Raw genomic sequence first — 288,358 nt, 5'->3', positions numbered from 1 at the left:
GAGGTTCCTTGAGAAATATGTCTAAAAGGACTAGTATTTTTTGTTTATTTGGTTTTTATTACAGTACTATTCCAAGATTATACCAAATAGGGACCCACATCTATAAAATTACATTGAGTTAACACCCTAATGATAACTAAAAGATAAACAGTCCTGGTGTATCTTATGGGTAAGGTACTAGCCTAAGTGTCTACATGTTCAATCTCACTTAATATCCAAGAAATTGGATAAAGTCCTTGCAACCACAAAACCAGCTCAAACTAGCTCTAACCTGTTTCTAACAAGATACTAAGTTGCTTTTCAGAGACAACAGACCAAAATCCCAAGTCATTCAACCAAAGCATGAGCAGAGGAGACAATTTTGACCTCCAGTTGCACTGGAACCAAGTTTTGCTCCGCCCCCCAAGGGAACAAAGGACTGGCCTGGGATGTGACTGGAATTTGAATACTAGAACCCGGTGTCCAGAAAGATCCAGTGCTGAAGCCCCTTACGTTATCTTATGGCCAAGTTCCAAAGCTCTCCAATCAAAACCGCTCCTGCCAGCACTTCTGCATTAGCCTAACTCACCTAAAACTCTGAACCCTGAATTGGGCACACACATTTGGGGCTTGCCTCCTGACTCTTTGCCAGCTGACTTCACAATAAAGCCTTTTCTTTTCTCAAAGCCGATGTCATAGTATTGGCTCCTGCGCACATCAGACAGCGAGTCCTTGCTGGGTAACTCACTTTCTATCTTCATTTTACAAATGAGGAAAATTAGGTTCAAAGAGGTATCATAAATTTCCAATAATCACATAGCTCTTCAGATTAATACAGGTGAAATACAAAGAGTTTACTATAATCCGGGCACTGAGATATATCCAAGGTGTCAAAACAGAAGGAGAAGAAAGAAAAGGAAAAGGAGGGGCAGGAGAGAAGTCCAGGGAAAAGAAAAGGGGGGAGAAGAGTAGGGAGAAAAGAACAGAAAGAAGAAGAGGAGGAAAAGGAAGAAGAGAGGGTCCTTGGCCTTCTATTCTATTAGGGATTCTATTAGGGATTATATATACATTATATATATATATATATATATATATATATATATATATATATATATATATATATAATGTATATATAATGTATATAATATATATATATAATGTATATAATATACATAACATATATGTGTTATATATATTATATATATATTTGTGTGTGTTTCTGTGTGTGAATATATATATAAATCTGTTTATATATTTATTTATGTATGCAAATAAAGTCATATACATAATCCTATATAATAAAAGCCTGATATGCAAATGGACTGAACAGCAGAATGACCAGTCGCTATGATGCGTACTGACAACCAGGGAGCAGATGCTCAATGCAGGAGCTGCCCCCAGCCCACAGGCCCCAGGCCAGCCAAGGCAGGTGCCCACAGAGGGAGGCAACTGGCGGTGGCAGCAGGGGGTGGGCCAGCGAGCGGGTGGCACCAGGCCAGCCAAGGCAGGTGCCAGTGGGGGCCCCCTCCATTGCCCCACTGGCCACCCCACAGTATGGCCCTGATTGTCAGCCAGGCCTAGGGACCCTACCTGTGCATGACTTCCGTGCACTGGACCTCTAGCATTGTATTAATATCATAAGAAAAAAAATAATAAATTTTATGGGACATGAGAAGGGAGATCAGGAGCAAAGATATATTCACAGGGGTGTCACAAAACAAGAATTGAAGAAGAATTTCCTAATATACTTAATATACAAGCTGGAAAGCATCAGTGCCCATATGAAGGTTTGTAATTGTGAAACCAAATAATGTGTTGATGACACTATAAGTCCAGTAAGGTGAAGCTAAAACAATCAAGAAGGACCTCACATGCAGATAAAGGGTCTTGCATTGTAGCATGGATGGGATTAGGAATGTAATACCTCATTATTCAACAATAAGTCTAAATGCCTCCATATAAAGTCCAAGCTCCCAAGTCTGATAATCAAAGCTTTGAAAAAAACTGGCCCAGATTTCCCTTTAAAACTTTATCTTCGAGCATTTCTATAAATAGGTCTCTCCAAATATATGCCTATTCATTCTTTCAGAAAATATGCCTGTATGCATTTGGCTGTCACTTTTTAATACAGACGTAGAACACACACACAAGATTTCTCCATTAAAGCTCAGCTTAAATTCCTCTTTCTCTACTTCTCTATTATTCAGTTACTAATGAGTAGTCCATTAAAACATGGTTTCAACAACTAATACCAGAATTTTTTTTTAGGAAAGTAATTATCTATGTAAAGAAATGACCTTAATGAGCTGCTTGGCAGTGGAAGATTAAACTCTTAGAGCACATTTTGGAAGATAAAGAGACAAAGATCTTACTTGTTCCTCAGATTCTACTTCCTTAACTGCCCTCTCCCCCAAACTTGTCATGTATTCCTCCCACGTACTCAAGAATATTCTAAGCTCCCCTTGGCTAACATTCGTCCACTGTATGTAATGGCCAGTTAACTGTGCAATCACACTCCCCACAAATAGTGAGACAGGGACTCTTTGAGGGCAGGAACTATACAATAATTACTACTGTTCCTATAGTGCCTGGAACATAGTAGGTCTTAAAAGATGCTCTGTGGTCCTGCCAGAGTGGCTCAGTTGGCTGAGCATCGTCCCATGCACCAGAAGGTTCTAATCAGGGAGTGTATGAAAGGCAACTGATTGATGTTTCTCTCTCACATCCATGTTTCTCTCTCTCTCTTTCTAATCATTTCCTCAGTTGAGGATTTTTTTAAAAAAAGATGCTCTGTGAATGAATGAACAAAAGGACAGGCAACAGTTTCATAGTTATACCTACTAGAATAGTGAAGGATCAATAATTCCTTGATAACAACATAGTAACTTGAAAATAATAATAGAGCTTAGAAAATTAACATACTTTCTTAGACAAGTCATATGTCAGATAAATATCATATTACCAACCCAAGTCATGTCACAAAGCAGAATTAATGACTTCAGTTGACATAAATAGGTCATGAAGGCAAATTAACTTTGAATCACTGTGGTTGCTAGTGACTGGACTGGGACTGTCTATAAAGTTCTACCTGGGGCGATAAGGTGCAAAGGATGTCACCAATTTGGCCTTTAGGTAGCAGAGGAATAAGCAGATGGAGGCTGTGCTCTGAACTTCAAGTGACACTGGGGACCCACAGAGATCAGTCATTGTCAGGCAGAAAGTTAAAAGTACTGAGAGAAATATGCCCTTGTCTCTTTAAGATTTTCATCAACACAGCCAGAGTCCCAGTCCTGCTACATGAATGTGATCATTATTTCTAATGACCTGTAAATAATTAAAGCAATCAATGTTAACTATGTTTTAATTTTTAAACTAAATCTTTTAACCCTTACTGAACTTTAGATTTTCATTCCCTTCATTTAGAAAATTATTCATTCGGTCATTCTTTTTTAAAAAAAAAAAAAATCCAATGTGTATTGAGTAACTATTATGCACCAGGCTCTAAGCACTGGGAATATGATGGCAAACAACACATACTTGGTTCTTACCCTCACCAAGCTTATAATCTAGCAGGAAGGACAGACACTGAACAAGTAATGAAAAACTGTGATAATTCTGAAGGAGTAGTACAGACAGCTGGAGAGTTTAGAGTACTGTGCTCTAATTTAACATTTAATTATAATTTCTGAGGAACTAAATAGGATGAATTACCTTTGGGAAACTCAGACAGTCCACCCAAGAGAAGTTGAAGGAAGCTATGCTAAATACATGTTATCTGCCAATCCTAGAGTTTAAGGGTAAAAAATTAAAAACAAAAATTTTTATCCTCATATGGATAATTTAGCTTCAGGATGTTTAGGAGAAAGGGGACAATTGGGTCAACTATTAAAGCTTCAAACCCTTATTTTATACCTAAAGAGAATTAAGACTCACTGTGGTCATACAAGGGGCCCAGGATTATATAACTCATAAGTAGTGCAGCTAAAACTCACTTCCAAGTGTTAATTAAGGCCTCGAAAGAACACTCCCTGTATATTACACAACTGAGAGGAAAGGCAGGTTAGTCACCCAATACCACCTTAGTTTACATCTCATGATCATTTTTTTAAATCATTATTATTTTTGTAGGGGCTTGGGCATGGTTATAGGTTTTCAGAATCTGGGGAATGGAGGTGAGAATATAGATGTTCCCAAAAAGGGGACTCTGAGAATATGGAAAGGAAAGAAGCCCCATGTATGACAATACTGTCGACTGGTGGAGAGAAATCCCTGTATTTCAGACAGGAGCTCTTCCACCTCCTCTGACCAGTGGTGACACGGAGGGTTGACAGGAAGAGTGGAAGATTGTAAGCTCCCTCATCATTTCTACCAGGCCTCTTCAGTATCCTCTCACATGGACTGCTGAGTTTCTCAGTTTTAGGTCAAGTGCGACTAAATATATATTTAGAATGATTTACCTTCTTTAAAAAAAACAAAAACTCTAGCATAAAATCTAAACAGGAACCTACTCTTTGTTACTCAAAAGCATTTTTGAAGACATCTCTGGCACTATTCCCTGCCTCCCACACACGTCCACCTCCACGGCCTCCTCAGGACACCCCGCTTTGGGAATTCTGGAGCACTGGAGGCTGCACCAGGGAGTGAGTTGGCTCATGGATGACCTATGTCATCATTTACCTTGTATTTTGCACCAATGGAGGCCTTCCTTTGATTGACTCATGCAGTCACTGGCTGCTTAATTCTTCACCCAGGATGACCCCCATTTATGACCCAGACTCTACTTCCTGGCAACAAAAGAAAACAAAGGATTAGCAGCTTAAAGAAGAGGTTTGCTTTGATGGCTTAATGTCGGAGGTGGTGTTCAATGCATGGGCAGTAGGGAAGTTTGGGGTCTTTTGTTCCTTGGTTTAATGTTTAACCTTCCCTTAATATCTCTTCTTTTACTGGGCTTTAAACTTTTCCCTTTGATCTTCTTGCTTCTTTTTTAGAGCTGAGGTGCCAGCTTCTGCCCACCCACCCAATTCATACTCCTCTCAGGAACTCCTCAGTACTGTCACCTCTTCAGCAAGGGACCCCCTCCCCCTCCCCAGATTGTCACCTTCCTGATTCACACCTCCAACATGCATCCCCATTCCTCAGTACTTGTGAGGGCTTTGTTCCAGGGAGAGGGCCATGCTTTTGTGAAGTTTCTCCCCAAAGCACACTTTACCACCCATCTTTCATTCCATACATCTTTCATCCAATACAAATTCAGGTGAGAAAATCACATGAAGCCTCCGCTTTAGGTACTTTGAGGAAATAACTAAGTTATTTCAGACCATAGAGCATTATCTGGTTCTCTGAAGCAAAACTGGGTACAAACTCCACCTTCATGGATGGCTACTTGTTTTTTTTTCACAAAGCATTTCCACAGATGTTATTTTATAACCCTGTGACATAGGCAGGCCAGAGAAGAAAAGGAAGCTAAGATTTGGAACAGTTGAGTGACTTACCAAGGCTAAGGCTGATATCCCTACATCAATTATTTTAAAAATGAAACATAGCACCCTGGCCGGTTTTCTCAATGCTTAGAGCATCGGCTCAAGGACTGAAGGGTCAAGGATGTGTACCTTGGGTGCAGGTTCCCCAACCCCAGTTGATGTGTCTCTCTCACATCAATGTTTCTCCCTCTCTCCCTCCCGCTCTTACCTCCCTTCCACTCTTTCTAGAAATCATGGAGGGAAAACATATTTTCAGGTGATGATTAAAAAAAAAAAGAAATATGGCAAAGCCAACTGGTATACAGCTACTGACTTGAGACTCCTAAGTGTCACCTCCACCTACTGCCCTCCGTCCTCCCCTGAGATGCTCCAATCCTTGCACAAAACCTGGCAATATAGGGTGGTAATCCTACATTATGGTCAACAGTTAGTTCTGATTGTGAACACCCAGTATCTATGATGTTAACTGTCCAGTGTCAACCTAGGGCCACTTTAAGCTAAATTTTCAGCTTTTTGGGGAAGGGGGCAGGATCCTGTGAGAAGTGTAAATTCCACCTGCAAATCAGTGCGAATGCAAACTTCTAATGAGGAAAATTTTTTATAAAAACATCTCCCCCGACCCCACTCACAGCAAGAGTCAAGGTTGGCATAGACAAGTATGCCTAGGCCTTTCTGCTGGGTACAGTTTTTTGTTCCTTAAAATTATGTCATTCTTTGGTGTCCACATGTTATTCGAGATTCGCCTTGCTATCTCCCACTCTACGTGGACCCTCAGCTTTCTCTCCTGTCCTCCATTAATATGTGCCTATTACAACTTGCTAGACTACCAGTGATGAGAGCTGCTCACAGGCTAATGTCAAGTCTAGCACGTGCTAACACATCTGAACTTGAACATTTCTGGCCTCTGATTATTTCCTTTACTGTTAGCTCAGCCAGGCTTTTAATAAGATTTAAGATTTAATCCAGCATATGTCAGGTGTTCGATATGAAGAGGGAGTTCTCTGAATAGCTGGTTCTCCATAATGCCAGAAACAGAAGTCTTTGACCCATAATTTTTCATTTTGTCCTTTCCTGGCTGCCAGACATGCCATATGCAAGTCTCAAGGAAAAAATGAACTTGCAAAATTGGCATAGAAAAGTCGAGTTACATTCCATGACAGTGCGTGGAAACGGACCCTAGGGGTGCATGGATGCAGGGGAGGCTGTGAAGTCACTGAAATTGCTATCATCTGGAAAAGATGATGTGGTCATCAGCCAGACACACGGTTTAGGCAAAGGAAAGTTTACACATTTATTAACTAAGATTTTCTTTAGAAAGAGAGAGGACTCTTTTACTTTATTTATGTATTTATTTATTTTTAAAGTTAGAGCAGCAGCTGCCATGGCAATTCTAGTCAAAGTACATTGCAGGGAGCTGGGACGGTGGCGGGCCTCAAGCCAAAATAGACTGGGAACCACTACTATAGGGGGAAATGCTAAATCTCATTTGGAAGCCTGAGACAGTTAGATTTCCCGCTTTGTGCCAGGGAATACGTGTTCCCCCAGGAGCTGAAAGAGACGTTCCCTCCAGCTCTGTCCACAGTCACCTTTTGGGGCAGATTTATTCTCAGCCGCAGGGAAAGCTCCAACTCCAGCCCCAGCCCCAGCTGCAAGGTATTCATTCTATTTGCCTGCCTGCTGGGAGATTTGTTTGTTAAAGTAGAATTTCATGCTCCAAATGAGTGGGGAAATCTCCTAAGGATTGGGGTAAAGCAGTGATATCTAAAAACCACCTCAATCAACAGGTATATATATAAAATATATTGGAGAAGTAAACACCAAGTAATTAATTATAGGATGGCAATTACACCAAAAAAACGACTGTAGCCCTGGCTGGTGTTGCTCAGTAGTTACAGCGTTGGCCTGAGCACAGAAGGGTTGCGAGTTGTATTCCGGTCAAGGGCATGGCCCCAGTTGGGGCAAATGCATGGGAGACAACCAATCTATGAGTCTCTCTCACATAGATGTTTCTCTCTCTCTCTTTTCTTTCTCTCCCCCCCCCCCACACCTTCCCTCCCTTCCACTCTCTAAAAATTGAGATAATTATCCTCACGTGAGGATTAACAACAACAATAACAAAAATCAGCTGTAAAACAAATACCACATTTGGATACTATTGCATGTTAAGATTCCTCGCAGGCACAAAGAAAAAAAAAAGGCTAATAAAGCTCCATTAGAGGAAAAATTCTAGCCCATCAGAGAGATAAATTCACAGTAATTCATTCATCCAAAAAATATTTATTGATCAACTACTATGTTTCAGTCACTGTTCTAACAAATTCATGAGTGAACGAAACAAATTTCTAGAGTTGGTAATATATTCCAATACATGTCTACGAATTTCTAATCATTTTTCTGCCCATTCCCTTTGTGGATTTCTCAGAACTTTGCCGTTCCCTATCCTGGATATATGCATGCCCTTGTGAATTCTACAGCCAAGAATAATTTCTGGAGGGTCTCACTCTACAAGTAACTAGACGGAGGAGGAAGGCCTTTATCCAGCTGGCATGGCTTTAGTGCCTGTGAGCTTACGTTCTCCCAAAAAAGATGATTCAGGATAACGATTCCGGCACATTATCTCATTAGGCCTCCTGATACTAAATGAAGAAGGCAGTTGAAAAATAACACTCCATTTCACAAGAGAGAAATCTGGGGCATGGAGAGGTTAAATAACTTCTCTAAATCAAACAGCCAGCAATCGGGCCTGGGACAAGGACGAAGATCTTTAAAATTCACATCACATTTTCCATGCCTTACATCGCCATGATTTTAGATTAAGTTAAAAGAATTCTGGCAATAATCAAGGATATACAAAGAGGAAATACAGAAATATTGGAGTTGCTATTTCAGAATGTTGCTAAAATTTGGATATTGTCAACACTAATCAAAGATACAAAAAAATTAATCGTTCACTTGGAAATGTGTCTGAAATTAATTCTTTTCTTCAGAGAAAGCTATAAGATTATATCTAAAAATGTTTATGTTCCAGCTGCCACTTTTTCTCCTGATACTGATAATACGGCAACAAACAAAACTCCCAGAAAGTATTTCACAATATTATGTTGCTATCTCAGTTTTTAAAACCCGAACTTGGAAAATAAAATGCATAAAGGAAAAGGCAGAGGGAAACCCATTTGTAAATAACCTGGAAACATGAAGAAAAAAGATCAAGCTGAAACGGGATATCCAGCTGTGTAAACACATTTCGATGCTTTTAAAAATCTCAAATTGATGGTATTCATAAGGCCTTCCCAGCGCCAAATCATATACTTCACATTAATTCTTCTGTGAATCCACATCCTTTCCACACTGCATCAGTCTAAGCTGTCTATTTCAGAGGGAAACACTTGAATTCCATGAATGTTTTTGCTTAATCAAGTGAACAGTGTAAACTGTTGTTCTTGGTCAGACACTCTACTCTTAAATAAAAATAAGATTTCTGAAGATGAAAGGTTTGAGGTGCAGGTGCTAAATATTTGCAAATACTTTCATTACTCCCAGAGATCTGAATTACAAGTGAAGGAGTTTCCGAAAAAGAGTGCTGAATTCCACTATTTGAAGGAAGAATGATTTTCTATCAGAAAAATAAAATAAAATTACTAGAAGAGACTTCCCAGAAGACTTCTTTAATGCACTGAAAGTCAGTAACGGATCTAGCCACATGATGAAACTCTCCTTTCAGTTAAATGAAAGTAATGGGAAGGAGAACCCACATGGTGTGTGGCACTGTAACAGGGGTTAAAGTAAACCTTCATTTGCAACCTTCATAACAAGGTTGGAAATACCCATTTTAATGAAATTGATTATAAGGCAGAATCTAACACCTCTCTCACTCCAACACCCTCGTTTGGTCAACAGGGACTTGCCAAATGGATACTAATCCATCAAACCCAGCAGAAAAGTCTTATTTGTAAATTGCAAAAATGTTAATCAGTTGGTCAAAACTACACCACAATTGAAGTCACCATGTTTATTTACTACAAATGCTGTGACTATCAAGCTTTTATTTTACCTGCTTAGGATGGAAGACTTCCCATCTCATGAGCCATTAAATCCATGCTGGCACATTAAACAAATGTGCTCTATAAAAGTAACCATTTTCTTGACCACACAAAGGTCAGATCTTAGCATTCTAAGATCTAACAAATAAAAATGCACAGTACTTAGTTAAATTTGGATTTCCAATAAACAATGAATATTTTTTTTAGTACTACTCATTGTTTATTGGAAATCCAAATTTAAGTATGTGTACTGTATTTTATCTGACAACATGCTCAAGGCACCATAGGAACCAGTACTTATGGCTATAATGTGAGACACTGAGCTGAATCTATTCATGCCCAAATTGTATTTTCTTAAGTTAATGAAAACTCAACTTTCCTCCTTGTTTTCTTTAGATTTGTGATCAAGGTGGAGTGTAGGATGATTTAGGTGACTGCCATTTGACAAGTATAGTGAATACTTTTTTAAAAGTTCAATTTTTTTTTAATTAAGGATGAAGCTACATTTCTTCTAAACTGTTAAGTCTTTTTAAATGCAGCTTTAAGACTAATTTAAGACTATTATTTTACAAAAAAAGGATAGTGTTAATGAAATCTATTATCTTCTCAAAGGCATAAAAAAGATTTATTAAAATTTTTGAAATAATAAAAAAAGCACGGGCAATAGGGTAGGGAAGACCTGCGGGGAATGGGTAGAGGCTGGGGGGCGGGGGGTGGTATACGGGGGGTGGGGGGGAGAGAATGGGAGATATCTGTAATACTATCAACAACAAAAAATATATTTAAAAAATGCAAAATAAAAACAGAGGGCAAGAATATTTGTAATGTGTTGGTATTGATCAAATAAAATCTAAAAGTTTATGCCAGCTCTAAGGGGCAGACGATTATTGAAAATAAGGTTAGTTGCATTTGTTTATACAAGGTTTTGCCACGTTATGTATAGCTGGCCCTTGAACAATGTGAGGGTTAGGGTGGCTGACCCCCTCTCCCCCACTGTTGAAACCCGCTTATAACTTTTGACTCCTACAAAACTTAATTACATTTGGCCCTTCACATTGGAGCAATGCAACCAACTACAATTTTCCATCTGTGGTTGAAATCCACGGTTTGGAAACCGAGGTTGAAAATACAAAAACATTCTTTTACACCTGCAGTTGGTTGAATTCATGTATGTAAAACTCTCAGATACAAAGGGGCCAACTGTATTTATTGAAAAAAAATCCACAGGTAAGTGAACCCAAGCTGTTCAACCTTATATTGTTCACAGGTAAACTGTATTCCTTTCTTTCTTTCTTAAATATATATATATATTTTATTGATTTCAGAGAGGAAAGGAGAGGGAGGGAGAGAGATAGAAACATCAATGAGGGCAATCACACTCTCCCACACATGCAGGTTGCTCAACCATGCACGTAACTTGGTTTAAAAAAATCAAGGCCTAGCCTTTTAGACATAGTCACATATAATTTAAATTGTGGTGATGATTTTTGTCTGATAATGTGAGTTAGACTAAGTAGATGATTATGTAAAGCCTTTTCCAATTACGGTTCTGTAATGAATATATAAATAGTGAACTTAATCAGTGGGGTGTTTTCTCTGCTTATAAAACAATGAGCAAACTGATGTAACAAACAAACTCCAGAAGACATCCCCAAGATAGTGGTATAGGAAACTCCAGCCTCCCTCGCCCTACAAAAATAAACATGTAGACAGCTATCCAAGAAGGAAAACAGCTCTGGGAGAGCTCAGAAGTCTGCCTCAGAAATTTCCAGCACACAGCAGAACACAACACCTGAGAACAACCGCGCAAAAAGAGAAGGAGGAACTTCATTTCCCCTGCCCGTGCCCCCAGGCCCGCGCTGCTCAGGGCCAAGAGCAAGCTTCCAGCTAGAAAGGTTTCCTTCACTGGGAAAACCACAGCAGGTGAAGGAAGCCTTTCAGAACCAGCTTTGGGCTTGGTTTCACCGCCTCGGGGACCAGCACAGCTGAGCCTTAGACAGACAGACAGACAGACAGACAGACAGACAGACAGACAGACAGACAGCGGGGACAAGATGGGAGAGAGAGCAGGGCTCCAGGGTGGGCCACACACAGGCAGGGACCGCGCTTCGCTCACCTGCTCTGCAACGACCCAGCCGCCTTCATCACGGCAGCGGCCAATGGGCCAGCACAGCCGCCCGGCCCGCGTGCGGACCTGCATCTTGCCCACGTCCACAGAGGCCAGCCGTCTGAGTCTTTCCCAGCTTCCTCCTCTGCCCCGACCCCAGCGCGGGGTCCACACTGCAGCCATGACCTGGCTTCTGCGACTGCGCAAATGCGAGACACCCCGCCTAGAACTGCGCGGCTGTCCCCCATCATCGCCGCGCGCATGCCCATGGCTAAGACCTCTAATGGTGCCCCAGTGCGCCATCGCTTGTCCAGCGCCATACTTGGGTTGTGCAACCATGTGCGAGCGCTTCCGAGGCGAGACTCTGCAACTACAAGCGTGCACCCCAACAGCCAAGGCTCCCACAGCTGCTTGCTGGCCCAGTTCCTTCCTGTCTCCTGATACTGGCCTATTCCGCTGGGCTCACCTGCCCCAACAGCATCCCGCTGTGCACCTGCAACCCTCAAGTTGCAGCCCTGCAATGAGACCCCACGACCATGCACATGGCCCATGGGGAGACACTGTGGCCACAGGAGTGCATTCTGACAGCCAGAGCCCTCACAGCAGCTAGCGGAACCTCATTTGGCCCTGACCTACTTGCTGGTCCTGCTGGTTGGCCACTACTGTGTCTGCCACTGGCCTCTGCCATCACCCAAGTACCTCCAGGTGCTCCTCAAAGCTGAGTGTGTGCATACCGCCAGTTCTGACCCATGATTAAGTGGGATATATGTATCCCTGAAATGCAAGGATGTTTCTGCATCCACAAACCAATAACTACTATATACCACATTCAGATAATAGAAGACAAAAATCATATTGTTTCAGATGCAGGAAAAGCATCTTACAAAATTCAACATCCTTTCAAGATAAAAACTCTCAATAAATTGGCTATCGAAGTAATATATCTCAACAAAATAAAGGCCGTATATGACAATGCACAACTAACGTCATACTCTAACAGTGAAAGTATTGGAACACTCTGACTCCAAAAGCCCGAGAGAGTAAACTTAGTAAACACCCAACTATTCTGCTTCCTTAAAAAAAAAAAATAGCAAATTGATGTCCACAGCCTCCTGTATGTTTCTGTGAATTTTCATAAGGAATGTCTTTGGTAATATAATAATAATAATAATACAAATTTTTAGATATTACTACACACTTTTCACCATCCTCCCCAACATCTCCTCCATCTTCTACTTCTTCTTCTTCTTCTTTTTTTATCAGTGAGGAAGGGAGAGGGAGAGAAAGAAACATCAATGATGAGAGAAAATCAATGCTCGGCTGCCTCCTGCATGCCCCCTACTCGAAATTGAGCCCACAATCCGGACATGTGCCCTTGATTGGATTCGAACCTGGGACCCTTCAGTCTGCAGCTCTATCCACTGAGCCAAACCAGATAGGGGCTCCATCTTCTACTTCTAGCCCCAAGTTGTCTTTGAATATTAATGACAGTAATTTATAAATTTTGTATTTTAACATTGCAAAATTTAGCTCAAGCTTATCCATAATGTTTTCCCTGAATATTACTCTCTCTTTCCCCCAATAACTTGCTTAGTAATGAGCTTTTTCACATAATGACATGCTCAACTCCCAGAGGAGATAACCCTGTTATAAAACACCCCCTAACACTTTAGGAAGTGGAATAGGATAGTGAGCAAAACAATAACCAGGAGTGTAGGCAGCTGATTGCTGGACATGTTTCTGCCTCTAACTACATACTTGACTTTGAATAAGTTAATTGAACGTTCTAGTTTACCAGGATTTGTTCTCTATTATAGCTTTTCTCCAGGAAACAACAGAGTTCTTGTCTTTTACAAGTTTCCTTTACAAAGTGACAACTGATTGGTAGATCCAGTTCCGCACCGATTTATCTTTCCCCTGTAAAATGTGTAATTATCAATGACTATAAATCAAATAAGAAACATTGAACATATGTAATTAAGCTTCTTTTCTATGAAATGATTTAAATACAAAATAAAAGTATGAGGGAAATTTAAAAATTAGTTGAAAATATTTGTAAAAATATTATAATTTCTAATAAGTTGTAGTTTACCAATTTTCAAAAGCAGTTCTCATTTTCAAATTGGTAGATACAAACTGTTCAGTGAGGAAAAATTCCAAGGTTGATTAAAATACAACGAAATTAATTTTTATGTCTAATGTATCATTCAGTTCAAATGCAATTAGTTTTTAAACTACACCATGAATTGGTCTTGCTGCTTTAAAATTCAAATTATTATGCTATTTAATTTTTTAAGCAATCTTTATTAATTTCACAAACTCAAGATCACTGACTCATTCAAAGTATTTTTAAATCCATACATTTTAAAGCTCATATTTAACTTCTTAAAATATTCTCTGTGGTATAATCTCCAGAAATAACTCAGATCCCTTTTTCTACTTTAGTAAATGGGTCTGTTATTCCATATGTCACCATACAGATGACAGAAATGTAAAGACGAATAAAATATAGTGCCTGACTTAAGGAGTTTACAATCAAGTGGGGGGAAATACGCAAACAAACAGTGAAAACTCGGAAGACTTAATGAACAAACAATAACAATTAAGAAGACGTAATTCATTTAATAAGTATTTGTTGACCACTTAGCATTTGCCACTCACTGTTTTAAGTGCTAAAGAAATAGCAGTGAACAAAATCAAACAAACACCAAGCAACACCACCAAAATCCTCTGCCCTCACAGAGCTTACATTATCACCAAGAGAGAGAGAAACGACAACAAAAAAGTAAAAGACACCATATGTCAAATGTTGGCAAATGCGGTAGAGTCAAACAAAACAGAAAAGTGGGCATGGAGCTTTGGGAAGGTCAAGGAAAGCAATGAAAGGGTCACATTTGCACAAAGACCTGAAATGAGCAGGGAACCAGCAAAGGCAATGACCCTGAGGCAGACGCATTCCTGGTTTGAAGAAAAGGCTTATGTGGCTGGAGTGGGTTGAGCAAAAGGGGAGATTAGCAAGAGATGAAGCCAGTGAAGTAATGGGGGTTCATAGCAAGGGTTCCTTTATGTGATGGAAAATGTATTAGCTATCTATTGCTGCATAAAAAAATTATCCCAATACTTAGCAGCTTAACTCAATAAATATGTATTATCTCACACAGATTCTGTGGGTCAGATACCCAATAAATTTTTAGCTGGGTGTTCAAGTTCTCTCAAGAAGCTGCAGTCAGATGTCTGAAGGGACTACAGTCATCCGAAGCATTGACTGGGACTGGAGGATCCATTCCCAGGTTGGCTCACTCACATGCCTGGCAGCATTGCTGGCTGTTGTTAGAGGCCTAGTTCCTCACCACATGGACCTCTCCATAGGGAGACTTGAGTGTCCTTACAAGGCAGCTGTTCTTCCAGGCGAGAGAGAGAGAGAACATGATCTATGAGAGAGCAAAGCAGAAGCCACTAGGTCTTTTCTGAGCTGCTCTCAGAAGTCACACAATGTCATTTGTACAATGTCCTGTTGGTTATATAGGTCAATACTATTCACTGTTGGAGGAAACTACATAAGGACATATTATACCAGGAGACAAGAATCATGGGGGCCATATTGTAGGCTGCTACATCAGTAAAAAATTGGGATTCGTTCTGAATAAGATACATGTTTTCAGAAGATTTTGAGCATAGTGTTGATGTAACTTAAGTTTTGAAAGGATTTCAATAGCTTCTGGGTTGAGAATGGATGGTAATGGGGTAACGATAGAACCCAAGAGGTCAGTAAGGGGGCTTTTACAATCATATATGCAAGATGGCATATTAGATGGTAATAGGGATTTGAGGGTTGGAAATAATAAGGTAGGGTCATATTTGGAATCTGGAGATGTTTTGAAGATCTTATAGGATTTGCTGATGAATTTTATGTGGACTATTTAAAAAAAAAAGGAGTCAAGATGAAGCAAGATTTTTAACCAGAAATATATTTGGTGCAATAGTAATACTTATTTGGTATTTCAATGGGTATTTCTGGAATACAGAGGCTAGCTACTCAGTCTAGGGAAGTCAGAAAAGTCCTCCAGGAAGATAACTCTGAACTTAATGGATAAAAAGTTAAGAGATGAGCACTAAAGGCAGAAATAAACAAAACAAAACAAAAAGCCAGAAGGGAAAAATCTTATATGGTGTTCATGCCAAGAAACAAAGTCATTCTATGCTGCTCAGGGGCCTATTATAAGCCATTTGGGTGGAGGACACTTTGATATGAAATATATCTTTTCTATTAGTGCAATTAACAAATCTTTTATTTATTACACACTTACCAGGCATTCTACTAGCCACTGAGAATACAATGATAAACAAGTGTTTTGGTTCTACACTCATGGAGATGACAGTCTAATGTCAGAGAGAGACTTTATTTCTTTTTTGCTGCAAAAAGCTTTATTGTTTCTATTTGGTCCCATGCATGGGAGAGGGCTTCAGGGTGGATAAAAGAATGGCTAGTAGTTTCAGGGAGAGGCTCAGGCAAAAGCCAGACACTAGGGCAGTGATGGCGAACCTTTTGAGCTCGGCGTGTCAGCATTTCGAAAAACCCTAACTTAACTCTGGTGCCGTGTCACATATAGAAATTTTTCGATATTTGCAACCATAGTAAAACAAAAACTTATATTTTTTGATATTTATTTTATATATTTAAATGCCATTTAACTAAGAAAAGTCAACCAAAAAAATGAGTTCACGTGTCATAGGTTCGCCATCACTGCACTAGGGGGATGTAGAGGGGCCCCTCAAAGGCCCCTAGGCTCCAAAGGCTCCTAGTCGCACTGGAGCAGTGGTTCTCAACCTTCTGGCCCTTTAAATACAGTTCTTCATGTTGTGACCCAACCATAAAATTATTTTCGTTGCTACTTCATAACTGTAATGTTGCTACTGTTATGAATAGTCATGTAAATATCTGATATGCAGGATGGTCTTAGGCGACTCCTGTGAAAGGGTCGTTCCACCTCCAAAGGGGTCGCGACCCACAGGTTGAGAACCGCTGCACTGGAGGGTGAGCCTTTCAAAGAGACACTCGCCCAGCCCAGCCTGGGGGCCGCCAGCCTGCAGAGGTGAGTCAGGTGCCACCCATCTTCTTGATGAGCTTCACCTCCTCACCCCGGAAGTGGTTCTCCAGGAAGTCACAGAGCTGAGGGTCTGCGCGGGTAGAACCAGGGCCTACAGCTCAAGGGCCTGGTTCAGGTTCCTCTCCAAGGCCAGGGCGGCTTTCATGGCCCCCTGAGTTTTGCCCACTCGTCCTGGGGAGGCTCCTGCACGCCCTGGAAGACGCCACTGCACTGTTTTTGCAACTTTCAGAGACGCTCAGGGCCCTGGCGCTCAGCGCCCTCGAGCTTCTTCTCCAACTCGAGGAAGAAGGGGCCCGGTCCTCCAGAGCCACGTCGTCGCGGTGGGAATAGAAGCCCAGAGAGAGGTAGGTGTGGGGCCCCCCAGATGCAGGCTGCCAGGCGGTTGACCGTAGCCCCCACCTCGGTGGAACAATTCTGGCAGATTAGGGAGCTTGTGGTTGTCCGGAAATCAGGAGTTAAGGTAGAAAACAAACAGGTGTGTTGGCTGGTCTCGGAGGTGGTGCTGAACGTGGTGACTGGATAGGACGCAGGAGGGTGGTCGGAGGCTGGAAGGAGGGGTGTCCCTGGGTCTGTTCCGTCCAAACACGGTTAAGCAAGAGACAGATCCGCAAGGGACACTGTCCAGAGAAAAAAACTCAAAATAAATAATAAAAAATGTAAAATTACACATGTGCTCACTGCTTCAAAGGCCGGAAGCGTGGTGTCATTAAAATAAATAGCAGGACAAAGGAACATCATGAAAGACATCAGGGAACTGTTGTTCCTGAGGAAGTGACGCCTAGACTGAAATTTAAAGAAAGATACGGAGATGGGGAAATGAAAAATTGTGAGTGGTGCAAGGAAAAGCGTTTGAAAATGAGAGGACAGCGTATGCAAAGTCTTGTACTAGATGAGACTATGGAATGTTTGTGGAAGAAAGAAATTTCAGAGGATGAAAGGGAGGGGTAGAAGGATGGACCAAGAGGAGGTTGAGGAGGAAGTTAGGGGCCACACCATCTCAGGCACGGACGGCTATGCTAAAGACTTCACCTGTATTTTAAGAAGCACAGGAGGGCAAAGAAAGCATTTTGACAAAGAGGTGTAGGAGTGGAGGGTTGGGGGAAGGCATGAGAAGACTGGATTTTTAAAGAAACTGGTTGTCTACGGAAAACAGAATGTAAAAGGGCTAGAGAAGATGTGCGAAGACGAGTTAGGAGACCTAGGGAAGTTGAGGTTATTTCTAAATAAGGTGCTGACAGTGGAGATGAGGTGATTCGAGGTCATCAGAAGCGACTTCAAAGGTTTTTAAAAAAATAGAAAAGGAGATAGAGCTATTAGCAGTGGTGGCTCCAGAATTTCTTTAAAAATACTTAATTTTTTTTTTTAAGTTAGAAATATGGATGGAAAGAACTTCTCTTAAAAATATTTTTGCTTAGCCAGAATACCATTTGTAATTCGGCGGTGTACTTATACAAGTGTATGATTTGGGAAAGCGATTAAGAACCTGACTGGGAGGTTAAATCACACTCAATGTTTGATAAAATGTCACTACTTAACACCACAATTCTGACAAACAAACTCCATTCACACTGAAAAGAAAGCAAAAGGACCTGTGCTTTAGGGCTGGGTTGTGTGATATATGTCTCATCCATACGTAAACCTGATGCAACTGATCTACTTTCAATAAATCACGGTTTCCTTACATATCCAATAATAGAAATAGATTTCTATTACTTCACCCACAGCTTCCCTTAGCCATTATTGGGCATGTTGGGAGAGGTAGTTATTGATATTCCAAATAAAATCTGGGACCACAGTCAGAATACATAATTCATTAATTTCGGTGTTGCAAAACTTTTGAACTGCTCATTTTCTCGTGTCACTTGCTGCTACTGATCTGGCCCTTCCCGCTTGGGGATTGTCATCTCTTGTAACTTGGAGTGATATGTAAAAGCCACCTAGTTAAAGCAAAATGCTAGCACAGATTAATATAACTCTGGCAGGAAAAAAAGATATTATTTGTCATTAATTGAAATCATTTGATATGTTTCCTTCTACCTGACAAGAAAGGGAGATACTGGAGAATATGTTCTTTGCTGGTTGCTTCCTTTATTAATTGATGAGCACAGGGCTGCAAGACAAAAAGAGCTGATGAAATTAAATTATCCTATATAAGGAAAAGGGAGGCATGAAAGACATACCACCAGAGATAAAAAGACTCTCAGAGACTGTGTGTATAAAACGGAGGGTCAAAACAGGCCAAAGCTGAGATGTGGCTTTGAAAGGAAAGCAGACTGAGAAGGAACATTTTGGAATTAAGGCTGTGTGCCCGGTGTGTAAAGCCTCCTTGGACTCTTCCACAACTTTTTCAGTAAAATATTTAACTCTAACGAATGCCTTTTGGTACTGTTTTTGGGGGGAGTGGGAGGGGGGATAAAATGTTGGTTCTTGCTCCAAGCAAGTCTTGCACAGGCAAGAATAGCCCAGAGCCTTTCCTGGGCCCCCGCCTACATTTGAGATCATCTCTTTATCTGATGAAGAAAACCATTTCCTATTTCCCTATGTTTCTGTTTAGATATTGGATTCTTTTGACCTATTTGTTTTCCTCAATTCTTAATTCCAGTTACCCTTCTGCCTCAGTTTCCCTATCGTCCCACTCGTACTCCCTCCCAATAGACATGCTCCTCTCATTTCCTCACCTAACTCCTTGGTATTCCTATTTTCTCCTTCCAAAATGCCTACTCAACTCTCTCTCATCTATACCTTGTCCTAATGAGGCTGTTTGCAATTCACTAAGGCTTTCTGGCTCTTTGTGATCTGCAAGCCTACTCCTGTTTATATCTCAGGGGCAGATCTAGTCATAGTCAAAGGAACTTGCAATATATATGTGTATATATATACACACACAATAGTACCATCATAATTGTATTTTATACATCATTATTATTATACTTCTATTATCTATCATTATTATAGATAACCTATGTCAGGCTCTTATTATGTTGGGCACTATGCTAAATAATCTGCAAACTGTCTGTTACTTAATTCTTAATATAACTCTAGGAGATTAGTATCAACAGTACTATTTGTGCATAAGGAAACCAAAGCCCAAAGTGGTGAAGTCATTTGCCCAAAGTTACAAAGCAGATGCAGTATTCCAACCCAGGCATGATGATGCCAGACTACAATTAACCAGTATCAAATACTAATCATATTTAGCCATCTTTAAAATTCAAAAGTTCTAACAAATATTTTATTCAGATACAAAAATATAAAAACAGGTGCTTATTTCTTATCTTGTTTTAATAAGGTACAAGAGAGATCATACATACAGGATTGGAGGTACTTGGGGTAGCGTAAAAAAAGAATTTCTCAATAAACTGAAAAACAAGCTTACATATCACTTTTATGAGAAAATCCAAAAAGCTAACACTTAACCACATGGGTAAAGTGTAAAAAGTTAAAAGCAGATATTCATAATTCAGGTTGTCAGCTTTCAGAAATTTCATTTTAAACTGGGTATTGTAAACTATACTGTGATGTCTAGCAAGAACATTAAAAAAAAAAGTTTGATGGCCAGGGAAAAAGTAAAGTAAATTTTGAGTATAGTCAGCAGAATAGGGGAAACTAGGATCAGAAAAAAAAGAAAAAGAAAAAAAAGGAGGAGGGAAGGAAGAATTTATCTAGCAGCTTTTAAGTCCAGGGAAGCCTGGGGAAAGTGGTTGTGAAAACATTATTAATAGTGACAAATTGACATCATTGATTATGAAATTAATGGCAGTAGGAAAAGCCTGTCTCTGAGCTTTTATCCCAAGATTTCAAACGTTTTAAAAGAGTCCCATGGTCAATTCTTTCCAGAGAGACTGATAAATTGAACATAATAAAAGCACAGATCAAGACCCTGTCAGCCAACATTCTGGGATCATTATGTTTTCCCCGAATGATGACCCCTCTACCATGCTAGCAGCCTAAAGGCTGACAGGCACAAAATATTACGCTGCCTCTAATGATCCCACAGATGATGCGACTCAGCTTCCAACCTACCTTCCCAGTGACTTCCTGGGCAAAGAGAAAGTTAGCTTGACAATAAATAACCCATTTGCCCATAGTTAGGGAGGACTACTTGACAACCAAATGAATAGAGCCTATTTTGAAAATAGAGGAAAAATTACCCTTCACCGAGAACAGACTGATAAATGAGACGCTTACACCGGTCTCAGTTAACCATTTTAAAAAGTAGGAACAGCCTGGATAGATCAGTTGGTGGTTAGATGTAATCTCCAAACCATCTGTAGTGTCAGGCTCTGAAAATCCATGGGGCACGGGAAAAGAAAAGGGTAAGGAAAGACACACATGGCTTAACAGAAAAGCTGTTAGTGGGGGCTCTGATCATCATTGTACACTGGGATGATATAATTTCCCTTGGTTTTTCCAAACCAGCATAAAACTACTTGGCTAAGTAAATAAAGTTCAAAGACTAAGATCTCTCTCTCTTTTTAAACCTCCGTTACACATGATCAAGGGAGTAGTGCAGAACTTGAAACTCAGGTTAACCCACTGTTGTTCCTCATCAAATCTAGTCTTGACAATCCTTAAGCCACCCAGCTAGGAAGAGAAAAATGGTTGGGGAAACACTGGGATTGTTTTGAGGAAGGGAGAAAACCCAGTTTAAAAGCTGGAAAGTCTATGGCTAATAAACTTGAACAATGAATATTTTGCAATTAAAAGTCAGTTTAGTAAAATTTCAATTCAACCCTCATGTTTGGAACAGGATAGAAACCTTTCTTGTGGGATTTCTGCATATCAGTAGAGATTTCCAAGCACTGAGCTCAATCTTTCCCCTATAAAACATCAAAATATGTTCAGCTTGACTGGAACTCTCTGAATGTATGCCTCAATGATTTGACCTTCTGACATGGATAAAGAATACTCTATTCAACAGTATGGTGATAACCATATACTCTATATGAAAAAAAAACCACCATAATTCTCTTGAAGAGATAAAAAAATGAATATATATTGAATTAAGGACATAACAACCCCTCCCCCCACAATAGCAAAGTATTTTGTAATGAGGCAATGGTGAATAATATAGTTTTTAAGAAAGATAATGAGAAACATTATCACTAACAAATAATGCAAGGCAAAAAAAAAAAAAAAGGATTAGGAAAATTGTTTAAAATCCTCCCACTCTGCCCCTCCAACCATTTTTCAAACACGCACACACCACCATCATCCAAATTCATGATTCAAGATAACTGGAAAGCAAAACTATGAGCCTTTGGGCAAAGGGAATAAAGAGAAAATGTTAAAATAAGAAAAAGATCTGATTCTTATAAACTATTGATGAGAATATAAATTGAAATAGACTTTCTGGAGGGCAATTTGACAGTATTTATGAAAATTTAAAATGCATTTACTCCTTGACCTCAAAATTCTACTTCTTGGATTCTAATCTAGAGAATATTTGCAGGTATGCATAAAGGCAGAGCAAATGTTCATTATCTATTGTTTATTAAGCAGAAAAATTGGAATCAAATTAAATGTCAATAGAGTAATAGTTAAATTATGACAAGTTATCATAATAGAATACTATGAAAAGATTAAAGTGAACAAGGAAGAGTTATATATTTTATTATTTGACTATTTCCAATGCATATTATTAAATAGAAAAGGAAAATGGAGAGATAGATGGATATCATAGTATGATTAAAATGATCTGTTTCACTTACATGTACATTACATGCATGTAAATCCACTTATACAAGTGTGTGAATGTGTTATCAGAGGTCACCTCTGGAGAGGAAAGTGGGTTTCTAGGGGAAAGATAAAATGATATTTATTTACTTATTTATTTTATAAATTCCTATACCATTTAAACATTTTAAAACTAGTGCATTAAAAAGGAAAACATTTTCAAATTTAAAAAATAAATATTATTATTTAAAAAGAGAACAGGCTCTCTACTAAGGATAGACTAGAGTGCAGAGGTATCAATCAGCACCCAGGTCCCAGTGGGGTGTATTATGTCTATCACCATACAAGGTGACTGCTTTGTCTATTGTTTTTTTCTGGGACCCAGTCTGATGAAGCAAATCAAATATCCATGCCCAAGTATTCCTTCTTTTCTTCCTTCTAGTGCTGTCTGCTCTCTGTTCTTCCAGTTAGGACCAGAAACTTAAACAACTTAAATACCTTTCTCTATTAAAAACCCTTATTCACCCCAGCTGGGACAGATCAACCTGAGAAGTTGCTCTCTACCCTCATTGCACTTCCTTTGTTTAGGAAAGCATCATCATGTGCCAAAGTTATGTGTCTTCAAAACAACTTTACACTCCCTACCCTTATATCTCTACCTACCTTTTTTTTTCATATTTTGCCTGTGGAGTTATTGTTCTAGATCATTAATCCTGTTATCAGCTTTCTCTTTAATCTCAGGATACATCCTTAACTAGTTGAAGAGGTATTTAAAGCTCTTTATGATCTGACTCACCCTGCCCACTTCTCTCCTCTCTGGTGGTTCTTGAATAATGACTTCATCCTGCAGTAATACAGTTCCTCACTGCTCTCCAATGTTCTAAGCTATCCCTGCTTTGCAAATATTGCAGCCTCTGCGTGAAGCTCTGGTGCCTTCCTGGGGAACTCCTACTTATCCTGTAAGAATCAGCTCAAGACTTTCACCATTGCAATCACTGATGCTCCTATGCTATTGTAGGTGTACCTTTAAAACTTTGGGTTTCTCACTGTCTTCATTCATCACACAGGCACAAATTATAATTGCTATTTTATTTATCTGCCTTTCCCATAAAGCATGTGCTCCTTGAAAATGAAGGCTGAAAAAAAATTTTTTTGTGTACTATATTCTTATTCCTAGCTCAATATCTGGTACAGATAGGTGTTTAAGAAATTTGTGTTAAAAAAACTTACCTTCAGTACAACTGAGGAGTAACAGGTGTAGGTAATTGTTTTGTGTGGCTCCTGCTTGACATGCCTTTAAATCAATGTACTTACCCAGGATAGGGAAGTGGGTTTTTGGAAAGGATCGAAGGTGACTGACATAAAGTCCTGATCTGATCTCAGGCCCTTTGGAGCAGTGATCACTTCTACTTCCTCCAGGTGAAGCTGCAACCTAAATGGGCCTGCCTGGGTGAATTTGACTTCAGGAATGACCCCTACTTAGAGACACTGGCACTGGACCTCCATTCTCCTGGGTAACTAAAGCAGTGCCAGTGAGTTCTGAACTTTTCCCTCTTGGTTGGACCAGGCAGCCTCTAGAACAAGCATGTCAAACTCAAAGGCTAACACGGGCCAAATAAACAAGGTTTAAGTTTATGTGGTCCACAAAAAACCCAAAAGCTTCAATTTTTATAGAAATGTAAGTTTATTTCGGTAGAGACATGCTGAATACAAAGGGCTGAAATAAATGAGTATTTGTTAACATAAAATAATAGGACATTTTAATAAAAATTAATATTTTTTCTTGAACATTAACTTACCAGGCACCAGATAAACGTAACACAAATAAACCTATTTTTTTTTTGTTCTCCAAAAGCAAAGTATTTTCTGTTGCATACACCAAACAAGCCAGCACAAGACTAATGACATGGCAATCGGCTGCCAAAATATTCGCTGCCAGTATTAGTGAAGCAAAATGGTGCGCCTACATTTAAGGCGTTTAAGGGAAATGAATGCAACACAATTATAGTAATCAGTCATTAGCGAACATTGTAGTTCCTTATTAATAATTATTATAACAGGATATTATAAAAGTTGTTATGAAATTTTTATTAAAACATTTCCTACATACCGTTATATTGGCTGGTCTGCAAAAATATTCATTGTGGGCCACATGTGGCCCTCGGGCTGTGAGTTTGACATGCTTGCTCTAGAAACTGGAAAAGGCAAGGAAACAGATTGTCCCCTAGAACCTCTAGGAACAAGGTAGCCAAGCTGACACCTTGATTTTAGCCCCCAAGACCCATTTCAGAGCTCCAGAATTGTAAGAGAATACATTTGTGTTGTTTTTAAGTCACTACATTTATAGTAATTTGTTAGAGCAACAACAGGAAACTAATAATACACCTGGTATATTGATTAGGAACAATATTCAGCGATTAGTCACAGAAATCTGGATACAGTCAATTTAACAGATAAGCAATGTTGCAGCTAATATTAAAAACATCTGAGGTTAGGTAGCTCAGCGCTCTAATGGTGCCTCCTTAAAGTCATCAGGGACCCAGGCTCCTCCTCACGTTTATTCTGCCTCCTGTAACTTCCATATAATCACAAGTTGCTCAAGTGTCAGATATCGCCTTCAACATTTTAGATGGCAGAAAAAATAAAGAGAGGAAGAAAGTCTCACTCTTATAGTTTGAGAGTTTCTAAGGCTGTCCCACAAAAACTATTTACCCACTGTCTCATTGGTCAGCATGCAATCACATGGCCAAACCTAGCTTCATATAAGTTTAGAATGCAGTTTTCCAAATGGACCCATTGCCCAGCTTTCCAGAACTACAGATTCATATACTCAGCCTCTGAGTTAGTACTTCTGTCTGGATGCCTAATAGGTATCTATTTTAGTATCAACCTGTTCAAAACAAAATTATTTTTTCATGTTAAAGCAACTCCTCCCACAATCTTCCCCATCTCAAAAAAAAATAAAAAACAAAACACACACACACACACACAAAGCAAGCTCAACAATACAAGAATTATTCAAAACTAGAAACCTTAGAATTATCCTGAAACCTCTGTTAAATGTCAACTTTTCAGTGATGCCTTTTCTTGACTATTTAAAACAGCAATCTCCACTTCCTAGGATTTCCTACCCCTTTCTCTAATTTATTTTCCTTCACAGCTATTATTACCTGACATATTTTATATTTTGCTAACTTATTTATCTCTTTTCTTGCTCCTACTATAAAATAAGCCCCAAGAGGGCAGAGATTGTTATTTGCTTTGTTCTCTTGCCTATCCTTGGTGTCTAGAACAGTGCCTGGCTCCTTGTAGGCCATTGTTATGCACACATAGAGGGGAGCTGTATATTGGAAGCCAATCAGCAATCTCTGCTTAGATTTTTATTCAACTGTTGCAGTCACATGGCCACACCTACAAGTAACACCATGAGTGCTTTGTTTTGTTTTCAGTCTCCTCCAGTGATTTTCATATGCAGATTTGAGAACACATTTCAAATGTTGAAAACAATGGATATTGTTTTCCATTCAACAATATCAACATCAGAAGAGTTGCTGATTCATTCCTAGTGTTTGCCTTATTCTCTCTGTAGAGAATCTTCTGGGTAGCAAAACTAAATGAGGCTGGAAATAAAAGTTGGGAATGGAGGTAGGTCCTGTTAAAAGCTCTTTAAATGAATGTCATGAACTTGAATCAATTCTGTAAGCACTTAATTAAAGAAAATATGATTTATGATGAGATGTGATAACAACCTCATGATATTTCTGCTTCTGTCTTCTCTTTTATGCCAAATATCAAGATATTTGGCATAAAATATCAAGATATTTAGCATAAAAGAGAAGATAGAAGCAGCAATATCATGAGAATATTCCTTGGAAGTCATGCTGATCTTATTTTAATTCAGTCACTCTTTGATCTATTTTTATGCATCAAATCCATACTGTTCTGGGTTTTTAGAACTTATGTAGGGGAGAAAGAGTTAAGGAAGTAGTTTAAGAGACCAGGTGCTATGATCTTGGGGCCCATATAGTCTGCTCTTTCACTACTGAATAGAATTAAATTGATTTGGTACCAAGAAGTTCCTATCATAGATAATAGTTATGAATTTCAGTTTAAAAAATCAGACAACATATTTTTGGGGGCTATTGACAGTCTGATATGAAGTCCCATTTTGCTGGCAAAGTAGAAACTTAGTTATTTTTTAGTTTCTTTTTTTCATCAGTCTTCTAAGTTTTGGGACATTTGATTGGGAGAAGTCTTAGGCTCCCAAGATATGTAGATCACAGGGTTTTTTTTGTTTTGTTTTGTTTTTTAAATATATTTTATTGATTTTTACAGAGAGAAAGGAAGAGAGATAGAGAATTAGAAACATCGATGAGAGAGAAACATCGATCAGCTGCCTCCTGCACATTTCCTACTGGGGATGTGCCTGCAACCCAGGTACATGCCCTTGACCGGAACCGAACCTGGGACCTTTCAGTCCACAGGCCGACGCTCTATCCACTGAGCCAAACCGGTTTCGGCAGATCACAGGTTTTGAAGATAAGCCCTAATGGCTCTACACTGCTGCCTCTGGCCCTGCTGGAGTATGAAAATATCTGAGAAGCTGTTCATATGGCCCTTTACCTAGATATACTGCAGCTCCAAGCCCTTTCTAAGGTCTTAGCACTACCCCAGACTCCCCTGGGCTCCCGCGTACAGGATTCCTCCCTCCAGGTTCCTCTGATTTTCTGCCTCTCAGTATCTTTGCTCTATCTCTCTTCTATCCAAAGGCAGAAAAGCCATTCTTTGGCTTGCTTCAAAGGCATCAAGCAAAATCCCCTTAATGGATTGACACATTTGGAAACCACAAGCCCTGAAAACATTCTTTTTCCTACTTTCTGACACATTGCTTTCCTTCCTTAAGGCAATGAGTTCATTATCTGCTAAAGGGAATAAAGTGAAAAAAGAAGTATAGGAGGGGAAAAAAACCTTTATATTAAAAAAGTTATCCTACTTTAAGAGAAGATGGTGAAGTTTCAAATAAAATACTATTTTTTTCTACATGAGATAGACCGTAAAGTTTTTCAGCACTGGTTTTGCATCTACCTGTGGTTTAACCATGTGTTTTTATTATTGCATCATTGACCTACACTTACCCCTATTTGAAATGCAGGACTTACTGTAAGAATTTAATAACTATTTGTCAAACTGGAATGTAAAATCAGTTTCATATACTCTAAAAACAAAAAAGCAAAGAAGGGAAAATATAAGTAAAGCTGAAAAATCCAGATGTGATAACAGATGGGTAAATTGTGTGAAATTTATACCTAATTCTCAATTATTTAGTGAGAAACTGTATTATTCAATTGGGAATTCAAGTGATCAGGGGAATGGTGCCATCTCCATATAATATAAACTAGTCTGAAAAGACATAAACATCTACAAAGAATTAGCAGAGATGAGTCACCATTTCCTAAATTGGTTTTGATCAGAGATGGCAGATGTGTAGAACAATAAGGATTTCATAGTGAAACAAGTTTTGAGAAATACTGCATAGCGCACCTTGGCAACTTAAAGTGCATATTAGCATATCTAAAGCCTCTGAGGAGTTCTGCAGAAAAGGAAGCTGTTTCACTTTGCTTAACTTAACATTTTTCAAACTTATTTGAGCATACTCTACACAAACACACACACACACACACACACAGTGGTATTCCTATTATCACCTAATGGAACAAAAACATTCTTTCTTAAAGAAAAACAACAGCAGCAACCTTTGGGATTAATTTTAATTTCATAGCTCTTCTATTTTTTTCCTTAACTGTTCTTTAGTAACTCATCTTTTACCACAGAATGAAACCTTATTCATTTTATTAGGACACTAACAGTTAAATATTTGATGAAGAAGTGCAGTGCAAATATTGGCTTAAATGCTTGTCATTAAAATTTTATGTATATATTTATTTAGCTATTATCTTTCCTATTCCTGCCTTCTGGTTTCTTTCTATGTATTTAGAATTAGTACACCTTTTAACCTTTTCTTTTTTTCTTTTTCCTTTCTTTCCTCCCCTCCCCCCTTCTCTTGATATTCATTGGCAAAGAAAAATATCACTATACTAAGAAAACTTTGTAATTTTCAAATATTGTTTAGTTGATCAAGCTTTAGAAGAGACTACAAGAGAAAGCCCTACTTTGTTTAGTTTCTTTAAAAATCCTCACCCGAGGATATATTTTTATCAATTTGAGAGAGAGAAATGTGTGTGTGTGTGTGTGTGTGTGTGTGTGTGTGTGTGTGTGTGTGAGAGAGAGAGAGAGAGAGAGAGAGAGAGAGAGAGAGAGAGAGAGAGAGAGAGGAGAGAGAGAGAGAGAGAGGTGAGATGGAAACATCGATTGGTTGCCTTCCTTAAGTGCCCTGAGAACAAACATGCAACGTAGGTATGAGCCTTGACTGGGAATCAAACTGGCAACCCTTTGATGCATGGGATGACACTCCAACCAACTGAGCCACCCAGTCAGGGCTGTTCAGTTTTAAACATAATATTATAGAAGCCATAAATGATCATGCATTTTTTTTTCAGAATCCTGGTCAAAGAGGCCAGAAGGAAAAGAAAATCCACATAACAGTGGGCCCCCTTTAGTCATTCCCATTTTATTGACAGGCAGGTGCCTGGGTTTACCTTAGGTACAGACGAACAGCCAATTCCTTCCCAGTTAGAGTAGTTTTCTGCTTCTCGGCTCTTCACTTTGGCTTCTGGAGAAGTGAGTTCCTTCACACTCTCCTCCATGAAGTAAAGAGAATCCACCTAATTGGTGAGAACCTGATATCCAATGGGACAAGTCCCAGGTGTGGGGAACTTTTTCCCAGCCACAGGAAGCATGATTGGCTTTCTGTCTCCGGGACCACATGTGTCTTGCATTTCCATCCTCCCTAAGTAGACCAGTATCTGTCAAACGTTGATGGGTACCAGAGTCATTTGGAAGACTTAATAAAACAGATTGGGGGCCTCATCCCAGAATTTCTGATTCGGTAGTTTGGGGATAGGGTCCAAGAATTTGCATTTCTAACAGGTTCCCAGGTAATGTTGATATTGTGGTTCTTGGACCACACTTTGAGAACCACCATGCCACACAAAACATAAGAGGCCTTTTTTCATCAGTTATCCAGGTCTCCACCATCTCTGTTCCAGCTTCTGCTCCTCTAGCTGGGCAGGTGATACCGGTCTCTTATTTATTGTGCAGGTGATCATAATTCAAGGGGAAGCTAATACTAGCATCATTTCCTTTTATGCCTAAGCCATTTTCCTTCCACATGGGGGTGAACAGTGAAGTTTGTTCTTTAAATGGTAAAATGGCCGAAACCAGTTTGGCTCAGTGGATAGAGCATCGGCCTGCAGACTGAAAGGTCCCAGGTTCGATTCCGGTCAAGGGCATGTACCTGGGTTGTGGGCACATCCCCAGTAGGAGATGTGCAGGAGGCAGCTGATCAATGTTCCTCTCTCATCGATGTTTCTAACTCTCTATCTCTCTCCCTTCCTCTCTGTAAAAAATCAATAAAATATATTTAAAAAAACAAATAAATGGTAAAACGGATGCTTTCCCAACATTTGGCTGATTGTGACTTTTTTCACAACTGGTTAAACTCATAGGGCAGGTGGAACAAGTGGTTTTAAATCGCCCTCTAGATCTCCTCCCAGTCCCACTTTTCCTCCCTACGTTTTTAAGCAACAGGTTTTCTCTTGCCCTGGTTCTCAGAGATGTTACGTGTTGTAATCTTTCTGCATCTGTAGTTTTCTTAAGAATTTGAGCTTTTTGTACTAGAAAGTCCTTGCATCAATGTAAGATATTCCATGTCTGTGTTCCTGCGGAAAGAGCTTTCAGGAGCCTTTTTACACATGGGCAGTGTCAGGTGTTTTCATATCCATATAGAATTTCCAGTTCACTGCCACTGGTCCATGACACCAGCATGCACATTCATCACGGAATATGCATTTAATGTAAGGAGATGTTTTTTGGCCAGTTCCCTGATCTCCAAGCAAAATAATCATTTTTCTCATATTGTAAAACAAAAAATAGGAATGATAACTTAAAGAATAAGAAAGGAAAAAGCAAAACCTGTATTTTTTTTCTTTTCTTTAAGTTGAGCCATATATGACATATAACTTTGTATTACTTTTAGGTATACAACATAAGGATTTGATATATGCATATATTAGGAAATGATTACCAAAATTTAGTTAATATCCATCACCACACATAGTTACAAAATGTGTGGTGTTTTTTTGTGATGATAATTTTTAAGATCTACTCTCTTAGCAACTTGCAAATATACAGTACATTATTGTTAACTATAGTCACCATGCTGTTCATTGTACCCTCAGGACTTATTTAACTTACAACAGAAAGTTTGTACCTTTTGACCGCCTTTCACCCATTATATTTGCAGAAATATGTGGAATATCACAAAGACTGCCCATGTACCAATGAAGCCTGTTCAATAAGATACTGTTATTTTTCATGTGGTAATTATAACTGGAATGATGTTAAAGACTTTGCTAACATTGAGATGGATGTAGTGAAATTTTATATATATAGAAAGATATTCATTGCATTATTACATAAATGAAAGCTGAAATGTCTTAGTTTTTACACATAATAAATATGCATAAGTATTTTTTGATCAAATTAATTATGGTCCAGTGTTGTGTAGGAGAGGGCTGAAACTGGGAGAAGACTAAGTAAGCTGTGCTAATAGGAGGAATTCTTGTGGCCGACGTATTTTGTTAACCAAAATCACCTTTGAGACTGTTTTCAGGCATTATTTTGATTGTATCACCTAGCAACATCTAAAAAGACACTTAAAGACCATCAATAGACAGTATGTATGGCTATATATGTACCTCGAGCCCAGTAATGGTACCATTAATTTTACAGTTCTGAGTTATTTTCATTCTGCAGTTTTTGGCCCATTTAGAAAAAGTCTAATGAATTCAGTCACACCCCTAAGCCATTGATTCCACTGCCCTTTACCTTAAATGCATTGATCCCATTTCCATCTTCCTTCTGGGGTGGGGAGCGACAATATTGCCCTCAAGGCAGTGAACATTGACTATGGGGGATGAAAAACCATAGCTATTAAAATGGTATGGCCCTCCAAAGCTTGCAGGAGAAACACAGATAAATAACTGCGGTGTTAAACTTTTATGAGGTGGCAGGAGTTAGAAAAGAAAAATATCCAAAAAGACTCCTTAGACTGCATCCAAATGATGAAGAAGAAGAAGAAAAAAGGCCATGAAGCGCTTCTAATATAGTAGCCCCCCACCATCCATAGTTTTGCTTTCTTAGGTTTTAGTTACCTGTGATCAACTGATCAACTGCAGTCTGAAAATATTAAATGGAAAATCCCAGAAATAAAGAATTTGTAAGTTTTAAATTGTATTCCATTCTGAGTAGTGTGATGAAATCTGTACTGTCTCATTTTGTCCTACTCTGGACTTGAATCATCCCTTTGCCCAGCGTATCCAGGCTGCGTACCCTCTCTGACTCGCCAGAGGTTGAGAAAGTCAAATTCCATCATCACTGAGATTTCCTCCTTCCTGTTTGGGCCCCTGGAAGCCTTGTGCAATCTAGGATTTTCAGGGAGGTCCCGTGCACTGCTCAGTGTTCAAGCCCTTGTTATCTCTGGACACTGCGCAGCTCCACCAAATAAACAAGCAAATAAATAAAAGGCTTGTCCAATTCCCAAATACTTAGCATTAATTCTGTCAGCTGTGTAGAAAGTCTCTCTAGCATTTGCCACAATCCTGAGTGACGATTTGCATGTGTTACATTTAACAGCGAACCTGTGAGGACCGGGGAAACCCATTCTGTTCTGTTCCCCACTGTCCCTCCAACCACTCAGCACAGTGTCTGTTTACACTTGTTGAATGTACAAATGAATTTTAAGAATGACCATTGTTTGGCAAGAAGGAATTATAATCAAAGCATCCTACTAAAATAGGTTACACTTGACGGAAGTAAGCTAATAACCCTCTGGATTGCCTCCCCATCATCTTTTCCTGCTCAGATTAGTGGGTTTCAGCAGACTTGGAGTCCGAAAATCATTTAGCTTGACGTGAAATTGGAGTCACCTAATTTCACACTTCATGCATTTGCTCTTCACTTAGTTTTTAATAATAACCTACTTCAGGTCCGGTTCTAAGGGATTTGTATAAAAACGCTTTGGTATGTGAGATAGGTACAATTATTACGGTAATTATTAGTGCCTTCTTACTGGGCACTACAGTCTCCCTCTTGTGCACCTGGTAAGACCTTGGAGCCACATCTGGCCAGTGATTTCTGAGGGGAAGCGTTGTGGGTCACCTCTCGGCAAGGGCACTTGCTGGAGACGACCTTTCTGAGCTCTTTCCCCTCTGGGATGGTGACTGCCCACACTCTTCCTTAGTCTACCTGAGTTTGATGCGAAGCAGAGCCCCCAGCTGATCTGAGATGAGCATGTAGTGTTAGCAAGAAATAATCCTCCAGCCCTAGCCGGTTTGGCTCAGCGGATAGGTTGGCGGACTGAAGGGTCCTGGGTTTGATTCTGGTCAAGGGCACGTACCTTGGTTGCAGACTCCTCCCAGCCCGGGCTCTGGTTGGGGGGCATGCAGGAGGCAGCCAATCAATGTGTTTCTCTCACATCAATGTTTCTCTCTGTCTTTTCCTCTCTCTTCCTCTCTCTCTAAAAATCAATGGAAAATTATCCTCGGGTGAGGATTAAAAAAAAAATAATCCTCTGTTGCTTTATAAAATTCAGTTGGGTGGGTTTTTACTGTAGCACAGTCCAGATCAGCATACCAGGTCAAATTAGCATCCCTTATAGATGAGGAATCTGGGGTAGAGTGGGTAACTGAACTTTTTCCATCTCATCACCAATGTGTCGTAGCCCCGTGGGATCCCAGTCAGACAATCTGCCCACAGAAGCTGCACTCGACCCTCTGCTTCCCTGCCCTACATGAACATTAGCCACCCTCCGGCTGTGACACTTTTTCTCACGCACACAGAAACACACAGCTGCATATATTCAAAAGGAGAAGTGGCCAATCATATAAAGAACCTGTTTAATAGGGCCAAACCTCAGAGAACCATTTTTCTCTCCTGGTTGAGTACTCTGTCATTTTAATGGGACAATCATAGTTTCACAAATCATTTAGTTAGGACAATTTCTGGGATAATTACCTTGTCAGTTAAACTTAAAAATATTGAAATTACGGTTGAAGTTTGAAAATTATTCACAGCTTTTGCTCTCTCCGTGTTTTTTAAAAAAACACCCACCAATAATGTCCAGAAATACGCGAATACTCTGATGCTATAAACCTGAGATCAAATGAAGTGTAATCAATTTCTCACAGCGGTTACAAAGGCCCATGAAGAAAAGCAGCTTTCAGCTGACTACAGACGCAGGGGCTTATTATTCTAATTTAAAGTGGCTTCAGTATATTTGCCAAAGTAAATTATTTGAGAAATTAGTAAAAATGATATTATTTTTTTAAAAAAAATATGGCCCTTTTTGACACTTATGACATGAATACACATAAATATAAAGTGTTTCTAATTAATTACTGAGCTTCTTACCATAGAAACAAAGGTCAAGAAAAGATATGAAGCTGCTGGTGTTATTTTCTCTACCGTTGACCACATAGTAAGAAAACCCTCTCGGGAAGATGCTGGTGCTGCGCCGCCCAAGAGAATAGCACCAACCATGTGTGGTTGTTTAATTGTAATAAAGTAGAATGAGGTGATCAGTTGCTCAGTCATATGAGCCGCATTCCACGTGCAGCTCTCCTACCAGGAGACAGGCCACCCTGATGCATGAGTGGAAAGGCAGGCGTGTGCCAGGTAGCCCAGAGGAGGGAGCTTTCAGCATTCTGTTCAGGGACATCGTGCTAGAGGTCATTTCTGATCTGAGTCTCCACAGTTTAGTCATGAGAATGATAGCAAACAAATGTGGGAAGAGCCCTGCATTTGGGGCAACATTACAAGTCACTCTATAGGCGTGCAAAGTCCTATGCGTTTGTGAAATGAGAGCCAGTGTAGTTTCACCAGGGGGTAATATGGGATGAGCCGGCAAGATCAAACAGAGGCAGACATGGAAGGCTTTACAAGGCAAAACACCTTGAGCTTTATTCTGTAAACATGGAGGTCTCAAAGCCTGTGAATAACAAGGTCAGTTTTGCCTTAAATGGAGTTCACCTGGCAGCTGTGTGGAAGCTGGGTTCAGGTAGAAGACAATAGATGGTCTGACCCAGAAGGCAGATGCCCTAACTGGGGTAGAGATGCAGAGTAAGTGACAGATAAGAAAACTGCTCAGCAAGTAAAATGAACACGGCTTGTTCCAAAACTGGACATGGGGGTGCGAAAGAGGAGATAGTGAGGATGGCTCCCAGGTTTTTATTATGTTGGTGTTATCTACTTACATAGTACCCGAGAGGCCTGGTGCATGAAATCCGTGCATGGGTAGGGTCCCTAGGCCTGGCTGGCAATCAGGGCCAATCATGTTTCCCACCTCCCCGCCACCTCCTCCTTCCCTTGCCTGTGCGCTGCTACTGTGCAGTTCCCCCTGCCTCCCCACCTCTTCATTCCCTTGCTCCCTCAGTGCCCCGCCACCACTGCCAGTCACCTGCCATGTTCTGTGCCGCCCCCTGGTGGTCAGCGCAAATCATAGTGAGTGATAGAATTCCTGGTCTCCTGGTCGAACTCACCAGGGGACACTTTGCATATGAGCATTTTATATATATAGGTTAAAGGAGAATATCTACACTAATAAAAGACAAACATGCAAATTGACTGCACCTTCCCTGTGCCTTAAGCCATGCCCACCAGCCAATCAGAGCAACTATATGCAAATTAACCCAACCAAGATGGTGGCCGGCAGCCACGGAGCTGAAGGGAGCAGGAGGCTTGGTTGCCCCAATGATGGAGGAAGCCAAACTTCCTGGCCGGCTGCTGCCTCCGCTCAAGGCAACAAAGTTTCAATTATAGAAGATAAATAAACCCCAGATACCTGCTTCCAGCTGCCATGGCCACAGAGCTGGAGCGAGCAGGAGGCTTGTTTGCCCCGGCCATGGAAGAAGCCAAGCTTCCCAGCCGGCTGCTGCTTCCTCTCAAGGAAACAAAGTTTCAATTATAGAAGGTAAATAAACCCCAGATACCTGCTTCCAGTCACCATTGCCACTGAGCTAGAGCGAATGAAAAAAAAAGGAAAGGCTGGGAGCTTCGGTCGACGGGGTCTTGGTCAGTCTGAAGACAGCCATCAGCCCCTCACCCAGGCTGGCCAGGCACCCCAGCAGGACCTCCACCCTGATCCAGGACACCCTTCAGGGCAAACCAGTTGGCACCCACCCGTGCACCAGGCTTCTATTCTATATAATAAAAGGGTAATTTGCAAATTGACCCTAACAGCAGAACGACTGGGAATGACTGGTCACTATGACACACACTGACTACCAGGGGGCAGATGTTCAATGCAGGAGCTCCCCCCCGGTGGTCAGTGTGCTCCCACAGGGGGAGCTCTGCTCAGCCACAAGCCACGCTGATGGCTGCCAGCACAGCGGTGGTGGCGGGAGCCTCTCCTACCTCCTCAGCAGCACTAAGGATGTCCGACTGCAGCTTAGGTCTGCTCCCTGCTGGCAAGTGGACATCCCCTGAGGGCTCCCGGGCTGCCAGAGGGATGTCTGACTGCCAGCTTGGGCCTGATCCCCCAGGGAGTGGGCCTAAGCCAGCAGGTGGACATCCTCTGAGGGGTCCCAGACTGCAAGAGGTCATAGGCCAGACTGAGGGATCCCCCCGAGTTCACAAATTTTTGTGCACCAGGCCTCTAGTATGTATGTGTGTGTGTGTGTGTGTGTGTGTGTGTGTGTGTGTATATACATATATATCTACCACAATACAGATGGTTAATGACTCCTTTTCAAGAAAACAATACATTTTGAATGAAAGAAATAGGAAATTCTTAATCTAAAAAATTAAAAAATAGCAGAATTTCTCAATTGAAAGTTGCTACCAACCTTCCAGAGGAAGTTCAGGGTGACCTTTTGTTTGAAAAAGTATGCATATTGCCTTAACAACAACAACAAAAAGTCAGTACAGGCACATTAGAGAACTTTCATTGATTCTGATGTAGCTAACTTGTAAGGCCCAGAAATGAATAAACCAAGAACAAACTTGGGTTTGGCAGTTTCGCAAGTATGCATTTTAGTGATATAGATTGTTCCTGACATTCCCAGTCCTTGACCCTTCATGATTAAATCAATAAGTATTTATTCAATGACTATTCTGTCTGAAGGAATTTCTGTAGATATTAAATTGAAAAAAGGACAAAATGAACTGACAAGCAAAATAGAGACAGACTCATAGATAAGAGAGCAGGCTGACAGCTGGGAGCGGATGGGGTTTGGGTTGGGGGATGGAGGGATTGAGCAAACAAGAAAAAACTCATTGACATAGACAACAGTGTGGTGATTGCTGGGGAATGAGGGTGGGGAGAGGTGTCAAAGGGTATAGGGGGACAAATGGTGATAGATGGAGATTTGACTTGGGGTGATGAACACACAAATCAGTGTACAGATGATGTGTTGTCGAATTGTGCACCTGGTTACTTTTGTTAACCAGTGTCACCCCAATATGCTTAATAAAAAGAGAAAAGTTAAAAAAAAGAAAAGGAATTATAAAGACTTTTAATCCCCCCAAATTTCCCAAATATTTCTTTTTGTTTTGGTTAAAACCTCTTCCTTTAGTAGACATTTTCAGATTGACAAGTGATTCCATTTAATCAAAAAATGTTGACCAAATGCTCACTTTTACTCAATGTGATGCTAGAAACTAAGAACAAAGTAGAAATATGCTCAGTCTTTTCTGATCTTATGCAACGAAGTTATTGGAATGTATTTTTACCTCCTCTTCCCTTCCCTGCCCTCTTCTGGTAGATATAAAAATGTTTTCTGAAATAAACCAAAGGCAATTAGTTGGAGGATAAATTGTCATTAGCATCTGTAGCACCAGCCCGTTATTAAGAAAACAATGGCTAGAATAGCAGAGATAGATATAAATGGTAGTGGGTGGGAGAGTTATTTTGCTATAATTTCCTAAGAGAAATAGCAAAAACATCCTCTGGCCCAAAGAGGAATTTTTGGTACACTTCTCGATGCTTTGGAAAAGAAGGAAGTTATAGTGATTCATAAAATATTGAGCAAGAACAGAAAAGTTTTGCCTGAATTTCAGAGTCTTCTGTGACCTTTTATGAGACACCACTCACTTCAAAACATTAAAAAAAAAAAATGGCCCAGCCAGTGTGGTTTGGTGGTTGAGTGTTGACCTATGTACCAGGAGATCACAGTTTGATTGTAGGTCAGGGTACAGGCTCAGGTTGGGGGCTGGATCCCCAGTAGGGGGTGTGCAGAAGGCAGCCTCCCTCCTCATTGATGTTTCTATCTCTTTCTCCCGCTCCCTTCCTCTCTGAAATCAATAAAAGTATTTGTTGAAAACTTCCTATTTATGTTTCCCCATACATTTACTTTCAATACCCAAATTTTTATCACTATTTTTTCCTTATGAGATTTCTTATAACTGATCATAAGCTAGAGGTAGGAAAATCTCTTGAATAATCTTATATTTAAATTGTGGTGACTTTGATTTCAATTATAAGTCTGAAAATATTTATTGTTTTCTGTTAAAAAAAAGTATATTCATTGTGTTTTATATAACTGTAGTTCATAACATAACTCACAGGGAGAATTAACTTATTTTTAGAAAATATATACTAGGTAAAATGCAAATATATATTTTTTTAATATTCTTCTGTATTTTGCTAAGAATAACCAAATTTGGAAATGGACAACAATAACTGGTTGACCTTTTAAGGTTACACTAAGCATGATCTAAAAGATTTATTATTTTAACATTTATTATCATTTTACTTTCCAGAAGAATATAACTATTTATTGTTATTTTACATCTCTATAAAGTGACCTTATAGAAAATTGATCAGTCACAATGATTTTTTTTGGTCCAAAAAAAAGATGAAAATAATTTCTATACAATAATGAAGATAAACCAAAAATTATGATCATTATTGCCAAATAAGACACGCACCACATTGTATCTAAGTTAGCAATCTTAGGTCAGCATTTATTTTTCAGTCTTCCATAGCTGTTTTTGAACCAGTTGTCATATTGCTGGTTCTCTCTTTGATGAATTAATTAAAACTTTTTCATGTGCTCACTGTCTCTGTGAGAATTACATATTTTGTTGTTTGTATCATTTTGAGAGATGTTCAATCTAACAATCTAAAAATGAAATAATGGCCCTAACCGGTTTGGCTCAGTGGATAGAGCGTCGGCCTGCGGACTGAAAGGTCCCAGGTTCGATTCCGGTCAAGGGCATGTACCTTGGTTTCGGGCACATCCCCAGTAGGGAGGTGTGCAGGAGGCAGCTGATCGATGTTTCTCTCTCAGGAATGTTTCCAACTCTCTATTCTTCTCCTTTCCTCTCTGTAGAAAATCAATAAAATATATTTTTTAAAAAATAATAAAATAAAAATGAAATAATGATTTAGTTATTTTATTTACCACAAAACTCATTGTGATAAACACCATGCATAAGGATCCCATTTCTGGAAATGTTTATGGGAGAAGCTAAGTTGATTTAGTCATCAGGTGAAAGAGAAAATTAACAGGTGTCTAGAAGGTACAGAGTTCCGTTCTTTGCATGCAAGAATCTATACAGAAGCCCTGCAGAACCAGCCAGCCTTGGCTTTTTAGCTTACAGTAAGATTGTGTAGATTGCCCTGGTTGTCTCTTTTTTTTTTTTATAAACTTTGCATGTTTGTTAAGTGGTTAAATGGCTGATTGTGTGTAAACCAACTTGCCAAAATGTGAAGTATTACCATGTATTTATTTCTAATAATAAATAGTAAATAAATATGTCTTTAGAGGAAAAATATAGTTTTAAAGAGGAAAATAAAGAATTTCTTTGGTGACTGATTAGATCCTAAACATTCAATATTAGCATCTCAAATTTTTGAAATTATGGGAGCTGTTTATAAAACTTTCCAACAATTTCATAAAAATTGTCCCCCAAATAGAAGTCAGCATGTTAAAACAGCTTTTAAGGTTGTGGCTTAGTTTTAGTTGTTGTTGTATTTCATGTCTTCCTCTCAGACTAAATAAATGAAAAACATCCAAAGTATTAATGATTATGAAATTTTAATTTATAGTTCCTTATTTAATCTAAAAATGATCAATATTCTAAAACCATCATGGATAATGCTGTGTGCCAACAGGCAGTACTCTTTTCTCTGGGTGTCTGTATCTTTAAGAAATACTAAAAACATATTTCCAGGTAAAAGAACATCCTATAACTGAAATACTAGTAACTATCAGCAGAGTTGCATGTTGGTGTTTGCCTCGTAAAGAACAATTCTTGTTAATTATAAGACATTTTGGTTTGTTTTTGAAATTAAAGTGGTTGAGGGCAGGAAGGTTAAAAGGAGGGAGTTTTAGTGGCTTCAGTACTTGAGTGGTTGTCGTCTGGGAAAGAGACAGTCTGGAGTGCGCCTTGTTAAAATGATGTGTTCATCTTTAATTAACTGAAATGAAAATATATCTACTAAGAGTTAGTCAAGGTATTAAGGTCTTTGATTTGAATCAAAGAAAATGCTCCTGGATGTAGTGTTTGTACCCAACTTTAGTTTCATGAAATAATGAAAAATGGGCATCATCAAGAATCCAGTGTCTTCAGCAGCAAATGACAGTCTCTTTCCTTTTGGACATTAAGATGCTGGGAAGGTGATAGTGTTTGAAAGGCGTCAGGTGAGAAAGGCTTCCCCGTGCGTCCACCTAAGATAGCCAGGAGAGCTTACCGGCAGTCTTGACATATGAGACTGTGCAGGAAATCAGGGCAAACTGGCACCGATTCAGAAAGAAAGTTTCCTACTGCATCTGAGAATGCTGAAGTACTAATTGCCATCGTCTGTCAGTCATGCCAGAGTATTTGCCAACCTCTTTCAATTGTGTTTTTCAATAAGGGCACACAATTGTCATTGCCTGTGAGGCGACCCGCATGTAGGAAGTTGATTACTGGATTACAGAGCAAGACAGCTGCTGCTGGCAAAAACAAAACAACAACAAAAACCACTGATAAAATATCATTGGCTAATTGCTGGATTACAAGTGAAAAAGCAATACACTGTAGGAAAAAGTAAACCAGTTTCATTCTCTAAAACTGTAGGTCTGTAGGTCACTGAAGTTCACTTCATTTGGGTTTTCCGTTTTGATTCTTACTTTATTAGCTATCGAAGGCAAGATATCGTTTCTTAAATGTTTTCTTAGAAGTTACCCTGTTGACTAAAGTTGCACTGTTAGCAGATAACCAAAGCCTTTCCACAGAATATATCAGCTCATTTTTAAAAGTCATAGTGCAAATAATAGATAGGTTTCCCCTAAAATATTAATAAAATTTTATTAAGAGAGTAGAAAGATTTTTTTGTTAAGGATATTAAAATGAAGAATGAAACAAAATGCAACAAAAGGTATAGGTAATATTTCGAAATGAGAAAAGATTTATAACTAAGCAACCTTATAATTTAACTGTAAAATCAAGTTTGCTCCAAAATTTAACTCTATTTTGTCTGTTACTACTCTTGCACAATTCTGAGTCCAGAATCAATACTAACAAACATGAATTTATTCACTCAAAAAAAAAAATCAATCGCATTAACAAGGAAAACAGTAAAATCCTGCATTTTATTGGGTGTATCTTCAGGAATTTGTAAGATCCTATCAAGAGAAACTAAGAATGCTACACTTCCTGTGGTGTTCCTTATTAGCATAACAAAGTGCATGTTGTCTTTAAAAAAGATAGTTCTTAAAATGTAAGAAAATGGGAAATAATATTTTTTTAAATCATTATTGTTGAAAATATTACATATGTATACATAGGTTATGCATATATGCATACAAGTTCATTGGTTGATCTCTTCCCACCTGCTCACCCTCCCCTGCCTTCCCTCTGAGGTTTGACAGTCTGTTCGATGCTTCTCTGTCTCTGGATCAGTTTTTGTTCATCAGTTTATGTTGTTCATTATATTCCACATGAGTGAGATCATGTGAGATTTATCTTTCTCTGACTGGCTTATTTTGCTCTCCAGGTCCATCCATGCTGTTGCAAATTATAAGTTTTTTTTTCTTTTTTACAGCTGCATAGTGTTCCATTGTGTAGATGTACCACCATTTTTTTAATCCACTCATCTGCTGATGGGCACTAGGCTGTTTCCAAATCTTAGCTATTGTAAATTGTGCTGCTATGAATATAGGGGTACATGTGTCCTTTCTGATGGGTGTTTCTGATTTCTTGGGATATATTTCTAGAAGTGGGATCACTGGGTCAAATGGGAGTTCCATTTTTACTTTTTTGAGGGAATGCTACACTGTTTTCACAGAGGCTGCACCAGTCTGCATTCCCACCAGTAGTGTACGAGGGTTCCCTTTTCTCTACATCCTCACCGACACTGTTGTTTGTTGATGATAGTCATTCTGACAGGTGTGAGGTACCACCTCACTGTCCTTTTGATTTGCATCTCTTGGATAATTAGGGACTTTGAGCATTTTTCATATGTCGCTTAGCCTTCTGTATGTCCACTTTGGAGAAGTGTCTATTTAGGTCCTTGGCCCATTTTTTAATTGTATTATTTATCTTCCTTTTGTTAAGTTGTATGAGTTCCCTATAAATTTCGGAGATTAACCTCTTACCGGATGTATCATTGGCAAATATGTTCTCCTATGCAGTGGGCTCTCTTGTTATTTTGTTGATGTTTATTCGCTGTGCAGAAGCTTTTTATGTTGATGTATTTTTGAATTGACTAAACAAAAATAATATGTTGGGGACTATTTTTTCAGAATCAATTATTTTTTTACAATTGCGTGTCTTTCTTAAAAAAAATTTTATTGTTTAGAGTATGATAGATGGTCCTCTTTTTTCCCCACCATTGCCCTCCTCCACCCAGTTCCCACTCTGTCCCAGGCCTTTACCACCCTATTGTCTGTGTCCATAGGTAATGCATATATGCATATAAGATCCTTGATTAATCTCTTCCCATCCCCCCTACTCTCCTTCCTTCTGAGATTCGTCAGCCTATTCCATGTTTCCATGCCTCTGATTCTTTTTTATTCTTCAGTTTATTTTGTTCTTTAGATATCTTGTTCATTTATTTTGATTTTTAGATTCAATTATTGATAGATATGTATTTATTGCCATTTTATTGTACATATTTTTTATCTTCTTCTTCTTCCTCTTCTTAAAGAATACCCTTTAACATTTCATGTAATACTAGTTTGGTGGTGATGAACTCCTTTAACTTTTTCTTGACTCTAAAGCTCTTTATTTGACCTTTTAGTCTAAACTAGAGGTCCAGTCCACAAAATTCGTGCACAGATGTGGTCCCTAGGCCTGGCCTGTGATCTGAGCGCGAGCAACTGGAGTGGAAGGGCAGGGCCCAGGCAGCACCTGGGACACCAGACCCCTGCATGCCCCCCTCTGCCTGAGTCACAGCACCCTAGTCCCCATGTGGAGATCCAGTGAGTGCAGCTGGATGCCGTGGGCTGCCTCCGGGCCATCTAGCAGCACTGCACAGAAGCCAGGCAGGCAGCACACTCTCTCCCAGCTGGCCTCACAGACCAGCTCTTGTGTGAACCCACTGGGAGCCCAACTGGCCCCTGCAGTCCTGGTGGTTGCAGCCCGACTCACCTGGAAGAGGCTGCATAGCTGCGGGGTGGGCTCCTCATGGGCACCTGGCATCTGAGCACAGGAGCTTCCCTGGCACGGTGAGCCCTGGCATCCTGGGGGAGAGCAGCAGGAGGAGTGAGAGCAAACTTGGCGGACACCCTGCATTTTCACCACACCTTCGTCCCCATAACCTCTGCTCCCAGGTACCCAGCGAGAGTCGCAGCCCCCTACCCAGGTGCCATGGGAGGCTGGTTGCTACCACCCATCCCCAGTTCCCCATCCCAGCCCGGGGCCTGGCTGGGGGGAGGGACCAACCGCCACCACAGGGCCTGCCAGTTAGGGAGAGGGACCCAGGAGGTAGGCCACCAGCTCTGAGGAGAGAGCCAGCTCTCAGTCCCCCTGGGAAAGGGGCTGGATCCATTGCCACCCCCAACCCCCAGTTCCCTGTCCTAGCTGGGGCCCCACCCCAATTGGGCAATGAGGGCCTGCTGGCTGCGGGGAGGGACTGGGAGTTTGGCCGGCAAGCTCGACCCGGTGATAGGGGCCTGTGGGCCAGGGTTGGCTCCTGCATTGAGCGTCTGCCCCCTGGTGGTCAGTGCACATTATAGCGACTGGTCGTTCTGGTTGTTCTGGTCATTCTGTCATAAAGGTTGCATATATATATATATATATATATATATATATATATATATATATATATATAAATTTTTTTTTTCTAGAAGCCTGTTGCAGAAAAATTTGTGCACTCGGGAGGGTCCCTCAGCCCAGCCTGTGCCCTCTTGCAGTCTGGGACCCCTCAGAGGATGTCCACCTGCTGGCTTAGGACCACTCCCCGGGGGATCGGGCCTAAGCTGGCAGTCAGACATCCCTCTGGCAGCCCAGCAGCCCTCGGGGGATGTCCACTTGCCAGCGGGGAGCAAGCCTAAGCTGCAGTTGGACATCCTTAGCGCTGCTGAGGAGGCAGGAGAGGCTCCCGCCACCACCGCTGTGCTTGTGGCTTGTGGCTGAGCAGAGCTCCCCCTGCAGGAGCACACTGACCACCAGGGGCAGCTCCTGCATTGAGTGTCTGCCCCCTGGTAGTCAGTGTGTGTCATAGTGACCAGTCATTCCCAGTGGTTCTGCTGTTAGGGTCAATTTGCATATTACCTTTTTACTATATAGGATAGAGGCCTGGTGCATGGGTGGGGGCCAGCTGGTTTGCCCTGAAGGATGTCCTGGACCAGGGTCGGGGTCCCGCTGAGGTCCCTGACCAGCCTAGGTGAGGGGCTAAGGGCCGTTTTCAGGCTAGCCACACCCCATTCAGGGTGGGGGTCCCCACTGGGGTGCCTGGCCAGCCTAGATGAGGGGCTGATGGCTGTTTGCAGGCTGGTCAAGCCCCCCAGTGGGGACCCTCACCCCTTGGGGGTGTGGCCAGCCTGGGTGAGGGGCTGATGGCCGTTTTCAGGTTGGCCATGCCCCCCCCCCCCCCCCCCCGGCAACCCAAGCTCCCAGACTCTCCTGTTTTTCTTTTTTTTCTGGGATTTATTTATCTTCTATAATTGAAACTTTGTAGCCTTGAGTGTAGCCAAAGGCCAACCAGGGCAGGTGAGAAGCTTGGCTTCCTCCATAGCCAGGGGCAACCCAAACCTCCTGCTCACTCCAGCTCCATGGCTACCGCCATCTTAGTTGGGTTAATTTGCATACTTGCTCCTAATTGGCTGGTGGGCATGGCTTGAGTGTAGCAGAGGGATGATTAATTTGCATGTTTCTCTTTTATTATATAGGATATATATATATATATATATATATATATATATATATGTATGTATATATATGTATGTGTGTGTGTGTGTGTGTGTGTGTGTGTGTGTGTGTGTGTGTATATATATATATATATATATATATATATATATATATATATTGCTGGATAGAGTAATTTTGGGTGTAGGTCCTTGCTGTTCATCACTTTGAATATTTCTTACTACTCCCTTCTGGCCTGCAAAGTTTCTTTTGAGAAATCAGTTTACAGTCATAAGGACACTCCCTTGTAGGTAACTAACTGCTTTTCTCTTGCTGCTTTTAAGATTCTCTTTTTGTCTTTAACCCTTGGCATTTTAATTATGACATGTTTTGGGGTGGGCCTCCTTGGGTTCCTCTTGTTTGGCACTCTCTGTGCTTCCTGGACTTGTAAGTCTATTTCTTTCAGCAGGTAGGGGAAGTTTTCTGTCATTATTTCTTCAAATATCTTGCTCTCTCACTTCTTCTGGCACTCTTTGAATGTGAATGTTGGTATGCTTAAAGTTGTCCCAGAGGCTCCTTACACTATCTTCATATTTTGGGATTCTTTTTTCTTTTGCTCTCCTGATTGAATGTTTTTTGCTTTCTCATATTTCAAATTGTTGATTTGATTCTTGAACTCCTCTACTCTACTGTTGAATTGCTGTAAATTATTCTTTATTTCAGTTAGTGTATGCTTAATTTCTGACTTGTCCTTTTTCATGTCTTTGACATTCTCACTAAGATCTTTGAAAGTCTCACTAAGTCCCTTGAAGCTCTCATGAAGATCCTTAAGTAACCTATCACCATGGTTTTGAACTCTATAACCAGTAGTTTTCTTTCTTCCATTTATTTAATTTGTGACATGTTTCTTTGTCACCACATTTTGGCTGCTTCCCTGTGTTTGTTTCTATGTATTAGGTATAGATGCTATGTTTCCTGGAGTTGATAGAGTAGCCATGTATAGTAGGTATCCTGCAGGGCCCAGTGGCTCAGCCTCTCAGTCACCTGAGTTGGTACTCTAGGTCAGTGGCCACCAGCCACTGGTGGACCACTGGTGGTCCGTGAGGTCCAAAAGGTTGTTGACGACTGCTCTAGGTGCACCCCTGTGTGGGCTGTGTGCAGTCCTGTTGTAGTTGAGCCTTGATTGCTGTTGGTGTCACTGGGAGGAATTGGCTGTGAGGACCAGCTGTGAGTACAGTGGGAGAGTTGCTGTACAGGAGACACCCCTATGGAGCAGGACTTGCTTTAGTAGGGCTTTGGTGCTTATTGAGTCTGCCCCTTGAGTGTGTCGCTTGTGGATGTGTAGAGTTGTAGCTTACTATGGTCTGAAGCTGTCCACTAGGTGCACTGGCTCTAGGGCCTTCAGGGAGATGCAAAGTCAGCCACTGCCTGGGGCCACCTGGCAGGAGCTACAGGGAAATTTGCAGATACCTTCTATTTGTATTGGGTTTGGAAGTGCCCAGGCAAGGTCCAGCTGTGAAGTAAGGCAGGCTGGTGCTAGTGCCACGTTGTGAGCCTTTTATTGATAGGTTTGGGGTATGCTGACATCAGCTACAGATTGTTTGAGCGATTTTAACAAAGTCTGAAGTCTAAGTCAGGATAGGCCATTCATATAGAAAAGCTGCTGCAAAGAGCTTGGGCGGGGCTGCAAATTGGATAGGGTGGGGCCTTGGGAAATCACCAGGGTGGAGCAAACAGTGTGCTCCAGGTTGTTGGAGACTCATATATGGCTGCCATTCAGCCCTGCAACAGGGGAGGTCCCAGCACAGGTACATGACCCCTGAAGGTACCCCTGTCTAGAGAAAGCTATCCCTGAGTTCCTGCCCTGGTACCAGACAATCCACTTCCTCCCAGTATGTGTCTGTGTCCCCCAATGCCTCCTGGTGCTGGAGGTTATAGGGGTCGAGTAAGTCTGTGTCCCTTTAAGCGGGACACCGAGATCGCTGGCTGGCTTTTACAGCCCAAAGTTATGCGGACTTCTCTTCCCATCTCTGTAAGCCTGGGCTGGGGGGTCGGGTATGGGGCTGGGACCCTCTGCTCCTCAGGCAGCCTCTGCAAGGAAGATCTCCCTCTGGATTAAAAAAATGGCCCACATGGATGCCAGTCCAGCCTGTTCCACACCTCCACCTCTCCTACCAGGTTCAACATACTTTCTTCTTTACTTCTCTAGTTGTAGGACTTCCATTAAGCCCACTTTCAGGTGGTTCTGAATGATGGTTGTTCTGTATTTTAGTTGTAATTTTGATGTGGTTGTGGGAGGCAGCAACTACCAGCTTTACCTATGCTGCCATCTTGGTTTTCTACAGAATCAGTTTTTAAAGGGCGATTCAAATACCAGCTTTAGTCAAGTGAGTTTTCTGACTTTATTCAAACACCCAAATGCATTGAGATATAACCATATTGGCTTATTTAATGTGTGAATTGTCTTGTGTCTGATGGAGTGCCTTGGAGAGTTCTAAATGGAGTAATAAGCAACACAGTAGTGCCTCAAGACAAACATTTCATCCAGAAAATAGAGCTTTCGGGGACTCTGCCATCTCATCCACATGTACCAACATCTATGTCTACACAGTCTGCTTTGCCAACTATGACTATGAATGAATGTGAACTATTCTTTTTTTTTTTAAAGTCATCCTCTCCCTATGGGCATAAGAGCCTATTTTCTTTCACCTACTCACCTATTAATAAACATCACCCCAGCTATTTTCTCCTCTCCTTTAAGATGAATGAATAAAGCCCTTTGTACTGCATCATCCTCTGTAGAAAAGGAACGTTATTTCTCCCATTCTAAAACAAAATGGAATAAAAATGCCCAGTTGATTCAACATCTTGTGCCAGTTATCACCCCTTTTCTTCTGTTCCCTTTACAGCAAAGCTCCACAAATTGTTTCTATACTTAGTTCTCCAAACCTCTCTTCCTATTCTCTCTTAAATTTATTTTAACATGCTTCCATACCCATCTCACCAACAAAACTGCTCTTGTCAAGGCATTGCTGACCAGGGTCAGCTTCATGGGCTTGCAACCTGTGTAGTCACACAGGGCACTGAACTTCATTTCATCCTCTGCTGTTACCATCCTGAAGTTCAAACTTTTTGAACAAGGGGCCCTGAATGTTCAGCTTGTCCTGGGCAACATAAATTATATAGCCCACCCTGTCGTTGACCATTTTGTTAAAGCCAATGACCAATCCTCTGCATTTATCCTACTTGACCTAGCAGCAGCATGTTCTAAGGTCAATCACTCTCTCCGTCATGATATTTGTTTTCCTTGGTTTCCACGATGCCTTACCCTCTTGGTTTTCCTACCTCACAGGCCCTGTGTCCTTGGTTTCTGTTGCTCATGTCTCCTCATTTCCCTGAATTCAAATATTGGGCCAATTTTCTTCTCTAACTCTGCACGCCCTAGATTATCTCAGCCAGTCTCATGATTTTAAATATCATCTATATGCTAATGCTGTCCAACTCCCAACTCCGGACTCCTAGATCTAAGGGTCTACTTGACCTTTTCATTTGTATCTTAAAGGTAGCGTGTCCAAAATTTAACTCCTTTGCTTCCCCACTCCAAACCTGATCCATTTAGTCTATTCTTCCAGTTGCTCAGACCAAAAATCTTAGAATAATGTTTTACTCTTCTCTCTCTCACCCTATATCCAGGCTATATAGTTAGTTGTATTTTCAAAATGATCCCTGGGATTTTAACTGCTTTTCTGCTCTTCTCATCTCTTGTAGAGATTACTAAATTAGTGTTCAACCTGGTGTCCTTGCTTCTACCCTTCTATCACCTCCTATGATTTATTCCAAATATAGAGAATTACCCCACTAAAGCATAAATCAAATACTTCCCTACTCCAGACAGAATAAGACACAATCCTCAAAAGCGCCTACAATGTCCGGAATGACCTGGTTTCCTCCCACCTCGATGCTTTAGTCTCTGAGTGAGTTTCTCAATACTCTTCTCTTGGTTTACCATGTCTCAGCGACATTGGCCTCCTTGCTGTTTCTCAAACTTACCACTTATATCCTCTCACCTCAGGGCCTTTGTACCAGCTGTTCACTTAGCCAGTCCCTCATTTAAGTCTTGGCTCAAATGAACACTGTACTGTTCAGCCTATTGAATGACACTCATCCACCCCTTAACTCTGCTTATTTTTTCCCCAAAGCATTTTTCATCATCTAACATGAAATGTTATTCATATATTTGTTTATTGTATATGTATATTTATTGTCTATCTCCCTTCTAAATAACAGGAGATTGGGTCTTCTTTCTTTTTTAAAAAAAATATTTTTATTGACTTCAGAGAGGAAGGGAGAGGGAAAGAGAAACAGAAACATCAATGATGAGAGAGAATCATTGATTGGCTGCCTCCTGCATGCCCCACTGGGGATTGAGCCCACAACCCAGGCATGTGCCCTTGATGGTAATCGAACAGGGGACCCGTCAGTCCAAAGGTCTATGCTCTATTCACTAAGCTAAACTGACTAGGGCAGGTCTGCTTTCTTTCATTGAGATAGTCCTAGGGCAGTGATGGCGAACCTTTTGAGCTCTGCGTGTCAGCATTTTGTAAAACCCTAGTTTAACTCTGGTGCCGTGTCACATATAGAAATTTTTTGATATTTGCAACCATAGTAAAACAAAGACTTATATTTTTGATATTTATTTTATATATTTAAATGCCATTTAACAAAGAAAAATCAACCAAAAAAATGAGTTCACGTGTCACCTCTGACACGCGTGTCATAGGTTCGCCATCACTGTCCTAGGGCCTGGAACTTGGTGAAGGCTCAATTAGTATTTGGGGAATAAATGCACAAAGATTGGGCTTGTACTGTGTGTCACCACCAAGAATGGCAAAAACAATTTCACTAGAGAAAAAAAAAATCAAGGCAACTGTAAAAAAATAAAATTATAGAAACCATCATAATGATATCAAATAGAGCTTTGTAGGACACATGTTTCTTGGGTAATAGTATATGCTATTTGCAAAGAAAATATGTAAGGAAATTGAAGCTTGGAAAGAAAGTACTGTTGGATGTATATTACACACACATACACACACACACACAACTAACTAATGTGTAACTGACTAATGTGTAAACATGATGAGGGCAGACATTGCTTTCATGTAAGAGGTGGTACATAGTCTTAAGAAAAAGTCAGTGATGTATTAGTGGGTTTTCAGTTCCTAAATATTCCCGGGAAATTGCTTACAGTCTGGCGCTTATGCAGTTTTAACTTGGAAATTTACCTTCTATTTATGGAAATAATTAAAAAGTGTGATTATATTTTCTAATAACTTTGGCTATCCCAGTCCCTACTGCTTACCTAAATAAAAGAGTTAATATTCATTGTTGTTATTGAGCAGGAAGTTGAGAGAATAGGTTGTTAGCTCATTTAATATATTCTATATAAGTACTGCAATATTTATGAATGGTGACTTGCAGATTACTGACACTCTGAATATCTTAAAGAGTATTATAAAACTAGCAATACAATTCCATTATAAAAATTACTTATTTCTATATTAAAACATTTTTTTAGAGAGAGGAAGGGAGAGGGAAAGAAACATCAACAATAAGAGAATCATTGATCAGCTGCCTCCTGCATACCCCTCACTGAGGATCAAGCCCACAATCTGGGCATGTGTCCTGACAGGAATTGAACCAGGGACCTCTTGATTCATGGATCCACTGAGCCATACCAGCAGGGCCACAGTGCTTTTGACTTTCTGGCAGAGCTGGAGGCACACTGGGACCCGAGACAACACCCAAAGGAACCACAGCTAACCTCAGCCCTTTGCCCAGTTTCCTCCCTGCCAGTTACCAGAGTTCACTATTGTTCAAGCTCCAGGGGTCACACTCTGCCAGTCTATGGGTGGAATTTATTCTTAACAAGTGTTTTGTTTGGCTTGCAGTATTTTTTTTTTAAGGCAGACACTGACAGTAAAAATTAGATTCCATATAAAATTCCCTTTGTCCAGTTTTTCTTGAAAACTGAAAGTCTGGGAACACAAGTCAGCTTGGCAATAGTCTTGGGGCCAAGGAAAGGCTACCTTTACACAGCCCTCCAGCTCCCGAAGTCTCCACCCAGTTGGCTTCACTCACACAGGCCACATGCCTGCTCCTTTGTTCAACTGAGTTTCTGAATCCTGCTCTACCCACAGAGCCAGGAGGCTGAAAGGTGAGGGAGGGGTGACAGGGCAGACTCACTCTTCTCTCCCCTCCAACAATGGTAAATAGCTGTTGGCCACAGATGTCTCCTTCAATGGGATTATGAGAGTCCTGGGTGAGAACAAAGTTTATTCAACTTTATTTTAAAAGTGGTCCCTGATACAAGAATCACATATTCTATATAAGGGGGTGGGGGTGGGGGTGGGGGGCAGAAATCATATTAAGTGGTATTACCATACTCTTATCTCTAGAATGTTGCCTCCAGCTTTTAAACAAGCTTATTACCATTATGGAAGCCCCTCAAAGCCTCCATTCTGCTGTTTTCAAAACAAGGTTAGAGAAGAAAGAGCTAGAAAAAATAAATACAAGATTTGTTAATTTAGGTTCACAAAAATGAGAAGTGGATATTGTGCAAGGAGGGTAGATACTAATTAATTTGAAATTTTAGAAACAACTATTCTAAAGCAATGAGTTATTTATATGTTATGTCCTAAACTTTTTGTGTTTTTCCTACTGCCTACAAACACTTGGGTGAGTCTTCTCAGGTCCTTTCCTACCTGGATTTCTTCTGCCTCCTCCCTCTTTCATAATCACCCTCAGGAAGCCTCCTCTGATTCATTTTAAGCAAACAAACAAGGCATTGTAATATATTAATATAAACTCCTTGAAATGACTTATCAGGATCTTTACATCGTATTCATATGGGTATATTGAATTGAATCGAGGTTAAACTTCAATAGCTGGAGCTTTTACATATTGTAACAATCATTACCCAACACTCAATACTTGATACTCAATAAATGTTTTTGAAATGAACACAAGTTTTATTGTTAATCTTCCTAAAAAACTAGTATATATTTTTTTTACACAAAATCTATCAATACGAGATTGATTGGTGATAGGAAAAAAAAAAAGCAAAACAAAACAAGTTGAGAGAATCCAGGCTTTTTTCAATCGTAGTCATACTTCTTCAGTGGTGATTTGATTTCACCATCTCAATTCATCAGAGCCTGTCTATATGTTACAACGGTGTGTATTTCCTATTGCTACGTAGATGAAAAGGAATCCACATAAACCATACCAACACCATTATGTATAACTGGTGGTAAAACTTTATTATTCAAGTTTAGATGTAACAGACATCTTTGCTGCCTGAAGATTGTTTGCATAAGAAATACACCAAGAACATGTTTGTGAGTAGAAATGAACATGCACTATGAAAACAAAATTAAATAAAACAAAAAAAAATTCCATGTGTTGTAAGAACAGAACTATTATAGCCAACATTCTAATATTCAAATCAGGACTACAAATTGAATTTATTCTTAGCAACATGAAATCATTCCATAAGAAAGACATTTTCTGCTGGTGAATATTGCTATAAGTTAATTTTACATTGGCATTTTGAGATGTTTCCCATCCCATCCCACCCCCCAAGTTATCCATGTTGTCAAATTATCCACCCGAAGGAATTTGGCATTTCTTATTGTGATATCTGCCTTGGTAGCCATTAAAAAAACTATTGTTTTATCAGCCTTGTAATAGTTTTGCCTCTTCATAGCCAACACTATAGGCTGTCTAGTTATGGTATTTACAGCTCATCTCTAACACAAATGACCCCAATCTTTCCTGGCCCTTGGGAACTGAGAGTTTAAATAAGCCCCTTGGCCATATAATAATACTTGGCACTCCCATGGTGCCTTTCAACCAAGGATCTCAAAGTGCTTTACAAACAAGTACTACATTACCATTATTATTATTATTAATATTATTATTAATATATATTTTTTTCCATTTTACAGGTGAGGAACCTGAGGCACAAAAAGAAAAAGTGATTTGCTGCAGGTCATATAATGAAGAGAAAACCAGGGGTAAAATCAGAATACAGTTTTGGGACTTGAAGGACCGTTTTCTCTGGTGAGTAACATTTCCATGTAAAGTTACTCTTGCTCTTCTCTGGTGCAGGATGGAGTGAAGCTCACAGCTCTACCTTTCCTTTCAAGAGAACAACACATGAGCACGCATTATCCAGTTTCTGTGTGTGGATCAATGTTGAATTTCACATTTTCTTCATCCCTGACTTGACACGCTCTGCCCTAGTATCTTCTGGAGGTCCTAATTACTGCAAATAACCATGGATACTTTCTACACAATTGCACCGCTATCAGGAACACGTGAGTCCACTGTCTAGGAAACAGTAATTGGAAAACCAAAAGGAAGTGCTCTTCAAAGAAGCCACGCCTTCTGCCCTTGGCCAAGTCTTTCTTTGGGAAAAGAGCACAGCCCTTCAAGGTCTTGATGCATGTCTTTCTATTCTCCTCTCAATGCACAGTTGCCTGCTGATAGAATTCCACCTACTTGTACCTACCTTTGGTTAGCATATTTAGTTTCATATTCGGGTTGAATTTCAGTTCCTCCATTTTCTCCTGTGATCTAGGAAGGTAAACTTTTACCTACTTGTTCAAAGACGTCTTGTGTTTTCTGTCATGGCCCTCAACCTAAAGACAGGAAGCTGTGAGTTCAGGTAAACTTCAGGCAGAAGGCTGGCATGCAGCCCAGAAGCTGAAGACCAGCTTCTGGGCTCCATACTTCCACCGATGGATGGCAGACATTCTCCCTCCAGAGCTGGGTTAATGTTCACTAACTAAACAGGCACAGGCAGTCCAGAGGTCCCAAGACACGTCACTTGGTGATGTTTTACAGCCTCACAGCAGGAGGCTAATAATGATTTTAATAGCAGTATTGATACTCTTAAATTTATTAAGAAAAATGTCTATCCTCAGGCATTTAAAAATATATATACATTTACTGTTTTTGGAGCTGTATTTGCATTGGATCATAATAGATTATGTGCACATGTGCAACCATAATGTGCTACCACAGGCTTCCACAAAGAGCTGTTAATGATAATCACTTTTTTCTTCTTCTCATTACTATTATCTTAGAAAAGAATCACCATGCTTGTTTTCTAAAATCTACCTTTACTAAAAGAGAACAGTTTAGAACAAAACATCACTATCTTCAAAGTTGATTTTATTTAAAAGAACATCTCAATATGTCACGTGGAAAGAAGGGCACACTCTTTCCCTTTTGAACTACAGAGTTAACATGTGAACGTTTAGGCTCCATCCTTTTCTCACCACATAGAGTCGTGTAGTGTCTCGCAATCCACAACCTTGTGAGGTGGGCTGGCTCTTTATGATTTTTCAATCCCCAACAACAACATGATTATGGGTGAGAGGTGAAGGGAGAAAGAATGAGAAAAGGGAGAATGAGAATGTATGAGCTGGTCCTGGCCTAAAGTCGAATATAGACTAGGGATTTTAAGAGACTTAGGGTGTTTAAATGGCATACAATTTTAGCTGGGATATAGTTTTCATCAGAGTTTGGGAAGCTTTTTCCAAGAGGGGAAGATTCTTAAATCTTCTTGAAAGTCCTCAAAAGAAATTAAGTACCTAAACAGCTCATTGAAAAATCACAACTTAAGACAAAATGACATCTTAAAACCAAATAAAGTAAAAAATAACAACCAATCATTTTTGTAATCTATTTTGAAAGATGGAAGAAAGGCTCTCATTAATAAAAAAATAAGGGGTATTTTAGTGTCATGATAGATTTTCATTATTTCAGAAAAGGTCAACCTCTTCTCCATCAAAATATGAAACAACAAAAACAAAAATGAAAAAAAAATAAGAATAAAGAAATAAGATCTAGCATGTCAATGCTATCCAAGAATATTCTACCAAAAGTGGATTGACTATAAATAGTCCAAGAATAGTGATATGTATTTTCCAATGCTAAACATTACTACCAACCTGTCTGAGGAAAAAGAAAATCACATGAAAATAAAAAGACATAAGATGCCAAAAGTGAACAACCTATTTGTGTCTGACACTGAAGAAACTGCTGATGGAGTCGTTTTACCCCAACAGTCATACCTGTATAACTGTCCAACTTAACCAAACTTCTGGTGTTTTGCTGATTTGAGCAGTCCACATATAATGTTGCTTGAGGTTTGCCAGAGTGCACTCGGTTACCAGTCTTTCCATTAAGAAAACTAATTGCGGTGTTATTGTTTGGGAAATCTCTTTTTTAGGTCTTTGCTTGCCACCTCCCAAGTCTGCCTGTACAACTGAGATGCATTTATTAAATTCCTAAGAAAGATAAATTACATCATTTGGATGTCAGAGCTCCTCATTCCATTTCTTGATTTCAGTTTATGTGAATATTAGAGCTACGCAATAGGTGAGATCAGAATGGAGCCCTTTAAAAATGAAACTGAAGCAGAAGGCTTAGTCCTGATTTCGTTCTTTCTTTCTGTGTCTCTCTCTGTCTCTCTTTACATGAAAACGAAAATGCAAGAATGGAAATGACAACACAACATCAGAAAGACATGTTTAACTTCATTCACTACAACAGTCACGAACTGGTTGAACTCAGCCTGCCATCCAACTCTAAAAACCGAAGACCTGGCATTGAGAAAAAGAAACAAAACCCAAAACAAAACAGAACAAAACAATACAAAGCAACTGCGAATTAATGTAAAAAACGGAGTGCAAATGCGACTACAAGAATGCAATAAAAACATCAGTGCTGCAGGTTCCAGCAGCACTCATCAAAATAATTTCTGAAATGTTTCATCTGAAACATAGACAAAGCAATAAAAAGAGGATATATGTTTATCATTTTAAGCATAACAATGTGAGTTAAGAGCTTAAAAATTAAAAAAAAAGTACTTGGAATGAATAGTGCTACCCTTTTTTTTTTCTAAGTAGGCATAAAAATATTTTCATTTCCTTCTTGTTTTCCATACCATTATATCAAGAACTTTCATTTGTTTCATGTTACCGTTTACAATTTTAATGCGCACGCACATACACACACACACACACACACACACACACACACACACAAAAAGATATCTACCGCAATAGAAATAGTTGCTTCATTACCTTGTTTGCTACATTTGCAAATGTAAACAGCTAGGCAGAGCCAGAACTGACTCTAATGCATGATGGAATATCTTTGTTGCATACGTACACTGTAGAAAATAATTATTCAATATGTCAGGCACCATTATTTGAAATGTAATACATTAATATTTACTAGAAAAATAAGTTTTTTTTTCCTATTTGTTCTCCCAACTTCTTTAATGAAATAAGTTAATCTGACAGTGCATCCAGTAGCTTGTAATATCTTCTACATCTCTGTGGCAAAAAATAAACTACTGGTTGGGACAATATAATGCAAATTATTAAAGTCAGTCCTTGTACATACATCCTTGTAGCAAGCATTGAGGCTCGACTAACAGCACCTTTAACCAATTATTTAATGTTCAGTTATTTAGCCCTATTTCCCTGAGCAGTTATGCTGAGGAGCTTTCCCTTCATGGATAGTTTTACAAAGCCTTAAGTATTAAAAGAAATATGAAGACATACTTCTAAGAATCCTATCCTATTTAATGCTACTTAACTAAACCTGTATAAATCTAATGAAGGAATTGATTGGTACACACACCGTCAGTCTGTGGTAACGTGACCTTAGACACTGCCTGACCACAAAGTTTGGAAATTATATTTAACCGAAAGAAAATAAATAAATACAGCAGGTTACCTTGTGGAGAAATACCATGTGTTCTAAACGAATTAAGCCCATGGTCTAAACTTTTGTATCCATCTAGTCTTTTGAAGTGAGGGGATCCCTTTAGTTATCATGTGCCAAGTGAGATTAGTGACCAAGAGGCGGCTTCAAAAAACAAATCCACACTGGTTCATCGCGTACAAGAAAGAAATATCTGGCTACAATGAAAATTACTACGTAAGCACTGAGGACATTGGTTTTAAAAATGCATATATATTTGGACAAAATGAACCTAAATGGCAAACAAAAGGACTACTTTCAAAAGGCGTATTCGAACATCTAAAGGACAAAAATATCAAGAGAGGGTGTGCATGTGTATGTACAGGCAGGGCTGGCCAAAAGCATCGTGCCATCGGCTGTCACATTCTTGCCAATCTCTCACCAAGCCTCACCGCAGCTCACATTTCTAGGTCTAATTCTGAAACATTGTCAATGAGAGGAGACTGATCTAAGAGGGCGCCATTTTCCTTTCACAGCCCCGGAGATTAGATTTTTTTCCTGCTCCGCCTAGGATTTCATGCTACTTCTAAATTTAGGCAACATTTTATGGGTTTTTGAATACATGGGCCAATGGCCAGCCCAACACTGCTTTAGACTCATGGTATGTAAACCCTTTCAAATTCCAGACAGCTCTGATCTCTTTCTTTACAAATCTAATAATTATAGTCTGGTGGTACTTCTTATGGATCATTGCCACAGTACACATTCACCAAGATGATTTTGACCTACGAGGTTCGTGACTATTTACCATCTTCCTTTCTTTTTTCTCACTGACCATTAGTCTCACTTTTTAATCTTGGTAACCTACTCATCAAAAGAAAGAATCATAAGAGAAGGGAATTTCATGTTGGATAAGGCAGGCTCTATGAAGTATTTTTTTAATAGGTCTTCATAAGACATTACAAGCTATTGAATTCCCATCAAGAAAACCTATTTCTATTTAATTGTGCTAAGTGCTAAGGTTTTACTCTTTAGGTTTTCCATTTTTTTCTGCTTGTGCATTGTTCCTATGCAGGCCTCTCTGGATATGAGTTGTGAAGTCATATTTGTCCGTGCAAAGATGCTGGCATATGCTGCACTGGAATGGTCCACTGTCACCATGGCAACTCATATGCAAAGCATACATCACGTCATCCAGAAAGACAATGCCGCAGTGCACACATTTTGTTGAAAGTTCATCTTGAGTACTTCTATCAACTTTCTCTGTTTTTACTACATTCAAGGGACCTTCATTTTTTACACTTGACGGTGCCTTCGTTTTCTCCTTGGAGGCACCGTTTGCAGTCGGCCCAGGTCTGGAATGCTTGATCGCCAAATCTAGAGGAATGTCATTGTCTGATCCAACAGTTGAAAAATGAGGAGGCAGATTGAAGGTGGGATAAGGCACATAGTTTTGGCAAGGATTTGGTAGGCCAGGCACATGACTCAAGTAGTGCGGGTTCCCAGGAACGGAGAGCTTATATTTACTCCAGAACCGCAGCCAGTCAGCTTCACTCTGGAAGTCATTATGTACAAAGGGGAGTCCAAAAAGGGGGTACTGGTACTTTTCGATGGGGCTGCCTGGTGGTGAGTAATTTGGGTGTTTTGCAGGTCTCATGTACTTTTCTATGGGGCTGCCTCTCTCAGAACTTCCTTTCCCTTCCGAAACAGATGAACTATTTCCTGGGTCTCCAGTACTTTCCTGAGGGCTTTTTATCTGAATGTGCAAAGGTTGCATCCTTTTGTGGATATCCAGAGATGGGCTGACCAGGACTGGCTGCTGAGCAGAATGGCTTTTAGTCAATGAACTCTGGGCTTCATATTTACTCAGGCTCGGGAGTGGAATTTCTCTCTGGTGACTTTCCGTTAAATGATCTTCTGACCTCCTCTCTAAGGGGCTTCCGTTGACTTGCTCCTCACTGCCACCCCTCTGCTGTTTGTTGAGCTGCTCAGCCTGAAGTGCCTCTGGATTAAGGCGCTTTCTTGTTCTTCTCCTAATAATCTGCTCACCGTTGTTTTGTTTAATGATGTTTAAAGGCCTGGGAGTCTGCAGAGAACGAACACACAATACATAAAAGGAAAACATAAAAAAAAACACACCACCATTAAAATGCATTAACAATTCCTCACAAATAGAAACCATGCTTAAGTTCAAAGCAAGGATAGGCTTTATGTTATAGATTTACTAAATCTCCTCCTTTTGCCCTAAGCAGGACCACAGGAAGAAACCAAAGTGCCTTTTTTTAAGCCTAATTAAATCATGCCCATCTTTGCAGGGAGGAATGAAAACTTTCATCTACTTAAAAACAGCTTTCCAAACTCAATGGATTTTGGAATTGCATCACTGAGTGATAAAACCATGTAGAAAGTTACTTGAAGAAATGTGATTTTTCTGAACTGTTTCTCAACTTTTGAGTCACGCACTAAGATGTCAACATCATAACATGGGCGATAGGTTTTGATAAAAATTGTGGAAAAATTATGCATTGCCACAGTCTGAATCGTGTCCTCCCCCAAATTCATGTGTTGAATCTCAAACCACTAATGTGACTGTATCTGGAAAGTGTATGATCTTTAGGAGTTAAATACGGTAAGTGAGGACACAGTTAGAAAGTGGCTTTCTGCAAGCCAGGAGAGGCGCTCTCACCACAACCCCCATGCGGCGCTCGGGTCTGACTCCCAACCTCCAGAACTGTGGGAAAATATATTTGTTGCTTAAGTTACCCTATCTGTGGTGTTTTGTTATGGCAGCCAGAGCTGACTACTACATACATTCTTCTAAATAACTGCAAATGTGAATGTAAAATATTAAATATCAGAGCACACAAAACATCAAACTGACAGAATCATGTGGAAGGGTATCGGGTAATCAGAGCCATATCAGTGGGAGTTCTTTTTTTTTTTTTTAACCTCTCACTTGTATTTCTGTTCTTTTAATAATATTTTATATGCAGTAGGGAAGATTGTACTTATTACAGGTGAAGCATTTGTTTTGTGTTGAAAATCTAAATTCATTTGTAGCCTTGGTTCAAATATCCAGTCTCTCATTCTAACGCCACTACTCTGTACTTAAATTGAACGCTGAATTTTAGGAGCTTGAGTATTTTATTTGGCTTAAGCATTACATGATTGTTATTTATGCACATATGTGCAACAGGTATTTATATTTATGACTAAAATCCACAGATAAGACTATAATAACTTGTAGTAAGAGCTCTAACTTTGATTAATAAAAATAATAAATTTAATAAATTAATGCATATTTACAGATTAAAAGTTTAGATGAACCTTTAATAGGCTAAAATCTGATTTTTCCAAAAGCTTACTGAAAACAGGAACTAATTTCCACATAAAATACAAATCTATACAATAAGTAATTTGTGAATTATTCCTAGAAAAGATGAATCTTAATGCAAAATAGTACCTTTTATACATTAAACAAAACATAAATATAAATCCTTTATGGAATATTTCTAGTGTTGTGAAGGTATTTTGAAGGGAAGATAACATAGTTGTTACTGACAATTCAATTACTGGTTTCAGAATGAATACGACACATCCCTTAGATATGCCATGTTCAATAATTTTGTTCATAATTTCATATTTGTGTTATGAAAATATTCAGCACTTTATGTTTTATAAAGAATCCTGAAATTTGCACTGATACCTTTTTTACACTTTCATTTAAATGTGAGCATCACCTTTATGTACTTAAATTCATGATTTAAAAAAACTCAAAACTAAAAACATCTCGTCTCTGGAGAGATGAATATTAAAATAACTGTAAAAAGAAGAATTTAGTTTATATCACAGTTGTTAAATTATCATAAGCTGTACGGCAGTGGCTTAATTAATTCCTGGCCTATGATTGGCCAGAGTTCAATGAAAATCATTAATGTCAGTACTCATTATGTGGAAGCTTATTGCTGTGCTTAAATGGCGAAGGTTAAAAGAAAAGTAAGGTGGTGTGGTGGTGGGAAAAAGTCTTTCTCTTAGCTTAAGGTTTTTACTTACAGCTTACCACCAATTAGTATTGTTGGCAGCATCCATTTTTTAAAGAGTGATTCCAATGGCCCTTTTATTAGGACGTGTTGTCTAAAATTATATTCCCTGTTGCTGTAACCTATTCATTGGCTGTGCTAAGAGCCACGGTGAAATGCCAAACACAGAGAAATAGACTTCGGTTCGTTAAATAGAGAATTCAGATTTTTAAAGGCAGCTCTTGTCAGCAGATAAACTTTCTAAACTAAAGTAAAAAAATCCTTCGGGAAGTCAAATGCATATACAGATGGGGGAATTTATAAGTTTAAGTTTTATTATAGGATCCTCACTAAAATTTGGGAAGAAATTACTGGAAGTACTCCAGTGAGCCACAGAAAGAAGCCAGTGAGAGATCTGAAAACACAAAGCACTGTTTATTTGCACCTTACTCTACTCTGACGTGTGCTCTTTGGGTCCGCAGATACCTCATTAAATATGCATTAAATGGACTGCAGAGATTCACCTGGTATCTTCGGGTTCTAGTTCAGAGCCGCTCTTCTCAATGTGCCCAACCCCCAGCCCCCAAAGCAGCCAAGATGACACTTGCAAATTCCAAAGGTAAGCTGGAAAATAAGCATTCTTTCCCTGCACTCCCTTTTATGTTGGCCCTGGGAGCGTCCTCTTTAAAAAAGTAACTTGTCATGTGTTTTTGAACTTTTAAGAAGGTTGTCTTTCTACCTAACTTAAGTTCACCAAATACTGATAGCCATTAGTTCAAGCAACTGTTAGGTGAAATTCCAAGAAATCAATCCCCCCCCCTTCTTTATATCAAAAGAAGCATAAGGTATTACTAACATCTCAAACGTATCTCCCCATAACATCTAAGGCCATTTCGCCATAAATCACAAGTGCATTCCAAGGGACTGTATTAAACTGCAGGGGGCGGGGGAGGGGAAATGCCAGCCAGGGAATGGTCCTCATCACACCACAGACCAGGCTGCTTTCTGAAGCTTTTCCTGACAGTCTCATAAGTCCTTACCGAGTGAAGCTTCTGGTAGAGGCCACACGCGTTGCATACATATCCGCCATTTGCATTCTTTCGCCAGAGAGAGGTCTTTGTGGTCAAGCAATTGGCACAGAAAACACCCGAGCCTCTACGCCTCTGAAACGGGGAAAAAAACACAAGGTCAGAGGTGAGTCACATGATCACTGGAGTTAGACCAAATCAACCCAGGAGTTTTGTCTTCAGACTAGCAACAATGACAGTATAAAACCACACTGCCCATAATGAGGTCAGGTTCAATTGTGTTTAATAGGCACCACTGATTTTCATTATAATTAACCCTACAATGATGGATGAGGTGTGTGCAACACCAAAGGCTTTTCACAGAAACAGCTTTAACTTTTTGAACTTTGGGTTTTGTGCCATTAATGATGGCTCCTAGAGGCTGAACCTGAAAATATACCTTTGAAAAAAAAAGTGTCACAACAAAAAGTCAAAAGACAGAACATGGCAAGATGTTTAATATACTTTGGAAAAGGAGGAGCCCATGCCACCTGAGCTTTAAAATCCGATCAAGCTTGGAATAAATGCACCCTGTCCATTATTTAAAATCATACCCGGCCGGTATCTTTCTCTATGTCACTCATGTAACAGGCGTTTAAGAAAATATAAGACATTCAATTCAGGTCTTCGGTGTGTAATGGTAAAGTCTGAAAGAGAACACCCTCTATTTCCCAAAGCCGAGGGAACCAGTAGAAACGTCAGGCGGCTAGAAGGACAGTATTACTCATGAGGACCCCGATTGGGTACCTGCTTAAGCCAGACAACATAGTCCCATCAATGGCTATATAATTCTTTTATTTGACCCAGACTTGGAAATCACAAGCATTTCCGAACACAAATTGATGTTAGTGGGCTGAAGTCTGTAATCACCAGATTCAGAAATAATCTAAGGATACCTAAAAGTAGATAATTAGTATTGATTGTTCCATTCTTGCTATCAAGTAATGATCCCATTAAATGTCCCACTGAAACAAAAGTCAGACTGTGTTTGTAGGCACAAATACTAATAGGCAGGAAATGGAATTCTTTCGCTGCAAAAAATGGACAGCCTGCCTTGCAGCTCGGCTCTCCTGTCTCTAGGAAGCAAGGCCTTTAATGATAAAATATGCACGGTAGATAAGGAGTGGAAAAAGTCTTGCTGCAACCCAATTTTCTTATAAATTTAAAATTAAGAGCAGTGTAAGTCAAAATTTCAGGGATTCATAAAATTTAGGCAATTTATTTAACTTGAGTCCATACTGTAGACGAGTGGTATCTCTGCCAAGAAAATACAATGGTTATAATTGTACTCTGATACATTTCAAATGGAAAGCTTTCTGCAGACATAATTTTGGCTTCAAGACTGGAACACTTTCTTGGCATTGAAAGGGCATTTGATTCATCGGGTGTTTCACAATGTATCACTAAAAAGACCTGGTGAGCAGCCAGTTCCCTATAGGGTAATTTTTCCATCCAGATGCAAGTGCTATCAGAGGCCCTCGTCAGCTAAACTAATTATGATCTTGCAATTGCTGATGCCTGCTCACTCTACCATTCGACATCCTCCATTAATCATCAATACAAGGAAAATGAATGAAACGTAAAGAAATGAGGGCCGGTAAGCTGCGCAGCTATAAAAATCTGAAATGAGAGCAATAATTTAACAAGATTGGGGAATGTTTTTAGTGAGCACAAAGTCAGGCTAACAATTGCCCTTTTCAACCAAGAACACGATTTCATTAGTGTAGCAGGTTGTGCTACTTTAGGTGATGTAATAAAAGCTAGATTTTTCACAAAGATAATCTGTCTCCCCTTTTCCTTCCCTCCCCAAGTGGGGACCAGGAATGTATTGCAAGTTTCTAAATCCCGGTAAGAGCCACAGCAAACACTAGGTGTCAGTCCACTAGTCCAGTAGTGACCTACTGTAAAAGTAGAGACTGCTGCCCCTGGAAAAAAAAATCAATGAACTACTAGAGGTTGTATTTGTTAAACACTCTGGGGCCCCCTTTACCCGAAGTAACTTGGGGAGCCTCGTTAGGTCATAATTGTGACATTTCCCTGGGGCCATGTTGTCTTTTTCCTAGATCTAAACACTAACATGTTTGGCAAGTAAAACACCAACTTGATTCACATAAAGGCGATGTAAATGTCCATTTGGAAACTAAACCACATATATGGCAGAGGCTCAAATTTGAATGTGTAACCAACCATTCACTCCAGCCTGCTTTTCTTTCCTTCTGCCCTGGGTGCTTGACACAGCTTGCCAAAGTGGGTGTAATCCTGGTTTCAGAAAGCGTTTCAATCCTTGCCCAATTTTGTGCTTAATTCTCTTGCAAAGAAAATTCCCTTCATTAGGTAGAGAGAAAATCCTGAAATTATAGCCCTGGTTTCCACAGGCATAGGTTGCTTTAAGCAGCACTTATGCTCCAATAAAGGCTGGTATGTTTTAGGTAAACCATATATCTTAATGTAAATACTCCAGGGGAACTCTGGATTCACATTCTCAGTGTCCGTGTGGCCGGGAGGTTGGTCATCAGATTTAGGAGTCAGACTACTTGTATTCAAGACATGCTTCTGCATTTTGCTGGGTGCAACTTCGGGCAAGTTACTTAATCTTGCAATGCTTAAAAGTATGAACTGCTGAGAATATTAACATGGGCTAATGGATGCAATGAAAGCAGTGCCAGGGATGTAGTAAATGCTCAGTAAGTTCGCCATTCGTCAAGGGGATCCAACTGTATTTCTTTGGTGGGAGAAAAACATATTTTGTTAGTTTTGCTTTATCTCCTGGTTCTACTTATTAAACATTTTATATATGCCTAGTACATATAGTTGGATATTATCAAGTGTATTTCATTTGTGTCAATCTTATCACATCTGAGAATGGAAAGTTGAGTCAGAGTGAAATATCTAGGTGTTCACACCTAGAATTCGATAGGAGCGTGCTTGTGTGGGGGTAGAGAGTGGGAGGTAGGTGAGAAACGTTTCACCCATTAAGTTACCGCCCATCTAAACAAATTTATCACTTTGGTAGGCACTGCGAGCAGCAGAGAAGGGAAGGGGGGGGGGGAGACGTGAATAATGCCCTCAGCTGTGACCACAGGATCACAAAACTTGGTGCTTGCTCTCCTGAGGCAGAGGGAAAGCGGCACTCGTACAGATCACAGACGGTGCCACATCTCTCTACACTGCAGCAGAGATGAGAGCCCTGACTAGGTCGCACTGTGGAGTGTAACCTGGCTGCACACAGGAAGGCATTTCTTTCGAAGTTACCAACGTCCTTAGCCCAGTCGAGCGCAGAGAAGCAGTAGGTTGGCAAAGGAAGGCAGGACAGAAGTTTCTCTGCCCTGCTCCTTAAAACTAAGCCTGACCTTGTTACTGCACTGAGGACCTTATTTCATTCATAGGTTATCATGCAGGAGAGAGCTTTGAAATATTTCGTCATTCTCCTTTCCTACATCCCACACTTATTTTTGAGAAATCATGTCTCCTAACAGTCATCACATACTCTAAGTAGTTAGTACCTAGGACAGTGCTCTGTCTCCTGCAGTTAAACACTAAGGAAGTTGAAGATAATCTCTCCAGGTGTTATTTTTATCATTAGCAGATACTCCTCTATTTTGGAGGGGGGAGTTTAAAAAAGTAATATCCCTTTTAAATGGAGCCCCTTCATATGGCTAAATCTATGTCCAGGAGGGCAGAGATGGCTAATGACGTAGGGAAAAAAAATCAAGAGGATCACTTTTCCAATACTACATCCCACACTTATTTTTGAGAAACAGGTGAAGCAGGTACTTGCTAGGTCCCAAGGATACCAGGTCAGGTACAAAGAAGCTCCAGCTCTCCCTTGTAAACATCATTCTAGCCTCACATTGCTGATGGTTCTCTGCGTGCATGCTTAAATACTACTACAAGTGCTTTTCCTGTTCCTACAAGCTGGTTTAAGAGTCACTCATAATTTGTAAAGCCATGACCTTGTGGTGGAGGGAGGTGAATCCCATCATAAGGCTAGAAACACTTCTGGGAGAGGACGTGATGGGAGTAAGTAGCTGAGGCACACCTGAGAGGCACGCTTCGCCCGGTGCTTACTCTCCTGAGGCAGAGGGAAAGCTGCACCCGAACGGATCCAAAGCAACACGAACTCACCGCGTCCCCTGCCTCTGGCCTTCTCTAATGTACCATGTAGGGTCCACAAGGGTGAGGGAAGGTTGGCTGAAAACCCAAATCTATATGAAAGTCCCCTCAACTGAAGACTTCTACAGAGAAAAATTCCAGAACCAACAATTCGAGAAACTTTTTTTTTTCTTCCAATTTGAAGTTTTAATAGCGTGTCTACTAACTGTTAGGTCATGTTTTTGTTGCCTCCATGTTGTTTCTGTTGGCTGGTTAAATTTCCCGCGTGGAAAGGAAGGACGGTGATAGGAGCAGTTAACGGTGAGGGATTTGGAAGCCAGTCCAGTGTTGGGCCTAGCAAGTGCTTTTCAGTGACCATTACTGAGAATTCTTCGGATCACTTGTTTCCCTTCTACATTTCAGATGTGTTATGACCACAATACTGGTTTTTACAACAGCAATAGGTGATGAATTTGGACAATCACCCATGCCAGGATTTGAAATAGAGAATGATGGGCACACCCATCTTTTATTATAAATACACTTTAAATCCAACATAATTTATTTCCCTGCTGTGGAGTGCACCAAGGAGTATAATGACTAAATAACTATCTTAAAAAATTTAGTCTTTAGGTGCACAGCTAACCACTGTATGGTATCACTATTGTTAGATTTCTTTTCTCAAAGCTTCTGACTCGAGTTTTCTATTCGGGAACTCAAATTACTCATTCATGTGTCACTCTGGGTTGAGCCTTGGCACATGTGTTGGTAAAGCCAGGCATGACTTCAGCCAAAAAAAAAAAAGGAAAAAATTATTAAAAATTAGTTCAGCTGTTTTCATTGCTTATTTTGCTATTTGAAGATCAGTCAGAAACAAACATTTTAAGGTTTTCAAATTTCATTATTAACAAAAAACTGATTTATTTTTATTAATAAACAGTAAATTTGATTATTCATTCAAGTGGCTTAACATTTAGAGCCATGAATGTTCATCTCCAAAATATTAAACGTCTCCATTGGCGAAAGAATTTTGCAGAAATGATCCCTTAAAATAATTTTCTATGAGTAGGAACCATACTGAAACCATGTAATCACATAACAAGCCTTGATAGGCAGATTATTTACTCACATTTTTATGGTTTTATATCTTAGCCGTTTAAAATGGAGTCAGTCTGAAATTTGATATGTATGCTGTTAATCTGGATGTACATCAACTATTTTAACTCTTTCGATAGCCTCTGTGTTTGATTATATCAAGAATCCTTTGTGAACTTCATTTTACAGATAGAATTGTAGGAATGATAGAATCTTCAGGAAGAATTCTGCAGTTAATAAAATAACAGCAGTAACTGTAATTCAGTTCAGTTCTGGGAATAGTTACTGTATGTCCACCATGTGCCTGGCGCTGTGCTAGAAGTTGGGGTTACAGTGATGTATACTACAGACAAGGTCTGTTCTCAGAGTTTCCAATAGAATCAGCTAAAAACACACTAAGTGTGAAGTTAACATGATATAAACTGAGATTGCTCACTAAGATTAACAGTTTAATTCATGTAAATTATATGGAAACTTTTGTGAAGACACCAAAGTATTTCCCATGAATAAATCTCATTTAAAGGCCTAATGTTTTATCTAATAATCAAAAGGCTCACTCTCTGTGCGGCTTTATAATTATGGGAAATAAGCGAATTATTTTGGAAACAAGTTGACACTTGCTTAGCCCCATCAGTACTAATGTCCTGTCAATAATATTGCTTTGTTAACTACCAAAAGTGTTGATATAGTTAAATAATGTGTTAATTACTATCATGTATATAGTAACCATCCAGTAACTATTGAATAAATGATGAATATTATTTTAGTCATTATCACTATTATTCACCACTAAAAAAACAGAGAAGGCTATATCCATCTCCCAGGTCTCCCAATATATAGTTAATCAGCTATTGACTACATATCAGTAGACCCCAAAGAATACATAGAAAGTAGCATTAAAAACAAAAATAGATGGTGGCTTGAAATGAACATCTTTAAATTAATAGAATTTTATCAGAAGCACAGACTGGCCAATATTTTAGCAAGATTCGGGGGAAGAACTTGGCCAGCAGAAAACAATAGTTTCCAATATCTTGGCTGGCTTTTGTTCTAAATAAGATTGTAAAGAATCCATTGAAATGGGCAAGTTTCTGCCTGCCTTGAAACAGCCCTCTTTGCCCTCAGATTTCTTGCCAGACAACTAAAGAGACTCTACAAGGTTCAGCCAAGCACCAATCGTATAATCATCTATCTCAGAGTTTAGAAACAAAACCTGTTTATCTTGATTATTAAATTCACTTCCTCAACACATCAACAATGATAATGGAGACCAATGTAAACACAACTGACATCCCTGGCTAGGAGCAATGGAACAACTTCTGTTTCAGGACATGAGGCAATGCACGCTCCAGTAATCATACCTTGTACCCAGGTACCAATGTGCCTAAAACTTATTCCACTGACGCATCAGTACACAAGAGTTGCCCAATATATCAGGAAATGCTAGCGTGCGAGCCACATTATTAGCTCCATTTCTTCTGAGATTTAATCGGTGACTCTTGGAGTGGGACAACAGAAAAATCAAGATTTCGCAGTTAACCTACACTTCCAATTATTCATATGGATTCTTCAAATCTGCAGAACTTAGAAATTTATCACAAAGATAAAGAACCCGTTATAGGTCTAAAGGGTCACATCTCCATCCTTTTGATTTACCCCCATATATTTGGTAACAAGCAAACCAAACATACAACGTCATACAAAAACTCCGTAACAGACAAGACTAGAAATACACAGATCTTTGCAGTTCTAATCCACGCTGTTTCTAAAATAATATTATGCCTTTACAGCGATACATATGTGGACAGCTAAAAATATGGCTCAAAATTTATGTCTGCACTGTCTTTTTTCATTCCACGTGAAAGTCATTATTGTCAAAAGAACTACTCAAGTCTCTTACTGAATCAGTTTCTGCCACCAAGGATCCATTTTCACCTTCAGCTATAACAATGGTTGGAAAGTTGCTCTACAGGGACTTTCTTTTATGGCAGTGCCAAAATCTGACACTAAAAAGGAAAGAAAAAAGCCTTTTGGAAGCATAGTTAAACAATTTTAGTACCTCTTAAGTAAACTTCAGCATGGGAATACAAGATTTGATTCTGTTCTAATAAATTTATTGCACATTTTATTTAAACAGTGTATTTAGAAAACACTTATTATGGGAATTCTTCTCATTATAAGAAATAAACATTGAGGTAATAAAATAGAGGCTTGTTCTAGAAAAAAACCTAAAGTCCAAAGGGCTTAGCTTCTAAACACTTCATTAAAAATAACTGTATTTGTCTTTTTAATTAAGGGTTGCCTTTATAATAGATAATGATGATGATTATTTTGAAAGAAACAGAAAATACCAAATAATCAGTAATTCTTTTCATATCAGCTAACAGATAATGTAACCATCCTCAAGGTATTAACCTATACACCAATGATTTCTTTACATATACACCAATGGTTTCTAACATTCTTGGGAATCATAACTTCCTTTGATAAAATTTATGACACTCTTCCAGAAAATAAAATATTTTTCAAGTAATTTCAGGCTGTTCAAAAGAATGTCCTTCACAAAATGTATCCAAAGATTTTGAATGGCTCTGATTGCCCCTGGATCCCAAAGTTAAGAACCTCTTACATATCCTACTTTAGATTCAAAATGAATTATTAGATATTACTGTCCCACTTATGTTGATGAGGTAAAACACTGAGAATGGTTCTTTGACTTACCTAGTATCAAAAAGATATCCTAGTAGTCTCTAAGTCTAGGCAAAAACACAGGACTATATTCTAAACACCATTTATGAATCAATGGTCTGGTATAATTTCCATGTTTGACTACTTTTTACTTTTTCTTTTTTAACACATTGCGTACCGCATAGAACTCTCTAAGACATACGCCAGGGACCGCATGTTTTGGGGCAAACTGCACATTATTTAAATCATCATAATGCACTTTAGGTGTTGTTTTTCAAGAATTATAACATTTTTATTTACAAAAACAAACAATTAAAGTTCCTAGTACTTTTTAAACGTATGGTACTGCGTAAAACATTTTCCTCTATGAAGAGGGACCAAACAAAATTTACATAAGTATCTAGATTCGCTCCTTTTTCCATGGGCGTGAAAGACGAGAACACTCATGAGCGGTCCTTAACAGATGGCGCGCGAAACACGAGAAAACTCCTGAGCGGTACGAAATGTGTTAATAATCACCAACATACATCTAATATTTATCAAGTAGTTACTGTGTGCTGGAAAATATACGATAGGCTCAGTTTCATCATCTGACATCTTCCAAACGATCCTAAGAGACAGGTATCATCATCATCATTATTCGTATCATTATTACCTCCACTTTACAGATGAGAAACCTGAGGCCTAGGAACATTTTTCAGTTGCTAACTAGTAGGGCTAAGAGGCCAAACCTGGGCTTCTCCCTGGCAGAACCACAGTTCTTAACCATGTTTCAGGCTCTATTACTAAAGAGGCAATTGGGGAATTTTAACCAAAAATATTTCACTATTACATGGCTTTGAAGGTCCCTTATCTCTTCAAGCCACCCTACAACAGCTGATCAAAATTATGCAAGTTTTGAGGTACCAGAAAGAAATGACTCATCCTTGATCAGATATGGCAACGATCTGTTTTGAGGTTGACAGATACAGTCATAGCCAGAGGAACACAGCATTTGGCTGATGGAGAGGTAGTGGTGGGGAAGGGAGGGGGTGCAGGACACATGTTTTGATCCAGCTGTCTCAAGAAAGAAAGAAAAAATGTATGTGAAATAACCCTCTGCTGAAAAGCAGAAATTAGTGATACCATTGACTTAGCCCTAATTAATGCCAGTTGCAGGGGAGGGCAGTTTCGAGGGAGGGCAGCTTCGAGCCAGGGCCTCTGGCTTTTGCATTCGCCTTGGCCAGACATGGGCGCTGGGGTTTTGACAAGTTCTATAAGCACATAGGTTCAGGTAACCATTTACTAAATTTACTTTAGATATTTGTATGTTCCCTGACAGAGACCTCTTGCAATGTGTGATATCAATATTATTCAAGGCAAAACATTGCCAATCTCAAAAATAAGGTATTTTACCCAAATCCTCAGATTGGGATATTGTGAATATATTTATATTTTCCCTAAAACATTTTCCCCCATTACTATATATAAAAATATATACTACTCATCTACTTATGGAGTTGACTTGGACATTTTTCATGTGAGACATAGTTTCCATTTCATTATGGAACAGCAAAGACCAAAATATTTTTCACTCTAAACACTTCTTACAAGTTGAGAGGATACAGTACAGATTGGATGGGAAAGCACAGCATGTAGTCTGCTCAGCAGAAAGATGGTAATTGCAGCTTTTTTCCACGTAAACAACAACAATAAAAAACGTATGGAACTATAGAGTTAACTATACTGACGTTCAAAACACGTAAGAATCATGTTAAGAGACTGCAAAGGTATCAACAAGAGACCCTGATACCAAAGACACAGTTCACATTGAACACCTGTCAAGTCTATATCGGGAACACTTCTCATAGCATCTCACCTTCTATGACTATACAGGGGGGTGGGGATGGGAGAATCCTGAGGGAAATGAACTTGAATTTCATTTCATTTTTGAATCTATAAAAAATTCTTTTAAAATGTTATCTCATTTTTATTCAACTTTGTATTTCCTTTAGGACACATAAAATTGTAGGTATTTAAATACAGCTTTCCAATAGTTAAAATTAGGGCCTAGTAGTTATGTCATTGTTTAAACGGAAGATGTGTCTTTAAGTAAGAACTCAGTGTGTGCTACAGGTAAAAGCCAAACACGGGCAGATAATTTCATTACAGAGGTACTGTGAAGACAGGAAAATCTCAGCTGATCTTTAAAGTTTTAATAACGTTATTTCAAAAAGACAACTTGGACTTATGAATTTCCTTAACGATAATGATGTAATTTTGTAATAATTGAAATCTTTCATGGGAACACTGCTTCTTCAATAGCTCACACAGTCAATTACACAGGAAAGCACTGTACTCAGCTGTCCCCCTGCCGTCCAGCCCCCTTTCAAAGAGCTCACCTACACGACTTCCTTTTCCATTACCAACTTGTCTGCAGTACCATCTGTAAAAACGAACGCATACCTTGTGCGGCCAGTGTTCGCTTCTGCACATCCATTAGTGGGACTGGCTGCAGCTGCTCAAGAAGAAAGCAATGATTGTCTTTCCTTCTATATATATATATATATATATATATATATATATATATATATATATATATATATATATATATATATATATATATATATATATATATATATATATATATATATATATTCCCCTCCAGTGCCACCATATCAGCAAGGCAGTACATCGTCTGGGTAGGGAACTGCACTTAATAACCTTACTCCAGCCCAGTTTTCTGTGTGATCTGGAGTTTGTTAATCACACGGTATCACATAGCAGTGCAAGAACTACCTCACTGCATCAAGCACTCCCGAGACAACCTCTCAGTCCCCCCTACCAAAAGGAACAGTTAAAATCATTTTGTTCCTTGATAATTTGTGCATTGAACAACAAAATCAGGAAACCATCACTGAGGCCTGGCAGCAAGCACATCCCGAGATACAAAACTCCTGGTGAGAGGAACTTTATTTCATGAGAGGGGCTCTGAAAACATAATGCAGCAACTAACTTTGCTCACATTTATTTCCCCCTGCCTCATGGTTACGTTGTCTAGAGTCTAGACCAAGATTATTAAACTGTTCACAATTTCTGCAGAAGATGCAAATAGACTAAAACAAGAAATTACCCCAAATTAATTTTTAAGTGATTTGCCTAAAAGAAATAACATTTCTCCCTATTGTGAAGTAATATGAATTAAAAAAGCAAAACACCACCAATTACCAAGCTGTCAAAATAAAAACATTTTAAAAAAAGATTCACAGAGAAGCAAATTTAAATTTAAAACACATGAAAGAAAAAAGAGATCTCTCTAAAATGATTTCGTTATTTTCCTGGGCTATTCCACATTTACAAATTTACCCAAATACAGGGTGTCCCCCAAAATGTACCAACTATAACAGCTGATAGCTCAATTTGAAAATGAAGTGTATTCTAATAAACACTGCCTTCATAATTATTCAAAGTGTATACTAGTATACACATTTTTGGGGGGACACCCTGAATATCAAAACTATTCTTCACAAGAGGTACTTTCTTCTCAGTGTGCAAGCTTTGCTTTGGAACATTAGAATGCCAATTCTGCCTTAGCTTTCACTTACTACTGAATCATCCATTAGCTCTGCTTTCTCAACGTTTAGGTATGGGGTGGGGGGTAGAGGGCTGGATTGCAATTACTTACATATGCAAGTCACTCCCAGAGAATCAGAGGCTTCTGAAGGAAGAGCCCATTAAAAAAAATCTTTGTATTATCAGTGCATTGCATATATAGTAGACCTTTAATGACAAATTAACTGAATTGACTGCTATCATAAGAGAGGATTCTGCTAATTTCAATAAAAAAGACAATCTGTTAAAATGTGTGTGTGTGTGTGTACACATACATATATATTGTGATTGAAGGATTATATTTTAAGTGCAGCTTTATTCATAAAATATAAATGGCAGGCATTGTCACAGAAAAAAGGATGCAGATTGAAAACAGTTTCACTTTTGTTAAATGGGGAAGAAATTTAATCAATTCTGTACCATATTTAGACTCTATATTATATGACAGGAGAAAAAAAAAGGAGAAAGCTTTGTTTGCTTGAGTTTCTGAGCAATTTGCAGAGCTAGCAGAAGTGGCATATGTTGTGTATTTGTTTACGTATGTATATGTAGACATACACAAATGAATCCATTGAAATATTTCACCACTAATATGTTAGTGAGACTTCCCTAGTTGCTTTTATTTTCATTAAGGCAATATTATATTTTATAAGTTGGGGGTGTGTGCTAAAATACCAACAATGTTGTTAGATTAAAGGGGAAAAAATTCTATGAGTTTTCTGCATCACTGAGTATAACAATAATCAACTACACGTACAAAAGACTGAAAAGAAACGAAGCAATAAGAGAACCTAGAAGAGTATCCTATGTGGCAGCCTAATAATTATTGCTTTTAATGGGTGGAAAATAAGACATAAACATTTTGTGATTCATTTTTATTACTATGTTAGAATTCTTTCAATTCACATACACATCAATTAAATGTAATAGTAATTATATACGGGTGACTTCTGAATGCCATGCTTGATGTGGATCAAGCCTTTGATGTCGTTAAATTCTTAATTTCAGAAGATACTATCAATAGATATTAGATTTTAGAAGATATTGAATAACTGAATAAGCATTTGACATTTATATAATCCAACATCTACAGCTACATATTTATGCACATATGCACATAACTTATGCAAAATGCCCCATATTTTATTTTTACATGAAAATAAGTATAGTGACCCTAAAACACTCACATATGTGATTGTCTTAAAGAAAGTACATCATATCATTTATGCATATACAACTCTCAGTATCGCTCTCCTATCACCTCTCTCTTGATTTCTCTCTCCTTTCTTTTCTATGTTCCAAAAAACCTTTAAGTATGCCATTACCTGAACCAGTTTGGTAGCAAATTATTCACATTCATAAGATTCATGAGTTTATGAAAGAAACATAATTCTCATCTCAAAAGCTAAGTGAAAAAATTGGGGACTTAATCAGTGGCCATTAGATTTTTCCAACAGAAAGGAATGCTTTGCATCAACTTCCCTTACATTTACTACTCATTCTAGGTGCAGGTACTTTTCTTCTTTTCATTGGTGTGATCACATAGATTACATCCCTTATCATAAGCATGACAAAGGATATTTAATTAGTAGATTACACAAGACTTAGAAAACTTTGCATAGGAATTAATTTTCAGTGCTGGCTATAATTTATATACATAAGCAATCATTTGTAATTTGACATCCTCTCTCTCTCTCTCTCTCTCTCTCTCTCTCTCTCTCTCTCTATATATATATATATATATATATATATATATATATACACATACACATTCACATGCATGCAGATGTACATTTGAAATATGTGCATATACATGCCCATCTCCTTTCAAAAAAGAAAATGGCTTCAAGGTCCTCCAGTTAATAATTTTAAAAAATCAAGGGTTAATAATCTTGTACTTCAACACGTCTGCTTTTAAGAAACAGAAAGTTACACTTCTTTCCCATGTTAAAGGGGTATATATAACTAGAAGATAAAGTATCTCTGATGAAAAGGTAGATGTAAAAAGTGTAATGACATAATAGATGGATCAAACTTAAGAAACCAGCAGGTAGCATTTCATGAAGAATAAATAATTTATGTATGATTAAAAACACATTTGAAGATATTACACGCCCTCAAAATTTGTGTACTCTGAAGGAAAAGGTAAGTGGCTAGATCTGGCTTGCCATCCTTCTTTTTCTAGCAATTTTCCAAAATTGTTTTTGCATTAACTACACACACACACACACACACACACACACACACACACACACACACAGTTTTTCCCTTTGGCAAAATAAAAATGGAAATAGCCATCTTCCTTTAAATTCACCCAAAATGAAGGCAATAATTCAAAAATAAACAGAATGGACTGATTGGTACCAGACTAAAATTCAAAGAAATTCACCTTTACAAAAAAAAAATGTTAAAGTGTGCCCTAGACATAAAAGTCCTAACTTTAAAAAAAGAAGAAAATCGCCATTAGCAGAGATTTAGCTAATTAGTCCATCTAATTCAGGCCTTTTATGTTGTAGGTTTACAAATTTCAGAAAATGACCAAATTATTCCACTTACATCATTAAGTTGACCCCTTCCAGGATTTGACCCTCCTAATAGATTTATTTTATAAGATATGACATCTTGAACAGCTGTGCTATTCTTTCTTGAACTTGACTTTTTTTTAAAAGCATGAAAATAGACTGGTTTTACTAAGCATGGGTTTTCTTTGGTAACAGTGGGGGACGGGAGGGATCAGAAATGAAAAAAGAATTCGAGTTCCTATCTGAGGGAGTCATTTTGACATGCAGAGAACACTTAAGTATTACAAACATTTGTGACCAGTTAAAGGCATGATGTAGAAAGAATCTGGAAATAACACCATGCACTGAGTTCATTAATCTGAGGAGGTATGATTATTGAAAATGGAGAAGCAATTCCTTTGAATGTTCTGATCAAATCCCCACCAGTGAGTGGGCGCCACTGTATGCACACTGCAGACTGTGGTGTGTTTAAAGTCTGGTTACTCAGGCTCCCTCCAGGTTTTTACTTTTTAAAACTAAATATAAATAGGATTAGACAATTTCAGGGAAATGTTTTTCTAAATTTCTTCCAGGGCAAAAAGAAAGATTTTTAGTCTATGCTAAAAATACCTCTAAATCTATTATATTTAATGTAGCAGCTAAATAAGTATCAGATTTAACTGAACTACTGGTCTTGCTCAGAATTATCTTCGTGATAAAAAGCAACACTAGATTTAGATGAAGTAGGAAGAGGGAATCGTAAATGTTTAACAGTCATGACTTCTACCCCTACTCAATTCTGAATCAAGTTGAAGCTTGTAGAGATAGTTACGCTAAGTGTTGTTTTTCTACGTTGGCTCTACATGGCATCTTGATTTAAAATTCAAGAAAGTACTTCAGACAAATAATAAATTGTAGCACGGTATTAAAGGCACACAAGGAAAGCTCTTCCTAATTTCAATTACACTGTTGATACATTAATTATCAGTTTATCTGATAGCTGCTTCTAATAGGTCAGCCATTGTCTAACACATCCCAAGTGCACTGTTCTTTTTTACAAGAGGTAAAGGCATTTGAGAAAAAAAAATCAGACAACTCTTTCCAGTGTCTCAGGGATAATTGTTACCTTTCTCCTTTTCAACTTTAAAAGAAGACAGTGTCTATTTTGCTCAAGGCAGTTGTTTAAGGCTCCTGATGTCAGAATCTTTTCAACTTGCGTAGATTTAGGATTATTTAAAAATGATTACTGTATAACTCTAAGCTTTCTATTGCTGTTAATAATTAAGTGTGCATAATGTCCATATACAACCTGGTAATTAACCCAGGAATTATGCATTCCCACTCACCTTTGTATACACACACACAGATATATTTTACATAGATGATTCTAAATGGTTTATTTTAATATAAGAGAAAGTTTTAGACAAAACCATGATGGGGAATATAATATTGGTATCCTGCGGTATAATAATATAGAAATATTTGATCTTCTATTATAATTCTGAAATTGATATCTCAAAACAAATTCTGAAAACAATATTCACTTACAAAAGAGGGACTTGTGGAAGCTGACCTATTCTTTTACTTTATTTAACTATGCAATATGCTATTATAATAAAACCCCTGATTATTAGCAGAGAGGTTTTGCTTTAATAATCTATTAAAATCATTTACATTAAACTACTGGAACACGGACAATATCTTTATGTTTAGTTTTAAAAAACTGCCTTAATCACTTAATTAAGATCCATAAAATTTAAAGGATTATTTTGAAAATATATTTTTCAGTTCATAGTTTAAATGATTGGACATGCTTCTTTATTAGATGAATATATAATTTTTAACTTGGCAATATTGGTATAATTTTTCCATTAGAAATCTATTAATATTCATTTTTTGTCTGAGCCATGAACATTGGTTTCTTTTAGCGTCCTTCTAAGTTGATTTAGATTTTCCCTAGCAACCAATGCACACTGTGTTCTCCACCCCTTTCTTTCTTTGAATGTTTATTACCTGGTGAAATCTTCTTGGCTTGCAGAAGTAGCAGACAGGAAAGGAAAAAAAAAACTTACAACCTGAATGCCTGATATTTAATCAATAAAGGAAGGACTTTCTCCTTTAGAATTCATGTTTGATAAACTTGGCCTCTTTTCCTCTGTTAGGATCCAAAATGAAAACTCTGCTTCCCACGAACTCAAAAAGCTCAAGACACCACAGCATACTGAAGAGCAAAACAAACACACTCTTATTCACTTATTGAGTACAGATTATTCACCTATTGTTCTCAATACAATTACTAATCACTTTCTACTGTACAGAGATGACAAGGTCCCTGAGTCTAAACTCATACATCCACTTCTAAAGTTTCTCAGAGGTAGATATTCATAATATTCATGATACTGGTTTTCTCAGTGACAGAAGATCTACATTTCTGGAGAGCCCATCTCATTTCTGGAAAAAAGGCATAACTTGTTCAGTCTGCAGCTGACGAATAAGGTGGCAGAACCACCTTGGTGGTACCCAAAGGTGATGTTAAAACATATAACCAACCAGGATGGTATGGGCATTGACCAAGCAGAAGCAGAACCAGAGCTGGCTGAAGTGCAGGAGTAGAATTCAAGCGACCTTCCCCGAGGCCAAGTGCTGGCCTTCCCTGGGGATGGCGGGGGTTCCAGGGAGTGCTCAGTGTGGACCCAGGCCACCTGGGTATCAACGCCCCGCAGGGGACTCAGGGCTCTGACTGGCTTGCTCCCAGTAGCATCACTTTCACTAAAAATCAGATTTAACTAGCAAATCACTGGTGTGATCTCATGGCTCAAAAACTGGTGCTGATCATTATTCTAAAGATTTACAACAATGTTCTCTGCAAGGTCAGCAAAACCTGAGTAAATTGGCAGCTTCCTCAGGTGGTGGTTTTGAAAGCCTACATTCATTTGGTATAAGTTCTGGTCTGTTTATTTATAAACGTCTTATTACTTTAAATTATCACCTCATGTAAGAAAAGTCCAGTGCCTTTGAAGTGTTTATACTTTTGAAGGGAGGGAAGGTAAATATACATAAAGCAATTAAGAACAACGCAAGAAAGTAGACATGTCTTAATCCTGAGATTTTATGATTCTTATGCTTCTAAATGCTACAACAAATGAGAATCTCTCTCTCTCTCTCTCTCTCTCTCTCTCTCTCTCTCTCTCTCTCTCTCTCTCTCTCTCACACACACACACACACACACACACAGCTAAGGAACCCATGCAAATAGGTGGTGGGACTTGAATAAACTCTTAATCATTATTCATCAGTATGTCTTGGATTCTTTGTTGTTTGTGGCAGAAAATACAGCCCAAACTAGATTAATATGAGGATAAATCTTCTGACTCATGCAACTGAAAAAACAGAAAAAACTCTGACTTTAGGCACAGTTTAATCAGAATTCAAATGATATCATGAGAGCAGTTTCTCTCCCCGTTTTGGATATGTTTCCTCTGTGCTGTCCAGTCTTACTCACATACACCTCCTCCTTGGATGGCAAAATGGCTGTTGCAATCCAGAGCCATATGCTTGAGGCGGAATACACTTACCCCGCTCTCCTGATGGCTTAACCCAAAGCCCTCACATAGGGCCTTGTTGGTCAAACTTGGGTCTGTCCCTGTCCCATTATGCCCAATGGAATAGAAGATGAAATGGGGGATTGGCTTATTAGGTTGGTAGCAATTTCTCTAATGTGAATTACCAATTACCTGGTGATCTTGTCAAAATGCATATTTTTATCTAGGAAGTCTGATCTGGGATCTGCGATTCCACATTTCGAATAAACTCTCAGTGTGAGGAACAAGGATATAAGGTACACAAACTGGAGCCCTGAATCTGGGGCAAAATCAGCATCATCTGAATTAGATGAAATAAAAGTGAGGGAGGTGTGGATTCTCAAGAGAAAATTAAGTACTGTTATCAGAAGTAAGGTATTACAAACGAGATAAAAATAAAATCAACACATTTCTTCTCTAAGCACACACACAAACTTCTGCGTGTGATCTATCCAGAAGAAAAGCCTTTTAGTAAGTAGAGCATCACATCTGAGCCGTCCATCTAGCAACTTCTTTGGTTTGAGTATCCTTGAAAGAGTTCATCATTATCTACACTTCTCATGTAACTGTTTTGACAAAATTGATCCGTGACATTTTCTTTTTTCTACAAAAGTCACACTATGAGGAAGTATAATAGTCACTATACCACTGAAGAGTCTGTTGAGAAGAACTTGGCAAAACCTTACTGGCACAAAAAACAAGGATACCTCCATGGCAGGTGCCATAGTCAACTATTTCAGATGCAATCAATGCCATTTCCTTAGTTCACAATGAATATACAGATCTGTCTGGAAGGCTCACAATAGAAGCCCTGTGCCCAGCTCCCATGAGAACGCTCCTGAAAGTGTATCTGTACTTGCAAGACCAACAGGGCTTTTCAGTTGTTACAATGACAACAAAGGTGACATCAGATTTTTTTTTCTGAATGAATATATTTACTATTCTGTGTCAAATATCAAAAAGTATTAATGGGACAATAACTGTACCCATTGGCACATAAGTCAGAAAAGTAAATGTGACAGAAAGTATCATACTTATGTTCTAGAAAAGCTGAATAACTACATGAACAAAAGAAAAGACCTTCTTCATATGAGGAATCTAAATGGATTGGTAATATTCTCACTCTATGTCTAGCCCGAGCTCATATTTAGGTTCTAAGTATTACATTAGATACTAAGAACTTCAACTTTTGGTCTCTTCATATCCTTCAGGAGTTGGCATATACTCTTTTGTTTGAATGGGCATGTCTCCAGTATATCTGGGTTGTGATTCTGTGTCAGAGGACACGAGACTACTTTTTATATTCTAAGTCTAAGAAAAGCTATGGATTCCATTTCCCCCTATAAACTGAAAGCATCTTAATATTTAGGAAGTCAATTTTATGTACTTCATGAGGGTATTAAGGCAAAATTACTAAAATCTGGCATATTTTACCCACATCTAAATGAAAGCAAGTCAATATCAAAAGAGGTACAAGAATCTAAAAAAAAAATTGAAACAGTTCAAGGCTCACTTACTGCTCAAAGCATGCAAATCTAACATCAAGATGTCTTACAGGCACAGGATTGCATAAGCATCAAGGCCAGGGTACGCTAAATGTGACAATTGGATGATATTTATCTGTTATTCATGTGCTCATGCATTCATATTTAATACCATTCATTGAGTATCTGCCCTGTGCTCAGTGCCAGGCTGGATGGTATGGACACATAGTCATAAAAGACATAACCAATGCTCACCAGAGATCAGGGAATCCATATAAACAAATAGCTGAGGCGTGCTCTAAGAAAACTACTTTCTAGGTTCTGCTTCAGCAAGAAAAGAAGTGGCTGATTATTCTGACGGGTCATGACCATCATGTGGGTGGACAGTGTTGCACTGTGCCAGTCACCTAATGGGTGTTCACTAAAATGAGTTTCTTCTCTCCCTCTTTATGCATTTATATTAAGGGGGCAGGACAGAGAGTGTAAATAACAACTGCTCTCCATGGTCTCTTCCAACTTTAGTAGTTCCAGAATACTTCATTCTTTTTCTAGATGACCTAGAGCCCCTTCAGTGTGGCTCTTCCTAAGCCTTAGGAATACCCTAATTAAGTTAATAACAATGTACCTACCTATATAGTTTAAGTTTAAAGAATTTGGCTCTCAAAAGAAATTTCAATCGTTGTACTATTGATATTTGGCTCTGTTGACTAATGAGTTTGCTGACCACTGACCTAGAGCAACCTCATTGACTCACATTTCCTCTCTCCCTTCTTCCCTCTTCGTTTCTTTGTTTTGTCCACTTATAATTTCCAGATTATTCATGTTCCAGGCATTATACACCAGCGGTTCCAAGAAAAACTGTTTTTGACGAAAAAAAACCCCAAACAAACAAATACTCCAAGATCATCTTATGCAATTATTAAAACACCATCCAAATACGTACACAATGACTGAGGACTGATCCAACCTAACAGGATTTGTCTTCATAAAATACAAGGGGACAGGATGAGCTAATGTTGATTTCACTCACTGAACAGATATGTGTTGATTAGTTAGTCAAATGCCCATCACTTTCTAGGTTTGTCTTTTGTTGTCTGAGGGGAGGGAGTCAATGGTCTCAAATGCATTTGGAGATAGTATTTAAAAGTGTTTCTTTTGCCAAGCACCTGAAGTTAGGGTATAGATGATTATAGTACAGACATGCATTCCTTACTGGCCTCAGTCATGCATTTTCTACAAACTCGGACCGGGTCCATTCACCCGTGGGACATGGGGAGCAGGCAGTGAGCCTCTCAGGATGGTAGTGTTGTGATTTTCATTTGCTGGCATGGCCTAGTGACAAGCGCAGGAAACTGGGAGTTGGGAGACCCACATTCTAGACTGGTTTGACCTGGGACTATTTTTTGACTGAAGTTATTATTCTCTTTCACCTTTTTTTTTTTTTTTTAAGAAAAGGAGACATATGATCTCCACACTACCAATTCCAGTGATGCTAATAAGATAAGAAAAAATTAGAACACGTGAATGATGTTCAAAAACCACGTTACAAAGTCAAGAGATTTTCAAGAGCATCACATGGACAGAAACAGAACTTGTTAGAATGGTAAAGATGAATACAGCAAAGACATGATCGGGTCATTAGTTTCCAATTGGCCTGTAAGTTATTTTCCGTACCATTTTCTAGGACAGATTTGGTGAACTGGGTCATGTTCTAAAGATCTTAACAAAGTTTGTTTTTAAAGTAAATCGCTGTAGCCCAGCCAGAGTGGCTCAGTGGTTGAGCATTGTGGTTCGATTTCCGGTCAGGTCACATCCCCGGGATGTGGGCTTGCCCCCCCCCCCCCCCGCCCCCAGTGTGTAGCGTGCAGGAGGCAACCGATCAATGATTCTCTCTCATCATTGATGTTTCTATCTCTCTCTCCCTCTCCCTTCCTCTCTGAAATAAAACTATATTAGAAAATCAATGGCTGTTAGAATTGAAATTTATTTTACTAACAAAAACGTTATATTTAAAGAGCATAGGTTTTCCTCACTAGCCATGGGGGACATTTTGTGCCCTGTTTACTTTATTATTAGCACTCTGTAGCTAACAAGCAAGTCTTAAACACCACTCGGCAGCAGCTGTAAAACTAAACCTTCCAACCGCTGGTCCCTTCTGCTGAATGTCCAGAAATGCAATGTTATGACATGTAAGAACATCCACCCGAACTTCCTTTAAACTGAGAAAGCTCAAGACGGTAGAAAGGGAGGAATGACGAGGAATGCCGGCCCTGACTGTGTACAGTATCTCCCTCTGATTAGAGCCCGTGGCACACGCGCAGAGAGGCCAACAGCTGTTTCCCGTCTTTTCATCCCCTTCTCCCATTAATGTTAGTTCAGTCGTGTTATGGGCTGCACTTTAGATCTAAAAAGAAACAGTTCATTTTATTTGAATGCTTCAATGATTAATGACCCTCCAGCGTAGTTGTCTTCTCATAATTTGCCTCAGAGTAAACTGCCCTCTATTTTTCAAAACCCAGACCTCTGTGCACCACGGCAAGCAAATGATCGCTCGGGCATTGACCACGATGTGGGAAGTCCATTAAAAAAAAAAATGCATCCATTCCCTATGATCCTATGAGGACGATGTCTTAAATGTTTATGTCAAATAAAAGGCAACCAATTTTGATTCTGGGAAAGATCAAGGTATTGCCCACTGTTCATTGGTGCAGGGCTAGTATGTGCCTGAGCAGCAGGAGATAAAAGGAGAGTGAGAGGCTCAAGTCAGTAGGAAGGAATGTTCTTCAAAAGAAGGGCATTCTTGCATTTCATCCCCGAGCAGAGCAGCGCACAGCTGTCCACCGTCGGGGAAGGAAGTAGTTATGGGCCCCTATCATGTAATCAAGAAAAGGTGCCTGTAAGTCGTAACAGGACCACGTTGAGTCTCTCACTCCTCTATTCCACACAGCTACGTCCCGTGAGAGCAGGTCTACATTAAAACACTTAACTCCAAGTGATACAGATGTTTACATTTTTATAACAGAAAAAGACATGGTGCTTTCTAAATCTTATATTAAGTTGGTATTGTTCTCCTAACTTTGTTCCTTTTTGGAAAATCAAGGAATAGATTCTAAGGCGTTGCTGCAGATTACCTTCGGCCTGACATACGAAGATAATGGGCAATAACGGAATGAAAATGGACATTGTCAAACCACAGGGCCTGAGAGGTACCTAGAGGGTGCTTTCAGTTTGTTTTCTGGCTAAAATGTTTTCTGACTTTGTCTGGGCCAATTTTGGGCCACACTGAATGTTAAATAAACTATTATTTAATCAAACACAGGCATATTAGTCTCACTCCTGCTGACAACTTCAATTAGAATATTTTTGCTTTGTTAAAAAAAAAAAAACCCTCATGGTCTTTAAACTGTTAAGGCCTCTTGCACAACATCTGGTAACAATTTTTGATATGCCCAACCATCAAACTTCTATCTCCATGAAGTGGTTTATTCAAGATTTGTTTTAATTAGGCCGCCTTTCTAGCTTCACAGGGCTTTCGAAAGGCAGCATCACTCAGATGTTTAAGCTGTAAACTTACTGCAAAGTTCAGAGGCTGTAATTAGAGCTTCACCAAGGTAGACTATTACTGTGAGTAGCTAGATATCTAGGTTAACTCGGTAGCCTGTTAACAAGGACAGTAAAACTATTTCTAATTTTAGCACATGGGTTTTTAATTTTACAAAAGCTCTCTAACACCTTCCCCTCCCTGCTGGTGTTCACATCAAAAGCAGTTTGGGTCCAACCTTTCCACGGAAACCCACACCCCAAAAGCATGTTTCTATACTTGGGCGGCCCAGTTCAGTTCTCAAGTCTTCCATTTAAAGAAGTGCAAGTTCGAGAAACATCATTGTGAAGACCAGATCACGTCGAGTAGATTTACTTGAATGGCAAATATTTTTTAAAACCTACTTGGAGATTTGTTTGAATAAAGCATTTTCCCCTCTATTAACCAGAGCATTCCGTAAGCTGCCGTGTTAGTGAGAAATTACACTTACCTTGGATGTTTGTTTTTAATATATTTGCCTTGAAGAAACCTTTGGGAGTATAAAAATCTCCACTCATTTATTTGCATCACAGGCAGAGATTAAAGGCAAAAGTAATGTGGAAACTTAAACTATTTATTTTATGAGGTAACTATTTTAAAATCCGCTGGGAAAATAATGAAAAATGGCCTCATTATTCCTCTTCTTTGGTGAATCAGGCTTCATTCTACGCAAATAAGTCTCCCCAAAAAAGTGTGTGTGTTTATGTGTGTGTGTGTGTGTGTGTGTGTGTGTGTGTGTGTGTGTTTTGAGGATCATGGTAGCTTTTCACAAGTTTTTGATGTTACTTCCTTTAAAGCACTAGCACAACTTTATGGCTTTTTATTATTAAACTTCATGAATGCAAAGCCTAGGAGTGGGCCCACAGGATCACTAATATTTGAACCTCTGTGGGTAAAACTGAGTAAAAACAATGGCAATGAAGTTCATTATTTAGTCTGCCTGGTGCAACGTCTGTGGCTATTTGGAAACCCGTGGAGGATGGACGTCAAATGTCCTGTTTAGATTCCCTGGTTCTATACAAAATCAAACCCGCTGTGTGGGTGACAGTGGAAGCAGCAACAAACGATTTCGCCTATTGGTTTTCTGAAGTAAAAAAAATAAATAAATCTGATTTTCTATTTTCGTTTGTAACATGTGAGCGAAAAGTACGTTTACATTTCCACCTAAAACTGAAACTGTGGTGAGATCTATATTTGAAAATTTTATGATTCTGTTCATGGCAAGAAATAGGGGGCTTCATGAATATATAGGCAATGTAGGTAAGAATCGCAAAGGTTTTTATTGAAAATCAGAATTATCTTCCCGGTGAACACAGGGCAGCCAGTGTGTGCTTTTTGTTTGTTTGCTTGCTTTGGAGGCGGTGGGGGTGAGAGGTAAATCATACAGTGTAGTCGGACAACAGGAAAACCTGGATTAGTTGTCAACATTTATAAATCGGTGATCACAGATAAAATCCCCTGCCTTTTTCTAGGTTTTCCTGGCACTTGTAAAATCCAGAATGGCGAGGTGCCTTTTCATCGCATTGTCAGACACAGCACAGGTGGTGGTGGCAGCCTTTTTCAGAAGGTGCACTTGCCTCTCCACCCCAGGGCCTCTGAGCCTGGGCCTTTACACAACCTGCGTGGCTCCTACAAGGATTTCAATTGCCATGATAACTTTCAAGTCCTTTGATATGATGTATCCTAGTCCTTTTCTGAGTTGCGGGTCTCTGACACTAGCTGACTGAGTGAGCTCGGGCAAGTTGCTTATGCTCATTTTGATACAATTGCTGAAGGAGTTAATTCAGTGCTCAATGAAAGTACTCAATAAATGTTGATTATAGTTCCAGTTTCAATCCTCAGTCCTTTCCTCAAAACGAATGTAGCCATCTCCTATCTCCTCATGGGCTGACACCAGCATTTGCATGAGTGTCTAAAATGCATCTCCATGCCTAATGTATCTACAGTGTCTTCAAAAGAGATCTAAAATACCAGTCTCCCACCTCCCCGAACATTTAAAGTTCCTCATCATTTAGAGAACAGCTTGGGCTAGTGCTCTCCTTCCAACACCATCTGGTCAGCTTATCATCCATCAACTCCCTCCACCACCACCCCTCTGCTCCACCCACATGGGGCCACATGCCATTCACTTGGACTCTGTACACGTCAGCCTTTATTTTCTCCGACGGACACTGTGCTTTCTTACCACCTTATTCAGTGTCCAACACAGTACCTGCAATGGAGCAGGTGCTTAACACATTGTTGTTGAATGTGTGAACGAATGAAGAATGTAATCAACTGCTTTAAATCCTTTCTACCCATCTTCTTAGGTCCAGATCAAACCAGCTCTTCTATCTGCTTTTCCAAGAACTCTCTAAAATTTGGTTTCTAACACTTCTTCTAAGGAAGCTCCATGTATCTTGCTTTATTTCTCCCGTGCTGTCAAAGTCTACCACATCAGCTAAATAAACACTTTATTCCTCTTTCTACTTTTCCCTTCTGCAACATTCCCCAAACCTCCCTTCAGTGAGTCTTGAACTACTTCCCTATTCTCGTCATGTATCTGAAATCAGATTCCTCTGAAAGTTGGTCCAGAGATGTTGGAACTAAATTGCACCAAAATTACTCCCTCACTTAAGGAAACAACCAAAAAAGCCTACGAGGAATCAAATAGCTTGTTTGTTACCGTATTAGACTGTGAATTCTAGAGGCAGGAAACTATGACTTTTAATTGGCCAGCAAAACTTAGAATTAGAAGAATTCAATGGCTCAAATTATAAACTTAAGAAAATGAGGCCATGAATTTAACTTAAAGGTAGTTTTCTTTCAAAATATTGCTTGAACAAAAGGTGAAAAATCAGTATCGAGAGATGAAGTTACCCGAGAAAAATTACTAAGATAATAATACGTTATTGCTATATTGCCATTGCAAATTTAAGAAATGTATCTATGAATATTAATGCCTGATGGATTTAATATAAAAAGCAGCCTTTTACTCATGGATACATTTATAAAAAGATGAAAGATATATGATGCATATATTTATCATGATTGTTTTCCCACTTAGTAACTATAATTATTTCCTACAGAATTATTTTTCTTTCAAACACTGATTACTTTTAAATTCTGAATTGGAATAAAAGTACTGCAAAATAATGATTTGGCCTGCACACATTTGGATTTTGTAATAGGTCGGGTGTAGGTATATGCGTTGCAGTTTGCTTTGATTTTGCAAAGTGTTTCTTTAGAGAGTTCATAAAACATGTAAGGATGTGTGGAGTGAGAATATTTAAAATACTCAGGCAAGTGTTTGCAAGCTATCTGAGAGACTTCATTTACATAAAAAGCGATGTGCCATTCATACATTACCAGTGTATGTGTGTTACTCTTTGCTTCTCCCATAAGAAAAGGCTTTGTTTCCTATCAGACCAAAAAAAAAAAAGGCTGCTTTCCCCTAATCTCACACTTTTCACCTGCACCAGCTGCTTCCAATTACCTGCTTCCACCTGCAGGACCTGGTCTAGCTGTACTGAGATTGGTTCCTGTTTCACAAACAAGCAGGGAAGTGACCTGGGCCTGAGGCTGAAGGCTGCTTCAGTTAGGAGCAAGAATCTTGCATCAATTTAGTTTCCTGTTTTTCCTCCTCTGAATTTCTTGGTTCCTCACCCCTGGCGTGGTTTCTGATCACTCCTATTTTTCAGTTTCTAATGTGTGTGCATCCTCCTAATTTCAGTCCAAGTCTGTATTCTCTATCCACGGCCATTCTAGAATCCCCAAATGCTAGAACTAATTTATAGGTGAACATGCATCTAGGAAGGTTATGGGAATTACAAAAGCTCATTCTGACAAAGACAGAATTACAGATGGGACCTTACACGGTTGCCATATTATCGAGTTCAACCTAACAGAATGCAGTTTCTGAGGTTACCAATTCAAGCCTCCTTTCTACTCTTACTGCTTAGTCTTGCTCTGACATTCTGATATTTGGGATGGCAAATCTCTTGATCTAGAACAGTGCTTCTTACAGTGTGGTCCACACATCACTGGCATCACACTCATCCAGGAGTACTTGCTTAAAAATGTGGGGTTTCTTCTGTCCCACTTAAGACCCACTGAATCAGAATCACCAGGTGTGAGAGCCACAAATCTGTACTTTTAACAAGATATCCTAGTGATTCTCAGAGCACTTCAAGCTTGAGTCATTTAGTCTTTTAGCTCTACTTGGACTGTGACCTTCTGGGTTAAGCTACAAGTTCTTTACCAAACTACTTACTACACCTTTGCCCCATCCTTGCATCCAAGTATCTTAGTCCTGTGAGTATCACAACATGAGACAACTTGGAGTTTCCCTGATTTGCTAATAAATTATGCTTTTTTTAAAAAAAATATATATTTTATTGATTTTTCACAGAGAGGAAGGGAGAGAGATAGAAAGCTAGAAACATCGATGAGAGAGAAACATCGATCAGCTGCCTCAGCTGCCTCCTGCACATCTCCCACTGGGGATGTGTCCACAACCCAGGTACATGCCCTTGACCGGAATCGAACCTGGGACCTTTCAGTCCGCAGGCCGACGCTCTATCCACTGAGCCAAACCGGTTTTGGCGAATTAGTGCTTTTATATGTAGAAAAATTGTTTATCAATTAAACTGATTTTCTGCCTACATGTTGTTCTGGGTTTACTTGACCTTTTTCATTAATTCTACAAAATAAAAAATATGGATGCCTCCTTTATGACTTTAAGAAGCTCATAGGCCAATGAACTTTTGAATGAAAGACATAACAAATAAAATTATAATAAAATTGCTAAAAGTAATAAAACATTATGCTCATGTGTAATGTTACCACAAACAATTACCAATCAAACCCAGTTTGGGTTCCTATTGGATTAAACCAACCCTTTTTAACTTTATTGTAATCTATACTAATAAAAATGTAATAAGCTAATTAGACTGGACATCCTTCTGGACGAAGCTGGGGCTGCAAGGGAAGCCCGGGCCCTGGGTGCCAGAGGGAAGCCGGTGCTGGCAGCTGGGGGAAGGAAGGCCTACCCTTGCACAAATTTCATGCATCAGACCTCTAGTCTTAAATAATTCCATGTTTCTTTGGGCAAGGGTGTTGTTGTTAAAATTACAATTATACTTTAGAAATAATGTGATGTTATTAGAATACCATATTTTATATTATCTCAGAAAAAATGTCACTAGCACTATTCAGAAATGATTCACCAGGTTTTTAAAAAAGTATTTTAACTATTAACTTTTGTAATTAAATACTTAAGAACAAACAACACTTACATTCAATGTCACCTACTGTGAAATCATTGTGTAGGGATCTTAGTCCATTCGTTGACTTTCCTAATTGTTGTTAAAGTTAAAATGTATTAAACCTTTGAAAATATAAACTGAAATGTCTGAACTTTCTAAATCACATAAAAGAGAATACATTTTATGCTTGCTTTGTAAGCCTCTGATGTCTTTTCCTTTCAAGTACACAAATTACTGACTAGCCATGATGATTAACATAAAAGAACCAAGGAAAATGCTGTTCACTTACCAAAGAAGATATATAGGCTCATCATAATAAAGCACAATTAATTTTCATTTATGTAAATGAAACAACAACAGTGCTAGTAAGAACCATCTTAGCCATGCTCCAAATCTGGAAGGCAGCTATGCTCACCACTATACCACCAACGCCAACATGCTCCAAATCTGGATTGCAAGACTTTTCCCAATAGAAAGCAGGTTCACAGAATTGTCAGTAGTATATTTTATTCTTTCCTCCCAACCACATTGCTCCTATTGCTTCAGACATTTTCATTATTCTTGTGATGTCTGAGAAATGACAAAATTAGAGAAGAGGAATCTGATAAAGATAAAGCATGGCACAAAAGCTATATGGATAATTGCCTTCACAAATCTAGCTCAGCTCTCATCTCTCCTAATTAGCCTCATTACCATACTTTAAGACAGACTAGCAGTCACTCCAGGCCCTGTTCTTCTCTGTCAGAACGAGTGCTGACAGCCAAATGGACAACATATGGAGAAGTCCCCTCTTCCCGGCCCTTCTTCCATGTGCAAGGCCAGAGGAAGATTCCTCAAATCCAGGCTCAAATAGGTGTCTCTCTATCAGGGGCAGAACAATGACCTTAAATACCTCTCCACATCCTCAACTCATCACAATTTGGAGAGTTGAGGTCCTGCACTTACTACATGAATGTTGGCCATTCTCTAAAAGAACGTAAAGCATATAAGTGCATTCATTTGCTGGACAACTTCATTTTTTTGGACCTCTTCACCATTAAACAATTAAAATGAAACTCTAACGCAGTGGTTCTCAACCTTCTGGCCCTTTAAATACAGTTCCTCATGTTGTGACCCAACCATAAAATTATTTTCGTTGCTACTTCATAACTGTAATGTTGCTACTGTTATGAATTGTAATGTAAATATCTGATATGAGGATGGTCTTAGGCGACCCCTGTGAAAGGGTCATTCAACTGCGAAAAGGGTCGCGACCCACATGTTGAGAACCGCTGCTCTAATGCTTGGATACCCCATGTTAATTTGCCCCTGACATAACTATGCTTGCTCCTAAAATTCTTTCTTAAAGACTAAATATAAGAACTTCGTCGATCACGATTTGAAAGTAAATTTTAAATATTAATTTTAAGATGTCAAGTAACCCTTGAATATAACATAATGGTCAACATCAACTCATCTCCTGGCAAAAAGAACAATACGAAATACATAAAAAAATAAAACATTTGATGACAGGTTGAGTTTTTTCCCCATAAGCTTTACCACATACATTCTACTATGGTTATTTCTTATAAACTTACTTTCTATAAGATAAATTTTGATAAAATTTAAAAGGCATGTTCATTCAACTTATAATATAGGAGAAGGCAATTATATTTGATTACATTAGTCATAATACTTAAGATATTATTAATTTCCCCCTTTCTAAAGAAATGAAATAAAAATGTTACAATTAGTTTACACAATTTAACTATTCAGTACTTCTCTATGTCCCTTGTAGGCCTATTTGTTTATACAACCACATGCACCTTTCTTTTTCCTGATCACTTTTCCAGGTCTCCAATGGAAATTTGTGCTAGATCTCACTTTGCTTTTGCACTGCAAAACCTATGATGCAATCTCAATGGCAACAAAATGAGGAAAACGGATTTTCTGCACTTTGCAGTTTGGGGAAACCAACAGTCCATTCAGCATGACTGAGAAATACCCTGAAGGCCAATATTTACTAAGCATGGCGCACACACTGGAGCCTTGTTAAAAATCCACAACAAATCTCTCCTTGCAAACAAATCCAAAGGCGTCAGAGCTTCTGCCACTGTCTGAGTCATGTGGATTCTGACAGCAGAAAGCTGCTTGCTTACCCTTCGGCAGCTAGCTAGTGGTCTGCTGGCCCCACACCAAGACGGCATGATTTCCAGTCTGTGTTCTTCGCTACATATTCCTTTGGTAACAAACTACCGGAGAGGAAGAGCGTACTATTAAGGTGAGGTTTTCTCATCTGCCTGCTTCATATTTGAAGGAGATTGGTAAACACCAACTAGCTGTTTAATTTGACCATTCCAATAAAGGCATACATACTAAATGCCGATTCCCAGCAGATTGCTGGAGGAAAAATAATGGTCAAAACAGCATTCCTAAATAACAGGAGATACTTGGAGCTTCACACATAACACTTTAAAATGCATGTGGCCTTCACTCAAAGATGCCAAAGCAATATGCGATTTAGAGAACACACACACACACACACACACACACACACACACACACGGAGGAGGGGAAAAAAGTGAGGGAATTTCTTGTGTGAAAACACAGACTAGAGCACCGTGATGAATGAGACACAGGCATGTAGTGAGCAGAGGCACGAGGCTGTGTGCTAAGGAGAATGCTAAGAAGTGTGAGTCCAACGTTTTCTTTAAAAAAAATCAGATTATAAGTTCAGTGGGTTAGTTCTAAAATCTATTTCGTGGACCCACCTCTATAGTCTGAGAAACATCTGTTCTGACCAGGGCAGGGAGTCTGAGACGGAATTCCAAACCCAGAGTGATCAGATGATCAGTAGTCAGATCCCATGTCCCCAGGAGCTGCTCCGAAGGGCACAGGCCTCGCCGACCCTCTCCAATGCTTTGAACATGCTTTTCATTTTCCACGCTATTTAACTTCCAAATGCCTGGCATTCCATTTCCAAAAATTAGATAATACAATGAAGCGCCACTGATTTCGTGAGGAGCCCTTCAACAAAATCACTAGCGAATGCTCTGCCTCTTAAACACGTTTAACCATGACCGTGAAGAGACAGTCCACACGCGGTTCTTTTCTACCTTCGGTTTGATAACATTTAGAATCTTGTGGCCCGGAGGATCTCTGTCAGGAACTTCTTTCTTCCCCAGAATTATGACCTGTAACTCACATGTCACCTGTGCATCCCCAAACACCCATTACACATGAAAACACAGGGCAGTGAAAAGTGGCTGTGCACACATGTGCCTCATTCGTGCCTCCCCCGCAATAAAAACAAATTAACAGCAGAGCCTTGGGACGGTTTTTTAGTGTTCACACCTTACAAAAATTTCATAGATCCATAACACATCCTTTGGGGGAACACAGCGAGTTATATATGTTCAAAACCAGATGAAAACCCACCAAAACAAGACAGCCGTCAGAATCCTGATGGCACATTCCAGACAAAGCTTTTCCTATTACCCCAAAAGTACATGAAAGTGTGGTGTGAATCGACAATTGATGACTATTCATCAGCGTCCGGAATTTGCACTCTCAGTATCTCGCAAATCCCTCCTCCTGCCAATTCTTTTTCACAGATTTGCTTTATGCTTTATTTACAAGGATTATATGATGCAATATAATTACCCACGGGAGTTAAACACTACATTGACGTGAACTGATACATTTGTATGTGCAGTGCTCCAGGTCAGCGATGCTCCACAGGCAAACTTGGGCAGGCTGCTCATTCACAAAGGGACCCCGACTCCTTCTGAATAGCTTAAAATCCAGTTTCCGTTATGTGCACAGGTAAATGCATTCTCGTTCACTCCTCCTTTCTCACTCATCCCAAATTCACTCTTTTTTCATCGGTGCATTCATTCTATGTACCAGACATTGTACTAGGTGCCCCCATCTTGCAATCTAAATGCTATTCTACATGATGAAAGGGGATAGGAGGAGGAAGAGTGGCCCCTCTCAGGCACTGATACCACATGTCAGACAAGGATGGAACTGATGAACACGTGAAAGACACAGGCAGCAGAAAAGGCAACCACCTTCGCCAATAAACACTGATCGTTCAGGGAAGTCCCTCCAGAGTTGCTGCTTCCTGATTGATGTAATCCTAACCACAGCCTGTGGTCCAAAAATTGCCAATCAATCATGTGTACATTACAGGAAAAATTGGGTTAACATGTCTTCATGCTGGTGCTTCAATGATGTTCCTGTTCAAAGCTGGCTCCAGATACCCTTCGCAGAACACCAGCCTGCTGGTGTATCGTTCGTTTGTTTTCACCTCACCATTTTGTTATGATGTATAGGCAACGAGCCTCATGTGGCCTTTCTAATCTGAAAATGAGCCAAGAGAAAGAACGTGCTCAGAAGTGTTGAAAGAAAGGCCCATTCTGTGCCCAGGGAACTGCATCTAATACAGGAAATGAACACAAGTTTGCTGTAAGCTGTCCAGCCTCTGAATCAGCTGTTCCCCGCTCAGCGTCCCTCCCCCGCCCCCCACTCCCAGCTCTAAAACCAAGAGCTAAAAAGCCAATATTAAAGTTTTGAAAAATGTGTTTTCTTCCTCTTCTCCCATGTTCTCTCAAAGCTGTGTAAATCTAACTTGAAGGGTAAGCGGCTTTATTTTAACAAGTGTGAGTTATCAGAGTTCGCATATCAAATTAAACCCAATGAATTCTGGACTTGTTTTAAATTTCAAGCCAGAGGCCCTAACTCCCTGCATTTCACTTGGCGGCTGGCCAGACTTAGTAATAAAGTGCTAAGCAGAAGACAGGAAATACTAGAGAAGTCGAACAATGTTATGACAATGTTTATAACTTTTACAGTCAGGCCTGGCTGAACATCTGCACAACATCAGACTCTGGTCAGACCCGCAGAGAGGAAACCATTCCTTAGCTGGCAGCGTTTTGCTCCAGCCAGATGTTATCACTTTACTGGTATCTTTTCACCAAGCAAAAAAACATATATATTATATATTATATATTTACATTTCGGAGAAGGAAATGGGGGAGGGGGCTTCCTCGTTTATAGAAATGGTACCACAAATTAATTTTACCCCATAATTGATTTATTCTGACAGATCCAAGACAGTTTACAGACAATGGCATCTTTCCCTTTGATGTGATAACGTTCAAACTGCATTTTTTTGTGTGTGTGTGTAGAGAGGGAAAAAGCCTTGTTTGATGCCGTGAACTGAAATACAAAGGAACTTCCCAGGACCACGGCCTTGGCATGCTTGGATGAGGCTCAGAGGCCTGTAAAATTAGGCAGTCACCTGACAAGTATTTATATAAATGAAATGATATTAGTGGCATTTCCTTGAACACAGATGGAACATAAGAATTTATCATTTTAGTTGAAACTGAGGGAATGAAGGCCTCTTAAACCTAAATCATTTCAAGAGCTTGACATATAAAATGTCGTATCACCATTAATAACACTCCAGATATGTCAGTGTGGAAACACATTTTTAATAAAACTAGGCTAACCTAAGAGGAAACAAAACCAAAAAAGCTCAGTGGGTGTTTGGAACATAGTATTAGCAATCATGTAACTTTCACATCCTTCACCTACGATTCCTAACCCTAACGATGGATGCAGTCTCATCAGTTCAGTGTCAACTGGCACAACACAAAAACAGAATCAACCTAATAAAAAGTCCCTCCACCATTTCGGATCTGTTTCTCAATGTTGCTAATAGAAACATCTGTGTGTGTGTGTGTGTGTGTGTGTGTGTTTGCATGTGTACATAGCTCAATGAACCTGTCCTACACCTGCCTTCAGACAATTCATCATGTGACTTAGATGAAGTTAAAAGCTGGTTCAAAATGTGATGCACATTGTTGGTTTGGCGTCCTGGGAAAGCCACATCAACACTATCAACAATAACTAAGAGAGATGTTAAAATGAACATGGTTTTCAAAACACCTGCAAGAAGTCATGTACCTTTTGCAGCGTCAATTACAAAAGACTGCCAATTTCTAAGCAACCCGAACAATAAACAAGGCATTGATTTGGATGAATTTGACTAGATAATACTCGAAATTGCTGTTTGCTTTGGGATTCATTTTCCTGTGATACATACATTTGGCCCTACCCAAGTCAACACACTTGGAGCCCATGAATGAGAGGATTCTTTATTTGCAAGGGAATGTATTCACTTGGCCATTCAACTTGAGTTAAACTGAACTAGGGTGTATAATCCAATCCAGTGGTTCCTAAACTCCTCTTTGTTAGTTTCACCTTGGCTACTTTCAAAAGTAAATAAATGCGGGGATGTCATCCCCAGGTCAGGACTTTTATGATTGTATCCTGGAATCTATGGGATATTGGGGTCTCCTTACCTACTTTTAAATCCTTCACCCCCACAATTCTGCAGTGTATGGGCACGCTGGCCTGAGATATACCACACTGCATGTCTGTCAGGCTGGTCAGTGCCTGTCATGCTGCTATTCAATACTTTGAATATCACCCTGGATACAACCATTCAAATTGGCGGGCCTAAGAAAATTCAAATGGTTTTCTAGTAATGTTTCAAATTACTCCACTTCTACTACTGTACTTCCATGCTATGATTGTCTGTTAAGTTTTTCAAGTTTTTTGGCTTTTATGCAAAGTAAGCTCCACTGTGCATAAGTTGTTTTGACATATTTAATTCCACAAGAGAATTCTAACCACCAGTTCTTTCATCAGCACTCACACTACTGCAATGATAGAATGCTGTTACTTAATATTTTTCTCAGAGCCCAAGATACCAATACTTGATTAATTTCAATCTGATGTAGTTAACAGTGACGTTATTATTATCACTGTACTTTGATGGGTTGAATTATTTGTAATCATGTAACACTCATAATTAACTCTATGGGTTAGAAGCTTGCTGAGTTAAATTTTGTCATTTTCATGATATTCACAGGATTAATTAAAATGCAAGATAATTTCAAAGAAGAATTCTATAAAATGTAATATCAGGACATTAAAAGTCCTTTCTTTCTAAAAATTGTTATAATGCATGTAATGTAAATCATAATACAAACATTCCACCTTAAAACTCTGCATACTTTAAAAAACATATTCCCATTCCCCCACTTCTCATAATAATCCATTACTAGATTGTTGGTAAAGATGTGAAGTCTCTGTACACTTTAGGCTTCCAGCTAGTGTGTGGATTTTGTTTTTCTTTTTAAGAACGCTTATAATCTTGATCAAATTAAACAACATCATTTGCTCCAAGTTCTTTGTGATTTTAAAGGGCTTGAGAATTTGTTTCTAGCTTAAATGATGAAAAAGGTCTGTTGGTATTTTCACATTACTTTTCTTGGACTTTAAAGCATACAATATTCCTTATGGTTGTTCTCACTGCCCAGTTCTACAAAAACCTAATTTACTAGGCACAAGTAAGTGGCTATAAAATCTTAGGTGGTAGCAACCAATGCCTGCATCCTGGCTTAATTTCATGAGATGGGCTCCTCTGTAAGACATTTTATTCAGGTGACCTGCGAGGTTACGATTTAGTAACAGGCCATTCATGTTTTTAACATTTAACAGATTTAGCATATATGAACCAATAATAGAAGCTTATGAGTTCATGCTAATTTCTAGCTTATATACATGCTTTCTGTGGTTATCAAGCTTTTAATATCAGCGAAACCACTTTTTAAGCCTTGTATGGGTGTTCAATATCTATACTTAAGTACAAGTGACGGTGCTTGGCGGAGGGAGGGGAAGTCTGATGGCATTCTCAGGGCTCCACCAGGCTCATGCCATTAAGACAATTTGGGGAATCCTGGCTGAACAACAATGCTTTATTAACAAACTGAAATAGGTGAAACCAAACTAATTTTCCAGATTTTGAAACAGGGCTGAGAGAATCGAGAATACACCTAGTAAGCTTCAAATCTGGGTCTTTTTTTCTTTTTCCTCCAAAGCCAGATTTTTTTTTTTTCCTATGCCATCTGCCTTCTTTTTGAAAAAGGAAAGTACCTTCAAGTTCACAATTTACAATAGACGGATAATGTATTTTTATAAGTAATTGCAATTTTTGGGTTAAAATTAGGCAACCGGTGATGCACCCATCTATTTTATCGCAGTGAAGCTTGGATTATGGCTCAACTTCTCGGGATGCCCCTCCACTATAGAATTGTAGCCCCTTTCTTGATGATTCAGATTTGCTATCACTTTGTGTTCCTAAATTCTTATTCTGATCTGAAACTTGATTGTATTCCAAATACTTAATTAACCTACAAGATATTGTTAACTTCTGAAATGCATTTCCTACATTGTATTTTATAGGACTCATGTTAATGATAGTTGGGGATTAAGAAGCAGAAACAAAATATTTTAGCAAGGAAGTGAATTTTACATCTAGTCCAAACTAATCACCATGGCAAAGGTCATTTTAAGGTTTATACATTGAAAAATTGTCTGGAATATTTCCCTTTATATTTAGGCACAAGCATATCATAGAGAAGTAATCAGAAAATATATGGCTCCTCTATCTCCCAAGAGAAAGCAAAGGAACATGCATTGACACGCTTCTTTCCTCTTTGATACAATAAAATCTTCCCCATTTTAGATCATTTGGGTTTTAATTTATTTAGAAATTTGCTAAGAGAATGACTTACCAAAATCTTAATCAGAAAGTACATGCAAATATATTTTTTCAAGAAGTGTTCAATTCAAACCAGTGCAGTCAGCATCAAATAGTAATGAGCAAACTTATTTGTTCATTTAATAAGTGTTTACTGAGGGTCTAGGAGCTGTCCTCTAAGCTGGAAACAAAGTGTGGAATAAATCAGACAAGAATTCTTGCTTTCGTTCTACTGGGGGAGAAAATGCACTATTCATTGGCTGTGGAGAAAACAGAAAAGCATAAAACACCATTGTCCTAAAAGAGCCACAAAGAGAGAAAGTCCAGTGTATACCCAAAACAGTACTGATGCAAAAAAGAGGAAGTGGTTCATTTAGACTGATTAAATTATAGTAGTTTTACTTTAAAAGGCAAAGACTTAAGGTTAATAGAGATATTAAAATATAAAGGTAGCTTTCCTTTAAAGTTTAAAAAGCATAAACAAAAACAAAAATGCCACTGAGGCTGGCTCAGACTCAACATTTCTGAAGGTGGAAATGGTTGAGTAGTGTTCCTAGTTGCCCAATAGGAGTTTAGTAATGGCCAAGCCTGGAAGACCACACCCATAGGAGAAAGTGGGGGAAGAGTGCAGAATGGCTCCGTGAGAGAGTTGGTTTCAATTACTTCAAGCAAGGAGAAGAATTAAGGAGTCAGGGGGCTGGGTATAATGTAATCCTGTTTGTGTGTTAGGCACATACATTTGTGGGAAGTATGGACTATGAGTCGGAGAAGTAAAAATTGCAGTCCTTTAGGATGTCCCTGAGGTCCTGATGATTAAGCAGCAACAATGAGACAACAGAAAGGAGGGGTTAAATTCAAGAAAAAAATTGGCACTACATGAGGTCACATGACTTTCCGGTTCCTTTTCAGCCCTGGTGTTCAATGACTGGATGTGAGGAAATGGAAGGGAGGCAAGGATGAGGTTCTCCGGGGAAATGATTTGGTAGCTAACAGAATGTCTCACAGGAGGTTGTGCTCTTAGATTGTTTATAGTGCTCCAAAAATAGAAGCACTATTGAGTTGCTCAGAAAACCCTATTTTGTAAATGAAATATTTGGAATATTTGTATTTACATTTCCCTTAAACAAGTATTTAGTCTAATTTAAGGGAGATGCCATCAAAGTAGTATTCTTATTACACATAAAATATACTAAATATATCACTAACAATTTGAAGTGACCAGCTGTACCAAATGGGCAAAATCCAATCCAAGTGCCCAGTTACTGTTTGTCATTGAGTGAATTTAGTGGGGCTTGCCTGTAATCAGATGGGGTTGGAGACATCATATTGATGGACCCTTCATTCCCAATAGGCTATAATTCTACTAAATAATGTTCTAATACTTCAATCAAAATTTTAACAATACACTTGTAGAAAATCAATCAGATACCACCAATAAAACAAGTAGTTATTTACTGGCGTTTACTGAGGCAGCTGGTATGATATCCAGCACCAGAGAAACAGATAAAAACTTCATTGTTAGAGGAATTGTTTTGAAATATCAGAGTATTGATTAATTATGACAGACATCTATAATTCTATGTTCAATTAAAATCATTTGTGTAGAAATAAAAACTATTTGCCATTAAAAAGTAAATAAATCCTTTCTTAAAATACAATAAAAGTTAAAACCATTAAATTAATTACTAAGGCCAGTTTTTTAAAAACATAAGCTTGTTAATGGAGGTTTGTACTTTTCCAATGTATATATTAATTCAAGCTAATTATTAAAAAACTAGAGGCCCATGCCGAAACCGGTTTGGCTCAGTGGACAGAGCGTCGGCCTGCAGACTGAAAGGTCCCAGGTTCGATTCCGGTCAAGGGCATGTACCTGGGTTGTGGGCACATCCCCAGTGGGAGATGTGCAGGAGGCAGCTGATTGATGTTTCTCTCTCATCGATGTTTCTAACTCTATCTCTCTCCCTTCCTCTCTGTAAAAAATCAATAAAATATATTAAAAAAAAACACACACACAAAAAAACTAGAGGCCCGGTGCACAAAAATTTGTGCACTCAGTGGGGGGTGGGGGGGGGTCCCTCAGCCCGGCCTACGCCCTCTTGCAGTCTGGGACCCCTCGGAGGATGTCCACCTGCTGCCTTAGGCCTGCTCCCTGAGAGATTGGGCCCAAGCTGGCAGTCAGACATCCCTCTGGCAGCCCGGCAGCCCTCGGGGGATGTCCACTTGCTTGGGGGATGTCCACTTGCCAGCAGGGAGCAGGCCTAAGCTGCAGTTGGACATCCTTAGTGCTGCTGAGGAGGCAGGAGAGGCTCCCACCACCACCGCTGTACTGGCAGCCATCAGCCTGGCTTGTGGCTGAGCAGAGCTCCCCCTGTGGGAGACAACTGACTAGCATACCAGGGGGCAGATCCTGCATTGAGCGTCTGCCCCCTGGTGGTCAGTGTGTGTCATAGTGACCAGTCATTCCCAGTCTTTCTGCTGTTAGGGTCAGTTTGCATATTACCCTTTTATTATATAGGATAAAAACAAATGTTGGTGTTACCCAAAGAGTAGGTAAAATTAATTTGTGATGTATAGTAAATAGACAAATAGTTACTAGGCTAAGATTCTAAAGATATTCTTAAATATGCCTTATTTTCATTTTACCTTACTTACATTTCTTTCTCCCTGGTAAAAAAAAATAAAACTATAGAGCAATGTAAGGTAAAATACCAGCATATCTGAATTTTGAAAAGGGAAAAAACTTAAAACACTCTAGGAAGAGAACTTAGATATATTCCATAAAAACTTAAAATGGAAGAACCTTCAAAGTTACTGTGAATGAAAGCAATTAATTAATTTGTTGATTTTTGGTCTTCCAAATGGATTTTAATTCATTATAATGCTATTAGTCAAAATAATTACTTACCCACTAATGGCATTGATTCACAGCTAAAAAATGAATTTTGTTCACAAGCTTTTCAAATTTAAAAATTTACCTTTTCTTTTCTAACAAATTCATATTTGAGGACAGCTTGCAGTGTGTATTTCCCAAAGTTCCAGTAGGTGGTATTTCTAAGATAGCTGCCCATTTACCTAGGTTTTGAGCTACTCTTCAAATAGGATCTACACCCCCTGAATCACATCAGATTAAGAGAAGTGTGTAATTTTCTTACCCATAGTAATAGGTTTTTAGAATGAATGACAAAGTTAGATGAGAAAGCAAGTGAGATGATAAAGTTATGATCCCGAAAGACTAGTAGACCACTGACTTAGTGATCTTTTAAGTGGAAGTGTCGGCCTGAATTTCTGAATTGTGAGCAGGTGTTCAAGTGTGCAGAGTTCTCATTGATTTTAATGGCGTTATAGTATGAAATCCCTATATACTTCTTTGTTTCCCATATGTAAAGTGTAATCAAATTCAGACTATTGAAGTTATCCACATGTCTCTGAAGCTAGATTTTGTCAGCATATTGAGTTATACAAATGGATATCCATGTCTTTTCTGCAGACCAGTTGAGATAGTGAAAATTGTGCAAAAAGGTAGTCAATCATGTATAGACTTTTTATACATGATAGATATGTAATACAGAGTTATGTATGCAATACATATGTAATATCTATTTCAAAAACACAATGGTCCATTCTTGTCAAGGACAACATTAGCTACCTATTAATAACTGGATTTTAAAATATAAAAAGTAACTGGATTTTAAAAAAATTATCAGAAAGTATTGAGCAGGGAGGGACCTCTGTCTCTTTTATTTACTGATATATCCTCAGTGCCCAAAAACATGGTAGGTGTCCAATAAATATTTGATAAATGAATAAATTGCCACTAACTCATTTTAAATACAATCACCTGATCAGTTAAATTTATGATTACAAATTAAAAAAAATTACCTTTTCTGAAAAAAAGTACTATTTTAGTTTATCCAGCACATAAAATCAGACACACACACACCATACAGATTCAAAACAGAATTATCTCATTGAAAATGCAATGAAAAGTCCATCATATTTGATTAAGGTTGATATTTAAACCTTAACTTCAAGTTTTCCTGGAGTTGAAACCAAAACTCAGGTATATTTTCTATATAACCCTAGGGTTTATAAAATTTTTACATTATAGGCACATACTTTTCTCTTTTATTTTCATATAATAAATGCATTAAAATTACATTTAATAGGGCAAGAACATTATTTTAGAGCAAAATTTTACTACTAGATTGCAGAGGCACCATGTTGGTGACAGAATCGCAAAAGGAACCACTCATATGACCTAGAAACTTCAGAGTTTTTTTCCTTAGAGGTAAGTCAGGTGTTAACCCTTAAAGCCCAAACCATGATATTCATTTTCTGCAAGCCTCAAAACTGCTTTTATTCAGATACATATTTAAGAAGTACGTTGGATAACTAATCTCTTCATCCCCCCTTCTGAACCCTTTGTAGGATGTATTCATTGAAACAACAACCAACCATTTACTGATCACCTCTTACACAGGGAGGTTTACAGTTGTTTGTATGGAAAATAATACAAGAATTAATAAGTAATAATACAAGAATAAACTCTGTGTTTTGCACACTCACAATTCTAAACCTACTTTGCCACTTCCTGCATTCTAAGCCCTGGGCATATACATACAAGAGATAGTGCCTGACTTAAATGAACATAGCTTGTAGTTAAAGCCGAGTTATGCAACCCATCATTAAAATATGGCCAAATAACTATAGCTATAGAAATATTTCCAGGCCCTACAATAGCATAGCGGTTAACAGTTTTGCCTGAGAGCTTCAACGAAGGTTTTACAGTCTCACAAACATCTCAGAGTGACAAGGTTGAATAATTAATTAGTCCTGTAGATTTCTCTCTGCTTGCTCTAAAATAAAATAACAAAAATCTGGAAATTATAGGTAGTAATAGATCATACAATAATATTTATTAAGAACTCTTTATGTACCAAGTACTGTGCTTAATGCTTTATATGTATTGAGGATAGACAAATGACAGAGATAGATAGATAGATAGATAGATAGATAGATAGATAGATAGATAGATAGATAGATGGATGGATGGATGGATGGATGGATGGATGGATGGATGGATGGATGGATAGATAGATAGATGATAGATAGATAGATAGACAGACAGATAGATATAGACCATCAATTAAATCTTTTGTTAAGGCAATTAATAGTTTGTACTATAATTATTTGTTTACCCAGATCCTTTGCCTCTAAAGATCATGAATCCCTTGCGGACGCATTCGTCTATGTGTCCCCAGTAACACTTAAGGTTCCTTCCCCAAGGTAGGCATTCCATAAAGGTTTCTTGAACTAATGAACACCTGAACCAACTCTCTCTGTAGAATCTCTCAAGTCAACATTTCAATGCCTCAAATGTTTTCAATCTAGTTGGTTTATAAAGGACTTTTGAGTTAAAAATGTTATGAGGTCTCCCCTCTCAGTTCCATGTTGAGTAACTAATTTTTGTAAACCTCAGTTATAGGGGTAAAAAAATGATTTTATTTTATGATTTCAGCTTGTGATAAAAAGCTGTCTGAACATCCTTTATTCTTGAAACCATCAGCTCTGGAGTCATAAAATATTTTTTAATGACCTATAGGCCCAGATCTATTTATGTTCCTTAACATTTTTCTTTAATTAGGAATTATTTTCATCATACAAAGAGGAAAATGAAATAATGAAAGCACTCTCCAGCAAATTCCAACCTTAAAGCAAACAAACAACTCAAGCACAAACAAAACAAATGGATAACCAATGGAATGAAAGCCTCCTGTTTATCTCTTTCCAATATCTTCCTTCTCTATTTTTTTTAAATTTATTTTTAATTTATTATTTAAAGTTTTACATATGTCTCCTTTTTCCCCGATTACCCCTCCCCCCAGCCATTCCTACCCCAGGCAAGCCCCCACAGCCCCAGTGTCTGTGTCCATTGGTTATGCTAATAGGCATGCATACAAGTCCTTTGGTTGCTCTCTAACCCTCCCAAACTCCACCTCCCCTGCCATTTGTCTCTGGATCTATTCTTGTTCATCAAATTATGTTGAATACTATATCCCATATAAGAGTAAGATCATGTGATATTTATCTTTCTCCGACTGGCTTATGTTGCTTAGCATAATGTTCTCCAGTTCCATCCATGCTGTTGCAAATGGTAAAAGTCCCTTCTTTTTTATAGCAGCATAGTATTCCATTGTGTAGATGTACCACAGTTTTTTAATCCACTCATCTGCTGATGGGCACTTAGGTTGTTTCCAAATCTTAGCTATTGTAAATTGTGCTGCTATGAACATAGGGGTGCATCTATCCTTCTGATGGGTGTTTCTGGTTTCTTGGGATATAGTCCTAGAAGTGGGATCACTGGGTCAAATAGAAGTTCCATTTTTAACTTTTTGAGGAAACTCCATATTGTTTTCCACAGTGGCTGCACCAGTCTGCATTCCCACCAGCAGTGCAAAAGGGTTCCTTTTTCTCCACACCTTGCCAGCACTTGTCGTTTGTTGATTTCCTTCTCTATTCTTTCCAGGAGGTAACAACTATCCTAAATTTATCTTTTATTTTTAAAATACGTTTTTTATTGATTTCAGAAAGAAGAAGGGCAAGAGGGAGAGATAGAAACATCAATGATGAAAGAGAATCACCAACTGGCTACCTCCTGCACTCTCCCTACTGGGCAAACCCTGGCATGTGTCCTGACCAGGAACTCATTCATGGGTCGACTCTCAACCACTGAGCCACACTCGCTGGGCTACTATCCTAATTTAAGGTAGTGTATCTTTCCTGTACCCAAAGAGCAAAACCAACAGGCAGAACTGAATGAAATTCATACTGAGGGTATGGTATTCTGAAGAAATATAACCTCACTCTCAAAGTCAACAATGCCCACAAATGACCCCCAAGGAACAAGACAGTTCCCCAACAAAGCCAGTGCCTACAGAGGATGGCCAAGAGATCTTTGCCGACCATCTAGGAGCTGCTGGTGCAGAAGTCATTGTGAGCAGTAATGATCCCTTCATACAATGGCTTAATTTTATAGACCAAGGATTGATGCAGGGGTCCTCAAACTTTAAACAGGGGGCCAGTTCACTGTCCCTCAGACCGTTGGAGGGCCGGACTATAGTTTTTTTAAAAAAACTATGAACAAATTCCTATGCACACTGCACATATCTTATTTTGAAGTAAAAAAATAAATGTTTTCGGTGGGCCGCATGCGGCCCATAGGCCGTAGTTTGAGGACCCCTGATATAGTGTAGGAAGGGGCACAAATTGGACTTGGAACTATTGCTGCTGTATTGTGACCTTCACAAACTACTTCACCTTCCCATACATCAGGCATCTCATCTATAAAGTAAATTGACAATGGTTTCTACCACATAGAGCTGTTCAGATTAAGTGAATGAATGCATGACAGTAAATGTTAATTTTTATTAAATACTAAGTCCACAAACAAAATTTTTCAAAAGAAAGAGTTATTTTTTATCATCTCCAGAAATCAATTCAAGGCATGCACCTTGGAAAAGAAAGCACACTTTTGGAATATACTAATTACAACCCATATGTTGTAGAACTCATATGGTGTCAGCAGTGCAAACCAAAAGCCAGGCGACGCAGCTTCTACTCTTTGTTCATGCATGCAATACCCTTCCTGGGCCACATTCTGTATGTAGTAGGCTCTGGGGATACAGCATGAGGAAGCCAGACAGGACACTGCCCAAAAGTCAGACATTAAGCTCACAACTGCATCAAAATTTGACTAAATGTAGAGTCCTTCATTTGCCAACACAAAATGGTTAACTTCTTTGAATCTCAACTTTCTCATCCATAAAAATAAGAGCAATAATACTTGCTCTGTTCTTCACGTTGCTGCGAGATTTCTAGAACCCAACTTCATAAAAGCTAAACACTGTCTGAATAAAATGCTTTAAGGTACTGCCTCTTGGAGCTGAGATATGTTCACTTAGAACTGTTCCCGAGTCTATCCAGGCAGGGAATGAATCATGGGAGCCACGCGACACAAAGCTTAGGTAGAAATCTACGCAACAACCACAATTTCCCTCACGTGGACTGAACATAAGCTCCCACCAACCATGGCGGGATATAAAATAAAATTTAGAAGAACCAAATTGAAAACCGAGTAAAAGAAGTGTTCTTTTCTGAGAAATTTAACTACTTTATCTAGAGAGGAAGAGTAAAATGAAAAGTAATGTGTGTGTGTGTTTTTTTTTTTTTTGCCACCCTCCTCATAAATTCTGGCTAAATTCCTAGACACAACAATGACAGAATTCACGTAAATACTCCTAACCTTAGAAGTCAGATTTGGGGACCTCATGGAGTGATGCAAGCGAGTTTGGCCAGCTGCTGACCACACTCAGTGCATGAAATCAAATATCCATCGCTAGGCTGGCCAACCGGGAAGCTCTCACTAGAAGAACTAACTGTTTTTGCTAAAAGACCAGGCTATTTAAAGTCTTTCATCAATTTAAGGCTATCAATTATTCAAAACCATTTACTTTTAAAGCAATTTTAAATTTTAACACACCTTAATAAACAGAGAATATTCCCCACCTCAAACACTAAATTTCAGTTTTCCTTATTTCAGAAACAGAGTCCCTTAGGTAGAAATGTAGTATTGATGATAGCTTACAAAGTATATGTTTTAGATTTTGTTCCAAAGCTAATATTTTAATAAAATATATAATAAAATACAATGAAATAAATTACATCCATCTTTCTATAAATTAGTTTATAGCTTGATGTTAAGTACCTCTCTCCCCAATTTGGCATCTTAAATATTGAAATTGCTTGCACATGTTCAATACTTTGCCTCCTTACTTTTGTGTAGTTGGTGCCTGAGAGCTGTTTCTTAGGAAAAGCAAAATAACCTAATAGATGTCCTGATATATTTTTTTTTGTACTTCAGAGTCAGTTAACTTATTAATTTTCAGTTAACAAAATGGTAAAAGCCTAGCATGGGATTTCCTACTTTTAAATAAACTCCTTGTTTTTTTGCATGATATCACCATATTATATCATATCATCCAAATATTCCGTCCACCTTGGCAATCAATTTAACTATAGAGATATTATTCCTGGCTTTGGCTCTATACAAAATGCTAGGATGTTGGGTCCAATGTTCTATAACCTGCTTATCATTGGGTAGAGAGTAGTAGAATCTCTACCCAATGATGGTTTTATATCAAAGCTGAAATATAATCACACACAAACTATTAGGGACCCATTTGAACTTTGATAGAGTAGCTCATTATTTGTGCTTGTCTGACAAGAGCACAATATTTTCAGTAATACTTGATATGATATAAAAGGATAGGTTTGAGAAATTAGCATTACAAATGTCACATTTACTTCCAGCAGGAAATGTGCAACAGTATGTGACAATACTGAATAAAATGTTGAAACATGTTTTCCTTTTGTTTTACTTTACTCATTTTTGTAATACAACACTGGTTACTGGAAAATGCCTTACAGCTTTATTCAAAACACATGTTCAAAGATTTGAATGAAAAAACTTTGACTCTCTGTGGAACATCTAACCGATATATCATTTGTGTGCTTTAAATTTTTCCTTACTGTCAGGAACACTTTTATGTCTTTAAGATTTATTTAAACTAGTTTATTATATAATGAAGCTTGTCAGATCATAAGAACAAAGTCAAACAAGATGTGCTATATCAAAGTATAACATTTAACATATAGATTTAAGTATACATATCAAGTACAATGCAATCAAGCAAAGTTTAATCTGAAAATGCAAATGTTTCAGATTATTAAAGCCACATCTGTCCTTTGAAGCACAATTTAGACTGTTTATCAAAAAGCTATGTGTAATTATTCTCTCCCACCCTAGACTTTGTGACAACAGATTTCTTTTCTTAAGAACTTTTCAATTTCACTTTAGAGTTGAGGTTTTAAAGACTAAACCACCAAAGAATATAAGATCACAAATGGAAAATTAAAAATTTTTACAATGTGTCCTATAATAATTGCACTGTTTTGCTGGTAAATCGGGATAATATTTCAAAAGGCATTTTTCTCAGGGTTTAAGGAAAATGCTAAATGCTTTTGGGAATCAATTCAACATAGTCCAAGCATCAAAAATGTGTGCTTAAATACATTATTAAAATTTCAATATAAAGTTTTATACATTTGGCTTTCTCTGCCGGGGCCAAGAGAAACCATCAAAAGCAGGAGTTTATTTAGTTAGTAAAGCGTGATTCTGAAGCACAAGGGAACTATGACAGAGCTTTGAATTTTATGTCCTTGAAGTTCTCAAATCTTAAATTTATACCAAAAATAAAATCTCTGTTGTATTCTCTTATATACATCTATTGATCTAATACATATGGGCTTTATATATTATATACAAAATTTATAAATACATATAAATATATACAAATATATTTATATGCATATATAAAATACATACAAAATATGTACTTATATATACATAAGTATATATTTATATATACACATTGAAAAATATATATAAAAGAGAAAAGATACGTAAACTGCCCTCAGTAATATTATGAAGTTTGAACATCTGGGAATGAAATGAGTTGTTGCAACATTATTATAGAGCAGAGCTGATGTCTGCACAAAGGTATGATCTTTTATTGCACACATAAGAACGAAATATGACATAGAAGCTTTGGACTCATTTATAAAATCTACTTAAACGGGACTCATTTTATTTTAAATTATAAAGGCTTACATCTATTACAGTCATTATAAAATAGCAATAATTTATAAAATAAATTGGGAGTCACAGATACCTATTATAGTGAAACTTGAAATTTAAATATGTATCTTAAAACTGGAAAAAAAAATCATTGAGATGTCTACTGCAGTCAAAAGTGGAGATTCATTGGTGTGGCTTGAGGTTGTAAGGTTGACTCTCTAAATGAAGGTCATTACAATCACACAGCACAAACTCTAGGTTATGCCTTCAAATTCCACCCGGAACTCCCAAACTGCTAACACCATAAACTTTCTATACATTATCCCCTTGACATTTTAGGTTTAATTTACAAATTACAACCTGGCTGCAGTAATCAACAGGGAACAGAGGGCAAGTGTTGGCTATAGGAACTTACGCTTGACTTCTTACATTTTTAAAAATTAGATTTAGTTATACCTCTGTGACTCCAGAGGCGAAGCAGAGAGAAACAGTAGATGATGGTGCTGCTTTTATTTGATTTTAAAAAGGCAAATGGTGTCAGTAGTTTGATTGAAAGGTTAAAGGGCAAACATAATTCTGTAATATTGCAAACTGCCATAATATATTCGGAAACGGGAACCGTTGACAAAGGCAATACAGGCGAGTGCTTTATTTCCTTTCCCTAAATGTTTAGAGAGTTTGAGAATTTTCCTGAAACCTGAAAGTAAACTCTTCAAAGTTATGAAGGGTTCTTCTAATGAAACACGAACTAGTTTCAACATGAGAAACAATTAGTATTCCAAAGAGCTTACGTCCCAGGAAACAGTTGAAATCACAGAACCCTTTTAGACAGAGACCGGCCATGGGTCTAGCATGGCCACCGACAGAGTGGCCAGGGGAAGGAGGAAGTGCCATGAAAGGCAGGCGGTGGGCCCAGGCAGGGCTGAATTCACTGGCATTTTAGGAGCGGCTGCTCTTTTCACTCCCCTCCCATTTCACAAATGCCCGGAGGCATTCCTGCAGCGGCACATCTTTGCAAATTCTAAAAATAAAGTCATAAAGTTTGACTCCTCAACTTTCACAATATTTTGACAGATTTCTTCCAACTTTAATCCTTTTTGTAAATGGTGCTATGATTTGCATTATGTTACATTGCTTCATTTCACCATAAAAAAAGTCCGTCTCTAGAGAACTGCTCTGCGATTATGCGCTCCTTTAATAGGGCTCCCCTCAGAACTGAATGAAAAGAATTCTCTCCTTGTAATCTTATCCTGCAGTGGTAAGAGCTCACCATAGACCTGTATGGGAAGCCAGTTTGGAATTTTCTTAAAGAAATTTTGAATGATATTCCCATAACAGGTTCTCATTTCTCCCCCAAATCATTTACATAAAGGAAATGACCAGAACTGATTTATTTCAAATTTGGAGGAGTTATGACAACAACAATTCACATTCAATGTTACTTGATTCCCTCATATAAAGTGGTACTGTCTTCTCTTTCCTCTCTGTTTTTTTTAAAAAAAGCAGTTCTGGAGTGTGGTGGGCCAGTTGGCAAGCACAACCCTTATGGTGAAACCTGTCCGGTGACAATAACTCCAGAAAAGCGGTCTTGCTAGGAAATAAGTGATACAGAGGAGTGAATGGAGGAAACCTCTAGAAAGGAAGGGATCTGGCTTTTAAAAAAAAAATTCAAAAAATTCAATATTCCTAATTGGTCTGTTATGCACAAATGAAGCCAGTTTGTTCTGAACTATTTTACAATCTAACTGATATATGTGTATCTGAGAGGCAGTATAGAGAGTAAGAGACATTTAAAAAAGGAAAGGAGGGATACGCTTGGGAAGTATAGCGTTGAAAATGAGGTGAACAGGTAGGAAAGGGGGTAGAATGGGATGTGATAGCTGGCAAGCCTGAAGGTCCAGCAGAGGAATGAGACCGACTTGAACAGATCAGAAGCCAGCTGAAACATCCAATTTCCTATCACTCCGTTTATCGCGCTCTGTAAATAACGCCAGCGTTTAGCACATCCAAACCTCTCTGCCACCTAAGCAAGGGTGTCATCATTTCCCCCCAGGCTGATCAGAACTGAGGTTCTGCCTCTGAGGAAACATCTCCATAACCTTGTGAGTAACAGAGATGTGATTCAAGCGTAGTCCCGGTATCCGACATAAGTAAGAATGAATGAGCCGTCCTCATCCGTGGCTGACCGTCTAGAGCTTTCTTGCCTACAGAAAATTCCCCATGAAGATTCAGCACGACTCCTTGTTTTCAAACACTTCACTGATGAGAAGTGACAAACGAGAGTGCTGTTTTTGTTTCTGAGTTTTAATTTCCCAAATACTAATGCCACAGTGATTTATAAAACTGTAACTCAAGATCCATCTATGTATTTGTTCAGTTCATGTTTTTAAATAGTCAACTTTCAATTATCTTCAAAGGATCAGATACCCTGCAGTTTATTTCTGACAAATCATCCGTTTTATTGTTTCTGACATTGTTACGGACTCCGCTTAATTAAACGTTTATTTACATAAACGGGATATTTGCTTAATGTAATCCAGGATTTTAAGAGGGAGGAATGCTTTAGGAATAGAAGTAATTTCCCTTGCACAAATGAACAAGCAAATAGTCCTTCTGCATAAATGCTGACTCGCAGAAAAAAGTGGAAGTAGCGATAAAATTGATTAAAAGGAGAGGGTAGAAAAAGTAGGCAGTGTCGCCGGCCTTTCATGAGCCACAGATTAACTGTGGTTACTGTGTCTGAGTTATGAAGAATTTTCCTATTAGAGATACTCTCCAAAGAATAATAAAAGACCCTAGCCAAAGTTAAATACAAATGATTTGGGGGAAAAGTTTCAGGCTTCTCAATAGCACAAAAAACCCTGAAGAGTAAGACACAGTGGCCTCCTTGCTAACCCTTCAGTTTGAGAAGCGCATGTATACTGATGCCAGCCCTCCCCAAGCATACACAACGCAGGGAGCAATTAGGACTTCTAGAACTCATGATACATGTTGAAAAATGAATACACATAGTCTATTAATGGTTTGCTTAGAAGTCATCAAATTTTAATTCACGACACAAACACACACACACACACACACACACACACACACACACACACACACACACACACACTGAACCAAACAACACTCCCAATTGACAAGATAAAACAGTGAGACGTGGCCCAAGATTCTTATTCGCAGTTGCATAACAGACTCCTTGATCTGCAATATGTTTGGCAAGCAATTGCAAGAACAGATATTGTGCAAGTTACAATTTAACTAGAAAGTCATTAGCTGGTGCTAAGAAGACAGTGCCTGGTGTTGTCTTCAGTAAATTGGCTGATTTGAGAAAAAGAGTTTCTAGCTATGCCCATAATGTCCAAATGAGTATAAGCCACAATTATATTATCACCTCTCTTCCAGAGAACATCAATGGGTTACACTCAGGGTTTAAAAAAATTCACCACCATACCACATCAATGCTACCCACTGGCTGCAGTCCTAGTGCAGTTCCTTTGAAAGCTTCTGGAAATATACATTTCTCAACTTCACAAAAGGCTATTATTGAAACCAGATTAGAATATTTCCTTGTCCAGCCTTGTATATGCTTTGGTCGTTGATGGCTTAATTCTCTCTGTGATTAGGCGACAAGGACAGGATTTTAAAAGACAATGTTTCTTTACGCCCTTTGCTTCCCTAGCCACAAAGAATATTAACGTCACGAACTTTCTAAGGATTTCTCATTCATGCATTCTCCTTTTTTCTTTTTCTAGAAAGCATTAGTAGGGTTTCTACTCATAGAGTGGAACGCTCTATGGATCAGCAATCTCAAATCACACTTGATTTAAATTCAATGTCCTTTCCAATATTTGACTAAGATGTTGAAATGAGAAATAATGCCACGCAACAATTAAAATAATACTATGCAAGCTCTGATCACTACCCAAATTTGAAACTATGGAATTCTGTTTACTTATTCTTATGTTGCATTTATTTAAACATTTTAATGCCTGCTTTCATATGTTAAGAATACAATTATACATGTTGGCATACAATTCCATAAAAGATTAACGATAGCCTTATCTATGAATGCTAGGTATATAATATGGACAGAACAACAAGCACTGGTATGGTATTTTAATCAGACATTCGTTTGGTTTTAAAAGAAATAAGTGCCCTTGTTTTGGTCAAGGTAGCTTTATTAAAGGCCAGTCACTTAAGATATTTTAAGATTAGCCAGTGACATGGAAGAATCTTTCTATTAAATATAATGAGAGCATTATATACGATATCATTTAAGAAAGACTGTAAACAACTGTAAGCAAGTGACAATAGGTAGCTGCCACATTAAAGCTAATAGGTAACATATCTATGGCTCTTATTCTCTATGTCAAAGATGTGAAAATGCATTAAATTTTATTACTCTGCATTTTGGGAAAGTTTCTTTCATTTTGTATTATAGATTTCACAGATATTATGCATTCCATCAGATAACACTGATCTTTAGCCAGTTCGTAACTTTTCAGTTTATTTCCGGGCATAGAGTCTTTGTTTAAATGTGGGCAGCAGTTGTCTTCATAACATAATTCTCTGCTCCTATGATTAATGCAAAAATCACACAAAGAGGTGGCTAGCTTGTGCCATGGTCAGGAAGCACCAATGTATTCTTTTGCAGAGCACAATGCAACCTCGCTGGGAGGCAGGCCAATCAAGTTTCAACCCGTATCTACTTCATCCTCAGTTCTGGAGGGCATGCACTATACATCATCTCCCTCAGACTTCCTGAGGATCTTTCCTCAGATATTTAGAGCAGAGAGGAAAGAAAGCAAAGCGTCCTTAATTAAAGCGTTCAAGATAATACCTGACCTTTCACTCGTGTTGACCAAATGGTTTGTGCTTTTTTCAATCACTGCCATCTATCATTCTTAATTAGCATCTACCCTATAAAACTGCTCACTTCTGAAGTATATTAATTACTGTTTTATGACTTTGGCTCCTATTATCCTATCGGTACAGCAACAACTATAAAAAGCGTGGCATTTTCCAGCACAGAGGGGCAGTACATGTTGTGTGTGATTCATGTAAGTTGCATGAATATTTTAGAGGAGTGGTCTGGAAGAAGCTGTGCATTCTGACTTCATACCCCTAGGAGATGCTTCAATGGTCCGCACTAGAAATAAGTCTTTCTGAGAGAGACAAGGAAGCAAAACGTTTTGCTATGGGGATTTCAAAATCGTTTACGTCATGAGGGGTGAATCCAAGCAATAAAGGAAGATGCCAGGTTTAGATGAAATACTGTGTTCTATAAATGTTGTAACCATGGTGGAAAAGGGAAGTTCCATTCTGTGATATATGAGCAGAAAACAAGAGAGCTGTTACAGGGTTAGCTTCTAAATAAATAAAGTTAAATTAATTTCATGATTTGGTCATGTGGAGTCATGTAAATAGCTGAGTCTCCTGCAATATTTACTGAAAATTGTTCAGTATAAAGTGCCAAGGGTTTACTATTACAAGATCATATTAAAATTCTGGGGGCCTTGAGGAAATGAATATAACCTCCCTTCAAAAGGAAAAAAAAAGATAGACAAGAAAAAAAATCACTTAGAAAACTTTAAATTACTAAATCTTCCCAGAAATAATTCACAAAATGTATGAAAGACACAAATCTTTGGAGAGACTACAGTTTATTCCCGTCACTGTACAATCATATGACAGAAAGGACCTCAGAAGATCTGTTTCTCGACTTTGTTCAGGACCATCAGTAAATCCACTGAAGCATGACAAGACTCTGGGATGGATGGATGGGAGAAAAAGATGAAGGGAGGGATTTCTAGAGCAGGGAAGCCCACAGCACTCCCCAAAGGCCATGGCTAGTGCTTGATAACTATTACAGAGCCGGCTTGTGTCCTTCTCAGACTGCACCTTCCATCCTTCTCTGGTTCCATGTTCAGTGAGAAGACAGAACAGCTCCTTACTCTCCCCTCAGAGCTCTGAAACGTATCTTTATTTAAAAGTGGTTCATGAATGAGCAGAAATGAGTAATAATCTAATGCACAATGGTACTGCAAACTAATCAGCATCTAAATTTCACCTATCAAAATATTAAGAGATTTAAAGTACTCTCTAAAGTAGTTTACTGATGGAAAGTCAATGCAAATTTTCTATTTCAAGTAAAGGGTAGTTAAAGAAGTAAAAAAAAAAATTGAGGGAAGGAGAGTTTAATAAAAGTCGTGCATGTGGATTTAGTACTGAACTTCAGAGACCAGTGATAAAGGTTCTGTTTGCCCATGGGCTGTAAAGGTAGCAGGCCATCGTGGTATAGGCTTTTTTGATCACTAAGAAGAAAGAAAGAAAAAATAAAGATAATGGCTTCGAAATTTTCAAAAGAAAATTAAAATTAAGCGAAGAATGAACTTGCTTTCTTCCTGAACTAAACTATGGAAAGGTAAAGACAGTAATATTTTATTGCAGAATTTTTAAAACTCTAAGTGCATAAAATAGAGGATTAAGTGAAAAATCAGGTTCATAAAGAATGCATAAATGGAATTTAAAAGAGTGCCATAATGAAAGCATTATTTTATGAACTTTTCTTGTCATAAAACACAAACTTAGCTATATACTGGTTATAAAGTTAGCATGCATATGAATAACTTCTAGAGATGATGGCAATAAATATTATTTTTTGTTTGTTTCTGTTCATTATAAAGAAAATGTGCGTGTACACACACACACACACACACACACACACACACACTTCCTTACTTCCTTCACATTTTCCTTCCTTGTGAAATCTGAATCACATTCCCTTTGCAATCAGTTGGTGCCGATTCGAAATTCTTCTTGGAAACTATCATAACTGCATAAGCACCTTTAATATACTGCACACAAAACAAGCTCCGATAAGGTTCAGAACATGGTAATATAGTGAAGATGTATTTTTTTAAAGCAAATATTATTACAAGATTCTGTTGTCCCCAGTTTAAATATTTAGCAATAGTTGTACATTTTATCAGTGCTATCTCAAAAATTATCATTTAATATGAGGAGTATACCTTATAAATAAAGCACACTGATGATACTCCACTGAATGCTTTGGGCTGTCAACCCACTATTCAAAGACCAGTCACCGATCTCACTCTTATGTGGAAGGGGTTTCACATATACCCCCCTTTCACATTTACAACCTATGATGTGCTCTAGCTCACAGTTCAATAAAGTTAAAAAAAATCCAAAAGAATGAAATAAAATGACACAAAATTATACATCTTTAATTACAAAATATGCTTTACTACAAAATGTTCAAAAAATTTTTTTGTTTAAGCCCAAGAAATATGCATAAGCTGTTGAACCCAATTCATAAGCAACAACAAAACAATTGATGGCAATACTGAACTCAAATTGGGACTAGTAATTAGCACAATAAAATTTCAGAACAGGAATTATTTCCCTAGGAAGCATGGCAGGCTCCCGCTACTGAAGTTTGGCCAACTAATCAACCTTCTATTCAACATATAGCCTGTGGTTCCTCTTTTGCTTCAAAGCATCTATTTTTGAAGAAAATCATATTGTAACAAACAAGTAATTCTAATGAAAAGTACAAGGAAGAACGAGGCAGAAGTTTCTGCCTAACCAGCAAGCAGCCACTCTGGGTTTATACGGACTTTGCAATTTCAGGTCTTCAATATTTGTACAAAATTATGGATTTTCATAAATGTTAGAGTGTAAAAAGGACCAACACGATCAAGCAAAAGAGAACCATGGAAATACAGGGAGCCGCAGCTCATACAATGTGCCCTTGATTTCCATCCAAAATCTTAACAAGGAAAAAAGAATATCACCTTCTTTTTTTGAAAACTGCCCTCAATATAGAGTTCAAAAACCACTTGTCACAGTTACAGGCTTACTTTTTCTCTAGCTAATATTGCAAATAAAATAGTTCCTTCACATGCCAGCATTTTTCAAAATCAGAGCAATAATTACTTAGTATACCATTATCAGAAATTGCATCTTAAAGTAACCTGACATTTTAAAGTTTCTGTTATAGAAACACAGTAATAAACTGAGATTCGTTAGAACAGTTTCCTCAGCATCCATATCCTATCATAAACTTAAAAAGTGAAAAAAACACACACTAGAATGGATCATGACAGAAATGTGACAAAGAAACAGCAGGGTTCTATTTATCCCTCCCAGATATGGAATTAGAAACAAAAGAGTAGTTAATGTGTAAGAAAGCATAACACTTAGAAGATTAATACAGTTATTACAAACAACTGTCATAGAAAAAAAAAGTGACAAGAGCACTAAGAAATATATTTTCTGAGCATAAAATAATTAGAGAGTGTACAGTGGCCACCATGGTGATGCTCAGATGGCCTATGCATCATTAACTGGACCAGTGGGGTTCCCCTACATCTTGTGGGGTCCACAAGTGTCTAGAACTGCTCTTGTATACTTGGCTTCTACGGGAAGGTTCTGGAAGCTTTTCTTAACTATTATCTCAGGATTTCTTCACAGCTGATTAGAAACCCTAACAGAAGATGGATTTGGGATCTCTGTCATGGAGATGAATTTGCAACCTCCAATACGATTCAATGTTGTAGAGACTGTCATCTTCTCTGGCTTAGACCCCCAATTTTGGAACCAAGTTACATGTATTGAGTGTGAAATGACCACTGTCATCTCCTAAAGTTCAGAGTTATGCAGTAGTAAGTTCCACTTGAACTTGGCCTCTTGTTTTCATCTCTGCATTGTATACGCAAGAGGCTGTAAGATCTTACTGTACAGCCTTTTTTCAATCCACATTTTTTCCTCATCTAACATCATCTCATGCCAATAAACAAAGAACAATCACCAGTGTCTTTTTTTTTCATGTGTGTATAGTTATCTCTGTCATGGTATAAATGGTGTGTTTAGCAAAGTCCATGCTAACGCATGTTTCAATTGTTTCCAATCTTCCTCCCTCTCTCCCTCCCTCCCCTTTCTCCTTTCCTTCCTCTAATTCAAACAATATGCAATGAGCACCCATGTGTTATTTCTTCTGACTAAATTACTAGAACTGAACCTGCTAGAATCCTAGTACAGTATGCTGATTTAAAATTCTGCTACATATTATCAAATGGACCTCCAAAAATATAGCAATTTATATAATCAAAGTACTCATTAGCACATGCCCATGCAATCTTATTTCATTTTCATTCTACTATATATTCCTTTTATCAATAATGAGGTTAAAACTCACTTAATATGCTCATTAGTCACCTGTATTTCTTCCTTTTTAAAAATTTATTGACTCATTTTTAGTGCCATATGTCCATTTTTCAGGGAAAAAAAATGTTTTAAACACATTGTAAACTAAAGCATAAAGAGTAGAAATACTACTAGGCCTTTAACATTGTTTGCTCTCTATATCCTTGTAGATTTTCAACATGAACACAAAGGATGTGACACAAAAGTCTACTTTCAGAATGTCACTCAGCTAACTTTCAGGAAACAGTGTTTGTGGGGAGAAAATAATAAATTAGGCACAAGTTCCTGACTTGAGTTTATATTTTCAAGTGACCTAGGAAGGCATTTTAAAAACAATTAAGAAACTTTACACAGTTAACAGATTTATTATTTAAAATAATAAAATCTCATCAATTCAACAAATACTATTTGAGCACTTACTCATATGTTGTTGATCTTGCCCGTAGGTAACTTACAGTCTAGTGTAGAAGGCACACAGGGAGATATAACTATAATTCAGGTGTGAAAACACTAAGTTCCATTAAATATTCCTTTGCATTAGAAAGGGACCATAGAGGAAAATCATGTCTGGCCTGGAGCTGACGTCTACAAGCAATATGCAGTGGTCTGCATAGTGAAAAAGAAAAAAAAAGAAGGAAAAGAAAATCAAGAAAGAAAAAAAAATCTCCTTTTCCTGCTGAAATGTTTATGATCTAATTCAAAGAATGGAGGTGGTCACTGTAAAACGAAAACCTAATACTCTGTCAATTTCTTAAAGAATTTGATCTTTGGTAAAAATTTCATACCTAGATAGACCCTCTTTTATATGCATTTCTCTATATTTTGACATCACAAATTTATTTAATGACTTCCCAACTCACTGACAACTAGGATATTCATATAAATATCCAACAGAATAAATGGGTAGCAAAGAAAAGCTCTTATATTAACAAGCAATAAACTTGTCATGGATTTTGCTTTTAAAAAATAATTGAAACCAGAAAATGAACAACAGAAGCGTGACATAAGCTCCAAATATATTTCTCAGAAGATTCACCCCAGAACATTTGATCACAGCATCAAGCAAGCCCTTCGTGCTGCGTGCAGAAAGGACTAGGTAACGCGTCAGTGCCCAGAGAGAGTGGTGGTTTTTCACTCACCAGTGAAGTAGAGGTTAGAAACACGTGAGAGGTAGGAGCAGGGTTCATAAGAATACAGTTTTATTCACGTCTATACATGCAGATCGCACAGCATTTGCTCCCATTTGCTGCATATCTATGATGCAGTTTAAGGGTGTGCAGGAGTTTTCTTTTGTTCGTACTGGAGATGACCTTGGAAGTCAGACAGACCGCCATGGGCACAAATCCCAATTCCATTTATTGGCCTGTGATCTTGAAAATTCACCGAGCTGCTTTGCTTAATCTATAGCTTTTAAGAGGAAGATTAAATGAAATACTATACAAAACACTTAGCAAAGTGCCTAGCATAACGGAAGCGCTCAATAAGTGGTAGCTATTATTATTAAGAAGTTGAAACATTAAGAGCTCAATATAAAAAAGGATAACAGAGTGTCTATGTTCTTTTATAGAATTTATTCTTTAAAAAGGTCAGATTATAGATTAGGCTTGAGAATGGCTAATTTCAACATAGAGGGACCAATATTTCAGGCACAGGAATTTGATGCCTTCTTAGGGATGTTGAGTTTTTATCTGGAAAGAGATTGATTTTACCCTCTTCCTTTTGTTTCATTTTCTTCCTTTATTCTACCTAATGCTATCATAGCTAAGAAATCTATCTGGAACAGGGCATCAAATTGACAAACAATGTGTAAACTCACAGAAGATGAATGTATGGAAATGATGTATATATTATTCTTAGAAAAAAATTATATATACATACATATCAATTTTTTAATTCCTTTCACTAACAAGTTTTTAAAATAGAAGGCCTCTTTGAAAAAATTCCTTTCTATAAGTGATAATGCTTGAGTGTGATGAACCTCTTCTGAAGTGTCAATCTAGCATAATTAGTTAACAGGACTTGCCGTTGTGTAATTTTTTCCAGCTAAGGATTTCATTCAATATGAACACTGAATGTAAGTGCATGTCAGCCATTAAAAGAGGTTGATGGAATTATTCACATTGGTTAGAAAAGAGATTTACCACAAAATATTTAAAAATATTTTAGAATGAAATACTAAATGCTATCCGCCTTTTTATCATCACAAAGAGAAAGTATTAGCTGAAATTCATCATATGTAATATGTTATCCGCTTTTTCTTTCCTGTTAATATGCTGTTGGTATTTTTCTAAGTGACCATCCTTCTTTCCAAGTAACAGTAAACAGCTCGCAGTATTGTTTACCAGTCCCTCATTTTACCCCAAACAGTCCTCTGACCTTAACCAACCTCACCATTCTCTCACAGTTCCAATACTGAGTAATTATATTACTTATTTGCCCTTAAAAATCAGAGGATCTAGGATATGCTGGAAGTAAAGTGATAATGTTTCATAATTCAAACACTAGAGAGCCTCATCTAACTGTACCAGAGCATCAAAGAACTAGGGCATAAAAACTATTATGAGAATGCTCTTCATTCCAAAATCTGAGCAACTCTTCACTGTTTAAAGAAGCTCCTGCCGGCTCATCACAAATAAAGAGGGTGACTATTTGGGGAACAGAAACTGACTATGTTTAGAACTGCTTTTAGGAACTCAGTGGAAACCTGGATACATATATCTGCTGAGAAAAATCTTTTTTTCCCCCCTTCTGAGTTTTTTCTAAAAATCTCAGAATAGGTCAAATATCAAACTTCTGGCTTAAGGCTTCGACTAAGAAAAAATTCTGCTGAGAGAGAAACAGTTGAGAAAAGGTGCTGCAGAAGGCCCTATGGTGAACATAGAGATGAAAGACAGTCCCTGGGAAACTTCAGTGGGATCAGGAAGAAAACATAATGATACCAATAAACAGAATACTGTACAGCGCAGAATAGTACAGTGCTTGTCGTATGTGTCACAGAATGCTAAGGAAGAACAAAGGCGGCAAAGAGTCCTTGAGAGAAAGATTGAGTATTCTGATAAATACGGGGCTCAGTCTGGACCCCAAACTGATGTATTGCACTGGGCTATTCCCTGTGTCAGCTTTGCTGAATAACAGCTTTGAAAGAAAGCTGTTCAACTGGAATAAAAAAAACACAATCATTTCAAATGAGGGCAAATAAAGGTATGCATGTTTAGACAGTTATAGTCCTAGCTAGTCACATTTTGGTTTGCATAAGATGAGACATAGCCCACACAGGCAAATCGATTCCAATGAATCATAATTGAACTTGCAGGTCAATTCTGACTTCGCAAAATCTTATGGTAATAAGTAATGAATTAATTTTGCACTTTAAAAAGCAGTTTTCCTTGCTTCAATTACTAAGACTACCTAAAATACTGAATGCCCCAAAATAGCAAAACAACTATGCATTAAATCATGAGTAATGGCTACATCTTCTCTTGCAAACATCATGTTAATAGGCCAGCATACCCCCCCCCTGGGAACTTGCAAGTCAGAACAGAATAAACATGGGCCTTTAAGTATTTTTTTTTTAAACACCAAGAGAGTTGGGATACACAATTTAATAGTAGGAGGAAGTCCCTAAGGCAAGGTAACTCCTTTGAATCCTTTTTGGCTCCTTTCATCAAAGATCAAATCTTGAGACACTATGAAAACAGCTTCAGTTGACCATCAACATGGTTCCAGCAGCATGGGAAATAAAAATATCACTTCAATAGCCACAATCCATAGCCCCTGGGCATTTCAGATAAAAGAACCCCACCTTCATGGCAACTGAAATGAATAAAAAGTCATGGCAAAACCCAGAAAGAAGGTCAATGTAATTATTTCCTTGTGATCAATGTAACTTGTTACATGACTTACTTTTTTTTTGGTAATAAGCAGTTGTAATATGGCATTTTTATACACTGAGTGGCCAGATTATTATGACCACCCCATCAGTACAATGAAGTTAATTAGTTATGCAAATAATAATAATAAGACCTTGAGAGTATTTGCTTAGGAAGTTTTCAATATTCAGTATTTTTGGAAGTGTCAATGAAGTACTGATGGGGTGGTCATAATAATTTGGCTGGTCATAATAACCTGGCCACTCAGTGTATGTACACTGTTTAAGGTTCTTGCATTTTATATGCATACTAGAGGCCTGATGCATGAAATTCATGCAAGAGTAGGCCTTCTTCCCCCCGGCTGCCAGCTCCGGCTTCTCTCTGGCACCTGGGACCCAGGCTTCCCTCTGGCTGCTGCCAGGCACCTGGGACCCAGGCTTCTGTCGCAGCCCCAGCTTCGTCTGGAAGGTCATTTGGATTGATGCCGGGTCTAATTAGCATATAACACTTTTATTATTATAGATATGTTGTATTTTGTTTGAGTTGGTCTTGCCCTCTTTGGGGCAGAGGCCATGTCTTATTCATTCTTATAGTTTTAATACCTGACACAGACCCTAGCACAGAATAAATACCCGGTAACTGTTTGCTAGTGAATGAAGAGACTACTATCAACAGAGACATGGATATGATGATGATTGTAAAAAAGAGGAAGTAGGAACCAGTAAGTATTGGTGAGCAGAATGTCCTAGACATCATGTTAGGTACCTAATGCCTTTTTATTTAATTCTAAGTATCCCATAATCCTATATAATAAAAGGCTAATATGCAAATAGACCAAATGGTGGAACAACCGAACTGAACAACCAGTCATTATGATGTGCGCTGACCACCAGGGGGTGTGCGTGGAACATGGTGGGTGTGAGCTGCGGTGGGATGGTGGAGCAGGTGAGCGGGGGCGCCAGACCAAGGCGGGGTGCCGGTCGCTGCCATCAGCGTGAGCATCTGGTGGTTACTGAAAATTCTTTGCTCCCGGGGGCCGCGGTCCTGCCTGGTGCTTACACCTGCTACCAGCGCCAGCCCCGCTCGCATCTGCTGCCGGTGCCAGAACAGCTGCTCGCACCCACTGCCGGCACCTGGCGCCAGCCCCGTCAGCGGCTGCCTGGCGCCGGTCCTGATTGCTCTGCTTCATCAGCGGGTGCAGGCAGCAACTGCCGGCCCTGTTCACCCCTGGAGGCTTCTCCACCTCTCCCGGCTTCAGAGGAGCGATTAGGGCAGCAGCTGCAGCTCCGACCGGCTGACAGTGCTGGTCCCACTCGCACCCGCTGCTGGCACCGGCCCCAATAGCTCTGCGCCTTCAGCGGGTGCAAGCAGGGCCGGCACTGTGAGTGCATGGGAGCGGCAACAGTGGGAGTGGGGCTGCTGGCAGACAGGGGACCAGGGGCCACGGTGGGAAGGGTCGGGCGGGGGCGTGAAGGATGGGCAGAGACCCGCCCCTGTCCCCACTGCAGCCTCGCAGCCCACAGTTCCTTTCAAGGTGCATGAATTCGTGCACTGGGCCCCTAGTAAAGAAATAATTATTGCCATTTCATAGATGAGATCTAAACTCAGAGAGGTTAAGTAACTTACCTAAGCTCACACAGCAAGTAAATAGCAGAGTCACTATTTATGTTCTGGTGTGTCTGATTCCTAAACCTTGCAGCTGCATACTGTAGGCATAAATTAAAAGGCATTACCTATCTCTTTAAAAATTTTTAAGTCATCTAGATACATACCAGGCTGCAAATTTCATACTTATAACAACATAGCAAAGAAATTAACAGTATATTTAGCTCACAGTGGTCTGTAAAATGAGTGGCGGTTTGACAGGCATGTAAGTGACATGAACTGGGTTTCCTCTAGACAGCAAACAACTGAGAACAAGGGAGGATATTTGCTGGTTCCAAAAGTTATTTTATGGAAAGTCTGTCTGGCTCATAGTTGCTTTGTAAAATATACTCCTCCCCCTTTAATCACTGTAGTAATATAAATCTGGAAAATTAACTATTTTTATTGTTATAGAATAGAATGAGATCGTCATAAGTCAAATTTTAGAATTAGAGGTGTTTTTTCCCCCATTAAAATCTACCAACATCAATGCATCACAAAACAAGGCAGACTACTTCCCAACTAGAAAGTCTAAGCATTCTCCTATTTTTAATACTACTAGTTATGTCATGTTATCACTGGCTTGGGACTAAAATAAGGTTCTGGCAGACATTATAGGTGTACACAGTAATATGACTTATCCTATATTAATTTTAAATATCTAATACTCAATAGTTAAAGATTTAACAAAAGTTAGATTACTCAAAATATGGAAGCCCACTAGTAGTGAATAAAAATGCTGTGGTACATTTAAACAATGGACTAGCACATGGCTATAAAAAAAATGAAATTTTACCATTTGTGACAGCATGGATGGACCAACAGGGTATTATGCTATGTAAAATAAGTCAGTCAGAGAGAGACCATGGAATCTCTGACAAAATAGATTGAACAAAATAAGTGAACAAACAAAATTGAAACAGACTCATGGATAACAGAGAATAGACTGATGGTTGACAGAGGGAAGGGGGTTTGAGGGATTGGGTAAAAAAAGTGAAGAGATTGAGGAGGAAAAATCGATTAATACAAGATAGTCATAGGATGTACTGGTAAAGTACAGAATAGGGAATATAGTCAATAATATTGTAGTAGCTATGTATGGTGCCAGGTATGTACTTGGAAATATCAGGGGAAACACTTTGTAAAATATACGACTGTCGACCACTATGCTGTACACCTAAAACTAATACAAAATAATAAGGAATGTCAACTGTAATAGAGAAATAAAAATTTTTAAAAATTAAAAAAATACATCATAGAGATTTGCAAATTTTATTCTTGTAACACTCACCTGAAAGAAGCAATTCATGAACAATGTCCCATGACAGAACTACGTAGAGTACCAAGATGTTAAAGACAACTCAATTATTGTCCCTTGAGAAGCAAATAGGAACTAGAAGTCAGTTTTCCTAAATCCTTGTCCTGTTTCATTTCAGTTCTTTAGTGTTGCTTCCCTGCTTGAGATTTGTTATTTGCTTTGTAACATATTAGAAAAGTATTCTTGAGAATACTTCAACTATCCAGCTTCAACTGAAAAGCTTTACAGATGTATCAGTTCTCCTGGAAATACCTTCTACAATGCCACCTTCAACATTTGGTATTTGAGGGACAATGCTGTATTAGTATTCAATTTTATCTCGCTGACACAGCATGCAAAAACTCCCAGGGTAGTGTTGAGGCAATCCAAGAGAACTTGGAGAAATACTGGTTGAATGAAAAATACACCCTCAATCACGAAGAAACAGTTGTCCTGAGGGAGCACCTCCAGAACTACATTTCCTTTGGAGACGATGGGACCTGTAACTTTGGAGTAGCAGGATCCTACGAAGGCCCTTCGAGATTCCTGGTCTCTGGTGTACAAGCATCATCTCGGGTCATTCAACAGCACTGACCTTGGGACTGCTGGGAAGGGATTTTTGCAAATGTATGTAAAGTCCCAAATCAGTTGACTTTATTATGATAGGAAGGTTATCTAGGTGGGCCTGACCTAATCACAAGAGTCCCATGAAAATACAGTTTTCTCTAGCTGGTCTCAGAGAGGATGTCAGAGAGATGGGCCCCACCTGGCCTAGAAGAAAGCAAACATCAATAGAGGCCACTAGGCAAGGCGCTTCCCATACAAGCTGCGTGGTTCCTGGAGACCTCAGTCCTACAGTTACAAGGAAATGAATTCTTCCAACAACCACAGCCCTGGCTGACACCCCAATTTCAGCCCAGTGAGACCCTAAGAATATCCAGCCATGCTGTGCCCAGTCTCCTGACCTACAGAAACTGTGTGGGAATATATGCGTCATATCGGAAGCTGCTAAATTTGTAATCGGTTGCACAGCTATAGGAAACCAATATCCTCCTTTAGTTTTTAAGGTGCCCCATGCTTCCTGAATCATTCTACATACAGAAATGTATGTACTACACACTGTCAACGTATATGATCAGTACTATATGTAGCTACTCTCTGAGGAAATAAAGAACTTTGCCACAATCCCTCCTACAGTTTACTGTGGCGTTGAGGGAACAAGGCACAGAGGGAACTGCTCTATGACAATCCAAGGAACAATATGAGCCATTAGAAGTTGGAGAGCTAAATTCGGGAAGATGATCCTGGCAGAAACTGCTGGATGGACAAGAGAGAAGAAAGAGAGAGAACAGAAGGACCAGGTGGCAGACTATAGGCAATAAACCAAGAAAGAAAGAAAGGCATTTGATGAGCAGTGGGAATAGGAAAGGAGGAATTAGCCATGGCATATGTGAAGGAAGACTAGATAAAACTGTCTTCTTTGTCACACTGTTATATGCTTAGAGGTCCCTGAGAGGGTAGCGGGGTCTTTGCAATTCTCTCATGCAATGAGTGGTCACTGGCCCATCTAGGTGCTAGGCACTATTGGCAGGTGCTACAGACAGCAGAGAGCAAAGGAAATTTCAAGTTTTAAGGAGCATCCCTTCTGGGGAAGCGCAGAAAGTAAGCAAGCAGACAAATAATGTAATTCCAGAAAGCGCTCAGTTTGTATTACTTGTCTCAAATGAAAGAACTACACCTGAATAATAATAAAGAACAGAAGTGTGAGCAGAGAACCTAAACCCTATCTGAAAGTCGAAATGCAGCCAGCAGCTCCCATCTCTCACTGCAGAACTAGGAACAAGGCACAGAGGTAGTGGGAACTCACTCAGAGCCATTGATCCAGAGGATTACAAAGCATGGTTTCTCAAAACTTAAAAAAAAAAAATTGATATTGTTTTTGTTTGTTTGTTTGTTTTTACTGCCTTTGCGAATGCGTAGGGGGAGGATCCTGGTGCTCAGTCAAGACGTTTAGTTTGAGTATCAGACAACCAACCAGTAAACTGGCCATTTTTAAAAGATCCTCTCAGATCTTTCCGACACAACATTTTCCCTTCACATTCAAGGTGATTTTGGAGAATTCATACCCAAAGGCAGAAAATAAGATATATGATAAGGTAAACACTAAATAATTCAGAATTAACATAAGCAGGTCATAAGCAGTTGAGACTTAGAATAATGAGGATAGGTTATGCATGTTTTGGGACATAAAAATGTTCTCAAAAAATAAACCACATACTCTTTTTGATAGGTCACAATTGCTGCCACCTTTTAAAGCATAGTGACAACAGCATGCCCTCTAAAAGAATAAATCTAATGATTTTACACTCCCGCCCATCATAATGACTGACACCCTTTGTCTACTGAACATCCATCTACAAGACTTAGCTTGGCCTTGGTACCCTCCAAATGTCATCCTTACATTTGTCTAAACTCAGATCTGTACCCAGTCTCATGTGAATTACTTCGTACATGCCTTTTCATTTAGGAAGAGATGAGATATATGGGATACTAGTAAACTGTTAGCGTTTTCATCCCAGCATATAAAAACATATTTCATTTCATTTTTGTGTGGCCACATTGCCCATCTTATCCCATCACCCAAAAGCAAAACGAAAACTCTGGCTGAAGCCTAGTCTTAAAAGGCGACAAGCCATTATGGAGAAACAAACTAAAGCCCCCCCCCCACCCCTGCTTTACAGAAAGGGTGCAGAAGTCTTCCTGGAGCTTTCAATCTTTTCTAATTAAAAAGTCTTATAGCACACCATTGTCAGACAGAATTCAGCTCAACAATTCCATGTTTCTTGGCTTTGCTAATAAAGAATTGAATTTTTAAACATTAATTAAAGAATGTACATTTTGTTTTCATTTATTTGTTTCAAAGATCATGAATTATGATGCTCTGAGGACACATTATGCTCTAATTTCAAAGCAAAGTGTGGCTTCAGGCAGGAAGGAAAAATGTGCCTATGACATTTGAAGAGGACAGTAAATGTTATCAGAAATATGCTTTATGAGAATCCCCATTAGCATAAATTCGGCTTTTCAACAGAGCGCCTTTAAAGTTACAACTTTGAGTCCCATTCAGAATGTATTTTTAAGAATATTTAAAGAACAAGTGTATCATACTTTACCATTCTTTTATATCTTTAGCAATATTCAAATATAAGTCTCTTAACCTATGTTATTTTTTTTTATTGACTTCAGAGAGGAAGGGAAAGGGAGAAAAGGATAGAAACATTAATGATGAGAGAATATCATTGATTGGCTGCCTCCTGCATGCCCCCCACTGGGGATCCAGCCGGCAACCCAGGTATGTGCCCTTGACTGGAATCTAACCCGGGACCCTTCAGTTTGCAGGCTGACACTCTATCCACTGAGCCAAACCAGCTAGGGCTTAAGTAATTTTTTAAATATTCATTTTCCTATGCCTGTTTTATCTCCTTCCATCCTCTGGTATGGAAAAAAATGTTACAGTTCCTGCAATTCACCCCTCCCCCTTTTTAAGCTAAATATAAATATACTAGAGGCCTGGTGCACGAAATTCATGCACAGGTAGAGTCCCTAGGCCTGGCCAGCGATCAGGGCCAATTGGGACCTTCCAGCTGCTGGCTGGGGCCTTCCTACATTCTTCACCACCCCCTGGTGGTCAGCGCAAGTCATAGAGAGTGATGGAACTCCCGGTCTCCTGGTCGAACTCCCGAGGGGACAATTTGCATATTAGCCTTTTATATACTAGTATACAGATAAGAAAACAAGAATCAAATAACGTGAATAGATGGAATTTGGCTGATTGTTATCTGTATATTGCAGTCCATTTTATTGTACACTGTATTTTACACAGATATCAGTGCAAGGTACACACAGAAGTTCCATCAAACAAACTTTCTATCTTACCAAGACAAGGGGATTTTAGTGGGGGCATGACCAAGTTATATAGAGACTTTTAAATGTCTCAATCCTCATAAAGTTCAGAAATGATCATAAGCAGTAAGTGTATAAAATGACTGCATCAAAATTTTTCTGAAAGTGAGAATTTAAAATACCTTTATTACAGGAGGATAAAAAGGTATAGTTAATTATGTCATTAAAAATGTTTTCAATTATAATTTGTACCTTAAAATCCAAAAAAACCTACTATATACATAGATATGCATGCTAATACACATTTATGCATGCAAATATATTTTTCCTAAAAGAGCTAGTGAGTAAAAATTTGGAATTCCAGGTATAAATGTGTATTTCCACTAGAAGAGATTATAAGTTTACTACAACAGTTTTAGTCTTTTATTTTGTATCCTTCCTGAGTCAAATGACTACCTTTCTGCTGTTATTCTTTGTGTTTGCCTGTTATTACTGTTGCCAATAGGCACAGGTTGATCTGCCCAAATGATTCCATTGTCCCAGATCACAGAATTAATCTCATGGAATTTGAAACTGTAATTATCTTCTTAAAAATCTTTCCTCTAAGTTAATATCAAAGACTAGAGAAAAATGTTTTTTCCCAGAATTGTGGGTGTTGGTTCAATATTTTGTAAACTGGAAAGCAATTGTTCCTCTATGCAGATTAAACCCCGGGGAGACTGCAGTTCTCTGAAGACAAAACTGGCAGGACCCTCTGTGCTCACAATAACCCAACTCTACCATTTCCTAAACACACAGCATACAGAAACAACTAGAAAATAATTTGGGAACATATATTTTACATTCCGTTTTTGCAGAAAAAATCTTCAATATTTTACTCAGGATGTCAGTTTATGGTAACAATTCTCTTCTCCCCTCCTGAAGAGCTAACTGGGAGATCCACAGACACCCCAACTTCCTCGGTACAACAGACTTTTCCAAAGATGGCTCCAATTTCCTTCCCTCCCTCCCCTTTTTAATATATATATATATTTATGATTTCAGAGAGAAAGGGAGAGGGAGATAGAGACAGCAATGATGAGAGAGAACCATCCATCGGCTGCCTCCTGCGCGCCCCCTACTGAGGATCGAGCCGCAACCTGGGCTGACCTGGAATAGAACCTTGATCTCCTGGTTCACAGGTTGACGTTCAACCCCTGAGCCCTATGCTGAGCTCCAATTCCCTTTTTGTACAACAATGGCCCTCACTATACTCTTTGATGAGACCTTTGTCTCTCAATTTTAGAATGTCACAGGTAGCTGAAGTTGTCAGATAGTATCTCTAAATAAGGAAGTTATTTCCATTTATTTACATGTGATTTAGATTCTAAGATATACACCGGAAAGAGCACAGGTACAGCCTAGCACACGTTAGGGTATTACTCATCTTACTGTGCGGTACTATAGGCTTGCGATGGGCTTAGCCTTGGCTTCAAAAGGAAAGTCCTCCCGCCCAGTGCTAACAGAACGGACTCATGGAAGGCCTGCTGATGCCACTCTCCAGGCTGACAAGAACCCAGTATCAATGAGGCCATTTGAATGATTGCATAATGATAAACATTGGGACGACAAGTTACCCAAACCTATGACAGGTTAGCAGTTAAGAATAAAGCTGAGCACAATGTGGAGAATAAACGAAATTCTTGGAAAGTGGATATCCTTGGGATATAGTTATTTTTAGTGCTGTTTCATTCATAAATGAAATACATCCGGAAGTGCCTGGTGATTATGAAGGGTTAAGGTCTTTTATTTCAAACCTGTTCTCAACTGGCTTCCATTATATGCATTTAAAAATTTGAAAAAAAATCTACTCAGAGGAGAAAGTATTAGGAGCAGGGTTAGATTAGTGAGGAAATACTTCAGAGATTGTGAATCTTAAAGGAAATATTGATCTTAGGCAGAAAGGAAGGGGCAAGGGTGCTCCTGGTAGGGGATTTGGCTAAGCAAAGACCCAGAGGTGAGAATGTTCAAGAAATAAATTTGGGAGATGTCTGGGACAATCCATCCATTTTTCCCGAGTTCATTGGAGAGGCAGATGAGTTTGCAGTAGTAGTCTGAATATCTAAACAGACTGTCAGAAACAGGAGCCATGAAAGCGTTTTGAACACCTACCAATTGTATTTATTGAGTACTGAGCACTGTGCACCACTATAGTTACCATTTTTATTTAATTCAATCCACAAAAGTCTCTTGGGCGAAGCTACTGTCATTCTAGTTTATAAATGAGGAAACTGAGACTTAGACAAAATAATTAATTGACCCAAAGTCACATGATAAGTGGCAGAAACATGATTTGAATCTAGGCCTCTCTGAAAAGTAAACCAACAAAACAGTATTGTAAAGGGGGGAAAAACGGAACAAAAGGTTGTTTGATGGATAGGAAGGATAAGATATTTAAAAAAAGAAAGCCTGGTTAAGACTACAAGCTCTCTTTGAAGTACAGAACATTATGGTTGGCTTCTAGCCTGCACTTAAATATCTGTCGACTGGACTATTAGCAGGAGCCTGGGATTGATAACACATTGTCACTTTCCCTTTGAACCTCCCAGGTTTGCACCGGCATCACCATAAAAAAACCACTAGTCTTTACCTTTCACAAATCCTTTCCTGGTTTTAAAAATGAATATCTACTGTATGTCACACCATGTCTACAGCTCACCTTTAAAATATATTGGCAGCTTTGATCTATATTCTTCTATAGAGATTTTTTTTTTTTCAAACAAGAGACACCTAAGTGATTATACTGTTAGAAAACATACTGGTACAGATCTATCAATTTGAACTTCTGAATATTTATTTTTCTATATTTAAACAAAACATAATATTCGAAGACATGTTATGCATGGGTATGTATAACAAAGGTAATTAAAGACTTAAATGGATGATGCATTAGTTTCCATAGAGTGCTATAAGCATAGAACTATTCTATTTTAGTGGAAAACACTGACTTACAGAGGAAACTCTAGGTAGTTCTGTAGCCAAAGTGTATTTCACATAAGTTTCACAAGATTCTGTCACAGCTGTGAACAAATATCTTCGATCATTTCATTAACAAAGCTTGAACTCACGCTGGGCCATCTCATTCTGAAGCACCAGATTTCACAATGGGACTGGGAACTCCGGTGTCCATGGCAACAGTAGCTAATTCTTCTTTCCAATCATGATGGTAACTCTCTCCCATGGCTTGAATCAGTTACAAAACAAAATGCTCTCAAAGACCTTTCTGAGCCAATAGCCTTGCAGCTAATCTGCTAATAGGAAATAATCTGCAGCTCATACACACATTCCAGGGCAGCAGTGTGTTTTCTTAATACTTTGTTTCATGGGCGTCTTTCCAAAGAAAGCATGATAAAGAATAAAAAAACAGACATTCATTAAAAATAGCATTATACTACCTGGCCACTATTAATGCCTACAACTTGCAGCAACTTGCATTACTAGAGTTTGTTAAATAGCAAGCCGAGCGGAGGCAACGTAGCAACAAAGAGAAGGAAAGCAAACTGCTTATGCCAAGAGGGTATAAGAGCTAACTTAAGAGAAGGCATACTTAAAACAACTGGTTTTTACAAACCTTTATAGTTAACATCCCCCCCGCCCGCCCCCCAATCGCTACTATTTGTAGAATCTGTCAAGGGATGCACTCCAGCAACAAATATTCCAACCGCCTTGTAAAGGCTTTTTTTTTTTTTTTTTTTTTTTTTGGTCCCCACTGTGGAATCATGGAAATGGTCTAGCAGTGAAATTAGTTTTTCACCTCCAGGGTCAAAGTTTAACCTCTTGAGCAACTATAATGACCTAAATCATTCCAACCACAGAGAAGAAGCAGTCTTCCCCAAAGCCTGATAAAACTTGATGAGTCAGCTCCCAAAGCTCAACACTGCTTATTGTTCAGGGGAAGATTTGGATGTTTGGGCTTCAAGGAAAAGAGGTGGGCAATCATAAAGAAAGATGAAATACCTTTTCAACCCCCTTGCAGTGGAACTTCCTCTTGCTCCGGGTTGGGATGGCTTGACACAGCAGTGTATCTGATTCCGTGGTCCAGACCCTGAGTTCTACCTGGCTCAGAGTGTGTGATGACTTCAGCCTTTATGCTGCAACTCTTCACTTGGGAAGAAGTATGCATTCCTGTTATTTCCTCTAGACATGCTCCCCCTTCCACATTTTATAAAAAGGAAGCAAAATGAAATAAACAGGAGTAGAGGAAGAAGGAAATCTTTAAAGTTAAAGGAATCACAACACCAAAGGGTATCTGTTCATCCTCTTTAAATCCGTTTTATAATTCTGGTTGCCATGACGACATGATGCAACTCTGTATTACCATGACAATCTGACACAACTTTCAAAAAACAGTAAGCACTGTTTTATTCTGCTGTTCAATCGCTCCCAAGGAAACAAGCTGTTACTTACTTCTGGGATGAAACCTGTCCTATAGTCTAATATATCTTATGTTACGAAAAAGAAAAGCAAATTATGGCGGAAGCCAGAGGAGAAAAAAATGTAGGTCTAAATTTACCATGTATTCAATGGGACCTTATTTCCTAATTCCTAAAGCATTTGAAATTGGAATGTTATCCAGTTGATGAATAGAAACTACTTCTTTGTACAAGAGGGTGACTGCTCATGCAAAATAGGATTGGCTTACCTTTCCAATGTGTTTGGCCATCACCTGTGCAACATAAATGAAGTCTATAAAAGACTATGGGAAAACCAGAGGACCAGGTTAAACCCAAGTCATGAATTATACTGAGCTAATCACACTGTTCAAACAAAGCTCTTTAGAGTCCACACTTTTAAATGGACTCAGCATGGCATTTCTTGTATTATTAGGTATCTTCAAAAAGGGAGTATTTGGAGTCCCTTATGTCCTTTGTTATGTGATTACTTCCAATTGGTGCTTTGTAGAGAAGTCAATGACCTGATGATATCTTAGAGTCCTTCCCAACACCACCACCCATCACCTCCTCCCACTGCTTCTCATGGTGCATAACTGAATGAATAGCTATATCTGTTGAACAACTACAACATGTCAAATTCTGTGTCTGAAAATCCTTCTAATAATTATGCAAAAATAGGTGCTATTTTTACTAAGTGGAAAATAAAATTGCAACTTATAAGTCTAGGGAACTTTAATAAAACTCAGGCACTAACTGGCAGAACCATGATTTGAACCCGCCTCTTTTGTCTCCAAAGCTCGAGCTCTTTACAACCAATAGGTTGCCTTTCGAAATAAAGAGCATTTTCTAGTTCTTGTTATCATGGCAATCAATAAAGTCTTTTAATATAATATGCAATTGTTAAATATAAAAAAGCCTACCTTTTGATAAGCTTTATTTCCTTTGCAAACGGGTAACTATTTTGCTATAGCAAAATCAATATTAAAAGACAGACAAATAAATCATTGTAGGAAAAATGAAGGTAAAGACTTCAAATGTAATGAATATCCCATAACAAGTTTGTCTACTTAAAAATATGATGCAAGCACTTCGTTTTTTTCATTCCGAAATACCATGGCTCTATCATTTACTACTAAATAGGTGGGGGGAATCTACTAAATTAAACTTTGCTGTCAGCAATCTTGCTGGTCATTTCAATTCTTATGAAAAACTTAAGCTAGGGTGAAGAAGGGATAATGCCAATGTCATGACCCAAAACAGCAGCAACAACAATCCTACTGAATTCTGGAATGTTTAAAGTGACTTGCAGTTCATACAGTGAAATCTTAATAAATATTTTGTTATAACAGCAGTTTCCTAAATTTGTATCTTAATTTTAGAATAAGCTTTTAAATATATATAGTTTGTGTGTAAAAATGTGTTTTTACTGTTAAAAAATGTATTTTTACCTTGCACCCTAAATTTTGCTGCTTAAAGTTCTAATGCTAAAAAATCACCAAATTTCAATCTCAAAAATACTTTTTTTTTTGTTTCAAGTAGTGTTTTCATAGGTGTAAAACAAGGTAATAAAACTTATAATATTGGAAAATGAAGGTGAACATTATGGGCCTCAAATATTATCTTCACTTTGCTCATGGAGTTATTTCTCTGAGTGAAACCAGCCATCTAATTCAGTTCTTGTTTTTGTTGTAGAAGACATCCATTCTCCCCCTCCCTACTTATCGTATTTGCAGCTTATAGCAATTCTAGAGACGGTGGGCTCCAGTATCCTCAAGTTCTAATTCTTCTGAGAAACACAGGAAATTACATAGAAGAAGGCAGAGAAAATGAATAAAGGGAAGGGGATAATTCTACCAGTTCTGTTCTGGGAATAATCATGTGGCCTGAGCAATAATTCTCCTATTTTATATTGTTCAGTTTCAAAGAAGGACAGACCATCTTGCTCCACTGTTAGCATTATACGTAAGAGGTTAAAATTATGTTACATGGATAAGCCTTTGTAAAGGGCATCTATTGGTATTGTAAGTAGGCTTAGGTTTTGATTGTGGGCATACACCAACAGTTATATTCTTGTGATATTAAAATAGTACTTGATTGCAAATTAAATCACTACTTTTGGAGTGTTTCTAGATGTCAGAGACACAAAAAGAAGTAGATATGGGGGTTAATGGGGGGGATGAGGACACATTTGTAATACTTTAACCTATAAAGAAATTAAATAAAAATAAAGTAAAATGCTTTATTGACCCCCCCCCCAAAAAAAAAAAAAAAGAAGTAGATATTCTCAAAGCTGTCAGGGAATGAAGATCCTGGATGAGCACAATCACTAACTGAGTGTATGCCTCATATAAAACACAATAGGAGACATGGAAATGCTTAAGAGTTGGACCCTGCTTACAAGGAATTCAGAATCTAGGAATTGGAAGATTTAGAAAATTTTATTTAAAATAAATAAAATTTTTTCCTAGACCATATTAATAAAGAGTACAAAACAAGCTTTTGGTTGTTTTCATAATGACACACATAAATATGACTGACCAGGGCCAATATCTTTCTTGGGTGTTAACACCAGGCTCCTCTTTGTTTTTCTTTATGTATATTCTACCCTCAAGAAGACACTCTAGCTGTTCAAAGCAAAATTTTCCAGTTTCTTAAAATCTAATTAAGGCATTCAAATTGAGATCTTTTGCAGATCAGGCTTTACCTCTAAACAACAACAAAGAAAAGCATCAGAAAGTAAGAAGAAGCCCTAATCAAAACCATAAGTTAGGGGTGTCTCCTGAAACACACAGTCTTCTTTAGCAATGGAGTCCGTCTGTCTGTGGTGTTTCCATACTATCCTGGGGGCAGATGAAATGCTGCGTTAGTGTACGTGTAGGTTAAAAATAATTTTAATGAGCACAGATTAAGATAAAGTGATGTATTTGTTTGCTGCGTCTGAGCGATATAACTGATTAGACGGTAGAAAGATATGTTCTAACCACTAGATGGAACATGGGGAGCTAGGATCTAATGAGAGGTTATTTGTGATATTGGGTCATGACATGAAGTGCTCTGGGAAAATGCTGGCTTTATTTCTTAAGTTAGCTAAACAAGTTCAATGCCATCCTTTTGTATTACAAAACAGTCAGGGTAGGACTTGGTCTAATTAGATGTCTCAGTTACCTACATGTCCTTTATTACAAAAGCAGCTAACTAAATGCTTGGCATGTCATAATACATCCTCCCTTGATCTCCGCAACAATTTGTACCTTCAAATAATTTCTGAAGACCCAGAAACACTTTTTTTAAAAACCTTGCTGCCAGTTTATCACTTGATGTGTGGAAAACACAGAGACTAGGCTGTGAGTCATTCAGCTGAATTGAATATAACCACATGAAGAACTTGGTTTTAATGCCAAGACAGTCCGGCCATAGCAGGTGTTCCTGACAAGGACTGAGAACCCCAAATTTGAAGCATATGAACCAAACATACTCCCAGTATATGCATAGACCGTGTTATAGGGTAAGTTCTTTCATTGTTTCTTTCTCCTAATTCTGCTGTTCTCTCCTACCCTGGATTAGGCAACATTCACCCATACCTTCCAGTTGCCATCAAAGTTGGGAGACTACTCTTCAGAAAAAGTACTATAATCCCAAATCATATGTCCTCAAGGTCCCTTCCTGCTCACTTTAAACTTTTTAGTTTACTCTATTTGTTTACTTATACATTTACTGAATAGCTGAATGCCTGCCCACGTTCCAGGCACTATATTAGCATCCAGGTAGAGATGTTGAAAGAGATATGATTCTGGCCTCAAGGGATATATCAGCTAGGGGGACATAAACATGCAAATAAAAAAATGGGACAGTATAACCAAAGTATCCACAAACTACAGTGGGAGCTTTAAATCCTCAGAAATCTCACCTATGCCCACAGTTTCAACTAATACCTAATTTAAATACCCCTAATTTCTAAATCTAACCCAAACAAAGATATCTCCTGGAGCCACACTCTGACCTGGTTATCATTTTTTAATAAATTTTTTATTGATTTCAGAGAGGAAGGGAGAGGGAAAGAGAAAGAGAAACATCAGTGATGGGAGAGAATCATTGATTGGCTGCCTCCTGCACGCCCCCTACTGGGGATTGAGCCCACAAGCCCGGCACATGCCCTAACCTGGAATCAAACTGTGATCTCCTAGTTCCTGAGCCATGCCAGCTGGGCACCTCCTTATCATTTTAAAGCGAGGACCCAAACAAGTGAAATTCAAAGAATTCACTAAAAACAAGCACACAATATCATTATTTTCCCCAATGTGATTTCTACCCATCCCCACAAAAGCACCCCGTTACTTCTTAGTTCTCTATCTTGGTAAATGGTACAACCTTTCATATTGTCAGCTGGGGCCAGAAGAGGAAGGCATGTTCCCCTTTTCTCAGATGATGTGTCTTTGCCAACTCTAGGTAACTTAACAATTTCTATTTCTATGAATCTATTCCACTGCCTTCGTTCAGGTCTTCAGTTGGTCTCCTATCTGCACACTGCAATACTGCTCATTACCGTCCACCTTCCTCACTGCCAGTGGCATAAACTGCCCACAACATAGATCTGGTTTTGTGCTTCCCCTGGTTAAATTTTCCAGTGATTCTCTCTCAAGCAAAGGTTTTCAAGTGTACCTTCTTGGCATTGTAGAGCCAACACCTCCGTCCGAAACAAATTCTCCTGCATGGATTAAAAGTGAGCTATGAATGGAATCAATCTGGAAAAATAAAGGCAGACCCTCAGGGTAAGATCAGTTAAGTCATGACACTCTCCTCTGAGTTATGGCTTTAGTTTTCTGATGCACAGGTGATAAAAAATGGAGAAAGTCAATGGAGAATAGAATCTAGCAGTTTAAAGGAGATGAAAACACTGTGGTGGCCTGGGCACTAATAAGCCTTAACTTCAAAAACTAGAATAATAAAAGGCTTATTACCTCCAAATATCAACTCCCTTTCCCTTATCTCTTTGATGCAAGATCTGGGCAGGACACAAGGGCTATGAAAGTAGAAGCCACACGTACAGAAATGTGGACATTTACAGGCTCTACTTGTCAAAGCCCCTGAAGGCTCTCTGATACAATGGCTTACATGGTATTCATTGAAACACCAAAATACAGAATTGAAAAACAATATCTGGGAGCAATACACTATTTTTGGCCCACAGAAGGGGCTCAACCAGCATGTGCTGTGTGAGTTCTTTGAGTGCTAAAAAGCCAACTATAGTCACCAAGAAGCAACAGTGAAACTGGTAAAAACAGCAGGTCAATTAATCATACTTAGAATATTTATAAACACACATGGCTGCGTATGGGCACAAATTTTAAAAATGGTATCACAGTCATTAACTATTTCATTAGTAAAACCTATATTCATCATTAGTCATAGTGGATGCAAATTTTTTTGATAATTTCTTTTTATAAACCTTCAATATAAATACCCAGAAATAACCTGGCTTCCTGGATTCATAAGTTAAAATTGAAACCCCACATGACGGTGTTTCTCTCTGTGTGTAAAATATTTTAAGAATGACACTTAAGATACCACACAAATGCAGGGGAATTACTAGGCAAGTCAATTCAATTCAATTCAAACCCCCAGTTCAGCGCTATAAAAAACTGCCATCAAATTTAAAAAACAAAAAGACACAGTATAAAAAAAACACACACGTTTAAATCTAATCATGGGTTACTATAAGGCTCTCTTGATTTATTTTCTACATTTTAAGAAAAATATCCTTACAGAAATATTTTAAAATAATTGATAAATCATAATGAAATAATTTAAATATCTGTGTGTTTAATTAGATGACAGGGGCAGGTTTCTTGAAGTTCCCTTAGCTATAGAAAGAGTATAATTTGACAAAATAAAGAAGTTAAAAACAACTTGGAAAGAGGCAAGACATACTCACTTACTTAAAATGATGCAAACCTACACACAATATGCATTTTATCATCATCTTGATTTACTCTGGAAATTTTTCTGGGTTGACAGAAAAGATCGAATATTCCTTTCTTAACCTGGTAATGTTGTACTTTGTACCACAATCTTATGACTGCAATGAAAGCTGTGAGTTTTCCCTTATTTGGTAATATCAGGATGGTGGATAAAAATTATGCACCCTTATTATTATAGAAAAAACTTACATATTTTTCCAAGGGCCTGGGTAAGATAATAGAATGTTTCATTAAATTCTCTCAGAGCTAAGTCTACATAATCCTTGTCCAACCTGCTTTTAGTCTTGTGTTTTAATCTCACACAGGATAACGTCCTTGCATCTTTTTCTTCATTTCTCAAACTTTCTTACTGACAACTATTTACCAGATCCTGTGGATCAATTCCAATACAATGCTCCTAACCCCAGAAAGTTATTAGGTCTTATCTTGACTATTTTAAAAAATATAGTTAATTTGTTTCTGGTCTGTCTTGTGGAAGAAGGGTTACAACGGGAATGAGACAACGGGAATGAGAGCTTTGCACAATGGATCGAGAAAGTCTGGCATGTTTGGAGGACTACTATAAGAACAACCATTGTCCATAATTCTTTAAAAATTTTTTTATCAGCTACTGAATGAGATATGAATGGAACAAGGCCATGAGTTATAACTTTACTATCTAACAAATAAAGTTCAGATTATTTCAGAGAATTCATCCCTTCCACCATTAGCACTTAAAACAACTTTTCATTAATGTCATTCATTGATTGCTCTCATGAACCAAACCCAATGCACCCAAGTGAGAAGTGGTCCTCTCCCCACCTTTAAATACATTTTTTTTTGGTTTGTTTTTGTTAAGTGGCAGAATAGGCAGCTTTAATAATCTTGTTAAGGGAAATAATTTTCTTAGCATAGGTGGGTATGAGTGATACTGATAACACTGAGTCAGTTTCCATGAAGTGATTATCTATTAGGCATATTCATTTCTGAAATCCCCCAAAGATCATTGTGTTTGAAATGCATGAACACCCATCTCAAGAATTCATTCTGTAACTAGCTAAGTTAATATTAAAATTACACCGTCAATAAAATGAAAATAAAAATGAGAACTTATTCAGGTGTAAGAAAGCTTCTGAGCGTAAATTCCCCACAGAGTAATGTTTTTTTCAAAGTTATAGCAGCCGTGTGAGAGGCTTTGGTTGGCATTTTTGTGAGGTACATGATATACACTGCCATATCCAAGTAGAGAGCCACAGTATCTGTTATTCCAGGAAATGTATGTTCTACCATATCACACAAGACTCTGTAAATAAAAGTGGAGTAAAAGAAAGTCTTCTTCAGGGTACCCATAGACTCCTCCAAAGATTACTGCCATTATCAATTAGCATTTATGGATGATTTCAATGACAGAATTATACCAAACTAACCAATGTACAAAAGAAAACCCCCCAAACCAAAACACAATAAAGAAGTGTCTTATGAAATATAAAGCTGTCCACACCATGTCTGAAATATAACGAAAACCACGTTTGAGCGTGGTTGCTGTTAGCATGGTTTCACTTATAGTGCAGACAGGATGGTAAATTATCACACATTCCTGTACAGGACTTGGCCTCACTTTGAAATCACGGTGGTAACATTTTTAATATGCAAGAATTCTTACCTGAGGCTAGTCATAAGAGACAGGAAAAGGCACATGTGTGCTGAAATTGTTTTAATGTGTGAAACAACCACACACTTAGCCATTTCTCAAATGTCAATTGCATGTGATGTCTTGATAGTGTACCTTCTATAATAAGTGTTATATGTGATTGCTTTATTTAATGGTCTGAATTTATGAAGCCCACTGGCCCGCCCATTTCTACTCATATATACAAGCATTTTCTCTTACAACTTTCTCCTAAACCTTTTATGTGTTTACAAATAACAAATAATCCAACTACTTACCAGAGGTATGCATTTGGATCCAATGTCCTTGGACATTGTTCTTGAAAAGTGGTCTTGAAAAGCATTTAGCATAAACTTAGGTACTTTGTTTACAAAAGTCTGTCCTAAACACTATGGAGGTAATTTGAAAGATTTTGAAAAACAGGGACTTTTAGACTGAATGCTTGTTTAGACTTAAAAGCTTCCTGATTAACGACAACAAAAAAGTGTGTTTAAGTGTTTGAAATGCTTTCCTCCCCAAATTAAACTCCTTAATTTGGAAACTTATATTTCCAAATTAGGTAGAAGGGAGTAAATTACAAGTTATTGGTAAATTATTCAAAAGAAATACAAAGAAAAAAATGCCATAAATGATGTTAATGATCTAAGTGACCAAAAGGTAACATCAGAAGACTCTGAAAAAATTTCCCTAACATACACATTTTTTCATTAAAATGTACAAATTTGTATGGAAAAAAAATAAAGGAAGGAGATAACTTTCCATATACTGGTTATCAAGAGGCCCACCCAGCAAATTAAGTTCTGAGATGACAAAAGAGAATATGGTAATTCATTGTTAGATATAATTACGAATTGAGAATTACCCCTGGAACTGATTTCATAAATCAAATTTCTCTATCTTAAGTAGAAATCAAATAGTCTTAATGGGGTTCATATATTACAGCTTTATAAAAAGACATATTTATGGAACTGTCTTGTTACTCCTGGTATTACATCGTCTGGCCCATTATATCTAAAGCATTTAGAGAGCCTTTATTTAAATAACTTTTATTTCATTGGAGAAAAAATTAAATACTGGTTTAGACACTTACGTAAATAAGGTTACCTAAATTCAAATAAATGAGTCTATATATTTAAAACAATTGGGCAGCAATATTCAATTTTTAAAATTACATTTTGACCATTATAGCTATATTCTTCAAATATTTACTGGGAGTACAGTACAGGTAGTTCCATTTGTAACCAGAAATTAAGGAGGGACACATATTGGTAAAGTGTTTACAATCAACACTTGTCCTGTTTTAAATCTCACAGATATTTCCCCTCATGACACAAAGAACAAAAATGAAATGGTATTTGGTCATTCTCCGGGTTTGATCTCTCCTCTAATAATTGTAAAGTGTGAGGAGAAAACAGAAAGGTCACTAGCCTAATTCAGTTTGTAAAAACATTTAAAAATTTTTTTTAAAAAAAAGAATGATTCAGGTCAAAAATGAAGACGGTTTAGTTTTATCTCTCTTACAGTAAGTAGCAGAAACATGAGCTGAAAACCCATAGACGCTGTGCTCATTGCTATTCACAAAAAACGGTTCTACTGTCTGTCTGCAAATAAATCTCCTCGGTAAATAGCTCCGAGGTTGAGCTAAAGAATACTGTATGGATCAAAGAACCCATGTCTTCCTGTGTAAAGTGAACAGGCCGCAAGCTCACTTGTTTGTCTAAAACAATTAGAGCCAGTATGAAAAGGAGGGGGTCGGCACAAATAAGTTACAGCTGATTCTACTCGGCGAAATATTTCAGGGGGGTTTCAAATTAATAACCACCCAGGCCCCCAAACAGCCTAATCTTTGTCAATTGGTGCCAAATTATGCAAGGTGCTGCCAATTCTGGTTGTCTAACAAATCAAGACCAGTGTATGTTACTCCTCAGCTCAAGTCTGATTGATTCTGGTCATTATATGGGCTGATCTCATTTTCACACATGGAATCAATATGGGAGCCAGATGTTCATTTACAGAGAAGCATTGAAAGGACTCATCTACACGCAACTTTATCCCGGACCACAGAGCCCACAGACCCATCGCCTCGCCTCACCCAGGCAGGGCTTCACACAGTACAAAACCTATAAAACATTCTGCTAATATTACTGTCAGCTGGACGACTTTTACAGTACTATATAAAGTTGACAGATAATACATGCCAGTCCTAATTTGAGATAGACCTTTTCTTTGGGGACCTCAACCACTGAACAAGCAAACAGATTGAGAAGGAACATTTATTACAACACATAAATCATCTTCTTACAAGTCCTAAAGGTCTGGCCAGAGGGTGAAGGCTCTGCATAGGTCGTGAATCCTAATGCACTGCTTCAGTTACTAAATTGTACTGTCACTCCACTCCTGGGGCGCAGAGAAGGGCTTGCCTAGCTTTACAGAAGCAACTTTTTATCACCATCCTTTTTGTACCTTGTTTCCTGGAGGAAAAAAAAAAGCTAATAATTGCCTTCTTGGAATAAAAAAAGCAAACAGTTTCTCTTGAATAGTAATGCCACTTAACATACTTATTTAAATTAAACAGATATGCCCATTATTTCAGCTCATGCAGAAATTTCTGCATGGTTCAGTATCAGAGAAACCTGAGTTTAACAGAAAGATTTACAAAGAATTTTCATTTCAAAGATAAGAAAAGGTATCATGTATCACAAATATAAGGGGATGAACATAGATGGCACCTTTATTAATAGATTAACATGGTAAAATATTAATAGAGCATGGTCATACACAGCTTAAAGGATCCCTCCATTCATTGTAGAGCTGACAAATCAAAGTTCTCTATATCTACTGACCCAATACCACCCTCAGCTGATTAATGTGTTCTCCACGATGCAGTAAGTTTTTCTACTACTTTTTCTATAATATTATTTGAAAATGCATGGGTTTCCTAACATGGTGAGACCATATTTTGTATCCAGTTGTTTTTCTGTGATTTTTCAACCACCTTGGCCTCAGTGGAGACTTCTAATTTCATTTTAGTCCTGCTCAGACCTACTTTGGATAATTCAAAGGATGTCTGTTTTTCATCAGGTAACGACCATTAAATTTGGCCACATTTCCTTCTAAACCTTGTTGAATGGCATAAGAAACAGAAGCTAGAAAACCCTTTCTTGTAACTCTGCGATGGTTTCTGAACCTAGACCTTTCTAGAAGTTTAGCTTGATGCTGCAGAACTCTGAGGCCAGAGCCATTTGGAGCGAGTCCCAGTGCTCTCCAACTTCTGGTCTCCTTTCCTGGGAGTGTTCATGACCCATGCGTCTTTCGGCATATCTTGGAAAAACTGGTCACTGTTCATTTATTAAAAAAAACAAAAACAAAAACACTTTTGAATTGTGAGCTTATGTCTGTGCAGCATTTGGGGTTTGCTAGTCGTTCTCTGGAACTAAACAAAAATATTGGATGATCAACTATTTTCCTTCACATCATAAAATTCACTCAAAGACTCTTTATACAGAATAAAAATCCTAGTGTGTTAAGTAATAGGAATGCATGTTTCCGGGTAATTTTCATCCTTAATGGCGACATCCAAGCAAATTGATGATGTTTTCCCTAAAGGCAAGCTCTCATCATCTCTTTAAAGAGATAAAGGAGTTTTTAACAGAACAGGGCTCATCCCAATGAGAAGGCCTATGACAAACCAATCAACGCTGGAAAACACATCAGGCTTCCATTCATTCATTTAATTATCATTTACAGAGCACCTGTTAGGTGTCTGTCGGGCATGAGGTTCAGGCTGAGGACACAGAGACAGATAAGACAGAAATCTCTGCCATCAAGAAATTTGTTGCCTAGTGTGAGGAGGGACTCGTAAAATACCCCAGGACCTTGAAGTAGTCATGGCTCACAGCAAGGGAAACATATTCTTTTAGGCAAAATATTAAACCTAATCTCTCCAATTCTGTTTTTGGTAGTATTGTCAATTTTTTATGATCTACAGTGTTGTAAATTATTCCTTCCAGGCTAATTAAAGTTCTTATCAATTTACAAAAAAAAAAAAAACAGTCCACAAAAAACAGAGCTTTCAACTATGAAAGTTTAAAAGAAATTGATCATTTCCCAAAAGAAATGAGTTATAGAAAATAAGGAACCAGTTTTATGTCCCAGGGGGTCCTACTCAACCTGAAGGATTTTTTATTATTATTATTACTAGAGGCCCGGTGCACAAAAATTTGTGCACTCGGGGAGGGAGGGGGCGTCCCTCAGCCCGGCCTGTGCCCTCTCCCAGTCTGGGAACCCTCGGGAGATAATGACCTGCTGGCTTAGGCCTGCTCCCGGGTGGCAGAGGGCAGGCCCAATCCCTAGGTGCAGCCCCTGGTCGGGTTCAGAGCAGGGCCATTTGGGGAGTTGGAGCACCGCCCCATGTCATGCACAGAGCAGGGAGGATCAGGAGGTTGCAATGCCACCCTCAGTCACACTCAGGGTAGGGCCGATTGGGGGATTGGGGCACCGCCCCCTGTCACACTCAAGGCAGGGTTGATGGGGAGGTTGCGGTGCAACCCCCTGTCACGCACAGAGCAGGGCCAATCAGGGGGTTGGGGCGCTGGCCCCTGTCACTCACAGAGCAGAGCCCATCAGAGGGGTTGGGGCGCCGCCACTCTCACACTCAGGGCAGGGCCGAAGGGGAGGTTATGGCTCTACCCCGTCACACACAGAGCAGGACCCGTTGGGGGGGGGGGGGGGCACCGCACCCTGTCACACACAGAGCCGCAGAGTGATCAGGGGGTTGGGCAGCTCCCCCCTATCAGGCACAGAGCAGAGCTGATCAGGGGGTTGGGGCGCCTTCCCCTGTCCCGAACAGAGCAGGGCGGATAGGGAGGTTGTGGCCCCGCCCCCTGTCGCACACAGAGCCGCAGGGCGATCAGGGGGTTCAGGGGGTTTGGGCACTGCCCCCTGTCACACTGATGCCGGTGCCGGGAGGCCTCGCGGCTCCGCTGATCCCCGTGCACTGGGTGTGTGTGTGGGGGGAGTGTCCCTCAGCCCAGCCTGCCCCCTCTCACATACTGGGAGCCCTCAGGCGTTGACCCCCATCACCCTCCAATCGCAGGATCGGCCCCTTGCCCAGGCCTGATGCCTCTGGCCTAGGCGTTCGGCCCGGGCAGCGGGGACCCGCAGCTGCAGCGGCCCCACGATCGTGGGCTTCGCTTTAGGCCCAGGCAAGGGACCCCTAGCTCCTGGGACTGCCAGCTTCGACCGTGTCCAGCACCCATCGCTGGCTCCACCCCTACTTCCTGCTATGACTGGCCAGAGCGGAAAAGGCACCTGATTCTCTGATCATGGCTGGGGGGCAGGGCAAAGGCGGCCCCAGGGCCACCTTTGCCCTGCCCCCCAGCTCTTAGCTCCCCCCTGGGTTTCCGATCACTGTCAGTGGCAGGGGGCTTCTTCCTGCTTTCCCTTTCGCCTCCCTGCATTGTGCCTACATATGCAAATTAACCGCCATCTTGTTGGCAGTTAACTGCCATCTCAGTTGGCAGTTAATTTGCATATAGCCCTGATTAGCCAATGAAAAGGGTAGCTCGTACGCCAATTACCATTTTTCTCTTTTATTAGTGTTGATTCCTGGCAGCCTCTCTTATTCCATTTACAGAACCTCATGGGGCCTGGGATTCTCCATTCACCTGTGTAGCAAGCAGCCTTGCCTTTCTCTCCAATGCCATGGCCAACCCTCTGCCGCGCCTGGGCTATTTGCTATGTGCTATTCCAGGAGGTTTCCAGGGCCTTGCTCCCTCCTTCTCAAATACTGGGGCAGCGTTAATCTGCATGAAACATTTGCAAACATCTTTGCTTACACTGACTGAGAAGTAAAGTTTCCTACATTTCGCCTGATGTGCAAGGTTTCTACCCCTGTAACTTCAACGCTTTTTCCTTGAGGAAACAATCTAGATCTAAACTGGACTCTGCCTCCTCCTCCAAGCCCACGCTGTACCCAATCATCCCACTTATTCTTGTCTCGCCCATCCTTCAGAGCTCAATTCAGTCATATTCTCTCAGACATATCTAGAATCAAGTCTCACTGGGCCATACCTCTTGCTCTTTCTCTGTGTAGATCAGACCTATATGCCATGTAAATACATACACCAAACTTAGCTTATAGTAGATTTTTCCTTTATGATGCATTTGTCAGTGGCTAGAGAGGAACCTTTTAAAGATTCTTAAAAACTGTGCAGTTGTAAATACTGAGCTGAATGATCACTCATGCCAGGGCTCAGGCCATCCTTTCATAATTCAGGCTTTCCTCCACAACTATTAATCCGTTCTTCCTCAGCCATAAATTTTAAACCAGCTATTAATACAACTCAGTTCTCTAGGCTCTAAAAAGAATGTTAAACTTCTGACGATGACACGATTCCTCAACTGTCAATTTCTTATTGAAAGACATTTTCATTAAGATAGAAAAAAATTTGAGTCCTGCTTTAGCTTTGACCTTGGCTGTTCCCAAATGCATTAAACATCTTGCAAATAAGTTCCTTCTTTTACTTCTTACACAACTCAACAAGTCGATTCAGAATTCAACACAGATGTCACTTTGCTTTATTTATCAATATTAGATAATTCCTCTTGCCATACTGAAGCATTTTGAGGAAAGCTATCTATCCTTTATCTCCATTCTGAATGTCAAGGTTATCAGAATTAGTTCCAGATACAGATGTCAGAAAGCCTCGTTCAATTGAAGAAATAAATGTAAAGGATTTTAAGGATGCAATCAAGCAATATTCCATCACTAATTCATGCACTTGTCTCAGGGACTAAATATTAATCTTAACATAGTTTGTTTTACATTTTTATTTTTTTTCCTTTAAAGTTGTCCCTCATCAAACAGTTTGGTGTTCCTTTTAGGATACTCGTGCAAAACAATATGCATGTCAAGAATTTAAGAAGCATACCTCCTTGCCAAATATGAAATGATAGTCTTTCTGGTGGAGGAGAGAAGCCACAAACATGTATGAGGAAAAGCAAGAACTTTGTCTCTTTCAATGTGAATTATCTGCTAGAATAAAATTTATTAGAGGTTTATAAATGTTCTGCAGTACTAACATTCTGTCCTGTTATGTTATGTTATATATGCAGTGCTGCTTAGAAACCTTTTCCTCGGGAGATAACCAACATGGTATGCATGCATGTGGTGGGCCTTTGGGAGTATGTCTTCAATTTTGTTTAGGCCCAGGCAAAAATGACCAGCGCTTCCTGCTGGGTGTCTATTTCATTGTTCTCTTTCTAGCACTGCAGTTCATCTATGCCCAAGGCTTCAATCATTTGCTCTTTCCCGTGCTGTTCTCCCATCTAAAATAGAGTCCTGGTTGCAGTAAAGTACATGGTATCATTCTGGAACCGAGACTTCTGGTCTCAATGGACTGAACTCATCACAACAGAGCTGGGACCCCCCGAAACCGGACCTATCTTCGGTTTCCCCAAAGATCAACTCTCCGTTTGGTTTACATGATAAAAGTGAGAAAACAAAGTCTTTTATTTTTAATCCTTCCAAAGATATCCACTTTATGAATTCTACTACAACAAATCTAACTTTCAGAGTAGATCTAAACCACATTTAGCAGTTAAATCACAATGTATATTTAATTCACAAGTTAAATTATATGTGACATCAAAAAGATGGATAAGACAAAGGCTTCTACATACAAACAACACTTGGTGAGGGACAAATGAATTTAGAATTTTTTTTACGTTTTATCATATACGAAATTTAACATGCCAAACATAGCTAAATAATTTTTTGTGTCCTTAGGAAAACTATGACATCATGTCATTGCTGCCATTTCTAAATAATGAAAAGTTACCTACATTCTCAAAAGGTGGCAAGATTTGTGGCACTCACTAACGGTATGTAAGGATTTCTACTTAAATTTCTATTTTTAGGGGCTTATAAAAGCTATAAAAATTCTCTCTAAGCTAAAACTTGCCAAACAAGAATTCAGCATGACATTTTTTTAAGCCTAAATTTAAAAACAGTATGTTCATGTACTTTTTTTAAGCATAAGAAGAAAAAAAGAAAGAAAGAATTTTTGAGGTTTTAGTTGCTTTTAAAAAAATCTGCATTCCTCAGGAACTAGTCTGTTTTTAAAAATGGAAATTTAAATTTGGGCCATGTTTCTTCATGAATTCAATATCAATTGAAATAATCTAAAATGGATCCTCTATTATGAAGGGAAGAAAGTCATTGTTCTCAGAAGACTGTTTCCCGAAATAACGATATCATCCTTCCCTCCACTATAGATATGATAGATGTATCACTTTTTTTTTTTCTGAGCTAAAAATTGCTATTTTCATGGTGAAAAAGTTCAATGACTCACCATCATATTTTTGGTCAGGGAATACTATATTTTTTATCTGCAACCACCAAAAACATATATATGAAAATTTTATTTATTTGCCCTTACTCACCATAGCTTTAGATTTTGTCAAAAATTAATTCCCTTGAATTTTGTGTGCATATGTTAAATTCCACACACACATGCGTAGTAAAAGTAGGGTTACTGTATACATGCCTACAAAAATATTTTAAATAAATGTCATAATAAAATTGGTCTAACACTGTATCAAAAATATCTCAATATATATGAGCATTTTAATTATTGTTTCATTTCAAAAAAATACTTAACTACTCTGTCCCAAATATTGTTATGGGAAATGGGAATGACACACAAATAAAGAATAAAGCATGGTTCCTGTTTTTAAGATGCCCATAATAGTTGTAAATCTAACGTAAACACTGTATCCACATTCTCTTATAGGACTTCCCTATGATTTTTACATTTTCTTTTTTTGTTTTCTTCAGAAAAGGTAGTCTTCGTAGGCCTTTTCTCTTACCTACTTGAGTTTTAGGACATTTATATAATTATGCAACTTATCACCACAATCTGGTTTCAGAACACTTTCATCACCCCAACCCGTTCCCGTTAGTGAAACAAGTCAGTCCTGCTAATACAGGAGCCCTCCCTGGCTCTTCCCAGCATGCATCCCCCTTCCCTTTCAAAGGTGTCCCTACTGAATTTGGGACTCCAACACCTAAATTCCAGGTCTGATTTCTCTAATCATTCCTCTTTTAATGGATCTGTCATGTACCATTCCACAGCTGGATACCACACTCCGCAAGCTGAACGAGAGAGGGCCTGCCTCCAGGTGCCCTGCTGGTCGTGGTGATTGATACCTTGGTCGGTCTCCAGTTATCCAAGCCCCGGAGTGTCCCCCTAAGTGCAGTGTCATTTAGGTCACCGCTGCCACTTTTCTCCTACTTATGCTGCAAACTGGCAGGAAATAAATGCTATGAAGAACTAAACTGGACAGACAGGTCAGTGTCTGAAGAACTGCAAAACAAGAAAAGGTGCTGAACATGCTAAACATAACTCAAAAGCAAAATATTATTTTTTATTTTTTAAGATATATTTTTATTGATTTCAGAGAGGAAGGGAGAGGGAGAGAGAGATAGAAACATCAATGATGAGAGAGAATCATTGACTGGCTGCCTCCTGTACGCCCCCTACTGGGGGATCAAGCATGAAACCCAGGCATGCACCCTTGACCGAAATCGAACCCGGGACCTTCAGTCCACAGGCCGATGCTCTATCCACTGAGCCAAACCAGCTAGGGCCAAAATATTATTTTGATGTAAAAATCAAACTCAAAATCAGAAAATGTTATCTTTACTATTTCAAGGATCTTCATTGAAAATATAGGAGTAGGCGCAATGCTTATCTACAATTTGTTTTTATTAGATAAGAAGATAGATGTAAAGTGAAACTCCTGCTGCATTCTCTTTTATCCCATGGTCTACTCCCAAGCTGTTAACATTTTAAATAATTTCTTCTCCATAATTATTTATTTTAAAATTTTGTGTAAGTTATTACACTATTATGATTATATACAACTTATTTGAATTCACCACACTGATGTAATCTTTCATTCATAAAAAATATAGTTTAATTTTGCAGTTAAATATTATATGCCACAATTCCAAATACATTCCACTTGAGCCTTTCAAATAAATGCAAGCCATACAAAAAGGAGTTCATTAGGCAAAATTACTTCTGAAGATAGGATAGACAATAACTGTGGTCTCATTAGTATTTTCCTGTTCAAATGCATGACTTCTATCATCACAAGATCTTTAGTGTCATGTGCCAACTCTAATATAAGACAAACAGGATATATTTTGACGTTTGTGTTTTTTTTTTAATGCGCTTCCTGTAGGACAAAGATGATTAGAGTTAGGCTAGGAGGAACCTCCAGAGGTGATCAAGTACCTTCTTGAGATAATAAAGGTGGTACATAAAGAAAATCTATTGGGAGTCAGAGAAGTAACTTTCAGGGCAATAAAATACACTCGAGAAAATCATAGCTACAATACAAATACATATCTTCATTGTCTAAACTCCTTCTATTATTCTATGTTGTCCAAATATCACTAAGATCTTGATGTTGTTACCGCTGTGATAGACATCTTATAGAAGCTAAAATGTGATTTTTCTCATGATAAAACTCCTCTTTGAGTTTATTCAAATCGATTTAGAAACCTGATGCAGTGATAGTAACAAGCATAGTTAATAAGTTAGAATTATCCTGGCCTATGTGGCTCAGTGGTTGAGCGCTGACCCATGAACCAGGAGGTCACGGTTCAATTCCCAGTCAGGGCATATGCCTGGATTGCGGGCTTGATCCCCAGTGGGGGGCGGGGGGGCATTCAGGAGGCAGCCTATGGATGATTCCCTCTCATCATTGATGTTTATATATCTCTCTCTCTCCCTTCCCCTCTCTGAAATCAATAGAACATATATTTTTTTTTTTTGTAAAACAGAATTGGCTCACCATTTCAAGGGAAAATAATTTAATAACCTACAGATTACACTAGTTTATGCATTTAGCCATGAAGTATAAGGGAAATCAATGACAAATAATTTATTTTTCTTATGACTTTAAATGTAAGCAGTTTGGCATGTAGCATTAGTACTTTGGCATGTAGTCTTAGTAAAAATAGACAAATCACTATCTTTTTAATGTAACGGATCTAAATCAAGATACAGTGAATCTTTTAATAAGCTTTAAGTATTTCATATTTATAGCATATAAAATCACATTATATAATTATAAGATTCTAACTTCTTCCTTGAATAAAGAACTAGTTTTGATTAATAAATAAATGTCAAAGAGGATTGTTCTTGCTCTTTTACATGAACATTAATGAGGAAATGTCTATTTTGTAATATCGAGGACACAAGATCAGGGCAAACTACTAATTGTCGAACATGTACTCTTCTTATCATCCTGCAAGACCATCCTCCCCTTTCAATCCTCTAGGCACCTTACCACATCCTAAGCTCATAATGTCATCTATCTCTAAAAACTCTTATCAATGGAGAAGTCAAAGACTTAGATCTGCATAACAACCTTACTCTTGTCTTACTGTGCTTTTCCTAGTAACACCCCATAACGAAAGCCTCACCCTACCAATACCCTCTTTTGTCTTTAGATTATAATGGTATTTAAGGTGGTGGTTTGGGCCACTCCCATGTGAACAGGAGGTATACATGTCATTAAACAAAAGGTATACAGGTCATTAAACTTCTGTTCGTTTTTCTGCTGTTAATCTGTTTCTATTACATTGGGGGAGGGTCTCAGCCAAGAACCTGAAAGGATAGAGGAGAAATTATTTTTCCTCCCTTACAACATCTACCCTGAAATTATTTCATAACTGCATTTCCATTTTTTATCCAACTGTTAAGAATTAGAATTAAAAAATTGGAAAACACACACTAAAAGGAAAAAAAGAGAAGAAAAGACTACAATAAGTAGACTTGACACAGGTTCTGTATGTTTCAGTTGCATAAAATGCTTAAGGGATTCACTTTTTAAACGGTTGCCTGCTGTAACCTTCCCCCTCCCCCCCTCTTTTGATTGCCTGTTCAATAACCAACTGGTCTAAAATCGTCCACTTCATAGTAATCTGAACACTGAGTAGAAGTTATTCTTTTGTAAGGGACGATTACATTTATAAGGGACACCTCCATTTGTAAGGGTGTTTCCCTCTCTCCCAGGAGGGGGAGGGAAGGTGCTACTGGCCTCTAGTGGATAGAAGCCAGGGATGCTGCAAAACATCTTCCAATGCTGCGGATAGCATCCTACTACAACGAATTATTTGGTCCAAACATCAGTAGTGCTGCTGTTGAGAACTCTGTATAATCTAACAATAAAGGACATTAGTAATAACACGTATATGCAAAAACAGGATTCAAAAGTTTAATCGTTACTTAATGTCTTGCTAATGTCTCGACATAACAACACTAATTGCAGAGATGCAAAGCCCTTGTCCTTGCTCCTCATTTTCACACACATTCTATCATTTGATCCTCACAACAAATTTAAGAGTTAGGCAAAGCATTTATAATTTATCCCATTTTCGAGTGTAGGACACTGTGGCTCATCAAAGTTAAAGAGTATGAACAAGGTCATTTGAGACTCAGGCTAAAACAGTTATTCTTAATCCCAGTCCAGTGTTTTTTACTTTATGACACTACACCACTAAATTAAAAAACAAAAACAACCCACAAAAACTAGTCTCTCTCTAGAAAATATTAAAAAATTTCTGCCACATGATGAGGTGTTCAAAGGGCACATAGAAAAAAATGTGAGAGAAAGGGATCATAGAGGTGGTCAGGAGGGTATTAAACACATATACCATGTTATTTTTCTAGATGTTCATGATGGTTATGGTATTTGCCAACTTTTAAAATTGTCTAATGTGCTGTGATTTCTTTTTTCATTTTAAACAAATATTCATTTTAGCCTAATTGTGTATCCATGATTATGAATTATTTGTCTTAAAGGAGGCCCTCCAAACTGTATAAGCTTTGAGGCCCCAGAAAATCTAAATCCACCCTTGTAGGTGCTAATCTAAGTGGAGAAGATTGTTAGGGAAATGGGCTTTACTTGTCATTAAGGTTAAAGGCACTCAAAATGGAATAGGTCTGACGATCTGAAAAAATGAAAAATTAAGAGATTAGAAGAGTGATATTTTCCATGTAGTATTTGCTGCCAACTTCAAAGTCATATAGAAATTTGAACTTTTCAGATAACATCAACAGATACAAATCAAATAGCTGTTCATATACAAGTATATTGATATGTCGGTCATCGACACTGCTGGCCTTCTTTAAGTCATGATCATGTATCTTGTGCGTCATTGTGTAATATTTTCCTAAAGGGCAGGGACCACTTCAATGTATGTGCTTATATGTGCCCACCATATGGTGAAAATTCCACCAAAATTTCTTTTGATGAGTATTTTTAAAGTAATAATTTTCAACTTGTTCTTTCTCTTGCTTTTCCCCCCTTCTTTTTTGTTTTGTTTTTGATTGTTGTTAGCTTAAAAGTGGAATTTTCATGGGCAGTGAACTTGACAAAGAAAAACCAAAAAAGTAATGTGTCATCAAAACTAAACCAAATTTCAGTCATAAAGGCACATATTGTGTAAAACTATGTAGAAACATCTTTCACATGAATATAACTTTTTAACAATATTCCTAGGGAGGATTTACCCTCATAAATGCTCATTAGAGTAATCCTTTGAACTTAAATTTTTAATTAACTTTGAAATCCACAATGTAAATTTGAAATATGTTGCCTTAAAACATCATGTTCCAATTAAGGGCTTGAAATAAAGTAAAAATCTAATAAAAAGATTCTCTTTCAAGATAATTTACTTAGTGAGTCCAAGTTCATTCCAATAGATGATCATTAGTTCAAAAAGAAAATGAAGAGTCACAATTAAAAAACATGTGTATTTTGTTATTTCCAATGTATTTAAATACACAATAGATGTGAAGCCAACCAGAAACACTAAATATTTTGGCCATGAAGTCTAGTATGCATAAAAATGTTTTCTATATTATAACTTTAAACTTAAAAGGTTTTACTCTACATTGTAGAGACAGCATTTATGATAATGTACAGAGAATTAAAAATTAAACAAAACAGCTATGTGTGTTATTAGAATTCTGCATTTTTAAAAAATATAAAGGAGTGAGGTTCAAAAGAAAAGAAGATCAATAATGGATGTAATGTTTTTCTAAAACTTTTGAAATATTAAAAGCAATAATCAGAATGTGCTTTTCAATAAATACTTTTTGTAAAGTTCCTAACTGTATTTTGGCAGCAATTCATGACATTTCTAGTCCCCATTTGATTCCATCTAAAATATTCAATTCAGCAAAAGGGGAAACACACGTCTAGATTCTAGATACTGATTCATATACAGACCTCTTCACTGTCAATATAATCATGATGGTGTTGCTAATTCATCAACAAAGAGACAGAAACACTTTAAAAATTCAGCATTGCCCTAGCTGGTTTGGCTCAATGGATAGAGCATTGACCTGTGGACTGAAGGGTCCCAGGTTCGATTCTGGCCAAGGGCACATGCCTGGGTTGCGGGCTTGATCCCCAGGAGGGGGCATGCAGGAGGCAGCCAATCAATGATTCTCTCTCATCATTGATGTTTCTATCTCTCCCTCTCCCTTCCTCTCTAAAATCAATAAAATGTATATTTTTAAAAAAATTCAGCATTGATGTACTAATATGTCCTGACAATGATGGACAGTGTTGATTTAATGGGGTTCTCCATCCTGTTAGCAGTTTCAAGACGATTTTCCTGAAGTCTAAATTCCGGGAATGCTCTGTACATATGCACACACACACACACACACACAGTTTGAGTGCTAGGAGACCTGGAGAAATTGACTAGGAGCAGAAGTATAGGGAAAAAGAATGCAGGATTGGGCATTATCTCCTTCACCTCAGATCATCTGTCTCCTAGCTCTTCTTTGTATAACCAGCTGTATAGATTATTGATTCTGTTTGAGCCTTTTAACATGTTGGACAGATGAATGAGGTAAGTATAGTGTCAGTATAGTCAGTAGTCAAACATTATTTATGTGGGCCTTAAAAAACTGAAAACCCAATTTTAACGTGCCTGTTTTGAAGCTGACATCTAAAATTTGTCTGCATTAGAACTGTTATGAAAAAATATTCAAAACTTGGAAATAAGGTAAAATAAAAAGTAGGCAGAATGTTATTTTAATTACATACTGGGGCATTATTTCAAGGTTCACAAAAGGATTATTTGATTATCTAGGGAATGAACCTTAATTTGACTTTACTATTTACTAGTAATTAAGAGCTCAGATTCTGTGAAGTTACATGTTCATTTGAGATCGAAAGAAATGATAAGCCCAAAGGTTAAGGTTCCATGGTCCCATTGGTTTTTGTCTCTAAGTCACAACGTCACTCTGGAGGGCCACATAACTCATGTTCCTCAAATTTTCCTTTAAAGCAGCTTTGCCATTTTATTGGCTCTCTTGTTAATGAGTCAGAAATTCTCTTTAAGATGTTTTTCTTCTGTATTTGTCCATGCATGCTTTTTCAACATTTTAAAAATTATTCTTTGATAGTTTTGAAGGTTCCATGAGATACTCAAGCAGACTCACTCTTTGAGAAGTAATTAAGTTAATGATAATCTTTAGATAAGTGGTAAATTTCTAAGTAATATAGGGTATTAAACTCATCACCAATCTGTCAAAATTATAGTGATTAAGGCTCACAGTTTGGTCCCCATGTTGGTGAAGATTCTGCTCAGAAGCACAGCCCACGTAAGCCAGAACAGAAGGTATTTCTTTTTGTAAAAGTGGTGGTCGTGGTGGTGGGATGGGTAACAGAAAAAAGCAACAGGCATACCTTTTTGGGAGTTAATAGGTACAATGGTAATAACCATTCAGTCTGAATATGTGTTGAATTCTTAAAAACTTTAACTTTTATTTTTGTTAATCCTTTAGTAGTGTGAAAGAGTGGGTAGAATCAAAGCTTCTGAATGTAAAAAAAAAAAAAAAGGTCCTAATAGTACCAGCTATTACTTTTATGTTGTCTTCACACTTATTTGCACACTCTAATGCAGAATACATGTGCTGTGATTTCTGTGTAGTGTACCTCTTATGTCATATCTTAATATCACATTGCTCAAGAATAAAATGATTTAATTAAATTAATGTGATTTTTAAGAATCAATGATTTACTATTCCTATGGATATACACAAGAGAGATTGTGGGAGTTGACCATTACAAATAGTGACTTACTTGATTTGAATTTCATAAATTAATACCAAGAGCAACATCTGTGAAAGTCATTCATCTATTCACAAATATGGGACAACCGCCATTTGCCACATTTTATAATTTTTCTTTAGCACAGCACAGTTTACTACAATATACTAGTTCATTTTTAAAGTTTATTATAGTTCAACTTTATGAATAGAAATTATGTTCTTTTTGTATGAAAAATAAAATTCAGAAAAGTTATGCTATCTCTGCAGTTGACTTTAAGGCCCTGTCTCTTTAACTACGCTGGGCTAGCGAATCCTAGGAGTCAGGGGATAACAGCTGTATATTCATTCACAAAACAAACTGAACTCTTGTAATGATCCAGGCATTATGCGAGGGTCGTAACACAGGCAACACAGCCTCTGACCGCATGGAGCTTGCAGTTACTTTGAATAACATGTTTGTATTGAGGTGATGTTAGCAGATAAGAGGTTCCATGCAGGTAAACCAAGTTCCCCTATGGAAAGGAAGATACAACAGAAGGAGACAACTGATAAAGCAAGATCTCCGAGAAGATGGAAAAAGGTCAACTGATTTAATGGAAAGAAAGGACTTTTAATTTCTGATCTACATCATGATACAAATATCACAGGTATAAACCAGCTCATCAGGCAGCATAAGTGCTTTGTTTCTCAAAGATGATGAAAAGACTGTGAAATGTGTACTAGTTTGAGATTAACTGAGATTAGAGCTTATAAACCTACCATACTATTTCAATTGGAGCTCAAAGTAGTTGATTAATTCAATAGCACTAGCACATAACAGACACAGTGGTAATAAAGATTAATTTTCTAGAGCTGTGCTCTCCAGATGGTAGCTGCTGACCATTTGTGGCTATTCAAATTTAAAAGAATTAAAACAAAATATAATTAAAAATTATGTTCCTCAGTAGCACTAGCCACATTTCAAGTGCATGATGGCCACATGTGACTAGTGGCTACCATATTAGGACAGCACAGATAATAGAAAATGTCCAACATCACAGAACGTTCTATTGGAGAGTACAGATAAAAGAATCTAAAGGTTTTCAATGGACCCAGACACTGGGGCGGTAGGGGCTTGTCCGAGGTGGGAATGGCTGGGGGCGTGAGGGGGGTCAATCGAGGAAAAAGGAGACATATGTAAAACTTTAGACAATAAATAATTTTTTTTCATAAAAGGGGAAAAAAAGAATCTAAAGGTTTTAAAGTTTAGAGGGGTCCATAGTAGTGGAATTCTACAAAAGACTTCTTGTTGGGTATGACTAACAGATAAAACTTAAAAACAACAGCAACGCCTATCTATTCAGCAACGCTTTCATCTCAAGTGGCAATGGTGGCACCTGCAGAGAGAACATTGAGAAATAACGCAGAGCAGGACACTATCCACCAAGACGTACACTGTGCACTCAGGATGGAAAACACCATCAGGTTAAACCAGGCTCCCATGGAAACATGGAAAACACGAAATGTCCGGGCCATTTAGTTTGCAGGGATACTAGAGCTAGGTCCGATTTGGGTCTATTTTTCTATAACCTGAAGATGTTTGAACAAGTAGGTAAAAGGAAAAAAAAAAGTAGCCATGTTATCTTTGAAGATCCTAAATCTGTTTTCTCTTTGTCCTATTTCTCAACAACCCACTCTTTCTATAATTTGGACGAAGACAAAAAAGTTAGAAATGGGTTAATAGAGTTCATTTTGAGAGGGCAAAAGAGAGTGGAGAAAGGAATGGGAACATGCCTAAGTACTAGGAATTAAAAAATAATAAAATCACCATTAAAATCACCAATTCATGCCTCACTTAGGAGAGGGCAATAAACTATATGCTAAAGACAAAACATTAGTTCTAGTACATTAGAAAAGGAATCCCCAGATTGCCCGGCCTTAAATTATGTGGCAAAGAACCAGACTATTTGCTCCTCGTAGCAATAAATTAACTAGTCACATAAGGATTAATTGCAAAACTGACCCTTGAAACACTGCCCAGTAGCCCGATTTTGAACAATAACTCGAATTTGGGCTTCTCCCAAGGAATTTTTAGTGAAGAGAATCCGAATGGTCTAATTAATAGGAGAGATACTGGTGTGAGGCTTCCTTATAAAGCTGTTTCCAGCTACCCTACCTATGCTTTAAAGGGTATATTTTCCGTGTTTCTCCCAACGGCCCCTGGCCCTTTGGGAACATAAGAAAACTGTGCATTTTGCCTCCAAGTGTCCCAGGGGACATTTGGTTTCATAATCAACTCGAATTTCCATTTCTCATGGGCTCAAAAGTATGATGAGAAAGTGTCCATTATTAAGTGATAGAAACAGAGATTCCAACCCTTCATTCTTCTTGCTAATTTTTAGCAGCCATTTAAGCCTTTTGCTTTTTTGGTTGTTGTTGTTAATCTTCACCCAAGGATATGTTTAGAAAGAGGGAGGGAGGAAGGGGAGAGAGGAGAGAGGAGAGAGGAGAGAGGGGAGGGGAGAGAGGGGAGAGAGGGGAGAGAGGGGAGAGGAGAGAGGAGAGAGAGAGGAAAGAAACAATTGGTGGCCTCTGTATGTTGCCTGACAGGGGATTGGGGATTGAACCTACAACCCAGGTAGGTAGCCTGACTGGGGATCGAACCTGCAACCTTTTGGTTACAGGCGGACACTCTAACCAACTGAGCCACACTGGCCAGGGCAGCCACTTAAATTTTTATTCTCTAGTCCCCAATCTCCCAAGGAAATGTGTGCTCTGCATCAGACTGACATCATTTAGGTAAGCACATCACCATCTACTTTTCAGATATGCAATATTATATTTCATGGAGAAGGTGAAATAATTTAACTCCAGGTGTGTGAGGCTTTGTTCACTATTGAATCAGAAAAAAATGGATGTTTAAGGATCACCCATTTCCTGACAACCTAACCAATACGGCATCCAACTGCCCCACAACTTTCGTTCTGATATAAAAAAAGAAAAAGAAAGAAAGAAAAATTCAGTGGCAGGCTTGGAACAAAGAATAAAAGAAGTTATAATTCCACTCACTCCTTCACTTCGTTTCTAATGCACTAATGGGTGATTTATAATAAAAATGAAACTGTGAGGTAAAAGCCCTTTTTCTAGCTAATTATACCTTCCCTTGAACATGTTCCTGAGGAGGAAAGTCACCTTAAGAGGGAAAGAAAACCCAGTTAATAGATAAGGAGGTATTTTCCTCCCCAAACACTCAGGGTAATTGAGCATTAATAAAAAGAAGCCATTCTGCATTTTATTTCAGCTGACATTACCTTCTTCGAGCTAACGGAGTTGAGATAAGCTGCTCCCTCTATATAAAAACCAAGTAGGCTCTGTTATCCTTTCCCCCGAGTGTCAGAATCTGACTAAGGCACCCAAAGTTAGAGTTTTCCGATTCCTTTACCAGGAAATAAAGACGACCTTGTGTGGAGCCATCTGAGATTTCAATGGCTAGGTGAAAGTGGGAAATATCAAAGCCTAATGAATTACTTGTTGGTGTACCCCAAATCAATAGTTTTACATATGCCTCTTCTCAGTCGTTTTTCTCTCTGCTTTTAACATTAAGATGTAATCGTTGCAGAAAAAAAGTAAATAAATAACCCAAATAGGCAACATAAAAGTTAGATATGCTTTTTTCTGGGAAAGGAAAACTCAAAGCTAACTATTTATTCAGGTTTATATAACTTGTAAGCTGAGAAATTCAGGTAACAAAAAGTGTTATACTAATCTTTTTATATGACTGTAAGCCTCCATGAGTGTCTCTTTAGAAAAGGATACTGAGTACAATAATAACTAACAGTACTGAGCACTTAGCCTCATCAGACACTACATTAAATGTGTACCCCAGTCGTGGGAGTGAGAGTGGAGAATTATCCACCAAGTGTTCCCACAGCACAAAGTCTATATTACATTACAGCAAGTCTTTGGTGTATTTATTTATGTTTTTGTGAACAATATCCATGATATTCACCAGGACAATAGAAAATAAGAGGTTAAGACCAGGTAGTTACTTGATAACACTAACACTAGTTTTCAACATCTGATAAATCAGAATTTAGAAAGAATAGTTCCTCAATAATGCACAGGATACAAAGCACACAAAAACAGACATCTAATACAGCAACTGACAGGCAAATATAAAGATTTTGAATATATGAGATCTTTGAAAAATTAAATCTGCATAGGTAAACTAAATGAACATTTAAATCTAAGAGGGAAAGAGATAAAGGAGAATAACAAAAAGTTGAAATTGCTTACATGATTCCTATATTTTCCTCCTAATTTGGAGAATATTTTTTAAAATTTTTTTTTATTGATTTCAAAGAGAGGGAGAGGGAGGAAGGGAAGAGGGAGAGAGAGAGAGAGAGAGCGAGAGAGAGAGAGAGGGAGATAGAAACATCTATGATGAGAGGAAATAAGAGGTACTGCATCTTTGGGAAAAGCATAAGAAAAAGATTATCAAGGTTACTGACACTGAAGAGGTTTAAGAAATTCTGAGGGAAATATTGGAAAAGTCACCAAGTATACTACATAATCCACAGATTAGATATTCAGGCCCTGGATAATACATGTCTGCACCATGATTTTTTTTCTTAAATAGCTACAATTGGCCCAGTATTTCTAAAACAAATCTGTATGGCCTAGGGGCCATAGGGCCGTGGTCGGCAAACTGTGGCTCCAGAGCCACATGTGGCTCTTTGGCCCCTTGAGTGTGGCTCTTCTCTACCTGTATAGTTTAAGTTTAAAAAATTTGGCTCTCAAAAGAAATTTCAATCGTTGTACTGTTGATATTTGGCTCTGCTGACTGAGTTTGCCGACCACTGCCCTAGGGGATTTGAATTTGGAGTATAATTCATAATATATGATAACAATACACTGAATATTTTGACTGATGAAAACTAACATCAGAGAACAGATGAAGAGTCTATAACATGAAGACAGGATTTTCAAAATGATTTCAGTACAATTTGATGCTATAAATATTGCTTGAGAGACCACTTGAATCAGGCTCTAAGCTTGGCATCAGGAACGCATGGATAGGACATAGTCTCTGCCTTGGAAGCACAGAAACTAGAAGGGTGATGGACCTGTAAGCAACTTATTATTATACTAGAGGCCAGGGGCACAGATTCGTGCACTGGTGGGGTCCTTCGGCCTGGCCTGAGCCCTCTCGCAATCCATGACCTCTCGAGGGATGTCGGACTGCCAGTTTCGGCCCGATCCCCGTAGGCCAGGCCAAGGGACCCCACTGGTGCACGCATCTGTGCACCGGGCGGTTTTGGCCTGATCCCCAAAGGCCAGGCCGAAGGAATCCACCAGTGTGCGAATCCGTGCACCAGGCCTCTAGTATGCATATACGATCTTTGGTTAATCTCTTCCAGACACCGCCCCCCCCTTCTGAGATTATCAGTCTGTTTCATGTTTCCATGCCTGTGCATTGAGCATCTGCCCCCCAGTGGTCAGTGCGCATCATAGGTACCAGTTGAACGGTTGGACAGTTGCTTAGGCTTATATATATATATAGATGGTACAATTTTAGAACTTCCAGTAAGATCCATAGGCAGGGCTATAACATAACAGTAAGACCAACTGGAAAAGGCTTCCACCTGGACATGACCAGTCGGGCTGAGTTCTGAAACATGAATATTATTCAAATTGAGAATTGAGACCACTCATAAGACAGGCATGGTTTGTTAATGGTCTTGGCACCCCTAGCCGCCCAAAAGTACTTAAAATTTTTTATTAGTAAATGAATTCCTTTTCCTGGGCTGCAAAACATGAGGGCAATGAGAGGAGAGTTGCATGAGAAGCGTGGCCAACCCATAAAAGGGGTTTGTGTGCCATGTTGATGATAAGAAGGCAGTAAAGGGTTTTAAGCGAGACCAGAACAGGACCATGATCAGATTTCATCAAGGTTACTCTGTTGGCAAAGTGGAGGATGGGTTAGAGACAGCAAACCCAGAGGCAAGAAGGGAAGTTCAGTGGCTATTGCAGAAGTTTAGAAAAGAGAACAAACATGGTTCTGAAACCAAAAAAGTATAAGAGAAGACACATTTGATTGATCAGATGGGAGATGTGAGTAAAAGAGAAAGAAATGGAGATGAGGTGCTCAGGTTTTCTGCACATTAATTTCTGGACGATCTGAGCATTCATATTGGAGCAACACTGGTGAATGCTGGGATATGAGTAAATTCTAGCTTGATAAACTTTTAGCAGCTTTTTAATGACTCAAAAATAGAAGATTCATTGTCTTAAACTGTGAGGGTGTCTGCTAGGTTATCTACTAAACTCTATTATTACACCTCCCACATACCTTCCCACATGACTCCTTGTAAATAGAGGTCAGTGGAGAATGAGCCCCAGTACTTGCAATGTTGTCAATTATTAATTCATTAATAATGTCAATGTAAATGCTCTGATTCTGAATAGGACCAAATTTTAAGGTCCCTATTTTCCAATCTTTTAATTTTTTTTCTTGAAAACATGTTTCCAAGTGACCATAAATGAGTTAAAAGTAAATATTTTAAGTGTTCAAACTGTAAAAAGGGTATGATGATTACACAATTAGGAAAATAAAACCCTAAGGGTTTCCCTACACACCATGTATCTATTCTGTTCTTAAATATAAAAGTGGTTACATTTTTTCTTTTCAATTTAAAAGACATTTTAATTTTAAATTTCCTCTGGATATAATATCTTAGCCTGCTCAGGTTGCCATAAAAATTGTCATAGGCTTAAAAAACAATTTTTTTTTTTACACAGTTCTGGAGGCTGGCAAGCCCAAAATCAAAGTTCCAGTAGAGTTCAGTTTCTGGTGAGGGCTCTCTTCCCGGCTTGTAGGCAGCTGCCTTCTTGCTATGTGTTCCCATAACCTCTCCTTCGTATGCATGTGCATAGAGAGAGAGCAAGCACTCTGATGTTTCTTCTTAAAAGGGTATCAATCCCTGTAGACCAAGCCGTCCTCATCATGACCATATCTAACCCTGATTAATTCCCAAATGCCCATCTCCAAATACCATCCTTTTGGAGGTTAGAGCTTCAACATATGAATTTTGGAGGGACACAAACATGTAGTCCATTAACATATAGAAAAGACTTCTGAAGATGAAAACATTTTTCATACATGCTTTGCATCATGTAAAGGCAAAAAAGACAATGCCCCAAAACTCAATCCACTTTTTGCCTTTTGTTTTCTCTTTGAACATAAAAGTTTGTTAAGCAAATCAACAACAGTGATTTCAGAAAGCATTAAGAATATATGGTGCTAACCGACTTAAGACTGAGTCTGAAGAAGGAGAAAACCTGGAGAAATAACTGTATTATACATTCATGTCTTTCTCAATTACCAATTATAATAATTATTTAAGTAAAATATAAATACTCTTTTTAAAGTCAGAAATTCACTAAGAACTTTTCCTCCTGCCTCTCATAAAATGAACATTTTAGGTTTTAGAAGGTGAAGAAAACTTTAAAAAAAATAATATCTAGAATATGAAGTTCACACATGAGAAGTAAGACTTTTGATGCACCTGCTTTGGATATCAGATGTCAGGGCTTCAGTTCACCTTAAATATTAATTGTTATTAGAAACTGCAGAATATTACAATCTGAATAATATTTCAAACCCCAAAGTCTCACATTTCATTTTATGAGTGATGATTACATTGCCCACTATTACACAAATGTGGTCAAGAGCTCTACCATTTCACATCATAACATAATTTCCTAAAATTGAATGCTAAACGAATAAAATTAGATGGCTCTTACTCAAAACATGAAATTGTTGAAACAACCAAGGTAAAGCACTGAGGTATCTGTTACTGAAATCTCTCAAATGCATATAGGGACTTAACACAGAAAAAGATCTCTCTCTTTCTTTCTTTCTTTCTTTCTTTCTTTCTTTCTCTCTCTCTCTCTCTCTCTCTCTCTCTCTCTCTCTCTCTCTCTATATATATATATATATATATATATATATATATATATATATATATATAAATTGATATATATATATATATATAAATTGATATATATATATATATATATATATATAGCAATTTAACCCTAACTTTTAAGGCATATTTTAAAAGATTATTCTAGGTTACCATAAAAATAGCATTTCACAGTATTATAAAATATCTCATATAATTTTAAATAACTAGTTTAACCAATATGTTTTTGTGTGTTCATATTTTATTTCCTTATTTTAATGATATAATAACAAATTCAACTGGCTTTCTTGCCAGTCAGATTGCTCCTATAATCCAAATTAGTAGTTCACACAACTAGACCAGACATTCTATTGTGAAGGTTTCGGAGTAAAGTGAGTGCTTCCTTAACAGAGCTGACGTTTCTTGCCATCTCATTGGTGACAAATGGTGTCTTTTAATGTTTTCATCACTTTTAAAATATTAACACAAATTTGAAGGTCAGAACTTTACAGTGAAAGATTGTTTCCTTTATACTCTATTAAAATAAGGTTATAAATTGTCTTTGGAAAAAAGTCAATTTGTTTGGACACATTAGCAAAAGTCTCCCCATCACATCATACATCACGAATAAAATGCTATTACAGAGCAACAGAGGGAGCTCACACATATCCTATTCTCTCCCTTCCTCCTGCCTCTCATTAGATATAGGTTCCTTTAAATGTTCTGATAGATGGCTCCTTTAAAATATTATTATAGAATAAAGAGAAAAAACAGATATAATTTTAAATCAACATGGAAGTTAATTTGAAATATCTATGTTCTTCCACTCAAAGTCTTTTACATGGAGTTTAGTTTCTCTTTTTATACAACTTATGAAGAGAAAATATTCATACTTATGATTCATTTTGTGTACTACATTGTATTAAATTAAATGTGTTCTCAGAAGTATGTATGTAAATGTTTGAGAATGGGAATCAAATCTTGTTAAACACAAGCAGTTGAAATATCAGTCAACTCTTGCTTACAGAGAGAAAGCTATAAAGAAAAACCTCAAAAAAGCTAACACAATTATAAATAAAAACAACTTCCACCACAAAGCCCTTTACTGAGTCTAAGTAGGTCAACTATGTAAAATGTATTTAAAACCTGTACATATTTATTATAAAAATTTAGCCTCTGATCTCCATGTTCAGAACTGTCACTTAAGTCTCCTATTAAGTAGACTCACTCTAAGACTTTGAGACGATTTTTTCTAAATAGGAGAAAAAATGTGTATGAAAGATATTTAATATATAATCCAGAAATTGTCATTGTTTTAAAATTTTTATTTATTGATTATTTGTTTAAACAAAAGGTCAAGACTTATTGAGACCTGAAGGAAGAGGTGATTGAGCTGGATGAGCTTAGAGTAACTAAAAAACTGGACGGACGATCATCCTTGCTTCTAATTTGTTCCTGGTTTAGCCTTAGTCACATTTTGCCAGGCTGGCACTTACCCTCCAGTGTTCTGCTAATTGCTTGGTGCTATGTTGATGACTGGGAATGAACCACAAGATACATCACGGTAAGCGGCGGGGAGTGCTTCAGTGATCAGGAGGTTAAAAACTCCCATCAGCAGACAGGGAGAATTCTTTACTTAACTCAGTGGTACAAATTATTTCCAGGTGGTGATAATTATCACTTGTGATGTTTGATATTCCGGACTTTGCATCTAAATTTATACTTGACAAGCTAAACTTTTCATCGTGTGCATTTTCCCGTAATCTCTCAGAGGCCAACGACAAGGATAGACGGATTAGTGATGGGTGAAACCAATTCCACCCAAAATGGCAACACTTAATTACAAGCCTTGTTGTTTATAATTAACTGTGTAAATCACTAACTTGAAAGTTTCTTTTCAAAGTATTTAAAACCAACTCTTTTCCCAGGAGGATTTAATACTGTATATTATTATATGGGTAAGTATTATTTTGTTTGTTCTCGCAACAAGATATGCTACTGACACCTTTTAGAGACTGTATTTTGCCAGCGAAGTTGGGAAATTTCATGAATTGTGTCAGTTTGCTGTTTTGTACTCCTCAGTGTTTTAGGTCATTCTTTGCCACGTATATATATGGGGGAGGGGGTGTGTGTGTGTGTGTGTGTGTGTGTGTGTGTGTGTGTGTGTGTGTGTTAGGAAGACAATGCCATTACCTAAATGCCCCTGAGAAAGTGATTTTGAGTTCAGAGTGAGTGTCAAATTCCGCACAATTTCAGAAAATAAAAAAGTGAGCTTCCAAATATTTCTTCTGAGGTGCATTCACTATTCTGGTTTAGAATCAGAAATATTTAGAATCAGAAAACATTTACTGAGAACCTACTATGTGCCATATACCATATGCTTTGTTATATTCTAATTTAATAGTTTCTACTTGTAAATATTTTAAAAAATACTGAAAAGTGGGAATAATAGCTCCTATTTTACAGGTGATTAATTTGAGGTTTAGAAAATACGTTTAACCTCTTCACGGCTATAAATAAGACCCATAGTTTGAACTCAGTTCTTCTATGTTTAAGCTTTTGGTTTTCCAACCAAACTTGGCAACACAACATCACAAAACGCAAATGATTCACTTACCACAAACATTTGCATCAAAAGAAACCACAAGGAAAAGAAAATACAGATGCATTAAATTCTAGTTGCCTAAGAATATTGCTCCATGTTAAACTGAGTCAACCCAAGAGTAAGCCTGTAACAACACTCCTCTGGTTCCTGATTTATTACTGCATTAAACTAATACCTACTGAGGGCCTATACTGTCTCAGCTATTAGAAATACAAGGAAAAGGAAACAAAGCACCCTGCCCCCATTCAGCAAAGAGCTGTCTGTAACACAGCATGATAGGTTCACTGGTAAAGTACCAACAAGGGTTACAAGGAAAGTTTGGGGATCAATCTCCTTCTAATTTCCAAGTTAAAGACAAAAAAAATATCTGGACTCTAATTCAATCATTTTAGCTTCAGTTATCATTTTTTTTTTTTTGCCACCAATTCCAAGTCCTCATGTCCAAGTCCATCCTCTTTCAGTTTCTCATGTTATTGGATAACTCATGCCATTTCAACAATTCATCATCTAGTATCCAAAAGCCTGTTCCTAAGACTGATGCTTCTCAAATTCTTCCAAGTTAGTATGGATTATTTTTCTGTTGAATGACAGTTGGGTACAGTTTGGCAAGAAATCTTCAAATCCCACATACCGTCTCTTAACTGCTGTGTTTCTGTTCTATTCCTCAGGCAGGGAATTGCCCTTCATCCCTCAGAACTTAGAATGTGTCATCTCGTTGTATTTCTCTCAGGTTATAAACCCCATCGAGAAAGAAATACTAATGTCTTTAAGTTTCTGTACAAAATAGCAAACAACATAAGGAACACTCTTATTTAGAGTTTTCATATTCTAAAATACTCAAATGTGATAGTTAAAGTAAAATATTACTGGAAAAGTAGTACGAAAATGCAGCAAAACATTGGTAAATATTAAAGGATATAAAAAATCAGGGAGGAGATTTGACTTTGGGTAGCAATCAAACAATGCAATATACAGGTGACATATTATAAAATTGTACACTTGAAACCTATATAATTTTGTTAACCAGTATCATCCCAATAAAAATGTAATAATGTTTTTAAAATAAAAATCCAAATAAGCAACAATATTATAAAGCTAAGTGAACTCAAAACAACCAATTGATGACTGGTAGTCTTATTTACATGGGATGAAAAAAATAAAGCCCTATGAATAGTATTTCTTGATCTTCTAGCTCCTCTAAAAGTCACCTTACCAGTTGACTAACAAGTTGTCAGTTTCTTGAAAAGTCAGTTGAAATGGGGAATCATTAAAATATGCCATATGTAATATTTTTTCAAAAAATCCTCACCTGAGGATGTGCTTATTGATTTTAGAGACAGGGGAGGGAGAGAAAGAGAGAGAAACAGTGATCAGCTACCTTCCTATATGCGCCCAACAGGGGATTGAACCCACAATCTAGGCCAGTGATAGAGAACCTTTTGAGCTCGGAATGTCAGCATTTTGAAAAACCCTAACTTCACTCTGGTGCTGTGTCACATATAGAAATTTTTTGATATTTGCAACCATAGTAAAACAAAGATTTATATTTTTGATATTTGCTTTATATATTTAGATGCCATTTAACAAATAAAAATCAACCAAAAAAATGAGTTCACGTGTCACCTCTGACATGCGTGTCATATGTTCGCCATCACTGATCTAGGCACATGACCTGACCTGGAATCGAACCCTCAACCTTTTGATGCAGGAGACGGCACCTCAACCAACTAAGCCACACTGGCCAGGGCTGTATTATTTTTAATTTTAATCAGTTATTATATTATTCAGTATAAACATTTCATATCCTAAGACCCCTAAAATATTTTTGCCAACCTTCCATTTTTAATTTGTCACATCTCAGCACAGTAAGAGGCCTGCAATTAGATACCAAGTTGTCATTCTTCCATGAACCTACTGTATCCTCTGAAATTTTCACATCCTTGTAATTTTTTCCCCAATGTTTTAAATGGTCTCATCCATATTTAATTTGATACTTCAACTAGTATATTTTTCTTACATCTTTCTTAAGCATTTATTTTCACATTCATAGAACTTACCTTCCATTCTTAGATATCACACATGTAATATTTAAATTATTTTTGTAAATATATATACTGTAAGCATATATAATATGATAATAACTTCAAATGCCATAATGGGTTTGGAATCCCCAATGACGCTTGGTACACACACAAGCCAACTAGCAGTAGCAGAAGTGTATTCAGGTTACGTTAGAGAATATGCTCAACGATCTGAAGACACTCAGCATGCTGTGGACATCAGGAGGTTTAGAGAGCACTGGCTAAACAGAGATGGGTTAAGAGAGTTTCTACTGTCCTTTCTTAATATGCACCCTTCTTCATCACCATAGTGCGAAATGTTCAACATCACCTTCTAGTCAATACATGCTAATGCTTCACTATGAACTATTAAGAAACAAAAAGCTGTAACTAATCTTTTTTCTAGTGTAACCAATTTTTTTTGGTTATGCCAAGGCGGTACATTACCCATATGAAAAAGTAACCTCTATATCTACACACACTTCCAAAATTATATGCAGAACTTGTGGTTTGTTTGTTTTTTATGAAGTCTCAACAATTGAAAAAATTAAATCAGGACAAAGGTCAAGCATTCCACTTGAAAACACTACATCCTTTAGCTCTGACAATTATATAGGCTGCCTCATTTTCAACGACCAATGTTTAAGAATCCACTCAACCTTGATACATTTTTTATTCTGATATGGATCTTCTTTTGAAGACCATATTCCATTTTAACATCTACAATGACACATTTTAGCCCAAATTCTGGACTGTAACCCAATATTTATTAAGTGAGCTGTCAGGCATTAATTATGCCAGAAGCTCTTATATCCACATACAGCAGGACCCAAAGTGAGTAGCACAGTATGGAATTGCACCAATATAAAAAGTCAGAGGTCAGCGAAACCACACAAAGTCCTGCAAATGCCAAGAATGCAACTTAATGTCCTTTCGATGTCCAGGACCATTCTCCATGCAGCTTCAGCAAAAGCGACTGATGGGGATGGTAGCAGCAAGTAGGAGACATGTAAGATACGGAAGCCCGGCCAATATTCCATTTGTAATTTGTCACATCTCTCAGCACAATAAGACGCCTGCAATTTACAATTTACAATGTTGCCAATTTACAATTCAAATGAGTGCCTTGATTTTTCAAAGAATGGACTATGTACACATCAGTCAGTGTGACATACAAATGCCCGGTCAGGTTCATTTTAAATACATGTTTTATTTGGTACTGTTAACTAATCACTATCATTACTTTTACTGTTTACGAATGCAATATTTATTAGGCAGAATGTAATTTGGAATCCTTTCTTGCACCCAAACCTAATTCATTTCCTGACTTTCCGAAATATTTATATCCTGATTAGACATATTAGGTCTTTAAAGCTGTTATACTAAGATGATTTATTTATTTCTGGGGCAGTGTTAAAAAAACTACTTTCTAAAAGGAGACTGAAAAGGAAAAGACCACACAAAGTCCCTTCCAGGACTTTAAAAAAAAAAAAGAGAGAGAGAGAGAGAAAGAGAGAGATGAGAAGATGGGGAGGAAGAGGGAGGAGACCTAATTTAGGACTAAGAAAGAGGACTTTAGGTGCCAGCCACTCCCCTGTTTGCATCCTGGTTTCAGACTGACTTCCCTCTGTGGCCCATGGCAATTTCTTAGCTTGTTTGCATCAATTTCCACATCTGTAAAACGGGGATGATGATTCTTACCCACCTTACAGGCATGTTGTGAGAATTAATTAGTGCTTGGGAAATGCTTTGAAGATGAAATGAAACAGGCTATATAAACGCTAACTATTATTATTCCAAGAGAACTGTCCAATGCTATAATTAAACAAATTTAAGTCCCACAATATGACCTACTCTAAAATGATCAGGGTTCCATGAGGAAAAGCCCAGCACTATCTTTGTCCTTTCGATTTACTGAAAAACGAACAAACAAACCAACAAAAACCTGGGAACAAAACCCATGCATTTATTTTATACTGGCAAAAAGCAGAGAATCCACACTCTCCTTATCCTTGACACAAACAATTTCATGGAGTCATTACGAGACAGTTTTGAAGCAGCTTGGTGGCCTAAGGGATGTGAAAGCCCAAAGGAGAAAGGGCAGGGAGAAAAAGACAGGATATTTTCAAACCACTTGATGCCAGCTGCATTACTGTTATCTCTATTATCACTCTCATATGGAACCAGCCATGGTCTCACAGAAAACATACAGCTTCAAAGATCTTAGTGGACCACACTCAGGTGATAAAGATTAAAGTAAGTTTTTGTTTATGGGGGTTCTGTTACCTTGGTTGTTGGGTTATGTACATCCACCTCTAATATCAAGTTTTCATATATTTTCTTTCTTTCAAGATTAGAAATGACTTAAAAAATAGCCAAGTTATTAGCTTTACAGAGACATCTTAATTTTATTTTCATTTTTTAGCCATCTGTCATTTTTCCTCTGAAAGAACTAAGTGTTTATTTTGTGCAAACAAACAGGTCTTTAATTTTAGTCTATGCAAGTGAATACAAGAAAAGATTTTACCAAAATAAAGATTTAAAAAATTGAGCCTAATTTTTTACCAAATTGAAAAATGATGTCCTGTTTTTCTCTTCATTCAAGATTCACTCTAGTGATTTGTTTAAAGCTGAAAGTCTTTTCTCTTTTTATTCACCAAGGTCAAACTAAAATGAACCAAAAATGAAACACGGCTTCACTTAAAAATAATTAATAGTCTAATTTAATTTAGTCTGGATTTTAAAATGGCCCTCTCATCAGTTTGTCGATCATTTAATCATTTTATAAAATCCTAAGGTTTTCCTCTGACAAAACAGTTTAAGGAATAAGTTACCTGAAACTGCTCTAACTACATGTTCCAGTTGCTTGTGTTGGCTCCTGACAATGCTCTTAATAACCCTATATAATAAAAGCCTAATATGCTAAGTGTCTGGTCGTCCAGTTGGCCATTCAACCAATCAAAGTGCAATATGCTAATGATATGCTAAGGCTGCACATCCGCTCGCTATGATGTGCACTGACCACTGGGGGGCAGACAGTCGACTGGTGGGCCAGTAACTATGATGTGCATTGACCACCAGAGGGCAGATAGTCAACCAGTCGACCAGTCACTATGACATGCCCTGACCACCAGGGGGCAGACGCTCCAACTGGTAGGTTAGCTTGCTGCTGGGGTCTGGCCGATCGGGACTGAGTGAGACAGGCTGGTCATACCCTGGAGCCCTCCCGCGGTCCCTCCCCAGCTGGCCAACTACCCGCGCTCCTCCCATGCACTGGTGGGGTCCCTCAGCCTGGCCTGCGCCCTCTCTCAATCTGGGACCCCTCAGGGGATGGCCCGACATCAGAATGACTGGTTGCTATGATGCACAATGACCACCAGGGGGCAGACGCTCAATGCAGGAGCTGCACCCTGCTGGTCAGTGCGCTCTCACAGAGGGAGCACCACTCAGTCAGAAGCTGGGCTCACAGCTGGCAAGTGCAGTGGCAGTGGCGGGAGCGGGCCTAAGCCAGCAGTCAGACATCCCCCGAGGGCTCCTGGACTATGAGAGGGTGCAGCACGCCCTGAGGCCCCCCTCCCCCGGCCCCAGTGCACAAATTTCATGCACTGGGCCTCTAATTAAACATAAAAGTGCAAACATCCTAAACAGTAAGACGTGTTTTTTTAAATCATTACTTACAACTGAATGAGGCAAAATGAACAAAAATGTCTCTGAAACATGAAGTAAAATCCTCCTAAGATATCAAGGGATTTAAAGGAAATTTTAGGCCAAAAGGGAAATAATGCCAAATCCCCAAAGTGTCACTGGCTGGACATAACAAAGGGAAGGAAGCAGAAGAGACTCAATCTTATTAGGAAAGGTCTGGTCCCAGATCTCAAATTCAAGTTCCAGCCCATTGCCAAGCAGCCCTTGCCTTCTTCAGACCTCATTTTCTTCACCACTAAAATGGCGGTAATAATATCTGTCTCCTGGGATTGCTGTGAGAATTTAATGAACTAATATATAAAATATTTCCCACCTGGACCTCAGGAACACACCATCATGACCTATCTGATGCTGGATCATATGCAGGTGGAAGTGTCAGGAAGGCTCTGAACTCTAATTCCTGTGTCTCCCCAACATCAGCTGAGGCGTCAGCAGTGTTTTATTTTTTATTTTTTAAATATATATATTTTTATTGAGTTTTTACAGAGAGGAAGGGAGATAGAGAGTTAGAAACAACGATGAGAGGAAAACCCTCCTGCACACCCCCTCTGGTGATGGGCCCGCAACCAAGGTACATGCCCTTGACCGGAATCGAACCCGGGACCCTTCAGTCCGCAGGCCGACGCTCCACTCAGACAAACCAGTTAGGGCCAGCAGTGTTTTAGTTAACATCCCCGTGTGGAAGCAAATTTCTCCTAATCATAGCTGGAAATAGTAACTAAAATTTGTGCGTACCATTTTGCTCAATGAAATTAATAGGCATCCAGCAATCTAAGAAAATCCATTTAAGGGACAACAGTTACAGAGACATGAAGTTATTTATACCAACAGGATCATAAGCACAGCCATTTTTGCCTGAGAGAGAGGCACTGAAGTCCACCAATCCTTCACATCTGATTCAGTTAAAACACAAGACTTTATAAATGTAACTACCTCAATCTCTGGGAAAGTGTAACTTCTGTGGGGTTTTCAGTTTTTCCTTTTGTGAACCACTGCAGTGAATGGACTTCAGAATTTACAAGCAACTGAACCTAACTGGAGGAGGAGAAGAGGGTAGAGAGGAAGAAGGAGGAATAAAAGAATAACTTTTGTTTCCACCTTTTCATATATAGTTTTAAAGTTCCTATTATTAATAAAAGCCATTTAAAATGCAGAGAACAGTACATGACATCTAAAGGGCTTGAGATAAGTAAAAAAGTTGTGGTTTTCTTTTAACAATTGTGTTTTGAGAATCTTTTAAACAAAATCCTCTTTATCAATCTCATTATCATTGGCACCTATTGGGTGCAGTCTCTGAGCTCAGGGCAGTTGCACGGTTGAAAGGATACTTCCTTACAACACTTTTTCTCTGTGTCTTTCACTCTGTCAAAAACGATTCCTACTACATACAGCCAAGCATAAGAAGAAATACCACCTTGAGGGTCAAATATGCGGAAGTGAAAAAAACGTAGCATGCTGCTGTGGATCCACATTGGAGTTTCTTCTACTGATGTCCGTGTGATAACTGGTGTAATTAAACCACATGAATTAAACCTTTCCTTCCTCTAATTCAATAGTGCTTTGACGAAATGGTCAATGAGTTCAAACTCAATAGTTAACACTGTGTTTTCTTAAATGTCTCCAATTTCCATCTAGATAATTCATATCCCTCATTATACTACCCAAGAGCCTCAGCCATTATTGGTAGCCACGATTTCATAATCTTAAAGATAGTCATTAAACTATCACAAATATTCAATGATATCAATTGCTTAACTCTTTTTACTCTTGAAACTATCTGAAACTAAAGCCAAAATAAAAACTAAACAGATCTACACAATATTCTACAGTTGCTAAAATGATTATATTAAAACTGGGTAGTCATTTCATTACACATATTTTAGATGAGGCTTCAGTTTAGATTGATGGAAACAATCCAACACACCTAATCATTTCTCATCAGTCAATCTCATAGCATATTTTAATTATACTTTATACAACCATTAATCAAAGTTTTAGGACAAATGGTCCCACTGTTCCATTTCAAGAATAGATTCAATGATGTGAAAATGAATAAAAAGACATATGAGTGAAATGCATATATTACAGTTCATTTCACCAATTTTGATCATTTTATCTCCAGGTACCACAGAATACAATAAAAATCTGTAGACAAAATAAGATAGCTTATAATCTGAAAAAAAAATACAATAGCATGCCTTTTATTTATTATCATCCCTCCTAAAGGAAAAACCAAAAGTATTTTCAAAGTGTCCAAATCGTAAACTGGACCTGGCATTATTTATATATTAGAACCTATTTAGAAAATACTAAGAGTAGGCACAAGTCAACTTTCAAAAGAAATATAATGCCACAAATTGAAATATACATATAAATAAATAATAGCATTTCATTAGAAATGTCTATGTATACATGCACGCATTTATACATATATCTTTAAAATTCATTTGTAATATGTCTTTAATAAGAATGTCACAGCTAGCTACAAAAATGAAAAAACAAACAAACAAAAACCCTGAGAAAACTGTCGTACCAAGAGGTGACTTTCTCTAACAATCAAATCAGTATTCCAATATATTTAAGTAACACTTTGGATGCTATTTGATTTGATTTCAAAAATATAATAGCTCTTACACAATAGCACTGGCTTTATAAGTCACTCTGAATTTGACATGTTTTGTCCTTACTGTTTCCAAAAAACACTATCTGCCCAATGGACAAAGGAGAGAAAAGTATCAATGCAATGCTCTTGGTATGGAAAAATGTAACTCACACAGACATGCACGCAGTTTTCCATGTTTAAGGTGAACTTCGAATTTCCATAAAGAACTTGAAAAATATTTTCACGTTACCTACAGTTATAAACATTCAATACAAACAGACACCGTAAACTTGGACTAAGCAGTTTGTCTACATAGCTATTTAAAACTGTGAGCTGAATTAACAACTGCTACTCTCATTGAAACTCGCTAACTTTTCAACACGGAGCAGAGATTCATTCTAGATCCAGGTTGGTGAAAAGAAGGGCAGATGTCCGCAAGTACAGACAAGAGCAGTTATTAAAATAATTCTGAGAAAAAACTCTGGATCCCATGTTAACTTTCCCCACAAAGGTCCAGTTCAAATGTTGAAATAATAAAACTGCCAGTACAATTGTCAACTACATTTGAAGTTTATCAGTGATTTAGTAATTTCCTAGAAATTAGGTTTTTAATCTAGCATCCAAATTAGGGGAAGTTTACTTAATTTTAATTTTTAATTATATTAAGAAATATATCAAATAGTATAATTCTTGTCTGATAAAATCATTAAAATGCCATATCAAACAGCAAGAACTTAAAAGATGTTTTTATTACCCATACTTTGTTAAAATGACTTTCTAAGCATCAGATTGTTTTGGTTTTTAAGTCAGGGATGGAAAAAGACAATGTATGATTCCATTCTTTTCTCCCTTTCTCTTTATCTGGGTTAAATGAAAACCATCCAGTCTCCCCAGCTTTAGCTGGGCCAGGGAATCAATGGGGTTCAAGTGCATGGGGTGTGCTATAGAGCGACTTGGGTGTGAGTCCCTGTCCCTAGCTCTGGGATCTTAAGCAAGTGACTTGGTCCTCTGGTCATTGAAAGCATCACACATTGTTAAGTGGTCCAGATAGGAAGCAATCATGATATTCAGCTTCAGGAGAATCTGTACATCTTTCTCGGGCCTCTCTTCCCTCCCTCTTCTCCTCTAAAGGGATCCTGTGTATCTGGATAGACTCTTCTTCAGCAAAGGCTGCACCCCTGCAGACCAGCAGCCTTTATGTGAACATCTCCTCACCACTCCCTGTATATTGCACGTACCTGAACAAGTCTTTTGGGTCTTGTTCTCTGCTTTGACCGGATATAATGACCTGAACACAAAACCTGGCTGGGGTGTAAGTACTAGAAATAAATTAACATGTGGCCACTCTAAGGATCACCTGTATTTTAACAGAAAACACTCATAATAATCCTAAACCTAAGGAAGTCTTCAAGGGGCCATTTCAGAAACCAGTAACATTAATTTGGAGGACTGAGGAAGCGGAGAAGGTATTTCAGAAACATGACAACCAAGACACAGAGGAAAAGAGGCGAGTGAACCACATTTGCAAACCCATACCTCTCAAAAATTAGTTTTATTTATTTCAGAGAGGAAGGGAGAGGGGGAGAAATTTAGAAACATCAATGATAAGAAAGAATCACTGATCAGCTGCCTCCTGCACATGCCCTACTGGGGATGAAGCCCACAACAGAGGCATGTGCCCTGACCAGGACTCCAACCATGACCTGTTGGTTCATAGGTGGACGCTCAACCACTGAGCCACACCAGCCAGGCTCACCCTTAACTCTTAACATTAAACTCTTACCTTCCTAACAGACATCTTACTCTCCGGTAAGTCTATAATTAAAGTTTCAGATATTGGTAAATAAGGCTATATTCGGATTCATAAAAGAATTAGTAAGGGATGAAAAACATCCTCAGCATAATCTCTGCTGTCTTGTTCAGAATGCCAGTCTTAATCACATAGGCTTCTGATTGCTAGCAATTAAAATCGCAGCTCCCTCTTCCCCTCATAGATGAAAGGCTTTGTGAAGAAGATCTGAAATTCGCCCCGTCAGATTACTGACAAGTGGCACTGAGCTGGTAAAGTAGTGTATTAATACTGATTACCCTGGTTAATAGTACTGTAAAAATTGGTTCAATGGAGCTTGCACATATTTTAAAGGAATAGTTCAGAGACATACTGGGCAGGATATAAAATTGGTTTATCTCATTCTATCACAAAGAGAAATTGTTGAAATTTATGAGTTAATGTGGAAGCTCAGCTTATTCCATTTGTAATCAATACATTCACTTAAATATGAAAATGTCTAATTAAATATACACCCACCCATCCCCTCTGTGTCAATCAGGAACCTTTAAGAAAAAAAATGCTCAAGGCTTAGGACAGACCCTCTTAATTTCAAACAGAGTCAGTCTTCCTCATGCACATGAGTATGTATTCAGTGTTATATCATTATCAGGAGAGTCAATATTGATTATGTTTCCAACATGACACGTCTTAGGAAAATATATGGTGTCAGGTGATAGCATCAATACCACAATCTCTTCTAAGAGCCAACAGTTTCAACACACAAATTGGTAAAGAGAATGTTCTCATATATAGCCCATTTTACCCCAATATCAACCCTAGAAGATCAGTAGCAAAGGGATTCACCATCCTCACCCCCAACCCCATTTTTATACCTAAAGGACTCTTCTCCTGAAGTTGTGTGGATCATCCAAATTTTCCAGCTAGTTAACACAAACCTAGGTTTCTCAGTCAATCTCTAGTCTGTCTACTAGAATACCTTATTAAAATGGCCCTTCAGAATAAGATTTAAGATACACGAAGTACTGAATGCAAACTCAAGCTTTACTAGGTACACTCAAGGAAGCCACTTGTTTTTGGCACTGCTTTTCATGTCACTATTATGAAGCAACAATCTGATGGGCAATGTTGACCTTGGAAGCCTGGATGGATCACAAATATTGCAAAAGTCTCTCCCTGCGTGCGATAGGTAGGTAGGTAGGTAGGTAGGTAGGTAGATAGATAGATAGGGAATGATTTCTCTTCATTATCTTCTTTTGTTTGGAAGATTCTCAAAATACATTATATATGTAATGATATCTCATGGAAACAAATGAGTTGTGGAGAGTTTTAAAAACTCCTAACAGTGGGCTTTTGGAAAGGAATCAAAAATAGCTTTGTAACAATAAAAAAAAAAAATGAGGCAGTTGTGCGCACAGCAGCCAAGCATTCCAGCTCTTGAGTTAGACACACATGGATTCCCATGCCAGCTCAATCACTGATTAATTAGCTGTGGGGCTTTGGGTAAGTCACTCGCCCTGTCTGAAGTCCAGCATCTTTATCTCTAAGATGGAGGTAATAATAATTAGTATCTCAATCACTAGATGAAAATTCATGTAAAGTACAGCCCTTCAGCTGCTGACTATTTGTTACCATAAATTGGAGCAATTTAGAAAGAGCTGCTTTGCAAAGTAGTGATCTCTCTGATACAAGAAATCTTCTACCAACCCTGGAAAGAGCTGTTGAAAAACATCATGAGAGGAATTCTTGGCACTGGGCAGGAGGTTGTTCTAGTTGGTTTCTAAAGACCTTGGTATTCTTGGAAATCTATAACTATCCCGAAGGTCTCTTCTGCCCCTTGGCTAAGTTTAACCAACCTTTCCTGAGTTCCAAACACTGGGCATGAAAACATTAACAAGAATCAGTCCTTGCCCTTGAGGGACTCAGATCAATGGGGAAGAGAGAAACACATAATTTCAAGCTCACGTGGTATATGAGTGACACACGCTCTACGAACTTCGGGTTCAGGAAGAACCCTCTTCAAGGCTGAATTCTGCTATATACCCAGAGGACCTCTGTGCCCAGCTAAAGACTCCATCCTTAACTCTGAAATCTTATAAAAAGACACACACATCCCTCAGGCTGAAGTATGAAGGATGGGTTTCATGGTCACAACACTGGGAGCAAAAAGGCCAGTTCACCACTGCAAAACACTGATAGCTCAATTGGTGTTTCTTTTCAGATTTAACCCATTGGAATAATTATTCACTGTGCATACATTTTGGGACATCCTATATATGTGTGTTTGATAAATTATTTTGTCTTAATTTTCCAAAATATTAAAAATATTTGAAGAGGATAATTCCGTGATGAGTTTTTAAAATTGAGCCTACCTAAGACAAATTTGAAAAGAAAAGAATCAAAAACTTTTCATGGCTTTATGATTCAAGTTCCCCTACCATTCTAGTGCTAAAAAGTATTGGCTGCTTAAAAAAAAAAAAAATGGGCTGCAGCTTGCTCAGGTTGTGATAAATTTAAATTCTACACTTATGTATTCTTTTCTTCTAGCCTTCTCTCAAGCCAGTACTTGTGTACTATATGTACTTTTGTTCACATTGAATATACATTAAATTTTTCATTTCCATTTTGGCAAACTAAATGTGGCAAATGTATGCTTCTCAAGCCTTTATCATCAAACCTGGATAATTCCCATGTTTTACGTGCAGAGTATTGAGAGTTCAAAGAAGCAAGTAGATTTGGAATATTATGATGCATCCAATAGAATGAATGAAATGGTTACTAGTATAACATTTTTTTTTCAAAGTGCCTCTGAATAGACTTGCCTCTGTTTTCTGAAACATCTTCTACAGCATTAAAAACATAATTGAGCAGAATATGATTACATGGAACAAAATTACATTCAAAGGCAGAAGTAAAATGCATTTTAAAATCTCAGTTGAGGAGAATACATTTGCAACACTTAATGTAGTGCATCCCCTGTATGGCTGCATTGCTTACGCAGCAGAAAAGCAAGCCAGTCCGCCTGCGCTCACCTCCGCGCCGTGCCTGCCTTTTGCAGGTGCGCCTCAAGGACTTCTCCCTCTTACTCTTTGAATCATCTCGCAGACACTAATGAGCATCGCTCTTCAGCGTTAATTATTGGCCCCTGACAAGTCAACATAATAGGAATCAGCTTAACCAAGCATAGTCCCCAGTGACATGTTCAATTACTCAGGTTGTACTGCTCCCGGAGAGGTCTGAGGGGTTGCTAATTTAACACTGTCAAAAAAATAAACACAGGTATCACTTACAGTTTATCTTTTGACCTTTATGTCACCAAATCTAACAGGATGTGCTTCTCCCCCCGCGCGCCCCCCTCCCCCGCCTTCCGGAAAGGATTTGTAGATTAAGTGTGCTACAAGGCCTTTCCAAAAAATTAAAGAATCTGTCTGCCATCCACACTGGTGTATGAAGTTACATAATGTACTTTATAAATCTGAAAATTCTGGAATCTCTGGAGGGAGTTATTTAATCTCCCTTTAAATAACAAAGATATTATCTGATCTGCTGTCTGCTCCTACCATTTTATCTGTTCACATCAGAAGAAAATAATCGTGCTGCCTTTCGCAAAGACTCTTTCTCATGAGTGTGTAACAGATGAATGTTAAACTAAGAATTTTAAACGGATTTTTCAGCCGCAGGTGACACAGCTCACTGCACTACTTCCCTTTCTCGGGGTGTGGAAATCCATTGGGATTTTTAATTCCCAATTGATTCCCAACTGCAGTACAGTACCTTTGTAGTAAGTTGGCTCAAGATAACCAACAAACCATACTGTGATTGAGCTATACCATTAACACTCTTTGTTTGATTTTTGTAAAAGTTTGTTTTTTACCATAATTGTTCCCATTGGTTCTTATAAAGTTTGAATTCTACCGTTTACACCATCCACTGAAGGTACACTGTGTGTCAGCATTCTTTGTTTTCTTCAAAGAACTCTCACCTTCAAACTTTATCCTGGCAATATCCAGAGTGGAACGCCCACCCAAGAAATGACTAATTAAACTTGTCCTAGTGCAAGGGTCACAGGCTACATCATCTTGAGAATGCTGAAACGTAAGAATGTATCACCACCTCATCGGGAAATAAGCTGTCCTAGGGAATAAGAAGTTTTACAATTGGGTCAGGTCTACTGCAAAAGGAAGTCAAAGCATGTGTCTGGATACTAGTGGGACAATTCTAACGCTATATTAAAAACTTATTTTTAAATAATGCAAAAATTATATATTCTCTATAATATCATTATAGTTAAGTAAATATCTTTCCAAAAATACTTGTCTTTTAAAAAGATATTAGGGGCGGGGACTTTGTATATTTCATCTTTTTTTAAATTTATCTTAATTGTTCAAGTATTACAGATGTCCCATCTTATTCCCCATTGACCTCTGGGCCTTTGTATATTTGTAATCACAATGCCCAGGTCTGTGTCTGGCTCATGTAGAGTAAATGCTTTAAAACAGTTTGTTAAAATGATAAAGGAATGAATAAACAAATGGCATCCATATTCCTAATGTTTAACTCGCTATAAATAGATGTGTGCGGCAATTCTTGAAAAAGTAGTTCATATTTCTTCCTTTATTACTTATGCTTAACACACTAACATGAAATTTAGGCTGGTGTGCTGTTAAAAACTCTTCTAGAGTAGAAAACCATTTCTGCTGCTTATAGTTTGTGATAGTACATGTGGTTTTGCAATATTCTACTTTCCTCTTTAATATGAAGGTGGCTTTTATACTAGTAAGTAAATAGCAATAAATAAGTAAACAGACAAACTGTTTATTTAGGAGACTGTAAATATCACTACACATATTAACTAGCTTAATTTTCAACTCCATTTATTTTTTAGGTTAAAATCCTGTGATGATAGGTGTTTCTAATATTCAGAAACTGCCTGCTTGTCCTCATTTTCACAGCAGCATACGTGTCAGTAAATTTATGTTAGAATTATCGAATCCTTCAACAAAGAAGAGCTGAAATTTGGAAGACAGTAATCTATTATTCAGTATAGATTGTAAATGGGGAATAGTTTGGGTTCATGATCTTCCCATACAATTTATTATTTTAATAAAACTATTATCAATTTCTAAAATTATAGGCTTTGTTAATCTCTTAGTGCTATTCCTACAATCCTCAATTTATTTGCATAGTACATTTAGAAAAACATTTTTAACTTAACAAAAACAATTCTAATATTGTGAAATGTTTAACAGGATGGGATATTAGCAAACATTTCCATGAGTGTGTGTTTATATGCTATTTCTCCCTCACTAATCTAATTCCTCAAAAGCATTTTTAAAGTTAATGCAAAGCAAAAAAATGAAGGGAAATCGGTAAAACTGGCTCAGCATTCCTACTCATTAATAAATAATAGGAGACTGTTTTTTTCTTCCTCTTAAAAAGCCCTCAGAGCAGACTTAAAGGCGGAGGCTCACCTGTCTTTAAGGGGAGCTTTTTAAAATGACAGAACAGCCAGCCATCCCAGCCCCACCTGGACCTCCCTTCAAACCCAATTTACCTAAATAGGAGGGTATTTCACAGCCCTGAATCCAATGACCACGCCTGCCCTAGAACCAATCTTACTCCAAAAATATGATAAAACAACGAGCAAAATAAAATGACTGATTTCAGGGGACAAAACCGAGCTGCGCTTCATTTTCAAATTTTAACCTGCGATGCCTTTACAAGGTCTATGCGCAGAAGAAGCCACGCATCCTGGCAAATGAGGGCTGTCATGCTGTCTCCAGTGGAAGATCCCCATCAGTTTAACAGCACACCCCTCACTGTCCGGTCCAACGGGAGATTTGTCAATGTAATAATAGAAGCAGAAATAAATGAACAGAGCGGAGGCCAAAAAGAAGAGATAAGTCTTCCAAAGAGATTAGCAAAGGAGGCAGGTCCGCGGAGCTCGGAGATTAGGGGCCGGTGCTCCAGATGGCACGGGTTCAGAGAAGGCCCTTTGAGAGGTGTGACAGTGTGAAGAGAGACACGGAGGCCCAGGGGGAGGCGAGGAGAGGGACAAAGGAAGGAACAGGGAGCCCGAGACCAGTTGGATAATGAGCACGAATGAAACAGGGCAAAGGGGCGAAAGTAAATGGTGCTGCCTCAAACACTGAGGTATTCTTCCTCCACTCTGTGGTCACAGATACCTTCCTATCTCTTTCCGAATTATCTTTGGGAGTCTAATTCCCTGAACACCCACACCCTAGGGGCTATTCACTGTCAGAGGCAAACACAATATAACAGGCACCTAACAATCACTGAGTTTTCAGAGGTAAGCCTCTACCGAATGGATGATTCCGAACAATTTAGTTAAAAATTACACTTAGTTTCTGGGCTTCTGGTCCCCTCTCCGCTAACTTTGTTATAACTTTCAGTAAAATACTTACTAGAATTTCAATTAGAGTCTTCATTACCAGGCTACATATTCCAAATGTAAGAGTAGACAGGGTGAATGAAACATTATTTTGACTTTTATGCCCCTCACCTCAAGCTGATACGTTCTCTTCAGACAAATGTGGAGACTGGATAGGACATGCAATTACATAAATCAACCTACAGTCAGGTGGGCGGGGCTTAAATCAATCACATACGCTAACCAGTAGCCAGCACACCGACGGATAACACCTGTGCTGAAAATGATGCTGAAGCTATCACAGAACTTTAAAGAGTAAGTGTGATTTCAATACAGTCCAACTACTCTATGTGCTGACCTCAAGAGAGATGGTAAAAGTTTAACCATTCCAAGACAAAACACCCAGTATATTGGCAACCTCTGGGTATCAAGGTTCATGTTGGCAACTGTCCCTTCCTTAAAAAGGTTTTGAATTTGTCTTTTGGATAATGAGGCCTTTGGAAAAACTACACATGGACAAAATATTCTTTATAACAAAAACTGGTTTCAGGGTATATTTTTTTTTTTCTGAACGGTTGCTTTGAAAACCATGATCTTCTAAATTCCCTTTTTTTTTTACTGACATAAATAGCCTCTTTAAATTGACTATTACTGCTCCTACAATGCGTCCATATCCAGCTAGTAGGATTGACCCTTGCTACAAATCCTGGTGTGACCTGTACAGTTCTCAAAAATCAAGGTCCTTTCGTTGAAAATCAATCTCCTTTACTTATTCTGTGTCCTTCTGATGTTCAGATGGTGCACTGTGACCACATCTGTCTAAGAGGATGGCGACTGTCATGCCTGTGCCAATACATGGGCCTGTGTTCTTTCCCAAACAGACTGTGTGTTTCTCAAGGCAAGAAGCACATCCCATTGTTATTTATTCCTAATATTTTTTGGGTCCTTTATACACAAACAAACTCAGAAAATTGGGCAACCTCATTAATTTGGGAAATCGCTCTAGGATCTCTGGAAATTCAATCATGTTTAGTCGCATTTCCTAGTTTTTACAATGCTAAGTATGCCTATCTGCCATATCTCTAAGCTGCCTATGTTTGTCCTAGCATCTTTGATCCCAGCTCATCAAACATCAGCCCATGCAAAGAACAGGTTCAGTGCTGGAGATTATTGGCCACTTAAGACCCTATCTCCCGGAGGCCAGGGGATTGTCAAGGGCAGGGGGAAAAAAGGAGACATATGTAATACCCTTTGTAATACTTTAAGCAATAATAAAAAATAATAATAATTTTTTTAAAAAAGACCCTATCTCCCATCTTCGTGTGTCCCAAACTCACAGGATGATGATGAATGACCACACTCAAACTTTCTCCCTCCCCGCAACAAAGGTAAATGCCTACACCGCATCCAAGAAGATGAGCAAACAGGACCCTTGAATGGCGAATGCTTTTACCATTCCCCACCCCTATTGTCTCCCTTCAGCAAAGAGTTGAGAAGAATAATATATTTCTAAGGATTTTTTTTGTTTGTCAATGACACTAAGACTCCTAAAAGCATTACTTCTAAATTCTAGTGTAACAGTAATTATGGTGCAGTTAAGAAGCGATGTTTTCTTAAGAAAAATCTAACACTGGGATTCAAGTAACCAGATTCCTGATAATGAGGGCAAACCTAAACTCAATTCAAAAAACCGATAGAAAGGAATAAGTTTGCCCTGACACAAATAAAAGGTTGTGTTTTATGCTTAAACTTACTGAGATACAGCCTATGACCAGAAATAAAATGGACACCTGATGGTAAACAACATTAGAGTAAAGCTGCCTCGCAGTCTGGGAGTCCTCAGGGGATGTCCGACTGACGGCTTAGGTCCGCTCCCCACCACTGTGAGCCCTGCTTCTGGCTGAGCAGCACTCCCCCTGTGGGAGTGCACTGACCACCAGGGGGCAGCTCCTGCATTGAGCATCTGCCCCCTGGTGGTCAGTGCACATCACAGTGACCGGTCATTCTGCCATTCGGTTGATTTGCATATTAGCCTTTTATTATATAGGACAGAAATCAGAAAACAAGTAAGGAGGGAAACAGTGGCAGGTCCATCTTCATTTCACCTCTCCCATAGAAAGAGCAAACTAGACCCAAGACCAGAGCCTGAGCCACTCAGGCCCCCTGGCACCAGCCTTACATGGAATCCAAGGTGAAATCTGGGTAGAAGGAATTGTGTTTCTCAGTGCTCCCCAGTATATTGCTCAGTGCCTCAAAGTATTTAGCAATTAAGTATGAGAAAAGACACTCCTGGTAGCATAAGATTCACTTTGTGGATTTATATTCTCCCCTTATCGGCCTGCACTTAATCACTGCCTTTTTTCATCATCTGCTCAGTGGGGTTCTGTACTATTATGATTTTTCAAATCCACAATTACAATTATATTTCTGTAACAGCTTTGTGATGAATTGCATGTGCTTTTAGGGTTATCAAATTAGTTAGAATCAAACCTGCTAGATATATGAAAGCACTGTACTAATGATAAGACAATTGCTATAACTAGATACGATAAAAAAAATCTTTGGGATGCTAACATGGTATATATTTTTAAGACAAAGGATGGGGAGGTAAAATTTAAAACCAATTACTTTTACAAAGACTACATAAAGATTTCATTTGTAAGGATAACATTCCTGCCAGAATATTTGTGGTCTTCAGTTGCCCTTAAAGGGACTTCAGCATTATTTAAAATATACCCAAGTTTTAAAATCTACTAAACACTAAAAAATCAAAACAAAACAAAACAAAAAACAAACCCTTAAGATAAAGCCTGCTGTCTTACTCCTTAATGTTAATGCTTCAGCATTACAAAATATATTAATATTTATGTATGACAAAATCCATTTGAAAATCGTATGAAGATGTTTTCGTCATTTATTCTCCCCAGTATATTAATATGGATAAAAATGCCTATTTATTATCATCCATGGCTGCTGTCGGCATATCAATATGCTACTGAGCAGCACTTGAAATACTGATACAAAAGCGAGAGTGTGTCATTCATTGGCCTTCTAAAACAAGCTTTTAACATTTTAAATCTAGGTATTCATCGTCATATGGCATTATTACTTGGATAACACTAAATTCATAAAGTGTCGATTCCAGGGCTAAAATAAGAACTAAGTAGGTGTGAGCTCATTCTGATTGATTCCTAGGTCTCACACACCACGTATATTTTATGCTTATTAGCCTTGAATGTTCACATACACAAAAGCGAATAACTAGCAATAGAGCAGGAATTATCTCCACCTAGTTTACTACTAAATGCCCAATGCCCAGTCTTAGGCCTTGCTCTTAGTTTAACAGGCACTGATATGTGTATATTGAGTGTGTGAATGAACACAGCTTCAACATCTTTGAGGCCAAATGTGGGTATTATTTTTAGGGTGATGCAGAGTTTACAAATAAAATTTGGCATCAAGTTTCCAAACACTTATAAAGGAAAAATTCAAACTCCTGTAAAATCTTAGAGTTGCATTTTAAATGCATTTTCCCCATATGCATATCTTTAGTATGAAAATGAACCCCCCAATTTTTGATTCTAATAATGGCCAGTGATGAGTGAGTTGGTCTTTTAATATTTTCCCATAATTCCTTCAGTGACATAAATGTGTGAATGTGAACCTTCATCTTGACCGTCTGGGAGGCACCAGGAAACTGGGACATCCAAAGCACAAAAATGAGTCACTGGCATTTTAAGAGAATTTAAAGATAGCTCTCTGCTCCATCCGTCTACTTTCATGCTGCTGTCTATTAATCTTTTTTTTTTTTAGACTAGAATAAAAGTAACGTCAACATTAAGGATCAAATAATTTCCCAAAGATAGAAAAAGGGTTATTGTGGGCATTCAGAGTCTAAAATGGCTCCTTCCCCAAACTATAAAATGGGTCAGGAAAGTACAAGCCCTCCAATCGGCGATCTACATTAAGCCTGACCAAGAAGCAATCCACGGAGAAAGATTTTACTTAAGAGTCCTCACAACATTAATGAGGCAGAGGAACCTTTGCTGACTAAAGCCAGAAGTTAGCCGAGAAGAGAAACAAAGACTGTTTTCATAAAATCATAACAACCACGTTGCTAAGGTGGAAAGGGGCCGTTTAAAGATCTAGGTTACTTTGTGCTTTGAACTATTTGGAACATTCCAGGGAATTGGTGCTAAATCCATTTTAGGGAAGTCCCCAGTACAAAATTACAGGCACTGTGAGAAAAGTTAAAAGAAATGAGGACGACTGTTGAAGTGGGTAAAATAACCTGTACTCTGGCGTGAACCGCCGTTAGGTTTTCAAGTTTACTTTTTTCAACTCTCGGAAGACTCGGGGGCCTTTCAGAAACTAGACGGGACCAGTGCCTCCCCGGGCTCTGCATGCTTACGCTTTCACAATGCTACCTGGCAGCAGGGCAGCATGGGGAGGGCACAGATAGGGACTGTCACTCCCTTTCTGACTGCTGAAGTAGGAAGGACCATCACTTTGGCACAAAATAAGTCTCTGCTGAATGGTAACACCAAGGGGGGAAAACACACAGGAGAGAAAAAGACAGCTTAAATGCAGAAAGCTCTCTTCAGGAGGTAAAGAAAAAGGGATCCAACCCTCCTGACCCTTTCAACATTCACATTCTCTGCCCTCCTTACCTCTAACGCACTTACTAAAACGCAAGGCACAAAAGTCACAGCTTTATTTTCCTAAAGACAGAAGTAACATTAACATGAATCATGGATTAGGGCCACGGTTACTTTGAACGAACACAACCCTTTCTGTCTGAACGTTTCAAAAACATTTCGTAATCGCAAGCTGTGTGGTGCAAAGTGGGGTAAGTGTGAATGCTACACCTCGTTCTGAAATGCTGATCCCTTGCTGTGGACACTTAACCGAATATGGACCCATGTTCTGATCACTTGGATGCATGGCTTACTTTCCCGAACAGGCTAGTTCCCTATCAGAAGGAAAGTGGTGTGTTGCTTTCTCAGTGTCCTTAATCTTGTTCTTATGTCCCCCCTCAATTGTTGTAGAACTCCAGCAGGGGGAAAAAAGTGCAATTTGGGGGGCCTATTGCAAAAGCAAATACAAATTAAGCAATGGAAATATAATTTCCCCCCTGGTGACCTTTAGAGTAGAATGCATTAAATAAAACCTGCTAAACAGAGGCGGATGCCATGAATAACTTCTAAAGATCCTTTCATACACAATACGTATCTTTAAGCTACTGGCTCAAATCACCCACAGCTACGAACGCAAGCAAGAAAACAATAAAAAGTACCTAACCTGTTGGATCACCAGGAACAACACTGCCAAGCACGAAAAACCTACACCCGCATCTCAAAAGTGAGTCTTCCAGGGCCAGGCAATCGAACACCTGGAAGTAATGGCCCTTCCCCGAGTGCGAAAGGGAGGCCAAGGGCCTGAATCCCGGGGAGCCCTGAACCAACACATCCAAACATAGTTCCCAAAACTTAATTCCAAAAAAGCTTTCCATTTCCCTGGTGCTTGAATCAATGCTCTCTGAGTAACAAGCTCTGACAATACAAGAAGACTGTATAGGGCAGATGACAAATAAAGAAATAAAGCGCTCCCAGAAGGGAAGTATGAGAAGGCATTTTTTTTTTTTTTTTGCAGGCAGGTATAATTCGTGCTCTTAACATGACGATTTTAAAATGTAGCTCAATGATATTGAAAATAAAAATCCTAACTCAGCAGAACCATTTCATAGTATTTACATAAACCAGGGGCACCACTCCTATACTTCCACCCTCTCCACATTCCCTTTATTCCCAGTCTTCTGACGGATAAAAAGCAAAACAGCTGTTTACTTTTGTCATTTTAAAGTATTTTTTTTCACCGTTAAAAAAAAGTTTCTTATTAAAAAGCAACACCCCTTTTCAGTTTTGGTGCTTAATACAAGTCTGTAGCTAGTCTTTATGTCAAGCGTTATTCCCTCTTCCCTTTCTCTAAAAAGAACTGAAACTCAACTCGGTCAAGTCAGTGTGACTGCCAAAAAATGCTTAACCAATGCTAAACTGCAGTTTTCATAAGGAAAAAATAAAAAATCGGGGTGGGGTGGAGTTTTAGGAACATGATTGACTGAAAACAACTTTCTGTATTCAGGACTAAAATATATTTTCAATTTTATTTCAAGTACAAGGCAGAGCACCGATAAGAAAATATAGTTCTTCAATTCCCAAACTATAGAATGTACTCGCTTAAAAAAAAAATGAAAAGAGAAAAGGAGTAGTGTTTCAAAGGTGGAGAGGAGATATATAATTTATCTACCCCCCTAGGACAGTACCAGCATAAACAGCAAAGGAATTCCTACAGTCCCTGTGGGTGTGTGCGCACGCATGTGTGCACGTGTGGGTGCGTGTACTTTCTCTCTCTTTTCATTAGTTTTATTAGATTGGTTAGGATTTACATTAAAGGTTGCTGATCACCTAAGGCAAAGAGCAGGATCAAATAGATTCAATGAAAAACGACCAGCCTCAACAAGCACCGCACAAAATGTGGATTATGCGAGCGATACTCCTGTCTGCTGTCCGGACAGACTGTATCCATGAGCGATGACTTGGATAATTCCTAGAAAAATAAAAGAATAGCAACTATAACCCACCCAACAAATACTAATCGCTAAACAGAACTGGGAGTCCTGGGAAGGCAGACAGGGAGCCTTTGGGAAGTGGGAAGTGGAGGGTGAGGATGTGTGTTGGGAGATTCCCGCCTGGGTTCTGTTGTGGGGCTTTCTTACTCAGCGCAGGAAAGGCAACTTGACACTGGTTTCTGTAACCGACCTGGCCCGGCAGGATTTCTCTCGCACGCCCTGCACAAAAGACTAACCCCTTACAAAGTACTTATTTCAGATTTACCTCAAAGTTGAGTGAATTGCGGCCAGGGAACTGCACTGAAAACATAATATAAAGTCTCCTCTGCTAATCACTAAACCGGTGCTTTCGTTAGAAGGGAGGGGAATTAAAACTTTGTACTGTTTCCTTCCCTCTTATGCAAATAAGAAAGAAAGAAAGAAAGAAAGAAAGAAAGAAAGAAAGAAAGAAAGAAAGAAAGAAAGAAAGAAAGAAAGAAAGGACACTCAAGAAGAAATTTAAAAAGAAAGGATACACCCTTTGTTCTTTAATTTACATGGAAAATCTTAGACTTCAAAGTGGCTCATACCCGCTGATTTTAACAACTTAAATCTCTGGGAGCTGACCGCATTATTTTTCACTTGTATTCACAGGCCCTCCTGTCTTTGGCGCACTCACTTTAAGTCCCCTAACTGTCATAAGGCTTAAACTCCAGCTGAGGTATTAGGTGTTATGATAACCCACGCAATGATAATGGGTATTTCTGGAATATGCGTCTCCTAGGGGAACCCCATGCAATCTTGGGTCTATTCAGCATTGCCAGAGGTAAAACATACTTGAGAACCGGCAAAAACAGTTACCAAGAAATCTCCTGCTTTTACCACCACTGGGGGTGAGGAGGAGGTACACTTTCCTATATTCAGTTGCACAGCCTCTTATGCTCCACAGAATTCTCGAGAGAACTGGAAGCGCCCTAAACATTGTTCAGTTCTTGCAGAAAACTCACTCTTGTCACCACTGTTTATGAACTGGGCCTGCCAGTATTGCCAAGGGGCCCAGGAATTTATGTAAAATTACACTTTGTGCTGTCACGAATAAGAGAGAAAAATATCAGTGATTAAATAAGACTATGAAATATATTACTTGAATTTACCATAAAGACACACTATGCTTTTCTTGACTCAACTACAGTAAATCTTCACTTAACATTGTCCATAGGTTCTGTGACTTTAAACAAAGGGACATTTAGCAAAACCAGTATTACCACAGACTAACAGATACACAGGAGTTAAGTTCCTACAGCATCTCATCAATGCTAAAAGGAAACAAGATTGAACGAAATGACATTATTTGAGGACCTACTGTGTGCACATTGAAAAGATGATATGCTAGTTTTCACTAGGTATATTTTAAACCCTATAATTAAATGTTTTTAACACTTTATTTTTTATGATTTGGTCATTTGGCTACACCTGTATTTTTTCTTCCCTCTATCAAATATGCAAAAATTGTGCAATATGTTGCTGATAGGGGAAACAACATTAAAAACAAATAAACAATAGATCTTGATGACACAAGTCTACCTACACAAAAGTTTGAAGCAAAACTCCATTAGGACTTTGTCGGTTTATACAGTGAGAACTGACAATTTGTTTCATGTGACTGGACAAGATGGTGACAGATGGCTTTGGGAAGCTTGAAAATAACTAGTGTATGTTTAAACAGCTGATCGTGCCCATTGCACACACCGGATGGCCCATCCATTATTCCTTTCCAGTTTTGGGTGCCAAAATGCTGGGTTTGCGCAAGCCCCTCACCATGTTCGCACCCAAGATTCCCATCGATTTCTGTCCATTCCTGAAGCAAACTTGGATGAGAGGCGCTTGCTCAGCCACAGCGAAGGGTCACAATCCATGATTGCTTTGATAGCTTTGTGCTTTCCAGGAAGGCTATTTCTGTCCACACATCCATAGCCCGCTTGTGAATGGGCACTCCCCCCGACGTTACTGTTACAGGTTTCTAAATAATGGCACATACCCTCGCATGTTGAGAGGAGGGTCAGATAAAAGACTAACGTTTCTTTACACTCTAACTCTGTACTATATAAATAGGAGTTTCTAATAAACATCCAGGTTTCCAGAAGACAGCTGAATGAGAGGGGAGTGTGTAGGGAAAAATAACTTTTAACACGTGATTGCCACAGGAATAGAAGAGGCTACTAGGCACACATGGAACTCCTAGCTGGGCTTGTCATTTTTAAAAAATCCTGATCTTCATTCACTGTTAAAATGCCAGTGAGAGCCCTGACCAGTTTGGCTCAATGGATAGAGCGTCGGCCTGCGGACTGAAAGGTCCCAGGTTCGATTCCAGTCAAGGGCATGTACCTGGGTTGCAGGCACATCCCCAGTGGGGAGTGTGCAGGAGGCAGCTTAATTGATGTTTCTCTCTCATCGATGTTTCTAGCTCTCTATCCCTCTCCCTTCCTCTCTGTGAAAAATAAATAAAATATATTTTAAAAAAATAAATAAAATAAATAAAATGCCAGTGAGAGACTTGGGCCTTATTTCCACTTCTGACATGACAACCCTCAGGTGTGACACAGGCTCTTGCTTAAAGAGAAAGTAGCTGCACGATGCTTGACAACGGGCACTCTACTGGGAGCAGTGCTGACAGCCACAGGTGCTGGTCTTTTTCAAGTTCAGAAAGCTCTCCCCAGTGGTTCTCTACCACCACCTCTTCTTGCAGGCTGGCCTACAAGAGGCCTCAAAGGCTAGTTTTAAAAGCCCAACTACACACTCTGCTGGGAAAGACCGCCGGCCCGCACACCTGTCAGAAGAAGTGGATGGAGATGAAGGCTGGCTCCTGTTGCGGAGACACTAAGTAGATAACTGCCATAGCAGTGGTCTCTTTTTTAATTGCACTGGAAAAAATGACAATGCGTTTTTTGTTTTCTTCATTACAAAACATACTGGAGTTTCCTGTTTTGATTTTATTTTCCATTTCATAAGCCTGTGCTTTCATACATATGTTAGTGAGCCTGCCAAAGTACTACACAAAGCGACCAAATTTTAAATCAAAATGAAAAGAAAAATATAAAAATTCCACCCAATTATCTCGGCTTCTGTAATTTGGTAAAAACTGTAGAAGCTGCCTTTTTTCCAAGGTGCACTAGCTGAGAAAATGATCCTATGAGCAAAAAGCAATATAATTTAATCATAGCTTTGCTGACTGCCCTGACAATTGAAGCAATTCACAATGCCATCTAAAACATATATTTGGTGCAGTAAAAATAACAGCACCAAGAAATGAGAAGCATTGTGCTCCATAATTCTGGTCTCACCAAAGGGCAACATTTTTTATCAGATCAAATTAAAAGAACCAAAGATATTTACTTGAACTTCAGGAGGAAGGCATTTCTAAGTTCACATATGAACAGCACCACCTACCTAATCTTGGAAATGTTGTCTTCATGTCAATTCTACCTATATATACTATGAAAAACATGTTGGCAAGAACATGGCTAAATGCTATTTTAAAACAAACTATACATACTGGATTGTGGGCATACCATCACTGGGCACACACGTGTGTGTGTACATGTGTGAGTGTGGGTGTGGGTGTGTGTGTCTGTCTTAGTGGGTGATCAGAAAAGCTGCATGAAACCAATCTAAAGACAGACTGGCTTTGTTTAAACACACACACACACACACACACACACACAAAAAAAAAAAAACACACCCATAAAGTCACCAGCAAGATTGCCCAAAAGCAGGGCGGTCAGAATTATGGAAAGCAGCTGCACTCCAGCTCCTCCAAGCCTGGAGCAAAGAGAAGAGCTGATCTTCTTCTGCCCCAGGCCAGTTGGCAGAATAGAAAATGATGATCATGCAGGTCTCCGGGGTATCAAACAGCAGAACCTGGCCAAGGAGCTCTGGGCTATATGGCTCTGAGGGGGGAGGAGCTATGCCCAGGTTCCCTAAGTCAGGATTTCTGTTTTTTTATTGTTGTTTTTTTTTCTTTTCAGTTTTTTTCTTTCTTCTTCTTCTTTTTTAAATAGCCAGCTGGCAGTCATAAGGCCAGAGGAAATGTGGTGGAGAATGGCAGTACTCCAGAAATCAGAAAACAGTGAGAAGAAACAGAATGTCATCACTTTTGCCACTCCTTCTTCAAACTGCTTGGTGACTCTTCACTAAGTAACAGCAACGTGATCCTCTCTCTGTAAAAATGTAAGATGGCTACGGAAGTTATAATAAAATCTGAGCTAAGCATACACTTTTAGTTAGCCCAGGCTTAGTTAGAAATAACTATTTAAAAATAAAGTAATTAAAATAGGTTAGTACCTATAACTTCATCAAATTGTTCTATGAAAGGAAAGAAATAAGATGGGAAATGGAAGGGGAAATTGAGTAACTAAAACAATTTCACTGCTTTAATATCTGATGAGGTACATGCAATAACCAGTCCATTAACATAGTACGTATGTTTGTTGTATCTATGTCTCTGACCATTAACCTAACTCACCCTGCGTATCTTACTCATCTGGGAATTCTTTTCCTCCTGGATATTTCTTAACAACTGTAGCAGTCTGCACCTTTGAAAGCCTGGTTGACATCATCAAGTTGTACTCATCAGGCATCTCCAAGAAATATTTGTTCCAAAGACAGAGAGATAGAGGGATAAAAGATTCACCATGTGATGAAAGTAAGTGGCTCCAGTAAATGCCATCAAGGGAATAACACGTCAACACGATAGGGGAAAACGCAGTACGAGCTCCCTTCATTACAGACATATTTTTTCCACATGCTGACTCTTCATTTCTACCTTCATTGCCATTCTGATGTCACGAAATTCTAAACAGACACAATTATTTTTCAAATCGTTGCTGATATTGGAAATAGGACAGTAATCCAGCCTCACCTGCACACATTTTCAGGTGCATATCCTTTGACACAGAAAATCCACTTCTAGGACTCTAGCCCAGAAGGATTTGCAAGCAAGCCATCTTTGACAATACTACCTCAAGCAGTGGCAGAATGGAAGCAAGTTGCTTAGTGGAGAGGATTACAAAAAACACACCAAACTTTAGAGCTCCTCTCCATAGCAAGACCAAATCTTCCTATTTGTTCAGAAATACATTCAAGGCAAATACTCTAAATAGAATCTGGAATAAACACTGGTACTGTCTTAAAAAAAAAATCTCAATTGGTTCATCACAAAGTCTTCCAAATACCTGAAGCACATAGCCTCTCAGGGAAAGGTGCCACCCACCAGGGCACACCTGCACGTCCCAGGCAGAAGAGGAGAGTCCATGCCAGGCATCGCTTACTACCAATGTGGACTTCTCATGGACCTGTGGTTTGCCTCTGTCCTCACTGTATCATGCCCTGTACTTCCTGCCGCTCCTTCAGATAGGCTGTGGAGAAGAGTCGAACCACTCTTTTCATCATTCATGATGTATTAAGGATTAAAAAGTTGGGTACCAAGAACTTCTAGTTCTATGAGACTATGATTTACTCCCTTCTCATATGCAGGGTTTTTTTAAAAATATATTTTATTGATTTTTTACAGAGAGGAAGGGAGAGGGATAGAGAGTTAGAAATGTCAGATGAGAGAGAAACATCGGTCAGCTGCCTCCTGCACACCCCCTACTGGGGATGTGCCTGCAACTAAGGTACATGCCCTTGACTGGAATCGAACCTGGGACCCTTCAGTCCGCAGGCCGATGCTCTATCCACTGAGCCAAACCCTGTTAGGGCTCATATGCAGGGTTTCCAATCATTCCCTTTGCAAAGGGAGCTTCTGGGTAGGGATAGTTACAGAATCACTCAATGTAACAGTGAAAGTTAAAGGGAGTAAAAGGAAGAATGGGAATGGGAAAGAAAGAGGGAAGAATAGAGAAGGCATTTACTGATATTGTGCCATGTGCCATCACCAACATAAAAATATTCACAGCAACCTGGCTTTTTCTCACTTAAGGAGGCAGAAAAGTGCTGTCTCTGATATACTAAAAGGACATGCCTAACTCATCGGTCATTCCGGGGTGGTTTGTAATATATGAAAGACAGTAGTGTGCTGCTATATCTATATCTAACTGTGGTCTTTCTAAGCGTGAACGTTACAAAAATAAATGTAATACCTGCTTTTGAGAAAAACTTTCTGTGTCTGAGGCACAGTCCTGGTTGTAGAACCCAGCAAGTCAGCTGAATGGCGTTCATTCAGCCCCAAGTTGCATCATCTGATCTAAGACAAGGCCAGCCCCTCAGCAGGATCTGAAGTGCTGACCTGTGTTTTGCCAACACAATGTAGGATCCTGGGGTTACAGATTGTGCTAGATTTCTCAATGAGATCCTCAGGAGCTCCTTAGTAAAGAAAACTGACAATAGTGCATTTCAATAATGATGGGGGGGGGGTTGGGATGCCATAAAAAGTATTGTAAGCACTGTCACAAAATTTTAAGGTTCCACATCTTGAAATATCACACATGTACAAAAAAAATGATTTGGAAAACATCTAAGTTCAAAACAAGCAATACTTTAGACTAGGAAAAGGGTAGTCTTAAATATTTTAAAAATTGTAAACCTACCTGAAAGAAATTGAATGCAAAATTTCCAAATTAAAGAAGAAAAAAAACTAGGTCTGTGGACTGTGTATATGATTTCAAGGCCTCGCTCACATTTTCCCATGGAAATAAACGGATGAAGTGCCCAGCTAGTTCTTTAATAAGACTAATGCACCAAAAAAATCTGTCATTCCAATAACTCTAATGAGCCAACAAAACCATATGAACATATACAATATATGCGGAAATCCTAAAGTTTCCAAAACACCAAACCATCTCTTACTTGTTAAATAGGTGAGTTAAATTCACTGAATCTACGTAAAATTGTTAGGTATAGTTGATGTACCTCAATATATAGAAAATACTGGGATTTCAAAATATAATAATCAAACATGTTAAGTTGATCGTTTAACATTACTTTTTTCTACCGAGTAGGAAACCCAAGTGTGTACCTTATACCTACAGCACATTTCAACTCAGACTGCCAGCATTTCAAGTGTCCAATAACCACAGGTGGCTAGTTACTTCTGGTTGCACAGAACCGCTCTTGATGCACTGCTTGGACACTGGGGGAGCACCCCAATATTTTGCTCATGTGTGTGACTTATTGGCCTGGACCTACCACTCCATCTTTATTCATCAAACCACAGCACATCACAGGCATCATCTCCAGGAAGTCTCTGCGGACCTCCCAGGCCAAGAGAGCTGCCTGCACTCAGCACCACTTCTCTGCTGCTGCACTGTCTGCTTTGCATTAAAAATCATCCCGTTAGGTTTCTGTCACCTCACAGACTTGTTCAAGGGCAAGGACTTTGTCATATTCACCCTGTACTGCTTAGTGCTCAGCACAGAGTCCACTGCGCAATGGGCACTTGCTATGTAATCTTTCACCTTAATTACACTTTTATGTTATTTGGGGGCAAATTATTCAACTTCTCTATACCTTGGTGCCTTCCCTGAAATGGAGTTACAGATGATCAGCATCATAGTGTTGCTCAGAAGATTGACTGAGATGATGCTTGTGAAGGTACTTGGTGTAATTCTGGACACCTACACATACCCTTCAGTAACTTCTTCCCAGGAGGCAGAAATCATATGTCACTGACACTTGTATCATTACCCCAACCAAAAGCAATATGCCAGACACATGTTTTATGAAAGAGTGAGCATTAATTTGAAAAAACAAAATAAACCTGGTGTAAACATTAATTACCCAAAGATATGTTCATTTACATCTTTACCCAAAGATATGTTCATTGATTTTCGAGAGAGGAAGGGAGAAAAAAACACCCATGAAATATCGATGTGAGAGAAACATCAATCAATTACTTCTCTAGGCACCCGACCACAAACAACCTGCCACATAGGTATGCACCCTGACCAGGAACCGAACCTACAACCCTTCTGGCTTACAGAACGACATTCCAACCAACTGAGCCACCCAGCCAGGGCAAAAAATAAATTGTCTTTTAATTTCTAGTTTATTCACCTGAGAAATTAACGCTTTATATTCTGATTTCTGATATGAAACATAAAATCTACCATTGCTCTAAAAAATGTATCAGACAGGTTTTACCACAAATGACTATTGTGGGGGAGGGGGAGGTCTATAATTAATGGAATCAAAATTTCACATATCCTCAACCCACATCTCTAAACCGACATATAAATTTAATGAATATGTAATTTGAACTATACCAACAAATACACTTTTTACTAACACATATCAATATAAACCAAATTAAAAATAGTCTGTAAGATTGCCTACACTATTTCAGATCGAAATAGCTTCTACTGAAATAGACTTTCCTGCCACTCTGATTTAGAATCTCACTTTCCCTTATCTGCAGATGGTAAGCCAAGTAACTATTTAAATCCATATGACTTCCATAGGCATAGTTCAATTACTGGATAAGAAGATGAACACATATTTTAGAACTAATCAGATTAGCCTTTAAATGAAAAAAAAGTAACAGAGTGAAGTTTCACTTCCTGAAAATTATTTCAGTACATCATGTTTAGATGATTGAAGGACTTAGGTTTTTGTAAACCACCTAGACAAAAATAACTGACTGTATAAAACAAGACTACAGCAAGACTTTCTCGGCTTTGAATATTGCTTCACGAATCCCTGCTCTCTGCATAGATTCCAATCTTGAAAGGCAATGAATCTGGTACCAGAGGGACACCGTAGAGCATAGGCACAATTCAAAATCAAGACTAAGAAGGAGAGAACTAATTCACCAGCTTCCTTTTGCATATGCCTACACCCTTTCTCTCTCCTCCCCCTCCACTATTCCCTAAAGGGTCAAGAAAACAAACAAGAACTCCATTTGAAGAACAAAGCTCCCTGCCTTTATAGATTTCAATTCCACAGACACAACCCTTACTTTTACTCATCTCTTCCAGGCAAGGAGATTAAGATGAGGAGGTTGGGTTTACAGAACAAACATTGTGTACATTCCTGAGTTCATAAAACCTTTTCAAACTCTCGGGTTTGTCTTTAGTAAGTCAGATGCTGAAGCTCAAGGAATAATATCTACGAATATCTTTCTGTTCTTCATATCATACTTTCTAGGTTATAAGCCTTGAATTTTCTGACTTGGTCATAAAGTTATTAGAGTAAACAGTTCCATTGCCCATTTCCTCTTATCTTATCTTGAGCCCAGGATCCAATATTCTACAAGGTTTCCCTTTACAAGGGAGCAGTACAGAAGTATAATGAAACATTCCTCCCATAGTTTAGATTTGGCATTGTTCAGCATCAGGCTCTATAAACTATGAACTTATCTGTGCAGAGGACTGATTATTTGAACCGAAATAAAATCTAGAGTTCAATATTTTTATAAAAGAATTTACATCAAGAAAATGAATTTAGGATTCATGATTTTTAAAAATAAGGTAAACCTTTTAGGTTTTACCAGACCCCTTTCAAGCCCAGAAACACACAATGGCAGGCCGCTTCTCTAGATACCTGCGTCAAAAATGTTGTCAACCAGAGAACTAAGAAAAAAGTTCATATTTAAAAATGATCCATTAAACCTCAAATATGTTTTTTTTTAAATGTGAACTTTAAATTGGAATAATTGATTTTTTTTCCAGAGTAAGGAACTCAGCAAATAATATCATACTCTAATAGTCATTGAAAAAATTGCAGGTAAGGATAACTTACCTAATCTTTCAGTCCTCAAAAAGAGTGTTCAAATATTAATCCATTCATAATTATAAAGTTAATTAACAGTAGAAAAATTAAACAGGCAGTATTTTACCCTCACGTGGAAACTAAAATGTAATTTTTGAGTTTTTCAAAAAGGGCATATACCTTAAATTCAATGAAACATATATTAATTCTAGATATCCTAAGAGATAACACATGGCAGGACTGATGAAAATTAGAAATATAAACATGGCACAGTTCTTCTCTCTCAGGAACTCACAATCTACTAAGAGAGACAAATGCACAAATGGATAAATTATAAGACCTGGTAGTTGCTGTTTCTCTTATTTCTTTGCTCTATTGTGTTCAAAACTTGTACAAGCACTCCTTGCTTTCAGAGAGAAAAACACATTTCTCTTTCTCTTTCTTTCTCTCTCTCTCTCTCTCTCTCTCTCTCTCTCTCTCTCTCTCTCTCACACACACACACACACACACACACACACACACACACACACACACACACAGATACTACAATGAATCTCAAATTCAGGCCCAGTCATAAAAATCACAAATATTTCAACTTTGCAGTAGAATTCATATATTACAATCATAAGGACTGAAAACGACAGGGGTGCCAACCCAATCCCATGCAAACCTAAACCACCATGTTTGAAACTTATCTGGTTAGTTAAAAACAGAACTAAGACTTTTGACTGAACCTGAATACAGTCATAGTGTCTAGTCTTAGAAAGGTAAGGCTAGTTTGGGTTGGTCACAAAGATTAATGAATTTACACTTGTCAGTCAACATGTAAATCCCAACTGTATCATGACTTTTACCTATTTCAGAGCTTTTATCCACCTATGGCTTGGCTAGCTATTATGAAATCAAGTGATATTGATTACATCATGATTAAAGTTAAAGGTCTTGCAAGTTTGGAAAGAACCACTTAAAAGCAGTCTAGAGCTAAAGCTTAAAAAACTTATTTCAAGTAATGGAAAACAGCTCCACTACTTTTAAATGATTATGCTGTGTTTACACAGACTTTTGAAAGAATTGCCATAAATTCTGTGATCATGACACAATGCTCTAGGTTGATTTTTTTAAAAAGCATTTTAATTTGTACTTATTAGGATAAAAAAGAAGAAGAAACTTATTCTTTTTTTAACATTGTATCAGTAAATAGACTAGTAAAAAGATATAAGCCGATCTCTCAGATCCAAATTGTTTACAAGAACTGAAAACCTTGAAGCTTGGAAGATTTTAATCAAGACTTCCATTAACCCCCTACCAATATCCCAGGGACTCTAGGAATTCTAAACAAAAGGGAAAGCATGCTTTTTAAATGACTTAGTATAATATAGTATTAGGATATGTAACAGTTTTATCTATTAAACAACAGGTGACATATCACAGGCAAGGATGTCTATTTCTCCTCCATGGCAAAATAGAACATTAAATTGGGCATGAAAATGAGCCAACAGATTAAACCTAAGAGACACTAGTTAATAAATCACAACACTGATACATAAAACTAAAATACAATAGTTCTTACCTATAATGAATCAATCAAATCAGTATAGTACATATGGCATACATTTTTAAATGGATATTCAAGAACATTTTTTATTTATATTTCATTTGACCATATTATGCAATGGTCCTAGATAGAATTATGTGTAAGTTATATTTGAATAAAAGAGTAATTTACATATATACTACATATATCTATATAAAGTATATATATATATGCTAAAAACAACTTTCCAGTGCTTATTTAACAATTAAAGAAATTATTAAATTCTTACTTCAGACTTTGACTTAAATAACCAATTCTGCTCCAAAACCTATTCTTTCCTTTGGGTTCAGCATGTAAATAATAAGATCACCCTTCAGGTAGGCATATTTCTGTGAATTTCTGAATCCTATCAATGAAAAGATTTTACCATGTAGAGAGGATCTTAAAATTTGATCTCATGAATGTCTAAATAGCAAGTTTCACTCTAGCGGGGAGCTCACCCACTATACTATTTTTTTTTAAGGCTGGAGTAATAAAGTTCACCTTCTACTTGGAATCTCTTTAGACTTGTGTACTTTGATTGTTCCTTCTGCTTTCCAAACACCAAAGTTCTTTTTTGTTTGTTCTCAAACCTTAGTAATCCCTTGCCCGATCCATCTTCATTTATCAAACCACAATTGCTCATTTTCAAGAGCCAGCTGATAAGTAATTTCTTTCAACAAGTCTTCCTTGGTGGCTAAATTAAAAAGAGGTCATTTCCTCCTCCAAAAATAATTGAATAAATAAAATACTACCTTTTGTTTATTTCACTCCATGGCACTTGGCATTCCTTTTCTCATACCACAGTCATTTTTCTTAACAATATCCTCCCTACTGGTTCGCAAATGACTTAAAGAATCAGAGTCTATAGCTTGTCCATGTTGATATTGCTCCTAGAATATGTCATGCAAACTAGACTTTCAAATATAAGTCAATTATTAAATAAATGTCAATTAATTTAGAAGTCATTCCAATGCCTCTCTTCCCCATGAGAGATGCCATTTGCCACTATCAGTGAGACATTTTCATATGCATGTCCTGTAAATTTTGTAAGTATAAGACTAACTTCATTATTTTATACTCACAAAATAGTTCACTGTAGTTGTGCTAGTGGCCCTACCATTTATCAAAAAGTAGTAAAGAATGTGGACTGTGAAGCAAAATTATATGGACCTATCTTGACCTAGTCACTTGCTAGCTAGGAGACTTTGGACAAGTGACTTATCTCTGAGGTTCTACTTCCTCTGTAAAATCGGGTTAAAGATAGCATCTATGCCCTAACCAGTTTGCTCACTGGATAGAGCATAGGCCTAGGGACTGAAGGGTCCCAGGTTCGATTCCGGTCAAGGGCATGTACATTGGTTACGGGCACATCCCCAGTAGGGGGTGTGCAGGAGGCAGCTGGTCAATGCTTCTCTCTCATCTGATGTTTCTAACTCTATCCCTCTCTCTTCCTCCCTGTAAAACATCAATAAAATATATTTTAAAAAGATAGCATCTATGTCATGAGGTTATTGCAAAGATTGAATGAGTTACCACAAATAAAGGGCAGAGCCTGGCCCACAGTTAGTGATTATCAAATGTTAGCTGTTATTAGTCTTCTCTTCCAGTCATCCAAACTCAAAGCCTCATTCATCAGAACCTGCCTCCTTGTGGTCACCCATAATCGGAAACTTTGCTAACTCTTGAAGATTCTACATCTAGCTTATCTACAGAAATCATTCCTCATTTTTACTATCCTGGTACAGACTTTACCACTCACAGGGTAAGGGATTAACCTATTAATTAACCCCCTGTCATCCCCACTTTGTCCACCTACCCACCCGCTTCCAAACCATCCTATATAAAAATGCTACATTAACCTTATAAAAGGTTTGATCAACTTATTGTTGGCTATAAAGCCTGTGATGGTTCTCTCTATCCTTTTGAAACATAAATGTTCACATATGCACTGAAGGAAATTCTCAACCTTTATGTCAAATCTTAGCTTACTAACTACACTGCACATACCTTTCAATCAAGCCTTTCTATGATCTAATGCCAGAAGTTAACTTCACATTGTTCTCTCTACATAGCTTATTCACCTGCTGAAAGCCCAGGCTCTTTTAAAAAACCAACCCACAAAACCCTTTATGACAACTATCTTTAATTATTCAACTGAATGTTATCTGTTCCTCTTTAAACACCCAAAGACCTCTGCTCTCCTTTCTTCTTGTCCCTATTATATAAGTCTTTTTTGTATTACAGCTGCCTGTATATCTGGCTTATCGCTTACACGTGACTGTATATTACTTGAGAATAAGAACCCTGATTTACTCGTATCCATACCCTTTATAGCAGCGGTTCTCAGCCTGTGGGTTGCGACCCCTTTGGCGGTCGAAAGACCCTTTCACAGGGGTCGCCTAAAACCATCCCGCATATGAGATATTTACATTACGATTCATAACAGTAGCAACATTACAGTTATGAAGTAGCAACAAAAATAATTTTATGGTTGGGTCACAACATGAGGAACTGTATTTAAAGGGCCAGAAGGTTGAGAACCACAGGAATTGGGTGGAAACATGATCATTTTTATCATGAACAATCACACTTCAAATAATTCATATGTGAATAATGATATATGAACGCTGAAAGAACATGAAGAATCTAAGATATGTTTATAGTTTTAAGATGCAGTGGGATGTAAGTGAATTATTCACATCCATTAAATAGAGTTGGAATGATTCACAGCCAATTTTATTTTTATAATTGTAATGAAACAGCTGGGATTAGAGTCTATTCATGGACTCATAAGAAATTTGCACCCCACCTACTAAAATTAGTTTCTGCATCCAAAATTCTGATTTGAACATCTGACTGTGAACAAAACAGGCATCATCGCTCAATGCCAAGAAATGGAGGAAATAGGCTTTAAGCATGTCATATTCTCACCAGCATTATTTTATTTCTTATTGTGTATACTTCCCTTTATTGTTATTCACAGCATGATTCTTTGAAACAAAGTTATTTTCAAAGAATAAACTTTCTTATATAAGATAATCTCAAAGGACATAATTATTTGAGATTTCAAGATTTCAGACTGCATTGTGACGGTTGTTTATAATTACTGGATTCTAAGCCAGGGGAGTGAAATCTGATTTAAGAACTTGTGTACCAAGTATGTGATATCTCTTTCGACACTGAGTCTAGAATGTAAGATTTTTGTTTTCAACTTGCCTCATGTATCAATTTACAGATCTAAATGTTTAAGGTGTTATAGAAAATTTACTTGGTCCTAGGATTTGCAATTTTAAAGAGATGTGAGCAGTTGTATACTTCTCTCTCTATAATTTTCCAAAGAAGGAAATAGTGTATAAGGATTGAGTGACTCACCCAGCATCACAAGGCTAGTTAGTCACAAAATTCAGTCTAGAACACAAAGACTCCTTTCCTCCAATCCAATACCTCTTTCCACTACTTCACAAGGGAAGAGTAGAAGAAAACATGAAATATATTTTTACTGGAAAATAAAATCCAGTCAAGCCTGAATCGGGAGAGCATACTAAATAAAGGTGGAACACACCCACCTCCAACCCAACAGTAAATAACCTCAAAGGGCTGAGCATACTACTCAAGAATAATTAGGATATATTTTTGAGTCTTCAGAAATTTTTAAATAATATGTGAATTTGAGGCAAGCTCTGAATTGTTATTTTAAAAGTCATCCTATATTTACATTCTTATATGTAAAAACAGCATAAAGTTTTGAGAGGCATTTTGACTGGATAATTTGTAGACTATAAACTGCTCATCCAAACAATCCACATTTTAAAAACTTCCAACTTTCTCTGAAGTAGTTTATCCAATTCAGGCAACGTAGGTGGGTTTTCCTGAATTATCAAGAAAATTTTAGGTTGTATATTCCTGACAGTAAGAATAATTAATAATTAAATAAGCCAAACATGTGTATCTTCTAAAATATGGCTGGCATTGCTTCATTTGTACCAGGCTTTGCAAAACACGTATGCTTCTAAAAAGTTATAAGTAAATAAAAGCATTTTTAATTTTCAATGTACAAACTTGAAAAGAAATTTTAAAAGTTCCATACTGACTTTTTTTCTTTTAAAGAAAAAATTATTTTTAAATAAAATGAATAGCTCTCTCAAATGTAATATTTGGAAATTTCTAGATTCCCACCTAAAAATGGCTGACTTAAAATTTGCATTTAAAATGGCATCATAAAAAGTTTTCCTAAATGTTATCAATTGGTTAAGAATGGCCTGAGACTGTACTTCTAGTTAATAACAAGCACGAATTCCATGTAAATTGAGACTATATCTCTTCCAGACCTACTAAGAATAAGGAATATTCTGAATTCTGAAAATCCTTTCAAAGAAAAATACTCTTTAATGGAATCAATATAAATATCTCAGCAACAAATAAAAGTAAAGATCCTTAAAATTTCATATATTTTTTTAAAAAAGTTATTTTCTCTTATACTTCCACAAAGCCCACACCATTACCCACCAGACCCAACACACATCCAAGGAAGTTAAAAACTTTAAAAAAGGTTTGAGAATTTGTGAAGGTTAGCAAGAACATCGCCCATGGAGGCAAAATAAAAACAAGCAAAAGGAGAAATTTCTCCCCTAAAAAAGGCAAGAATAGCTGAGCTGATTGCTTTCACATAAGACATATGACTCAACTCTGCTTAGGAAAATGGGTCCTGCCTGAACATAAACTTCTCTACAAAATAAACTATGCTACGCATACAAGGTAAGCACCACCATATGCCTGGCTATAGGGCATTTGTTACATTCCATATACATGATAAGAAAAATAGCTCTTAATAATTACCATTTGCTTTTTCTTTCACTACCTGCATTCATCCTTAAGTCAATTTATAGTTCACCAATTAATCCTTAATTGAATATTCTAAGATTTTGTTCTTTCAGCATTTTTAAAAGCTAATTCATTTATGTCTTAAAACGACCCTTTTACATGACAGTGACTTGGACACGGAACACCATTTGTTGTATCAGTGATGAATATTCTCATTTAAATAACTGAAATGAGAAGAAATTATCCTAAGGAAATGATGAAAATTAAAATAATAAATGAGATCCATCCAAGTTTTCTTTATAACTAGAAACTACAAGTTGCCTAAGTGTTCACCAATAGTGCATTCATTGACCATATCATGATATAGCTATTTCATGATATAATGTGCAGGCACTAAAACAAATACTGTGGGTTATACTGGCTGATGGGAAAATACATCCACAATATATTGTAAATAAAAAAAAAGATTATAAAAGAGTGAGGCACATGATGCTATACTTAGATAAAATATATATTTGCATACATATATAGAATAAATTATACACGAAAACATGAATAGGAAAGTATTTGTGAGTTAGAATTCATGAGTGGTCTTCATTTTCTTCTGAGTGTTCCGTATCATCTATCTCTTTTTCAATAAGTATGAGCCACTTTCATAATTTTCAAGAAGCTATTTTTCTGTTTTGTATATAAAACACAAAAAAGTATATGTTTAGATACAATAAATTATTCTGAAGTTGCAGAAAGCTGTCCAAATTTCAACAAATCAGAGAGTCATAGGAGGCCATGCAATGTTAATGGTTAAGAGCATTAACTCCAGAGCCAAATCGCCGGTGTCAGAAGTGCATCGTTGCCATCATAAGCACCGTGACCTTGGGTAAATTAACTCATCTCTCTGCCTCAGTTTCCTCATCAAAATAAAAGAGATAATAATAGCTTCAACCTCAAAGGGCTTTGGTGAGGATGAAAGGAGTTAAGCCAATAATAAGTTAATGAAAAGGCAGTAAACTTTTAATCCTAGAAACTGAAATGCTATGTTACTTAGCAACGAATTATAAATAAACATCCATCTATTTTAACCATTACTTTATTTTTGAATGCTTTCAAAAGTAGTTTAATTGAGAATTAAATTGGACAGCTACAAGGAATTATTGTGCTGTTCAGTACATTACCAGGTAAACTCAGAAAGTTAATTTCCTGAGAACAGATTACTTTATGGGACATGAGTCTACCAAGACGTTTTTTCGTTATTTAGTATGTCTTTAATACCAAACTGTAAACAAAATGTGACACTACAGGCAAATGCAATTCAATAAATCACACTGTCATGGATCTCATCACTTTCTTCAAACTATTATTACCAAAAATATATTAAAAAATATTTGTATTTGCATCCAAATTCTCATAAAAGTTTGACTGATAATCACTACTTACCTTTTAAAAAATTAATAAAATTGTAATTGTATTTTGCTTTTACAAATATATCTATATATTGTTAGCTTTTCCTGGTTAATAATGATGTTACAGATAGGCAAATTTCCAAGGCATGAAATGTCTCATCCCTTTCATAATTAATATGCCCAAATTAAATCTCCTAAATTGAGACACCATCTTGTATAAGAGGTAAGTTAACATGTAAAATTATGTGTGAGAGCTATTTGATCAATCTGACTTGAGCAATGATACCAAATACTCAATTTATCACATCACAAATGTCCTGTACTTACAAAAAAAAATATTCCTTTGTCTTACTCTTAATCACTGATAATGATAACAAAAGAAGTATGCCAGAAGATAAAGTATTGTGGATTTTTTTTCCAAAATAAAGTCCTATTCCAGGTTCTAATTTGTAAATTAGAGCTAACTGTAGACACATAAAATGAGAATGTTGCTTTGTTGAAATGAAGCAAGTTCTTGAAACTTCACTGAAACTCTTCCCATCTCCCTGAACTAACAACCCAACTGGATATAGCAGTACCCTGTTTTCCAAGCTTCCTTGAGTTAAAAAAGCAGACCATTCTAGTCATCAATGTCCTTTTCTGTAAATACTTAATGAAAGTTCTCCAACAGAGTCAAAGGGAAGGGAGAATAAAAGAATCTGACAATGGAAACAGTATTTACTTTTTTGGTGGCAGCAAATAACAAAATACACACACACACACACACACACACAAATCCAAGACAAAAAAATTTCCTGGTACTTTAGGTGATCAACAGTTCTATGAAATCCGTCCATCAGACTGGACTTAGCCAGAAAATACTGTTTACCTCAAGGCTGTGGAGCTCATGGCTGCCACACTTTTGAATTAATCTGTATCTATGCTTCTGAAACTTGGACCACCTTCTATGTAACTCTTTACTTCCAACATCTAAAAACACTCAACAATAGGTTCCTTTTGGTGCCCTGTTATCTCCTGACTCATGCAGTCTGTGAAAAAAGGAAGTCAAGCAAAAGATAGTTATACAGGAAATAATTAACAGATACTGTGCTGAAGGATACCATTTCACAGTGACTACACACTTACAGTCCAGTTCACTGCAAGATACATCTGTTTCCCCTGCCTTAGAAACCTGGGCCAGCAGAACCGTGCCAGACTTCACAAAAAGCCTGGTTACAAAAAAGAAAAAGTGCTTTAAAAAAATACTTGGGCCACTGGAGCTGACTTACGAAAAAGAAATTAGAATAATGGGAAATCCTATTGGCCAAATCAATAAAACCAAACATGTATGTGTCAAATTGGTTTGGACAGATCTACTATCAAAAGTGACCTGCCAATATAAAAAATGAATAACTAATAAAGAAAAAGAAAACAAGCTACCTAGATTTTATTCAGTGAAATCAATTAAAATGATCACCTTCATTATTACACCTAACTCATTCAATGACTGGACTGTATTTTTAAAGTAAGTCAGTAATATATTTGAAATTCAATTGTACCCTTTCCTAACATGACAACAGAAATACATTCATAGAGGACAGAAGCACAGAGATCTACAAAGATTATTAAGCTCCGATTTTGATTTTAACACTTTATGCTTGGGCAATTTCAATGCCAATGGCTATCTAAAGAGAAACTTTATCAACATGGCCTAAATACTACTGTTTCAGAAGCAATGAATAGGGAAATGTATATTTCCTTTTTCCTGGTATAGGCTGTTCTCTTTGGTATACCTATGTAAAACATTCAAATACGGTCGGGAAAATGGTTATGTGCATAAAGAAGATAATAAGTCAATAATACCTATATGACAACTGAAGGACTTGTTTTCATTTTCACTAAACATGAAGCAAAACAAAAAATATCAGACTTTTCACTTGAGACCATCTTTGGTTAAAAAAAGTTCCTGCGATCTCCTGTCAGTGGTTGTAAAGGCATTCAACACTGCCGCTTGTTTGAATGTCTGTTTGGCTGCCAATGGTCTGTCCCCAAAAGAACATTTTTGCATCTCAATAGACTGTCCGGTATCAACGATCTTTAAACTATAAATTTAACACTGCGAAGAACAGGGGAAATAACATCTGCTTTGTCCCGTGTTGATATCGCATTTACCAAATGAACAAATAATCAGACTACTTTGCACTTATCTAGAACCCTGCATCTGCCGATCTCAAATGGCCTGACAAACGTTAATTAACGAAGCGGCACAGCCCTCCTGCGAGCACCCGATCCTCTCCCAGAGAGATGCACGGGGATTCTCAGAGGCCCTTCCTTTACAGTCAGAGACTCAACTTGGAACTCAATGCCCACAGCCGCTGGCTGAACATCTCTGCCAGAACCCAGCAGCGAAAAACGTGCATCTTAAAACGGACAAACCTTCCTAAATAAATTCACATGGGAAACTGAAATCAGTTCGGAGACTTATTTCCCCCTACATACATGAAGAACGCGGGCCGATAACTGTGGTGTCTGGCAGAATCAGAGTCTATGAATTATCTCGGACATTCTGTCTGACAAACGACATGCAGAAGTTTAGCTGAATGTTGATTAGCCATGAACCACAGAAACAACATATTTACCAACTAATCTTAATAGTACCTTTTTGTTTCACTAACAAACAAAAAATGCATTTGATACTAATAGGATCTTTGTTTAACACAAGGTTTTGTTCCTATTAGTGTGGTTATCAGTTAAAAGATAAAGTTATCCATCTTATAAAATTCAATCTAAAATGACAATTACAAGAATAAAGCCTAGCATTTCTTATGCAGGAAATCATAAAATGAATACAGTTGTATGTGAATAAGAGTCGATCCACTAAACAAAATAAATACATAAATAAATTAAATAAATAAATACCTTTGTGTAAATACACAAAATAGAAGAAACTGGTCAGTAAAGGGCACATCACCATATTGAATTCTGAGTACACTACACTGTTTAGCTTAAAATGAGAAAGAAACATCTATTTGAATATATAAAACCAATTAACTTTTGCTTTTAGCACAGGCAATATTAAATATGTTAACTTCTTCACAGAAACAAATTATAAGTTAAATGAAAATACTGCACTTTTAAAACATTTCTAGGAGCTTTCATGTTTTATAAGATATTTTCTAGAAGTTTTAAGAGTACCAATTAAAGTTTTCATTGAAACATGGACTATTTCTAGTAAAAATCTAAAGGCTTTAATACTTTTTCCTACTCACAAAAAATATCACATGATTTTGTAGAGATATTGTCTGATTAATACACAACAAACACCTAATTTCTTTTTTTTTTTTTTTTAGTAATATGTTTTTATTGATTTTAGAGAGAGAGGAAGGGAGAAGGATAGAGAAATAGGAACATGGATGAGAGAGGAACATCACCGATCAGCTGCCTCCTGCACACCGCCTACTAGGGATTGAGTATGCAACCCAGGCATATGCCCTGGCCAGGAATCGAACCATGACCTCCTGGTTCATAGGTTGACACTCAACCACTGAGCTACCAGGCTGGGCGATAGTTACATTCTTTAAGCAAGCTGAGGATGATAACACTTTTTTTAAAAATTGTTTTTCTCAATTTCTCCACTTCCTTAATTCCCTGACTTCAAGTTAGTGTTGCATCATTTCAACTTTTTTTTTTTCAGTTCCTCCACATTAGCTGCTGAGCAGCAAATCTTCAGCGAGAGACTTAACCATGTTCTGCAGTGATTGACCAAATTCCTTATCATATGATGTGTGATCCTTAGAGGCTGTCATCTACTAAATTCTGACTGCTGACAATTACATACACATATGATCAATACATATTTTAAACAGTGTTGGATCACTTTTCTGTGATTTCAATCAAATTTAAATTTTTAAAATTTTCATTTTATTTGTCTTTGAATAGTGCTTTTGGAAAGCACCAGTTTTATTGGATATTTGGAATAGGAAGCATAGCTAATTTAACATATTGTGAAATATTTACTGTATTAACCAAATTAACAACTTTATGCACACATGTCTTAACTGATAAACTCTTTAAGACACCAGAGAGAATTTAAGCAGCGCCCACTCTGACTGTGAATTTGACAAGATTTTTACTCTTGGTGGTAGAAATTGGCATTGATAAGTTATCACAGCAAATACAAACTTCTCAGCTCATTCCTCTGCCATCAGTGGGGGGAAACCCAGCAGAATATCACCATCCTATTTACTAAAAGTAAAAACGATGTCTTTCAATTTTGTAATTGTAGAAGTCCAGTGAGTAGTGAGAGTACCCTATAAAAATTTATAAATGCACAACTGAACTATGCAAAAATAATCTGCACATTTTGAATGAAAATACAGCGGTCTGTGTAAATATAGACTGAGAGAATATATTATTCATCTTTGAGTTTAAAAGGTAGAATTTAACTTGATATTATCTCACTGATTGGCATGGTATTTAGAAAGCAATTTAAGAAATGGAAAATAGGTTTTAAAAGTGATTTTCTATCTAAATAGTGCACACAATATAGCATTATTAGAACAAATATATTTGTAAATGCATTTGTACATACAGTTTCTAATACTAAAAGTAAAAACTTGAATATGGAAAATTTATCTAGCAGAAAATATTAATGTAAAATATTTCAACACTGGTAAATATTGGAAACATTTTTAAAGGGTAGGCTGAATGGAGTTAGGGTCATGCTATAAAGCACATAATTTTGTTGTTTTTAGAATATTGGTCTTTCTAATACATGTTTTTAATTGGTTTTAGTTATGAAATTTTGCTTTACTCAAAGTGAGGGAGGAAATATAAGAATCACAGATGAGAATTAAAATTTCAAAATATTCTGTTGCTTTTTTCTACTTCTAGTTTTAGTTTTGTGTCCAATATGTATGTATATTTTTAGTTAGTGAAATGTCTTTATAATTTTTCTTTGTAAATAGTAAAAATTTTTAAATTGCATATGTGACCTGTGTTGATTATTCCACCTTAACATAAGCTTTATCTTGTGAATTACTTCATGAAAACTGGGTTTGCCCGGCTGGTGTTGCTCATTAATGTTTCTATCTCTCTTTCTCTCCCTCTTCTTTCCTTTCTGAAACCAATAAAAATATATTTTTGAAAAAAGTGTGTAACTATCAGGCTCAGGTTTTAGACTTCACTGCTTAATTAATTACTCCTCATTACAGATTCTTAATGTATACAAATGTTGGCAGGACAGAGAATATTCCAGACACAGTCTAAAAGAGTCAAACAATTTGGTAGGCAATGAAGTTGTCACAGGTGAAAACAATTTTCAGTGGAAGAAACCAGGAAGGAGAGCGCTGGTGCTAGAGAGCTGAGGCCCATTCACACCCTGCTCTCAAGGTTCAGTAGACATTTAAAAACCTCAGACATATCGTTCCTGCCCGAGAACCAGAAACTGTAAGAGCACTTGAGACCAGAGAAGTCCTGACATGCTGGAGAGTAACCGGCACTTACACTTATATAAATGCAGCTCCCTATATATTTATCTAAAAGAAGCCCCCTGGATTGCACACCCTCTAGATGGGTATAGGAACCATTTTCCTCCTTTTCAAAGTTCCTTATAATAAACTGGCTTTTCCCCTGTAGGTTTCTTTGTTACTCAGTGTACGGGGCATCACCCCTTCTGCATTCAAGCCCTTCGCTTAGCTCCAGGGCATGACTGCAAACAGGAAAAGTAACAGCTTTTATAATTAACTGTGCACCTCGAAGGAGTGTTTCCGGACTCCACTCGAGAACACCCGAGAAGCAGAGGTAGGCTTCGGAGAATGGGCAGGGAATGAGAGCAGCGTAGCCACGCAGACACTGGAAAGAGCAATTTTTCTCCCCAGAATACATGGAGAGAGAACCAGTGGTCTCTAACTAGCAGGTCTACCGGGCCAGCTGAACTCCTTTTCTTAACTGGCTTTTTCATTATGGTTAGCTGGTTTCTGATCCTACCTTAGGCACCTGAACCAAGTTTCAAAATCATCCAGAAGCTCAAAATTGTCTCAGAGTCAGGGTGAAATGACTAAGCGGTGATACCTTAGGCAAAAGGCAAGCATCACTTATTGGGAACTCATGAATTTTCAAAATCTAAAGTACTTTTAGAAGAGGGCAATCAAGGATCTTATCCTATGCAGGGGTTTTGTTTTGCTTTTCCACATGGGACTAGGTCTTTCTCCCTTAAAAAGCCCGATAATATAAAATGCACGGTTCTCGGTTCTCTTCTTTGAATGTGCTTCACGCCATTCACACTTAGATCTATCCCGCCGTTTCCCTCTTCTTGGCAACTAAACAACGAGCATTGTCACTAGTACATAATTACACAGTGAGTTTTAAAAAACACCCCGTTTCCGTATTAACGTCTCACCAAGGGCTATTGCATTCTCAGTGATTTAAGTCTCTGCTACATTCTCTATTCACCATATGCGGTCACACCACCTTAGAACTTAAAAGTCATTTCGCTATTTTAATGTAACAGGTGTGCATCCTTCTGGGATTGTGAACCGCCCTTCTCCGAATGCCACCTCGTTGTTTCGCATAATCCCCAGGAAGGATGAACCGACATTCATTCTGGACCCAGAGCAGTGACAACAAGCGACTGCCCACCACTGTGCCAAGTTTGTGCACAGGACACACACTCAGGTGAGCTACTTTCTGCCACTCCGTCCTGATAGGCATGAATCCCCCGACTGACACAGAGCACTGCCTTTCCTTGGTGAGACCTGAGAATCTAGAGCAGCGGTTCTCAACCTGTGGGTCGCGACCCCTTTGGGGGTCGAACAACCCTTTCATAGGGGTCGCCTAAGACCATCGGAAAACACATAGATAATTACATATTGTTTTTGTGATGAATCACTATGCTTTAATGATGTTCAACCTGTGACAATGAAAATACATCCTGCCTATCAGATATTTACATGACGATTCATAACAGTAGCAAAATTACAGTTATGAAGTAGCAACGGAAATAATTTTATGGTTGGGGGTCACCACCACACGAGGAACTGTATGAAAGGGTCGCGGCATTAGGAAGGTGGAGAACCGCTGATCTAGAGGAGATGTGTGTCCCCCCCTCCCTGCCCCCCCTTTCCCTTCAAGCTATAGGAATTATTTAAAAATGAAACCTTCCTACCCGTAACAGGGACTGGGACTCATCCTTGGACTTGTTTTCTGCAGATGGAGGGTACTGCTGGGCGATGGCCCCGGACTTCTCTCCGCCTGCCGGCACCCCCTGCAGGAACGCCTTGGTCTCCACAGCCAGGCCGTACATAGGGCGGGCCAGGTGGGCAGCTTCCACGTTGGGGCTGTCCCTGAGAGTCTTGGTCTGCTCTTGGGGGCCAGACGCCGGTGTCAGGAGCCCCAGGCTTGTCTGAGTGAAGGACGGGCTGCCCCGGAGGATGTCTGCCCCTCTCCAAGCCATGCTGCGAAGGTCATCGCTGGGGCTCTCGGTCCACACTTTTTCTTTGAGCCCGTCCTTGTCTTCTAGCTTCTCCCTCTTCACCACACTCTCGGGAACGGGCTCTCCCAACTTAGAGTCTGGACTGAGCAGACTGTAGACCTTGAGGTCAATCTTGGGCTCCTCCTTGATGGTGGAGACGGCCTGCCCGTCGTCCTCTCCGTTGGTTGTAGTGCTGTCCTGCTCCTGGCAGTGAACAGTGTTGAAGTGGTCCAGTAGTGACTGCGTGTCGGCCGCGGTGAAGCTGCACTGGCGGCATTTGTAGCAGCTGTGCGCTCTCCTGGGGAGGAGAAAACAGGCATGGGAAATGGAGCACGCCAAGGGCCTCTTAAAAGAACGCTCTTTACACACCTGAATCTTATCTCAGGTGACGCAAGAGGTAGAAAACGACACAATCTTCTCAACATCCAGAAATTGGAAGGTAAGGAACTGGCATTTTCAGTTCTACCTACAGAATGCGGCATTCCCTGTTGGCATATTAGCAATAGTAGGTAGACACACATATTTATGGGCACACACACACACTCCTGTCAATTCACCTGTAACGCTGGTTGCCTTACTTTCTTATTGATTGGCCTGCTCTGTTCATTTCACCGTGGCTCAGTGACCATTGATTCTATATTATTTAAGCAGATATTCATACATTTTTTACAGCTGTTTCAGTCAATGGTCTTTTCACTTTGTTTATTTAAACTATGTTGAGATTTTCTTTCACTATACACATACACACATTTCAGATGCTGAAGGGCTCTGTACAGCTTTTATATATGAAATAAATTCTACCTAACTATAATGTTCTTTTCTATCATAAAATTCAAACCGATTTAGTCAAGGAAATATGGTTGACTGATCTACATAATCTAGTAAATAAGATGTATTAGAAACTCAAGATTTTTCTAAACAAATTGGGTGTCTATAAGGTGTCAAGAAGCATGATACATAGAAATTCATGAACGGGGTATGTGTGAATCTGTATTTATGTGTGGGACTTCTTTTAAAAGGCCTAGAACAAGATCTTATTTGTTAACTTTTATAGCATCTCCTGCTGTTAAAGACAAAAAAAGTAACTGTTAAAATAAGACAAATGTTTGATAAACAAGAAAGAACATTCTAAAAAGCATTCCAGAAAGGTACACAAGGGTTTGGAATTAGGCATATTTAACTGGAAGCCTCGTGTGGCTCTCTAAAAACATGTGAAACACCTGCCACTCCACTGATATAATGGGTTAGGAGTTACCAACTTAAAGTAACAAAATAGTACTTAAAGCCACTGTAAAATATGTACTCATATATGTAATTGTAGTTAATCACCACAGTGTTACTTTGCCAGGTACTGGGTATGTATTGGTGAATAAAAGACGCATAGTCCTTGGCCTGAAAGTCTGAACAGTTTAGCAATTTACTTCTTAATTGTCAAGCTTTCCTCTCTTTCCATTAATAGTAGTCACACCAAGAATCCTTAGTTTCTAACTAACGAAGATAGAAAGGGCATTACCTGTTTTATTAAAGTCTGGGGAGGCCGGTCTGTCTTCTGAGTGTGTTCATTAGGGTGGTTTAGAGCCCTTATATCTAGTAACATATCTAATAATCAGGATGATGTGCCTTCAAAGATCCTGAGCCATCCCATCCCGTTACAAAATAATAAAAAATAACCACATCCAACCCTTCACCCATTATTCGACTGGTACTTCCTCCTAAATAGGCTAGGCCCGGGGCCCCTGCCCAGACAATGGATTCAGCTCAAGGTATCACACTGAGACACGGTGTCTAGGCCTTCTAGGTTTTCTAGTTTCAAGTTCCTGTACCAATGAACAACTCCCCGACTCCTGACAGGTCTCAACAAGAGCTGCTCTCATCAGCCCCACAGAGGAGCTCTTGATCCAAACGGCCCAGGAAAACCTTCCATGAGACAGAAGCCGGAGAACTGTCGCATGCAGAGAACGGTGGGGGGTTGGGTATAAAGCACAAAAGGAACACCAACTACAGAGATAACAATTCAGTAATTACCAGGTTTTACATTGCAAAGGAAAACATGGTTTTAACAGGAAGGATATTAAAATAAGATGGTAATAATACGCTCAACTCACACACCTTTTCTTTTGAAGAGTTCAAAGCACTCACATTCCACTGAAGTATAAAGCCCATTTCACAGACAGTAAAATGGAGAAACTGTGACTTACCCACTGAGCCTACATCAAGTCAAGAATATAGGGCTTCTACCTCCCAGATCAATGTTCTATTTTTCTACCCTCTGTTTCCTCCATTTTTAACTTTATACAACAATAAATCAAATGATTGGTAATATGGAAAACCAAAACATGCAACATGAAGAATGAAAAGTGAATACATGAGGGGATGGTAAAGGTCTTCTAACCAATACAAAAAGAAACCGACTACAGCAACGATTTGCAAATCAGGCTATGTGCAATGCTGCAACTTAAGGAGTTTCTTGGTAATACATATTCCAAGGCCCCTCTGTTGCTGTACAGAATAAGAATCTCCTGGGCATAATCAGAGAATCTGAACTTTTAACAAGCTCCTCAGGTGACACCAATGCAGGAACCAGCATCAACCTTAATAGAAGGATCATGGTTCCAACAACTCAGTAAACACTCATAAGACGTCCCCCAAGTCCAGCGACTTTAATAAAGGCAGGAAATGCCCTTACAATCTTTCTTATTCAGAATCTTAAGAATCTGGGTGTGACTACTGTTAATGAAAAGAGAGTAAATCTTGACAATTAAGCAGTAAACTGTTAAACAGCTCAATTTTCAGTTCTTTGAACCCCAGAAGATGAAGCAGAAAAGGCAATTTCCAACTTAGTACTCTAAAGACCTGGAGGACTTCTTACTCCCTGTAATACCAGCCTTAAGAAATGACAGAAACTAAATTTAAAAGACAGCATTACTTTAAACACTCGGAGCAATACAAACTTTTCAATAACCTATGCTAACATCTAGAGCAGCGGTTCTCAACCTGTGGGTCGTGACCCCTTTGGGGGTCGAACGACCCTTTCACAGGGTTCACCTAAGAGCATCGGAAAACACATAGATAATTACATATTGTTTTTGTGATTAATCACTATGCTTTAATTATGTTCAATTGGTAACAATGGAAATACATCCTGCCTATCAGATATTTACATTACGATTCATAACAGTAGCAAAATTACAGTTATGAAGTAGCAACGAAAACAATTTTATGGTCGGGGGTCACCACAACATGAGGAACTGTATTAAAGGGTCATGGCATTAGGAAGGTTGAGAACCACTGATCTAGAGCAATAGTCTCAAATTCTAACATACATAGGTAACACCTGGTAATCTTGCTAAAATTCAGGTTCTGATTCTGGAAGTCTGAGTTGGGACCCAAAATTCTGTGTTTCTTGTAAGCACCCAGACGATGCTAACGCTGTGGGTCCCCAGACTGCACCTTAAGTAGCAAGGATCATGAAGCCATGGTCAGAAATAACTTCAACACGGATGCTAGTTAGTTTGGAATGAACTCTCAGTATATAGACTTAGCATTTGAACATTCCCATATGAATTCTTTATGATGGGCAACATCCTTTTCTCTGAAAACACATACAATATTACTCACCTCAGAGAGTCAACACTAACAGCTTTGTAAGTTAAAATTACAAACATGATATTGTCAAGCATAATCCCCAAACGGTAATTCATCTACTTATTTCATTGTTTGGGGGTCATCTTTCAATGTTCTTTAGTGCCGGGCCATTTATACATATTAGCCCACAACAATCACACTAAGCATATATTTTTGTCCCTAATTCACAGAACAAGAACCTGAAACACAGACAAGTCAATTCACATATGGCAGGCATGACACAGTATCTTAACTCTTGTCCATGAGTACTCTTTCATGTGTGCTGTTTGGTACTTGATGAAAAGTATCTAGCTTATTCAGGAATTAATTAAGATTTGGGCATATTCTAGGATGCGTGTCATTCCCTTAATAATAACTGAGAAGACCTTCAACGTAATGCCATGTCCCCAGAGAATAAAAATAGATGATTTCGATACCTAGTCTAAGAAATATCACTCAAGAATAAAAGTTTAGTCATTGTGAGATTTTATTAGTTTGGACTCTCCTCTAACCTATTAAATGCATTTCATTTTATTAGCATTCATATGAAAACCTCAGAAAGGTGCAGGGAATTTTCCCTCTATTTATTAAGACCCACATTAACCACTTTCTCATCCACAGACTTTCCAAATGACTCAACCCAGGAGTAAATTTAGCAATCCTCGGTGCTGCTCTGAAACTGTCTTCCTCTGAGGATTTTTTCCACGCTGCCTTTTATTAAAATCCTGTGTGTATCTTACTTTGCAGTTATAGTATCACTGCCTTAAGATCAAGATCAAAGCTCACACCCAATCCCACCCAGAACATCTCGTCAGTCAGTAAATATCTGCTTCATAGCCAGAGAAGTAGAACCCATGGGGGAGGAAAAACTTTTCTCTACCCTCCAGGTTCTTTCGACTGGTCTAATAATAAAATAGAATGAGAAAGATTAGGAAGAGAAAATAACCAAATTTAACACATATGCATGTATGGGAACCCCACATACATGAGAGAGTCAGAAACTCCACATGTATGAGAGGCTCAGAGGCCAAAAGGGAACATGGGTGCTTAAGACATCCTGAGCTAGGGTGCATGAGATAAGTGCCTTGGGGGCTTCATAGGGTCACTGCGAAATGATGTTCAGTAAATGCAAACAGACCAAAGATGTTCTGTCTAACAATCTCCCATTATGGGCAAGGCCCCTAGTTCAAGTTCTTCCAGGTAGTCAGGGGAGGGACAGAAGTTTCTCCTGAGCCGGCAGCTGATGTCGCCCTTAGCTCAAAACAGCCCACATACCCAAGAAGCATATTTTGATCTGACTCACTCTGAACTCCACAGACCACCATAGCTTTGAGGACTTAATGTTGGATTTAATGTGTAGAGCCATAAAGTGGCAGAGGAAACGAAGTGGTATATATTTTGCAGATGGTATATTTTGAGTGGTCCTCTGCATAAACTCTTCATTATTTACAAACTCCTTGAACTTCTGGTTCCATTAAGCCAAACTAATTTAAAAGGCACTACAAATAAATGCTTTGCATTAACTTAAATTCTATACTCTCTTGCCAATTCAAGAGCAAACACTTTCCTCTATCCAAGAAAAAAAAAAAAAGATGTCATTTTATAGGTCTCCCTAGCATAAGAGCTGCCAGATAAAATATAGGATTCTCAGTTAAATTTGAATTTCAGATAATAAATAAAAATATTTTAGTGTAAATATGTTCCATGCAATATTTGGAATATACTTATATAAAATCTCACTATGTCCCATGCAATACATTAGACAATGAGGACATGAATCAAAGAAACTTTGATAGAAGAACTAAATCATCCTTTGCATCCAGAAAAAACTACACCAAGCTGCCTAAAAAAGGCCAAATTGTACTTAATTCAAGTGACAAAATTTCTGGGAGAAGAGATGTTTTATTCCTTATCCTACTGGACAGAATTTTCATGTGCTATAAAAAGCACTTATTTCAGATCCATTCACATTTCAATGCACAGTGGGCTTTTATCCTGGTAGTAGCATTTCATTCATTGGTAGAGATTAAAAGTATTTTTATAATTCATAAAGGGCTGAGGTTTTTTAGATTCTTAAAAAAAAGTCAGCTAAAAGATGCTACTTTTTTTTTCTATTTCTTTATTTCTATTTTCCTAGTACACCAGCTTATAGTACATGTGAAGTCAGCTCTGAGCAATGCTTCCTTTTTTTCCATTAAATGTTATCTTCCAGAGATTTATGCCAACACTTGAAAAGCTCTCCTTTACCAAATAATTGTATTTCGCTTCCAATAGTTTTAACCACAGTTTTTTCTTCTGCAATGACTAAATGAATATCAAAATAACTGAATAAATCATAAGTACCAATCAATTAGACAATGAAAGTTATTTTCTGGTAATTATGGACTATCACACAGATAAATTGTCACAGAAGAGGAGTAAATGGAGGTGATTTAATTTACATAGTTTAGTAGATCTGATATCTAATAAAGTCAATCATTTATGTAACATATATTTGTTGTTAAAAAGTCTACCCGTGTGGCAGTTGAGATTACTGACACTAGAAGGATGGAATAAAAACCAGGTGAAGAGGAAAATCTCAGGGACAAAATATGAAGTTATAGGTGAATAAGCAGATGAATCAACTCTTAGAAGTTGGAGATATGATACTCAGCTTTAGTGACGTACAGAGGAGCAGTCTACAAACTAAAATCTAGGAAAAACAAATTCTGAATTGAAATTCCATTCAGTCAACTTATCACCTATTTTTTAAGTTGAAATAATCTAGTAAGTACTCATTTGGGGTAACTGGTTTTTTAAGTGGGTTGTGGGCTGATTTCATCTTCAAGTAGTGGAAAATGCACAACTAATGTCATATCTGAAAAATTTCAACTGATGATTCACTTTTGAGAAGGAGATATCCCCTATGAAATATTCAAAAGAGAAAGATAAGCTTTCCGGTAAAATAGAAAGTAAACAAGAAGTTGGGACATAATTTCTATAAACTAATATGAAATGAAATCATGGCTAAAATTTCTCTTATTCCAAGATTTGTGACTGTTCTTGTACAGTCTTCAGTACCATTAAATCTGAATTTCTAGTAAATAATGTCATGCTACTGTGAGTTATTTTGTTGATGGACTTTAATATCCTGGGTAACGTTTTTATCTCATAGTGGAAATTTTCAACTTGTACTATTATGTCCATTTTCAGGTATTACAGGCAGCTGGTTTATTAGATATTGTTTAAAAGGACATGTCCCATAACATACACAAATCCAAATGTAGCCATCATGGCTCTTACCCTTTTAGAAACTCTGTACTAATGCACGTGTAGTTGCTCTCAATTGTTTGCTAAGCTGTTATTTAACTTATCCATATGTTTTAAGTTTCAATAATTATATTCTAAATTTAAAAATAGTAGTTGCTTCTTTTTGAATGTTCATTTATAGTCTCATACAGCTTGATCAATTTGTAAGTCTAATTTTCATTTTTAAAGAATTGATTATTATTTTGTAATTAAAGACTATATATCTGAAGTTGCTAGGTATCTAAAGCTACTATTTGCATTTTTTACTGATTTTGGATATAGTGGGTTATATCCCTGTCCATATGGAACATTTTTATAATAGTGAGCTCATTCCAGGTTTATCTTAGGCAAGGCCATGGATATCATGGAGGTGAAAATGGCAGTATAGACAAATTTGTGTTTACTTCTGACAGGAGTCAAAGGAAGGCACTAATATGGAGTCACTATTGTCACCTTCAAGGTGTCAGCTTAGAGTAAAATTCCCGTACTGCACAATCTCTCTGCCGGTGACTCCTGGCTTAGACTCCTGATCAAATGCAGTATCAATATTGACATCGACCCTCAGTGAGTCCTCACCTTCCATGTTTGCCTCATTCTCTTCAGTCTGGGTTTAGCTCACTCTTGGTGAACAGAGAAGAAAAAAGCTTCAGAAAGTTCCCTTACTTCATGGAAGTCTAGCAAGGCATAAAAACGTATATTTCATATAGTATCGTCGTTCTTGTAAGGAAGTAGTCCTCTTACTCCAGAAACATAACTTTATAACACTGAAAATTTTGACAAGGAGAATAGTAGCCAATTAGAGAAGGAGTACACTATTTAATTAAATACTAAAAGAAATGGAGTGTGAGATACAAATTCATGAGTGGATATAATAACTCAGTCATGCTGTGAGCTGGGGCATCAAAAGTAAATACGAAACATTAAGAAAACTGACCAAGTTCCAGATACTGACTGGGTAATGCCTGCAGTTCAGCCCAGGTTAGATGTGGTTCTTTGGGGAAGTGCCCATGCAATCCACACTGAGGTTTTTCCACTCACAGCTCTAAATCAGCTCTCCTGCTTTTTAGCTGTAGTTATTTTATAGCTACATGATTTCACATATTGTACAGTTCTCAGCCTATACTACCATTTTACTACGCTGTAAGTCTTGTATATAAAACACTCAAAACCCTAGACTATTGCACAGTAAAGCAGAATTATGGTGAAAGTTTCCCAACATAAATAATAATGAATAAACATAAATTTAACTATAAAGACATTATTGTGATATGGTAAACTTGTCCCTTTACGCTGTCTTCAAACTGTGGCATTTGGGGAAAATACTTGGATAGCAGGTCAACGTCTTCGACTTCCATGTGACTACTTGCTTTCACATCCCTGCAGCCTCCATTGGCTGGCACTCCTGAGATTGTCATTGTCTGAGTTTCAAATATTTCTACAAGAACTCATAAAAAGATTAGAGGTAAAGTGCTCAGCAATTTAAAGAGTCTAGGATCACACAAACTCCATCAGGTTTTAAGAATAAGGGCAAGATCATTTAAATGCCCCAAGGACAAGTGTTGTTCAATTTTTTTTATCTAAAAAAAATACTGAGAGGTGGGCCTAAACTTAATAAACTGATGAACAAAATAGATCCAGAGACATGAAAGCATGGAACATGACAAACGTCAGAGGGAAGGGGAGCAGGAAGAGATTAACCAAAGAAATTGTATGCATAACCCGGGACACAATAGTGCAGTGAAGGCCGGGGCAGGGGGGCAGGGGAGAGGGGTTCTATGGGGGAAAGAGAGAGACATCTGTAATAATTCCAACAATAAAGATAAATTTTCCAAAAACAAAGTGCAAAGAAAAACGTCAATTTTTGTAAAAATCTAGGTCCTCAGAAGGATTCCAAGACCATGTAATAGTCAAAGACTAAACTCTAACTTACCACGGAGCTCTCAGCGTATTCAAACTACGGTGAAGTCAAAATCTCACAGGGATTTCATGTACTTAAAGATATTCGCTGAGCACCTATTAGCCATCCTGGCACAGTGCTAAATCATGTAGACACAGCAGTAACAAGACAAGACTCGTCTCTTTTCCCTCTGGAGCTTACTTTCCCTAGCAAATATTAAGTAAGCTTTGAGATTATTCAGTCATATTTGTTATTCATACTTTTATGTCTTAGGATCTCTTTTGTTTCACCAAAGCATAGAGGGACTATTTTTTTTTTTCAGACAGGTTTTCAGGCAATGGCCTCAATTTCCTCGAGAAAAACCACTCATCTCAATGATGGGGTATCTAGATGTATCATAGCGTGTGCTTGTGTGCCTGTGTGTGCATGTGTGCCTGTGTGTGTGCCTGAGTGTGCATGTGTGCCTGTGTGTGCGTGTATGCCTGCGTGTGTGTGTTGTGGCCGATTCCCTCATGATTGAAGAAAGCCTCCTCCTTCAAAACAAGAGTGGATTACCTAATTTTCACATCACCTGACAAATGTGCATGCACAGTACGCACACCAGTAAAGCTCGGGAGAAAGCGAAGGTCTGCAAATCTCAAGAACAAATTAACATGCAGCTAACATCAGAGGAGCCAGAAACACTGCAAGTGTGAACATATCTGATTGCAGGGCTGTATCTTTCCTACAGCTGACCTTATAAATTAAACAGTGCAGATCTTAAGGAAGTGCTTTCTGAACATTCACATGCACTGTGAGCACGAGGAGGCCCTTCACATTAACATCTCACATCATTAGCCTGCTGTTGTTGGACTTGAACGGCTTCACTACTGGCGACTGAGAAAATATACACACACTAGCACGAACCTGCAACTTTTAAAGAGAATGGGAGGAGGACCTGTTTAAGATCTTGAGAAGTGAAAATTTGTAAGTTAGGAAATCGAGTCTACATATGGAAAAGCACTTAAATCGTCAATAAATCTCTTTACTTTGATGCTTAAAGGCATAATAACAGAAAAGCATCCAATAAGCGCTAAGTTATAAATGAACACGCTGTACCATCAGGATTTTGCTACGCTAATTCCTACTTATAAGCAAGTCTCAATTTAAATGCTCCTTCCTCAAGGAGGCATTTCCTAATCTATCTATCTATCTATCTATCTATCTATCTATATCTATATCTATCTATCTATCTATCTATCTATCTATCATCTATCTATCTATCTATCTATAACCTAAGCGACTGTTACGACCCATCGACTGAAGGACCAGTCCACCAGTTGCTATGATGTGCACTGATCACCAGAGGGCAGATGCTCAATGCAGAAACTGCCCCCTCGTGGTCAGTACGCTCCTACAGCCAACCTTCCATGGCTGGCCAACCTCCCGTGGCCCCTCCCCCTGGCCAGCAGGCCCCATTTGGCCCCAATTGGGACTTACCAAGACAGCCCCGATTGGCCCTGATCGCCAACCAGGCCGAGGGACCCCACCCATGCACGAATTCGTGCACCAGGCCTCTAGTCTACCATATTGGGCTATGTTGTCATTGTATTCAAACGTAGTGGTCTCTGATTCATCTTTAAGATACCCATCATTCTGAAGATCTGTTAAGCTTTCCTACTAAACTAAGTTCCATGAGGCCACTGACTATGTCCTATTTTCTCTTTTATCAGTACTGGGCATAATGTGTATTTTTGGAATTAATTAATTACTTAAGGAATGAATACATAAATGAAATAAAGATACATATCCTAAACTCATCTCTAGAAAATACAAAAATTAACTGGGAAAATTAACATTTACAAAAAGAATAGAGTGAAAGGAGCAGGAAACACTGACATACTCTGTTTACAAATCTGAAATAACTTCAGCAGGAGTGCATACTGAAATCCTAGTCACACATAATACAGAATTCTCACCTTCATATTTACTGTTTGTATGCAAAGAGAAGGTTGTTGCTCGATTTTTTAAAGCACAAAGAATATCCAATCTCATTTTATTTTACTTTTTAAAATATATTTTTATTGATTTTTTTTTTTTACAGCGAGGAAGGGAGAGGGATAGAGAGTTAGAAACATCGATGAGAGAGAAACATCGATCAGCTGCCTCCTGCACACCTCCTACTGGGGATGTGCCTGCAACCAAGGTACATGCCCTTGACTGGAATCAAACCTGGGACCTTTCAGTCCGCAGGCTGACGCTCTATCCACTGAGCCAAAACGGTTAAGGCTCCAATCTCATTTTAAAAGAAAAGTGAGCAACATGTTCTCAAACAGACTCTCTCCAGGTTGAAATAAAAAACAGAACAAATTATAGCGGTACCTTGCATTTTGGAGCGGCTCCATAAAAAATTATGGAATACAGAGCCATACTTAGCAAGGACAAATAAATGAATTGTGGTCAATTAGTAAACTCATCGGCATTATCAGCATCACTGTGGATTTTAAAATGCATTCAGTAAATGGTAAAATAACAACAGGGAACAGAGAATAAATGGTCTGAAACAAGCGGTTCAATTAGAATCTGTGGTTGTCTATAAATATATAACCTGCAGCCCTAACTGGTTTGGCTCAGTGGCTAGAGCGTCAGCCTGCGAACTGAAAGGTCCCAGATTCGATTCCGGTCAAAGGAATGAACCTTGGTTGCGGGCACATCCCCAGTAGGGGGTGTGCAGGAGGCAGCTGATCAATGTTTCTCTCTCATCGATGTTTCTGACTCTCTATCCCTCTCCCTTCCTCTCTGTAAAAAATCAATTAAAAAAATATATATATATTATAATTGGAATTATATATATCCTGCAGTTTTATGAATGACCTTTTAGGTCAGTGGTTCTCAACCTGTGGGTCGCGACCCCTTTGGCGGTCGAAAGACCCTTTCACAAGGGTCGCCTAAGACCATCCTCCATGTCAGATATTTACATTACGATTCATAAGAGTAGCAACATGACAGTTATGAAGTAGCCACGAAAATAATTTTATGGTTGGGTCACAACGTGAGGAACTGTATTTAAAGGGCCAGAAGGTTGAGAACCACTGTTTTAGGTGCTCTTGCTCAGTAACTTCCCCAGGTCACCACAATCATTCCCAACCATTTCTGGATCAGCCCCCTGTATTCTATCAATTTCTCCGTGCCCCCTGTCCCCGCCCCGTCCCCACCCCCCGGCTTACCTGTAGTGTCGGGAAATCTCTTCTTCCACCTGGGTAATGAAATCACATTTGGTACATGAGTGTTCCTTGCTTTCCTTGACAGCCGGCGGCCCGTCCGATGCTCCTTGCAGATGGTTGGCTTCCTGTTTGACGTCGGATGCCTGGGACTCGTGAACGCTCTCGTAATGAAAGAGGAGCACATCCACGTCGGGGGTGGAGAACGAACACTGGTGGCACTGGTGTTTGACTCGCGAGCTCCCGGCCGCCCCAGGAGACAAGTGCAAAAGCAAGAGCGCGCAGTGGGAACAATTACTTTTTCTGCAGGCGAACGGGTAAGTGATTTCTCCAAGGTGCTTTTCGGGGCTGCAGAGGCCTCTGGGACAGAATGGACAGTGCTTGATGGTACACTTGTGGATGTTGTGGAGCTGCTGATAGTGACGGAGGAGTGGCCCCACGACAATGACATCGGGGCCATGGCTTTTGGAATATCTGAAGTCGCAGAACTGACAGTTGTAGCTGGTCACCACGTTCTCCTCCGCCCCCTTGCTGGGGAAGTCCTTCTTTTTAGTCCCGCCGGAGCCCTTCTCTGCCTTGGTCATGGGCTCCCCTTCTGCACTTTTGGCCAAGTCATTCTGATTAATGACGGAGCCCCTGGCAAGCTTGTCGTTCAATTCTGGGTTCAGGCCGGCGGATGGCGCTCCTCCGTGCTGCTTGCCATAATGTTCTAGCAGCTTCAGTGAGCTAGATGACTCGCAGCTGAAACTACAAAATTTACACCAGTAGTAGCTGGTGGCCTCTGTACCATTCTGTCTCGAGGAATCAAGGGGCTTGATGGGCACTGAGTAGCCAACAGGAGTGTCATCGCCCGCCTTGACCGTGATCTTGTCCTGCCACTTTCCCAAGTCTCCAGAATCACTGGATCGAAGCGCAGGGATGGACTTGTTAGAGTTTTTCTCTGAAGGCTTGGCACCCTCAGAGGAGGGGAGAGGAGCTTTGATTTTGTTCGGGTGAGTCTGAAGAAAATGTTGTTCTAGTTCAGTTGACGAGTTGCCCATGTAAGTGAAATTGCAGAATTTACAGCGGAAGTACTTGGTGTTGCCTTGGCAATCTGGTGTTTTCCGTCCAATGCCGATGAATGTTCCACCTGAAGTGACCTGGTATAGAAGAGACGGATGTTACTTTACAAGCTGTCATGAATGCCATGCTCTGCGTAGGAGGGAGGAGAGGGCACGGGCAATTATTCCACATAAAAAAAATACAATAGTACTTCTGCTTATTTGGAAATCACTTGAATAATCAGAGCCAAATAAATCCACTCTCCATTATTCAACAGCTACTTGATGAGAGGCTCATTATGTTAAACATTTTGGGCCAAAGTATCAGAAGAGTGTAAGTAGTAAAAGGACTAGAACTAATTCAAAGGATTTAATAAGATATACTTTTCAGAAAAAAAAAAAAGGTGAAGAAAACCATTTTCTACAAAGTAGGTTTTACTACTGCCTCCTTCAAATCCACTTCCTACAAAAGCATCCAGACCATGTGGGGATTTCTCCTGACAAAACTAAGTGTTGCTGTCAAAACCAGAGGCAGTTGCTCGGAGATTACTCAATGCAGAGGTTCTCCAAGGGAATCCTCTATTCAGCTTCTACAGCGATGAGACTGCAGGCCAAGATGACATTCATTTTTGGGGGTAAAACAATGATGCTGACACGATCACTCAAAATGGCTTATAATTATAGAGCCTGAGCATGCATTCTAAGGCTAAAAATGAAATGAATGCAGTGGGCTTGAGGTCTTGGTGAAGGAGCACCAATGTAAAGGTTTAAAATGTTTCCCAGTGTAGGACAAATGAAAAAAAGAAAACAGAACAGGGATGCATTAAAGTTCTATCTCCTAGCAAAGGCTCAGCCCCTCCTAAGAGGATCGTTCAAAGGCCAAAATGCAAAAATTCTACCATAAAAATCACCACCGCTTTGCATTTTCATTATAAATGTGTATAGTATCTAGGCAATGAAGGCCTTCAAAGGGCACTTTATATAAAATCCTCACTCCCTCTCCGGTGTGCACGTCAATGGGCAGTTTACTAAGGGCCACCACCGAGCAGCCAAAATTCCTGGTTTAAAATAGAGTCTTTGACTGAAATGCTCCAAGGAGGGAGAGAGGTTTTCTTTCATCTATCAGAGAGTTTTTGAGTGTTTCCAGTACCAGATGTCATACAGTAAGCACGTGGCATAATCATGTTCCGCCTTCTTCAACAGCTGCTCAAAAATGACATGTGTGATCACTGCTCATACCCAAATCACACCAGGAGAAAAGTCTCAAGATTCTCAAAATCATGTAAAAGGTTCTAGTTGATATGCAAACACTATTCCTTCAACACACTGAGAGGGATGTCTGTACCGCGATTGCGCAGGACTAAGACTGAAGTCCATTCTTCCACTTAGAGACAGTAGTGACCGTGATCAAATGACGTAACCTCTCTGAACAGTAGCTTCCTCCACTGGGCAACCTCTACATGTATTTCCAATATTACAGTTGTAGGGCATGCACATGAACCCATCAAATAGCTCAACATGTACTGTACATCGAGACAATCATTTATGAAGGTCTCCCACAGCCTTCAAACGAAGGAGGACAATGTTTCATTTTGACAACGTCTATACCCACCATGGCAAGCGCACAGATTTCAGCCTGTCACCAGCAGAGCATCATGTAACTAGAAGGGGAAGAATGGGCCCCCCGCTTAGGCAGCACCTACCAATCAGCGGTGTGACAGACGTCAGAGCCAGACCACATGAGGACACAGTCCAGTCATCACCCTAACCTAGCACTGCAGTGAGTAAAGCAACTAAAGTTTGCCCCAAAATTGAATGCATTTTATAAAGCCAACTTTGAAAAACATAATTACTCAGTGTTACATTCCTTTCTCTTTCCAAAAAAAAAAAAAAAAAAAAAAAAAGATCTACATTCTGGTCATGGTGAAATATAAGTGATGTATATCATTTAAATGCCCTTCTAAAATAAAATGTAGTTTATTAATTTAGGAGACCATGCCTAAGACAATTGACTACATTTACTTTATTTTCATGATTCCCAAATGTTAACTTAAAACAATTATTTTCTAGGTTAAACATAAATACACAGCAAGAATAGTTATGCAAGGTAAGTGTGTGCAGTAAGTGTTTATTGGACATTATTGCCAGGAAATAGAGCTACACATTCAAAGAATTATCTCAAACTTTTCAAATAGTTAAACATAGCAAGAAATAGAAAAAAACATATTCCCTAGCTATGATTATACTAGGGAAGAGATCAGAAGCAGAATAAAGATTATAAGTTTTGATTTTCTTCTTTTGCTAACCAGAACTTTAATTGTAACCCATTAATTCAGTAGTCCCTTTGATAGGGTTATTCACACTTTACAATTTCTATTAAACTGTAAATTCTGTTTGGACCAACTTTTGATGCATCCAATCAGTAGTTAAGTAGCTATTGAGAGTTTAACTGTGCCCTCTCTGTGATAAATATCAGTTTACAACAGTAAACAAGCTAGACCACCTCTCTGCCTTTAAATTACTCATAGTTAAAGACCAAAATTTGTAGATAAAATCCTTCAGTCATTTACATTCACCTTTACTTGCATTTGTTTGTTCCTGAGGGAAATTCTATAAGTCAAATTCTGTGGAAAGACACATTATGTAATCTCCTGGCACCTCCGTATCCTCATCCTCACAGATATAATCAATATTGTACGCCTTGCCATTTTACAGGATTATTGTGAAGGTCAAGGGAGTAAATGGGCCTGCAAGTGATTTGCAAAATCTAGGTCAGTGAGCTCCAAGAGAACTTTCCGAGATGATGGAAATGTCCTGCAGTTTACCGTGCCTGTGGTGGCCACTAGCACTTGTGGCTATCGAGCGCATGAAATAGGGCCAGTTCAGCTGAGGAACTGCTTTTTTAATGTAAGCAGCTTTTATACATTTTTCATTCATTTAGTTTTAATTAACTGAAATTTAAAGAGCCACATGTGACTAGTGCGGTGAGGGCGAACCTATGACGCGCGCGCGTCAGAGGTGACACGCAAACTCATTTTTTTGGTTGATTTTTCTTTGTTAAATGACATTTAAATATATAAAATAAATATCAAAAATATAAGTCTTTGTTTTACTATGGTTGCAAATATCAAAAAAATTCTATATGTGACACGGCACCAGTTAAGTTAGGGTTTTTCAAAATGCTGACACGCCGAGCTCAAAAGGTTCGCCATCACTGGACTAGTGAATACCACAGTAGACAGTACGCTCTACAGTACCAGTCACATAAACAGAATTACTATTGAGTGAAATGAACTATCTGGTTGAATTTATCCTGCCAATGGGATGAAAAAACTGAACAGATAAGCACATGGAGAAATATCTCACTAAGGGCCCTGAGTCACCTGGAATAAGCAAGCGATAGTAATTCATGGCCCCATTATTATGGACTCAACCTGACACATAGGGCCTTCTTCAAAAAATAGAACAAAATCCATCTTTTGCCCAAAGACAAATTACTATGAAGCCGCTGCTGGTGAATTAGTTATATAAAGAAACAGCCATGTTAATGCATGAACAAGAACATATTTTAAATTAATTTTCACTGATTAAGAACATAATGGCTTTTTATTCTATTTTAACCTTATATTTAAAAAACGATTCCTTCTATGAGGTATATTCCATGGCTTTCATTTATAAGTCACATACATAGAGGTCTTTTCACAAGAATGTTTCAGCATATAAACTAAAAATATAAGTGGTTGGCTTTTTTTCAAAGTCTTTAACCCTCAATTTATTTCTCCCTTCCTAATAATATGGAACAACCTGTAAGAATAATTTAAATTAATATGTCACAGGAAAATATTTTTTAAAGCCTCAGAACTCTTAAAACAAAAAAAAAGTTGTTTAACTAAACACAAACTCTTCCTTAGATGCGGTTCTTTTTCAAGGACTATAATTGGCAGTAACAGAGGGACAATTAGGAGGGTGCTTATTTAAAAGGGCTTGAGGTTATGGGCTGATAGTCAAAAAAAGTAAAACCTTAACAATAAAAAGTTCAGGTGTTAAAAAAAATCACTGTTCAAATACTGACGTTACAAATAACGTGAAGTAATCTGTAAGGGCCAATCTTGACTGAAAATAACTATAGTCAGTATTAATGTGCTAATCTACAGAGGGGATGTTTCTGCGTAGTACTATGCTTCAAAAAACACTGGAGCATGTAATATGCCTTAATGATGTATCGTGATGGAGACTTTAAAAAAAGTTCAATAACAAGTCTAATTAGATGTCAATCATCTCGGTCTCATGCCATCACAGCCACTTCCTTGTGTCACTGGAACTGGAATAAACACCCTACCCATTTGGATTTAGAAGCACCAACAAATATTTAAATTTGTATGAGGGGAACATTTCTTTTTATTATGTTTATTGATGAGAGGGAGAGAGAGAGAGAGAGAGAGAGAGAGAGAGAGAGAGAGAGAGAGCAAGGGAGAGGGAAAGAGAGAAACATCTATGGGAGAGAGAAACATCCACTGCCTCCTGCACCTCCCCTACTGGGGATCCAGCCTGCAACCCAAGCATGTTCCCTGACTGGAAATCAAACCAGTGACGTTTGGGTCCATGGGACAACACTCATCCAACTGAGCCACACCAGCCAGGGCATAATGGGGCAAATTTGAGGGTAAAATACTGCATCTTCTTAATTACACACATTTTTATCACCCGCTTTTTTAATTACAGTAATCCACAGTCAAGCCCCAACCTCGTTTCTCACTTTACTCAGTTTAATACTGAACTAATTCTCTATGGTCATTTGGTATTGGGGCTGACAGAATAGCGATAAATCTCAAAGTCAGTCTCAATAATTTGGAAGACAATCTTTGGGGGAGAGGGGGCGGAATACAAAACAAAATAGAAAATGCAGCGCAAGTGGATTACAAAACGGTATATTTTCCATGTACTGACTCACCACCGCTACCGGCTCATAATGGAGATAAATAAAAATTGCATGTGTTCTCTGAAGAGTGTCTTAATGGGGAAAACAGAGTCAAATCACTGTGGCACATCCTTCCTCCAGGAAAGGGTGCTTTGTTGCATGCCTACTGTGCCAAGCACTAGGCATACACACAGAATCAGCACAGTCCAAAACCCCAGCCAGATGTCAGTAGTTTAGTACAGACAGCTCACAAGTCAATCGATGACAACAACAGTGGAATATGTGCTTCTGCTGAGAGATGTACCGAGTTCCATGACAACACAGAGGAAGAGACCTAACCTACACTGACAGGCCAGCAAAGGCTTCCGGAAGGAGGTGACAGCCCAGCTGCGGACAGATGAATTGGCATTTGAGATGAATCTCAAAGGCAGTGGTCATGGAAAGGTTTTTCAGGTGCAGGAAATAAAATCAGTAAAGCAGAAATAAGGGCGAACAAGGGAAGTCGTTCTCAGGAAATGTGGAGGGATCCTGGGGGAGGGGTGAGAAAGAATTTGGAAAAGGAATGTCTTATTGGAAAGTCTATATATGATTATACAGGTTTAAATAAAATGATAAGGTTTTTATACAAAGTAGACCTACACTTCCTACAAAATGTAGGAAAATTTATCTATAAATAAAAATTTTAAAAATTAAAGAAAGGGAAAGAGGAAAGAGGGAAGGAAGAAAGAAAGGGTAGAGAAGGATAGAGAAAAAGAAAAGAAAGGGAAGGGAAGGGAATTGAGAAGAGAACAGAAGAGAAGGGAAAAGAGAAGAGAACAGAAAGAAAAAAGAAAATACGTAAAGAAACCACTAAGAATTTACTAAGTAAGCTTGAAGGGTGTTGGCAGTTAAAGTATAAAGAAGAGGAAACAAACCAACCAATTGCTTGGGGAGAGATACCTATCAGAAAGAAATCCCAGTAACTGACATTTCCAGTGGGACTGACTAGAAAATGGGAGAAGAGAACAAAGGATGGTTTTAAAAAATGTTGCATGAGAGAAGGAACTAACAACTTTAGTTTTACACAGGTTGACTTTGAGATGCCAGTGGAATAACCAAGGTGCAGCTACCCATCAGCTGGAAAAACAGGTCTCAGAACAAACCATTGTTTATTATAAAATTCCCAAATATGTTACTGGGCCCATGAAAGAATCCCGTGTCCTTCACTCCTACATTAGCAAATCATCTAATACTCAAGGAGAACAGCAGGTAGATAAGTAAACCATTTCTCAAGCTCCTCACTGTAGCCCACACTTCCCTCACACTCGGAATCCAGGGAAACCAATCGTCCAGCCCATGCATGGGTGGGGTATGTGATACACTCAAATTCCACACTCTACGTTTCCGCTGCCTACACTTCCTACCAAATTTAGGAAAATTGATCTATAAATATTTTTTAATTAAAAATTCCATACTCACTCCTAAGCAAAGTTAAATTTTCATTACACAGCCTTGGACACCACTAATGCATCTCCTTACCATTTAATCTTCACAGACAAACCAACCGGATTGTGCCTAGAAACTAGAAGAGGAGAATACAACTCTCAGACCACATGTAAAACCATAAATTCCTAAAACAAAGTTCTCCAAAAGAGGGGAATATAAATAAATCAAATACGTGGTGAAATGCCGCTGAATTTGGAGACCAGACATTGCATCACCCTTGATTGATCAGATCAAAATGTGGCACTTGCTCACTCTATCTGAACTAGTTTCTGTAGCAGTACCAATGAAAATGAATCACAGTAATTTAAAAAAAGACAAATCAGCAAAATTAATTTCCTTTTCAGTGATTTCAATTATAAGCCTAGCAAGTTCTAATAAGGCAGCATTACATGACAGATAAAATAACCTCAAGGAAATCACTTATGTCCCCATATTCATTGTGATTCACACATTGTATACATCACAACCCTTGTGTGGCAGCTTACATCTCCTCCCTTTCTTGAGGTTGGCCTATGTTCCATTGCTATTCTAGTTGTAATAACCAGTCTTATATTTGGAAAGGCACTATACCATAGCGGTTAAAGACAGGCTTCCGTAGCCTATCTACCCTGGTGTACACACCATTTACCCCACTTACACAACAATGTGATCTTGGGCAGGTTACTTTAATTCCTCTATGCCTGTTTCCTCATTTTTTAAAATGGACATAATGGTAGTGTCAACTTCAAGGCATTTTATGAAGATGAGTTAATTAGTACATGCAAAGAGCTTAGAGCTACACATGCACATATCAAACCTTTAATAAATGTTAAGTTATTATTAGAAGCGAATCCAAAATTAAAGGGGAAAAAACAGAAGATATGTGCAATTTTGATTATGTAAGCTATCAGATGAAAGAAGAATAGATCAAATGAAAGGTAATACAAAAATTAATTTTACATTTGACTTTCAATTAAAATTAAACAAAGGTCTTTTCTGATACTCTGAAAATGCACACTTACTTCAAACTTTAAAATCCTAGGATGAAGAATTCAAGAGGCCTATGGCCTAACGAGTCTCAGAAATAGACTCCAGGAAGGAAACTGAAAAATGAGAGGGAATTACTCTTTCTCCAAACTTTCCTGGGGTTAGCACACTACTTATGATCCCGTGTTTCCAACAGCTGCATGTATAGGGTAATTACAATGACCCAAGAAACAAAAAGCACTAAATAATCAGTGGACTTGATAAGGTTAGAAGAGCAAGCCATTAGAGGATAGAATTTTTATTGAGTTAAATAACATTAAATTCAATTGGATGCACTGATAACCATTTCTTCTTCTAAACATTCTGCCCAGAGAGAAATACTGACATTCAAGAAAGTGATACATGTTCTTTCAACAATAGCACATAAACCAAAAATCAAAGAGGCATTGACATTTATTCTACTGACCCTCATGTAACACAGCCAAATGGAGATTTAACCATCATGCAGGTAAAGGGATTAGTGAAGATGGTCCAACTACTCTCCTCCACCTGGGTGGCTGCATTATCCAGCTCGGCCGTCTCCAGGATGAAAATAGCCTGGTAAATGCCAGAACTTTGCTTTGTTTTATGGCCTTAGGGTGAGCATATGTTTTATTTTGCACACTTTATTACTTGTTAAAGAGACACAGTCCTGAATACAAGTATGGGTTATATGCCAAACACACAGTACTCTATAGACAGTCTGAAGTGATTAAAGTCTCATTCACCAGTTGTTCTGAAGTGCAATTGTCCTCAACTCAGAAAAAACAAAGAAACAGAACCTGCTAAGATCTACAACTTCCCTCCTACTCCAGATCAAAGGAAACTGCGAGGCAAAAAATAAATATTTGGAAATAAAATTCAAGAAAAGTCAAAATAGACCCAAATGAGATTAATGTTCTCTGATTTTTTTTTTCCAAGACCAAACTGTAACCCCCCTGTTCAAATGAATGTACTGGCATATGTTAAGGATCTTTAAAGCTCAGAGTTAAATATGTTGAAAATATGAATACAAAGGATGACTTCCTATCTCTAAAATCTGTTCTTCCTGCTTCTAACATGACATATTGTGCAACTCTGATAAAAATATTTACAGAACAGAAATGCAGTGCTCTTAGATCAAACACAAGACAGTTACTGGTAAGTTAATAGTGTCATTCTTTGGGGAACCTTAGAATTTCATGAAGGGCCCAAATGAACTTAATAGCTGGAATCTGATAGCTACCTTCTTGGAGTCCTGAATAATGTGGAATCGCAGAAAAAGGCTTAGTCATCTGAAAAGGCAACATACACATCGTGAGCACTTATAAACTCGGGATAACTAACCATTTTCCCGTGGGAAGCACAACTTGACAGGACTCCAACTTTTATAACCTGGTCTAAGGGCTCAGAGTCCCCCATAAAGATGACACAGACGTCCTGATGCGCAGCACATTAAGCCCTAATGAAACAGCACAGTCCGTGTTTAACAACTCAGGCCTCCATTCGGCGATGGTTTAAATATAAGCATAATAAAGCAGATTAAAAAGAAAGAAGCTGTAATTACTTTTTGAAGAACTCAATCTCTTGTCCTATTATTGCTCTCTCTGTGAGCCTCAAAGTCTGAATACAGGTAGTAAAAATTACATGAAGGGCTTACCAATCACACCACATCCATTATTTTTAAAGATTTAAGCACAATAATTGATAAAAAAAACATGCAGGGAACATTTAAAACCTGAGGAACTAATATCCAGGTCAAGTCACATAGCTCTGAGCTAGTGAACATATCTGCATTCTATCGTTTAGCCGATGTATCTTTTCTAGTTTTTCTTGGTAAAGAATCCACAGAATTTCTGATTTCAGGGCAGGGCACACACCTCAAGGTGGTGTGCGCATTTGATTTCCACCGACTCAGAAAAGACTATCCCGGTTTTATAATGGCCCTTTAAAGTGACTTCCATTATCCAGCTGAGGCTCCATCTACCGTGCAGTGCAAAGTGACACTGCTATTTGACATTATTTTTACAAATGTGTAATTCTTTGACTTCACTACTGCTAATAAAATTGTCACAGAGGTGGATATTGTCGGTACAAATATGTCTAAACTTCAATTAGTCCTGCAAATATATGTTATCTGAACTTGGAACTGGAAATCTTAAAATTTGTTTAAATGATTTCTTCTTCCCAACTGTATATCTCATGTTTGCACGCAAATCAAATTATTTAAAACCCACCATGTCAAACCAAAATATAGATCAAAGCCACAGAGTTCTTAAGTCCTGTACTCTGTCTCCTGTTCCTTTTTTCTTGGTCTAAAATGTCATAAATCTGTCATTAACCACCAACTGTCCTGAGTGTTAAAAAAAAAAGCCAATTTAATTGAAAAAGATCAATGAATTGCTCATCTATTACTTCAATTAGCTTAAGTTACAGATTGATCTAAGTAATTCCTAGAATTGAATGATTACTGTCTGCAATAGTCTTACTTACCAACATCTTTTTTTATCAGAACACACATGCCATTAATATACCGTAAATGTCTGATGAAAATGCACTGAAGAAATTCTACCGTCAGCAGCTTATCACCCACAGCTCTTAGCCTCCACACAATTCAAGTGACAAGTGGAGAAGACCTCAAACAGCATTTGAGCAACACAGACGTGTGCAAACGGGGGGAGTTTCAGATGTGCTTTTATTCGATTTGTGCATCCAGGGAAGCTGTTCAATATTTATCTCAGCATAAAAATATTAACAAGTTCCTTATCTCCAGACATGTTTTTGCATCAACATCTGGTATATGTGCAAAGTATTCAGGATTAGCATTTGGCCGACAAGAATATTTGGTGTTCTCTTCCCAAATGGCAGAAAGTTAACTCTCTTTAGACCTGTTTCTGAATCCAGTTGTGTTTCTGAAATAATTGCCCCCTTTTCCCACAGATTGCTTTTTTTCTATGTTTAGTCACATTATTTCTCTTTGAGGGGAAAAAAATAGATCTTAACAAGATTATCTTCCTGTAGGTTCTTCCCTGCCACTTTCTGTCTTCTTTACTCTGGGCTTCTGCAAGGATGTAGTAGATAGCACAGTCGAGGATCAGCTGTTTTATTTCTAGTTCTATTAGTTCAAACTCAGATAGCTCACACATCTGTTTCATTTCTAAGATCACTGCCCAGGAAAAGTGTCCAGCTCATTCTACCCAAACATAAACTTTACTATAAATAACCGAGAACCTAACAAATAACCATTTGGGGGAAATGGAAGTGTGTTTAAAAATCTGAATTCTTCCAAACTATAGGCCTTAGCAATCTTCCTTTTAGAGCCTTCCTGACAGCCCAGATCAGCTTCCCTCAGAAGTCGTCCCCAGAGTGAACAAACTGAAACTCCAGCCGGAAATCCAGGTATTAACATCATATTACTTGCTAATTATAAAACGCCATTTCACATACTGACATTATTCACTTCTAGCCCTTTTATCTAAAACACATTTTACAATCATAGTTTGACAGCAGAGTGTACCTGACATAAGGCAGTGGAATGATCTTTAATGAGACAGCAGTTCAAAGCATGTAGCTTTCATGCATAATAGCTATGTTGACTTAATTTGCTGCTCCACGGAAATAATTCTATTTGTGGAAATTCACAAAGTAAGATGGAATTTTTAAGAGAGCTTTACAAGATGAAATTGGCTTTTCAAGAGTTCTTTATATCTCCCTTAAAATGATAAGATTGCCATTGTGACCTTCTCAAAGGACTTGGAAATTTCTCTTCTGATTCTTCTTCTAAGGATTGCAAATATGTTCACTACCTCTTATTTATAACCCCCCTTGCCTGTCTGGCTTGATTGACACTAAGTCAATAGGTCTGGATCAAATGCACTGTAGCTATGGAGTTGATAAAAATGTTTGATAATTTCAAAAATTTAGGAAGCCAATTAAGTGTGATGTGATTTCATTAGTTCTCTGATACTTCTTCTAATCACCCCGAAAGAAGGTTAATATTAAACCTAATATGCTTTGAAATCTGGCCTAATAACACAATAAAAATCTACACACTATAATAGAAACTAATTTAGTTTTCTCAAGTTGACCGTGAGTCTTGACTATGCTTAAAATAAAATAAGTACATTTCTTTAGAGTCTGTTCTGCAGTTCATTCTACTTGAAATGGCTTTTTTTTATTGTACATATGCCATAACCAAGAGACAGAAGAGTAGATCAAAAAGGTATGCCACGTTTACTAAAAGTAGATATCTAAATTAGTACTAAATGCTTTCATAAATTATTATTTTCCTTACCTGCAGAAAGGAATGCTTTACTGGCCCATATCAAGGACATTCCGGTGTCCCTAAGTACTTACAATCACCTTGACTTCTTTTTCATCAATGTCATTTTATTTCCAAATTTTCACTTGCAATTATGTTGCCTTTTCAGTAATTTATCTCTGTATCCGTCAACATGACCTAAATCTAGTCCAATTTGATGTTGGGCTGAATATAAAATCAAATTCTAATCCAAGACACAGGACAAACCCTTACTTAAGGAAAGACTATACAAAGACTATAGCAAAAGACAATCAATCTAAAACTAGAACAGAATATGAGTCACTACCATGTAGACCCATAAAGATTAGTACCATTTTTTAGAAGACTGAAAAAAAATCAAACTAACCATGAAATATAGACAGCTCTAGATCAAATGCACTGTAGCTATTGAGTTGATAAAAATAACTGATATTTTAAAAAACGTAGGAGGTCAAATCCAAAGCCTAGCTGTTCCATGAAAAGACTTTTCCCAACATCATAGAAATATTGGGATTAATTTCCATGATGATAGGCTAAAGATAACCCTGAATACACATTTGGATGACAGAGCCAATGAAGCATGCTCGTCTTTTTTGCTGGATCTAGCAAGCTACTACCCCTTGGGTATTGGGAGCGTAACTTTTACATGCATGTAAGAATTCACATTTCATTAGTAATAACTTTTTGTGTACAAAGAGATCACAATACAAAGCACAAACCTGTACATCATAGGTCCCATTTAGTAAAACAGGCCTTGAAGAGTTGATGTCCTGCAGCACACCAGAAAGCACGGAGCGGTTGACCTTCTGGAAGTCTTTGGAATGGCTGAACTGCACCATGTTATGAAGGGCTAAGATTTTGCTGTCCAGCTCAGCATCCTGCCTGGTGCGGTTATGCAGTCCTAAGTGATACTTTCGGAAGTGCTTAATCAGATCTGTGGGGTCGTTGCCATAGTAACCATATCCACAGATATTGCATTTAAAGTCCTGAAGCTCTGGAGACAGAGGTGCCGGGTCTGGGTTGTCATTTACCAATAAATCAGTTTTGGATTTATTCAGTCTCACACCCCCATCTGAAGGCACTTGTGGGTTTTTGGAGGCCACTGCAACTGGGCTCGAGCCTTGACAATTGGCTTGACCACTCTGCGCTTGCCCTGTTTCCTCGGCAGCCTTTGGTGACATCTTAGGGTCTTCCTTCGTCTCCAAGGAGTCCCCGGATGGGGTGCAGGCCATATCTTGAGGGTCATCTGCCTCTGCTCTTTGAGGAGACTTCAAGGGCTCACCGACTCCCCCAGCAGCTGGAGCTGAGAAAGCCAACATATTTCTATCTGTCACCTCATCATGTGGGTAGGAGGGAAGGTTTCCTCCCTTACTTGGGCTTTCATAATTGAAGCCAGGCTTCTCACTCAGGACTGAGCTTAAGTCCTTCTTACTGCTGGAAGATGGATCTTGAACATGCAAGCTCTGTTCCTCCTTATTATTTAGTTCTGCAGCATCACTCTGCTCCGTATTTTCTGACATCTGATCTGCAGAAAATGCTTTGTTCTTTGCTGATACCTTGCTTTCTGTACCTATAGGCTCCAGGGTCTGGCCCTCGCCTTCACTAGCAACGTTTCTCAGTGGGGGGTTCTTTTTCCGGACCATATCTGTAAAAACATAAGGAAAAAGGAGATACAGGGTTATTTGAAGGTTGCAGACATGTAATCTAATCTAGAACATTTTACTTATTCTATTCCAGGCTTGTTAAAGTGCATAATAAAAAACTTCCTCAAGGGGGGAAAAAAACCCAGCAACCCTCAGTTTTAAAAATAGCAAAAGATTGAGAATAAAGCCAACAATTAACATTTAGAAAATTTTTGTTGTAGAGTAGCTCATTTATTTTAAAATGGTTTTATGAATACTAAAGCATTAATTATTACTAGCTCTATCCTTCCTATCAGTTATCATTTCCTGCCAATTATAATTTTGCTCAATTTCTTTCTTCAGTTATACTCGGTGATATATACATATGCTTGCATGCTTATACATGCTATATATTATGTAGAATGTGTATACGTATTATGTTTATAGACTATAGATGCATGTTTATGTTTATAGACTATATATTACATGTTTATTTTTGTATGTGTATATAAACAACGTAAATTGGAACTCGATACTGTTACACACTGTGCAACTGAGATATAAATATAGTTTCCACCAAAATATCATCATAGTCAAAATACAGAAAGAGCCTGCTGTAAATGAAGTGAAAACTGCCCCAGTACTTTCAGCAATGAAGGATAAGAAATGTTTTGCCTCTGCCTGCTGTTAAATTCCTTGAAGCCCCCTTTGGGGCGGAGTGGGGGGGTTGCCTGAAGTTAGGAAGAGGACCTGGTATGCATCAGAGTGGCCAGGCTGGGTTTTACTAGAACTCTCTCCAGAACAATGGGGAACCTAACTAAGCCCCAGGATTCCATGCACAGACTGATAGAAATAGTACCAATTCCACCATCAGGAACATACTGGATATCGACTAAAGTAAAATCTTAAGTTAAACCACATGACCTTGTCATTTTATAGCTCAAAATGGCAAAATAATAGCAATTCCCTACGGTTCACCTTCACATGCTAGTTCAGCTGTGCCTTTCAAGCTGGTGGCATCAGTGAGCAGGGTCAAAATAAGAACATGGTGACAAATTCCTCTACTGGAGTCTAATGAATCAGAACTCTAAGGGTGTAAGGAATAAGAAACAATTTGTGTTGTGTCAATATAAGAATGCAGCAACAAAGGCTGGTTGAGGACCGAGGTTCCTGGTCTGTGTTCCTTAACCCCCTATACCCTGGCTGAAAACCGATGAGTACTGGGTGAGGTTGTCACCCCAAATGTCCCGTGGAAAAACCCACCTATGACAGACTAATAAAATAAGCCTTCTGGGCTCGCCGACTCTGCCACAAGGACAGATTTAACAGTTAGTTGCACCGTGACTACCCAAAACGTCCTGAGCAAATCCAAATTCATAACATGTCTTAGTCATTTTCATCTATAACGTGTCACAAGTGCTGAGGGAACCACACTGGCTTGGTATATCTGGGTGTGCCTTTGCTTCTGAAAAGCTGCTCAAGCAAAGTTTTTATCATAGGAATCACTAAGCCAAGATAATGTACTAGTTAGAGTATAAGAAGTCATTTATAAGATCAAAATTCACTCTATTGAATAATGTCAAAAGCAGTTAACCGGCCCAGCTGGCCTGGCTAAGTGGCTGAGTGTCAACGTATGAACCAGGAGGTCACGGTTCGATGCCAGGTCAGGGCACATGCCCAGATTTCGGGCTCAATCCCCAGTAGGGGGTGTGAAGGAGGCAGCCGATCTATGCTTCTCTCTCATTATTGATGTCTCTCTCTCTCTCTCTCTCTCTCTCTCTCTCTCTCTCTCTCTCTCTCTCTTCTTCTTCTTCTTCTTCTTCTTCTCTCTGTAATCAATAAAATATATTTAAAGAAAATAATGTAACTGTACTTAAGAAGTACATTGCTCTTGTTTTATACACAAATAGTGCTAGTCACCAAGTAGCCACAGAATTTCGTTCTTGGAACAGCAGCAGCAGCAACAACAAGCATTTATAGGATGAAGGGCTGAAGTCGGCAGTCAAGGGCAAGAGGCAATGAACACCTGCCAGGCTTCTGAGGGGCGGGGCAGGGGAGGGAACGTGGTCTTCACCTTTGGTGGCATTACCGCTGGGCCCTAAACTGGAACACTGGTTAACTAGTTTGCTTTTTAAGGTTTGCATGCTAAGTGTCTTATTTGTGGATGTCAAAGTTTGAGGAGACATGTAGTTTTCTGTGGGAAGTGGTAGAAGTTGGGAACTTGTACCAACACATGGAAGACTTGAGGGCCATTTTACTGGTAGTAAAGAAAAGGAAAACTAATTAATAAGAAGGAAACTTAAGAAATCAGAAATCATTTAAAACACAAGAGTTTGAGTAGGAAAAATATACCTTTTTAACTTAGTTTACACACTAAAACATTCTAAATTATGGAGCATCAGCCATCCCTACATGTAACAATGTGGTGATTTGGCACAGCCATCGTCTGCCTTTCCCTCTAGAACTTCCTGTGTGTTTTTTCCATTGCACATAATGCCTTTAGTACTGCAATTTAATTTTTGCTTGGACAAATACTGAAAAGCCACATCATTTAAATTTTGATACTTCTCCCTTAAGATAAATAAAATCTAGCAAGGATGCACCAAAGTGAAATTAATAAGGTTACACAAAAAAGATAAAAATCTAACTGAAAGGCAGGATTCATGAAGAAATGAGAATAAAATATTCCAATTCATTAAGACTCTCCTTCCACTAGATTAAGAGAAAATTTAAAAAAAATATAGTAATGTCAAGGTAATTAGAAAAGCCAGCAGCATTTTACATAGCAAGGGAAAGAAGATAAAGTACTTAAAGTGAATAGAATATATATATAAATATGTTTATATTGAACTAAGTAACTTGTTTTTCAGAACAACAAAAAGAGTGGATCGTGCTCATTTATTGTGATTGTGAAGAAAAGTAAGGGTCATAATTTAAATACTTCTCAACCAGCATCTACAGTGACTGAGGGAAAATGTGATTTAATTAAATTATCATTCTTTCAAATTTCAGCTCCTTCCTCTACCCAAAAACAGACCTTTAGAACCCATATGACTCACTGATTCCTTATGTTGAATAGAGCTCTTAATAATATATATCACAAAGAATGTTAACTGCTAAAACTTCAAAGAAGTCTCAGAAAGGTCATTTTGGTTTTAGTTTTTGTAGTGGGGGAAAGGGGCCTGATCTTTTTAGTTGCGTTTAAAAGAAAATATCCTGGTTAATTTACTTGACTACACTTTGAAGTAGCTATAGAAAAAAAATATAATTTTCTACTGGAATTATATCACCATAATTTTTCAGAATGACATATTATGTAAATATAAGCACATTTGCAATACTTCTAAGTGGAAGAAACTCCCCTAACAAATCATAAGTTAGATGCCGAAGGACTATAGCCACCCTCCAGTTATTATCTTTAAGACAAATAACAGATTGCACGATGTCTCACTGTGTGCCAAGAACTTTTCCAGTTAACATTTTCACTTGAAAAAATAGATCACATACTTGTAAAGTCATACCCAGCACTGACTTCATAAGGCATGTGGCTTTAGAATGCTTTCTACAAGTATTAATCCTATTAGTCAACTAGCAGGAGGCTAACGCAACTGTCTGAGAAGACGCTCGGAAGACACAGAAGACATTTTGAGAGCTGATCTGTACATCTGCAAAACAAAGCAAAACAAAAATATTTTCCTTCCTAAGTGAGGTAAACACACTTCAATGTATCACACAGAAAATACATTGCCATGCCAGCGCCGCAGGCTGCTTGAAAGACACCTGATAAAAAGCACAAGCAAATCTTGAGCAAGATCATCTCCAGCCCCATTGGGCTTTCATCAAGTGGCAGGAGAAGCAGGAACTCGACATGAAAGGGAATGGAAGTCATTTTCACAGCAGCCTGGGATGTTGATGAAATCATGGAACCTCTAGAACCCTCTGAACTCTAAGCATCATAATACTTACCGACGTTAGGGCAGGGATAAAAGACCTTAATTAGTAAACATGGAGGGGCATGCTTCTAGAAGAGATACCAAGCGCATTGCTGGGACTGCACAGTCACGGCTGAGGACGAGTGGCACCCATGGCCAGTCCCTTACAGACTCATCGTACCCAGTACATATGCCATGTGGCTGAGGAAAGAGCTAGTGCAATGCCATCAGCAATTCTGCTTCAGACCCACGGAAGCCTAACCAAGAGTTACAGAAACATTGGGCGCTGTGACGTGAGTTCTCTCTCTCTCTATTTGCAGTAGTCTTCTATTTTCACTCTGGCTACATTAAGCTTACCAAGTCGTGATTGAACCAGCTTGAAACCCCCGTTATACCATCATTTTTATCGGAATAAATTAGAGAGGCAGATATTGCATTAATGGTCTTCATATAAATTAATCAGCTGTACCATAAATATAAATATATACACTTATGTAAGTAAATATATACATATACATATATGTATATAAAATCACATCAAATTTGGTAACCCCATTTTAAACGTGTTTTTATTCTACTAGACTGACTATAAAAAGAAATTAAAAATACCAGTTGCAGTAGGCCCTCTATAAACGACCTTTTAGATCAGTGATGGTGAACCTATGGCACGCGTGTCAGAGGTGACAGGTGAACTCATTTTTTGGGTTGATTTTTCTTTGTTAAATGGCATTTAAATACATAAAATAAACATCAAAAATATAAGTCTTTGTTTTACTATGGTTGCAAATATCAAAAAATTTCTATATGTGACACGGCACCAGAGTTAAGTTAGGGTTTTTCAAAATGCTGACACGCCGAGCACAAAGGTTCGCCATCCCTGGTTTAGAAAATGGGGCTAAACGTGACTTGGATAAAGAGGAGTTGAAGAACGTAATGAGAGCTACAAGGGTGCTAATTTCAGTACTTTAAATATATATATTTAATTGATTTCAAAGAGAAAGGAAGAGGGAGAGAGAGACAGAAACATGAATGATGAGAATCATTGATTGGCTGCCTCCTACACTCTCCACACTGGGAATAGAGCCTGCAACCCAGGCATATGCCCCTGGTTCATGAGTCGATGCTGAACCACTGAGCAACACTGGCCAGGCACTAATTTCAGTCCTTTACGGAATATGAGATAACAAAACTGATCTGGGGGCCCGGGGGCAGTGAGCATTCCCACATTTATATCACTACCCACTGACACAAACACATGAATGCCCCTTTGGAGGCTGGTATACCTGGATGCATATTATGTGCCAAGATATTTAAACAGGTTAAAATATATTTAGCTTCTCAAAAAATGCTTCTTTTGTATTAATTTTCATTACTGAGATGTAAGACATTCCAGTTGCAAACATCTAAATCCCTACTCTTAATTATTTCCTTCTAAATTAAAACTTAAATCTAAAAGCTTTCTCTGCATTTTTTAATACAAGAGTTTATTATTTAAAAAAACAATAGGATCCTGTACTATTTCTATGCTACAGTATCATTTAGACAGGTTTATGTGGAGGAAATAATCAGCATTACAGCTTAAAATATAATTATGGTAACTACTTTATCTCTCTGATTACAATGTAAGAATAAAATCCTTTTTCTGTAGAAGACTGTGACTCATGTTCTCAGAATGGCACCTTCAGAGCAAAGGAATCTGAGTTTTCCATTATTACCAAGATGGTGTGAATTAACCATTAACGAACTTAACTTTTATTTCACACACACACACACACACACACACACACACACACACACACACACTTGTGAAATACACGTGCTCCAAAAAATCTTGCAACAGATAATCAAATGAATTATTTAACCCAAAAAAATCAACTTTCACAGAAATTAAAAAAAAAAAGAACTGAGCTCATACATACATCCAATGCAGGAGAGAACTAGGATGTATTTCCATTAGATGAGAAACTCCTTGAAGGTAAAAACTATAAATTCTATGTTCTTAGTAGCATCTTGGTCCTAAACAAAGTAAAGAATCAAACCTAAGGAGGAAGAATGGTACAGCAGTTATGCGTCCAGTTTCTGAATCTGATTCAAATCATTGTTGATGTGACCAGGCCTCTTCCCTTTGCTTGAGCCTCTATTTTTATCCCTATAACAAGGGAATTACAATAAATTATTTTTAAATTGCGCCCTGCCTCTAAGACTCGATAATGGTTCTGATGAATGGCTTAGGCACTTCAGAAAAACCTTTCTAATATTTTCCCTTTGAAAACCTTTATCCAATATCCTTAAAAGACTTTACATATTAAACCATCAACAACTAAGGGCAGCAGAAATCCCACTGATGTCTACCATTCACTCAGTTATATATTGCCTCTAACATTCATTCATTCACTCAAATCTATACTAATAAAAGAGAAAAATGGTAATTGGCATACGACGATACCCTTTTCATTGGCTAATCAGGGCTATATGCAAATTAACTCCCAACTATGATTGGCAGTTAACTGCCAACAAGATGGCGGCTAATTTGCATATGTAGGCACAATGCAGGGAGGAGAAAGGGAAAGCAGGAAGAAGCCCCCTGCCACTGACAGTGATTGGAAACCCAGAGGGGAGCTAAGAGCTGGGGGGCAGGGCAAAGGCAGCCTTGGGGCCGCCTTTGCCCTGCCCCCCAGCCATGATCAGAGAATCAGGTGCCTTTGCCGCCCTGGCCAGTGATAGCAGGAAGTAGGGGTGGAGCCAGCGATGGGAGCTGGACACGGTCGAAGCTGGCAGTCCCAGGAGCTAGGGGTCCCTTGCCTGGGCCTAAAGCGGAGCCCACGATCGCGGGGCCGCTGCAGCTGCGGGTCCCCGCTGCCCGAGCCGGACGCCTCAGCCAGAGGCGTTAGGCCTGGGCAGGGGCGGAGCCTGCAACCGCAGGGAGCTGGGGGTCCCCTGCCCAGGCCTGACACCTCTGCCAGAGGCCTCAGGCCTGGTCAAGGGGCCGATCCGGTGATTGGTGATCGGAGGGTGATGAGGGTCAACTCCTCTGGCCGAGGCCTCAGGCCTGGGTGGGGGGCTGAGCCGGGGATTGGGGGGATATGATGGTCCCCTTGCCCAGGCCTGAAGCCTGGGTCAGAGGCATCAGGCTTGGGCGGGGGGTGGAGCAAGCGATCAGAGGGAGATGGGGGTCCCCTGCCCAGGCATGATTCCTGGGCCAGAGGCCTCAGGCCTGGGTGGGGGCCAGAGCCAGTGATCGGGGGGAGATGGGGGTCCCCTGTCCAAGCCTGACACCTCTGGCGGAGGCGTCAGGCCTGGGCAAGGGGCCGATCCTGCAATTGGAGGGTGATGGGGGTCAACGCCTGAGGGCTCCCAGTATGTGACAGGGGGCAGGCTGGGCTGAGGGACACTCCCCCCACCCCGCCACCCAGTGCACGAATTTCGTGCACCGGGCCCCTAGTAGATGTATATCCAGCATCAGCTATGTGCCAAACACATTCAGGGAGAGGACTTTAATTGTATTAGTCATCATTAATTTGAGACAGATATTTTTAAAAAGCAAAGAAAAGAACTATAAGAAACCCCTCTTTCTCAAAGAAGATTCAAACATTTGAGTATCTTTTCAAATATCATTTCAAATACATATATCCTGAACAAGGCTAAAAAGTGAGGGGAGCAAGCCAGGGTGTAAGGTGACCTCAGTCTCAAATCCTGTTGAGTATGATTTGTATTACAAGTAGCAGTTCTTATCATCATAGTATATAATACCACATGACATTTTCCTATTGTTTTTCCATACAATAAAACTATCAACTGTTTAAAATCAAAGCTGAATACAAAGGAGACATGATAGTCTTCTCCTTAATATATCTCTCTTCCATGCCTGTTTATATCAACCGCCTTGGAGTTCTGAGTTATTAGATACACATATCATGAAGCTTTTATTTAAAAAATAAAAGAAGCGGGGGGGGGGAGGGGGGAAGAACAGCAAGTTGTTTCTTTTGATCAAAAGTCTCCCACAAGGAATTTAAAGAATTAAACAAGTGATAGCAAAATAAAAGGAAGGTCAAATATGGGGCCTATAGCAAACTAGATAGTTTCCATATGAACAACATATAAAGTTCAGTTTTTCAAGAACATATGTGTTTGCTCATTGGTTTAAGGAAAAAAATTTGAATGCTGTCTACTCCATATATACAGATCAAAATCAGATTGCTTAAGTGAACTATAAAATGCAAGAGAACATTGTTTATCCAAATCACAAACCCAAGAATTGCTGAGGGAGTTTAAATGTTTTCCATTTCTTCAGATTCTAGGGCAATACTGTACTGGTAGATGGCTTTTCATGTAAACGGCTCCAAACTTCATACGCCCAACGTCTGATCCTGTTCCTTGCTATCCATGTCTATTTCATTTGCCCTCTGAATTGATTGATCCTGAATCTTTAAAGGTATTTTTGGACATCTTAAATCCTGTTGAGATTTAAATGTCATCACCTTCAAACAACTCCCATCAAATAAATCTCTTATTAATTCACATCGAATTAATCCAAAATGATCCCTTCTATTAACATATGCTCCAGAGCACAAAGCCTATTAATAGTCATCTGGACACTACAACAAACCCAAGCCTCTCCGAGATAAAATGCACACTATTTAGATATCCTATTTCAAAGAGTTTCGATGCTGGCCCAAACACATTTTATTAGGCTCTTATTTCATCATGCTATGTTCTCTATATTTTAAATATCTCATTTCAAATGCACTAGCCTAGGTTAAAGATGATAGCCTGGTAATAATGTCAGATTTGCCAAAATCAGTCTCCAGATATCCATAAACATCTTAGAGAAAGAATGTCACTAACCATTTTATTTATACATGAAAATTACAAAACTTTTTTTTTTTTTGGCCTTTAAAGACTTTATGATAGAAGTCCAAATGAATATAGCAGAATAAAAAACAAAGCATGGGCCAATTTCACTAAATAGGATAACTAAAATAAACCAAGTATACTTCACAGATTATCAAAAGGAAAGGGGGGATTGGTAACAGGTGAGAGGCAAATGTATTAAAAGCTCTAATTTGAATAAGATCACAATTTCACTAAGCAAATTAAGAAATGCTACCATTCGTTTCCCCACATACATGTTGGTTTTTCTTTTGCTTTCCTCCCAAAAAAAGAAAAAAAATTAAAATAATCTAAAATGACTACTGTCTATTCAAACAGATCAATCTGGCTCTGGGTGTGTACATGGGCCAGGCTCAGCATTATTCTTCTTCCTTAAACTTAAGAGTATGTCAACTAATCCACGAGTCAAGAGCCAATATAAAACTTAAGTTCAAAAAAACAGGTCTTGGAAAAGTATAAATGCACTTACTCTACTGATGTTAGGATGCGATTAACATTTATATATACATAAATTAAATTTCCACTGATAACCAAATGAATGAGCATGGTGCTTTGTAGGAATACCTTTGACTTTCCAGCATTTTCCGAAAAACATTAAAAGATGGCTTAATTTTAATACATTGATATTATCTCATCTTTTTTCCAATCTGTTGTTCGACAGGAGAGAAAAATCTCCAATTATTACCTCAATCCAGCAATATAACTGGCTAACAGCTTTCTCAGTTCTCCCATAAAAAAAAACCAAAAAAAAAAAAAAAAAACCCGTGTCAATCACTGGAAATCAATTTGACAAATTAATGCACATATACAGCACAGTGAATCTGAGGAAGGCATACCATGAAGATTCAATAAGAATGCTCCCTGTCTTCACAGCACTGGCAAGTCAAATGTATTAGGCAAGATTTTTGCTAATTTTCTTCAGAGTGCAACTAGATATAAGATTAAAACAAATGTTTTGAAAGCATATTGAGTGCTTATACTAATAATACATATATGTAATTTAAACACACACGTATGTGTTAAATATAATGCAGCATTTAACATGATGTGATATTTAACATAATATCTAACATGGTATATATAACATTTATGTATATATGTGTTAAGTATGTATATGTTACATAGCCAAAGTTAAGGGAAGGAAGTCTATGACATGATATGCCGCAGTTTTTGCTCATGAAATTGTGAAGGAATTCACAAACCACTGGGAGGATCCCTAAGGTACCACAAGCAGCAGCTTGAAAGGCCTCACCCATCTGAGGATCAATAAATAGGCCAATGATTGAACCACAGGAGTGTCCAACAGGAAAGGCACACGTTTCATGAGAAATCACCAAATGCGTACAGGCAGTGAAAGGGAAGCAGCATGCTCAGAATGTCGCTATCTAAGTTCCAGGAGGCCAAGGATCTCTGTTCTGCCTGTATTTTTAAAAGTCCATTTAAATTAATAAACAGCACTGATGGATAGCTTTCACACTGTGTAATGAATACACACTAATGACATGAAATCTGGTTTAGATATCACCCTAGTTAGTGCTAAATGCTTAATGTGACCAACTTAGCATCATTTTTCCTTCTGATACAATCAAATTATACACACACAGGTTGGAAGCATTTTTTTCTTTTGTTAAGTACATCGAAATTTCCCAAGGAAAACAGGCATTTTCTAAATGGAAAGCATTTTAAAAACGGGAAAGCAAGTTCTGGGAGTAGAATAGGTTAAACCACTTTTTCCTGACTTCTGGGGTGAGAAAATTGTATATACATATACAAAAAAAGGGAAGAAAAGGGTATATATGGGATTCCTTAATCATTTAGGTAGGTAATAGACTTAGAAATCTTCAGCTGTAAGAACTTCTTTTTGAATAAACTATTATTTCAAGACATTCAGCCTCTGCCCAAGTTTAGCCAGGGTCTGTTGTAGATTTTACTGTGGTAACTATTTAAGCACACATGACAAGAAATTCAAAAATCTACATTCTTCCTATGATATTAGCTTCCCACAATGAAATGTAAGGCAGTTCTTTGGTCATACTGAGTTTAGTAGACACTGTACACTTTGAATCCCTTTTCAGAGATCCACAATGTATGTTAGGGACCATCGCTCTGAACAGTCCCAGGGTTCATAGAGTGGGGAGTCTGCTCTATTTGATCCAGATTTGCCAATATCAATCAGCTTCATGATATCGCTTACCTGTTGAGCAGGAGATGCTGCTCTAAGCAGGAATTTTCAAGGAAGAAAATTACTGATTTTAAAAGCTAATGTGATATTTTTAAATGAAGTAGTATTTCTTCATTAACTTGGCAAGAAAAGTAACATGCTCTGATCTGGAGTGGACCATTTTAAAGGATCCGTTTTGTAAGTGTGTTTGTTTTCCCCAGCATGGTTATCAACATTAAAAGATCTGGATCCATTATCATGAAAGATTTAGAGTCAGTATTTGAAAAGAATGTGTAATGGCAGAGGATTATAGCTATGATAGAAAAGTGAGTGAAGAAGACAGGAGATAAACATCTCTGTACAATATGATCACAGAGGTCCAAATTATACATGCATAACCATATATGGGTATAAGCTCAATGTTATCAAATCCCAGAGGATTGCCACATACCCAGGTCACCCCTAAGCCCCCACAGCTCCTACTTTATTCATTCACCTAGAGTAGCAATTTTCAACCTTATCTCATGGCACAGATAAACTAATTACTAAAATTCTGCATCACACCAAAAATAGAGTATATATTTTTTGCCAATATGACAACAAAAATTGGTCTAATATTTTGATTCATTCACAATGGACAGCTATTGTTGTGTTGGCTATTGTCATTCTTTTATTTGACAACCTAAGGGAAAAGAAGTCAGTGCCCTGACTAAACAGTCAGGTATTGCATGTTTTAAAAATTCTGGCGACACACCAGTGTGCGGTGGCACACCAGTTGAAAACTGCTGACCTAAAGAGAAAGAATAGCAATTTGATGCATACGTGTAGGGCTGTGGAATTAAGTTAAAAATTAGCTCAGTCATTAAATATTTGTTATAGGTAATTTAATCAGTCTTTATATTGCGTACACACACACACACACACACACACACACACACCCCTTTGAAAAGATTTTCACTGCCTCCACCCCAATTAGTAAATCCTTTTCTCCATCAATCTTATGGTAGACAACTGTCATAACAGACCAAAAGAAATATATTCCAGATACAGGTATTTGACAAATATATAAAAATAAATAAAACCTTGTCTTTTTTGTTGTTGTCAATCCTCACCTGAGGTTATTTTTTCCATTGATTTTTAGAGAGAGTGTAAGGGAGGGAGGAAGGGAGGGAGAGAGAGAGATGTGAAAGAGACACACCGACTGGCTGCCTCCACAGGAGCCCTTACTAGGGCAGGATCTAACCTGCAACCCAGGTACTTGCCCTTGACCAGGAATCAAACTTTCAATCCTTTGGTGCAAGGGCTGGTGCTCTAACCACTGAGAAATGCTGACCAGGGCAATAAAACCTTGTATTTTAAAGGAACAGACTGGGACATAACGGATTATAGGAAAATCTCAAATATCAGGATCAGACTCCCACAACTTAAGAAAACCAGAATGACATAAAACGAGAAATTTAATTCATTTTTTAATTGGTTGATTTGAGCGCGCGGTGGGGGGGGGGGTGGGGGAGAGGGGGAGGGACCACAGAGACAAACTAAGTCAAGAGAACTAACATGTTGTTGTTGGTACCTATTAGGCACCAGCCATGTGCTTCGTGGCTCACATAATTCTCTCACTTAGTCCTCACTAAAGCCTGCAAGGAATCTATGAGCCCTATTTTTACAAATGAGAAAACTGGAACTAATAAGGAGATAAAGTAACCTGTTTACCTTAGAAAACTGGATGGAATAGATGAAAAACAGCCAAAACACACACACACACACACACACACACACACACACACACACACACACACAGCATAAAACTGTACTTTTCTCAGACAATTCACACATCTAAATTTTGAATTCTATATAATAAAAGCCTAATATGCAAATCTACTGAACAGCGGAATGACAGGTTGCACAATGACCACCAGGGGGCAGACGCTCAATGCAGGAGCTGACCCCTGCTTGCAGGCCCCAGGCCAGCCAAGGCAGAGGCCAGCGGCCCCCCCACCCCAGATCGCCCCACCAGTCACCCCACAGATCAGCCCTGATTGCCGGCCAGGCCTAGGGACCCTGCCCATGCACGAATTTCTTGCATGGGGCCTCTAATATTCTTATAAGGCTGAATAAATGATGGGCTTAGTAAATGAAGTGTGGCAGATTCTACCTTCATCTAAAGTAGTTGTTCTCTTGCCGAACCGGTTTGGCTCAGTGGATAGAGCTTCGGCCTGTGGACTAAAGGGTCCCAGGTTTGATTCTGGTCAAGGGCATGTACCTTGGTTGTGGGCACATCCCCAGTGGGGGGTGTGCAGGAGGCAGCTGATTGATCTCTCTCATCGATGTTTCTAACTCTCTATTCCTCTCCCTTCTTCTCTGTAAAAAAATCAATAAAATATATTTTTTAAAAAATAAAGTAGTTGTTCTCAATCTATGTAAAAAGGTATGCCATCTTACAATACGAATAATAATAGCTGTTTCTCATCTTGCATAAAAAAGATAATAGGTAAAATTCTATCTATGGTAAACTTTCCACCTGGTTAATATTTCTGAAGACTTTGGCTTCTCTATTATCACATGCCTGCTAAAAGAATAAGTGAACAAGGAACACACAAACGTTAACAGAGAAACGTGAAATATTATTTCTTGAAACTATTTCATGTGGCATTTAATATTTGCTTTGTAGGTGCAAGCAGACATAAAATACAATCATATTTTAGCCTACAGAAATGTCTGTGACTTTCACACAATTTTTTTTACTGCCTGATATGATAGTGCCAATAGTCCTGTAGTTTCTTATCATAAGTAATATTAAATATAATCATTATATTCTAAAGTTGTATCCATTTATATATTAATATACTAATGTGTATGTGCATATATATATTTTTATTTAATATCGATCTCTTCCCAAAAGCTTCATATTCTGACACATTTAATTCTCAATTAGGTTATTGTTTACTATGCCATGAATGCTGATTATTAATGACTTAAAAATCTTCCACTCTTGTTCATCAGTTTGAAAAATAAAGTACCAAAGCAACATCGGATATCACATATACATTCTGCATATGGGCATAGCCACTTCGTACTAAAATTTCTAATCCATTAATTCATTCCTACAATATATTACGTTTATTGAGCATGTAATGTTTAAAACAATGTTGCTGAAGACCAAAAGGAGAAGAAATTTTAAGAGAAATTATTGCTTTCCAAGAAACTCCCTTCCTCTGTCAAAGCAATAAGGATCACAGTCAATATCTCAGTAGCAATGCAGGATGAGAGGATTTTACACCAAACTCATCCATGAGAACAGTAAGTGTCCTTGAAGGCAAACAGTAAGTCCTAAATGTCTGCTGTTATTTTTAACAAGTATTATTTCCACAATTTCCTTAACTCATAATAGAATAATGCGATCAACAGCATTGGAAACTTTTAGGGAGCTGATAGTGGAGATGATCCTGCAGGAGAAATTAGAAATGAGAAGAAAAAGAAAAGCTGAGAAAGAATAAAAACTACATTGAAGTAAACAGGAGTAAGAGAAACAAAGGGTTGCTCTCCAGTATAAACATATGTCAAGGGACATTGACAAATCTGAGGGAGGGGGAAGATCAAATAAATGCTAATGAAAGGAAACGCGACTTTTGGTGGTTGAGCATGCAATAGAGCATACGCATACTGAATTATAATGTTGTACACCTGAAATGTATAGAATGATATTAACCACTAATACATACATACATGCATGCGTCGATATCTGGGTTATTAACGTATATGGTTATAAGTTTAATAAGTTAGAATCTTGAGTCCCAGTTGATGAAGCTGGAGTACTTGTAGAAACAGGAACCCACTTTAAGTTTCTAACAGAATTAGAAAACTAAACGAGAGGTGATGTGAAATGCACACGGAGGAAAGGTGAAAAATGAAGGATGCCATATATCTTTAAAAAAGCAACTGCTTCAACTCTGATCATAAATGAAAGAAGAATTGTTTTAAAAATTGAGGAAGCCCTAACCGGTTTGGCTCAATGGATAGAGCGTCAGCCTGGGGACTCAAGGGTCCCAGGTTTGATTCCGGTCAAGGGCATGTACCTTGGTTGCGGGCACATACCCAGTAGGGAGTGTGCAGGAGGCAGCTGATCGATGTTTCTCTCTCATTGATGTTTCTAATTCTCTATCCCTCTCCCTTCCTCTCTGTAAAAAAATCAATAAAATATATTTTTAAAAAAATTCAGGAATATCTTACAAGTTCAGATGAAAAGATAGGGTTATGAGGATACATTTATGAGAAAATTTAATACATGGGCCTTGATTCTGGATTATTAATGCTACTGGATTATTTAGACATTTATGTGTGACTGTATCTTTGGTAGTTTAAATTGGAGTAACACTTATTAACGTTCTATTTATCTCCTTCAATATTTATGTTCCTGCCTGGATAGTGTTCCCCCCTGTGGTCATTCATATTGATATTCTCAAGTAAAGTACCTATAAATGAGTAGGTGCTGTTTAGTAAATATTTAGGGAGTGAACTTATTGAAGTTTAGTAAAATACGGTTAGTGAAGCTTATTGAAAAGACAAAAAGAGTTAATCAATGTACTTAGCTATCTGACACCCACTGGTTTGTTTCTGAAGTGCCTGCTCATCCTTGCTGGTTTATCTTAGCCCTGTCCATCCTAATCGCTCCCACCTTTCAAGGTCCTAGACCTACAGCATTTTAAGGAGTTTTCCAAAGTAACTTAAAAGCAAGCCTTCCAAAATGATCCCAGATCTTTGTAGTCTCATTGGGAGCTCACTCAGAACTGGGTGGAAAACTCATTGATAATCCAACTAGTACATTTGGATCCATGTAAATCAGTAGTTAAAATAATGGCCAGAGAAGGTGAGGGATTAAGAAGTACAAACTGTTACAGAATAGTCACAGGGATGTAAATGACAGCATGAGTAATATAGTCAATAATGGCCTATTAACTATGTAGGGGGTACTTGAAATATCGGGGAGATCATTTTGTAAAGTATGTTTGTATAACCACTATGCTATATAGCTGAACCTAATACAGAGTAATAGTGAATGTAAACTGTAATTGAGAACTTTTTTACAAAATCACAATAAAAAAACAAAGAATATAGCTCACTTTAATTTTTAAAAAATACCATTCAACTAATGGAATTTAAGACTGATTATATCTATATCTATCTATCTACCTATTGATATCAAGTCCCATGTTATTAAATTTTCTTAAATATTAAAAAAATAAATAAAGTAAAATAAACTAAGAAGACCTCAACACAACACTCTCCTTTATTTCCAGCCGGATCTATACAGAGAAAAACTTGGCAGACCTCATATTTAGGTACTAAATGTTCATCTAAGATTCCATTTTAAAGTACTACTTCCTGGAAACTATTCAAGTCCCCCAGTCCCCCCCATCAAGATGTTATTTGCTTTTAAAAGAGGAGAAGTCCAAAATCAGGCCATTTTTCGGCAAAAGTTCATCTTCTTTGTGCCCATCCAGAACAATTACTCTGAGGCTCTGCAGCGGAGAACTTATGACATGAGCACAAAGACTAGAATGGGCTGACCTGAGGACTTGTGGTAAGGCCATGAAGGTACCTTTAGGCACAAGCCAACAGCATTTTTAGCCAAAAAACCTGGCACAGCTCTCAAATTTGAGATAATAGTTCTTGCCAAAAGTTGTAGGCAGAGATCTCCTTGTACTTCCAAAAGCAACACCTGGCAAAACGGCCCCTTTTTTATTCTCGGTTGGACAGAATAAATAAGAGAAATGTACACACTTAACACAGACACACACACAGTTACACACACACTACAAGGACCACAGAAGCGTATAAACCAAAAGCAAGAATGGTGGTGGCCAGGTCTTTATCCTCTTTGAAATTATCTGTATTGTCTTAATTTATTATAAAAATAAGTATAACTTGTCTACTTTACAAAGTCATTTTCTAGAAGGAATGAAAAGAGATGAGGATACAAATTCAATGCATAAGACAACAGACATTGGACTAGATTGTAAAAGGCAGTGACTATAATGGTTGGTATACTCCACATCCTTCCCCAATAGACTGTGAGTTCGCAGCAGCAGCACACAGAGTGAATACTCTCTATATGTCGAATGAAGGACATCCAGCTACCAGCAATTATTGGGAGCAACAGGTACTTCGTGAACAGGTAAATTCAAAATCGCTATAAGGCTGACAAACATTGTTGCATTGGAAAAAAAAAAGTGAATTGGACCATACTTCATTTTTTGAAAGAGTCACTAAATTTTCTGTTTAAATCAATGTTTCTCTTAAATAGTTTTTATACTTAAAAGTACAGTGTAAATCACTGAGTGGCAGCACAGTGTCTGATGGCTATGTCACTTCATGAGGAAAGGATTGGATACAAAAGCCTTGTGTCTTTTAACAAACTACAAGCCCTTAACTTCTTAGTTCCACAGTCTGTTACCAGGGAATGTTATAAGTATCCGTAAGATTGGGAAATATGATTTAAATATAATCATATTTGCATCTCATTTAATTATTGACTTTATAATTGCTTTTAGAGAAAACAATAACCTTTATAAAAGGCATTTTGTGAAAATTCATGATGAATTATTAATTTTATGTGCATCCCTCTCCTAGTTTCCAACTATACATGTTAAATGAAAAAAGAGAGACAGCCTCATTAGTGAAATAATAAAACAATATTATCTGAATTTGAAAAAGGTTCTCTTTTTTCATGATGGAGAATATACAGACCGTCAAACCTCAGAGGGAAGGCAGGAGAGGGTGGGAGTAAGGGGGGGAGATCAACCAAAGGACTTGTATGCATGCATATAAGCCTAACCCATGGACACAGACACCAGGGGGGTGAGGGCATGAGTGGGGGGGGGAGGCAATGGGGGGATAAGGACACATATGTAATACCTTAATCAATAAAGAAAAGAAAATAATATACATGTGTTTCTAAATCACTGAATAAAATAAACTCTCTCTGCACTCCCTAGCTCTTCCCGCCCCATGCCTTTCAAATTCTTTGCAACAGCAAAATGACGAGCAACAATTTCTAAGCTTTAAAGGGACATAGTCAAGCCTATCATGCATAATGAAATCCACCAGTTTATTAGAGTTCATAGCAGCAAGGATATCACAGTGAGAGTATGAATTTTCATAAGAGACCAAGTTTCTGGGAAAGGCCATGGAAATGAATTGTTGATAACGAATCTATCGTATCAAAGATTGTCCACAGTCCATGTTCCAAAGGTTTGAAAGCGATTTAACTTCACTTCACCTCCTTGACTTCTCACGTGCCCATAAATGTTAACGGATGGACTCTATGTTCAAACTGGGAGTGGATCCCATGAGCGGTAAACTGCTGTACTGGATACTTAAGGTGCAAGAGGTAATAGCTCTTTTGTTCATACCCACTCTCCCTTCTTTAGGAAGTAAGTGGCTGAGGTTCAGTCGGACAATGAGACTTATTGATTTATCCAGGTACTTAAGCTCAGGCAGTCTTGGGCAATTTAACTAAACTCAATATCACTGCCTAACTTGGGGGATGGGGTGCAGTGGGAACAGTCTGGATTTATTTGCAGCAAGTTTTCTGTATAACTTAAAATATTTCTTGAAGAAATATGGTAAAGCGATTCTCCTTCTGGAACTAGATCCAATGACACTGTCACATTAACTCACAGCTTGTTAAATACTGTGCAATCTTTCTATAACATTCTTTGTTATGAGACTAGAATCAGCATATGGGAATTGCTCTTTTCCTGCTAAACTGAAGTCATTACTAACTACTCATCTGTGACATGTACTCGTTCTTGTAACCAGGGATTTTAGCTTCACAAAATTTAGAAACTGCCACATTGTTTCTTGGCATCGCTTTCAAATGTGACATCATTTAAATTTTGGAAAACTCTGCTATAGCAAATACACTCGTGGGTTCTGGATTAAAGATTGCCCAAAAGGGGCAGCAGGTTCTCTGTAGGGACCAACCACAGTTCATTCTTTCAATCCATACCTTCACATGCCTTTCATTAGAGGCACATGGAATTACAATGAGCTCACAAATGCATTTCAAAATGGGTTATCAAATTACCAGAATATAGAAATGACTTCCAGTTACTTAAAATCTGTATTGAAACACAACTGTGATATGGAGAGAGGTAAAGCTTATTTTCAGTTTACTTAATTTCCAAAGTCTAAGGCATAGGAGTATTTCTAAGTATGCATACTTATTATCAAATACTATATGCATGTATACCCATAAATACAATATAAATACAAATACAGATATAAACCTACTGACTCATTACTGACAAAGTAAACAGGGAACTGTGTCTAAATGATAAAGAAGTTTTCAGAAAATCAGTATCACTCAGGCTCGCTGAAAGTCTCATTTTTGGAAATTCTTGGGTGATTTCTGGAACTGCCTCCATTATTTGAATACTTGCACAAAAAGAGAAACTCTAGTCTTCTCATCAATGCACTGCAAGCCCTTAGTTATGGAGCTTGCTAATTTTGTTCCCAAATAGAATTCCACAGCAGCATTTGCCAGCAAAAATTTGGTACTAGTACTCTTGTCAATAGTGACCTCTTTTTTATCAAATCAAAAGTAATTCCAACGGTCCGCTGTCAATTCCCCTAGAAAATATGAATGACATCTCATGTGTCACTGTTAGGAAAATAGTTTGAGCTTCTAACCTTAAAAAAACCCAACTTATTAATTTTAATCATTTTGTTATTTCTTTAACAGACATATTTTGTAAGTAAGTAACACTTTATCGCTGATGTTAAAAAGCCTGCTTACCTCTGGCAAAGGGAAAAAATACACACACACACACACACACAAACACACATACACATAACTTGGAAATCTAGGACATGTGGTTGCAAGTGACGCCTTGGAATCACTGTACCATACACCACAATCTACAGAGGCTATGAAATCACATGACTATTTATTATTCTCCTGCGGAAAAACTGAGTGACCTCAGTGGTAACAAATCATTTTTATTCACAGAGTGCTTATAATCATGTGGCACATATCCCATATATGAAAAAAAAATACATTCTGAAATGTCCAGAGAGAATAACTCAATATTATCTGTGAGATACTACTCAGGAAAGGGTCTGATGCATTCTGACAAAGTTACCACAACCTATTGACAAATAATGCAACGATGAATTCTGAAGGGGAATTTTGCAAGACTCATATGGGAGGAGAAGAAATTTTATGAGATTAATACAAAAAGTAAACTATGATGGGAAATCTCTGGCTTTCAGAAAGTTACGTTTTAAGAAATGTCCTGTATTAAAATGAAGTACTACTACAAATACAATTTAAAATAAAAATGGAGGCATGGGTCATTAATAACCCAAAGAATAAGTCACAAATAAACGATGTGGGGGAAAAAATAAACCAAAAACATGTCTTTTAGCAACTTTAACATTTCAGAGCGACCTTGAACACCAAAATTTGTACAACAGAAATCCTAACATCAGAACCGATGAATCAAGGCACGTATTCTTCCAAGAAAACGATGCTAGCTGGTCTTTTGGAATAACTGATACCACTCTTCTCTATAATTCACCCTGTATATATCCTAAATACTGTATAATATTTTAAATTTAAAAATAAAAGAAGGCCTAAGAAACACCATTTTGAACAGTCGAAATGAGTATTCCTATTAAAAAGATTAAAAACAAGACAATTATTATTTTATAGTCAGAAAGAGCCCTGACTGGTATGGCCCAGTGATAGAGCCTTGGTCTAGCCCCGTGGTTGGCAAACTGCGGCTCGCGAGCCACATGCGGCTCTTTGGCCCCTTGAGTGTGGCTCTTCCTAAGCCTTAGGAGTACCCTAATTAAGTTAATAACAATGTACCTACCTATATAGTTTAAGTTTACAAAATTTGACTCTCAAAAGAAATTTCAATCGTTGTACTGTTGATATTTGGCTCTGTTGACTAACTAGTTTGCCGACCACTGGTCTAGCCTGTGCACCAAGGGTCACAGGTTCGATTCCCAGTCAAAGGCATGTACCTGGGATGTGAGTTCCCTCCCCCAGAGGCAACCAGTCTACATTTCTCTCTCACATCAATGCTTCTCTCTCTTCCTCCCCCGCCCTCCCTCTCTTCTTCTCTCTGAAGAGCAATGGAAAAAATATCCTCAGGTGAGGATTAACAAACAAAAAAAAATATTCTCACAGCCCTCTGGCATGCACCAAACCTGTTTTACATATATAATTTAAATTGATTCTCCTCCCACAGCCTGTTCCCAGGCAGTATTACTCACAGCCTAGCTGGGGACGCTGTCAACTAGAGAAAGTAGAGACTTACTCTAATTCTGATTTTATTCTAACAAAGCCACACCACAGATAGGAAAACATAGCCATCACCTACTGAACTTCTAAACACAACTGGACACTAGCCTATTTCATACAATCACATGTCCCAGAAGGCGAGGGGATGGCTGGAGCTCCTTTATTTTATTTTGTACTACACATATTTGGAAAACAAATCAGCTTGGAAAGAGGTCAAAGTGTGCAAGTGATTGGAAAATGCAAAATCAAAACAAAACAAAAAGGTTGAAAAATATTAGGATGTGCCATTATGACCACTGAAGTACTAAGAAGCCTCTGGACTCCAACAATAAACATAGATGGTGGACTCAATCTTCGTGTGTATATTAGAACCAGTGTTCCTGGGACTGGGACTGGAGTATCTTTGTTTTCATAGGGTGATCATTTAGTTAAGAAGTTTGAGGACAGAACAGTGCTTACTAATTGGTTTAGTACTGTTTTTGTTTTTAATCATAAAATCATTTTCTTTTCAGCCTATTACTTTAAAAAGATTTACTTATTAAACCATTTCATATATTTAACTTTTTTTTTCAATAAAACATTTCCAGTCCTATAGTCTTATGAAATCAATTTAAAAAAACAAAGCCTCAGCCACTCCAAAAAGGCTTTCTAAATTCTCCCACAGATAGCAATACTAGAAGTTAATGTTATGAAGTAAAAAAGGATAGAAATGTCCCTCTTCTTTTTTTAATTTTAAAATTAACTAAGGCCTCAATATATAAACGCCGTCAGCCATAAGTTAAAATGGCCCCTTGCATTTAGCTCTATATCAACTATTTTCTTTACAGCAGGCATACTGAATGTTTCAAGGTAAAAACGAAACACCTGGATATAAATTATATGACTCAATAAAGTTCCATTTCCTTGCTAAATATCTCTGATAGTAAGGAATTTAAAAGCAGCTCTACTAAAAATACTGATGTATCATGATACGGCCTTAATAATAAGAGCTTCCAGAAAAAGAAATGAATACAAAGGGTGTAAAAAAACCTTAGCCTTAAATATAATTAACTTAAAAATAAACTCGAGAAGGTAGAGGGATAAAATTTGATCAGGATCCATGCAGAGCAACTGTCTTAAAATTTCAGAAAAATATAAAGGCCTCAATTCCTAGATCACCAAAACGTAACGGAAGCTTCAGCCACTCCAAAAAGGCTTCCTGTACTGATAAGAGACTACTAAATTATTGTATAAATTGTGATTTGGTGCGTATGTCTTTCTTATGTTTATTTTATTCAGAGCTTTCTGATTGAGAATGCAGGAGACACAATAGGCCCATCTATGCTGGCATAAATAAACGCACTTCAAAACGTCAGAAATACCGGTTTTAACAGCTCTAGGAAAACTCGCAAAAGGTATGTGACTGACTGAAAGACTAACAACACATTTTTAATTACCGGAATGAAAAACTAGAACTTCAATGGTCTCCACTGACGACTGTGTCTACACGTTGCACACAGGGGTCCCAGGTGACCCCCGAGATCTGAAGAGGAGTGAGTGTTGATAAGCCCATGTTGGGATCCGCAGGGGGAAATGAAATGTGAGCATCAAATCAAAGAAAGAGACAGCAGCGCAAGAGGAAGCAAGGGAGAAGACAAGACTAGAGGCCGGAGCGTGGAGGGAGGGCACAGGAATGAAGTGGGGAGAAGGGCTGGGAGGCGGGAGATGCAGGTGGAGGGCAAGGCGAGCGCGGTAGGCCGGCTGGAGGCAGCTGACCCCGCGGGCAGGCGCAGGGAGGGAGCCGGGAGCCGGGCGCCGGGCGCGCACCAGCCCGCCCGCCCTCGGGGTGCAGGGGGAGCCAGCGTGCACCGCCGCTTCCGCAGGACTTCCTGCGACAACACGCCCACAGCCGGGTGTGCAGCGCGTGGTGGCTGCTGCAGGCCCGATGCCTGCGCCGGCGGACACCCCGACACACACACAGCTCTGCCGCCTGCAGCTGCAAAGGCCGCCCGGCTGGCCGGCCAGCAGCCAGCAGCCTTCTTGCAGGGCAACCAACTCCTCACTCCACCGCTTCTGGGGAAGCAGCGAAAACGGAATGGAATCCTATTTCTGCTACTCATCTGCGGTTCTGATTTTTTATTTCTCCTTAAAAAAAAAAATCAAAGGAAACAACAAAAAAAGCTATTTTACTCTTGGCTTTTAGTTCTGTGATGATACTAACCACCCAAACACACTGGGTCTTTATAGCTTATTCATAAAATATAAATTACTTTTTTTAAAAAAAAATTAACCCAACAGAGACAAAAAGGCAGATGACAAAGGGTGTTGTTTTTCTTTTTGGTTGGTTGGCTGTTTTTTATGTCTGACCCAAACCAACCTTTCTAACATAAAAAGTTTGTGTTACACACAGAAGCCACACTTGTCAAGGCCCCGTTGGCGCAGGAGTTACCCAGGAGGGCAAACAATTTAAGAAACACAAAGTCCTGAGGATTAGAGGGGCAGTACCACATCTTCTTGTCATTCAACAACGTCCCCCTCCAGGAGTTTGCTGGTCGCAGCCTTTTTACTGTAACGGAGCCAAGAAGAGGCAGTTACTTAGACTAAATACGATTTTTTTTTTTAACCAGGAGATTGCAGCCATCTCTATGGAAAAAACACAAGTTGAATGTGAATTATTACTAAAGCCAGGTTTTAAAATGCCCCGTATATAAAGGTGATGGCTTTATCGCTGACAATGAAGAAAGGTAGATGAGGGCCATAGGAGAACGCCTGGAACATGCTGACAGGAGAGCCGCCTCCTTTGGGAACCCCTGGTATACACAGCAACTCGAAACCTGCTCGCCCCTGATGAGAGAGAAAGGGGAAGCGCTCACCACGCCTTAGCACTCCTGACAGACTGCCTGGGTTCAAATCCTGATTCTGCTGTCCCTACCTGCCGCAGCCCCAGGCAATGCATTAAAACTTCCCTGAGAAATGAGGAGGACTGCGGTCCTGTTCAAGTGGAGAAAACAGACTTAGCAGAGTTGCTCCAAAAATGGGAGCCGCGATCGCCATGTGAAGGTGGCCCCAAGCAGAGGGCTGGCCTCTTGAGCAGCAGGCAGCCTTTCCCCTGCCAGCCTGGTTCACCCGGGCCTGAGGCCGCTCTCACTTCCACTTGGGGATCAGGGCTAGGTAGGCCTGGACCAAATCAGTGTGTTGTCGCTACACGCCGCTCCCTCATGTCTATGCAAACTGTGTCCAGCCTCTGGGCAAAGTTTGCATGCCCTCTGCTCCCTCATTTTCACAAGTGAAAACACGACGAGCGACACATGCATAAATGTGCTCCTTCCCATCATTAAAGGGCACCTCGCAGCTTCAGGAGACAGGAAACTAGCCCCGTGCACATGCTGTCCAGCTGGGGCAGAGAGGCGTCTTCCACAGCTCCTCCTACAGTCTGATAAGGAACGTGTTCATGGAGCCCAAACATACATTTCCTTCCTCTATTTCTGCATTGAGCAGACATGAGAGCTGGAGAGTCATGTCGGGGATTATGAAACTGTAATGAAGAGATTGCTAAGCCACCAAGACGACCAGAACAGCAGGACTAAATTTCACTTACTCACTTCCAACTAGAAGTATGCACCCCTACCTTCAGTTGTGGAAAAGTACAGAGGATTTAAAACAAAAAACCCCCCTGCTGATTAACTAGACTGTTCTCATCCATGAAACTGTCTACTGTCAATTAAATAGTTTGTAAAATTCGGGCAGATATTACTTTTAAACATCCAACGGTCTCCTTGAAAGGGTTTTTAAAGTTGGTGACAGACATGAGGTGAATCAGGAAAGTATGTTTATCAATGCAATTAGCTAAGGCTTCTAGAAAGCCTAGGAATCTTTTATTATTAAGGGAGAAATAGAAAAATGTGAGCCGTAGAAGGAATGAACTGTCATAGAAGTAAAGAAAATCATTAAATAAATCTTTATTTATTCTTCATAGTTCTGTGTCCATACAGATTTGGAAATGCATAATAATCCTTCAGAGCTGTTTAAAATAATATTTAAGTGCTTACCTGACTCATATATTACATAAAGGGACTTCCCAACTACAGAGAGAAGACCAAGGATATGGTCTTTAAAAAACGAAAACAAACTTCAAAACTGGTCCTTCGCTTTTCAGATGAAATTAAAAGTGATTGTTAAAGCGTTCAAAGAAGTCTCAGGCATTCCTGTTCCAACGTGAGAAATGTCTCAGCAGCTATTATTCAGTTATCACTGTACTGACCATCTTGCAAGGAGCCCTGGGTATTAAACAGAGTGACGGGGATGCCATAAGCCTGGGGCTCCCAAAGCCGCATTCCTTACAGTTCTGTGCTCAGCTCCTCACAAACGTATTCATCAATATCCTTGTCCGAACTTCTGAAGGTCTAAATCAACCTCGTGCCCTCAGCGTCCAAGCATTGGATCGCTTACAGGTAACTTTGATCGGGAAGCCAATACATAAGCCACCGTCTCAAACATCACAACACATTCGGGCCGACAAATACCCAACCCAAAGAAGTTAAAACTACGCATTTCCGACTCATGACCTCGGAGCCTAACATCGTCACCCTTCGTGTTTTAAGGCTGTATCGCTTATCACCTGGCATCTTTGATTACTTTGTAGAACCTCAGATGCAATATCGGTAAAGCACACCAAGACACTATGGGTTTTCACTTTTCTATAGTTTGCAAATGTATTCGGGCCTCCCTCTGCCTCAGTTTCACTGACACTGTCACACTTGGTTCAGTGATATTAATCAATAAAAGACAGAATTTGAGAGCACATTTCAAAATACACTGTGTTAAGTCACAGCCAACAGTATTATACCTCAGGAAAAATACATCAGGGCAAATAACCCTTCCCATCAGATAACCCTTCTCATCTCGGAAACCTGACGATACAATTTCACAATTTTCTCAGCACCTAAAAGTCGTAGACGCTTCTGGACAAAGCATTCTTCCCCCATGTGCCAATTTAATGCAATGCTTTTGAGAAACCATCATATCCAAGGCATTGTAAAGAGAACAAAATTGAGTTGAGTATGTTCTTCCTCTCCTCAAACTGACAAGGGGAGACCAAGGCAGGGGGTGTTTGAAATTAAAGGAAATGGAAAGGCTTTCAAAAGAAGAAATACATGGCCTGCCCAGGTGGCTCAGTTGGTTGAAGCATCATTCCATGCACCAAAAGGTTGAGCGTTCAATTTCTGGTCAGGGCACATACCTAGGCTGTGGGTGCTGGTTGGGGCGTATAGAAGAGGCAACAAACTGATAGATGTTTTCTTCTCTCCCCCACCCCCCTTCCTTTCTCTCTAAAATCAATAAACATATCCTCAGGTGAGGATAAAAAAAGAAGAAATATGAAAGCCAACATCTGAGGAATAGATAGAATTGCTATAGTTAAGGTTAGATAAAAGGTATTTCTTAAAGGGTGGTTTGGGAATATTCTGGGACTAAGTAACACTTTGAGGACAGAACACATGGTGTGGTACAGACGGAACTGATAAATTGGGAGCAGAGCTAATGATGATAAACAAACTTTTAAAAAAAACTAGAGGCCCGGTGCATGAAACTTGTGCACTGGGCGAGGGGTTGGGGGTGTCCCTCAGCCCAGCCTGCGCCCTCTCGCAGTCCAGGAGCCCTCGGGGGATGTCCAACTGCTGACTTAGGCCCGCTTCCCGTCCACCAGGCTTCTGGCTGAGCAGTGCCACCCCTGTGGGAGCACACTGACCACCAGGGGGCAGCTCCTGCATAGAGCATCTGCCCCCTGGTGGTCAGTGCACATCATAGCGATCGGTCATTCCACTGTTCAGTTGATTTGCGTATTAGCCTTTTATTATATAGGATACCTATGCCATTTGAAGACCACTGACATTGGAACTCAGAATCCAAGTTAGGTTTAGAGGTGAATGTGCTGGGGTTCTTTCATTCAGATCCAAAACTGAAAGCATATAATCCTCAATGAAAAGTGTAGAGATGAAGAGGAAAGTCAAGGGCAGATCAGAACACGTATGGCAGGAACCCAGTGCTCCAGAAGCCCAGCCAGGAAAGATACCCAAGAAAATGGCTGGCAGCATCCAATACATTTAAGAAATGCAGTCAGATGGAAAGACAATTGGGCTTGGCTACCATGGGGCCTCTGGTATCCTCAATACAGCAGTGTCAATAAATGGAGGAGCCTTGGCAAGCATCCACGTCGCTGAAAAATGAAGATGTACATGAAAAGAAACCCAGATTCCAGCTTTCAATATTTTCCCCACTCTGGGTTTATTTTTATATCTGAGTAGGTTTATCTTTTATCCGAAGAAAAAAAATAGACCACATTCCATATCTGGCTTAGGAACATTCTAATTAATAAATCTCAAAGAGCAACATTTTGACTTTGTGCCATGCCAAGTACAAGATGAAATCCATCTGGAAATAAATAAAAAGTAGCCTTTTGTTTTGTCTTACCTTGTATTTTTCTACACTGTCAAAGGAGATATATTCAATATTTGTCAATCGTTACCTAAAATCACTCCAGTGCTTAGACCGGAACCTATCAATCAGCTTCAGTAGCCATCTATTAGCGACAGAATCACAACTGTATTTTTCCTAGATTCCAAGAATGTTCCATAAGCAACTACAACTGGATGATAATCCAAATGGGCAGAAGATGAATGCCATTTAACTACCCTCTATAAAACATCCAGGATAGTCTTTGTTTACAAACATGTGCCATGAGAACAAGCATAAAACGAGATATAAAATATGAAAAAGAATATGTGAGAAGAGGTTTACCAAAAGTAAGGGAACATATTAGCAGAGTTGTGATTAAGGGGGAGCAAAAGAAAATTAAATGCACACTAATTTATCACGAAAGCAAGTCCCTTAATAAATGGCAGGAAAAAAATAAAATACAAAAAAATCTTATTTCAAACTTTTCTGGATTTGACTTGCAAGTCAACAACAACAACAAAAAGTATATTCTGATCAACCAAGCCCAGAGTGAGAGCCACTTTAAACCCATTTTGGTCTTCAATGCCAAAAGTACGTGGTTAGGTTCCAATCTCCTAAAGTAAAAGAAGAAAAAGAAAATGTCTGTATATTGGGGGAGACACCAATAATTTATTTAGGAAAATAAATTCTAAATAAATTAAGAAAAATTAGGGCAAATTAGACATTCATAGCATCTCCTATGGTTCTATCAGGTATACATTGGATATTAAATTATAATCACAGTCAGGGTTTAAAAAAATCAACTATCTAAAGAGATAAAAGCCAGAGGAAGAGCTGGAAATAATTCTTAGATAGTTATGTAATAAGAATAATGGGAGGTTTTAGCCTTTCTCTGTACAATATGCTTACTACACACAGAAAGAGATTTTATGTGAGATGACCAGCATTAACGGTTAAAATGGTCCCTTAACCTATGTTAGAAGAATTGCTTTTAAATGTTAATAATCACCCCATTACTCTCTGATTTCATTGATTATTTCTAACTGACTGAATATGATTATTTTCCCCAAGCAAACTGTTTCATTTTGAAGGAATAACTACTCACAGACACTTGTAACAGGTTTTTACCTAGAGCAACATTAATAAAACAACACCACCAAATTAAAAACAAGCCTGTCCTCTGGATAACATACAAACAGTGGAAAACCCAGACACATAAAAGGCCACCTTGCAACTCAACATGGAGTGGGTTCATATCAAACCCTGGACCAAACCAGCCCATTTCTAAGGCCTGACACACCTCTTCCAAAGCTACTTCTGGAGCTGACTTGAAAGAGTGTGGAAAGTGTCTTGGTCCAACATCTCTCTGCGTGGAATCCATCACGATTCTTTGAAGCAAAAAGGAAATGACAGTAGCATCCAGGGTTGTAAACTGTAAATTTCACTGATGGGGGGAGCTGCCTTGACCCTTTACATTATACAATATAACCATCAGCATTGGAAAGATGAAGAGAAAAAAAGAAACAAGTAAAATACCTCAGATATCTAAGAAGAAATTTTTTTCCTGTTTTCCCAATACAACAAAGTAAATGATTTAAATGAGCTTAACTATAACCAATAAAGAAACGTTAACTGCATCCATCATGAATAGCAAGGTCACAGATAAAATATGGAACGTTACAGAAATTCTAAAAAAAAAAGGCATTAAATTTATATTTTAAAATTTTTCACTACATTTAGGCTGAAATGTATCACTCAAAAGACAGGATTATGAAAAAAGGCATTTAAAATAAATGAGGTTCCTTTTTTACTCTCTGTTAATTTGTTTTTATAAATGCTGAGTTTATGTAAAATGCCACAAATAATTTTTCAACCACATTTTAATAATTAACTGCACATTCAGGCCTAATCTCACAGATGCTGTCTATAGTTTTCAACCAACCAAGGGACTTACGGCTGTTATAAATAAAAAAAAAGTTCAGTTTCTTGGAAGATAAAAAATCCTTAATTCAAATGGACCACTTTTTTAATTGGTCTCAAAATAGATAAATGTTGGAGGTAGTTTAAGCTAAGGGGAGAAGAACAATGCAAACTAACTCCTTATTAATAACAATTTTATAAACAATTCTTCAGTACCAACTGGATATTCCAAAGAAGGTTCTATCACTCAAGTGTTTGAAAGAAACAGTAAGCCTAGATTTTCTGCAGTAACTTTTAACCTTCCAGGATAATGTCTAAACATTTGATTCCCCTTTCTTTATAAGGTAATGACAGAGAAATATTACGAATATACCAACTGCTTTACTATACGATCAACTCCCTGCTCATACTATATTCTAATTCTATTCTCATATCTATCTACAAAAGGAAAAAGGAAAATTAATGAATTGCAAACGTTAGGCAGATTTCCTCAACAAACATCAAAGCTGTCTAGTGTTTTATGTACAAATGAGGATGGTGACCAGACACAGGTTCAAGTTCAGTCCTTGATCTAAGTAGCTATATGATCACGGGGAATTCCCTTAATCTTCAGTTTTCTCCTTTGTAAAACAAGATGATTCCGCTAGAATGGATAATAGTTCATGTCCCTCCTATCATTCAAAAGAAAGCATGATCCTTATGGTCGCGCTCAATAACACCCAAATTAAAGAGACACAAAACCTAAACTTGAACAGCAGATAGCAGATTTTCAACAGACCAATCAAGGCAAGTTCGGCCACCGAGAAAAGAAGTGTTTTATTGGCCAGGGTCTGTGTTTCCACAACAACCTATATATATATATATATATATATATTCAAAAGATTCAAAAGTCTAGATCCATTATTCCCTCATGTATGTGGGAAGCAGGCCATTATACGTTCACACACATATGATGAACTATGTGCCCATCAGCAAAGCAGATGGGGGCCAGGTTTCAGAGCACAGGCACAGAACTAAGAACATGCTCTCACACTCTCAATCTGAGCTCAAATAGGTGATTAAATTTTTATCCATCTGTTTATTTCCTTTGTCCAAGGTTTTATTGACGTAACTCAATGAAATAAAGAACACATATTATTAGGCTCAGAAAGTTTGCTCATATTTTCATATGATCATCTTTTGTCAAATTATTTCTATAACACTGTTTATGCAAATAAACCCTACATTACGAAAAGAAGAAACAATCTGGGGAATTTTTTTATTCGTTATCTGTATCTAGAAGCTTTGTATTAAATCTAAAAACACTGTTCCAGCTCTTCCATTAGATTCCAAATAGGTAAATTTTCTAAAATTATCCTTTCAAAATAGCTCATTTAACGTGATTTGAAATCACCACATTAGCCCAATTGTGCAACGTGGTTTTGATTACACTGGACCCAACTTTTGGCAAAATGGTATCCTGACATCATAAGGACCAAAGGAAGGCGTGTTTGGTTGAAATGTCCACATTTCTACCAGTGGAGACACCAAAATACTGTTAAATACACTCCACCAGGAGTGCAAACGAGGCGCTCTCTGGAGTCAATTCCACCTTCCGTGAATAGCGTGGGTGATGTGTTAGGGATACTAAGCTTGCAATTTTGTATCTATGTCTCTAGGGCCTGATGCATTTATTCCGAACAAAAATATTTGTAAACAGGCTTTAAGACGAGTGTGCAGAGCTGCTGCTTCTTCACAGTAGCAGCCTTATTTGTTTTACACATACTATAATTTAAGGATGCCAATCATTTTAAGCAGTCGTTTGCACAAAATAAAATACAGGCAAAAGCAGAGAAAATCTTTAGACTAAAAACACCTTTACACTAAGACATGTCAGATTAAAGTCTTCAGTGTATATACAGATTTACTTTTAACCCTGTGCATTCATGGTGTTTAATATTTTCCTATTACTTTTGGAAAATTCCACAGGAATACCCTAATTGATGTCAAAGGTGGTTACAATATTTTTTTTTCTTTTTCCTTCAATTGCATTTTTAGACACAAATTGCCTAAGACGCAAATGAGAAATAACTAGATGTCATGTTATTTTACACCATTCAGAATTTTTGCAATTACCTAAAAGAATAAATATATGATTTTCAAACACCAATTTTTGAACTAAAAATACAAGTATGCGATTAACATAAAAAAGGATTTCTCCGTAGTGAATCCTTAGAAATGACCAAAATATCTTATCATAGGAAGCTATGGAAAGAGAAATGAAATCACTGACCTCTCAATTTGATAGTTCAAATGAGTTTCTAAAAAGATAACGCAAAAGAAAAAATACAAAATTAATGCAAAATTAATTTGCATCCTATGGAAAATAACAAGGATTCTGTAATAAGAAAATCCTAAAAAGATGAAGTTTTTCCTCTCCTTTCTGAAAAGCTTAAAAAAACAACAAAACTAAATTATTTCAAAATCAATGGACTTCAAGCAATCCAAGAGAATTTGGAAAACATTTCTCTAAAAACCAATCCAGAATGCAGGATGTCAATTTGGAAATAATGGAAGCATATTTCGTTTTCAAATTTGAAAACTTTTAAAGACAAAAAGTCAAGTTAACATCCCAGTGATTAACCCAGGGGCTGTTTAGCCAAGAACAACCTTCAGCACTTAAAACATAAAACTGTCAGTTTCCTCTGCTTGGAGACAAAACATACAAAACGCAAACATTCACTGCTAGATTTTCCTAGATGTGAAAGACAGAGCTAACTTTTATAAAAGGTGATTGCTCTGAATATTTCTACCAGTTATTACATTTATGCCGTGGCTCCCCAAAATCAGCTACAAATTCCAAACCTCAAAATCATCCTTAGCAGATGGCTACTACTCTAGCACATTTACTCTCTAAATCGTGGTGGAAATATATGCAAGCACTTATTGAACTTTGCTAGGGCTCAACGTACAAATATGTTAAGCTGCCAGTGCTTGGTGTTATTGGATATAAGCTACCATAAACAATAAAACTCTTTACTAAAGACCCCTAAGGGCTGATAGCAGGATAGTTGGCATTCTATTTCTTGCAAATCTGAATAAAGCATACTGACGGTGAGACTAATGTAAGTACTCTCTTCCCTGAACCAAGACACATGCATTTCAAGCATCATCCGTGATCAACTTGTCAGATACATATTTATAAACTTGGACTACAGAGTTTGGTAGCAGCACTAACTAAAATGGTCTTAATCTTTTTGCCAGAAATCTGTCAGTTGGTGCTTACAATTGTTTCAAAATTATGCCACAATTTTCTTTCATTTCATTCAATGCATATCCTCAGACAAATAGGACGGTAAAGGCCTGCTTGCAACAAATCAATAAGTGAAATTATTTTACAGTGTATGCCTTTCCTCTTCTTATACTGCCCCCAAAATAAATATTATAAAGAAATGTAGGCAAAAAAAAAACCCCACAGCTAGCACTTTTTTCCACTAAAAGAAGAAATACTTATTTCTCCAAAAAACTGAAATATTGAATTCCCAAAGAGAAAAAAAAAAAAGGAGGAAAGAAAAAAATGGAAATAAAGAATGCAGAATAATCCAAAGGAAGCATGCTTGGGCTCGGCATCATTTCCCTTAGCATCCTGAAATGAACGACAGCACGCTGCCCGTGATCTCTGCTTACTCTGAGAACCAGCCAGAGGCTTTTCAAAAAGGGAAAATTCGAGTTGTGCTTTCAAATGCCAAATTAACTTACGGGACTTCCACTCCTGAAGGGAAACAGCAAAGGAGCGCGCCAGAAGCTATGCTTTTTGTCACACAACGCCGGAACTGATGAGTGTGACCCCAATGGGGTTTATCTAAAATCCCCACGTACCTCAGGCAAGGAGGTCAAAAGTTTTCTATGTCAAAAATATACAAATCAATGAAGCTAGATATAGCAATAGTTCCTTACGTTATCATGGAGTGTACAGTATGCAAGTCCCCCTTTTCTTCAGCTCTCTCTCCTTTTATATAGGAACCCAAAATGGGAACAACGAAGAGGATGAAAACCTGTTTACACTCATATCTAACCTCCTAGTGGCCACTTGTAATCTTTATTGGTCTCATTTTTAAATTTTTATTATTATCACTGATACATTGAAGTATTCAAGAAGTGTCCATAGCATGTAGACATCATTAAACGTGAACAATGATATGCTAAACTATGCTTGGAGGAAAAAGTTACAGGACAGGTGTGTACAGACGTGTAACACCAAAGAGTTAAATGTTTGACAAAGTGAATGTGCAAGATCATGAACACATATTTGCACGTAAAATGTGTACATTAGGATTCTTAGTATTGGCCTAAAATTTTACGAGTGGCAGCTTTCTTACTGGAAGCTTATCAAGTACAAAGAAAAAGTAAAAAGTAAGTCACTAGGGCACTCTTCCAAAACATAAATTGTCTTAAGAACGGGACATTTAAAGGTAAAATAAACAGTGATGAGATAGAGTAAAATAAATTGTTCATTGTAATTTAGGTTTAGATGATAGTGACTTTTTTTTTTACAGTAATTGACCACATTTTATATCCAATGAATGTAATGCAAATTCACTCTAAAAATAAAGGAGAAACATCTTTTACTCTACATTTACAGAAAATACTGTTTTATGCTACTTATTACTTGGATATGTAATTGGGTTGGCCACTTGTACCTAAGTTGTTTTCTAAAACTTATCTAAGTTTGCATAATTGAGGAGCAACACTTGCAATCATTTTTAAAAAGAGTAACTTAAAGACAGTATTAAACATTATCATTTCTGTTTTTTCAATTTATAATTTAAATTGATTTATTAACACAAAAATTCAGCCACCAAATACAGAAACACATGATTTTAAAAGATCTCAAAGGTATACCTAAAAATAATAAAGAATTATTCATCATTTAACAATTACACTAATATTTGAGGAAATTTAATAACATGGGCCTTGATTCCAATTAATATATATGATCATTCTTAACTTCCATCAGTTGAATGGCATTTTTAAAAGTTAAAGTGAGCTAGATTCTCTTTCAAAAATATTTAATGGCATCAAACAGTAAAGCAGAACCAAATATCAAACTCTCTTTTAGGAACTTGCATATAGTTGGGATTACTTCATAGTATTGAGAGTAAAACAGGCTGTTGTATTTATTTCTACATCTGTCAGAGCTAAGGATGCTGTGTGGATAATGACATCACAGAGAAGTCACAAGTAGAAGTTGGTTTTTAATGTGTTTTGCCAAGCTTGCTGTCATTTCAGAACCAAAATTATAATTAAATTAACCTCTAAATCAGTGTTGGGATGCATTAAGTAATTAAAGACTAAAGTCATTTCAAAAAATAGGTAATATGTTAAAATTCCATTCAGTGCCTGTAATGCAGAAACATTCTATATGAATGAGACTTCAGATACGCGCACGTTCATGTACACACTAAATTAATATGAAGCCACAAATTCATATGCTGCACTTGTGCATGGCTCAGAGAAAAATAAAGCTAAAACTAGATTAGTAATGCTTGATGCCTTTGCACATGAAGTGTATCATGTAATAGAGAAATTTAGATTCCACAAACAAATTTCTACCCCATATATTCACACTACCGGTATTTATAGATGTATCTGATCTCAAACATAATAGATACTTCTATAAGAAGAAATCAAAATATTGATTCACAAGAATTCACTGAAAGCCAGAATCTAATCAAGAAGCACATTATAATATCAATGTTTTGATTTGTAAGTTTCATAAATTCTGTTCAGATATAACAAATAAAAAAGCTCTAAAGCAAAATCTCTTTTATCTCTTCTTTTTCAACAGCTAAAATATATTTATTGTCTAAATAGCAATTGTGTTGTATCTATCATCCTACACTGGGTCCATTCCTGCTTATTATAATACTCAATTTAATAAAATAATGTTAATGCTTTTTAAGACTTGAGACATATGCATTCGATAATATGAATATGCTTATTATTCTTTACAATACTATGCTACTCACTACCATGAATGCAAAGTAATTAACAGATGAAACAATTATAAATGCAAATAAATGAACCATGCTCCCTTCACATAAAGGAAAAAAAGAAACAAAATAAACTATGGACACTTGAATATTTCCTTTTAACACTACTATAGAAGGCTTAAAGAGCTGACAATGAGTCATTTGTTTATTCAAGTCTTAAATAAATTGAATATATAAGTTAACTTCTGACTTACTTAAAAGTATTTGGAACATTTTCCAGAGCCTATTTTGACTGTGTCAATTACCTAGATACCAAAGTTGTTGTATTGTGTTGCCTGATGAAATAGGACATACAGCAACCCTCAAAACCAGTATTACAAGCCTGGCAAACAGCATCACAATTGGGTGACGCACAGAATCCATCACCCTAGGGGAAAATGGTATGGTCATAGTATGGAGTCTTTACATGTTCTATATTATTTCTACATAACGTTTTGAGATGACAGAATTGTAAACTGTAAAGTGCTGTCCCATAAAAGGATATATTCAGAAACAGCACCATCACTTATCTGCTACTCTCGACAAAAATGGGACTTTGGAAACATTATCTTAAAATATACTGAATGGTAGCATTTTGATTTATAGTTTTCTGTCATTTCTTAAATTTCTTAGTAGATCCGGAGGTGTAATATTAGTATTGTGATAGTAATGGCTTCATTACTGTTAAACTCCATACTCACTTCAAACTTCTAGAATTTATAAAGTAGGTCATGTATCTCCTTAAAAGATTCATGTTTAAAGAGCAGAGTGAATGGCTCAGCATATTAAGACTTCACCATCAAGGTGTTCCTTCATATTATCAGTCCATATACATTACATGCATAACACACACATACAATAGCATGCACACAGAGCAGCAATAATTTAAACACAGAATAGCTATTGTGAATACTTAAGCACTTGCAGGCATTCACACTGCTAGATTTCCTCTCATATTGTAGATATCCTACCGCCCCAAAATTGCACAAATCAAAATGTTACCTTTGTTCAAACAATACTGCAGTTCATTCTATAACAGAAAGTGTCATCCTCAATGGCTCAGGATCCAACAGAGTGGTGGATTCTTGGAGCAGAAGTGGTGCCGAGTGGTTTGAGGCAAAACTGAAACATATTGTTTAAGTAAACCTTAAGGGGAGGGGATCATATGCGCAATTGATGGATTTTTTTTTATATCATCTTCCACAAAGCCTCTCCAACCCCTCCCCGCCTCTGAACAGTAAACAAACTGCTGATATTAAAGGATAGCAGCTCTGAACACCTCCTCCTCCCTTTTTTTTCCTTCTTGCTAAACTTTATTACTGTCCCCTCAGTTTTGAATAAGCCAACATTCATTAAATAGAAATGTATTAACAGAGAACCCCATAACTTCAAATTTAGGATTGAAAACTTGGGGAAAAATAAAATAAAGCAAGACTTACTTAAAGACACTCTGATGCAAACAACTTATAGCTTAAGTTTCTAAAGATTTTCCTGACAACTCCTTAAGGAAAGAAGTAATTAGCAAAGAAAGAATGCCTCTGATTTGAACTCAAGTCTACAGTCCACACAAGAAAAACTGAGAAACACATAAAGGTAAATCAAAACTGTCATATTTCTACGAGAGAACACCTCAACTTCCCTAAATATGTGGAGTGGTTTTTATGACTATTATAAATGTCTTAAAAGGCATTTTAAGGTATCAATGTGATGCCTAATTTTCAGTACGTGTTATTTCTAAAATACGCTGTTTGGAAAAAAAAAAAATCTCAGAACAAATTTGGGCTTAAAAGCCAAGTCCCAGACAAGTAACCAAAAGATTTCAACCTTAGGAACAATTCACATCAGTAATGTTGCTCAGTCCTGGCCCATCAAGTGGGGCGAGGGCCCCATCTCTGGGTGGAGTGTCTTTCCCCAAGGAAGGAAACACTGGCACAAATCTCTCTGCCCTCCTGCAAGACTGTCCGACTTGCCAGCTTCTGAAGTTGCCCTGATGTCAATCAACATCACCAAGATGTCTCCTGACTGGAGAAAGTTCTGTCCGCCTGCGCAAGATCAGGAAGAGAGAAGATGACTATGGGGGAAAAATGGAAACTTAAAAACACTGTGTAATTAATAGGGTTAAAGAATGATCAACTAAAATTGGGAGAGAGGGGGGGAAAAAACCGCCAGCAGAAACAAACTGACCCTTAAAATGAACGCTTTCCCTCTCAAAATATATTTTGGTAAAGTTTCATCTATTTTCCTTCCTCTGCACATAAAAATGATTAATGCCACAATTAAACTTCCACAGTTCAGGCTCCTGCTAACAGGTGTAGCGTTCTTTATATAAACATATTCATTGACCTGTCGCCATTGATAATCTTAATTAATTCATCTCGGTTGAAACACAAACAAATGTCCTTTTTCAAATAAAAAAGAAAGAACGCAACACAAATACCCACTTCTACCCAAAACCCCAAAACTGTTGAAGTTACGGTAACCTGAAATGCACCAGCCATCACAGAGAGCGATTGGAGAGACCCGGCAGTGTTCAGCAGGAAAGATTTTTAATAACAGATTGAAAAACAAGAATAAAAATAACTCCATCAACAGAGCCTTTCTTCCTCAGGCCACAAGCCCGTTCTTACTTGAACTTCTTTTTTTTAAATGGCATTTTGGCCACTAAAACCAATCCAGAACATTATTAAAAGTTAAAAGCTACCAATTACTTCTGTCTGTTCTTTTAAAGCAAAGTTTGGCATTACGTCAGTTGGTTTAAAGAAAACAAGAAAGAGAGAAAGAGTAGGAGAGAAAGTTTCCTGCTTGTATAAACTAAACCACCAGGGAAGGTGTCTAGCCACTTGTAAAGTATTTACTGCAGGTTTTTAAAGAGCTAGAAAATATTTAAAAATTAAAAGTTTTCTCTTATTTTTAATGAAACATACTTAGGAACGAAAAAGCGTAGCCTTCATGTCTTCTTTGAAGCGTCTGGATGTTATGGGTATTTCAATCATAGCTCTCAATCATAAAATGATTTCCAATGATGCTTCAAATTGGAAATACATAGATAATTTCATCTTTGTTTTGCTACTTGTATTTGTGCTCTTGAGAAGAAGAAAAAAAAAGTGGGATTGACAAAAAGTAGGCATTGCTAAGTGAACAGTCAGATTTCTTCATCTAACTCTTAACATTTTAAATTATTTTTATCACAGATTCTTCTTCAGATTCAGTGAGGTTTCCTTAACTCTAAAAGTTCTCTTTCTAACTTAAATCAAGTTCTACATTATTATAGCCATCAGAGAACCAAACCAAAGACCAACAAACTCCATTCCCAGGGATCAGAGAACCACGGGGTGATAGGACAAGCCTAAAGATGACCATAAGATCACCACTGAAGACATTGCAAGGGCCCTATATAATTAATCAAATATCCTACACAAATAAACAAACGGCTTAAGACCCACTTCTACTCCAGGACAAATTTTTTAAAGTGGCTATTCCCTCAGCAGCCCTGGTTGCTACTGAACAGTAGTATAAAACAACACTTGGCATTTTAGCATATTTACTTTAACCCACTGGTTAAAGTTTTTTAGAGAGATACATAATTTTGATAACTACCAAAACTCTGCTCAATTTTTTCAGCGTAAACGATTACAAAGTGCATTAGACCCCTCTATCCGTAAGAATTACAAGTACCCTTCGAAAAGCAGATTAAATTTCTACTTGGCAAAGGCTAGAAGAGTTCCTTCATATTTTATCTAAGGGGGACCTACAATTCCATAAATCATTACGATTACAGAAACAAAAAAAATCCACTTCTTTCTGTAGGGTATTAAAAGAGGAATGTAGTTATCAGAAGGTTAAACCAAGTCTCGATATGCTGCCATTAATTTCTCCAAATTTCAATAAGAAATAAATACGAGAAAGGAGTAAACAAGACTCAGAATTAGTTATCGATGGTATTAGAAGTTATAACCAGCAAAAGGGAGAGAGAAAGGAACCTCAGTTACCTGAACGCTTCACCGAGGATGAACAACAGAAAGCAAGTCCATAAAACTTGGCTGCTTTTATCAAATTGATTGTAACTTGTGAGCTGCACTATTTGGGACAGAACTGTCTGAGTTTATAGTTTTCTTTGCCTGCCAAAAACAGATGCAGACTACCACACTCGCTGTCCTGCGGAAACTAAATTAAGCAAAGGCAAATACCAAGTGGAACGTTGTCAGTCTGTTGAATGAATGGCTTCATTTTACACACCAGAGAATATCTTAATAAGAATATGTCTTAATGTGCACGTCATTTTATTTTAAGCACTTAACATAAAGTGCTTATTTCAAAAATAATGATTTTCCCTTGAAATTGATGATAAACACCTGTGCATAACTTTTTTAAAAGTCTATTTTGTTTTACGCACAATAGCATAGTATTGTTATGGTATTGTTGGCTATTAGAGGGACAGTAAAGTAACAAAAAATAAATTTTATACAAATATATTGTGGATACATTTAAAGGCCAGTTACCAATATTTGTGCTCATTTTAAATTTAAAATAAAGCTCTAGCTCAAAAACAATTTGCTACAAGTTCTTTTAAAACTTTCAGTAATGTTTATTTACTTCAACAAAGAAGGTAAGACAGCAGTTTATTAAAGCTTAACACCTTTTGGCATTCTTCATAGAAATATGCAGATCAATAACTACAAATTGTGGTCTCTCTCTCTCTCTCTCTCTCTCTCTCCACACACACACACACACACACACACACACACACACACATAATAAAAATAATAATAATGATAATATAATAGAAACATCATTGAGATACTAGGATCTTAAAAGCAGCTTTCCCACAGCTGCATTCATTTCCCTGTTTTGAAGGTTTTCCTGATGAATGAAGATTTCCTTATGTGTATGTGAGAGACCTACACTGCGGAAATCAGAGTCAACTCAGAAGCAATATGACTTAAAAGAAAAGTAAAAATAATACTGAAAATATGGTAGGGGCATATGGACCACACTTAAGATTAGCACACTGATTGAGAGTCTAGCCTGTTTTTAAGCAAAATTTTTATAAAATCACTTAAAATATTATCGCCAAAATGCTGAGGTCTAAAATCAACTCAGACTCCTCAGCTCCTAGGACGCTTTTCTCCTTACATTTAACGTTACCTTGAAGACGCAAAGGACATCATCAAAATAGCAGCAGAGACCCTCACAGCGTCTAGAATCCAAAGGGGTGACAAACTTTTTTGTAAAGAACTTGTTATGTTCCACTATTTACTTGGAGAGTCTCAGATTTAGTGATTATTATGTGCGGGAAAGTATTCCACACACACATATATCCTAACATACAACAGATATATCGGTGAGCCGCACACATCAGCTCACGGGTGGGAAAGAGTACTTTGCCAACAGAGTACTACTGAAGCTTCGAGAAGCCTCACCTTTAGAGAAATCAAATCAGAATGCTGGCAATTCAATTATATTTCCCCTCAGAAGCTTCCTTTTCACATTATTAATATCCAGAAATAATCGTCAAACGTCAGCCCGTTAGTGGCCCTGTATATTACATTGAACCTAGAAACGTTTCATCCCGGGGCATAACCTTAAAGGAAAGTTTAACCATCTGAGGAGGGGGAAGCTCTAAGAACGACATTTTTGACTTGTTAAGATTAAGCATGCCATTAATAAACTTTCCCTTAAAGGTAAAAAAAAAAAATCCTCAAAATGTTGGTATCATTTCCAGACTGTCCTGTCAGCATCACAACTTACAGGAAATGCTTCATCTTCCCATACAAACCCTGTATTTATTCACAACCCTGGCATACTTGGGGGAAGAAAAAAAAAAAAAAGCCCACACCATTTCAGAGCTGGTTGGCTTTTTTACACTAACTGGTGGAATATCTGAGAAAGTGTTCTCAGCAAATGAGCAGCCTGTAAGAAACTTGACAACAGGGAGTGCAGAAACTTTCATTCTCATTTTGTCCACGTCAAGAACTGGCTGCGGCGCATTACTTTCCTTCGCTGCCCCTTGCATTTTTAACTCTGGCAGCCTTTTCGAAATGATCAACTTTTCCTAAAACCAGCAGCAAAGTAGTAACATGATGCCAGCAAGATCCATAGGTTTGCACTGAAAGAGCTGAAGGACTTTGAGGACTGGCTGGAAGGTTCCTATTTTATTTTTCTGCTGTGAGCAATCCCATGTTAGCCAACAACCAGGCCTAGAGTGATCACTTCTGTGTAATTTTTGTCTCGGGCCCTATCTGGGTTTTCCCTTTGCACTGAGTCTCCCTCCCAGACCCTTTCCTGTTCACCTGGTGCGTTTACAAAAGTTCAATGACTTCACAGAAGTGCAATGAGTCAGGAATCGGCCTAACTTCTCTGCGATTTCACTTCTCCCGCTAAAGCTTCTCACTTCACTTACCTCCCTGAAAAGTCTCGCCGTGATTGTCCAAAATAGGGCAAGGATGAATATCCTATCATACTTTGGGTTCATCATTAAAGATCCATCGCTCTGACTCAAAAACTTGCCTAGTTATCAATTATGAGGCCTAAAAAGACAGGAGGAAGTAAAGCAAGACCTGAAATTTAATAAGCCCAAGATTCCCCCCACCCCTGAAACCCACCAGTCCTTCTCGCCCTCTAACTTAAATCGCTTTAGAGTCTTCGGGCCATAAAACTGCGACTGACTTCCCAGGGGTGGGGGGGAAACACCACCATCTCACACAGGTACCAACAAAACAAAACCAAAAAAAAAAAAAAAAAGCTTCCCCAGCCACAAAAACAGCTTTGCACTTCAAACAACTCCCACCTCCGCCTCACCCTCAAATTATTCACGGGGTCCTGCAATCCTGGAGTTTTGGGGGGAGGGGGGCAGTGGTGTTTGCCTTGGCCTTTGCACGGTGCGTGCCTCTAGAACCCAAACAGGAACTAGACAGGAGGCGCAGCGCCCGTCCGCCGGGCTGTCCCACCGCTGTCAGGCGTGTAATCACCGGCCAGTGTCCGCTGACCCGAGACACATGGCGCATCATCCGCACCCGCAGAGGAAGTCTGCCCCTGCCTCGGCCCCGACGGAAGCGCCCGGGCTGCAAGGCCCTGCCACATGGCACCGCGGGGCACCGACCCCTCGGTCGAGCCGCCCTGAGCCGCGCACAGGCGGGTGCATCAGGGGATGCGACCAGCCTCCTCCTCCAGCCCAGCTGGGCCTGGAAGGGAAAAAAGTTTGGAGCCTGGCTTTGCAAACTCTTCCCAAGCCAACGCCAGTCCGGTGCTGTTTTCCTACTCTGGGGACCGCACGAAGGCCCCTCCCGACCCTCCCAAGTTCGCCCAACTTACTACTCTGCATGCTGGTGCCTAGTGTGCTCCCCGCTTGTCAGGAGCCCCCAGAAAACTTGCAGCGGCGGCGGCGGCGGCGGCAGCGGCCCCTCGGGTCCAGCCACCTCCAGCTCCTCCGCTGCGCCCGGTAGGAGAGAATTAAAATCAGCCCGAGAGAGACAGCGAGGGGGAGTGGGGCTGCGAGGGGGAGGGGGCACCGGCCTGAAACTTCTTTTTTTGGCAAATGGGGATTTGTTTTTCCTCCTCCCCGGCGGCTGAACTTGACCCTCCTGACTCCAGGGGCTACTGCAGTTGGAAGTCGCTCGTTTCTAAGGCTCAGATGCCTCCGACCCACCAAAAGGAGGAGAGGAAGGGAGGGGGAAAGAGAGCAGAAGAGAAGAAAGAAAGAAATCACACGCGCAAAAAAAGGAAGAAAGAAAATGCATGTGAAACCCGAGAAGCCTGCGCTTGGCTTTCTGCACACTCTCCCTCCGCTGCTTTTTTTTTTTTTTTTTTTTCAAAGAAAGTCACTTTTAATTCCCAGGGCTCCCCGCTCGCGATCGCCCACATTTTGCGCACACACGCGCGGGCGCAGCACTCGCAGCGCGGTGCCGGGCCGGGCCGAGCGGCTCCCGCGCCCCCCCGCGCCCCCCGCGCCCCGGCCCCGCGGCCGCCCGGGCCTCCCCTCCTTACCTGTTGATTAATCGTCAAGAACACCCTCCGCAGCCCGAAAGATGGTGGCGCGGCGGCCAGAGCCATGAACCGTCTTCTGTTGTTTGCAGAGTTGATCTTGGATTATTTGGGGGGGTGGTGGGGGGGGAGAGAAAGGTCTTTCCTGCCTCCCCCCCTTTTCCTTCCCTCCCCCCTTTTATAAAAAAAAGAGAGAGAGAGCAAGAGAAAGAGAAAGGAAATAGAGCAAGGATGTGCCCGGTGCCGGGTGGGAGAGGGGAGGGGGTGTTGTTTTTTGTTTAAAAAAAAATAAAATAAAATAATAATGGGAAGGCGAGAGCGCGATCGAGAGGACGCGGGGTCTGGAGGAACGAGCAGCACCAAACAAGAGGACGCTTGAGATTGCAGTGAGATCGGGTCTTTATCAGAAATGTTATCGCTTGTCAGGACCTCAGTCTCCGCGCATTACGTCAGTTTCAAGACACCAACACTATTAATATCAAAGGAGCCTTCGCGGAGGAAAGCGCCACCCCAGACCGAGCTCCCTTAAAGAGACAGCGCGCGTCCCCGCGCCGCCGCCGCCGCCGCCGCCCCGCCCGGCTCCGAGCACCCGCCGCCGCCGCCGCCCGCCGGGACCGGCCCCGGCCGCGGCCAGCCGGCTGCGCGAGAACTTCGCCCGCGTCTGAGCGCCGCAAATGAGAGCGGCGCGGGGCAGGGACCCGGCTACCTTCCCGCCCCGCCTCTCCCCCCTCCTCCTCCCCCCCTCCCCCCCGGGTGAACGTGCGGGCTGGAAACCCAGGGGGAAAAAATCCGAAAGCTTTAGGGAATAAGGTGGTAAAAGATAAGGACTTACCTTGGGAGGGGGTGGGGGGCAGGTGGGGGCCGGTGCGTGGCGGCCAGATCGTGGGTCCCCAAAACACTCGGAGATGCTCTCGGGAACCGTCCAAAGAACTCCAAAAGTGCTTTTACCTTTTTGGGTGTTACTTTGCCCTCTCCCTCCCAATTAAGCGACGCAGGATTTGTGTGTGTGTGAGTGCGTGTGTGTGTGTGTGTGTGTGTGAGTGTGCGTGTGCGCGCGCGCGCCGCCCCTCCCCCGCCCTTTTTCTGGGGCATGAAGAAGTCCTAGGGCACCTAGTCGGTGGTCTGTGTTTCCCATGCATTTGATGGCCAGTGAGGCTGAGAACTTGAACTCTGTCCTGAGTTGGAGAAGTGCGGACTGAGGTTGCTATGGTTTTGTGGGCTGGGGGGGACTCTAGCAAGCTCTGTGGGTGCTTAAATGGGGTACCACAAAACAGAGAAAATGGGAACATTACTCAAGTGCTGCAAGATTAGTACCTGCAGCTCTTTGGAGTTATAGTAGCAGGCAAGGAACACTGAATTAAGCATGCCATTCTTATTACTACTTCACATCTCCAAATACTCTCATTGTTAAGTGAAATTCTCTCAAAATAAGTTACTGAATTGAACCAGGTGGGTTTTTTTTTCTTTTCCTTTCCTTTTCTTCCTTCCTTTCTTTCTTTCTTTCTTTCTTTCTTTCTTTCTTTCTTTCCTTCTTTCTTTCTTTCTTTCTTCCTTTCTTTTTTTCTTTCTTTCTTTCTTTTTTTTTTAATTTCTAAAAACCAGCAATGCATAGGAGTACCACGACAGGATCCAAAGTATAGTAGGTGTTAAAAGCTAAGTAAATATCTCTTGGGAGTTTGGACTTCATTTTCTTCAGTTGGGTGACTTTAAGTGGCATGTTTTTCCTCTAGTGAAAATCAGTTTAAACTAATTTTGTGCTAAAAGAAGAAACATCCTTCCTTCTCCAAACTGCAAAATGATTAAAATTAGAATTTTAGAGAGGTACGTACAATCATGAATCCGTCAGCCAACGATGAAGTAATTTCCTCCAAAATATTTTTTTCACTAAATGATTCTTGCATCTTTTAAGAGAAAAAAGCTAAGTGTATATTTTGAAACATACTATTATCAGAAGTGAAAAAGCCAACCTTACTGCTTTTTTTTTTTTTTTTAAAGATCTTTATTCCTAGTCAGGCAGATCTGTGATTCCTTTTTGTAGCCCTTTTGCTCCAGAATTTTGGTATTGTGTCCCAGACACTATGAGTAGAAAAGCATTAATTCTTTTGCAATAGGGAAACTAGTCAGGTAAAACAGTAGTCAAAATACAGTTTCACAATGAGGCAAACAATATATTCCCTAAAGGAGAAGACACTGAAGCTTATATGCATGGAGTTATTCATATGTGACCATCAATTTAAATTAATTTGGGAACAGAGTAAGATTTATATATAGTCCTGCTTGCAGGGAAAATTAATATCAAAATCTTCAGTAAATCTCATAGTCAGCTACTAATGACCACCTGCATATTTTCACACTAGAGTCATTTAATACTGTCCACTGCCAATTTCCACTGTAAAAAGTATTCATATATTAAATATAGAGCTTTATTTTCTTTTTTAAGCCATAAATTAGCTTACCGACATTTATGGAAATATGCACGGCGCAGTGAGAAGCATTTTTATTCAGGAGAAAAAAAGGATCTGAGGGAAACATTCTTGAGTCATGACTAAAAATATTAGATCAAATAAATTTTGAAATGTGAATCTGAATAGTAAAATGGTTTGTTTTTAAAGGGTTAATACCACCTAAAACTGCTGAAGCTGGTATCTAACTGATAAAAATCTCAGGCAATAGCATCTTAGCT

General features: G+C 38.4%; 1 protein-coding gene across 16 annotated transcripts; it reads right to left on the bottom strand.

Moving 5' to 3' along the window:
* Positions 1-55,371: 55,371 nt before the first annotated feature.
* Positions 55,372-286,692, bottom strand: TRPS1 (transcriptional repressor GATA binding 1). 16 transcript variants are annotated; one of them, XM_059671872.1, is made up of 9 exons: positions 285,007-285,479; positions 284,096-284,222; positions 278,698-278,817; positions 245,542-245,699; positions 241,132-242,057; positions 227,692-228,824; positions 215,371-215,974; positions 61,689-61,811; positions 55,372-58,715 (listed from the first exon to the last, which is right to left on the bottom strand). In XM_059671872.1, the coding sequence occupies exons 4-9, from the start codon at positions 245,576-245,578 to the stop codon at positions 57,654-57,656; spliced, it is 3,885 nt and encodes a 1,294-aa protein (XP_059527855.1). In that variant the 5' UTR covers positions 245,579-245,699; positions 278,698-278,817; positions 284,096-284,222; positions 285,007-285,479; the 3' UTR covers positions 55,372-57,653. The 16 variants fall into 16 exon arrangements, with proteins under 16 accessions (XP_059527855.1, XP_059527854.1, XP_059527856.1 ...); XM_059671871.1 differs by lacking the exons at positions 278,698-278,817; positions 285,007-285,479 and adding an exon at positions 285,679-286,336; XM_059671873.1 differs by lacking the exons at positions 284,096-284,222; positions 285,007-285,479 and adding an exon at positions 285,679-286,336.
* Positions 286,693-288,358: the final 1,666 nt, after the last annotated feature.

The sequence above is a fragment of the Myotis daubentonii genome, chromosome 17 (assembly GCF_963259705.1).
Source record: "Myotis daubentonii chromosome 17, mMyoDau2.1, whole genome shotgun sequence".
NCBI classification, from domain to species: Eukaryota; Metazoa; Chordata; class Mammalia; order Chiroptera; family Vespertilionidae; genus Myotis; species Myotis daubentonii.
The sequence above is the reverse complement of the archived record's forward strand: the minus strand, read 5'-3'. Positions and strand labels throughout refer to the sequence as shown.

Coding starts and splice junctions, on each gene's coding strand:
- TRPS1 (XM_059671876.1), bottom strand. CDS start 245,578: ATGCCTTATGAAGTCAGTGCTGGGTATGACTTTACAA. Junction 215,975..227,691: donor GAGATTTCCCGACACTACAG/GTAAGCCGGGGG, acceptor TCTCCTCCCCAG/GAGAGCGCACAGCTGCTACA. Junction 61,812..215,370: donor AGTCCCAGTCCCTGTTACGG/GTAGGAAGGTTT, acceptor TCCCCGTTTCAG/AGGCGTAGAGGCTCGGGTGT.